Here is a 288,358-nt window from a genome sequence, read left to right on the forward strand (position 1 = left end):
AACTAGTAGACACTTTATAGACATATATGGAACAAAGGAATAATCACCTAAAGGCATTTTTTTGAAACACTGAAATAATGCTGTCTAGTTAATGTAATTTCTTTTTTAAGATTTCTTTTTATTTTTATTGTAAAGTCAGATATACAGAGAGGAGGACAGAGAGAGAGCAAGATCTTCTGTCCATTGATTCACTCCCCAAGTGACTGCAACGGCCGGTGCTGTGCCAGTCTGAAGCCAGGAGCCAGGAACCTCTTCCAGGTCTCCCATGAGGATGCAGGGTTCCAAGGCTTTGGGCCATCCTCTACTGCTTTCCCAGGCCACTAGCAGGGAGCTGCATGGGAAGTGGAGCTGCTGGGATTAGAAATGGCACCCATATGGGATCCCGGTGTTTTCAAGGTGAGGACTTTAGCTGCTAGGCCACCATTCTGGGCCCTAATTAATATATTTTCTACATAGCTATGTGTATGCATCTATATTCATATATATATATATATATGATCTCCCTCTGTATCTCTCCCTCTCTCTTTTTGTCTCTGCCTCATCTCCCGCTTCTAACTCAGCATTTCAAATAAAAATTAAAAAGTCTTAAAAAGATCTAAGTGTTTACAGTACAGATTAATGAGAGTAAAACGGAACGTAGGATTTATATTTGGAGGCTACTGCTAGCATTTTGTTGAGGTAGCCAAATAAGTGCCAGTAAAAGTGGACAAAGAAACAGCACAAACTGTTAGCTTTCATTAATCAGAATTAGGAAGGCAAACGTTGCCAAAGTGTGTTTGTAGGAGTAAGAAGTCCTTCAGATTGGGCTGGGGAATCATCCGCCAAATGGGCTCAGGCTGTCACCCTGCCCACAACTATGTGCTTAGGCCAGCAGAGTCTGGAAGCTTCACTCGTGATGACAGGGTTAGCTTTTTGTAAGTATCATCCCAAATCTATCTCTTTTCTGGGTCAGAGTGTCTTATCCAGTTAATGCCACGGTGATTCAATTGCTCTGTCTCCTCCAAAGAAAACAGGCAATCTAAGGAAACAACAGAGCCACACTCAGAGTCCTGAGCTGTGCACAGAGCGGCTGGCCTCTGCAGCAGAGGCTGCTGCTGGCAGGCTGGCTGGGTCTGAACATTAAGTAATTTGTGTGTGGGGTGGAGGGAGGAGGGGTGGGAAAGTTGGCAGGGTAGAACAGAAAGTGAAGGCACTTGACTCAAAAGGGAACTGAATCTGAAGTAGTAAATATTGCTGTCCTGGCAATTCCATAGAGGGAAGGATCAGGGCCCCTCAGGGCCTGCACAACACCCCAAGTTTCACCAAGAGCAGTGCAGTGGTTTTCCCAGGGCCTCCTCCATCTTTTCCTGGGAGTTTTCCTGGGACCTGGCCACCCCCTTCCTCTCCCCTTCCTTACCCACTTGGTTAAGGGGAATACTTTTGACAACTGTGATTGGTGAGCACAATTTCTTGCAGACACAGTTTCTGTGAGACAGGGAAACAGCTGACAGGCAGGGTACCTGGGTTTGGGCTAGGTCAGCCCTGAGACAGACAAGGGTCCCAGTCACTTTTGCTTCTTGCTTCTCAGCTCCTCAGCAGGCCTGGTGCCTGACTGCCACGGTTTAGCTGCAGGTTTCCCTTGTCCTACCCCCAGCACGTAGAGCCTGGCTTTTCTCTCTCTTTTCCTTTACCGCTTAAGCTTCAGCAGTTTGTTGTTTTCCTCATCCAGTGGTATGAATGATTTTTCTGCAGGTTTTGTTCAGGGTTTCATCTAATCAAATGACTCTCAGTCAACGCTAAAGCTCTCTTGGAAGAAAGGGACTTTCTCCTGCCAGCTGCTAATATCACTCTGAAGAGACTTTGCTGCATCCCCACTGCGTTGCTTCCCTGTACATCTTGAACCATGCGATAAATTCTCAAAGACACGCAGACGCTCTGTGCTGTGGCAACCGATTATTTTTCCAAGTTTTAAAGGGATTTTTCCACATTTTTGAAATCATTTCATCTGTTCATTTGGTTTTTAATCTTTACTGGGGTCAGTTTTTCTTTCTCTCTCTCTTTCTTTGTTTCTTTCATGTGTGTGTGTGTGTGTGTGTGCGTGCCCATAAGGATGGAGCTGAGCCTGGGCAATCAGAAATGATTAGACCTGCACCAGTAACCTGCAGACCCCAGGATTCGAGTTAAATGGCTACCCCCAGTGACTGCTGAAGAGAGAAGAGATGGGGAGCTGATGTGAAAATTGAAGCAATTACCTAGATCGCTCAGGCAGAAGAATTTCTGAGGCTTTTTTCCTTGAACAATCCAGATAATTGCTTCAATTTACACTTCTTACTGGTGGTAGAGACTGAAACCACTCTCTAGGAGTGGGCTGGATAAAGGGACACAGAGTGCTGGGAAAATGATTCTGATGAAAAAAAATTCCTGGGCTTTGGTCTTGATTTGTACCAGGCACAAGTAGGTCCAAATGAGACTTGATTGTTACCGGAGTGGGCCTCACTCTCCTTTTTCATTTCCACAGTGGAAGTCAGAGTCACCTGAGAGTAGCTGGTAGGAGGACCCTGTGACCAGCAACTCCAATCTGTCACAGGCCACCACCCAGAGCTAGTTGCTGAGGTCCTTGGCATCAAAACCTTCACCAGGGTCGGTGATTAACCACTCAATGACCTGCAAGTCCTTCAGGCACAGAGGCCTTGTTGGGTCAGGAAGGAGAGGTGTAGGAAGGTACTTGGAGGTGGAGCAAACATCAGGATAGAGGGACCTTTTCAATGACGTGAAAATCCATGTTCATTGGAAGAAAAGGATGATGAATGCATGCATGAAAGACATTTATTGATGTGCAATGTTGTGCTTGGCATTATAGTAACCATGAAATAATAATGCAACTTACATGAACAAAAGGTCTTTTCTTTCTTTTCTGCATGAAATTTTTTGGAGGAGGAGGGAAGGGCGATTCCCTTAATCACTGCTCTGCCTCGTCTTGACTTTATTTCCAAAGAAGTTTCTCAAATGTTTCTCTTACAGTTCTCATAGATCCAGACCAGATACTGTTTTTAGCCTCATTTCAACAGATGAGGCAAAATAATATTCAGAGAAGTTGAATACACTTCCCAAAGTTGCAGAGTTTGTTAGCAGCAGCTCTGGAATGAAAAACAAAGGATCCTAAACCAGGTTCTTTCCACCCATGAAGAATGGCAACTTCTTCCTTTCAGTTTAAAGCATTCTTTCATTTGTCCTTGATAGTGATAGGCATGGATGAGATAGGTCAGAAAATATTTATTAGACACACAAGTGATAGATGTTTCTATGACATAGAAAAAGGGACATGACATCCTCAGAAGATATCTAGCTTAAAGAAAAATACTGTCAAGTGAGAACTAGAAACCAGTAGAGACAACAATATGAATGCTATTTTAAGCTGCACAAGATTTTGTGCCAAATTGGAGGACCTACAACTGGAGAAGGAAGAGAATGCCATGGGGTAGGCTGTTTAGGAAGACTTTTATAAAAAGCTCTGTCTCTATTTTGTTTTGAGAGGCAGAAAGACACATATAGAGATAAACAGCCTGGGAAAGCAGAGATAAACAGAGAGTTTCCATTCACTGATTCATTTCCAAAATGTCTACATGCAATGACCAGGACTGGGCCAGGATGAGCCTACGAGCTGGAAACTCAGTTCATGGCTTCCATATGTATAGCAGAGGCCCAAGTACTTGAAGATCACCTGCTGTCTCCTAGGCTTTGCATTAGCAGGGAACAGAGTTGGGAACTAGGGCCAGGCTCGAACTTAGGTACTCCAATATGGGACCTGGACAGTTGCTTAATCGTTAAACCAAATGCCTGCCTCTCTACTATTTTTATAGTGGTAAAATGCACATTAACATAAAGTTTCCTGTTCTAGCCATTTCTATTAATTTTATTTGAAATGCAGAGAGAAGGAGAGAAAGAGAATCCATCATCCACTGATGAATTCCTCGAATGCCTGCAATAGCTGGGACCAGCCCGTGTCAAAGTCAGAGGCTTGGCACTCCATCCAGGTCTCCCACTTGTGACATCACTTGCCATCTCTTATATCACACAATAGCACAGGGTTGGAACAGAAAGTGAAACTCAGACTTGAACCCAGGCATTCCCATTAGAGGATGTGAGCATCCCAAGCAGTGTCTTCACCACCGTGCCAGGCACCTGCCCTTCCTAGTGGCCTTTTGATGCAATCTCTAACTTCGCTATGTTCACTTAGATTTCCTTACTGTCCTTGGACATATAAAATTTGTCTGTGAGTCCATTCTATGGCTCTTGCTGTCCTGCTTTGTAAATATCCTCTTGCCACAATTAGGGTTTCCCAGGTAGAGGGGACAGAAAGTCAGAATAGCTCATTGTTGGCTCCTGGACAAGAAGCCCAGAAGAAGGCGGGTTTTGGGTTTGCTGGATACCAGGGCTCCATCACATAAGGCCCCAGGTTTTCAGACTCTGGCCTTTGTGGCCCCCAGCTTCAAGTTCAGCCTAAAATTTGTATCTCCACCAAAAGTTGACTGTCATCCCTAAGTCAGGGAGGGAAAAGATGGGTGATAGCATTTCATTTTAAAATTTTTATTTACCTTTTTAAAAATCTATTTATTTACTTTAAAAAATTTATTTGTTTTTATTGGAAAGGGTGATATACAGAGAGGAGGAAAGACAGGGAGGAAGATCTTCCATCCAATGATTCAATCCTCAAGCAGCTGCAATGGCTGAAACTGTGCCAATCCAAAGCCAGGAACCTGGAGCCTCTTCTCGGTCTTTCACACGTGTGCAGGGTCCCAAGGCTTTGGGCTGTCCTCAACTGCTTTCCCAGGCCACAGTCAGGGAGCTGGATGGAAAGTGGGACTGCCAGGATTAGAACCTATGCCCATGTGGGATCCTGGTGCATTCAAGGCAAGGGCTTTAGCCACTAGGTCACCGTGCTAGGCCCAAAGAGCTATTTATTTTTATTGGAAAGGCATATTTACAGAGAGGAGGAGCAACAGAGAGGACAATCTTCTACTCACAGGCTAACTGTCCTAATGACCTCAACAGCCAGAGCTGAGCTGATCTAAAGCCAGGATCCAGAAGGCCCTCCAGGTCTCCCAAGCAGGTGCAGGGTCCCAAGGACTCTGGCCATCTTCTACTACTTTCCCAGATCACAAGCAGGAAGCTGGATGGGAAGTGGAGCAACTGGATGCGAACCGGTGCCCATATAGGATGTTAGTGCCTACAAGTGGAAGATTAGCCAATTGAGCCATTGCACTATCCCCTCAGGCCCTAAAATTTCAAATATGATGAAGTTTCCTTGTATTTCTTGATTTCTTCCTGCTGATTACTGAAACAACATTTTACTGGCAAAGAGGATGGATGGTCACATTTGACTCAGATTCCTTTGAAGCCCATTGCTGCACATCAGAGAGGGGAGGATTAGGTGTCAGGGAATCAATCCCAGTGACCAAATACCTCCTTCTGCCTGTTTAATTTATCCTGTGTTGTTGTTATAAAATAAGTGCAACATTAAATTTATGCTTTTGACTATTTTTAAGTGTCTAATTCAGTAGTACTGGGGCATTCACTCTGTTTTGCAAGCATCACCAGCACTCATCCATCTCCAGTACTTTTCTTCTCATCTTCTTGAATTGAAATTTCAGGCCTATTAGATAATAACTCCCATTTACCCTTCCCCCCAGTCCCTGGCAACCACTGTTCTACTCCGGTGTCTGTGAACTTGACTACTCTAGGTACCTTGTTGTATTAGACTATTTTGCATATGATAGAGAAAATGCTCAAGGCTGGATAATGTATATAGAAAAGAATTAAGCTCACAGCTTTGGTGGGTAAAAGGCCAAATAGCATATCCTTGGCTCTGGTGAGGGTCCCTGGGCCACACCATATTGCAATGGATTCATCAGAGAGGGAGTGAGTATGGCAGGGAGCAGTCACATGGCACAACAGAAATCAGAGGGAGCAGAGGAGTCAGTCTCGTCACTTTTTCCGCTATATCCCTCTCACTTGCGCTAACTCAGAGTCCCATGAGAGCTACCTTAAGTCCTTCTGAGGGCAACGGCCCATGGCCTCCCACCAGCTCCACCTCTCAAAGGTCCCATCATCTCTCTCTCTCTCTCTTTTAATATTTACTTTATTATCTTTATTGGAAAAGCAGATTTACAGAGACAAAAATCTTACATCCCCTGGTTCACTTGCCAAATGGCCGCAATGGCCGAAGTTGAACCCATCTGAAACTAGGAGTCAGGAGGTTCTTCCATGTCTCCCATGTAGGTTTCAAGGCTTTGGACCATCCTTTGCATCCTTTGCTGTGTTCCCACGCCACAGAGAGCTTGATGGGAAGTGGAGCAGCCGGGACATGATTGGTGCCCTTATGTGATACTGATGCTTACAGGTGGAGGATTGGCCAATTGAGTAAATTTGCTGCCCTGCCCCCACAATCATCTCTTAACATCATCACACTGAGAACCAAGCTTTCAATGCATGAATTGCTGGGGGACATAATCCATATCCCAACAATGGTACCCATATCAGTGGGAACTCTGATGGTGTTTGTCATTTGTTGACGTATTTCACAGGGCATGATGTCCTCAAGCTTGATCCATGTGTTAATATGTCAAAATCACTTTTCTTTTTAAAGCGAAGTAAAACTTCATTGTCTGTACATTGTACTTTTTTTTAATAGAAAGATTTACTTATTTTCATTGGAAAGACAGATTTACAGAGAGAAGGAGAGAGAGAGAAAGATTTTCTGTCCACTGCTTTCCCAGGCCACAATCAGGGAGCTGGATGGGAAGTGGAGCAACTGGGGCACAAACTGGCACTCAAATGGAATCCTGGCACTTGGAGGTGGCAGATTATCCAGTTAGGTCAATGTACTGGGTCCCTACTGTGCATGTGTGTATCAGCTGATAGGCATTTGAGTTACTGCTGTCAACACTGGGTGCAAGTATGTATGAGTACCTGACTTTAGTTCTTGGGGGTATATAACTAGATGTGGAACTGCTAGGTTGTATGGCATTTTTTTTAAAAAAGAATTTTTTTGGAAGAATTCATACTTTTTTTCCCATGTAGCTACATCACTTTTATGTTCCCATAAATGGTTCACAATTGTTTCAATTTTTCACATTCTTTTCCACACTTGTTATCTCCTGTATGCTGTTTGTTTATTTTTGCTTTTTTCTCCTTCATAGTGGCCATCCTGTGGTATTTCTCTCTAATTTTGATTTACATTTCCTTAAAGGTTAGGGATTTTGGCCATCTTTTTATTCAAATTCTTCACCCATTTTTTAAAAATAAGGTTGCGGGCCTGGCGCCATGGCCTAGCGGCTAAGGTCCTCGCCTTCAACGCCCCAGGATCCCATATGGGCGCCGGTTCTAGTCCTGGTAGCTCCACTTCCCATCCAGCTCCCTGCTTGTGGCCTGGGAAAGCAGTTGAGGACGGCCCAAAGCCTTGGGACCCTGCACCCGTGTGGGAGACCTGGAGGAGGTTCCTGGTTCCCGGCATCAGATCGGCGCGCATTGGCCCGTTGCGGCTCACTTGGGGAGTGAATCATCGGACGGAACATCTTCCTCTCTTCCTCTCCTCCTCTGTGTATATCTGACTTTGTAATAAACTGAGTAAATCTTTAAAAAAAAAATAAAAATAAGGTTGCTTTTTTGGTGGTGTTATGAATTGCAGGAGTTCTTTGTATATTTTCTGTATACCAATGCCTTGTGAGAAATATAATTGACAAATATTTTCTCCCATTCTTTCTACTTTCTTGACAGCATTCTCTAATAAAGAGAAGTTGTAAATCTTAATGTAGTTAGGTTGATCTGCTTTTTCTTTTGTTGCCTGTCTTAGGTGTCCTTTTAAAGCTTTTTTTGAACCCTACCTACTTTCTTTCCTGAGCACTTACTCTACTCTGGCTTGTTTCTAAGTCATTTGAAAGTAGCAAATAATTCTGCACATTTGCCTGAATGTAGGGAGGAGGGTATGGTCAGCCTCCACAAAAAGGTTCACCCAATCTAAATTTGTAGAGTGAGAGCAAATGTCATCTGCTTAGTCAGTAGTTGTTGGGCAGACGGAACAATGAGAATCAGTGATCCATAGGGAGTTCTCTGCACACGGTTATTATCCATGGCTTTGAACTCTTCAGACACACTGGTGATGTGTGTGAGGTTCTGGGCCTGTCCTATAGAATGGACTCCAGGCGCTGGGAGGCAGAGGCTACCCCTGTCCTTTTCAGTATTATGAGAGTGATCATGGCAGCCAGAGGGAAATAGGTGTATTTAATGTAAAAACAGATATGAAAATGGTACTTGGGCCTCCCTTCCCATGCTCTCCTTGTATCTCAGGAAAGGACATCAAATTGACACTGCTGTCATTGGTTCACAAAAGCGAATTTTGGAAGGTCTGTATTCTCATCTGGGCAGGGAAATTGTATCTCCAGGTATGCCTAGATTTAGACAACACATATGTTCCTCATATTAACAAAGGTTGTGTGTGATCATTTGTTTAGCATTTAGTAATACTACCTACCACTCAAAAACTTAGGCCATGTATATGCAGAGTACCATGTGTAGTGCTTTCAAAGCATTATTTATTTTAATTGCCTCAAAACCTCTGAAATGAGAGTGTTATTCCAATGACAGAAATAGGAAAATGGAATCTTGAGGAAATTATAAACCTTGCTACAGATCATGTATTTAGTAAGTGGCAAAACTTGGATTCACCTATATGTGCAGCTTCTGTCTGGGGTGGAACTCATAGCCAGTCACTATGCTAGCTGGCAACATAAAAGATAGGCAAATATCACTGCCCACATGCAGTGACAGAGACAGGCACAGGGCATTCTGGGGACTTCAAGGAGGGCCAGTGGGAGAGCCCGGCATGGTGGCCTAGCAACTAAAGGTCCTTGCCTTGAACATGCCAGGATCCCATATGAGTGCCGGTTCTAATCCCATCCAACTCTGCTTGTGGCCTGAGAAAGCAGTAGAGGGTGGTCCAAAGCCTTGGGACCCTGCACTGCATGGGAGACCTGGAGGAGGTTTCTGGCTCCTGGCTCCGGATCGTCACAGCACCGGCCGTTGCAGTCACTTGGGGAGTGAATCATCGGACGGAACATCTTGCTCTCTGTCTGTCCTCCTCTCTGTATATCTTCCTTTACAATAAAAATAAATAAATCTTAAAAAAAAAGAGAGATGGACATGGAGGCTACATGCCCCTGCAAGTTGGTATTTCTCAGATTGCAAACATCAAGACTCAAAGAGGGAAGAGTAGGTGGACATCTGACCCTGGGGTCCAGGCAAAGTTCCAGTAAAGTTCGAATTTGGTCCTGTGTGTGTTCTGTTCTTTCTGAAGGACTCCAAAGAGGTATTAGGAAAAGGTGCTGTGATGGAGAAGTTCACAGGTGGTATTCAGCTGGTCGAGAAATGACTAAATTACTAAATAGCATGCTATATCTGCAGGTGTTTTTTGTTGTTGATGTGGAAACGGCCCCCGACTTCCATCTGATGTTAAAGAGGTCCTTGATCCAAAAGACGCCACAAACTGTTACCTATGCATAGGCATTTTAATCCTGCGGATTTTACCCACCCTAACCTTGACTTTCCTCACAACTCTTAAACACTGGGAAAAACACCCAAAATCTATAATAAGACGCAATTCTCCTTCGGGATCAGGAAAACATATAAGGAGATGGTTCAAATCTAGAGATTTGGACCCAAAATACTGGATATGATTTCCACTCTTTTTCGACTTAGGAAACCCAAGCAGGCTTGTAGGCTGTTGGAAGTTCTTCCCAGTGACCCGACGAAAGCCAAGTCCAAGCATATTGGGTATTTCCACCTGCAGCTGAAGTGACTACAAGTCCCGGCACGCACTGCCTCCCACCCTGACGTCACGGCCCCGGGGCGGGCCGCGGGGCGGAGGGGAGGGGCGGCCCGGGCGGGCGGCGGAGCGCGCTGGTGCTGATGCAGGATGGCTGGGCGCGCCGGAGCCGGGCAGCTCTGAGCCGGGCGAGGCTCGCTCCTCGCGCATCGCCTCTGTGGCCCGCCGCGTGGTCGTCGGCAGGTGGGCCGGGGGTGCAGGGCCTGGCAGAGCGGGGTCTGCAGCCGGCGGGGCCGGAGGCCGGGTGGGGGGCTGCCCGCCTTCCCGGGCTCGGAGCGGCTGGAGCTGGCCGGCCGGCCGAGTTCGCGATGACCTGCTGAGAGGCGCCGGTGGGAAGCTGCAGGAGGCGGCCGAGCTGCGGGCGGTGCGGTCGCGGCCTCCTTCCACCCAGCAGCGCCCAGCCGGCCCCCCACCCATCCCCGCGTCCCCTCCCTACAGTCGGCCGCGATGGCGGATCCAGCCGAATGCAGCATCAAAGTGATGTGCCGGTTCCGGCCCCTCAACGAGGCCGAGATCCTCCGAGGGGACAAATTCATCCCCAAATTCAAAGGCGACGAGACCGTGGTGATAGGGGTAAGTGGCCAAGCGTCCGGACGCCCACTCCTGCTTCTCGCTGCCTTGCCTTGCACCCTGACAGTTTGGACAAGGCCGAGGGGTTCAGCCGCCCCTGGGTCCCTCCTCCCGGTGGGCAGGATGGGGACCCCTCACCCCGCGCTCTGGCGTTACCCCTCGGGTGGTGGGGCAGGCCTCGGGCGGCGGGGGTGGAGGTGGGAGCGAGGCAGAGCTCGGCGTCGCCATTGTTCGTGGGGTGGGGGCCCAGGTGGGCTTATTGTTTCCCACACTCTCCATGCCGGGTGAATAGGTGTTCAGGGTTCCCCTTCCTTCCCCAAAGCTATGAGCCCTGAAAAGGCGTTTAGGCTGCGGTACAATTCATGGGGCACTTGGCCTCTGCTCCCGCCCTCAGGCAAGGGGGAAGAAAATGCTTCCGAAGATACGTCCCTGGTACGGCCTCTCCCTCCATGGGTTTCACCTTGCTCCTTACTCATCCGCGGGAGTTGGGGACCTGGGCGGGGGTGGGAGTGTGGCACTGGTGGCTGAGGTGTCCCCTGGAGGAGGCCTGGTATGTCTCCACCTTGCTGTCACTCAGGCTGTCCCGCTTGTGGAGCTGGGATTGCCCCCCACCCCCACCCCCTGGGACACGTCCCCCACCTGGTGCCCTCAGATCCTGGGATGTGCTTCACGGGGCTTGGGGAGGAAACTGCAGCCGCATCCGTGGGGCACGCGGGGAGGGGGCTCAGATCACGGCCAAGAAGTCCCTCTGTGCACAGAGCAGAAGTTACTTTTTGTAGCTTGGGGTTCCCTCCTTCTGGATCCCCCATCCCCACTTTCTGCTCTCCCTCTCCGCTCTCTGCTCCCTCTCAGCTGCAGTGTGTGGGGGAGGGAACACCAGTGGGTTTCAGTTCTTAAAGGGCTCTGTCCCGTGAAATCGGCCAGCCCTGCCCCCAGCCCGCTGGCGAGTGGGGCTGATGGTGCCCTTTGTATGCAAGCGGCGTAGGGAGGGACCCATTAATGGAAGCCTCCGTCCCGCTGACACGTTCTTGGCAGCCAGCTCTAGGCTGCTCCTGCAGCCTTCCCTCCTCAGCATTGATTAAGTGATGTCATCCCAATCACTGAGCATGCTCCGACCAGCCCCCTTCCCCCCCATTCTCCCAGTGGCTGGTGTATTTAGGTCAAGTGATTGACAGGTGACTTTTCCGAGGGTATCTCCAGGGTCCTCCCAGTGTTTCTCCAATCCAGCTTCAGAAGCCAACGCCCAGCATCTGTGCCAAGGTTGTCCCTGCTGCAATCCCTGAGCAGGGTCTTTGGGGAATGGCAGGTGCAAGGGGTAGCCAGGATCTGTGCAAGCTAGTGGGGAGGGAAGGGGCAGGGCTTCACATTGTATCTCAGTATAAAGGCAGCTCCCGTTAGGACACCTCTGGATTTTCACATTCATGAGGAGACAGTGACCTCCAAAGGCTGGGTTCCTTCTGACAGCCGACCTGTGAAGGTTTTGTTCTGCTTCCTGTTGACTTGCGCAGGCGATATGTGGTACAGTTGTTGATGAGAAGGGAGACAGAGTCAATGGCAGCGTGGACTGATGGCATGTCTGTGTGCAGTCCCAGTGTGCCTTGCTTGGGGTCCAGCTCTCTGCCAGAACCTTCCTGCAGCCTTATCTGTTGTTCTTGAGCTAGCCTGTGGGCTAGGTAGTGGGAGTTCCTGGGGACAGCTAGTCCCTGCCCCCCCCCCCCGCCCCGCCCCGCTTGTAACAATTTTCTAACAAATATCTGTGTAGCACCAGAACAAGTTCTGGTGACCCTTTTTTCCTCCCTAAATGTTTCAAAGCAGAACTTGAAGTTCTTTTTCTACTTCCTCCCCCAAACCCCTTTCCTCTTCTGTTTATTCCTTTTTCCCTTTAACAACTCTCTCCCCGCACCATCCCCAGGACCAACGAAGTGAAATAATATGTCATCTTTAATCTGTGTACAAAACAGAGATCCTAATTTCTAGTTCTCTTTCTCGAGTGCTGTAGTACTACAAATATGATTTCTCCATCTAAATGTATATGCTATTGACAAAACCAAGACAACATATAAAATAAGAATACATGCATTACTCTCCAACTGTAAAGTGGTCTTACTCATCCCTGCTATACTCTTTGAATACAACAGGCAGTTCTCAGTTTTTTTTTTTAAGGTCAACTTTTCATTGAAATTAAGTATTTGTATGGAAGAGAGTTACAAAATATATGGTGTTAGGACTTCCCAAAGTGGCTGCTCCTTATAACTATCTCTCAAACCGAGATACATTTTTAGCACTTCAGAAGTCCCCCTAGTGTTCCGTCCGCTCTCTAACCACCTCCCATCAAGGGTAACTATTATTTTGACTTTGCTTGTTTAACTTTCTATGTATGAACCTACACAACATGTTCTCTTTTGTGTGTTTCTTGTGATGCACAAGCTGTGTGTGTGGTTCAGCTCCATTGTTGCTCCATGTTGCATTATTAGAATGTATTACAATTCATGTGTCTGTTACCTGTTGCTGGATATTTGGAGAGTTTCCAGCTTGGGACTAATAGGAATAGTGCGGCTATGGACATGCTGTTGCGCATCTTTTGGTGAGTGTGTGCACAGAGCAGAAGACTGGGAGATGTGAAAAAGTAATGGAATTCGGATTGCTAAGTGCTAGGACTGATGCAGACCTGTTGCCTGGTAACCCAGGTCAGGCTTTATTCATGGTTCACAGACTGGAGAAGCTCAGAACTATCCAGAAATGCCAGTCACCTTCACTCACAGCCAAGACCAGTCAAGAATGAATTTTATGGATGTAGTGCTACAGTGCAAGGGTTATGTGGGCACTGCATACTGAGTTGCTGATTGGAGTTCAGCTTCTGTGCTTCTGATCCAGCTTCCTGCTGATGCACCTGGGAAAGCAGCAGCAGATGGCCCACGGGCATATGGGGGATCTGGATGGAGTTCCTGGCTACTGGCTTTTGCCTGGTCCCAGACCTGGCTATTGTGGACGTTTGGGGAGTGAGCCAGATGGAAGGAAGATCTCTCTTTTCCTCTTTTTTTTTCCCGTCATTCTGCCTTTCAAATAAATAAATAAATAAGCAAGCAAATAGTAATAAGAGTGTATTGCAGTAGAGTTGCTAGTACAAATTCAGAAATTCTTCGTGTGTTTGGAGTGAAGGTCCTATTTTCATTAAAGTATAGTTTAATTCTTATGGAAGTCTAGGTTTAGAGAGATTTTGTAGGTAAGCTTCTCTTTTAAAGGAATGTCTGTGAGTCATCATCTTCACCATTCCCGTACTTTTGAAAAGCATGTATTTCTTTGAAAAGCAGGAACAACTGAGAGAGAGGGAAAGACTGAGAGAAAGAGATCTTTCATCAACTGTTTCATTCCCCAATGACCACAACTGCCAGGTCTGAGCCAGGCCAAAGCCAGGAGACCGTGATGGTCTCCCATGTGAATTGCAGGGGCCCAAGAACTCCATCTTCCACTGTCTTAGCAGGATGTTTGATCTTTTGTAGAGTAGCTGGGGCTTGAATGGTGCTTTAGTACGGATGCCATATTGCAAATGGCAAATTAACCTGACATACTACTACAAGGACCCATTCTGGTTTTTTTGTTGGTTTGTTTGTTTTTTCCTCAGCTCCCATGCCTTCTTTCCCTGTCTGCCCTAGCCACTACTTAACATTTGTGCTGTATGTGATCTTGTAATTTTTTTGGCCTTACACTGTCATTAGTTTGGGTTGTGCACTTAATGCCATTGCCATCCAGGCATAGAGACAAGGAGCACCCATTGTTTACTCCCTTGTACATTCTAGGGCCTTGTCTGTGGAAGGCACTTAGTAAGGATTGCTTTGATCTCTTTGTTAATTCTTGACCTTTTTACTTGGCGTATTTAACCTATTACTTGGCTTATGTGGTGGTGGGGTAATGAATTTTTTTTTAAAGAGAGGAGCACTATTCTTTTGAGAACAGACCTGGAAATCTAGCATGCACTGTGCTAAGCATGGCATAGGAGAATTGGGAAAGATCTGCATTCAACTCTGCTGAAAATCAGGAGAGCTAATGTTACTGGTGCTGAGCTAGAAGTGAGGGTGGGGTGAGCTCATGAGTCCAAGATGGGCTGCCTCCTGCAGCACATTAGTTCTTCAGAGATAACAATTGGATTTATGACATTTCTTGGAGATTGCTCCATTAGCTGCTGGAATCCTGGCGAGTCATCCATTACCGGTGGGCCCTGCTGTTGGTGTTGAAGCATCTGTATGGATGGAAACTGCCTGACTTGGCTGGTTCCCAGCAAAGTTCTTTGAGGGAAACTTTCACACTTCACTTTCCCTTTGTTGAGCTTTTCTCTGGTTTGCAGTGCTAGGAAGGCAGGTCTTGTAAAGACTGGTGCTTCCTGCCAAGACAGTGATGGTTCAGACCTGTCAGAGCCAGGGATGAAACTTCAGCCACAGATCCTGAGCGTCTCAGGTGCTCAGTGTCCTCGGCTTGGATTGTGCTAGGGGTCTACAGAAGATGGCAAGGAAGGCAGGGGCTGGGATGGAGACCAAATGCAAGTTTGCCTTGATGTGTTTGAGGTTAAGGTCTGAAGAAGTGAGAATGTAGAGCTACATCCTGGAATTTCCTTTTTGTCCCCAGTAGTCACAGCCTTTCAAAGGAAGAACACTTAAAAACTTATTTAAAATTGATAGTAATTGCATCTCTTTGCTGTGTAGGCCATGGTTTTGGCAAATGTGGAGTTTTCTGACTATGATTGATTAGTTTTCTGTTGCTGTCATAACAAATTTCCATGATGGCTAAGACTTACAAAAGCTCAAATTTGTGATCTCACAGATTCTATAGGCCGGAAAAAAGCCCTGTAGGATGGCTGGTTTTTCTGTTCAAAGGGCCACAAGGCCAAAAATGAGAGTGTTGGCCAGCCTATTCTGGAGAGAACTTCATTCTGGAAGCATGGGGAAGTCCATTTTTCATTTTTCATTCAGATTGGAGACAGAACTCAGTTCCTGGGGGTTGGCACGAAAGTCCTTGATCTGTGCTGTCATTGGCAATTGTCCTCTAATTTTAAAGGCTGCTCTTGGGTCCCCAACAGCTGGAGCCCACTCCCTTCATCTTCAAAACAGCAAGGGTGGGTGGGTCAAGGCCCATTCATGCTTCCAACCTTTGCTGCCTGTAACACTTAGAAAGTATCTGTGGTTCTGCTGAGTCTCCCTGGATAATCTGGAATAGTCTCCCTATATTAAGATGAGCTGATTAGCAACTATTCCATCTACCAAATCACTCTTGCATAGTCACAGATTCTGGGTGTTAGGCTGTGGCCATCTTTTGGGGCCATGCCCTGCCTAACACATAGTTGCTAATCAAGGTACTCCAAGAAATTACAAAAGTCCTCTTGTCATCCCTCTGGCAACCACTTCTCTGTTCTTTCTATTATTTAGCTTTTTCCCCAACATTGTCATGAAATGAAATCATATGTTAAGCACCTTCTTTGAATCCAGGTTCTTTGACTTAATAATTCTTTCAGATTAAATATGTTGTATATATTCCATAGTGTATTTGTGTTTTGTTTTTTTTGCTTAATAGTATTCCATTGTCTGCATGCCTTAGGTTTTTTTTTTTTTTTTTTTTTTTGTCTTTCCCCTTGGTGAAGGACATTTGGGTTGTTTCCTGCTTGAGGTTATTATGAATAAGGCTGTCTAAACCTTTGCATGTAGAATTTTGAAAAGTTTTTCTTTCTCTTGAGTAAACCCCCTGAAATAGGTTGGCTGGATTATATAATAACAATAGGTTTAATTCCAGAAGAAAGTGCAAAATTGTTTTCCAAAGTGTAGTTCCAATCCTACCTAAAAGCAGTAGCATTTTAAATATTAATATACTTTTATTTGAAAGGCATATTTACAGAGAGAAGGAGAGACAGAGAGAGAAAAGATCTTCCATTCTGTGGTTTACTCCCCAAATGGCCACAATAGCCAGAACCAAGTCAATTTGAAACCAGGAGCCAGGAACTTCTTCCAGGTCTTCCAAAGGTTTGAGCTATTTTATTCTGCTTTCCCAGGCCATTAGCAGGGAGCTGGATGGGAAGTAGAGCAGCTTGAGACACGAATCGATGCCCATATGGGATCCTTGTGCATGCAAGGCAAGGATTTAGCCACTGAGACATTGTGCTGGGCCCAAATATATCAATCTTTAAAAAAAAGGTTCAGTTGGTTACTTTGACTAAGTGCACTCTAATCCAGATGTGCTGAGATGCAACAATCTTTCACTCCTCTGTGCTTGGAATTCAGAGATGTTATCACTAAAATTGGATTAATGGTTTCTCTAAGTCCACTTTTTCTTTTTCTTTTTTTTTTTTTTTTTAGATAATGTATTTATTTGAAGGGACGGGGAGAGCATGATCTTTTTGCTTGTTTACTTCTCAAATGGTCACAGCAGCCATATGTGTGCCAGACTAAAATCAGCAGCGAGGAACTTCAGCCTGGTCTCCTACATGACTGGCAAGGGCCCTAGTGCTTGGGCCTTTGATGCCTTCCCAGGTAGCAGTAGTAGGAAGCTTGATGGGAAGCAGAGCAGCTGGGACTTGAGCAACTGCACTCTGATATGGAATGTTGGCATTGCAAGCAGTGGCTTAGCATGCTCCGTCACAATGCTGGCACCATACCCATACTGCTTGAAATCCTGGAATGATTGGGAGTAGTAGTGTCACTAATATTTGGCCCACACCTGTGGGGGCCACTGTCTATTCACAGTGAACACACAGTTAGTGCTCGGGGTAGGTGGATGCTGCTGGAAGAGGCAGACCGAACTGATTGTGGTTTTGCTAGCCAGCAGTGAGTGAGCCTCTTTGGGGTGTCTGGACCTCAGTTTGCTCACATTTCGAACTGGCAGTAAGGGTGGACTCATTAGGCTGAAGTGGAATGAAGTGGTTGGGTAGTGTCTAGAAGAGAGAAGATGCTCAATGGATGTGAATTATCTCCCGAGGTCGCCTAACCGCCTTACAATGTCCTTGATTTTCAAAACCCTCTTTACCTTTTCCTGACTAACCCCCTTGAAACCTTTCCCATTTCTGAGCCATTTGTTTATCCCTTCTCCTGATGGGAGAAGCAACTCTTTTTACCTGGTGTGTGCCACTGAAGGCAGAGCTGACCTTCTGATTAGCTGTAGAGTGTGTTAGCTGTTCCTGCTCTGTGGAAGATTGTGTGCGTGGTTGTGTGCTCCTCGTATAAATCATGAACTTCTTGGTCGGCTGCCTTTTCTGCTTGTCTCCTGACTGTTGTTGTATGGTTGCTTGCAGTGGTTGACTGTTCCTGTTTCCCCTGCTTGGCATTGAGTCTGTCCCTGAATGCGATATCTCTTTTCCTTCACAGACTTGAGTCTCACTGTGGATTTCCTCTGCCTCCTTGTGCTGATCTGGTCCACCTCCCCAGCTTCATGGTGGTGCTTTCCATCTTCAGCTCTTCTCTGTTCAGAGCTGATAATATGCCCCCACCTCTGGTCACTCTTTGATCCCTTTAGATTTCTCACCTGCATCAACCTATTAAAAAAGCAAAAAACAAAACCACCTATTCCCTAGTGGTTTCTCTTGAGTTAAAATATAGTCCCTGGACAGATCCAATTTCACCCTATTTCTCCCAGATTTTGTTTTTCATTAAACCTTGTTTTTGTAGCTGAGAAATCTCCCCTCTCCCTGAAAAGCCACACATCACCCAAGTTCCTTGTAGTAGGGTTTGAGTCGTTTGAGTTTGTAATGATTTGAAAATAGCATAGAGTGCTTAGGAGAAAAGGGTGTTTCAGGACCATCATGGCTTGGCCCCAGCACCAGGTCTAGGTGTGAGTTTCACAGCCCAAGGAGCATTGCTGGTTCTGCTGCTTGCTAGCTGTGTGAACCCAGGGTGGGTTGCTGCATGGTGCTCCGTCCCAGTCTCCTCACTGGTGAAACTGGACCAGCACTGCTCTTCACTGCCTAACCTTGTGAAGTTTACCTGGCTAATGCGGGTAGCTCAGGTAGAGTGCTGAGCATAGGGGTTGCTTCCCTCCAACTGCCCTCCACCCCCCATCCCCGCCCCACACTTTCACAAAGTGCACTTGAACATCCACTAGCAGGTGTAGCCCTGCACTGTTGTCTGGAGGACCCCATCACAGGGAAAGCCCAGACCCTTCAGAAGTCCCAATGGCCTCAGGGAGGACCCTAGGTGCTTCAGTGGGGCACTCGGGCCCTCCATCCTCTGCCCCCATCCACTTGTCTCACCACATCCATCACTCCATGTTACATCTGTATTTTCTTTCCCCGAAAGTGTAGGTTACTCAGTCTACCTCTGCCCTCAACTACTTGCATCTGTTCATGTGCTGGGTTGACCATTCTCAAAGCTCCGCTGCATGATGCATATAGGATCACCCTAAGATTTTTCTGACTACCCCTTCTCTTCCCCCTTCTGCCAGCCAGGCAGAGTCAGCCTTTTCCCTTTGCTCAGGCTACACTCTGCCCTTCCACTACCTTCCCCAGAGTGCTTTCCATTGACTTGGGCAAATATGTTCTCCCCTTCCATTAGGTAAAAAACCCCTTGAGGGCAGGCATTTGTGTCCCATTCATTTCATCTGGAAGGACTGGAACTGAGTGGGGAACAGAGAGCTGTTCAGTACAAGATGTCCCTTGAAAGTAATGAAAGAGCTGACCCTCCGTGGCTGTCTGGGATTACGTGCTCAGAGTGTCATCTTGACCTCTTTCCAGCTCTGAAACTTGTCTTCGTGACTGTGGGCATACTCAGAGTATTGTTGATGTCTTCTCTCTCCTTCTCATAATCCCCTTGCCCCCCACCCTGGGGAGAGTAGCAGTATATTGTTTGCTACTGAAAGTGGTTCCAGCCATGCAGAAAATTATGCAAAAAAGGGCCAAAACCACTTTTAATTTTACTAAGCAGAAAACACCACAGTTTATATTTTATTAATGCAGTCCAGCTCATTTTCAGTCTTTTTTTTTAAAGAGTTATTTCATTTTTATTGGAAAGTCAGATATACAGAGAGGTGGAGAGACAGAGAGAAAGATCTCTGTAGGATGATTCACTCCCCAAACCACAGTGGCTCAAACTACACTGATCCAAAGCCAGGAACCTGGAGCCTCCTTTGGGTATCCCACAGAGGTGCAGGGTCCCAAGGCTTTGGGCTGTCCTTGACTGCTTTCCCAGGCCACAAGCAGGGAGCTGGATGGGAAGTGGGGCTGCCGGGTTTAGGACTTGTGCCCATATGGGATACTTGTGCACATGTAAGGTGAGGACATTAGCCACTAGGCTACCGTGCCAGGCTATCATTTTCATTTTTGCATCACATGCTTTGCTTTAAAACAAAAATATGATTTTGGGTGCAGTGCAGTGGCTCAGTGGCTGACTCCTCACTGTACAAGGACTGGAGTCACATATGAGTACCAGTTTGAGTCCTGGCTGTTCCACTTCTCATCTAGCTCCCTGCTTGTGGCCTGGGAAAGTACTATTGGATGGCCCAAGACTTTGGGATCCTGTGCCTGCATTGGAGACCCAGAATAAGCTCTTGGCTCCTGACTTTGGATTGTCTCAGCTCTGATCATTGCAGCTACGGGGAGTGAACCAGCAGATGGAAGATCTTTCTGTCTGTTTCTCCTTCTCTCTGCAAATCTGCATTTTCAGTAAAAATAAATCCTAAAAGTCAAAAAATAAAAAAAAACCTACTGTTTTATTTAAAGTGTATTTCAGGCATCAGCATTTTGAGATTGTATATACTTTCATTATATGTCCAATCAGTAGTTTAAATGTTTTCTAGTGATGGACATTTGGTGTTTTGTCTTTTTTTTTGTTTCAAAAGTTACTTGAGAGAGAGAAGGAAAGAATATGCTCCTGTTTAATGAGTTGCTCCCCAAATCCCTGCTGTGTTTGGTGCTGGGATAGGTTCTATAGGAAGCTGGATGGCAGAGACCCAACCACTTATGGCATCACCTGCTGCCTCCCAGTGTGAACATGAGTGGGAAGCTGGACTGGGAGCAAACCTGGGACTTGACCCCACGTCCTCCAGTATGGGATGTGGCACCTTAACTGCTGTGTCAAAGCGCCAACCCCCTCCCGCCTCAGTCCTTTTAGTATGAATGATAAAGGGGTGGCCAGCGTCATTGTACATACCTCTTTGGGCACTTGGCCAATTATTTTGTTAGAACACTGAGGCCATCCAAACCTGCGAAAGTCTTGGCCACAGCTTCAAGTGAGTGGCACAGACATTGTCCAGCCATTTTCTAACTGTTAAGAAACCACCAATGGGGAAGTCTTCCCCACAGGATCCTGCCCAGACAAGGAAGAGTCGGGAAGCTTTAAAATCCCAAGACTCTTCCTCAACCTTTGGTGTCTCTCCCTCTCTCCTTTCAGAAGACACCCCATCTCCCAGCTCTCCTGGGAGGTGCTTTCCCATTCCTTCTTTCCGCATTCACCCGATCACTTCCCAAATACAGCTTCTCTGTGTGCAACGGATCCCCGGCTTTGTATTTCTATCCTAAGCTGAGGAAAGAACCCACTGAGCTTTGCTGGTAGCAAACACATTCCTAGAATTGGTGCTGAGTAAAAGGATACACAGTGGATATTTTTCATATACCTGCAGTTTTGTCTTGTTTTATGCTCTCAATTCTCTGCTTACCCCATGGCATAATTGCCGATTTGTCTTAAAAGGCATCCTTTCATACCCGAGCTAAATTAAATTCTTCCTGAGTTTGCCCTTCGTCACGCACCATTAACTCCCGGATCCAGAACATGGCAGTGCCTTCAGACTTCTAATGTAAACCGTGGGATTTTGTAGGTTGCCTGTTGTCACTTTCAATATGCTAAAGGATATTGTTTCTTGGAGGTGATCAGAAACTGAATCTCATAGCTGCCAAGATTGCAGTATTAAGGCAAAATAGGACAGTGGCAGCCTCTCTCCTTGGTGTTCAGTGGCCTGTGATGTCTGCCAGGCAGTGGTGAGCTGGGGAGAGATACAACCAATTTCTCAGTGAAATCTTTTTTCTTCCCTATATATATAGAGCTCCACCCTATATATCTATCTATATATTTACATGTGAATGGCTGTATATAATTTCAACATATATGTGCAATTTCAAATATTACAAACTATAAAGAATATACCATTGTATGTCCATCAGTCATTTTCTTTTGAAGATCTATTTATGTGAAAGGCAGAGTTATATATATATATATATATATATATATATATATAGAGAGAGAGAGAGAGAGAGAGAGAGAGAGAGAGAGAAATATCTTCCAGGGACTAGTTTATATCCCAAATGGCCAAAACAGCCAAGACTGAAGCAGGCCAAAGCCAGGAGCCAGAAGCTTCTTCCAGGGTGTGTTAGCAGGGAGCCAGATTGGCAGTGGGGCAGCAAGGCCTTGAACCTGAGCTCATATTGGATGCTGGTGTTGCAGGCACCTAACCCACTAAGTCACAGTGTCAATCCCCATCAACCATGTTTTTTTTTTTTAAGATTTATGTTTATTTATTTGAAAGACACAGTTACAGTGAGAGAGACTGAGACTTAAGAGACAGGACTTCTATCTTCTGGTTCACTTGCCAGATGGCTGCTATAGCTAGCATGGGCCAGGCCGAAGCTAGGAGCCAGCAACTTGGAGCTTCAGGATCTCCTATGTGGATACAGGGGCCCCAAGCACTTGGGCATCATCTTCCTGCTTTCCCAGGAGCATTAAGAGAGAGTTGGATCAGGAGTGGGGTAACTGGGACTCCAACAGACAGCAGCTTAATCTGATATACCACAGTGCCAGCGCCAACCAGTTTTAACCATCATCATCAAATGACTATTCTTGATTTCTCTAGGCTCTCTTCTTAAATTCTTTCACAAACATTACCAGGTTATTAAACAGCAAAGTTTCACATCTTTATTTGATCCCAGAGCTTCAGTATGTGTTTCTAAAGTGTCAAAACTCTCAAGAAAACCATAACATTATTGCGACTAAAATATAAGCAGTAATTCTTTCCTGTCAGATGTCTAGATATATTCCACCCATTGCTTGCCAATTCTAATTAGGTTGGATTGTTCACATCGAGATGCCAGGAACTGTTGATTTCTAGTGAGGAGGAACCACTGCAGTGCAGTGCCGACCTTGATGCGGGAGAGAAGTCCTTGCTGTGAGAGGTTTGTTGTCTCACAGAGAGCGGGGTGGCCCTGGAGACACGCACCGAGGAATCAGAGCAAATCCAGGTTCCCAGACCAGCTGCCTTACCACTGGTCACATCCTAGTTACCCTTGCTAATCAGCAATGCCAGGCCTGCAAGGACTGGGAAATGGTTGAAAGGCTCCTCACTCTTGTCTGTCCTGGACACCTCTTTTCCTTGCTTTAATCAGCTCTGTGAATGTCAGAGTAATGGGCACATGGGGAAAATGAGTTTGAAGAGTTGTTTATTTTGAAATGCATGCACCTAAGCGTTTTTCAAAATGCTCATGGAAGATGCATGTTATGAAAAAGCTGTGCATGGTTTATGAGGTATTTTTGCATCAAATTGACCTTACCCTTTAAGTCCACTTTTCCACACACGTTTTGGTGTATCTTCGTGTCTCGTTTGTCTTCCTGCTTTTGTTCCCCACTTCTTAGATGAGTGCCAAATATATTTGGAGTAAATCTGTCAGCCCTATCTAAGTGTGTTTCACATTTTCTTTCCAGTCTTTCAATTCTATGACTCAATTCCGAGAAGGCACAACCACAGAGCCAAAGCAAAAGCCTGTATGTGAGAGGAGAGTTCATCGCCACGTAACACTTTAGGGAAAAAATTTGGTGGTTTTCTCTCTTTCTCGCATATTCCTTTTCTTATTTTAAGAAGAACTTAATTTTTAAAAATTCATTTATGTATTCATTCATTCATATGAGAGAATCCCATTCACCAGTTCACTCCCCGCTTGCCTGAAGCAGCCAGCTGGGACTGGGCCAGGCCCACACTGAGAACTGGGAACTCAGTTCAGGTCTCCCAGATGAGGAACAGGAACCTGATTAGTTGAGCCCCTATCATTGCTGCCTCCCAGGGAGCTAGAGTCCGGAGTCAGACCTGGGAATCAAACCCTGGCACTCAGAGGTGGGGTGCAAGTGCTTTAAACACCCATAAGTAACATTTCAAGGACACATAGCTGGGAAAAAAAAATCTCAAAAAGGAAGCAAATCCTAATAATTTTGGCTTCCTTGGTGGCAGGGTATATTCTTATGAGCGGTCGACCAGTGCTATTACTTGAGAGGTGTTTTAATTCAAGGTCTTGGCCACACACTTGTGTCAAATCTCAGGACCTGTTCCCTCCTCTGCTGTCTCCCACTGATCGCTCCCATTTCCAGCTCTCATTTGCCTCCTGAGGGAACACAAAGCAGTTGGTTTCTGTCTCTGGGGAGGCACTGTCATTGCCCTCCCCAGGATGACCTGTCTGCCATCTGGCTCCTCTGAGCTTATTGATTTGCACCTGGGAGGCTGGGGCAATAACAGCGCTGTCTGGCATCAGAAACTTGGAGCAACCTTGGGTGAGGGGACTTCTGCTCACAAAGGGACAAATGCCAGTGGGGTTGGTCAGAAAGGTGGTTTGCTGTGGGCAGGGAACTGGGTGAAGCTACCAGGGCCTTCCTCCTGCAAAATGTGACCCTGGGCTTGGACTGGCTCCCAAGAGCTGTGTTTTCTGCCTGTTGTGGAGTGGAGAAGCCCAGGTCCACCTGAGCTGGCTTCACGGCTCTCGGCAGGTTGGGCTGCAGGATGGTGGGGGTGAGGAGCCTTCTCACCTGACTTTGGCTAGACTGGGCATTGGTGTGATGGGTGTCACTGGTATGTCACTGTTCCCGTGCAGAACTGACCTGTCCATCCAGTTGTAAGAGAAGCGCCTGACTGCCAGAGGAGGCTTATGACACTCCTGGGTCCCTACTATTAATATCAATCGTGGCAGCAACACCTACTTCTTTCTTTTTTAAAAAGATTTATTTATTTTTATTGCAAAGTCAGATATACAGAGAAGAGGACACACAGATAGAAAGATCTTCCGTCTTTTGATTCATTTACCAGGTGACCACAACGGCTGGTGCTATGCTGATCCGAAGCCAGGAGCAAGGAACTTCCTCTGGGTCTCCCACACTGGTGCAGGGTCCCAAGGCTTTGGGCCGTCCTTGACTGCTTTCCCAGGCCACAAGCAGGGAGCTGGATGGAAAGTGGAGTGGCTGGGATTAGAACCGGTGCCCATATGGGATCCTGGCACATTCAAAGCAAGGACTTTAGCTGCTAGGCCGCAGTGCCAGGCCTGCAACACTTACTTCTAACTACTAATAGTTTGTTTATATAATGTTTGTGAAAAGTAGACTTTAGAAAGGAAGTGTTTAGCTCTTGAGTAATAATTACTCCATGAAACAGCCTACTAATTATCTGTTCAACCAAGTGGAGAAAAAATACCCCAAGTACACATCCCAGTTACAAACTTTGCTTGTTCAATTTGTTGTTAAGTTTTCCGTAATAAATATGGCTCTTGGTAAAAGACTTATTTGAGGATCTATTTTTTTTTAATGAATTAAAAAAATGTATCTGAAAGGCACAGGGAGAGAGGATGGAGAGGGAGAGAAATAGGGAGGGAAAAGAGAAGAGACAAAGAGGGGTAGAGAATAAGATGACAGAGAGCCAGGCTAAAAGCAGGAGCCCAGAATTCTTGCGGGCTCCCACATAGGTGGCAGGGGCCTATCACCTGCTGCCTCCTAGGAGGTGCATTAGCAGGAAGCTGGAATCAGAAGCATATTTGGAACTGCAACCCAGACACTTGGATATAGAATGTCTATATCTGAGTGCCTACATCTTTTCTTCTCTTCTTTTTTTCTTTTGTGTAAAGATTTATTTATTGACTTGAAAGAGCTACAGAAGGAAAGGGAGGGATAGATCTTCCGTTCACTGGTTCACTCTCCAGATGGCTTTATAGTAAGGCTGAAGTCAGGAGCTACATGCTGCTCTCCTGCATGGGTGAGTGGCCCAAACACTTGTGCCGCCTTCTGCTGTTTCACTGATTTCCCAGGCACAGTAGCAAGGAGCTGTATTAAAAGTGGAACAGCTGGGACTTCAACTGGGACGCATATGGGATGCCAGCATAACACAGCGCAGGTCCGCATCTCACTCTTGGACAGTGCTGCTTTAACTTTAGATGTAACATTCTGATTTTTTGTACTGTTTAATTCCCTTCCTCTTTGGTGTATTGAAGGCCTACTGTGTGCTAAGAACTATGTATTGTGGATTTGCTGTGGTAAGACATAATCCCTCCCATGGACCACCATGGGATCCTAGCTGAGTTGGCAAATTAAAAAAAGAAAAAGAAATCAAATTACCACCCAGTCTCCAAAGAGTACAAACAAGCCTTGTTGGGATTAGATGTATGAAAGCACTGTGACCAGGTGCGTTTTGAGAGACCTCAGGCATACCGCGGCATCCCTGCCCTGAAGCCTCGGTAGGAATATGCTTTGTAAATGTGAAATTTGCTCTTTGCCTTCATCCTCTTTGTGGTTCTGTGTAGCTGCTTTCCATGTTTCAGTTTGGAATACTGCTAACGAAAGAGTTGATAAAGGACAGCAGCAGTGCCTGGCCTCCTTCCAGCAAGCTGTACCACCCTGAGTGACAGTCCCCTTCCACGTCCCGTAGTCAAGGATACGGACCATGCGAAATATCACGATGCCACCCGCTTCCTGGCTGTCCCCGTGGGCTCCCAGCAGCTGGCTTGGGGTGGAGCCTCCAGGTCCAGGGCTCCACCTCCTCCTGGTGTGTGCAGCTGCTCTTCCATGTTACATCCCTTGTCACCTCCCGGGTGAGCTGTTTGCAGTTTCCAGGCAAGGAGCACCACAGAGACTGCAAATCTGCCACTTGCCTTCTGTCACCATTCTGTCGCCAATGTTGGGCATGACGAAACCACAAGTACTGGAAATCTCCTTCCCGTTAGCTTAGGCGTGTTCTCATGGGCCACACCAGGGAGCAAGGGCTGATGTGAGAGGCAGCATTTGTCATTCCCAGTTGTCTTCTCTTTGGCTGGGTATCTGTGTACAGAAGAGGTGGCTTTGAGGAGACTATGTGATTCTTGGGAGAAAGAATTTGAATCTGTGCTGAAAATGTTTTTCTCCCCACCCTCCACTCATGTCTCCTGCTGTCTGCACTGGCACGGAATTGATTTTTCCTGCTTTGTAAATGGCAAAAAATGCTATGATGGTGACATGAAAGCACAGAAACAATTCCTTATAATCACACCACTCAACGCCATTCCTTTTTATTGCTTTCTAGCTGCTTTTCCTCCCTTGGTACTCAGTATTTTCAAAATATGTATGCAATGAATGTATAGGCTTTTTGTTGTTGTTGTTGTTATTTATTTATTTACTTTTATTTTGCTTAAATGTACTCCATGAGTGGTTTTCCATGTTGTGTAATTTCTCCCTGGTTATAATTTTCAGTGACAGCTTGAATGTCTCCTGGACTGATAGGTGACCGTTTGCCTCCCCATGGTGCTGTTGTTGACCGTTGGACTCCTCAGCTGCCCCTCCCATGGCTGAGGGCGCAGTGAACAGTCACCAGTATGGAGCTGCACTCCTCTTTTGAGTGGTTTATCAAGGATGAATTCTCCAGATGCAAATTTACTGGGTCCAGCAATGTGAACATTCTAGCGGTGGGTGCTGCAACCTGGCTCTGCTCACTCTGCTCTTATCTCTGGTTCATATAAACCAATAGAGGTGCCTATCCTAGCATGACCTGCACTCCATCCTGGTTTCTGCATTAGCCAGTGGTCTAAGGTTTGCTCAGCCCTGCCTGGTCTGCCTCCTTCCAAAACCAACCCACACACTTGCCAGCGGATGGGGCTCCCTTGCCAAGCCTGCCCAACACCCAGGCCTGGACCATGTGCTCACCAGCGGGAGCTTCATCCCACCAAGTAAGTTTCCCATGTTCCCCTGTAAGTCCCACTCCCAGACCCAGATCTCAAGCACGCCAGCAGGTGCTTAGCTGTTACCTTGCATAACCTGCCCCTTCTGTTGTGGCCTTTGTATGGGCTGGTGGATGTTGTGGCTTGGCCTGCCCCATACCCTGTTTGAGGGTATCCTTGCAGACGCAGCCTGGACCTTATCCAGCCTGTTCCAAGCCCCAGTACCCATGAGTGTCAGCTGGTTTCACAGTCATGCCTAGCTCAGTACATCATCACCCCAACTCTTAAGCTAGCCAGTGGGAATTGTAATTCCACATATTGCCCCCAAGAATCTACCCCTGGACCTGGTCAACCTAAGCTTTTTGTTACCAAGAGCCCTAAGTCAAACCTAAAAGAGGGAGGCATATTTCCAGCTTAGGGTTTTAGAAGTTCGTAGTCTAAGGCAACATGGACTCTTTGGCTTAGCATCTGTTGGTAACCTTCTCACTGCAGAATCCCGAAGCAGTGCAAAGCACCCTGTGGCAGGAAGACATGTACTGTATATGTCTCTCCTGATAAAGACATTGTGATTGGATCAGGAGGATCCCACCCTAGTAATTCCACTTGACCTAGTCACTCGGACAGATCCCAAACACTGTAAGTGGATGAACTTTTCCCCTTCTTAGCACCATTCATATGAAACTTTGGGGATCATGCTTTTACCTTGTGAGCTTTGAATGAACATCCAAAATAGTATTCTAACTGTGGGAGAGAGATAGTGTGTTGCAAGCACACACACACACACACACACACTGTTTATTGTGTATCCAACTCCTTTAAGCATGGGGCAGGCTTTGCCGCATACTTTGATTTTTCCAGATGATAAAAAATGTTTTGTATGGAATATCCAAACTCTGCTTTGTTCTATTTAGTGATTCGGCTTGCAGGGCCAAAAAGAAAAATTACAGATTTATTATATTCAGAAAATGATTGCTTTGAAATGATGTTTTCTTCTACCAAAATGTAGAGACCACACACAAAACACCCTTCTCTTGATTTGCTGCTAACTAGTCTTAAAAAATTATTTTAATTTGAATGAAAAGCTGGCATCATAAAGAAAGGTCTGGAAAGTTCTGGATTGAAGACATTAATATAAATGAACTGCACTTAAAATTCTATTGATAGTTCTCAGTCCTGAAAAGGTAATATCTATGATTTCCCTAAATTGACTTGAGATGAAAAGAAATAAGCAACTTCCTTCTTTGTATGTCTGTTCCCTAGTGTTTTCTTAATAACCGGGCTATAGAGCAATTGAATTAACTCCAGGCTATTATTTTCATTTCAAAAGAGTATGGGCTGATTTCAGCCAAAGCTTACATTTCAAACAAGGTCGTGTGTAACCTATATAATAAACCAATACTGAGTGATAGAATTGCTGGTTGAAATAATTTTAGTTCAACCAATGCACTTTTAGAAAAGGGTAGACGGTTGTTCATCCTAGCTTATTATTCAGAAGATGGAAGTGAGGTTGGAAGAGGGACGATTAAAGAAAGTATGCAAGTAATCGCAGTGTTCAGTAACTTCTCTTAACTTTCTTTATTTTTGTTCACTTTTCATTCTAAGCATAAATCTTACCTATATGTTTTGAGATGGTTAAAAACATTAAGAATATAGAATTTTGAAAGTAAAAATGTTACAAAACCTCTCCTCATTAGACTAGCGTATATGTGTTATTCCTATACCATTAGTTTTTATGAAATCAATGTTAAAAAATATTTAACATATGAGGGCCCAGTGTGATAGCCTAGCAGTTAAAGTCCTTGCCTTGCATGCACCAGGATGCTATATGGTGCCAGTTCTAATCCCGGCAGCCCCTCTTTCCATCCAGCTTCTTGCTTGTGGCCTGGGAAGGCAGTTGAGGATGGCCCAAAGCCTTGGGACCCTGCACCTGGGTGGGAGACCTGGAAGAAGCTCCAGGCTCCTGGCTCCTTCTTTCTGTATATTTGATTTTCCAATAAAAATAAATAAATAAAATATTTTTAAAAAGGAAAAATATTTAACATATCAGATGGCATATAATAAAACAGTGTAAGAAGACATTCCAATGAAATTAGCACCTGAGAGGCCACCATCCACTTCGCAGCACTTTAACAGTGTCCAACCTCCTGCCCTGTCCCAGCAGTTTTATTATGCCACAAGGGAGCATTCTTCAGGAGTGTGCTTTCCTTGGATGTCCTATACAATTTTCCCACAACATCTTTTTAAGCTTTAAGTTATGTATTGCTTAATTTTTCTTAGTCTTGAATCTATAAAACATTTATAAAAGACCATGATATTATTTTTCTGTGCTCTTTTTAAATTTAGACTTTATTTTTATTGGAAAGACAAATTTACAGGGAGAAAGAGAGACAGAGAGAAAGATCTCTTCATCTGCTGCTTGCCTCTCCAAATGGTCAAAATAGCCAGAAGAGCTTCTTCTGGGTCTCCCATGTGGGTGCAGGGTCATCCTCAACTGCTTTCCCAGGCCACAAGCAGGAAGCTGGATGGGAAGTGGAGCAGCCAGGATATGAATCAGCATCTCTATGGGATCCTAGTGTGTGCAAGGCAAGGATTTAGACACTAGGCTGTTGTTGCACCAGGTGTACTCTTCTTTCTTAACATTCAGATTTTAATATAGCTGTTGAAAGTTACTATGAATTCTGATGTCAAAATCAGAGCCAACTCCAATCTAGTTCAGTAGGTTTGTGTTTTAGTGTGTTTGGGCTGCCAAACTGAAATACCACACGTTAGGGAGTCCAAATACCAAAATTACATTTCATTCTAGTTCTAGAAGCTGGAAGCCCAAGGTAAGGGAGCCACACTTGGTTTTTGATGAAACTGGCAGCCAAGCATCCATTCAACTTCTATTTTGTGTAACACAGAAGGAAATCTCTGGTGTCTCTTCCCCATCTTTTAAAGAACAAGGATAAAAAAGTGAGAGTGAGCAAGCCAGCCGAGAGAGACAGGTGGATGCATCATGCATCACTGGTTCAGTCCCTATATTCAATGTCTGAACCTGTGGTAGGGCCACAGCCAGGAACCAGGAACACAATTGTGATCCCCTACATGGGTGGTCGGAACTCATTTTCTTGAGTCATTGTAATGGCTTCCGTGGGTCTGAATTGGTGGGAAGCTAGAGCCAGGAATCTGAGCTGGGGATCCAGCCTTGGCACCCTGGCATGGAATGTAGGCATGTTATAAGTGAGGTGATTCCAGGTCCCCGCTTCTCCAAAGGGCACATACATCCTGTGCAGTTAGGGCCTCACCCTCATTCACGTCACCCTCATTGACCAATTACTGTGAAGGCTGTGTCTCCAAACATAGTCACTCTGGGGGCTTCAGCATAGGAAATTTTGGGGCAGACACAGCTCAGTTTCTAGCAGGTAGTATGCCCTAAGGTCCTTACAAGCTGCTGTGAGATTTCAACACTCAGACCCTACAGTTTCCAGCTCATGTTGGCTTCCTGACTTGTTCCTAACAACAAGACCAAGATTCCCCAGAGAGCAGCTGTCTGTGAGCACAACCCCCTTCCCCTTCCCTGGGGTGCCTTGTGTGAGCTGTGAAAGCCAGCCCTAGAGCTGAACCTGCCAACCAGGGGGTGAATGGGTCACGTAAGCCGCCCTCCAGCCTTCTCCATGGGGTGGTTGTTACTGGACTTGGAATCTTGGGGATGGGAAGATGGGGTAGATGGCTGCCTAAAAAGGAATTGTGGCAGCCAGAGCATTTTTTACAGAATCCCTCCTTTTTTGGAACATGGTGATGCTGACATCTCTCATTTTATTCAGTGACAAAAGAGAATTGTAGATAAATGCTTGGTAAGGGATTCAGAGTGCCCTGGAGGAAGAACAATAGAGTGGCAGTTCTCTCTTTGAATCATTCTGTAGCTTGCCTTGTGGGAGCTGTCTGGGACAGATGATAATAGCTAAAAATTAGCAGCCACTGGGAGTGAGCTGTTGTTAACCATCATCCTAGGAAAGTCTAACCTATACCAGCATTCTGCCATGAAAACATTTTTTTTTGGCTGAAGCAGCATGTTTTCGTTTTTTTTGAACATGATGCCATGACCCATTTTACCCAAGAAATCTGTTTTACACCCCGATTTAGCACACAGGCACAACAGGCACCCATCTGAAATAGTGATTTTATTAAACAACACTTGCTGCTACCCTGTGTGATACGTGCTGATATTACCTACTCAGTCCTGTTTCACTTTGTAAAATGCTGGCTGATTGGTGAAGCAGCACATAGGAGATGGAGATGCGTGCGTCTCAGTTTCGAAATCTGAGCTGCCCACGGCACATGTGTTGTTCTGAAGGACATCTCCACTTCACTTCCAGTATCTTCTCATTCTGCCCATCCCTGCACTCCACGTGACAGATATTATAAATATGTGATATTTGTGCAACTTTATGAAAAGGTTTACTTATTTTTATTAGAAAGGCAGATTTACAGTGAGAAGGAGAGACAGTGAGAAACATCTTTCATCTGCTGGTTCACTCCCCAAGTAGCTACAGTGGCTGAAGTTGAGCCAACCCAAAGCCAGGAGCCAGGAGCCAGGAGCCAGAGCCTCCTCTTGATCTCCCACATGAGTACAGGGTCCCAAGGCTTTGGGCCATGCTCCACTGCTTTCCCAGGCTACAAGCAGGGAGCTGGATGGGAAATGGAGCAGCCAGGACACAAACCAACACCCATATGGAATCCCGGTGCTTAAAGGGGGAGGATTAGCCATGGAGCCATTGCACTGGGCCCTATTTATGCATAAATTTTAAAGCCCTTAGCTCTGGGCTACACACAAGCAACATACATTATCCACTTATGTGGCTTGTTTGTTAGGAGTGCATAGACTACAGCTGAAAGTTGGCAGTTAATTTTTAAAAATTATTTACTTTGAGCATTTATTGATTTATGACAGAAAGAGAGAGAGAGAATTCTCATCTGTTGCCCCCTGCTCCCTTGCAAATACCTACATTATTTGGGTTGGTCCAAGGGCTGAATCTGGAAAGCAGGTCTCCCGAGTCCAGGTCTCCTATGGGGGTGAGGAAGCCCAATTTACTTAATCCATTGCTGCTGCCTCCTAGGGTCTGCATTAGCAGGAAGCTGGAGTCAGGAGTTGGATCAGACTCAGAGCTAGATGCTTGAACTTGGGAGGGGACACCCTAAACACTAGGCCAAGTGCTTACTCTGCCATGCTGATTTTCAAAAAATTATTTATTTGTGAGTTAGAATCAGAGAGAGCGAGCTCCTGTCTGATGATTTTTCTCCCCAGTCACTCACAATAGCTGGATCTGGGCACTGGGAAGCCAAACCAGGCCTTCCAGGTGGGAGGCTGGGCTGTTACTTGAGCTTTTACTGCCTCTAGTGTCTGCATTCGTAGGAAGCCAGAATTAGGAAAAGAGCCAGGAATTAAATCGGGATATTCTGATGTGGGATGTACAGGCATCTTAACTGCCAATGAAAACACACACTCCAAAAATCATCATTTTTTAACTGAAATCTGACTTACTTCAAAAGAACATAGGATCCTCCCTATCCCTCCCCACCTGTGCCCCAGTACTAGGCATGTAGACTGAGGTGAAGTCCTGTTGTCCTAGCTCTGTCTTCCTGCCAAATGTCCTATCCAGTTCACACAGGAGCCAAAACCTCCAAGGCATTTAGGACAAGGAAGGTGCTCAACCGAGCAGCTCTTTTCTGGGCTGAAAACCATAATTTATGCCAATTCCCCTGTGGTTGAACAGGCAGGTTTACCTTGAACGTGTGGCACCAAAGCGTTGATCAGATGTGTGAGGTCCCAGGTCCCTGAATGGAGTGTCTGCTGAGATGGTTCTCTTTCCCACCTGGTACAGGAAGAATAGCATCCCCCACAAGTGTCTGCTTCCTAACCCCAGGACCTGTACATGTTGTGTTCCAGGACTAGCAGGAGTTAGGTTGCAGATTGGACTAAGATTGCTAATTAGTGGACTTCAAGCAAGATGAGAGCATCCTGGCTTACCATTGAGCCTCATGCAATCTTGGGAATTCCTAAATAGGAAACGGGAAGGGCACTGTGGGAAAGAAGATTTCACTCAGTAACCAGATGAGGACAAAAGGGGCTCTGTGAGCCCAGCTTGTGGGTGGCCTCCAGGAGGTGGTGAACATCACCTTGATGTTGGCCCGGTGAGACCCAGGGAGGGCTTCTGACCTGCAGAGCTGTAAGATCATGTCTTCGTGGAATTTAAGCCACTTCATTTGTGCTTTGTTACAGCAGCAGTAGGAAACCAATACACCACTCTGCAACTTTGTATGATTATTGGAAAGGCAGAGTTGCAACAGAGGAAGGTGATATAGAGAGATCTTCCATCCGCTGGTTTACTCCCCAAATGACCGCAATAGCCTGAGCTGGCTGCTTCAAAGCTGAGAGCCAGACGCTTCTTCCAGGTCTCTCAAATGGGTCCAGGGGCCCTTGCAAGCACTTGGGCCCTCTTCTGATGCTTTCAGCCATTATCATGGAACTGGGTTGGAAGTGATTGGAAGTGAAGCAGCAGGGATTAAAATTAGTGCCTATGTGGGATGCCAGCTCTGTAGGCGAAGGGTTATCCTGTTATGCCAGGGCATTGGCCCAGTGTTTAAATTTTTACAAAGTACAGATGTATGTGCCTACCAGAAATGGATGTGAGAAAAACCATCCTGTTTTGAGTGGCCTATTTTTCACATTTATAAACATGTATCCAACATTCAGAAGGAGCCTTTGTTATGATAGGGAGTCATTATACATGTATGTAGTCTCTGTTTTTGAAATAAAAGAAGTGTATCAGGTGCTAGTTATGTTTCTGGACTCAGAATTCAGAATTCAGATCTCAGAACTCAGAATTAAGAACTCAGAACTCAGAATTCAAGACTCAGAAATCAGAATTGAGAACTCAGAATATAATATGTGAAATATTAATTGGATGGTGTTTTTTTAAATTCAGAATCATTGACCTTTATAATTCTTTTGCTAGACAAGATTATCTAATCTATTTTTTTAAAAGATTCAAAACACAAAGCCATATCCCACTGCTGCTTTTAATTTCATTTGTGTTTCAAGACTAGTTGCTGTTTTATTGTTAAATTCTCTTGGTAATTTCAACTCTAGTATAAAATGGAAACCGTGCGCACTGAAGCAAATTAAAGGGATGTATCTTGTTGTCCTCTGTGAGATCGTCCTCAACTGGCATGTGCTTGGCATCAGGAAAGAAGTTGGAGAGTTAATCCTCCCACTTACCTATAGGCTCATTAAAATCTGGTCTACCAGATTTCTTACTAAGTCATGGCATTTCTTCCCCCTGATTTCTGTGAGGCTGGGCCTCTGTTCTCCAGTCCCCTTAGTACTTGGAGCCCTTGCTTTTATGACTGTCTGTGGGTTGTTCCTGGCTCAGCAAGGTAGCATGATGATCCTGTATCCTATGGAAAACCGTAGAAGTCACAGCCACTCAGTCCTATCCTACTTTAGGTGTAGTCCCAACCAGTATAGAGACAATGATGGCTGGGAGCTGCTCTGGCCTTACTGCTCCGTCTGCTTTATTGAACCATTTTTCTCCTTTTCAGGTACAATGTTGCCTCCTTGGAAATCTGTTTTGCTAATTCTGGACCTTCCTCTTCCCACCCCATTTGCCTCCTTTACGGTTCAGATTTCAGTGTTCCCCAAAGATGTTTTGATTTCACCAGTGCCTTCTGCTTCTCAGACTTCAAAGCAGATGGTTTTTCTGATCATTTATCTCCCTTCGTGCTTCATTTTTTAAATCATTATTGTTTGAAAGGAGCAGGGAGTTAGGGAGAGGGAGATCTCCCATCTGATGTTCGACTTCCCAAATACTCACAACAGCCAAAGCTGGACCAGGCTGAAGCCAGGAACTAGGGACTCGATACAGAGCTTGTGGGTGGGTGGCAGGGACCCAAATACTTGGGCCATCATCAGTCGTCTTCCTGGGCAAGCTAGCAATGAGCTGGGACTTGAACTGTGCTGATACAGTGGGGCTGAATGCTCAATCTGTTGTTCCACGGTGCCTCCCCACTCTGTGTCTTATTAACCTCCAAGCCGAATGCCTGTTGGTTTAAACTTCATTTATTTGAAGGGGGAGAGGGAGAGCAAGAGAGTGAGAGTCCCCTCATTCTTAAACCCAAATCATGGTAGACATCTTTGTCACTTACCCACCTAGCCTTGCCATCTTCTGTTGAAAGCTTATATAGCCCAGTGGTATGGTCATACAGGGATTGCCTTATCTGTGACAGCTTCTATCAGACCCAAGGATGTCCTCTGTTCCTTGTCTTTCCCTTCTGCCAGCAAAGGCAGACAGCAGACACTAACCCCTTACAAGCTTCTTGTCTCCTCGCTGACAGGTTCATTGTGAAAGGGAAGTTTGCTTTTAGTCACTTCCATAACAGTGTGAGCCAGGGAGTTTACCCCTTTTCTTTTCATTATAAATTGCCTTTTAAAAGGGGCTTAGCGAATGTGTAGGTGGTATTTTCTCTGGTACTAGAAATACATGGGTAACAAATGGAGTTTGAGTTTCTAGGCAGGGGGAGATAACACAAGAGGGGCAGGCAGCTTTATTGAGTGTTGGAGGACTGGACAGAAGTAGAGCCACAGGGAGGGTCAGGAAGGGCCAGATGTGGATGGAGGGCAGGAGATAGCTTTGGAGAGGTGACACAGCTCGTGAATATTTCTTGCTGGAATCTAGTGGGAACAGAATGGCTTGACATCATTATGAAATGCGAAGGACCCATGCTGCAATGCCATGACAGAAAATAGAAACGGCTTTGCTGAGATGGGGCTTTCTGCAAGGAGCACCATACAAATGTGGCTATTTAAGGCCCAGTGCGGTAGCCTAGTGGCTGGATCTTCTCCTTGGAAGTGCTGGGATCCTATATTAGTGCTGGTTTGTTTGCCAGCCGCTCCATTTCCCTTCCAGCTCCCTGCTGGTGGCCTGGGAAAGCAGTTGAGGATGCCCCAAAGCCTTGGAACCCTGCACCCATGTGGGAGACCCAGAAGAAGCTCCTGGCTCCTGGCTTCAGATGGGCTCAGCTCTGGCTGTTGCAGCCACTTAGGGAGTGAACCAGTGGAAGGAAGATCTGTCCTTTTTTCTGTAAATTTGCCTTTTCAATAAAAATAAATCTTTTTTAAAAATGTGGTATTTAGTCACTCAGGTGCTTGTGATGGTCACACCGCTTGTGATGGTCACACCATCATTTTAAGAAAGTGGAAAACTTCAGGTCTTTGCATTTATTTGATGCAAATGAAAGCGATATAGGAAAGCTTTTGTGGGCACTAACACAGCTGTTTCTGGGTGTGTGTGAGATATATGCCCCCAGGACAACCCCAAGGACACACAAATCTGAGGACATTTAAGTCCCTTATAAAAAGTGGGGCAGCACTTGCATGTACATTATGCACACCCCGTTGAGTGCCTTAAATAATTTCTCAATGACTTATATTACTTAGTGCAATGTAATGCTCTGTACATAATTGTTGCACTACATTAAGGAACAATGACAAAAAAGGTGTGCTTATATACATGGTTCTTCTCAAATATATATATTTTTTCAGTTTTAATATATTTTTATTTTGAATTTTGTATTGTGTGGTACAATTTCGTATAGGCTAGGATTCTCCCCCAAACTCCCACCCCCAATCAGATTATTTCCATTTTATTACAATAGTGTAGTTCTTCATAAGGAATCACAATTCTATCAGTCGCTTATTTAAGTGTACCCCTCAAATATATTTTTTTAAATCTGTTTTTTATTACAAAGGAAGATTTACAGAGAGGAGAAACAGAGGAAAATCTTCCATCCATTTGTTCACTCCTCAAATGGCTGCAAAGGCCAGAGCTGAGCCCATCTGAAGCCAGGAGCCAGGAGCTTCTTCTGGGTCTCCCACATGGGTGCAGGGTCCCAAGGCTTGGGGTGTCCTCTACCACTTTCCCAGGCCACCAGCAGGGAGCTGGAAGGGAAGTGGAGCAGCCAGGAGACAAATCAGCACTTGCAAGGTGAGAATTTAGCCATTGAGCCACATGTCAGGCTGTTTTCAAATCTTTTTGAGCCTTGGTTAGTTGAATCCACAGCAGTACCTCAAAGAATCTTCCAGATACAATATGTCCAAGTGAAGACAGGTGTGTGTAACAGGCCCCCTTGATGACAAGTAGGGGTTGATTGTGAGCCTGTGCGTGACTGCTTTCTGTGCATGTGGAACCCCCCATCCCGCTGCCATACACACACAGGAGAGACCAGTGGGGAGTGTGAGCAGTGGATGGCGTGGCAGGTGGCAAGCAGCTGAGGGAGGGGGCATAAGGGAGACTTCTCACTTTCATGCTTTGTATCTTTTTATATTTTTTCATGTTTGAATGCTGAAAACCCATTTTTTCTTTCAAATTAAAAAAAAACCTGCTGAAACAGAACTGTGGCTGTATGCTGATATAGATAGTGGTGTCGGTGGTTGTTTGTGAGTGACTTTACAGATGGCATGTTTTGAAGCTGCTTCTCTCAGCAGTGCTCTGGCAACCCTGCGGGGTGCCCTCATGGCAGCTGGCTTCACTCTGGTGGCCTCCAGGTGCCCAGACTGCTCTTCGCCTCGCTCCTGGAAACCTCCCAGTCAATCTCTGTGGCGCTGCAGAGAAACCACTGTTTGCTGGAGGAATCTGCACGCAGGCCTCTGTACCCACTCAGCTGCAGACCTTTCTGAATTACTTTAATACTAAAATAGTTTACTTGTTTTTAATTATCTCATTTATTGTTTTTATTTACCTGAAAGGTCAAGAGAGCCAGAGAGACAGGGTTCCCATGTGTTGATTAACTCCCCAAATGCACACAGAAGCTGGGGTTGGGGCTGGGTCTGCCAGAGCCAGAACCCTGAAACTTCATCCACATCTCCAACTTGAGTGGCAGAGCCCCAAAAACTTAAGCCAGCACCTGCTGCCTCTCAGGTGTACATTAGCAGTAACCTGGATTGGAAGTGGAGCAGCCAAGACTTGCACTGGGCCTTGGAAATGGAATGCAGGTGTCCCAAGTAATGGGCTTAACATGCTGCACCACAGTGCCAATCACCCCTACCCCCTAGGAGTTTCTAGAAGCAATGAAACAAAGAAGCAGACAGAACTCCCTAAATATCTGCCAGAATCAAGATTTCCCATGCTCCTGGTCATAGCCTTTTTTTTTTTTTTAAGATTTATTTTTATTACAAAGTCAGATATACAGAGAGGAGGAGAGACAGAGAGGAAGATCTTCCATCCGATGATTCACTCCCCAAATGAGCCGCAACGGGCCGGTGCGCGCCGATCCGAAGCCGGGAACCAGGAACCTCTTCCAGGTCTCCCACGCGGGTGCAGTGTCCCAATGCATTGGGCCATCCTCGACTGCTTTCCCAGGCCACAAGCAGGGAGCTGGATGGGAAGTGGAGCTGCCGGGATTAGAACCGGCGCCCATATGGGATCCTGGTGTGTTCAAGGCGAGGACTTTAGCCGCTAGACCACGCCGCCAGGCCCGGTCATAGCCTTTTGTCCTCTCCTCTCCTCTCCTCTCCTCTCCTCTCCTCTCCTCTCCTCTCCTCTCCTCTCCTCTCCTCTCCTCACCTCTCCTCCCCCTCCTTCCCTCCCCTCCCCTCTCCTCTCCTCTCCTCTCCTCTCCTTTTCCTCTTTTCTTTTCAAGAGTGATAGAGGGAGGAAAGGTGGGGGTGCAAGAGAGATCTATCTTCCATCTGCAGGTCCCCTCCCCAGATAGCTGTAACACTCTGGGTAAGGCTAAAACCAGGAACCTGGAACTCTATTTTTATCTCCCCCATGGATGTTAGGGACCATTACTGCTACTTTCCCAGGTGCACTGGCAGGGAAGCAGACCAGAAGTGGCACCAGTGTTGGAATGCCAGCATTGCAGGTGACAGCCTGACTCGCTGTACCATGAGACTGTTTTATAGCCTTTTCTTAACAGGCCAATTAGATAGCCAGAAGCCAAGGTACCTGAAACATATGAGAGACATCTAAACTTTTAAAACAAGCGTTTAAATTGGTTTAGAATAGAATCTGTTACTTCTGCCACTCCTGAAGAGAGGTGGGGCATGGACCTCTCTGGTCTGAGCTCATCAGCGTTTTCTTGCCAGGCCAATAACAGAACTGAAATCCTGCCCTGCTTTAACCTCATTTTAATGCAGTGACTGAGCGACGCCGTTGGTGTCCTCATCTGCCAGCAATGCCACCACATACCCCGGGCTGTCCTGCTGTTGTGTTTCATTTCTCCAAGTCTGGGATCCTCCTGAGGGGTCCTGTAGGGGTCTAGGTCAAGAGAGTGTCTGTGCGCCAGAAACACCTGTAATTACCGCTTGCCTTTCCTGTTTCTTCACATTTCTTCTTTTATAGGAGGGTGTTGCTGGTTCCTGGGGATCCCGAGGATATTCTGTTGTGCTGGTGTAGTCTAGAAAGAGCCTTGCACATCTGTTATGTGTATTATCCCTGTACCTTTGGACCCTCCCCCTGCAGCACAGGCAAGATATCTTACATATTGTATTCTTAGCTGTTTGAGCCAAAGACCCAGAGGTTAGTTTCATGCTCGCCTCTGCCTTCAGTCCCTAAGTTGTGATACCTGGGGGCTGGCAGTGGCTTCATGAAGCTTTGAAGACTGTCCTTGACCTGTCCTTGGGCTCTGTGGGCAGGGGAGCTGTGCCTGATGACTGATGTCTGCCATGAGGTTCAAGGGCTCTATTTGCTGACACAGTCCTACCCTACTCTTTTTTTTTTTTTTTTAAATCAGGGCTTTTTGCTAAGTGCGTGCTCATTAACTCTGTTGTGCCCATGTGGCTTCTCTTGAGCTTGCTCTTCTGCGAGCAGGTTTATCCATATAAAGAAGTGTGACTATTGACACCAAAGGTGTCTCCGGCAAAGTGTGAGGAGCTGTGTGAGACACCACTGATTTCCATGCCTTTGTCCCTCCACGAGGGAGCCTCGTGCCATAGTTTTGAGCTCCACGCAGTGGATGGGTATTGGTGCTGTTCTCCAGCTGCTCCTGGACAGATCGTGCCACACCCCACTTGTGGTCTTTCGCAGTCTCCATGAGAACCAAAGGCTAGCATCCAGGTGTGGCTCACCATTTCATCATCCAGTGGGATTGCCGGCTTGTAGTGATGTCAGATGCCATACACCCAGCTACTAGAACTAGACCAGCTGCTTTATGGGCGTCAAGATTTGATCCTCACAGAAGCCTGTGTGATAGGGTAGTTGTTCTTGTTGTCCTGACATGGCCTCAGAGAGGTTAGGGAGCTTGCCCCAAGATCCCACGGCTGCTGAATTGGGGAGGCCAGGTTTTCAGTTGCTGGTAAGTGGAACAGTTTGTGTCTAGTCCACAGGCTGCCCTGAGCACTTGACCAAAAGGTAGAACCGTACATGATTTTGGGAAGTTAGCATTCCACCCACCCTCCATTTCCCTAGCTGTAAGATGAAGGATTGGGCAGAATGTTTTAATTCTCCCCAAGTCTTAACTTACTTTTTTTTATTACTATCAAAATGAAGTAGTCAGATAAGTTTATCCAGCATTTACTTTGGTGTTTTAAAATTATATTTATTTTAAATGAAAAATTAGAGAAAAACAAAGAGACATGTCACATTGCTGATTCTCCCCAAAAGGCAGCAAAGGGTAGGGCTGGGCCAGGCTGCTGCCAGGAGCCTGGAACTCCATCTGAGTTGTGCATATGGGTGCAGGGACCCAAGCATTTGCGCCCTCTTCTGCTGCTTCCCCAGGCTCGTTAGCAGGGAACTGGATAGGAAATGGAGTAGCTGAGACTTGAGCTGAAACTCCTATGGGATGCCAGCATCTCTGGCAATGACTTAACCCTTTTCACCACAGCTTAACTCAGAGTTACATACTGAAGATATCTTTGGATTCCCCAGCGCTCTCCATGAAATCTGATTCCTAATGTGTGTCTGTATTGGAGATGCATAAGTCGAGGTAAAGGCTTGAGCCTTCTCGGCACACACCAGAATTACAACTTGTCAACAGCAAGAGACTTATTTCCCCCAAACAATTAGAGGACACCAGCAATTATGCTTAATTACATATTGAATGGTTTTCCTGTTGTGTCAACCCATTGTCTTAATTGTACTTCAGAGCAGCAGGCTATTATTTTGAGGTTTGTGAGATTTAAAATTGCGTTGTGGGCCCGGTGCAGTAGCCTAGTGGCTACAGTTTTTGCCTTGCATGCACCAGGATCCCATATGGCTGCCAGGTCGTGTCCTAGCTGCTCCACTTCCCATCCAGCTCCCTGCCTGTGGCCTGGGAAAGCAGTGGAAGATGACCCAAAGCCTTGGGACGCTGCACCCATTTGGGGGATCCGGAAGAAGCTCCTAGCTCTTGGGTTTGGATAGGCTCAGCTCTGGCTGTTGTGGCCACTTGGGGAGTGAATCAGAGGATGGAAGATCTTTCTCTCTGTATCTCCTTCTCTCTGTAAATCTGACTTCCCAATAAAAAGAAACAATCTTTTTAAAAAAATTGATTTGTGTCCTAGCATCGGGGAAGGCAGAAGTGTTAGGAGCATAGGTTCTGGAATCAAGCCGACTTGGCAACTTGGGTATAAATCCTGACTCTGCCTTGTGAGGACTCTTTGGCCAGCTCCTCGGCTGCTCTCAGGGTTGGTCCCTCACCGTGGGGGTGGTAATGGCCTCAGCCCCAGGGGACCCCTGGGAGGCTCAGGTGGAGGTAACTTTTGGCATGTGGACCTTGCAGGTCTTTGTGGTGTTTCTCGTTGTCGACGTGCGTGATGACAGCCACTGGACCCTTGGAAGGCTACAGTCCTGCTGTAGAGGCCCGTGGACTGGGTGCATTGCTGCTCCTTGGTCCTAACTCAGACGCCCAGGGCCTTTGTATTCTGTCCTGTTTCTGTTTTCTGTCTATAATCTCATTTTCTGTCAGCATGTGCAGCAGAGTTAAGACTATGACCAACGGTTGAAGAAGTTACTTGTTTTCTGAAGCTAGCCACAGGGGAATGGGAGCTAGTCCTTCCCATTATTTGGTGGGAAATAATCTAGGTAGTGGATCACTTGAGGCAGTACACAGATGTACTTAGGCAACACTGAATCATATAGTGAAAGAATTGCCTTCACTTCGTTCCTGCGAAAGTCCTTATTCTATGCAAGAGAAAGCTCCATTTTGATGCTAGTCATCCATCTCCAATACTTTGGAATTTTCCTCTTAACAAAAGGAAAGAACAGGTCTTAGGCTTGGAGTCCTGGGTGGATAGTGGTATCTAGCTAGCATTCATTGCATCCATTTTTTTTATTGCTGTTTATTTAAAGCACAACGTGGTAATTTTCCATTTGTCATTTTAATATAAACATTGAAAGTATATTTAATAAAAAATACAATGACGTGGAGAAAAATACTCAGTTGAGCAAGCGTGGGGTAAATACATATCAAACCAAAAACTCCTTTTGGTGCCACACACATTCCTGAGTAGCCAAACGCTGGCTTAGTGATGAATTTAATGCAAGGGAAGGCCAGTGTATAAAGAGAAGAGACATCACAAAAGTTGAAGGAGGGCTTAGAGAATGCATGGCTACAGGGGAAATCATTGCAGAAGGGGGAGGTGGGCTGCAGGGACAGATACTCTGGGGAGGATGATAAAATGATGACAGAGGAGAGGTCATTGGGTGTGCTGATGGGACAGCTCCAGAGACCTTTACTGGTGCCAGTGTCCCCAAAGCAGCAGCCTCATGAGGGCTAGGTCAGTGGAAAGGTGCAGAAGTATGTCAGCTTTTCACCACGAAACTTGGTATTGAAGAAGACACAGTGTGTTAAGGTAGACTGATGGGAGGTATTCAGCTTGTCTAGGATAGTAATGAGGTGGGATATTTGCTTTTCACTCCTGGAGGAGACAGCCACAGTGCATGTGGGAGGGGCCAGCTGGAGCAAGGTCAAGGGTGCAGGAGGATGCGTTTACCTTGGGTCGAAGGGAGAGGGTGCAAGACTTCCCTGGGGACAGAGGAGATGGAAGGCAGAAGAAAGGAGGACGTTGGATCTTCTGCCAGCACATTCTGACATTCTGAGAATCATTGAGTCAATTCTTTTCTTTTTTTTTTAAGATTTATTTATTTTTATTGGAAGGCAGATATACAAAGAGGAGGAGAGACAGAGAAAAAGATCTTCTGTCTGATGGTTCACTCCCCAAGTGACCACAACGGCCGGAGCTGAGCTTATCTGAAGCCAGGAGCCAGGAGCGGGTGCAGGGTCCCAAGGCTTTGGGCCATCCTCGACTGCTTTCCCAGGCCATAAGCAGGGAGCTGGATGGGAAGCGGGGCTGCCGGGATTAGAACCGGTGCCCATATGGAATCTTGGTGCATTCAAGGTGAGGACCTTAAGCGCTATGCCATCGCACAGGGCCCCATTCTTTTTTTTTTTTTAAGATTTATTTATTTTAATACAAAGTCAGATATACAGAGAGGTGGAGAGACAGAGAGGAAGATCTTCCATCCGATGTTTCACTCCCCAAGTGAGCCGCAACGGCCGGTGCACGCCAATCCAAAGCTGGGAACCAGGAACCTCTTCCAGGCCTCCCACATGGGTGCAGAGTCCCAAAGCCTTGGGATGTCCTCGACTGCTTTCCCAGGCCACAAGCAGGGAGCTGGATGGGAAGTGGAGCTGCCGGGATTAGAATCGGCGCCCATATGGGATCCCGGGGCGTTCAAGGCGAGGACTTTAGCCGCTAGGTCACGCTGCTAGGCCCAGGGCCCCATTCTTGACACTTAAATAATTCAATGGAAAAGAAGTGTATGGAGCAGATATGAATTCCTAGAGGGAAATAAATGGCTGTCAAGTTGGAAACCGAGGAATCTAGGCAGAGATGGACTTTCTCAAGGAGGAGGTGCTTGTGGTTGACATACTCAGGTATGACACTACTGGAAAACTGAGATGAACCCTGGTAGTGGTGGTTGCTTTCAGACATTCAGTGGTGACTAGGCCAAAGCCACATGCTGTGGGATTTCAGCTGCTGTCCTGTGTGACTTCTTTTAGGAAATGCAGTGGAGAAAGCTGATGAGCCCTCCAGAGGGGAGTAGGGTCACCTCCACCTGTGTCACAGAGACCACCCTTTCTTGAAAGACATGGCTGGTGAAAAGCTGCCTGCCATTGCTTCACCCGGGGCATCCTCCCTCTCTGGTGATGGGGCTTTAGGCATACAACTATGCAGCCAGGTGTGGAGTTAGCCCAGGGAAAATGACCCAATCGCTGCGTGAGGAACCCTAGGCTTTGTCCATTAATCCAGGAGGTTGAGGTCTTTGCCTGTCTAGCTTGTTGTACCCACATATTCCTTGTCTCTCTTCCTGGGTGGGCTGGGTCATGCAGCACATGGCAGCACAGTTGCTGGGAACTAATCTAATCTGGCAAGCAAAGCACAGTCATTTTCTATGGATAGCTCTGAGCCCAGTGTTTATCAAATTCAAATCCACCAGCAGAAGGGTGAGGAGAAAGCAGTGAGGAGAGAGCTTGTCTGGAGGAGTTGGCTCTTAGGGGTCCTAAAGGAGGAAGGTACTTGGGTGCTCCCCTTCCTTATGTCCTCTGGGGCTCAGGGACAGTCAAAGTGATTAACAGCCCTGCAGTGCACCTGCTGCAGACTGCTCAGCAGTCTGTTCTGAGGCTAAGAGCCACTCCTCATCACTTGTTTATCTGGAGATCTGTCCTACAGTCTCCCAGCTGGGTATCCCTGTGAAGTTGCCTGGCTGTTGTCATGGCGAGTCTTCTCAGGTGTGGTTGTCACCATTTACATGGAAAGTCTCTGCTAATTGTCTTTTCCTTTATTTCAGTAGCACCCCCAATTGCAGATGTGGAACTAATGAAGACAAAGCCATTGGAGAAAAATAGGCTTTGCCAAGCCGCTCACATGGTTACTCCCCACTGCCTTCCAGGATTTATTTATTTGAAAAGCGGGGAGTGAGAGGGAGAGGGGAACTTCTGTGCATTGGTTCACTCCCCAGTTGGCTGTAACAACTGGGACTGAGCCAGGCTTAAGCCAAGACTCAGGAATTCCATCCTGGGTGGCTGCGGTCAAGTGTGTGGGCTGTTTTTTGCTTCCTTCTCGGTGTGTTGAGGGGCTAGAAGGGAATTAGCTGAAACTGGTACTCTGATATGGGGTGCTGGTGCCACAAGCAATGTTTACCTGCTGCATCACAATGCTAGCCCATTACCTGATTGCATTTGGGAGCACTGTGCATATGCACGCTCCGAAGAACTGCATCAGAGGCACACCTGGTAGGTCCTGGCTGCTTCCCTCCAGCGAGCTGCCGTTCAGCTGGGGATCAGATATGTGCTCTCGGACAAATGAAAAGAACCATGAAAAGGACTCTGCAGTGGGTGGGCTTTGAAGTTGTCCTTGAAGAAAGCACAGGTTTTTGAGGTTTGACACGCAATCAGAGATGTTGCAGCTCCCATTATGCCCGCAGGGACCCTGCTGTCTGGACATTTCTTCATTTGCCTTCATGCGCAGGCCGAAAGTGAAGGCCTTTTCTCCCACTGTCTGGGGCAAGGAAGTGCAGCTGTCTATTTTTTAAAATTAATTGTGAAATGCTGTAATTAAGTACCCCAAATATTCCTCTCTTCCAGATGAACAAAGCCAGGGCCATCGATCCTGAGTTGTATTTCTAGTCCCTTAGCCATCTTCATGGCCCATCTTGGCCTCAGCAGGAGTAGAAAAGAGGTTAAACGCAGGGGCTCTTGTGTCATCCCACATGTGAACTGGATGAGCTTGTACAAGTCCATTAACTATGCCTAGTCTCAGTTTTCCAGCTGTAAAATGGGCTGCTTAATATTACCTACTCCCTGGGGTCACCTGCAGCACAGCCCCTCCCTGCCTGGGTCCAGCTGCCAGTGTCCTACGAGGCTCGCCTTGCCGCTTTGTGCTGGACTCCTGACCACTTTGTGAGGCACTGATGAACACTGCTATCCTTTGGAGTTTTGGTTTAAAATAGAAGAGTCAGTTTGCATGAGACTTGGCATTTTTGAAGCTGACAGTACTTTCTATTAGACCATATTCTTACAGAACAATACAGCAGAGTGAACCTGTGAAGGTATCTACATAATGAGGCCACTGTACATAAAAGCAGTGAAGTTACCGAACATGCCAGCCAGACGGTCACCTGAGTGTGTATAAGGCTTTAAAGTACTTTGGAAAGAAAAGCCACTTTCTTTTCTCTGTTTTGGCCTCTCCTGTTAGACCCTGGACCCTTGATACGTGGGGACTGTTTCCTCACTGTTGGCTGCCTAGAATCAAACAGGGTGCCTGACCCAGGGAGCAGCAGTACCTATACATTACATAAACAAAGACATTTTTAGTGGTAGAGACTGCACTGCAGTGATGGAAGCCAGGGCGGTTTAGTGAATGTTGTGATCAAGTCAGGGTCGTTTCAGCTCTGTGAGCTTCACTCTCCTGACAGTGAAGTCTCTTTACGCTTTGCACATCCTGTGGTTGAAGGAGCATGACCGGGGCAGTCTGCACAGTGCAGCTCCGTTGTGGATCTGCTACCTACCAGTTGAGTGATATTGGGGAATCCAAGTGTTTTCCTTCTTGTTTGAGGTGATGGCAGTGATTGTGTGGTTGTGTTGTGGGAATGAAAAGTTTTGATGTGAGACACTTATGGGTTTTCTGTGATGATTCCACAGAGCTTGAGGAGGACAGGCCATCTCTAAAAAGTGTTAGGAGAATAAGGATGAACTGGCTTTTCCTGGCCTGGTTGACTTTGTTGTTGGGCTGTCTTCGGTCAATGACGCATTGCTGGGTCTCACATTCTCAAGACATTCTTGGACCTTCCCTGGGATGATTGTGGGGCTCTGTTCTTCTGTTTGTGCCAGGAGCCTGCTTTTAATCCCGAATCCCCAGACTTGTTTCAAGTCTCCATTGCTCCCCTCCTTAATCTGGGCTGCTTCATTTCTGTCTTGGCTTCTACAGTGGCCTCCTCATTGGTCTCCATGTTTTATCTGCATTACAATCCCCTCAGCAAACACCTGTCTGCACAGCAGCCAGAATCAGGCCTTTCCTTGCAAATGGACTGACCAAAAGTCTTTCCAGCCCAGGCTTCTGCCAGTTCTACCATCTTCTTGCACAGTGCTATCTCTTGTTCTCTAAGTGTAATGGTCACTGCTTTCCAATGGACTGAATGCTCAGAGCTACACTTTTCTGGTTGTTCCTCTGGAGGGTTCTGCCCCTCACCTCCTGTGGTCAACAAGTGTCTGGACCGCCACTATGAGGTCCTAGCGTCAAATCATCATGGAAATGGTTGTGATATGATTGTATGTTGCCTGTCTCCTCCCACTCTATTAGAACCAAAGGGACCATGAAACCCCTCCTGTGTCACCTCTGATGCTTTTCCAGCTCCTAGGACAGTCCGTGGCACAGGGAAGGCTTACAGTCAATACTGGTTGTGTGAAACAGCATAAAGAGGAACTCCAGGTCTGTAAGGTTCCCTGCATGTGCAGGAGGCTGCCCGGCTGGTGGTTTGGGAGGCTGCAGTGACATTGAGTGGGATCTGAGGGGAGCTCTCAGTGCTCTTGGTCAAAGAAGGAAAACATATCTCCCTGTTCACCAGTGATTAGTGGAGTTACCTGTGATGTGAAAATGTTGTGTTGAGATGGGGGCTGGTACATTACATCATTACAGTTGGAGAGGTCTGGAAGGTTGGAGATATGAGCCTCCTGCTTTACTACTTACTTCTGCATGACTATTAGGCATTCTCTGTGAACTCTGGCTTCTCCATTTGTGAAATGGGGATTATAGTACCAGCTGGGAAACATCACGGTGGAGCCTCCAGATAGTCTATGCCTGGAAAATGGACCTGTTGAACAAGTGCGTTCATGGAGTGATTTTTTTTTTGAGGTTTTATTGTAAAGACAGATTTACAGAGAGAAGGAGAGACAGACAGAAAGATCTTCTTTCTGCTGGTTCACCCCCCCAAGTGGCTCTAATGTTTGGAGTCAGGTGCCAGGAGCCTCTTCTGAGTCTTCCACACAGGTGCAGGGTCCCAAGGCTTTGGGCCATCCTCTACTGCTTTCCCAGGAATACAAGCAGGGAGCTGGAAGGGAAATGGAACAGCTGAGATATGAACCAGTGCCCATCTGGGATCCCAGTGCATGCAAGGCTAGGACTTTAGCTACTAGGCTAATGCTCCAGGTTCTGGAGTGATTTTTTTTTTTAAGACTTACTTATTTATTTGAAAGGCAGAATTACAGAGAGGGAGAGAGAAACAGACATATAAGCGGACAGGTCTTCTGTTGCTGGTTCACTCCCCAGATGGCTGCAGTAGATGGGATTGGGGCAGGTGGAAACCAGGAGCCAGGAGCTGCCTCCAGGTCTCCTATGAGGATACAGGGGCGCAAGCACTTGGACCATCTTCTGCTGTTTCTCCTGACAGATTTGCAGGGAGATGGATTGGAAGTGGAGCCGTTGAGACTTGAGCCTGTGCCCATGTAGGATGCCGGGAGTGTAGGCAGTGGCTTAACTTGCTACACCACCGAGCCAACCCCATGGAATGAAAATATCAACATCCTATTGATTCAAAAACCGACGCCAGAAGCCCAGTTTAAATAACAACTATTTAAGCACTGTTAATAATTATCACACGTACTACCAGAAGTTCGAAGATTGACAAGCTGGGAAAGATATCCTTAAGTAATTAAAAATCTGTAAAAGGGTGCTGTAAGTTATTATGCTAATAATACAGGGTCTTGAAAAAGTTTGTGGAGAATGGTATTAAGGTAATAATTTTGTGAAAACGTTTTGAAAGTCCTACATAAGAGAAATCTTCAAAGAGTCCGTGGCGAAAAAAATGACCATGGATTTCAAAGATCTTTGTAATGAAATAAGCTTATCTTTCAGATCTGTTTATGAACTTTTGAAGTTTGTGTGTGTGAGAGAGAGAGAGAAAGAGGGAGCGAAAGAGAGAGAGAGATGCTGACAGTGAAGTAAGGTGGCCTTGGGACTTAGAGTTGGGGATGGACTTTTGTGAGTCTTCGCACCTGGCTTGAGGTGGGAACTGAAGGAATGTTGGAGCTTCTCCTCAGAGGGATCGCATCAGTGCAGAGAAACTCAGCAGGAACATGTGGAGCTGGCAAGCAGGAGAATGAGTGTTAGAGGAAGAATCAAAGAAGAAAGAAGCCAAAACATTGTGTGTGGCATCCAGGGACATGGCAAAGCAGCGGTTTAGGAAGCCTGGCCTGGGGCACAATCTTAAATGGCCTCCATTTTAAGGCTATACCATAAGCTATCAATGGGGCTTGGAATAGTGGATCAGGAGGCCTTGGAGTCTTTTAAGAAAGCTGCTAAGTGAGAGCAAAAATTAGAAGGCAGAATGTGAAGCAGAGGCGAGAGAAGACTGCCCTTCCGGGTTGACAATGGAGAAACAGAGTTGGGGGTATGTTCGTTGGAGGGAGCACAGTGAAGTAATTAATAGAAAAGAATAAAAAGCACGTTTTAGGCTAAAAGAGAAGCACACGGGAAGAGGAAGATACTGAAGGAAATGTGAAGGGAAGTACAAGGTTCCTTCCCAAGGGAGAAGAAGCCAGGAAGCTGGCCTGGGGCAACTCATCAGGGTAAATGTTAAACAGTTATTACCCTAGGTAGTTGAGCCAAAGCTGCTTGAAAAATATGCGGAAGAGTTACCTGCTGGCTCATTCTTGGGCGCTTATGAAGTGGGTGGCATTGCCCTTCAGTGCCATCAGCTGAATTGTACCCATTTTCCATGCTTGACTTTGGAAACTCTCCCATCCCTACCTCACTGCTCAGAAATGGACAACTGACCTATCTTGGTTCTGTTAGGTAATGAATCTGATAAACTAGTTGCTGTTCTTAGGTGAAGACTAAATAGCTGTTTTTGAGAAGAGCCTTTTGGAACTGTGGCCTTTTGTTGTCTAATCCATTAGTGGTTCGTTTGGTGGAACTTTGAGTTAGGCAGGATGGGGAGCAGCAGGCAGGCAGAGGAAAGTGTTGGAGAGTCTGGTCTTCCAGCTCTACCCAGCCCTTCCAGTACCTTAAAAAGATGGTGTCCGATTCTCCAAGTGAAATTAAAAACATGTTTTATGAGATACAAAGCTTATGTGTCAGCTACTCTTGTTCTGAGTTTTCTGAGTATAAAACTGTGAGTCAACTCAGATAGTGACTTGTGCATTTTGTCCAGTTTGGTGATTGCCTCTATAGGTCACATTTCCCTCCTCCTAGTGAGGACTGAGTCTTGCTGGTTTGGACTGCATCATGAGCCACTTGCAGTGCAAGTTCTAGCTCATCCCATTCTAGGAGCAATGAGTAGTTGAAGAGATCTACCTTTTCAGAGTGGCAGTCAATGCACTATAGTTGAATAGGATTATATGTTAGATACCAACTGAATAGCCACCTGATCTTAATGACTATTGCTAGTTTTGGTTAATGTGATTATTCTGTTCAATGGGATTCTTTTTCTGTCATTTATAGGTATCATTTTTAAAAAAAGATTTATTTTGGGCCCGGCAGCGTGGCCTAGCGGCTAAAGTCCTCACCTTGAAAGCCCCGGGATCCCATATGGGCGCCGGTTCTAATCCCGGCAGCTCCACTTCCCAGCCAGCTCCCTGCTTGTGGCCTGGGAAAGCAGTTGAGGACGGCCCAATGCATTGGGACACTGCACCTCTGTGGGAGACCCGGAAGAGGTTCCAGGTTCCCGGCTTTGGATCGGCACGTACCGACCCGTTGCGGCTCACTTGGGGAGTGAATCATCAGACGGAAGATCTTCCTCTCTGTCTCTCCTCCTCTGTGTATATCTGGCTGTAATAAAATGAATAAATCTTTAAAAAAAAGATTTATTTTTTATTGGAAAGGTAAATTTACAGAGAGAAGGAGAGATAAAGTTCCTCCATCCACTAGTTCACTCCCAGGTGGCTGCAACGGCAAGAGCTCAGCTGTTACAAAACCAGGAGGCAGGAGTTTCTTCTGGGTCTCCCACGTGGGTGTAGGAACCCAGGGCTTTGGGCCATCCTCTACTGCTTTCTCATGCCATAAGCTGGGAGCTGGATGGGAAATGGAACAACTGGGACATGAACTGGCACCCATATGGGATCCTGGCTCATACAGGCAAGAATTTTAGCCACTGAGCCATCACATTGGGCCCTATAGGTACCATTTTATCGGTAGCAATAGATGTAAGCTTTATGCTTATGGTTATAGTATATTATGCTTATGGTTATAGTATATCATGTCCTAAACATGGCATGTGGTATTACAATAGGGCTTCATGAAGTTCATGGAAAATTCACATTATCTTTTTGTGCTATTTTCCATGAAATTTTTGAAGCCCCTTCATATTACAGCGTGTTAGAGTCAGAAAGACTATCTTTTAATTTATAGAGGAAAGGATCTAGAAAAGATAGGTGTGTTGTTTAGTCAGAGGCATTCAAATGTGGAATTCTTAGAAAATCTGTATGCTAATATTTTCTTGGAGGAGCAAATATGAGATGTGACATGCCATTATAGCAAGAAGGTATGGCTAGGAGCCAAAAATCCTGAACCTTAGTCTGGGCTCAGATTATTGGCTTCCTCACGGCCATGGAAAAATACTCTCCATTGCCAGACAGGGAAGCTAACATTCCTGTTGGTCCCCCTGCCAAGCTGTAAGGCACCAAGGGAGATAAGGAAGCTGAACACAACATAAAAGCCAAACCTCCATCCAGTACATAGGGTAGTTACAGTTACATAAGCTGTTACTGAAAAGTGAATGGAAGTTAATAAACTCTAAGTCTGCCTGCCCTAAGTTCATGACGGTATATTTATCAGATGCCTCAGTGTGCACCAGGCCTAGCCAGGTCAAGGTTTGGGCGAAAGCTCTCACCGTGTATTTGTCTACTGAAAGAAGGAGATCGTTGCTTGGGTCGCCATGTGGCTTTCATGCCGGCAGTGTCATCATGAACTGGCAGCATTTCTTGAATGACAGCTTGACCAGATGACACAGAGCTGCAGTGGGAAGCTGCCACCAGGGCAGCCTGGCCCCTGGAGGAGGCTCTGTGCTGTCCTTGTTATCTTGTCTTTGATAACACAAATCCTCATTCTACCTGCAGCGAAGTTGAGCTTTTCACCTCTTTTCCAGTGAAAGAACACTGATTTTTTTTCCCCCTAGCCTAACCTGGCAGAAAACCAGGTCTGCTGAAATAATCATTTGTATTTCTTTCTCTGAGGTGTAGTATCTGGGACTTCAAGTTTATGGGCTGTCAGCTATCGGTAGTCAAAACAGCAGCTATCTTGTAGGAAAATCCCAGAATCCCTCTGCTGCTCTTAGCCATTGTGGCATATGAGAGCTGAAGAGAATCTGTCAGCCACTTTACAGAGGGAGCAAGACACCCAGAACATTGTTGAAGTTTCCAGATCCCTGAGGGGTGAGGTCCTGGGAAGGAAAGCCATCGGCCTGGCTTTTCCCACTAATCCCTGCGGGGACTGGGTGATTCAGATACGGACTGCAGCAGGGGCAGGACTCTGTTGTACTGGATGTAAAATGGCAGTCACATACAAATTAAAACCTGCTTTTTGAGATACAGGTTCCATTGTTCTGTTTCACAGAAGTGATGCTTCTGTCTTTATTATGTCCATTAGCCAGGCAGCGGTTCTGAATTTCTTCATTTTCGCCTGGGCATCCTGCCTTACCAGAAGGTTTCTCCAATAGCTGTCTGCGATCTTGACAGTGCCTGTGTATCCACACAGTGGGGATTCTGGCAGAAAGGAAAGAATTCTAGCCTGGTTTCCTGCAGGAAGAAGGCTTGCAAGGCTCAGTTCTTGTGTTTGCTGCTTTTGTTCGTTGGCAGTGCACAAAGCAGTTGGCATTGCCTTGGCAACTCCATCAGAAGCTGGCTGCTGCTTTGGGGATGTCTGCCTCAATGCAGACTCTCCAGGGAGCAGCCTTGGCTTTGACCGGAGCTGGCACCAGCCACCTTTCTTGGGGCACAGAGCCAGTGGGGAGGGGGAGGGAAGACCTGGAACTCATGCTGGCTTTGTGTTTAGATCTTTAGTCAGGGCATCATCCCAGTGTGAAAGGACATAGGTGGTGAGGTGCTGGAGTGAGCTGAGCATGGCTTTGGGCCTCCTTGTTGAGCTGCTTTTGCAGATTGCTGGACTTGGCAGAGGGTGTGACAGTGATGAAAAAGAGCTGATGGCCACAGGCAGGTGTGGGGTGTTTTGCATCAGCATGCACAGTGCAGATTTTTTTCTGCCATGGGACTGGGAAAGTCAGATCTGGATAATGGACGGAGAGGTGATGGGGTGAAGGCCTGCAGAGACAGAGCAATCCAGGGCTGTTGATCCTAGTCTTGGGATGAGAATGAGAAGCAGCAAGCCAAGTTTCTCACAGGTGGGGGAGAGACAGTGCATATCTCCCAGCCCTGCATTGCCTGGCCGTGCTCTGTTCCCCTGCCTCGCTCCTCCCCGTAGCAGGCTTGAGTCATTGTCGCCAGCAGCAGCTGGCTGAGCACCTGCCCTGTGCCATTACACACAGGATGCCTGGTGAGCAGTCCTCCATGAGCCAGCAGTGCTTCTTTGTGTAGATTGGGAATTGCTAACCATCTCTGTAGAGAAGACACAGTGGGTCAGGCTTTGCCAGTAACCAGCACCCAGTTAGGAAGATAGAGGTATCTCCCTTTCCAGGATAATGTCCCAAGGCTACAGCATGTGAAATTTAAAAAATATATATATTTTGTTTTAATTGAAAAAGTCAAGTTTACAGAGAGGAGAAACAAAGATCTTCCGTTTGCTGGCTCACTCCCCAAGTGGCCACAATGGGCCAATCCGAAGCCAGGAGCCCAGAGCCTCTTCTGGGTCTCCTAGGCGGGTGCAGGGTTCCAAGACCTTGGGTCATCCTCTACTGCTTTCCCAGGCCACAAGCAAGGTGCTGGAAGGGAAGTGGAGTGGCAGGGACATGAACTGGCACTCATATGGGATCCCTTTGCATGCAAGGCAAGGACTTTAGCCACTAGGCTACCACGCTGGACCCAGCCTGTGAGGTTGGCAAGTGACTGCTAAGGGGTATAGGGTCTCTTTTTGGGATGATGACTGTTCTGTAACTACAGAGTGGTATTGGTAATGGTATACTCTTATTAAAGGATGTATTTTATGATATGTCAGTCATGTTTTTAAAATTATTTCTTATTTGAAAGAGTTACAGAGAAGGAGGGAAATGAGACAGTTGGGAATTGACTTGGGGTCCATATGAGATTCAGGCACTGCACGTGGCAGCTTACACTGAAATGCCACAATGCCACTCCTATCAGTTATATTTTAATAAATAAAACTTCTGGTAGGATGTTTGTGTTAATAAAAAATGAGTTTTAGCAGTCACCTAAGACTTCTGATTTTTAGTGAATGCTTTAGAAGTGTTCTTTCAGGCCATCCTGAAAGCCCTGTACTGATGGTGAGTGTGTCACTAAGGTAATGCTTGCCTAACTTTGAGCATCTTTAGAGTCCTTCAAGTCTGAATGGATCCCTGCAACTGTTAGGAAGAGAGTCCTTCTGAAAGCATTTGGGTGGCGAACACAGCGCTTCCAATATGATGCAAAGCTGCGACCTGGGCAGGACTTCTGCCTTGTCTGCCATGTGCTGTCTTCCTCATATTAAATCCGTATAAGGTCATGACTGACCAACCATTAGAGCTGGTTGAGTTACCAGCAGGTTCGCGGTACCTGCTGCAGGCTCATAAAGCTGGGTGTTGTGCATTAAGAGGTGATTGAGCGGGACGACTCTCAGGTGCATATTGCCTCTAAGAGGCTGTGGTTTCCACTTTGCTGGTGTGCAGTACAACTCTCAAAGCAGCAGCTTCTTGTTAACTAATTTATTATGCATGTGGAAATAACTTAGCATTGATTGGGAAGAAAGCAGGGAAAGAAGAAAGGAGGAGAGGCTCATGCTAACTATTTCCTTGTTTGGAGTCGTTGGGTGGGTTGAGAACAGCATTCCTGCACCAAAAGGTAGGGCGCCAAGGTCCGAAGGCCGTCACACCCTGCTGTCTCCCTCACTGACTGCCAGTCAGCTGCCCTGTTTTGACTTCACTCTATAAAACGTGGGTTGGGTAGGAGTGGCCTGAAAGGACCTTTGAGCTCTGAGACTTTCTAGAGTTTTTCTTAATAACTTGAACTTTTCATGGCAAGCTTTACATCTGTCTTTTCTTGGTCTCTGAGCAGGCTTTGCATGTTTTTGGTCCTTCTGTTGAAAAGAATGCTTGCCATCTGCACCCCTCCATTTGTGTCACCAATACTGCCTTTCTTCCCAGATCCTAAGCCCTTTTTCATTGTCTCCTTGCCAGTCCCACCTTCAGGGTTAACACTTTCTTGACTGATACACACTGTAGTGGGGGTGGGGTGTCCCTATCTTTTGTTGACTGGCTCATTGCTTTGTTTTAATCTTCCTTATCTCAGCATTTCACAAGTTGTTTTGTATAACTTCCACTTTTCCAGTAAGTTGCTAGCTTTGGGAAAAAGGCACTGTGTAAAGGAAGAACACTTGAAATCAGGGCCTTCAAGTAGTGTTTCCCAAAGTCAGAGAGCTGCCTATGTGACTCAGCCTTGTTCTCATTTGTGAACTGGGAGGATGATAATGCCCAATGTGAAGAGTGAATGAGAGTGTTTAATGAGAGGAATTGAAAAGGCATGGGTCATAATGGTTGATGATGGTGTTGGGGAACAGTGTAAGCGGTTGGGTAGTTTAGGTAAAAAAGAGCTTGTGTTCTCTGCACTTTCAAGAATGATGTCACAGAAATGCCTGGCAGGGTTAATGACTGTTGTTAGTCATCAGTTGCTGTCCACGAACTTTCTGTGAGTACTACCACCCTCCTCCTCCCCCCTCTGCTGCCCCAGTCCCCGCCCCTGATAATTCCCCAGAGGGAGTTTACATTTCTCTCTGGAAATCTAACCCCTCCCTCATTCTATTTCATTTTTAGTAAAGATGGAATAAATATTCAAATCATTGACAAACTGTGATCACAACTCTTGACCTGCCTTGGAGATTATTTCTTGACTGTCTCTCTTTGGGATAATTAATATTCTTTTGCTTAACGTACTCCTGGTGCTCATCGTCTGTTTAGGTGAGTCTCTTGCCCTCCTTCATCTCCAGGGTGCTATTCCTTTCAGGTGGGGAACAGCTGTTGGGTATCAGGTCAAATGTATTAATAGGTAGGCCATATGGTTCATAGGCATTTTGCTCTCAACAACTTGATAGGAATTCTGGTGTTATTATTTCTGTTTTTTAAAAACAATTGTTTAAACTATTGAAGTGTAAGAACCATCTGCTATATTTTTTTGTATGTGGTCCTGTTGTTAGTTTTAGTGTCAGTGCTCCTGTGTAGCGAGCAGTGTTGTGTGTGTGGAGGCTTCATGACAAAGCTAGTGTACCTGTACCTCGTCTTCAGGAAGAATACCTATGCAGTATGTGTGTTTCATCTGGGTTCTCTTTATAAATTGTAGCAGGTTTGCCTGCATGTAGTTATGTCTTAGGAGTTATGCTTGGCTTCTGTTACAGCTCATTAGATGGGTTCATTGTAGTGGTTATTAGTATGCTGAAAATAGGTCACATGCTAATTGTCATGGAGCAGAGCAAAGAGGGCAGTGTGACAGAGAGTGATGCCAGGGTGGGGATGGAGCCCTCAGAGGAGGAGAAATTTGAGTTGAGATCTAAAGGGTGGTAAGGAGAGAGCTGAAAGATCTGAAGTGAGAGACTCCTCGGGTGAAGGAAGGGTTAGGGGCCAAGATTCCAAGTAGGACAAAAAGCCCTGGTCCAGGAGTAAGTCCAGGGAGCTGAGGGAAAAGAGGGTTGAGTCTAAGTGTAACTGGAACCATTGCAGGGGAGTAAGTGGGGAGATGTTTCTATGTGATGGCCCTTTTAGGAAGCTCAGGCCGGTCAGCAAATGCAAGCTGTGTTATTCGAAGCAAAAATAGACCCAGGTAGAACAGTCAGGAGGCTGTAGCTGTTGTACAGAAAAGATGGCTAGAGAAATGGTGAATTGAGGCAGTATGGTGTAGCTGGTAGAAACGCTGGATTTGGGGGCATGTTCTAGATATAAAATATAGGGCATTTTGTGAATTCCTCTTGGATGGTTCATCTGAGCAACTGTGTAATTGGAGGCACAGTTATCAGATTTTGGGGGGGTGGTTTGGTGCTTCCCTTCTGGTCAGCTGATTTTGAGATGGCCTGTGGTCACCCGAGAGGAGATATCTAGTAAGCTTGTGAATCTGGAATCCTGGTGAGGATGAAGGCTTGAAATAATCATATAAATTACCTGGAGCTCAAGAGTGTTAACAGAGAAAAGCTTTGTCTTGAAGTCTGCACACACACACACACACACACACACACACAGCACTGCTAAATGCACACAAATTCTGAACCCTGAATCAGTGTCCTTGAGGCGTCTCAGAGGACACTGGTGGAGTCAGCCAGAGATGTTGGGGAGAACCGTGTGCTGGACACAGGAAGGGAAAGTGTCTCCAGGAGGAGGAAACAATGATTTTGTTGTCCAGTTCCAGCTGTTGGTAACTAGCACCCATAGTAAAATGTGATTTGAAAAGTCTACTCCTTAAGCTCTAAACTTAGGGTCACCCAATGGATGCCTGCAGAACCCCTGGGCCACCATGAAACAGGACCTAGGGAAGTGCTTCTCTTCTTGGAAACTGCAGGGGAGCTGGGAGAGGAGGTGGTCTTTGTTCAAGTCTCAGCAAGGGCTTGTGAAATTTTCATCCTATTACTAAAGTAGCAAAGAGTGATTTGTATTGATGTTTTGAAAAATGGCAGTTGCACATTCAGCTGTACCAGCTACATTATGTCAATTTGAAAATGTTCCGTAACTAAATTCTAATCAGACTTTTTCCAAGATGTTAAGCTTCATCTAAAATAAAAGCCTGTAACTAATTCAGTGCATGAAAAGACACGTAAAATGTTTACTTTAAACAAACAAAAAACAATTTACAGGGTTTGGCGCAGTAGCCTAGTGGCTAAAGTCCGCACCTTGCATGCACTGGGATCCCATATGGGTGCCGGTTCTAATCTTGGCAGCCTTACTTCCTATCCAGCTTTCTGCCTGTGGCCTGGGAAAGCAGTCGAAGATGGCCCAAGGCCTTGGAACCCTGCACCCGCATGGGAGACCTGGAAGAGGCTCTTGGCTCCTGGCTTTGGATTGGCTCAGCTCTGGCCATTGTGGCTGCTTGGGGGGGGTGAATCATTGAATGGAAGATCTTCTCTGTCTCTCCTCCTTTCTGTATATATGACTTTCTAATAAAAATAAAGTAAATTTTTAAAAAAGGATTTACATACTTATTTTGAAATGTAGAGTGACGTAGATTCAGAGGTAGGGGTGTGTGTGTGTGTAGGGAGAGAGAGGAGGGCATGGGGTGGAGAGAGGTCTTTTATCATCTAGTGCACTCCCCAAATTCCTCTAACAGTAAAGCCTGGACCAGACCAAAGCCAGGAGCCAGGAATTCCATCTACATGGGCGGCAGGAAGTCCGTTGCTTGGACCATCATCTGCTGCTTCCCGGGTGCAAGAGCAGGCGGCTGGATTGGAAGCAGTGTCCAGGACCCAGGCTGGCACTCTGATGTAGGCTGAGGGAGTCCAAGTAGCGGGTTAACACCTCTTTCCTCAGTGTCTGCCCAGTTTGCATTTTTAACTACTTAATGTGTTTATCCTGCCAAGGCAGTTCTCATAACAAACTGTTTTTCCAGTGGGTTTGGGAGTTAACTTGTAGTTAGGAAAGATATTATTATTTGTCACTTGATACAAACAGTATGGATTTCTTGCTCTACGATTTTCTTAAATTGAAAGTATAATCTATGCCAATGGACATTGAAGAGCAGGAGTGAGCGTTTGTTCTGCTAGGTAAGAAGCCACTTGGTACACCTGCCCCTAGGGTCGTGAGTTTGTCTTGGTTCCCCTGTGATTCCGCTGCTTGCAGGTGTGTACTCTGAGGCAGCTGGGAGGCTCCAGTGATTGGATTCTGGACAGCCATGTGGGACATCTGGATTGAGTTCCTGGCTCCTGACTTTGGCTCTGCCTGATCCTAGGGAGTGAACCAGCAGATGAGAGTACTGTGTCTCTCTGCCTCTCTAAACAAAGCAAAACTTATTTTTAAAAATTTAAAAATAAATTGAAATGCAAAGTTGGAGAATCCAATTATTTGTATTATACATTATAATAGGTCATTTTTTGTTAAGTGTATTTTGCTGATTCTAATTAAGTTTTGAGAGATAGAAATAAAATTAAGTAAAGCTGCATTATCTTTCCAAAAGATTCAAAGGATGCTACACAAACTCTAAAACATTTGTTCTTATCATTGACAAACTGACCTGGAGTTGAATTTTACCAATGGGCAAAGCTAGTAAGAATGTAGAGCCAATAGATTGGGATGAAGAATATTCCTTGGTTTGCTAGTGGAGATTTGCTGAGAACAAAACATCAGAAAAATTATCTCATAATTTTCTGTAATTTTAGCAGAATGACTCTGGTTTCACTGTTTTGCATAAAAACAAAATGTCACAGCACAGGAAAACTGTCATTTTTCTGAGATTAACTGGAAGTAGCTCATTTACCTAGCTGGCTCAACTGTATTTTCAAAGAGGAGAGCTCAAGTGTGAGGCCTAAAGCACAGGTTGCCACCTGCAGTCCGGCTCTGCTCAGGTCACAAACCAACAGAGTGGTTATCTTGCGGAGGAGTCAGGCTGTCCTTGCATGCTTCTTGCGTCCCCAGCCAGCTGCAGGGCGTGCAGGGTGGGAGGGAACTTGTCTCTCTCTTTCCTGTTTGCCTTCTGTCTCACTGTTCACACTGGGCCGGCCACGGAAGAACTCAGCAGCCCCTGAGCTCATGAAATGGGCTGCTAGAACATTTCCCCTTTTATTATGCTGTTTGTTTCCTGGAGTCATACATAGCACAGTATCAAACCAAATTCCAAGACATGGAATAATGTCCTGATTTCTCCCGCAGGTGGCCCGTTTTGTCTTGACAACCTCAACCTAGTTAAGACACCACTTAGGCTAAGAGCAGCCTCTGAGCTCTGGTTCTGACCCCTTTCCACCAAATAGAATCCAAGCACAGTACTTTGGCAAGCAGAGCTTTCCAAGAACTGTCCCTGATTTTCTTGTATTCCTCGCTTTGCACTCCACACCAGTTGCTTGAACACTCCAGGCCTTCAGTGAGCTTCTGGACTCTCAGCCTGCAGTGTTCTTCCACGACGATCATTGGAATCCTTTAAAGATTCACCTCTTCAGCAAAGCCATTCTTGCTCTCTGTATCATCCCTTCAGTCCCATCTTTTTATACCTAGCAATTTTTCATTAACCAGAAAATGTTTTATTTTTATTTGAAAAGCAGAGCTACAGAGAGGAGAGACAGAGATTTTCTATCCACTTGTTCACTCCCCAGATGGGCACAGTGGCTAGAGCTGAGCTGATCCAAAGCCAAGAGGCAGGAGCTTCTACCAGGTCTCCCACATGGGTGAAGGATCCCAAAGCTTTGGGCCATGCTCTACTGCCTTCATAGGCCACAGCAGGGAGCTGGATGGGAAGCAGGGCTACCAGGATTAGAACCAGCACCCATATGGGATGCCTGTGCTACAGAAGGAGGTGTATCCTACTATACCATGACATCGGCCCCAGTCATTTTGCATTTTCATATATGTTTCGTTTCTTGCCTATCTAACATCTGTTTCACTCATTTAGATTGTTAAGAACTGTTTTATGATTTGCTCAGTACACAGTCCATGCCTGACTCTGTGTAAGCTCCCAATAAATATTTATTTATTCAGTCTACTTTTCATCTGAAGAGTGTTTCACATTGGCTCACAGACTCTACATACAATGACATTTGCATAATGCATGTATGAGTCACGCTTATAAACCTGCCTAATCTTGGTAAGGAACAACATTAAAGAATAGAGCTAAAGATTCAGTAGCTGTGGTCTAACCACTAATACTGGTGCTTTTGAAGCCTAAACGTCTAATGCATTTTCCTCACTTTTTTTCTTTCTTTTGTCTGTCTTTTTCAGCAAGGAAAGCCGTATGTCTTTGACAGGGTGCTGCCGCCCAATACGACCCAAGAGCAGGTTTACAATGCTTGTGCGAAGCAAATTGTCAAAGGTAAGTGCTTTTTTCTTTCTTTCCTCCTGAGCCTTTCAGAGTAATTGAAAACATTAAGCGATATTTGCAGCCTAGGAACCAGTTGCCCTGACTGTAAGCAGAGGCTTGCTAATTGGAAACACTGAATTACATACAGCTTTGGCTCTGGCCTTGATTTGCTATGTTGTCAGGAGAGGCACTTAGGCCCCTTTTAGCTCCTTTCCAAGGAGAATTCTTTATTTCTTTTACCACCTTTTGTGACAGAGCTATTTTGTCATCTAAAAGCTTAACAGGGAGGAGGTAAGCTTTGGTCATACTGTTTCTGTAATAGTTTTACAAACACAGACTCGCTTTCCTTAGAAGAAGAAAATATGTATCCTTATGCTCCCATTGTACATGTTTGGTTGATTAAATGCATGCACCTGTCTACTTTTTTGCTTCTGTCTCTCAGAAAGAAGCCTTAAATGTGGATCGTTCTTGCCATCCAATCATGTCACATTACCCTTGGGTTAGAGTGCTGTTCCTCCTCTGTGCTCCTAAATTACATTTTTATGTAACCCACTTTGAACCATCCCATCCTGACTGTGACATGCCTACCTCAAGCCTGTATTTGTGTCATAGAGATGAGTCCTTTTCTCTGCCACTAGCCTGGGCCCTAGAGGATTTGTGTCAGGATAACAGCAGGGAGATGAAGCAATTTACACGTTACTCTGCCTTGTCCTTTCAAAGCAGGGGCAGGTTGGAGCTTGGCTCAACGAGGCTGCCATCTGGGCAGGCTGGGGGCATCTCCTGCTACTTTGACTTTCATCTTGAAATCCTTTCTTTCACATCCGGGTGCTGTGGCAATTGTGCTCTCTCATGGCTGGATGCTGCCACCTGCCTAGGTAGTTCTGGATTTGAAAAAGCATAAAGTTAAAAACAAAACCAAAAAGATACCTTGTCATTGTAGAGCTGCTTGTTTTCAGAAGCTGAGCTGACTAACCTCACTATTTGAAATTCATGAAAATCAGCCTTGGGTACATTAGATGAATTCTGACCCCAGACACCTGCGTGGGAGGCTCACCTCAGTATGTAATGTTTCTGCAGAGTATGGTTATTCACATTCTCGCACAGACATCAGTTAATTTTGAAGATCTTCAGAGTGAGGTCATTATAGAAAATTGAAGAGGAAAAAAATATGCCTGAATTTGAGCTTGTTTTGAGTTAAAGTGTGGGCCTCTCTCAGGTAGTGATTTTTGTCTTCTCTGCATTTACTTTTTTTTGTGCTTCTCTTCTATCTAAATGTGTGTCTCGCTCTTTCTCTATTTTGGTTTGTTCCTACTCATCCCTGATTCCCTGTATCATTAGCCTGTTTGTGTTTTTATTAAAGTGGGATTAATCACATTTGCATTAGCATTTCCTTCCTTTTCTCTCCCTTTTCACCATCAGAAGCAAATAGTATTAACACCTGCTGTGCTAAGCACAAGCTACCCACTCTCAAAGCTGGTGCGATTAGAAGTGGGTGTAGTCCCTTTAAAGATCCTGCAGCTAACAAATAGCACTAAAGTCCTTGAGCTGTCATTTTTCCAGAGAAGATGGGACATATTTCAATGTTTGAAATTTTTTTGCCATGTGAAGTGCCAATAGGCACTCGCCAAGGAGGTCTTGGCTATAGGTGGCCTGACCTAGGACAACTTGAGACCCAGTGTATGGTGAGCCATATAGGACACTGCATGGACCAAGTCAGGTTCTGAAATGATGAACAGACATCGCCAGGACACTGTAATGTACTATGAGCATACTCACTCGGCAGCAGCAATGAGAGCCTGATCCTCCCTTGATGAGAGATTGTGAGAGGAGTGAGGATAGCCTGATTGACCCTTTAAAAATACCCACTGAGGCTGCTTGAGGGAGGGTGGCTCCTTATTTCTGCAGTGACAAAGTAGAGTCTAGGTGTAGAAGGGGGAACTCCTGGGAATGGATTGCCAAGTCTACACAAGGGGTCTCTTGCTATGAGGAGACCAATTGAAATTAGGACCAGGAGGTGCTGTTGGGGGAGTCTTGCCTTCTGTAAAGCAAGGGGTTGAGTCAGAGGACTTCTGAAGGTCACCAGTCATGGGGATACTGCTGTGCTTTCCTTTAATGTCTATCTAAACCCTCACTGGTTCGGGGGAGTTGTGTGACGCTGACCGGATGTCTTTATTCTTTCTGTTTTGTCGTTTCTGACCACTTCATTGGGCTTAAAAAATAAAGAGTCTCGTAGTCCTCAGCCTCTCCCAAGATCTCATTTTTGTCTGGTGTGTTTGTTCAGAATGTCGAATTCTCCATGTCTTGGAGAAGAGATGTAGGGCCCGTGACTGCCAGTATAGTCAGCAGAAGAAAGGCTCCCATGGGTGTCTAGGAATTGAGAGCCACCATTACTGAGTGCTATTCTTGAAGTACCAGTAACTTTGTTCCAGCTGACAGCAGCCACTAGGGGCCATGGGCTCTTTATTTATACTAGCTGTGGATCATCCAGCTGCCAGAGTAGATGGCTCCTTGTCTTTGCATTGTGGTATCTTCAAATTTCATGCATTGATTTACATAAGGGCTCTTAAGTATTTATCAAGTGGGTGACAGCCGCGTGCTTAATTATCGCACACCTAGGCATCCATCATGTGCTTCAAGTGGGCATGTGTGAGCTGCTGCAGCAACATGGAAGGGTGTCACTTTACTCTGGTGGGTGGGAGAGTGGGGAAATGAAGGCTTCTTAAAAGAATTGGATGCTGAAGACTTTGGAAGACAGCAGAACTGTGCAAGCTGCAGGGATCACAAAAACATGGAGACATAGATTACAGGGTACCTTTGGACAGCTTGGGATTCAGAATGGTTTGATGGCCATGAAGCTGTAAGTTAGGCTAGGAGCTGGCATATAGCATAGCAGGTAAGCTGCTGCCTGTATTGCCAGCATCCCATATGGGTAATGGTTCAATTTCTAGTATAGTGTCCTCCTAATGCACTTGGGAAAGCTGTGGAAAATGGCCCAAGTTCTTGGATCCCTGCACCCATGTGGGAGATCCAGAGGAAGTTTCTGGTTGCTGGTTTTGGATCTGCCCAGCTCTAGCCATTGTGGCTACTTGGGAAGTAAACCAAGGAAGGAAGACATTCATTCTCTCTCTCTCTCTCTCTCTCTCTCTCTCTCTCTCTCTCTCTCTCTCTCTCTCTCCGTCGCTCCCTGCCCCTGTCTACCTTTTTCTCTTTGCCATTTCTCCCTCTTTCTCTCTCTGTAGCTCTACCATTCAAATATATAAATGAATCTTAAAAATAAAAAAAAAAGAATTAGGCTGGATCTGAGTTTTTTGTAAATGGGTGGACTTTGTTCTGTAGGCAGAATGAGCCCATTCAAGAGTTTTAAGCTCAGGATGATATTATCAGACTCTCATTCTACTAGTGAGCAGCTGGAGGCAGAGGGAGATGAAGTAGCTGGGGCTAGTCAGTTAGGGGCAGTGGTGCTGGGCCTTGAGCTGGCATGTCTCTGGCTGATCTTGTTTTGTACCACCCTGCTCCACTTTTCTGTAGTCCCATGATGAACGTTTAAGGCGTTACAGTTTTTGAGTCATTCATTTTCCCATGAGGCTGTATGGATTATTCACCAAGCATTACAATAAAAAAAAAAGATCGGGCAAGGAGCGGGTGTGGGAAAAGAGGAGGGGAGAGAGACTAGAGGTTCCAGAGCATGGTAGAAACCCTAAAGGTCTGCCGTGAGAGTCTAGGCACAGTGACTGCCTTGCAAGCTGGGCAGTTTGACTGTCTCACTGGCCAGCCACAGTCAGTGGCACTGCTTCTACCTTTTGTGGTCTTGTCATACTGGAATAGCCTGGCTGACTGGCAAGAGTCACAGTAGTCAGAGAAGAGGGTAGCCTTTCTGCATCATTGCCAGAAGCCCTGGTGTGCCCGATGACACCATTTTGTCTAATGGGTTGGTGGCATCACTAATGTGTAGATTTGTGTAGATTAGGTTCTTGCCTGATAATGGAACTAACACTTCTCCTGCAAGACTTGGGCTCAGAACTGAATAGAAGCAAGGAGGTGGCTTTGGCTTTGGAAGCTGCAACAGGGCAGCAATGTGAGCTTCCAAGTTGCCCCTCCTCTGCCCTCTTCTCTAGGAAGTTGAGAGGGCACTTAGCACCGTAGTGGAGGCTGTGCCTGAGGCTTGCCTGGCTGGGTATGGACCTGTGCTGTGTTTGTGGGGTGGTGCGAGTTGAGATCACATCACGCCAGACCCTATCACAAAGAAAGGTTCTGTCATGCTGAGTGTGGCTAGTGGGTGGAAGACAATCACCATTTCAGTGTAAAAGAGACACATTCCCTGGTCCCAGGAACTGTCACTCAGTGATAAAAGTGGCTGTTGTGATCCATTATGGTTTGTGAGGGCTGGAGGCGGGTGAAGTAGTTTCCTTATGCTCCTCCCATAGCCAGCTCTACAGCTCTACAGCTCCCATACCCGCATGCCTTTGTGCTAAACTTCCTCTCCCTGCCTCGCCTCCCTGCTGAAAAGAATACATGCACTGAGATAGCACACAAACAGAAAACCTCCCCAAGCTGCAATTCGGAAGAATAGAAAGAACAGTGGGTTCACAGAGCCTCATCTTTCCTTTGTAAACTACCTCCTCCTGGCTTAGCCTTGAGTCTGCAGAGAGCAACCTCAGCTCTGTCTAACCTTGAACCTGACAGAGGTTCTCCCAGGATTATTTCATGGTTATGTTATTGCAAATACTTTAAAGGCCACATGCAATTTGTGCATGGGGTTTTAGGTATTCTCTTTTTGTTTCAAAGAATAAGTAGAGAAGACATTATGCTTAGCGTTGAAAAGCACTGAAAAGCAGCATTCCCTGAGTTGATCCTATGTGCTTCTCAGTGTCTTTACCCCAAAGTGATGCCATGTGAACCAGTCCTCAACCTACAGGACACTGATTGCCGTAAGTTTTTACTTCTTGCTATAACCAGGAAAACATTTCTGGAACTTCTCTGTTTCATTCTCTCATAAAGCTTAATGTAAATTCTTTTAAATATTCTTTCTAGGGCTGGGCATTCAGTGCAGTGGTTACCTTGCTCCTTGGGGCAACCACATCCCATATCCGAGTACATGGGATTAAGTCCCACCTTATGTTGCTGCACACCCTGGGTGGCAGTAGGTGATGATTCAGTTACTTGGGTCCCTGCTACTCATGTGGTAAAGCTGGGTTGAGTTCAGGCTCCCAGTTTTGGCCTTACCCAGCCTCGGCTGTTGGGAACATCTGGAAAATGAAGCAGTGGATGAGGGATCTCTTTTTGTTTGTCTCTTTTGTTCTGCCCCTCTGTCTTTCAAATAATTATACTTAAGGTAAAAATGAAGAGCTTTTTTTTTTTTTTAAAAGTGCTTATTTACAAGAGGGAGAGGGAAAAAGAAAATAAAAGAGCCTGAAATGTCTGGGGTCGAGCTGGGGACTGGGTGCTGGGGCCTGGAGACTCAATCCAGGTCTCCCATATGGGTGGCAGAAACCAGTTAGTTGAGCCAGCACTCTTGTGTCTCTGGGCACACATCGGTGGGATCCAGGAGTCAGATTCAGCTGTCCTGGATGAGGAACACAGACATCCGAACTACCATTCCTGTAGGCTAAATGCCCACCTGTGATGCAAATTCTTCAGGATTAGTAAGATGTGAAAAAAATCTCATCATTTAATTTTTCTTTTTCTTTTTTTAAAGCTTCTTAAAGAAAAACACCACTTTCTTCTCTTATCCTAGTTCTGCACTCTAGGAACCTTCTATCTGTAAAGTGCATGCTTAAAATTTTTAAAATAAAATTCAATAAAGCAAAACAGAAACAAAGCAGCATCCTAGAATTCAAGGTCCTCCCCCTTCTACCCCCCACTGCAGGGTATTCAGGGCCTGCAAGACACAGAGAGTCCGGCCAGTCTGACTGTTTCTCCAGGCCCTGAAGGGCCCTCCCTGGCAGGAGGCCCTCCTCCTTGCCCTGCCGTCCATGGTCCTTGTGCACGGGCAGGCTCCCTGCTCTCACACACAACAGCAGAGCAGGTCGAAGATATTAATTATGCATTGTTCTCCTTCCAGCGGTGTTTATGTGGCTGAAGGAGGAAGGCAGGAGGGAATATATTTTAATCACCTCTGCTGCCTTGAAAGAATTCCCACAGATAATCTTCAGCCTCCTCCACGTCTCCCCCGGTGTGAAATGTAGGTCCATCTGCCTCGGTGGTGGAGGGCTCACATAGTGTGTTCATTGTGTCCTTAAGAGGCCCACGCCACTCGCTAGCACAGCCACCGAAAACACAGATGCATTAGAATTCTCAGTCAGGGCCGGGCGAATCTCTGGGCTGCTTAGATGGTTACCTTGGGGCTCAGTTTACAGAGCGGAGACCTTGCTCCTGCCCCAGCTGGGGACTAGTGTGTTCTGGCCTCTGGTGGGGGTCTTCATGAGATACCTCCCCAAGGAACTGACTCAGATCAAATCCTCAGGCAAGAATTTCTGTTGGCGACCTGACTGCTGACACTTCAGGTACAGATAATATGTCTGGCCCTCCCTGACCAATCTCAAGAGATCTGATTAAAGAATATAACTCAGTTGTCCTTCTGCCAAACCCAAGTTTGCTGCTCCATGTCTCCGTCTGAATTTTGAAGTTGTTGAAAGACAGTCTGCCTCCTCTTTCTACCACACATCCCATAGAAATGTGAGTCTGTTTTCTATTTGTGGAACAGTGGAGGCCTTCATTTCTGCTCTTATCTCACAGTTTTATTTAAAAATGCACATGCAGGGCCCGGCGGCATGGCCTAGCAACTAAAGTCCTCGCCTTGAACGCGCCGGGATCCCATATGGGCGCCGGTTCTAGTCCTGGTAGCTCCACTTCCCATCCAGCTCCCTGCTTGTGGCCTGGGAAAGCAGTCGAAGATGGCCCAAAGACTTGGGACCCTGCACCCGCGTGGGAGACCTGGAAGAAGTTCCTGGCTCCTGGCTTCGGATCGGCATAGTATTGGCCGTTGAGCTCACTTGGGGAGTGAACCATCGGACGGAAGATCTTCCTCTCTGTCTCTCCTCCTCTCTGTATATCTGACTTTCCAATAAAAATAAATAAATCTTTAAAAAAATGCACATGCAATAAAAATACATCATTAGTCTGAAATATGAGACAGGCCATTTGGAAAATGTAATTTTCAAACATCCCGCAACCAACTCCAATGTCTAGGTCATGAGTTCACTGAACACACACATATATATATGTGAATATATATATATATTTTTTTTCTTGTTCACAGATGTCCTTGAAGGATACAATGGGACGATTTTTGCATATGGGCAGACTTCATCAGGAAAAACCCACACAATGGAGGTAAGACTGCAGCATGCTGCGTCAGTCTCAGGTGACTCCACAGAGCTGGTGTGGCCAGTGAAACTGCAGGTGCATGTGGTAGTTTTCACAGGGCACCAGAGGTGGTCACGTTTGGTCAGTTAGTTACCTCCTTGAGGAGTTGTAATAATTGCAGTGAGCAATCAAGTCCCAGGAGGTCGATGTTTCTAAACCACTGTTGATAACCCCATCAAGATAGTGATAATAAATTCCATTCCCAATAGCCATCACTAAGCTGAAGAGTGATGGGAGTGTCCTTGTAGATTGCAGCCTCAACCTGCTGAGAGACCCTGCTGTGATGGACACCTACCCTGCCAAGGGCTGCTGGGGATGGAAGCCTTCCTAGGATTAAACAAAAGGAAACAAAGAACCTGTGTGAGAGATTTCAAGAACTTGGCTTGTGGACCTGATTCAGCTCACAGACACATTTTCTGTTCAACTTGCACAGCAGTTTTTTTAGAAGTTGCTGTCAAGTGTTTAAAATGGGATGATTTCACTCAGTTCTAATTTTCCATTTTGGATTGAGCATTCCAGAGATCTGGCAACACTGGGCGAAACTCACCATAATAGGAGGGTACTTTGAAAAGCTTGCAGAAAATGGAATTAAAAGGCAAGCTTATGTTGTAACAATTGCATAGGCTTTTTTTTAAAAAGATATGTATTATCCACGCACATTTTGAAGACTTTTTCAAAACTTTTTCACACCAAAATAAAACATTAACTTTAATTCTGTTTCCACAAACTTTCCCAATTCCCCTTGCGAACAAAATGAGATTTTCTAGAACAGGAACCTTTATTTTTTATTTCCTCACCTACCTTTTTATTAACATAGCTGTCTTACAGGGGCGAATCAACAAAGTGTTTACTTTCAATCTTGAAAAATATTTATTTCAAAGGCAGAGAGACAAGGAGAGCTTGCCCAACCTCTGGTTCACTTCCCTAGTGCCCAACAGCCAGGATTGGACCAGGCTGAAAACCGGGGCCTGAGCTTCAGTCACCTACTACCTTCCAGGTGTGCGTTAGCAGGAAGCTGGAATGGGAACAGAGAGAGGAGGCAGGAACTGAATCCAGGTGCTCTGATAGGGGACGTGGATGTCCCCAAGGGGCAACTGTATCGCTGCACCAAAGGCTGTGCCTCAAGCAGGGGTTCATGTTAAAATGTTACTGGTGTGGTGGCCCAGACCAGCTCGTGTTTCTGTGGCTAGCTCTCTATGGACCCAGTCCACTTTGTATAGCCCATGTGTGGATGTGAACTTGTACTCAGCATCCTTGTTGTCAGGTTAGTCCCTTGAGGCTCTGGCAGGTGTGAGCCCAGCTCCCACAGTGGGTAGCAGAGCTGTGTGGTTTCGGGCTGTCCTAATCAGGCTACTGTGCAGACAGGTTGGCCCCCTTGGCTTCTTCCCCGGGGATCTTGCTGAAGGTTGCTAGGGCTAGCTGCTGCTTCTCAAGGCTGGACCCACCTGATGGATGAGGGAGAAGGAGAGAGGATGTTGAGAAATGGCCCATGCATACAGGGTCAGAGGGCGCCTCTCTCCTGTGGCCCACAGCTCACAAGCACCAGGGTCAGAAGACACCTCCCTTCTCCGAGTGAGATTTGTTCATTCAGCCTCCCTCTGGGGAGCGTCACAGAGCCGCAGCTGTAGAGTCGGGCCAGCTGGTGCATCATTCCTGTGGGAGAGGAGAGATTTCAAAGGCCCAGGCGCTTGGTCCTCCGCACATTGACCACATTGGGGGAATTTGGGTGGGGATGCTCATTTTGACGTGTTTCCAGAGACAGAATTGCTTGGAGATAGCACAGATAAAGGAAGCATGGGGTTCCTCTGCCACCTCTTTTTGACACCTGAGACACCTCCGCCTCTCACACCCCAAGGCAGGACATGAGGAAAGACTTCTCAGAAACATGGGCACTTCTGCCTCCCTCCTCGCTCCTGTTCCCACCCCTCACCTGCGTCTCACCCTGGGCCCTAGGCCCTGGGTTCTTTAGGTGCTAGAAAAGCTGTAGGTGCACATGTCTTGAATCCCACCTGCTTCCGTCCCAGGGGCTAAAATCTCCTTATAAGTCAGAAAGGCACGGGAGGTTGAGGAGTGTGACGTCTCTTGAGAGAATGATTCAGTTTTTGGGTTTTTGAAAAGTCTCAGAATATATGCAGGACAAAAAAAAAAAAAAAAAAAAAAACCAACAACGAACTCCATGTTTAAAAATCCTCAGACACTTGGGGAATGCACACAGGGATGACCCTCTAAGCTTAAGGATTAATGTCTTCAGGAATTACAAGGTATTTGCTGGTGCCAGCAGTTTAACCTGTAAGACAGATGCAATTGCCAGAGTCCATTCCTGTTTTGGGGCAGAATAGATGATGAGAAAGAATAATGAAAGCATTTTAGTTTTTTAAAAAAAGATCTCTTTGTGGTTGTATAATTGAAAGATAGAATGGGGTGGGAGGTGGAAGATATCTTGCATCTGCTGGTTCCCTTCCTGAATGACTGCCACAGCTGGAACTGAGCTAGGCTGAAGACAGGAATCAGAAACTTCGGCAGGCTTCCCCTGTGGATGGCGGGGCCCAAGCTCTTGGGTCTTCTGCTGCTACCTTCCAAGGTGCATTAGCAGTCAGCTAGATGCAGAACAGAGTAGCTGGGACTCAAACCATTACTCTAATAAAGGATGCTGGCTTGCTAGGCAGCTTAACCTACTGCACCCTAATGCCCAACCCAATGCCAGCTCTTTAAAGCTATGTGGAAGGTGTTTGGCTAAGTTAGAGGCTCTGTGTCCCTTCGCTTGTCCCAGAATGCTCATGAAGACCTGCAGGGACCTGGATTCTGTACTGGTCTCACCTTCAGGCTCCTACATTTGCTCTTGTCTTCATGTCTGCCAGTTGATGTAAGGAGTTGCTATCCTCTATGGTACATCAGGAGATCACACGCTGCTGCCCGTGGTTAGGAGGGAAGGGGTTGGTGTGGATGGGATTCCTTCCCTACACCCACCACCCTCTGTGCTTCACTTGGTTCTTTCTGCTGGTGATTGTAGACTGGAGAGAAGATGGAAGATGTTGTAAGAAAATAGCAAGAAAAGGAGGAGTCCCCAGCTACTGCCAGGGAGATTGTAGGAGGCTAAGGAGTCCAGGGCACAGGAATGCAATGACATCAGAAAAGCCCCATGGGTGTGCATTGTTTGCAAGGAGGATTTGGGGCATGCAGAATGATGCATTTCAGTGGCTGTCAGAAGGGCACAGTAACTCCTCAGTGGACAAGGCTGTCACATTTTAAAGCTGGTTTTCCTTTTAATTCCTCATTTTGGGTCTGACATCCAGTGGCAATTGCATAATCTGCTCTTAAGAGAAACAAGAGCATTAGGGTGCAACAGGTTACAGATTGAACTCTGTAAAATCAGAAAGGATAGCTTCTCACAGTGGAGCACTGCGGGTGGCTTTGCAGTAAAACTAGGACTCACTGGCTGGCATTGGTGCTCAGCTTGACGGGGACCATGATGCACAGAGCTCTGGGCTTGCAGTCCTTGCCCAGGATTGGTACTGGGAAGAGCCTTGGGGTTCTGGCTGCAGCCAGCAAGTGGGAGGCCTGTCCCTGCGGTGGGTGTGGCATGCTGAGAAGGACTTCTGTTAGCCCTTGGCCTTGCTTTGTGCGCCCTCTGGACAGACATCGGTGTTTGGAAACCACCTGTGCTTTTGCTTATGCCTGGAGGGACAGTGAGGGGCCATGTGAACACAGCAGGCTTCCTGACATGAACCTCCCTGCTGAGGGATTCGGAATAGGCTTGTGTGAGTGACACTCACCTGCTGAGGGCTGCAGTGTTTCTGGAGGCTAGCTTGTTTGGGAGGGCCAGGACACAGCTGTGGCTGGAACAAAGGGTCTTGTTTCTTCTTTGTACCTGCTCCTAGGTCCTCGCAGTACAGATAAGTTTTGAAAGGATCACACAGGATGCAATTGTAAGATATATACTTTGCAGAATACAGGAAACTGAGTGACAATTGTAGGATATACACAAGACACTGAGTACATTCCTCAGTTCCATGGGTTCTGCCCATCCTCCATACATGAGCAGCTCCTCCCCATTTCCTGTGCTCCCTCTGTCCCAGCTCACCTTTTCTGCCCTCAGGATTGGGATTGGGTCACCCTCTGGGAAGCCAACTCTATTTACCCTAGTTGGAAGGGACTTTCCTGCTCTCCAAATTTCTGTAGCTTTTGGCTGCTTTTTCACTTTTCATTCCCTGAGCAGAAGGTGTATTGTCTGTGCATCTGATTTACAAAACAATTGACAGGAGAGTTGTGAAGACTCTTAGGACTCAGGGCTCTCTGTTTCTCTCAACACACAAATACACATCTCACACAACCCTCACACACCACACTGTACAGACATGTGCCATACATGCCACAAAGACCCACACATGCCACATGCAGACACCATGTGCACGGTAAACACACACCACATAGCACACACATGCAGCAGACACTCATGCTTCTAGTTGCAGATGGTTGTAGCAGGTTCAGGCTACTGGCCTTAAAGGCTGCACTGTTCTCAGGTATCTATGCCAGATCAAGCACCACAGCCCTGCAACCTGTGGTAGATTTGGGTGTCATTTCCATCGCCGAGGGGATGGCACTATTATTATGAGAGCACTCCTTACTCTTGTCCTGTGATTTGAGGATGAGGGCTTTAGGGGAACATAGTAGGGGTTACCCAGGTTGTTCCATGCTTCTGCCTAGTTTCTGAGCCTGACAAATGCAAACTAGAGGCTGTCAGTGCTTGCAAAAGCCATGGATTATTTGGATGAGAGGAGCAGATTTGAGTCAATGGAGGAGGAGTTAGGTGTTACCAACCATTACTCTGACCATGGGCCAGGAGAAGAAGCTAAAGAGTTATGGTTGTGGAGAATGGTTGAAGAGCCCTGCCCTGTTTGGGCATTGTCTGATTGGCTCCATGTTTATGACAGCCTGTGTGATTTAAGTTTACTAGGGTTTGGTACTATTATTCCCAGTCACTGAATGCTGTTTTCTGCACTACATACTCATGGTCTGGGGAAGAAATGTATTTCAGGCTCTTCAGGTCAAATAAGCTCCCAACTATTGCTTAATGGGGGCCGACCATGGACTGAAGGATGCAACATTAGCATTTGAGCCCTTCTAAGGTCATGAAACACCTGTGCATTCCGTTTGATTTAAGTTGACAATAATTCTGTGAATGAGTACTGTATTTAAGACTCCTAAGTGGGGGAAGAATTATGTAGGTACTGGCCACATTGTGTCTGTGGGGAGTAGGCAATCAAACAAAAAAGCAACAGGAACTCACCAAATAGTTCAGAATTCTCCATAGATGACAGGGAGGGCTCCCAGGTAAGAGCTTTGCCAGGGACCAGTTGTGTCTGAATTCACTTTGTCTTTTGCATTTAATAGAGTTGGAAGTCCAGATCAAGTATGCACTGGAAGATTTGTAATGCCAGGTGTTTTGAGGCTTGTATGTAGTGCTGAGGTTCAAGGAAGTTCTTGCTTTTGCTAACTTAAATGTTAGCTTGCAGGTTACTTACAGAGAGGTACTGTGTGCTGGAGCCACATTGAAAAGCTGGGTGAAGCAAAGCCCATCTTCCAGGTGCTGGGCAGACTTGGGACAAGGGTTTGGGACAGAATTGTGGAAGGTTATTGTGTGGTTTTGGAAGGCTGAACAGTTCAGTTCCAATTATTCCTGAAATTTTGTAACATCTTAGAGGTCTAGACAATTCTCTGGGTGTACAGTTGTCACTTGAGACCTGCAAGATGTGTGTTTGTGCACGGAGGGGTTGTTTAGCACCAGGAGAGAACCAAAGTGTTCATGTAACTGTGAGATTAGAAAGCCCTGGAAGCTCTGGCCTTAGTACCGTGGTAAAGGCAGCTGCTCTCAGTAGACCTAGGGCTTTGCCAGAGGGCCTCTTTTTTTTTTTGCAGGGGTCTCAGGGACATCTGGTTCTCTCCTTCAAGCTGGGTTTAGTAACAGTTGAATTTAGTCATGCTTCCACTCTTTAGGTAAAAGAAATAGATGTGTACCAAAAGCAGGGGGAAGTAATATGAGCCTAGCTTTTTCCATGTTAGAAGCAGTCACAAAGTTACCCAGAACATTTCAGATGACAGTGACAGATTTTCAGAAGAAGCAAATATAAAAGATTTCCTTGATTCATCTATGAGATGATGCTGAAGGTGTTTCAAAATAAAATTCTTAGAAATTCCTGGGGAGTGATGATATTCATGAAGTTATATCTGTTTTCAAGGTGATTTCATTAGGAGACAGAGTTTATGTGTACTTCCTGCCAATCCATAAATTGCCCCACAAGGTCTCATTTTTAATGCACAACCTCCCAAATACATTGATTTGCTGCTCTGAGAGGCAGTGAGAGGAAGAACTGTGGGACCTCAGAATAAGACAGGACTAGGATTCCCCTGGTGGATAAAATTAAAAAGGCAAGGAGCATGGTTAGTCTGGCCAAGTTGTAATCTCTTGGCGCCACAGACAGGTCCCCAGGGGAGTTGGCAGCCCATGCCTAAGCATGACCGTGACCTCTTCTCTCTCTCACCCATGGCCCCTGTCTGTGTTTGTATTGTCCACTTACTAGGGAAAGCTGCATGACCCTCAGCTCATGGGAATCATCCCCAGGATTGCGCATGACATCTTCGACCATATCTACTCCATGGATGAGAACCTGGAGTTTCACATCAAGGTAAGTGCCCCCTGGCTGAGCCACAGGGGAATGTACTAGACTACCAACCCTAGCCCCCCCAACCATGTTTCTCAGGCTTATCCTAGTTAAATGATATTCCTGGGCTGGCAGAGTGCTCTTTATAGTTTAATGACTTGGGCTAGTGTTTGGCTGTCTGAATAAATTATTGTATCTATCAAGATAATGAAAATCAAGACCCTCTTTAGGAACCGTCTCAATGGTTGCTGGGTCCTAGCCCTCACCCCGTGGCTCTCTGCAACACGATGGCGGTGTGTCTGAATTTGGGCTAGGACAGCATTCCTCAGTGTATGTTCCCCCATACACAATAACTTGTAGGTCAACCACCAGAGGGAGGGGTTCTGTGGTCGTATGAGCTAGGATAAAGCTTTGTTGAGCTGTGTTGGGTTTTTCACAGGTGTGTGTCTGCTGTGTGTAAGGGACATGTACTGCGGTGCATTTCCCTGTGGACAGCATCCCCAAGGGTCTACAGAACCGCAAGGAAGAATATTTTCCTCTTCATTTTTCTCGGCTTGCTTGTTTTATTTTATGTTTAAAACCTCAATGCTGGCTTAAATTTGAAATGAAACATTTTTACTCTTACTGTAGCTGTTATATCATAGAATTTGGTACTAGAAGAATATTTCCAAAAATTCCTTGGGAGTGACTGAAAGCCATGGTTGCAGCCGTAGAAGAAGTGTTGTGAGCTGGAGAATCAAGAGGGCAGGCAGAGAGGGGGAATCCAAGCCCTGCTTTTCTTTTTCTTTAAAACATTTTTTAAATGACAAGTTGAGATGTTATTCACATACCATAAAATTCATCTGTTTAAAATGTACAGTTTGGTGGTTTTTAGTATATTCCCCACATTTCACAGTTATAATCATGGGCTAATTCCAGAATAGTCTCATCACCCACAGAAGAAGCTCGGTGCTGCCTGCAGGCCCTGCTGCCCTGTCCTCTTGCTTTGCTTCGTCCTCTCTTTTCCCATCTCTCTCTCTTTCTTTTAGCTGGGGGATAGAGGGACAAAACAGGGGCTCCTGCTCCATGTTCCCTTGTTGCCCATCCCACATTCCTTGTCAAGGAACTCACTGGCACAATTGGTACCCCTGCCCCAGTTAGCTGTGTCTATATGTGTGGTCCAGGATCCAGGCACTGTGAAGTTGGAGGGGATTGACAGTATGGGAAAGAAAAGGGGGGCAGGTCTGTTTTTTTTTTTATTTAAAGATTTATTTTAGGGCCTGGTGGCGTGGCCTAGTGGCTGAAGTCCTCGCTTTGAACGCCCCAGGATCCCATAGGGGCGCCGGTTCTAATCCCTGCAGCTCCACTTCCGAGCCAGCTCCCTGCTAGTGGCCTGGGAAAGCAGTCGAGGCTGGCCCAAAGCCTTGGAACCCTGCACCCATGTGGGAAACCCAAAAGAAACTCCTGGCTTCTGGCTTCAGATCAGTTCAGCTCTGGCCATTGAGGTTACTTAGGGAGCGAATCAGCAGATGGATGATCTTTCTATCCTCTGCATATCTGCCTTTCAAATTAAAATAAATGTTTTTTTTTAAAGATTTATTTTTATTTGATTACAAAGTCAGATATACAGAGAGAGTAGGAGAGACAGAGAGGAAGATCTTCCATACAATGATTCACTCCACAAGTGGGCGCAACGGGCCGGTGTTGTGCCGATCCAAAGCCAGGAACCAGGAGCCTCTTCCAGGTCTCCCACGCGGGTGCAGGGGTCCCAAAGCTTTGGGCCATGCTGACTGCTTTCCCAGGCCACAAACAGGGAGCTGGATGGGAAATGGAACAGAGGAATACGAACTGGCACTTGCAATGTGAGGATTTAGCCACTAGGCTGTTGCACCAGGCCCTTGGGGGGGGGGCGGAGAGCAGTTCTAAGACTCAGGGTAGAGGTTTAATAAAGTGATTTCCCTGAAAGCTGTAACTTTAGTGCACCAGGCCCATCAATTTTAAAATGAGGAAGATGAAGTTCAAAGACACTGAGTTGGACGATTCAAATTCTGTGCCAGAAGGTTGGCAGACAAACCCTGGTTCTGGCCAGCCCTAGGTCCAGAATATTTTTCATTGCATTAAACTTCTTTCCTTATTTATTTCTGCTGTATACCTTTGCCAAATTATAGAAAAAAAGGGGGAAGGTAATGACTGTTTGCCTCATTATAAATTACACCCTACAAACCACTCTGCCTTTTAGTTCCCTTTGTTAGTGAAAGCCTGCTTCTCCTTCTTGCTGGGGCTTTTTATATCCAAGGATACAGAAGCTTGTTGCTTTGATGGGATCAAGATTTAGCAGCTTAGTACTTCTTTAAGACTGTTTGCATTGAAATACCTTCAACTACTGCAGGGTTCTTATGTGATAATCCTGGAATAAGATGTTAAACCAATTACTGCCCTCAAAATAAAGTCTTGTGCTAGAATCTTATTAAGTTAAAAACAGCCCTAGCAGGAAGCAGGGAAGGGGGAGGAGCAACACTCTGTAAGTCTCCCAGGCTGAATTTTGCCGTCCAGACTCTATTTTGCCTTGTAGTTATGCTTACTTGTTTCATAAATAATGTTGAGAGGATAAGTTAGCAGTTGAGTATTTCATATTTGAACTGAGTACTGACAGACTAACTCAAGAAAAAAAGGTCTGATTAAGGCAGTAGAGGACATCTTCTTAAAATGAGCCCCATGGAGGTTTGAAACATTGTTTCTTCTTTTTTGTTTTTTATTAATTACGTTGCATTATGTGACACAGTTTCATAGGCTCTGGGATTTCCCCCAACCCCTCCCCATCCCTCCCCCCTTGGTGGATTCCTCCACCTTGTTGCAATATTACAGTTCAAATTAAGTCAAGATTCTTTCTTTGCAAACGTATACCAAGCATAGTGTCCAGCATCTTACTTTCCAGATAAATTCAATGGTTTCTTGGGAAGACCATCTCTGGTCTGAAGGTAGAGCCGGCAGAATATCGTCCGGATGAAACATTATTTCTGAAAGTTCTCTTGCTTAATGTGAACAGGACTCTAATGGTCAGATTGACCAGTATGTAGACCCTGACTGCTTTTTAAACATAATTAATTTTCTATGTAATCTATACAAATAAGACTAGGTATTTAAGGGCTCAGATAACATAAAAATCTCTAGACAATTCTGAGAGAAATTGGGCGCAGTGTTGAGTTGGCCCCAGAAGGGCTGGATCTGAAGGTGGTCAGGATGGGACTGTGGCTGCAGGAAGGATGGAGAGGACTGCAGGCAGTGAGCCTTTTGGATGTCACCAGGATGTGTCCATGCGTAACAGGGCTCATGATGGGGGAGTTTGACAGATGTTCAAATAGGCACATGTTATTAGGGTGGCAGCCAACCAGATGAAGCTACAAGGATGCCCACTATAGATTCCAGGATTTAAAACCAGGACCCTAAATCTTAGGTGGGTCAAGAACAAAGCACATGAAAGGTAATGAACCAGGGCTGAGTCCAGGATAGGCAGCTGTCTTTTTTTCCCGCTAATTGGAGGCAGGACTGATCCAGAGCTGGGGTATGGGCTTAGGTTTCACCGGTATGGTTACAGTCCACCCTCACAACTTTAGAAGTCAGGTATTGCTGAAGTATAGGACATGATCTGAGCGATGCATTTGTAGGTGAATTTTTTTAAAAGATTTATTTTTATTACAAAGTCAGATATACAGAGAGGAGGAGAGACAGAGAGGAAGATCTTCCATCTGATGATTCACTCCCCAAGTGAATGCAACTGCTGGTGCTGTGCCGATCCAAAGCTGGAATCCAGGAGCCTCTTCTGGGTCTCCCACATGGGTGCAGGGTCCCAATGCATTGGGCTGTCCTCGACTGCTTTCCCAGGCCACAAACAGGGAGCTGGATGGGAAGTGGAGCTGCAGGGATTAGAACTGGTGCCCATATGGGATCCTGGAGCGTTCAAGGCAAGGACTTTAGCTGCTAGGCCATGGCGCCGGGCCCGTAGGTGAATTTTTGTCTTATGAACTTCAAGGAGTCCCCGTGCACCAACTAAGACAGCTGCAATATCCCTAGGTGATACAATCTTATGGGACTATTGTAGTATATGTGGTCTATCATTGAACTGTCATATATAATATGTGACTTTATTTTGCTTTTGATTCCTACCCCAGTTTAGATTTTAAAAGCACTTATGAACATTAGGGAAGAAAAGTTTATCTGGAAGCAGATGGCAGATATAAGAGAGTACACAGTCCTATTGCAATTTTTGACATCAAAAAGTCTAATGCTTCCTTTGACATATGGGAAAATTGAGACCTAGGGTTTTGGCTATGTGTAAATGAAATCCCAAAGACCACTGTGTAGTTAAAGCTGTTCTCAGACATCAGTCAGCATTGTCACCTGGGGAATTTCAAAGCCGACCCTGAGGCCCCATTCTCTGAGATTCAGAGGAGCTATCAGGCCACTACAATTTAAGCCAATTCTGTAGGTGATGCTGATGAAGCTGGTGCTAGGATGGAGACTTGAGAATAAATCATTGGAAGGCTTCCTTTTCACTCACAGATGAGTTATCTCTTATTCCCTGACATTTTGTTAAAATCCTTGCTGGACTCCTCCAGCCTAACCCCCACCACCAGCTGTGTCCTGGCTACCCTTCTGAGCTTGTGTGGGTCCAAGCACACTGCCCTTACTCTTCCCTGCTCCCGTTGGGTGAACATTTGGGCACATGTTTGGATTGTGCCTGACCTTGGATATGCAGTGGCCATTAGTATCATCCAAGGTCTACTGATTGCAGAGGATGTTTTCTGTTCTGACTGTTGTCATGTGTAGAAATTGTCTTGGTGTCCATTTAAAGCAAACCCTGGAATCTTCCTGTAAGTGGCTAGTCTAGCACATGGTGGGAATGGAGTTATGTATGGGGGCTTGGAAAGTGGTTAACACTTGGTGGGGACAGGAAGGGCAAGCAGAGGATTTGGGTAGCAGGAAGGAAGTGGAGAGGTATCTGGAGCCCTGTCCTCAAGGCACGATCTTCATCTTGTGTCCTTTATTTTCCTCTTCCTAGCCATGTATGACCAAAGCTTCTATAGATTCTAAAAATGATGTTTTTGAAATTCTGTTGGCATTTCTATTCTAAATTCAATTTGTTTTTAACCAGGTTTCCTATTTTGAGATCTACTTGGACAAAATAAGGGACTTACTTGATGGTGAGTAGCCGTAGTGCTTGCCCTTCCTTTACCCTGTAACTGAAGTCTGGGGAAGTTGAAATGATTCACAGGACTTTTGCTTAAGAAGCAATTCAAAGTCTAGAGAAGTGTTCTCTCACCCTCAGGCTCCCTGCTCATCCTATGCTAAGGCTCAGGTTTGCGTGTTACAAAGAGAGTAGGTTTACCTAGCTTCTTAATAATTTCTATTTTTCCTGTCCATGTAGATAGGATCTTTAACTTTTCTCTCTTCATCATCTCTCTAGTGTCCAAGACAAACTTGGCTGTTCATGAAGATAAAAACAGAGTCCCATATGTAAAGGTATGAGAAAGACTTGATTGGTTATGTATCTGGTTTCCCCTAGGTTCAAACTGTTGCAGTAATGATTACACAAGAGGACCAGAAAATTATCTATAAAGGGCATAGAGACTTTACTCATGCTCATTATATTTAATATTCATCTGCTTAAAAATGACAGATTTCTCCAATGGTATCATTGCTTTATGTAAACTGTTATGAAGCAAATATTATTTGTTATATTCACATTGAAAGAAGTGTTGATATTGAATAAATAGTTGATACTTTGCAGTTAAGGAATGTTTCAGAGCATTTTGTCTAGAACTTCAGAGTTTCACATCTTGGTGACAAAAATAGCAAAGAAAGATGGAATGCAAAATGAAAGTTCATGTCATTTTCCCGTTAATTTTTTTCTTTTATGGTCTGTCTCTTGAAAATGTTGCTATTAAGTATAAATCTGTACTCTGGAATCTAAGAAAATTCTGTGTTTATTTTATGGTTCACTTTCAGGAAACAGAACTCAAACCCTAGGCCAGGAGAGAAAGTTGTTGGCTCAACATTGTAGGCCTTTTCAATGATCTACATTTATAAAGGAGATGAGGAAAAATATTGAACTATTTCAAAAATATTGTTGCTTTACAACTTTCTAATGGTGCCCTTGATCTGACTCTTCCAGGGGTGCACTGAGAGGTTTGTGTCAAGTCCTGAGGAGGTCATGGACGTGATAGATGAAGGCAAAGCCAACCGGCACGTGGCTGTAACAAGTAAGCACACTAAGAGTGTCTCCTGTCATGTGACTTAGAATACCAGTGTCTGCCTCCCATCCAGCACTGGCGGGTGGTGAGGTATAAATGAAGCAATGCCTGAGGGTGGGTGGTCAGTGGGCACCTGCGCCTAGACATCAGGGTGGGTACAGTCCCAGTGTGTCCAAGAAGGTTCTATTAGCTGTCCACAGTGCTCTGAGGTTATGGAAATATGGGATGAGACAATGAGACTGTGGACCATAGTAACAGTATAAGGTTGAACATGTTATTTTAACCATGTTCTTGTTTAGGTTAAAAACATAATCCAAGCCAACAAATTCTAGATACCATTCATATAAGAGAAAAGATACCAGGTTGGATTTCTGCCCTATGTGTCACAGGAAAAGAAAGGCAAAGAGATCAGAAAGCAGAGCTGGGAACTTTGTGATAACGTTCCCACGCAGTGCTATCAGTAGCTGCATTCAGATCCGCTCATTTGCTGCACAGTTCTTTTTCAGGCATGGATATCTTCGGGAAGTGGCACATATGGTACTCGAGCTTGGGTATCAGAGGTTCCAGGGAAAGGCTGGGCAGGCTTAGAGAGATGTGGCCAATTGAAAGTGAGTTTACAGGAGGAAGGGGTTGGAGGAGAAAGGCAAAGCTGAGGAGGATGTGTGAACAGTCCATCTTAACACACACGTTGCAGGTGCTGACACTGAGAAAGAGTCTGCTTGCTCTGTTTGGTCTCAGTGGGCTTAGTACCAGGATTGCTGTGGCTCTTCGGAAGTATAGCTTCTAAAAAGCAACTAATTAGTTTTATTGATTTATTTGAGAGAGGTACAGTCAGAGACAGGGGCAGGCAAAAAACTCCCATCTTCTGGCTCATTGCATAAATGCTCCTAACAGCCCAGATTAGACCGTGCAGAAGCTGGACTCAGCTGGACATGCAGTCCAGCTGTGCTGTGTGGGTGACAGGATTCTAGGTACTTGAGCCATCACCTGATTCTTTTGGGGTGTACATTAGCAGGAAGCAGTGTCTTAGCCAGTAGGGAGGCAGATTTTCATTTGTCACAAGAACTCTAGTCCTTATAGCTGCACCGAGTGAAGCCTGCTCCTTAAACTGAATTCCCCGCCCTGTTATGAAAGAGACTGATCTCAGCTCTTTGATTCTCTTCCACCTGGGATTCTTTGATTCTGTAATCCAGCCTTTTCTCTACCCAACACCTGATGATGTTTATGTGTGGCAAACGTCATACGTGAGCCTGGGCTTGTGTAGCTGTGGGTCAGACTCTACCTCTTTCTCTTTCAATTAAAACACATACACAGGAGAGAGTGTAAGACTGATGCTCTTTGTTTTCAATCTTTATTTTATTTACCAGAAAGGCAGAGAAGTAGACAGGGCGCTCTCACATCTGCTAGTTCATTCACTGAATGCCTGTAATAGTCAGGGCTGAGTCAGGCCATGGTTGGGAGCTGAGAACCCAGTCCAAACTTCCCACAGGAATGGAAGAGAACAAATTACTGAACCATCACCTGTTGTCTTACTGGGTTTGTATCAGCTAGAAGTTGGAATTGGGAGCAGAGTCTGGGACTCCAATGTAGGCACTCAACTAAGGAGTATGGTTGTCCCAAGCCCTGTTAACCATTTGTGCCACATGGCCACCCAAGACTGATATGCCTAGGACGGTTTCTTTAGGACTTCTTAGGTGTAATGTGGTAAGGTGGTTTTGAACAGTGAAGGCTGATGAGTGTGGAGTCATGGGTCTCTGTGACTCCTTGGTTGGCAGACTAGAGTATGCATGAAACTTTATTTCCAGCACTCCATCTTAATGAGGTATATTTCATCTCTGAGACCTTCCATGCATTCAGCATGTGTTGTAGAAGAAGTATAGCTCTTAATCTTTCCTTAAGAAAGTCTTAATCCTTCCTTGAGGAAACTTGCTATTCCTGATAAGACCAGGTTTTCCTAGATGCCTGTGCTAGAATATATCAGGTATGGTAATCAAAATGAAAACGTTGGAGAGATTTAAGGTGGGGCAGGGAAAACAGCTGTAAGCTCATGGAGAGCCAGGCTGGGGTAGGATATGAGGTTTGGGCAGAGCCTAGAAAATCTCCAAGTGTTGACTAAGATTTTCATATTAATTTCTCTGCTACCTGAAGACCTGTGAAGTCTTTCCTTAAGTGTTGTTGTTTTTAAGAACCATTTTTGGTGGAAAAGCATGATTTGGCTGGAAAAGCATGATTTGTTTTGCTGTTTAGATGAATGGTTTGCAATCTAAATTTACGTGCTCTTGGTAGAGCAGTAAACTATCCTGCTTTTCAGACATGAATGAACACAGCTCCAGAAGTCACAGTATCTTCCTGATTAATATTAAACAAGAGAATGTAGAGACTGAAAAAAAACTCAGTGGGAAGCTTTATTTGGTTGATTTGGCTGGAAGTGAAAAGGTAATTGGTTCTTTATTTGTATTATCTATAATTTTCCCCTGTTATTTGCTTCAGTGTGCACTGGTATAATTTTTATGCCTTTCCATTCCCTGATTTTAAAAAAAGCTTTTTAAAAAGTTTCTGAAGTTATGCCAAGGTGTTATTACATTTAGCCTTTGTTTCTGGGCTCACTTGTTCCTGGTGGTGAAGTTCCCTGTTGGCATCACAGGCAGGATGCTTTGAGTGCTGATGGTGACAGCACTGGCCAAGTGTTTGTCTGAACATGTGGGAGCAAAGGGAAGATGCCCGTGTGTGCAAGGGATGGGCTTTGGCTTGGGAAGACAGCAGCCATGCTTTCACAGCTACTGTGTTCTGCTGATAACATCTCTGTAACATGGGTCTACTCCTGGTTTGCCTGGTCCTGGGTGCGGATTGATGCTATCTTCCATGGGTAACCTTGGTACCTTGGATTCTGAGTTCCGTGTTCATTCTTTTAGCTGAAAATCCTGACTGGCCTCTGATTTTGTTAGATGTCTGCCAAGGGCCATGCCTCCCAAGTTAGGCTTTCTAGAATTTCCCACCTACCCCTTGCCAGCCTCACTTCTGTCCCCCAGTGGAAGCTCCCAGCACCACACCCTGTCTGGGGAAGCCTAATCCTTGTTGCCAGGCAACAACCCAGAGCAAGTGCACCTGCTCAGTGCCTCTTCCGTCCTTTGTCACTGCTGTCACACCTGTGGTCCACATCAGGACAAGCCTTGAGTCTTGGTCAGACTCCCTTAACTGTGCCATTGCTGCCCACTTGCTGTGCCACAGCACTGCATCCCCATTTTTCCCAGTTAATAGTCTCTAGTGTTTGTGTAAGTCGTGGTTCCTTGAGTTGCCCTCTCCTGTGCATTTGTGGAGCTGGTAGCAGGAAATCTGGCTGTTCCTAGTCTGTTGTGCTGGTATGGGCTTATGACTTGGAAATAATGGAGCAGTGGCATTATGTCCCAGACTGACCGACTGGCCACTGACAACTGGATAGCTCTTCCCCACTATGCCATCTGGGGGTCTGCATAGAGAGCCTATATGGCATCTCCATTCTTGCCAAGCACAGAGATGAGTACATAGGGCTTAAGTACACCTGCAAACTGCCTCACACTGGCAGACCATACCGACCGGTCTGCACAGTGTTTGGTTAGTGCTAATAATATGAACTCAAAAGTTCATAGATGAGTGGATGAAAGAGGTAAGTTTTATTTTCATGTAAAATATATTTTTCCCATGGCATGCATTTTTCTAGGAACTTTTTTTTAAAAGATTTTATTCATTTTATTACAGCCAGATATACACAGAGGAGGAGAGACAGAGAGGAAGATCTTCCGTCCGATGATTCACTCCCCAAGTGAGCTGCAACGGGCCGATGCATGCCAATCCGAAACCGGGAACCAGGAACCTCTTCCGGGTCTCCCACGCGGGTGCAGTGTTCCAATGCATTGGGCCGTCCTCAACTGCTTTCCCAGGCCACAAGCAGGGAGCTGCTGGGAAGTGGAGCTGCCGGGATTAGAACCGGCGCCCATATGGGATCCCGGGGCTTTCAAGGCGAGGACTTTAGCTGCTAGGCCATGCCACCGGGCCCTTCTAGGAACTTTTTGTAGACCCTTCCTCATGTGTATGTGGCAGCCCTCATGTGATTTGTTTTGCTCATGTCTTGTCCTTTGCCCGGCTGTGTCCACACAGCTGTACAGTCTTGCCGTAGAGAACATGGGGTTATAGTCCCACCCCCACACCAGGGTGTCTTTCTCCTGGGCTGCCAACTTTATGTTGCTGCAGCTTTTTTTTTCCTTTTCTATAAATAGAAGATGCTAGATAGGACTTTACAGGGTTAAGATGCTCAACTACGAAAGCTTTTGAAAAAAAAAAAAAAGCTCCATTTGCATATGTTGTTATTATTTGTGACCCATCAGCCGCATGCTGTCTGTCAGTGTGTGGAGGTACACACACACACATTCCCCCTGAACGAGCGTTCATCTGAACCGTTTCTCCTTTATGTGTCGTTGGAATCCATCTTGGTACAGTTTCCAACTGTTTCTCTCCTCCTGGCTTGCTTTTGGAGAGCAGTTGCTCACCTGTGTCATTAGTTCTGTCAGCAGAGACATGAATCCCACTGAGTTCCTTCCCCAACCCTGCTCCCGGCATCTGTGAACTGCTCTCCAGCTACAGCTGGTACTGTAAACAGGGCATTAGCAGGCATAACATGCCAGAAGAGCCTTGCACACCCCTCTGGCTTCAGCGGGGAAAGAGACAAATCTGCAGCGTAACATGCACCCCGTGATTTTTTCCCGCCTCTCAAAGATATTTGCCTCTTTTGGTTGCTCGTGCCACTTTTTCCTTGCTGCAGGGGAGTCGTTAGGGAGGGAGAAGAGCTCAGGTGAGTGTTCCCCGCAGCTGCCATCCTTTGTCGGAGTCTGAAGCTTGCAATCGACAGGCTCCTTGCCATGCCCATTCTCTATGCCCCAGGACAGGGATTGCTCCAGCCCCCCTCCAGCATGCTTTGGTGGATCGGTGTGAGGACCTGAGCCTGCCTGTGGTGACAGCATGCCTGGAGCCTCGTTTCTCTGGATGGATGCCCCTCTGGGAAGCAGCTGCAGCTCCAGCACTCAAGGCATTTCCGCCATCACACTAAAACCTAATTGAGAGGAAAATGACAAGCAGGAGAAACCAAATCCCCAGCCTGGGGCGTGAGAGATAGTTTCATCAAAGTGGTTCTTATTTACTTTTGTTTTTTGCTCGCCTTCCGGGAAGCTGTCCTCCTGTAAATGAATGTGAGTTTTCTCCTTCACACTTTTTACCATGCTGAATGGCCTCATTGCTTTCTCTTCTGCCCCGTAGGTCAGCAAAACTGGTGCCGAGGGAGCTGTTCTGGATGAAGCTAAAAATATTAACAAATCTTTGTCTGCTCTTGGAAACGTGATCTCTGCCTTGGCAGAAGGGACAGTAAGTGATCCTGCCCCTGTTGATGTACTGGGAGATGGTACCTTTGGGTACCCCTGAGTCGTCATTTCCCCTGACTGGAAGGTGACCAGGGGATCCTGGCTGTAACCACTTGCCTGCTGGGGTAATACAGACCATCAGAAAATTATGAATGCTGGCACTTATTTCCTATGCCCCTGGCCTCAGAATCAGCATTCATTCATCTTTAAAGATGAGACGCGAGCCAAAGGTGCAACAGCAAATTCTGATTTCCCACGGGTTTCTGAGCTCCTGCATGACTTGCTTGCCTGTGGGTTTATTTCTTTGAATGGGTTGTCAAAACCATTATTTTTCTTTTCCAACAAAGAAGACACATGTGCCGTACCGAGACAGCAAGATGACGCGGATTCTCCAGGACTCACTGGGTGGCAACTGTAGGACCACAATCGTCATTTGTTGTTCTCCTTCTGTCTTCAATGAGGCCGAGACCAAGTCCACGCTGATGTTTGGACAGAGGTGTGTGGGGTCCCCAGAGACTCATGCTCTGTGCTGAGCCTCAGATCTGAGCAGTGAGTGAAAGGGTAAAAAAGCCAGGTGGCAAGGAACCAGTCACCACTGCTCCCAGCTAGGGGTCAAGCTCTTGAGACGTGATTTATTCAGACAAAAGGGATGGCTTTGTTTTTGTATAATAAACAAGAACATGCAGATCAGAGGTCTGATGTTTAGAAAAAAAGAGCTTATACACTGCAGCTTGTTATAGATGGGATTGTTGGTAAGGCAGTGGACCTGTGACTTTTGTGCTTTGTGGAAGTAAAGTCTTAGCTTGTAGGTTATTGTGATTTCAAGTGTGTGCCTCTTAAGATGGCTAACCACCTTGAACTCCAGTATTTGAGCTCCATTGCAGAACTGCTGATAAGACAACTGGGAACTTAGGTACATGCACAGTCATGAATCCACAGTAACCCCTGGCGTAGGAGGCACACTATACAGTGAGGAAAGAGGTAGGTGGCAGTTGTCTTTCCACTGATGTCCCAGTGAGACTCCCGACGTCTAAGGCAGTGGGAGTAGATGGCAAGACTGGCCACTTAGTAACCCTAACGCCACTTGGACGTGTGTGGGTTGGTTCATACCTTTCTTTCCTTTCTTGCCTATTTCCTTTTCTTCTTCTTCCCATTGCCCAAGGCCTAGCCACCTGCCATTGTGTTTCTTTGGGTCAAGTGTCTAGATCTGGTCCTCCCAGACACAAGGATGTTGATGTCAATTCCTGAGTGCTTGGGAGGCTGTGGATTTTCGTGATTCCAGCATCTCCTATGCTCAGTGGGCCAAGCCTTGAGATGTTGGAAGACATGGATTCTGTTGTGGAAAATCTTGTGATTTCCAGACAAGTTCCCTGTTCTCTGGGGTCTACTAGTAGGTGGAGTCCCACAGTGCTGGCCTGCCTTCTGTTGGATGGTGGTGCTGATGGCACAGTGGGGAGAGATGTCATGTGCGCTGTGGTCAGGCTTGAGAAATAGTTTCAGGCATCTGAGAGTAAGGGTAGGTGGGGGTGGGCACAGTGTATGGGAGATTATTATGGCTTGTTTAAACTGCATTAAACCCTAGTTATTTCCTGAGCCCTTAGCAGAACGTAAAATTAGGTACTTGTGGCACCTGTGGGATATCTAAATAAATAATAATTACATTGAATTGTAGAAGTAATGTATCTGTTCAACTGGATTTGAGTCCTTTCCTTCCTCACAAATGACTTCCTCGATTAGACAGACAGGTCAGTGGGATGGTGGTAGGAAAGCCCCGGCTCCAGGGATGCACTAAGCAGCCTCTGCTTCTGGGAGAGAGAGCCTATATCCTGCCTCCCTCAGCACTCCCCCATCACCTTACACTGAGCTTTAGTGGTTTCATCTGAAGGCATGTTTGAGTAAACCGGCTCCTAAGGCACCAATAATACAACCGTGTCTTTCAAAATGAGTTTCACCTGTAAAGTGAGTGTATTCTGCATCTTGGGAGAGGACTGGGCTCCCCATCTCTCCAGGTGGCATTTGTTCTAGGGTGTTTGTGGCTGTCTACAGGGATTGTTTTAGGCATCAGTTACTGTTAACTCTGCTGACCCAAGCCACCATCAGCATCAGCATCATTCAGTTTTTTTGTGTGTGTGCCTAAAGCGTCTACTTTCTCAAAATCCCCCTAGCAACTCTAACAGGTAGGCATTATCTCACTTTGAATGGAGGAGGAAATTGAAGCTTAGGCTCAAAGCCATTAGGTATCTACTGGAGACCACAGTGCCAGGAAATGACTAACCGCTCAGGATGTCTAGGGTTGCAGCCTACACTGTTTGCCTACAGCAGTTCTCAAGGGGCTACTCCATCAGGAACCTGGAGGAGGGTGGCACATGGATTAGCAGGACCCTCTTAGTTAACTCCTTTCCTCTGCTGACCCACTTTCTCATTTTCTCCTCTTTGAACCTTCGTCTTTCCACTGTAGAAGGAGCTATCATAAGGCCAACCAGTGGGCAAGCCTGGGAAGATTTCCATGATTTATCCCAGTTTTTAGTTAGTACAGGGATGGCATGGCGTAGACTCTCATTGTGAATGCAAACTCCTTTTTCAACCTCTTTGACAGTCTGATGGTATTGAGGCCCGTCCCTGATGGTATTGAGGCCCATGTAGGTCGCGGTTATGGATGGGAAGGATTGTGGGTGAGGGACTGTGTGGGGCAACACCATTATGAAAAGGTCACGATTGGATGAAATGTAATTGAAGTTACTTTTCTAGACTGAACCAATAAGGAAATACTGCTGATAACTTGGGATTCCAGGTAATAAAAAGTAATATCAGGATGTTTTCAAATAAAACAGGTTGAGCCACATTCTTGTATCAGAGTCCTCAAACTTCTGAGCTCCATGTCAGTGAGGACTGATTTCTCCCTAGGATCAATGTCCCATCAAGTACTCAGCAAAAGTAGTGCACAGAAGGTGGCCAGTAAATAAATGCGCCTAGGTGAGTGAACAGCTGGACGTAGAGCTTGTGTAGAAGTTCTGGAGACACTGGGGTGGCTGCTGAACCATGATGCCATTTACCACCAGAAGTTTGCTGGAGTTTGGTTCTGATTGGCTTTCCAAACTGTAATGAGAAGTGGAGGAGGTTTTAATCCTTCCCCCTCTATCCTAAGTTAGTTAACAGATTCTTCAAGGACAGAGAACTTCTCTATGGGGCCGGTACATGCTTGATTGTCAAATACACTCATTGAACCTAATTGTACAGCAGACGTAAGTCGGCTCATTGGATTAGACATGCTATCTGATAGCTAATGAGATTAAGCCCTTTGAACTCAGGAAAGACTGCAGGGCACATCCCAAATGCAGTGTAACGAATGTTCATTATGTTCTTGTTGCAGGGGTGACCAAACTGTAGGGCAGCACCAGGCTCTTTAATTACTCCCATGTGGTTCTTTCAAGGATGTGAAAAAATTAGGTTTGTTGCTAGCCTTGCATGTGCTTTCCTCCAAGAAGACAACAGAATGTGCTTTGAAGCAGTATAACCTTGAGAGTCTAGGTGCCTGAAGGCTCCGGCCCGGAGTCCTGCCAGGGCCCTTCAGGATTCTGGGTTTTAAGAGTCCTGGAATTTAAGAGTGAGGGGGAAGTTACCAAGTCTGTGCCATGATTTCACTGATAAATTTTGACTCTTCCATTCCTTCAGGCTCTGGCTTTCACATGCGCTGAGAGCTTTAGTTGAGGAGATGGCACTTGTATTCCCAAGCAGTAGAGACTCAAAAATCTGGAGTCAAATTAGGAGCATGTTTGTTGATTTTTTTTCTCTTTAACTCCCAGGATCTTTGGTTTTTAGCTTTAATTAAACTACTTCCATAGTTCTATTTGAAAAAAGATATTTCCAAATTTTAGAAATGTAAGCTCAAATAACCTAGTTATCCTGGAAACTTATTTAATGCACCTTGATGTGGAGAGATAATGAAGGAATAGGGAGCCTCAAGGGGCTGGACCAGCTTAGGAAGTCCTGAGTCAGCACATCTTTGGCATCAAGAGTCTGACTGATCCAGCATGAATAATTCAGAGATTTTATTTGTATGTTGAATGTGGAAGGAGGATTGTAACTTAGAGAAAGTACTATTCTTTCTTTTTTTCTTTATGTGCATTTTTCCTTAAATTATGCCGTCATCTAATTGTGCCAGTGGTATCTGGATCAGGTGCTGGAGAGTTCAAACAGTGTCCATATAAAATTCATGTCACCACGGAGTGAGTACCAATTACCTGCATGTTAGAGTGAGCACTTAGAACAAGATAGACAACTGGTTTAAACTTTTGACCTAGAAGCCAACAAGACTTGTCTCTACTGGAGGGTTGGGTGGTGAAAATAGGGTTATGGTTTGCTCCTGGAGGGAGAGCTGCCTAAGGGTGACATACATTTGGGGGCAAGTCCTCTTTCAAGTTACTTCTGAATGTTTCTCAAGAGATCTGAGCCCTTTAAAAAATGTCCACACCTCTTCTGTCTCCTAAGCAAGAGAAATGACCTGCCCAGAAACTGACCCGCTATTATCAGGCAGGGAAGTCTACTGGAGAGTGATACAGTGTTTGAGAGGGGAACTAGGATTGAGGGCTGGTTATAAGTATGATGATGTCTGGTATCATGTGCTAGCCTGACCAGGCTAGGCTGCACAGTCACATGATGAAGATGATGCTGTGAAGGAGGTACTATGTAGATGTTGGTATCACCTGCGGGCAGTTGACTGTAAGTAAAGCAGATGACTCTTGGCAATGAAAGTGGGCCTTACCTACAGTTGAAAACCTTAAGCACAAAGACCAGGGTTTCCCAGAGAGCAAGAGATTCAGGGCTGTGGCAGCAGCTGCTGTGTTGAGTTTCCAGTCCTGACACAATCCTCTGGGGCAAATTCTTCCCCTAACCCCCCCCCCAAACATAGATAAATAAATAAAGCCTATTTTATGTATATAATAGGGTCATATATCAATATAGGTATGGATAGCTGAGCATTAGGTTATCTGTCACTCTGTGTACCTGTCTCTATTGTTCTGTTGATCTGGAGCCTTTGGTTAAGATTGCCCTCAGAGCTGGATTTGACTGTTATGTGTGGAACAGGTGTTTCTATCTGAATATACAATACAGGGTCTTGTTAAAACCCTAGGAGTTTTAGAAGAGAAGTCGCAAGACTTTTTTTGCTCCTTGGGAAATGATTAGGTCGCTTCGGATTATCAAAGGATAGCACAGTCAGTTTGGCCTTTAAAAATGATTAATGAGCAGGTGGTGGTAAGAGAGGGCCCCTATGGATCACTGACTTGTTTTCCTATAGCAAGCAGCATTATGTTCCAAAACAGCAGGGCTGCATGGCATTGATGTTGATGTGTATCTTCAGCTTGACAAAATTAGAAAACCTGCCTTTTGAGCATTTATTTTCTGCTGTTGTTGATTTTGTATTCTCTCAGAAGCTGCCCGAAATTCTTCTGGAAAACGGGCCAAATGGTAAATGCACACATGTGGGTGTGAGCACAAGCACCCACATTACCTTTGTGTGCAGCCTTCTGTCCAGGATCCGTGTGGATTTGCCATGTTTGACAGTCAGAATATGACAGAGTTTAGTGTGATAACGTAGGTGGAAAGTACCCACACAAAAAGGCTAAGAGCACGGAAGCTTACATGCTCTAAAGTGGATAGGATGAACAGCAAAGCAAAACAGCATACCCTTTAACTCTGTAGCCTGCCCTGGAAACAACCACCTGGATACTCACAAAGGAGGAAAGTACATTTTTAAAAAAAGGTTTTAAAGGGCAGAGTTACAGAGAGAGGGAGATACAGGCAGGAGAGGGATCTTCCATTTTGATCAACTCTCAGAATGGTCACAGTGGCCGAGGAGGTCAGGAGCTTGGAACTGCGTCTAGGTATGCTAAATGGAGGCACTTAAGCCTCATTTCACTGCTTTCCCAGATGTGTGAGCAGAGAAATGGAGCAGCCAGGACTCGAACCAGTACTCATATGGAATGATGGAGTCTCATGCAGCTGCTTAACTTGTTCTGCCATGGTGTGGGCCCTTGTAGCTTTAATTTGGAAATTCTTGTGTCTGACTGAATTGGTTTCTTTCCACATAAATTTGCTTTTCTTATTTTTATTGATTATGCCATACGCATAGTGAAATGCATAAACTTAGGTCTCCAACCCATAAATTTTGTAAGTGTTTCCACATCTAGAGCCACTGCGCGCCATCTTGGAAGCCACTCTTAATCAGTACTCTCAAGGATAATTACCATCCTGACTTCTATTAGTGCGGATTAATGTTGCCTATCTGTGAACTTGATATATAAATGAATTCACATAGTACTGTTTGCCATCTGGCTTCTTCTAAAATGTTATCTGTGAAATTCATCTGCATTGTAGTAGTTGATTTTTCATAGTCTTGTGGTATTCTGTTCTGTGACTGTAGCACATACTCAGATCGTTCTAGTACTGACTAATTAGTATTTGGATAGTTTTCATTGTGGTGTAGTACTCATAAATTACTATGACAGGTTGTCATGCCTTTGGGTGAACACATGGTCCCATTTCTAGTGGGTGTGAGTAGAATTACTGGATCATGGGGTTTGAAATACTCAGCTGTGGTAGATACTGGCAAGCACTTTTCCGACATGATAGTAATAATTCATACCCTTTCCAGTCACAATTAAGTATCATAGTCACCCCTTAATCTCACCAACAGTTGCCATTATGAATATTAGAATTCTCTGTGATTCTATTGAATGTGTAAAGCTATCTCAATATGGTTTTAATTTGCATTTCCCTGATGGCTAACGATGTTAAGCACCTATTTTTCCCAAGTGTTTTATTGGCATTAATTCCTTGCCAAGTTTTTTCTTATTGATTTATAGGAGTTATTCTAGGTTAGCACTTTCTCATGGATATACATTTCCTGTATCTTCTTGTACTTGTATGATTACCTTTTCCGTCTCCTAGGGTGTCTTTTAATGAACAGACGTGTTTTTTAGTTTGTTTTTAAAGATTTATTTATTTTTATTGGAAAGTCAGATATACAGAGAGAGGAGGAGAGACAGAAATATCTTCCATCTGATGTTTCACTCCCCAAGTGACCGCAATCGCCAGTGCTGTGCTGATCCTGAGCCAGGAGCCAGGAACTTCCTCCAGGTCTCCCACGTGGGTGTAGGGTCCCAAGGTTTTGGGCTGTCCTGGACTGCTTTCTCAGGCCACAAGCAGGGAACTGGATGGGAAGTAGAGCTTCCGGGATTAGAACTGGTGCCCATATGGGATCCTGGCACATTCAAGGCGAGAACTTTAGCCTTTAGGCCACAGTGCCAGGCCTGAAGAGAGGTTTTTGATTTTAATGAAGCCAAACATTTCTTTCCTTTTATCTTGATGTAATGTTTGCCTACCCAAAGTCTTGAAAACAATGTCTTGTATTTTCTTCTAGAAAGCTTTGTGGTTTTACCTTTCACACTTAAGCCTATGATCCAGCAGGAGTAGAATTAGTGATATACTATGGAGGATCAAGTCCCACTTCTCCCCAGTGCCATAGGTTGATAAGACTCCCCTTCCTACCCCTATTGGGGGAACACCTTTGTCATTGTTATGGGGTTCAGCCAGTGATAGCCAGCACCCATTGACAGTGGGCAAATGAAATTTGGCTGTGTTCTCCACCCTCTGTCCTGAAGGTGGGTCCTAACAGCAATGGAATGTTAATTCCATCCTCAACCACTTCCCCCACATCCTAAATTAGCCAGGATATTGGGAGTCCAATTAGTCTAGGTGTTTTTAGCTACAAGCCCAGTTCCTGTTCCTGCCCATCCCAATGAGCACTAATCAACTCCTTAGCCCACAACACTTAGGTATTCGCTCCTGCCCACCTGTGACTCACCTATCAACTGAGAGGGGATGATATTGCATTGTTGTGTAACCACTCCCCTCACAACCCCCTTTAAAAGGCTGGTGAAGCAGGGGCTTTCACTCTTTTTGGTCAGGTGCTTCCATTATGCTAGCACTTCAACTCTTGGCTGACCCAGAATAGGTAATCCCCTGAGCATGGTCCCTGTGTACTGCTTTAATGGGACAATGGTTATAATAATGTTGTTTCTGCTTTATGTACTATCTGGAGTTCCAAGGGGGGTGAGGCCAAGCAGTAGTAGAATGTGGGCAGAGAAGCCAGGGAAAGGTGAATGTCTGCAGCTTTGTAAGTGTGTCCAGGTTTGTTGTAAGTGTGTCCCGGTTATTTGTTGCATGTCTCTTAGGATAACTTATATTGCTGGGGAGGCAGGGACATAGGTTTTCAGCTTAATGGATGGACTTAAGGATGATGACCATTTGTTTCTTTTGGGATTATGATAGGTTGGATTATGATTGGATGGGTTGACGTATGGAGTTGTGATTTGCTACTGTGCTCTATTATCACCAAGCTTGGTTAATAAAGATTCCTTAGACATCTCTGGTATGATCTTGCACCCTGCAACAGTCATGAATCGGGTGACTGTTTCTAGCCAGTACATTATGTTTCTATTCCAGCCTGGTTCATCAGTTTTAATTATGGCTACCTCAGGAGTATTGATAGTATATTCTCTAACTTGGATCAAACTTGCCATTGCTTTCACGGCCTTTTTAAATATCTGTAGTCAGTTGGTCAGTTTTTACGTACATGCACACATCCATCCTAGGACTTTGGAGCAGGAGTTCTTTTTAATCAATAGGATGGTTTTGGGAGAATGAATGCTTTTCCCTCATTTGATTTCTTCATCTTCTACCATTAGAGGATGTGCAGGCTTGTGCTTCTACCCTTTTTGGAGAAGAATGCAGTCTAGGGTCCCAGCATGACATGATATCCCATGGTTGTTTCAGTCCCAGCTGGAGAGTTGGGTGGCTTCTCTTCCACATACTTCTCTGCATCTTTCTGTATCATTTCCTGATGCCCTGGAGGATGACAGGCTTGTAGCACTGCAGTGGACCCCTTTGGCCTGGCTTCCCATTAAGTTCAACCAGTGGGGAAGGAACACAGGCTGATGATTAGGAGAGAAGAGAGCAAAATCAAGAAATTTTTTTCCCCCTTAGATTCTTCCCTTTCTGCCAGGACGTTTTGGGTTGTTGTGTCCTCCCCACCAAAGCCTGTCACTGTTCCCACCAGCTCTCTCCTTCTGGACTCCCTTCAGCCTAGGGCTAGTAATGATTCCCCCACTTACTAATGTGGGATCTCCTATTATCCCTTTCTTCCCTGCACACTTCCTCCTATGTTTGTTAAACTGTCCCGAATTATGCACTTTATACTGGTCATCTGTGCCTCGTCAGGACCCTGCCTACCACACAAGTGGGACAAAAAGGAATTTAATGGGCACTTTGGAAAGATCCTTAGGAATGAGGATCAGTGGCAGCAGTGCCGACCCTGCTGCTCTGCTCCCACGTGTGCCTATGGCTGAACCTGCCTCAGTAGAGCATAGAGGCTTGAACCTTCTCTTTCTCACATCATTTGAGGTCATCCAGGAAATCTTTGTGGTCTACAACGAAACATTAAAAGCCTCAAGGTGTCTCCTGAAATGTCCCATGAGCATATTTGCTAAGAGTTCTTTTTCACTTTTTTACTTGCTAAGTTGATACCGGATGTCGCACTGCTTGTGCTTCTGAGAAACATCTGTAGTGCCACCTGAGGCTGTTGGAAGGTGAGGTTGGGAGTGTCAGACTGGAACAGGCTTCAGGAAGTGATGAAATTGCTGCTGGTTGGAAAATTAGACTTGAAACACGTGTGGGAACAGCAGCCTTAAGCTACAGCAAATGAGAGAGCTTCATACTAAATCTTCAGTAGAGTCTCACAATGAAGTCATTTAATTTCTGTTTGGATAGTTGGGTTATTTCGTTGCATGCTCTAGCAATTAATTTTTGCAATGACATTTGTAGTGCTGGTGAGCTCTACTGCTGAGTTTCTCACAGTGAAATGGAAACCATGTCCAGATTGTCATTTGGTGACAGCAATAATTAACCTGGATCACATGTCGGGTTGTGCTGACAAGCATGGCAGTGTAAGAACTGTTGGTGGTTTAAAATGATAAAGTAAATAGCAAATGAAATAAAACAATATACATGGAAGAGCTTTCAAAAGCTTATGGAAAAGTGGAATGAGTAGGTACATTTATTTTGGTGCAAAAATGTTTTTAGAATTCTTGTGTACATTTTTAGTTTACATTTACATCATCTTTTTAAAAAAGATTATTTGAAAGGCAGAACAATATATATGTGTATATGTAATATATAGTGTGCACATATAACACATTATATAATATATACATTATATAACATGCATGTTATGCATATTATATAATATTTATTTTTATATACATATGTGCATATAATATATATGCATTATATATATATATATATATATATATATATATATATATATATATATATATATATATATATATATATAATTTCACACACACGTGTGGGGCAGGAAGAGACAGAGAGAGAGAGATCTTCTGTAATCTGGATCATTCCCTAAATGGAAATAATGGCTGGGGCTGGGCCGAACTGAAGCTAGAAGCCCCTAATTTCCTAAGGGTCTTCCACGTGGCACTTGGGCCATCTTCTGTTGTTCTCCCAGGCACTTTAGTAGGGAGCTAGATTGAAAGTGAGGCAGCCAAGACTTGAACTGGCACTCGTCTGGAATGTTGCAGAAGTGACTTCACCTGCTGCATCACCAGCCCCCCGCCCTATACATGTTTATTGAATTGAAATGATACTGTCCTTAGGACAAAGAATCTGGTAGTGGTATGTAGGCCATAACCTCAAGCCAAGGCTGAGAACAGAGACAAGATTGTGATGTAGGGACTAGAGAAAGAAGTGATCATATAACAGAATAAAAGTCCATTAGATTTGGAGATCAGTGGAATGTGAAGGAGAAAAGGAAAGGATAAGTTCTGATCCTCAAGGAATAGCGATACCATTAATCCAGCCTGGAGTGTGGACAGCAGGTAGACAGGGTCCCTCTTGCTTCCCCAGACCCTCTCTTGGATAGGACATGATCTGAGACTCCTTTATATCAATGCAGCAAATGCTGATAGCTGCACTCAGAATCTGTGTTTTTCATTGCAGAGCTAAGACCATCAAGAATACAGTCTCTGTGAACTTGGAACTGACAGCAGAAGAATGGAAGAAGAAGTATGAGAAAGAGAAAGAGAAGAACAAGACTTTGAAGAATGTCATCCAGCACTTGGAGATGGAGCTTCACAGGTGGCGGAATGGTAAGCAGACTGGAGAGACGGCTTGAGGGTCCAGTGGGTGCTTTCTCTCTCCTATGGCTGTTGGCCACCTGGGATCCTAGGGGTGTTGGTGGAGCTTGGTCTTGCCTTGCAACAGCCTAGGTGAACAGGCAATGCTTTCTTGTTCCATAGAGTAGTGTCCCACCACTGCACCATCTCTTGTCTGGCAATGCTGTTGGTGTGAGTGGGCAAGCAGCTACTTCCAATGAGCTATGCCCTGTCACTCACTGTTATACACTTTCTCAGTGCCCGATTTGGGATTTAGAGGGCACTGCCGGAGCCTTTGTGGATCAGATTGTTTCTGACTGAATTGAAAGATGTCATTCTCCTTTAGGTCAGTTTTATTACTGATTTAAGATTGTAGGTCACCTCTGCAAGTGTGTTTTGTTGTTGTTGTTTTGTTTGTTTCCTGCCTAATTAATCACCAGGCTCTGCTCCTTAAGAGCAGAACTAGAGGGTTCCTAAAAGAAACCCAGTGCTAAAATGGAGTCTTAAAGGCTCATTTCGTGACCAATTTTCCTCCTTCCCCAAAATATTCTTCTTTAGTTTGTTCTGCGAGGAAAAAATATCTCAGAGAGTTGACGTGCATAGGGTGGGTGGATGGTGGGTGAGGTGAAAAGAGGGGTTTCCAGGCCCAAGCACAGGCAGATTATTCTGGTGATTTTAGCGCTAGAATGGAGGTGGGGAGGGGAAAGTCATGGCTTTATGTCTGTGCAGCTGACGTAATGCCAGTTGTGTGTGTAGGGAGCTGGCGGATAGCTGACAGCTGGGCTGCCTGCTCCATGTGTATTTGGGGTGCAGGGCAGACCTCCACTTTGGGTGAGAGTAGGAGTCTGGGGCTGCTGGCACAGTTGGGAAGGCTCCTGCTTGTTTGTAACTGTAGTGTGAGCAGCAGGCTGTCCCGTGATGACATACTTGCCACCGCTGTTTGCTAGAAAGGGTGGGGTGTCAACACACTTGTGTTTAATTGAAAAACAATTATGTGGCAAATGGAGATTCCAGAGAGGTTCACAAAATGACCCAGTAGCCTAAATAACAGGATTCTTCCCATTTTGATCAGGATTTCTTGCGGCACATACATACTGAAAGCTGCTGGAATAATTGAATAATTCAGCACCTCGGGCTGTTGGACATGTCCTTGAGGCTTGCCAGGAATGGGAGAGTGGTGAGGGGTGGAAGACAAGGTGCGGAGTGGCCCTGTGAAGTTTTGCTCTTTTTCTGAGCCATTTAAGAAGGCCTTCTGGCAAAGGGACAGAGGACTGGCCACAGAGCAGGCAGGGAGCCTTGCTGTTTCTGTGTTCATTCCCATCTCTTAACCAAGCCTCCAATTATCCACCCTCATCCCCAGATGCTGCCCCCAAGGGATCCACCTCTGGCCTTGTTTGCCCAAACTCTGCCCTGTACCTGGCTTCTTGAGCTGTTTGTCCCATTTCACTCCCCCTTGGAAATCTACTCAGAGGCTGTTTCTGTACCCTCCCGTGTGAGCTGCTACATAAGCCATCCAGTTCCATCTTTCGGGAAAAGCAAATCTTGGTTTCTGACACCCCAATAAGTGTAGTTAGTCATGCAGGTGCTGAGGATGAATGAGCAAGCAGGGAGTGGGGAGGTGGGCTCATGTTACCATCAGAACAGGAGTGGTGGCAGTCCATGCTACACACCAAGAAGGGTAGCTGTCAGACCCCTTTGGTCACCACAGAAGGGACTCCGGCTGTGACCAAGAAGCCAGTGAGGACTTTATCAGTTAAGCAGCCTGGAGAGTCCGATCTGAGCGCAACAGCAGCTGTCTAGGGAAGTAGAAGGCAGGAGGCGAGGGTTGCAGGTGGAGGGAACAGCCTGTGGAATGACCCTGGAAGGCGGAGGAAGGGGAGAACTGCACTGGCCTACGTGAGCTGGAAGGGGAGGTGGGGTGGTCCCAGACAGGGCTGTCCTTGTGCAGGATTTTGGTTTGTCCCATGAAAGCAAGGAAATATATAATATGTACTTTTTATATTAGAATTCTTCAGCAAGACAGAAACAAGAGTATACGTGAGAAGTGAAATATGAGGGGAATTGGTTTAAGCAATTGTGGAGGCCAAGAAGTCCCACAATGGGCTATCTGAAACCTGAGATATCAGTGGGATGGTTCTGTCCAAGTCTGAAGGCCTCAGAATTGATGGTGTGTGCTCCAGGTCAAGAACCTGGAGGCCGCTGGAGTAAGTCCTCGAGTCCGGAGGCTGGGCCTCTGGAGTTTCGTTGTCCCAGGTCAGAAGTTGGAGGGCCATCTCAGCAACCAGTAGAGGCTGATTCACCCTCTGTGTTTGTTCTTCCCGAGCCCCTGCCCATGAGACAGTACTGCTCATGTGGAGAGGGAGGCATCCCATGGAGTCCGTTGAGCCCTCTGGTAGTTCTTTAATCCCGGCAACTTGACACTTAAAATCAACCATGGTGCCATGCAAGAGAATTAAGCTGCAGGTCACACAATGAGAACTCCATTTTTGTGGAGCTGTTGGTTGTGTTGGGAAATGTACTGAAAAGGTGGAGGAGGAGGACTAGGACGGGACAGTCTTCCAGGGGTGGGAAGATGGCAGTGGAATTAAGAGGAATGCTCGTGGAGGGAGAGAATTGAATAGGACTAGGGAGCATTTTGATGATATTAATGGTGTTGACTAAAGAGCTGGCTGTGGGCAGAGGAGAGTGCCAAAAAGGGCTCCAGATTTTCTGGAGTTGCTGAGCAGGCTGGAGAGAGGATATCCTCTGAGATCACAAATACTGATCCAGAGCCAGGTCCCATGGAGGGGAGGGGAGAGGAGGGGGAAAGAAGGGGATGGGAGGGGAGTTGAGGATGCCAGTGGAGCATCCAGGGAAAGGTTTCAAAGGAGTTAGTCCTGAATGTGGAGCTCAGAGAAGCAGTCTGAACTAGGGGCAGGGGAATTTGAGGGCCCTCGGTACTCAGGTGGGTATAGGCAAGGGTGAGGGTATAGACGGTGACGCCCTGTTTGGACTTTGGGGATGGAAGAAGACAAAAGGTTGAGTAGGACAGGAAGACAAGGTTCTACTCCTGTCTTTCCTACTCCCCTCGTCCCACAGTTGACATTTGTAGGTTAAAGCTGATTTTTGTTTTTCTTCTGGAGGCCGAGTTGTTAAATGTTGTTAATTCAAGTGATGGTAATTGCAGGTGGGAGGAGGGAAGGGAGGAGATGTGAGGAGTCCAGAGCTGTCTCATGGATTAGCCACACATGCCATCGTGTGTCGCGGCACAGAAAGCTAAGCCAGGCTTTCCGTTTCCTCCCCCAAGCTGTGTGTTTCATCCTCAAGTAGCGCTTGAGGTGTCTGCAGGCTAGAAGAGTCCCCGCAGGGGGACCACCACTGGGAGATTTGGGATCTGAGCCAAGGGTGCCTGGCTCCACCATATATTTTTTTCTTTTTCTATTGTTTGTATGGCTGGACAAGGAGCTGGCACTAGTGACTTGTGTACTGGCAGTTAGGAGGGCATGAGACATACTTCCCTCTGGGGCAAGGGTCTGGAAGCACTGAGAGGGAGTCCTAATTCCCTGAGGTCCAAGGCATGAGGGTATGGCTGGTGGGCATAAGCTATGGAGTTGAGGGGAGCAGGGATGAGGTGGAGTGGTGGGATATTGCTGGCTTTCTTCTGAAGCTAGACACACACAGGACGTGTGTGTGTGTGCGTGTGCGCGCACACTGGTTCTATTCTTGTAGGAAATGGATTCTTTTTTTTTTTTTTAAGATTTATTATTATTGGGAAGCCGGATATACAGAGAGGAGGAGAGACAGAGAGGAAGATCTTCCATCCGATGTTTCACTCCCCAAGTGAGCCGCAACGGGCCGGTGCGCACCGATCTGATGCCGGGAACCAGGAACCTCTTCCTGGTATCCCACGTGGGTGCAGGGTCCCAATACACTGGGCCGTCCTCGACTGCTTTCCCAGGCCACAAGCAGGGAGCTGGATGGGAAGTGGAGCAGCCGGGATTAGAACCGGCGGCCATATGGGATCCTGGTGTGTTCAAGGCGAGGACTTAAGCTGCCAGGCCACGCCGCCAGGCCCAGGAAATGGATTCTTAAGTGCCCTCAGTATTCCCTGATACTGATTCTTCCATGCTGTGGTCAGTGAATTAGCAAAGCCTTGTCATTTGTGTACACTGCCCCTGGAGAAAGGAGTTCTGCCTCGCAGTTTGTGCTTATAACATGATCATTTGTCCCTTAGACTCCAGCTGTGGCAGAGGAAGGAAGGGGTGCCACAGAGAAGTGTCAGTGTGTGTGTGTGTGCTTTTCTATAGAATAGTATGGTAATGCAAAGGACTGGGAAGTCACTTGCAAGTCACCTGCTGGCAGAGAAAGTAGGTAAGTGAAGAGGGGACAGGACTGATCCAGTTCACAGTGATGGGACTGTGTTGCAGGAGGGGGCATGACTGTCCTAAATCATTCAAAACTAATGAAGCACTGCTTATCACATGTGTGGAGGCTAGGCCCTCCCCTCCCCACAAAATACACACACACACACACACACACACACACACACACACACACACACACCCCTGGAGGCTCATCCCTCCCCTTCCCACAAGCAGCATGCACACATATACACACACCCTCCACATGCACCTACTTCAACCCCTTACAGAGTGGATGACTTAATCTCGCAGAGTTCATATGCCAAAGTCTTCACCCTTGTGTGAAGATGTTTAGGGGCCCTTGGAAGGTGATTAGGTCTCGAGCCTGGTGCCTTCAGGAACAGGGATGATCCTTACTGGGGTCTGTGTGAAGGCTTGTTTCTGTTTGCTGTGTGAAGATGCCCTCTGCAAGGATTCAAGAGAGCCCTCACCACACCCTGGCCATGCTGGCATCCTGCTCTGGGGCTTGGCTGTCTCCAGAGCTATTAGAAATATGGCCAAGTGGTCAGCAGTCCACAGTCTGCAGTGCCTAAACTGCAATGACTAAACAGAGGATCATTCCCCAGTACACGCCAGGCTGGTGCAATGCAGCCTGCATCCATTTCTGACACCACCTTTGGGGCAGAATAGCTCTGGGCATGTGCATGGTGTGTGAAGGAGAGGTCACACCTTGTTCTTACAAAGGAAAGGAGAGCCACACACTGTCCTGGTTCAATCTCCCACCCTGGATGAGACCTGGGAGTGGGGGGCAGTGGGAAGAGGGTGGGGGGATGCTGCAGGTTGCAGATGACAGGAGTTGGCCCCAGCCAGCTTCAACAACAACAATAACAGCAAAAAGATACATGGAAAAGATCCAAGAGATTTATGGATCTGAAGAAGAGCTGGTGACCCAGGCTCCCAAGGCCAGTAGCTGTGCCTACCCCAGGATGGATGTGGGCAATTGGAACAAATTGCCTCAGCTCCTAGGGTCATACCAGGTGGAACTCCTCCCCAGCTGGTCTTCCTATCCCTGCCTGGTTTTGTTGGAGATTCAAGGACCCAGGGTAGAACTGGGGGCACTGTGCTTGGTGATATGCCGTGGCTGGGGAGGAGGGAGGTACCTCTCTACCTGGCCCGAGGAAAATACAGTTGAGGAGTAAAATTCCTTGAAAGGAAGGCAAAATGTTGCCATGTGAATGGATGTCAAGTGACTGAACCAACTGCCAACCTTTCTTCTCTCTCATGGCAATGTACTCACCTGCTTGGTTAAGGAATAGAGAGGAGCACTTGTCCAAAAATGGCTTTCTGGTTGATCGTGTGTATGTGTGGAAGGGACTAGCGCCACCATGGAGATGGATGTAGACAGCTGGGTTGGGAGTGAGTTGTGACGCCCACCTCTCTCGGCCCACCCAGAAAACTCGTGATAGAACAACCGAGAGAGCTTGTTATGGGGTGCAGCCAGTGATAGCCAGCACCCATTGACAGTGGGCAAATGAAATTTGGCTGTGTTCTCCACCCTCTGTCCTGAAGGGGGGTCCTAACAGCAATGGAATGTTAATTCCATCCTCAGCCACTTCCCCCACATCCTAAATTAGCCAGGATATTGGGAGTCCAGTTAGTCTAGGTGTTTTTAGCTACAAGCCCAGTTCCTGTTCCTGCCCATCCCAATGAGCACTGATCAACTCCTTAGCCCACAATACTTAGGTGAGTCACAGGTAAGCAGGAGCGAATACCTATCAACTGAGAGGGGATGATATTGCATTGTTGTGTAACCACTCCCCTCACAACCCCCTTTAAAAGGCTGGTGAAGCAGGGGCTTGCTCTTTTACTGGTCAGGTGCTTCTGTTACTCTGGCACCTCGACTCTTGGCTGACCCAGGATAGGTAATCCCCTGAGCATGGTCCCTGTGTACTGCTTTAATGGGACAATGGATATAATAATGTTGTTTCTGCTTTTTGCGCTGTCAGGAGTTCCAGGAGAGGTGAGGCCTAGAGTAATGCAATGTGGGCAGAGAAGCCAGGGAAAGGTGAATGTCCGCAGCTTTGTAAATGTGTCCAGGTTATTCATTGCATGTCTCTTAGGATAGCTTATTTTGTTGGGGAAGCTGGGACATAAGTCTTCAGCTTAATGGATGGACTTAAGGATGATGACCATTTGTTTCTTTTGGGATTATGATTTGTTGGATTATGATTGGGTGGATTATTATTAGGTGGATTGCTGTATGGACTTGTGATTTGCTATTGTGCTCTATTGTCACCAAGCTTGATTAATAAAGACTCCTTAAGAAACCTTAGACATGTCTGGTGTGATCTCGTTGGCACCCCACAACAAGCTGAAGGCTGGGGTCAGGATGTCAGACTTGACAAGGAGCTCTGCCCAGGTTCTTGGGTTTAGCGTAAGAAAATGATTATTTGTATATGTGTAAATCAGAAAAGGAAGACCTGGCAATCTGGTGGTACCCATAGAATCTCTTCAGTGATTAAACACAAGATGAAATAACCAAGTGGATGTGTGTAGACTGCGTCTGCTAAAGCCATGCGAGGGAAGATCTGGTTCTGCAGATAAAGAGCTGCCAGTTCTCAAGCCTCTATGTCATCTGGGGCTTGGTGGTGCGGGGCTTGGAGTGCAGTTTGCTCTTTTGGCCTGAAATGGGTCGATGCCAGGCCCCTCCCAGGATCTTGATTACAGCGGACTCTCAGAAATTAGCGCTGGCTTTGGGAAATCTGATTTGTGTGGCCAGCTTCCATTTTCTCTGAGCACAGACAAACCGTAGCAGAAATACTGACGACCAGGAGAATGAGGAGGCATGCGGCGGAGGCAGGGTCCTGGTGATGAGCTTATTAGAATATTATTCTCCAAGGGATTAAAGAACTTTTCTTAAAGCTGCTTACAGTATTTTTAGGAACTAGGGCAAAAGCTGGTATTTGCATGCAAAATAATCTCATAAAAGATTATTTTTGTGACTTTCCATTTATATAATGACATCTTGTAGCCAGCTGCTCTTACCCATCTGGTAATTTAAAGATTTCCTTTTGGTTTCTTTGACAGAGAAATTGACTGCCTTTAGGTCTGCCACCAGGCCTGTTTAATTGGTATTAAGAGCAGGCCCCTCATTTGGCAGATCGGCTGTGGTTCCTGGTGGATGCTGTGAGTGACCAGCAAATCTGTGCCCCGCAGCGCCTGAGAGAATGCAATTACCTTTCTGTGTTCTCCCGAGCCTGCGGGGACTCAACTTAGGAACAGGATAACTAGCTTGTTGCTATTTCATGTGTGAAATTTTAATGAATTACTGGCAGTCTGATGGTTTTCTTTTCTTTTTTTTTTTTAAAAAAACTCCTTATTTTAGAATTTTTAACTAATAGACCTAATGAGAATTTTTTTGATCGTCTGTCATTGCTGTCTGCTGCAGTGGATGGATTTCTGGTTTTGATAGAAATGGCATTTCTGCTCTCTGGGGGGTTTGCCTTTTATAATTACAACGTTCTACAAGGGCCTACGTAGGAGCTGAGTGAATGTGCCCATGTAAACGCAAATCTTTTTAGTTCTTAAAGGTAATTACATCTGACAGTGGTAAATGCCAGGATGCTTTTTTAAAGAAGGGGGAAGTTGGCTGGCTGGGGGAGAGCCTCCCAGTCTGGAAAATCAATGCTTTGCATGTTACAGGCGCTCTCCCTGTTGGTGCGGGTGCGAGCCTCAAGGGCTGAAGGGCTAGGCTAGGAGCAGTCTGCCTTTAAAGCGAAAGGGAATGAAAACAGGTGCAAACGCTCAACCTGTAGTCCTCCTCCTCCCGTGCGCATGGCGCTCTCAGGGTGATCGGCAACCGGGGTTCATTTTTCCGGCTGTCCTCCCTGTCTCCATTTTCCCATCTTCACCTGGAGGAGGCTTCTCCAGGGATCCAGACCACCTCTGTGCCTGGAATATCCCAGGAGGGGAAAGTGGGAAAATTGCCATGGAGACAGATTGTCTGGTGTCAGGTCTTGCAGAGTGCTGGGCATTTAAAGTCCCCACCTGGCTCTGGGAGGGGGCCGGAGTAGGCTCCAAGAGCACTTCTGGAAGTCATTTTCTCTTCCCTTTGAGAGCAGCGGGCTCTCAGTTCCTCCCTGGGCAGGCGCTGCGGTGCTTTTGTTAGGGCAGGTTCCGCATTGTTGTTCTCCCTCTGAACGGCTGTTGCAGAGTAGTCTTGACTGCTTGACCTTTACAGTACAAACTGGGAGAATCTTGCTGTGTAGATGTTGCCTAGTGAGGGACATGTTGGTGCTCGGCTTCAGGGAATTGTTGCAGAGAAATCAGGAAGTCTGCTATAGGTGGCAAATATTGTTTTAATAATAATAATAAACTGAAAGGGACTTACATAGCTACATTGTTATACTTTGGGAATTGAGCTCCAGCCACAAAGGCTATTTTTTTAAAGATTTATTTAATTTTTATTGGAAAATTAGATATACGGAGAGGAGGACAGAGAGAGGAAGATCTTCTGTCCATTGATTCACTCCCCAAGTGACCACAACGGCTGGAGCTGAGCCAATCCGAAGCCAGGAGCCAGGAGCTCTTCTGGGTCTCCCACGCGGGTGCAGGGTCCCAAGGCTTTGGGCTGTCCTTGACTGCTTTCCCAGGCCACAAGCAGGGAGGTGGATGGGAAGTGGGGCTGCTGGAATTAGAACTGACACCCATATGGGATCCCGGCGCATTCAAGGCAAGGACTTTAGCTGCTAGGCTACTGTGCCGGGCCGCACAAAGTTTATTTTAAAACCCTGAAAAATATGACTATCAGAAGTTAAAATATCTGACCAGCCTAAAAAATGTGTGTTTTGTCAGGAAAAGTATGGAATAGCTGGTGGACTTTGAAGAATAACACCTCCTGTGCATTTTCCTGCAATCCAGGTGTGTTTCTGTCCTGTGTTTTTACACAAGACAAAGCAAGAAGGGAGCAAGAAAAGTGTTTGTCTGAAGGAGGTCTGTCACAGAAGGCGGATGTAGCATTAGTTCTTGCTCTAGCACCAGGGTGCCAGTGAGTCAGCTGAGGATGCTAGCTGGTTGGACCTCTGGAATCTGGGGCAGCCCCTCTTCTTGGCAACGCTGTCCTCCCTCAGGGGGAGAAGGGGACAGCCTAGAGGAGTCAGACCTGTGACTTTGATTGGCACAGTCACTTGCTTGCTAAGGTTATAGGCTCTTGCCTCTGACTTCTCCCACCCAGGTGGATTGAAAACACACACTGGGCAGCTCCTCCTCTTGCCCCAGCCTCATGGCATCCTGGTCTCTGGCCATTTGGAATCAAAGAATACAGAGTTTCTTCTACATTTTTTAGTGTCTTCCCTCTTTCATATGATCGGTGCATATGACAGACACATTCTGGCTGGTTTTTGGTCTGTTTGGTTTAGAATTTCACCTTCATTGCATGATGGCATTTCACAGCATTCTTGGAAAAATGGAAGTAAAATGTAAGTTTAGGAGAAGGTGTTTGGCCTGAAGATTGTGATACCATATGGGACTTCCGCAACTCACGTCAGAGTCCTGGCTTTAGGTACTGGCTCCACTTCCTAAACAGCAGGTGATGGCTCAGTACTGGGGTCTCTGCCACCTGTGTGGGAGACCTGGGCTGAATTCTGGACCTGGCCCACCTGGCTGTTGTGGAAATGTGGGGAGTGAGCCAGTGGATGGGTGATGGTCTTTCTCTCTCTCTGACTACCTTTCAAATGCACGTTTAATTTTTAACAGATTTAATTTTCATGTAAAAATACTGAAGTTCGCTTATAGGGCAATCTTCAAAGACTATAAAAAAGTGGGTATTATGAAAAAAACTATGTGTGGGTTTCCATTTGAGGGAGGCACCAACATGAGCTTATGTTTGAATCTCATTTTTCCATGAGTCATGTCACATCAGACTGCCCTGCTCCCAAACACAGGAGCTAGAGTGGGAAGTCAGAACAGCAGTCATGAGCCCAGGGGAGGGAGGACAGTTACCAAAGCCTCAGTGGACTTCTCTCAGGCAAGAATAGAGTTAGGAGGGAAGAGGGATGTGAAAGTGTCAGGGGATGCTGAGGGTTGGTTGAGTTGTTTATGTTGAGAGTATGTCCTGAATTATTGGTGTGGTCAGAACATCTCTGTAACTTTCACTCTAAACTTTTTATGAGGACAGCAAAAAAAGGAACATGGTACTACCTCCATAGTGCCTGGATTTAGCAGGCTGCAGAGAGCTGGATGCTCTGATTGGATGAAATCCAGCCCTCATGCTAACATTGTTGATGGATGCTTGAAGCCAGGAGTTGGAACTGAATGAAATATTGATTTGGCTCAGGTTCCATTCAAAAGCTACTCTGAAATTCTGGTTTTGTTTCAGGTCAGTCGTTTTAGAACAAGGCTGAGGTGTGATGTGATCTGGTTAGAGGAGGAGAAAGAGCTACCCAGTTTTGTATTCCACAAAGGAACAGTTCGTTCTAAAGTTTTGCCTCAGGTTGCTGCTTCACACAGAACTGTGATGTAAATGCAAAAACCTTTGGTTGTTACTTTTACATGACGTGGAGGCTGGCCATGCCATGTTTTGATTCTTTAAGCGAAGAAATGGAGTTAGAAGCAGCAAAGCTAAGCCATCCCAGAGTGCCAGGTTTATATTATGTGGAGTGTTTACAGGGGTCCTTGAGTTGTGATTTGCATATACCATTGGCTCAGGATAGTATTCCTGGGGAATGTTCACAAAGTGCATCTGACAGGCTGAGAACTGAATGTGGCAAGCACTAAGTGCCTAGAGGAAGGAATGTGAAGGTGACAGTAAACATTGTGATGGGGAAGAGTGGTTTTAGTTTGCTTTCCAAGAAACTATTTGAGAGACTCAAAAATTTTTTTTCAGATTTATTTTCTGTTTATTGGAAAGTCATATATATAAAGAGGAAGATCTTCTGGCCGTTGATTCACTCCCCAGGTGGCTGCAACCGCCAGAGCTGAGCCAATCTGCAGCCAAAAGCCAGGAACCTCTTCCGGGTCTCCCATGCAGGTGCAGGGTCCCAAGGCTTTGGGCTGTCCTTAACTGCTTTCCCAGGCCATAAGCAGGGAGGTGGATGGGAAGCGGGGCTGCTGGGATTAGCACCAGGAGCCCATGGGCTCCTGGTGCGTGCAAGGCGAGGACTTTAGCCACTAGGCTATCACACTGGGCCCGAGAGACTCAAATTTTGAGCCCTACGGTTTTTGTGGACTCCTTTCTATGTGCTCTGTTTTTGTAAGGTGGTTTTTGTGTTGGGATAGTGATTGGTCAGTGTAGCTTGGAGTTTGCCCCTGGGTCCTTTATTTACATGGTCATGTTTGGTAGTTCCTCCTTTGGAAGCCCTAGCAAATTTTTACTGTGTGAACTGAGAACTAGAGTGTCACACGTGGGGATGAAATTCTGGCTTAGCTGCTGTTTCTTTTCTCGGGAACTAGCTGACATCACAGGAAATTATTCTATTTGAACTTCCCAGCAGAGCCAATTAATTCTGACTACCTGGGGGAGAGAGTGGTAGTGCTGTGTGTGTGTGTGTGCTGTGCTAGTCAGCCTCTGGGTCCAGTCCTACCCTGACTTTCTCTCTCAGATGCAAACCCCCCTGGGCTTCGAGGGTTAGAACTCTAGTGTTTTTATTTTATTTTTAACATTGCTTACCTAGTTTAGAGGGATGCATACAGTGTTGTTTTAAGCAATGGTTCGCGTGCCCCTTGACTCAACAGCCTAGTGAGGAAACAGTAACATAATTAATTGGTAATTAGGAAGCTTCAGAGATCAAACGCTGGAGAGAAGAAGGTGATTTTAATAAAGCCCCAGCACATTCCTCCACAAAAGCTAAGTGTGTGTGCTAAATGGGGGGTCTTGATGCAAGCTGGATTAACGAGAAGCCGCTGCACTTGGTGGTGGATCGCAAGGGAGGAGGTGATGTAAATTCTGCTACCACTGATTTATCTGCCGTGAGTCAGTTTGCTGCGTCCTTCCTCCCCAATGAAAGAATGCCAGCTGCAACTGTCGACAGCAGAGCTTGCTGTGTCCTCTGTGTTTTGCAACGGGAGTGGTCATTGTTTGGAAGTCTTTGGGGGCTGGGTCCGTGTCGCTGGCTCAATTCCTGTTTAATCCCCAGACATCCCTGGTCTGTGTTTTGCAGGCGAAGCTGTGCCTGAGGACGAACAGATCAGTGCTAAGGACCAGAAGAACCTGGAGCCGTGTGACAACACCCCCATCCTGGACAACATCACTCCCGTGGTCGCAGGCATCTCTATGGAAGAGAAGGAGAAATATGACGAGGAGATCTCCAGTCTCTACCGGCAGCTGGACGATAAGGTCCGCAGCCGGAGATGGGGAGTTCTCACCTTGATCCACAGTCTGACGATGGTTGCTGCCTGGCAGCAGAGGCCGCAGCCCCAACTCTGTGCCTGTCTGCCTCCTGAACACCAGTCCTTGCTCTTGATTGTGGAAACTCAGTGAGCTTGAATGCTGCAGAATGGAAACCGTAAAGTGAAACTTGGGGGTGTGCCTAGAGAGACAGGCAGGTCTTGTTTGGAATCTTTTGGAATCAGACTGAGCTGATTTATGTATACACCTAGGCATGAGTGAGTGATGGGACCTTTGTGCAACTCTCCCTTCTCTGCTTCTCTGGTCTCAGCCTTCTTCACCTCTTAGACCAGCTCTGATAGTTGCCCCAGATGGGGGCAAGTGTGGCGACTCCCAACATTCGTGTGTATATAGAAACTCTTTGATTTACATTGGGGTTCAGTTCAGATATTCCCATCATGTGCTGAAAATATTGCAAGTTGGAAATGCATGTAATGTGTGTCACCTCCCAGAAACACTGCCCACTGTGGAATGTCCTCAGTTATGTCCCCTGGTAATAATATGGCTGACCTGGGGCCAAGCAAGCTGCTGTGGCCCAGCATCAGCCGCAAGCATTGCATTGTTTATCACTGGGTCAGGAAAAATCAGAATTCAAAGCATGGTTCCTATGAAACACGAATTGCTTTTGCATCATTGTAAAGTCACTCTTTGGTCCGACGATCCTAGGTCAGGGAACATCTGAACTTTAATCATGTAGCTCTAAGGGCCTGACACAAGGAACCATAGAAATGTGGCCTTAAGACTTCCCTTTATCAGTGAAGCTCCATTCAGGGGTGGACCCTCAAGTGCAGTGAAGTGCAACATGCCAATTCACCTGTCCAATTTTATGACTGACTTTGGGACTCCCGTTGCCATGCAAATGCATAAGTTGGACTAGAGGAGAAGAGACTCTGGAGAGCACGCTGCCGTTCATCCCCTCTAAGCTCAGGTTAGGGATCCCAGAGGCAGAGGAAATTTAAATTGCTGTTCTGCATGATCTTGGCATATTGCCCTTGGAATATTCTAAATCCATTCAGATCATGTCATCAGGGTTGCTGGTATTTTTAGGCTGGTCTGATCTCTTTTGCTGTGGCTCAGCTTAGGATCACCTCTAGGGTGAATGAAACAGCTTGTTGATGCTAACACCGTCTTGTAGGCTTAACCCTTGAGGTAAAGCTCCACCTGCTGTTGCCTTCACTAGCTGTTTCTGATTCTGGGATAGGATGTGGTATCACTAGCACCTTTGAAGATAGATTTAATAAGATCTTCCCTTCCATATCTACCTGCGTATTTTACAGAAATCTTAAATGACGAATAAAAGCTCACAGCATATGCAATTGTTTGCTCCAAAGAACCATAGTTGTTTAGATAGTAAAAAATGTTAGACTGTGTGCAATCTAGCAAAGCACAGAGCATCCCAAGTGTACGTGGAGATCCTGTTCTGTGCTCCATCCCTGTGCACAAAAGCCTGCCATGATCTCTGTCTCCAAACCGGTTTCTAAATGTAGTCATGAGGCTGGAGCTCCAAGAGGGCAAAACTCCATGCCTGAGGCCTGGCTCTGCAGCCTGTCTCCTGCTCGTCAACCTGGGATACTTTTTCTTCCTTGGTTTTCCTATGCCACAGACCTCAAAAATGCCAGGAGGTTGGCGGTTGGCATTTGTGGTCCTTCACAGATGCAGGCGATATGGGGAAGAGCTGGTGCCCCAAGCCCCAGGCTCAGGAGGCACCAGAGGTGGTGCCTCGTCTCAGTGTAACTCTACCTGTGGGCTGCCTGAGACGTCTCTGCTGGCATTCCTCTGTGTCTTCCTCTCGGGTTCTGGAAAGCGTTTGCACCCTTCTGAGGATGGAGTGTTCTGACACTTGAGAATGCACGCATTGGAGTGACAGGTCTGCATAGGTGATTGAGCGATAGGACTGCGGGTGTCTGGGTGTGGCTGAGACATTAGCCCCTGGGGAGGTTTTGTGAATTTATCCACCTGCGGTGACGGAGCTGGAATGAACTCATGTATCTTTGGAGAGCTGGTCCTGTGCTCATTCTCTTTTGTACTTAGCCCTTTAAATTAGGAACTGGTCATCTCCAGTGAATCTGTTAAGGTGTGATGGGAAGAATACTATACAGTTTCCTTCTGCCTGACCCTGTCCCTCTGTGCTGCCTCTGCTGCAATGTGCAGAGAGGTGGTCTCCCAAGGCAGAGCCAAGAGATAGAGAAGCATAAACCCCAGAATTGGAGCTGCAGCTTGATCCTGCCCTGCCCTGCAGAAGGTTCTTAGGAAAGGGCCAGTGTGGTCTGGGCAATGTCTCTCCAACTGTGGTTCATGTCCCACCCAGTCCCTGTTATTCATGTCCCATGTGGGGCCAGCCCTGGTTTTTGCTGCGTGCCTTGCAAGTCCCTGCATCCCACCATTGCATCTTTTGGTTCTGAAATGAGCATGGAGTAGAACAACAAACTCACTGCTCCGCTTCTTCTCTGTCACTTCCTTCACTCGGAGCAGTTGTTCATTTGTCCCAGGGCAGAGGCAGGGCAGGGTGGCTCCCTGGTGGTCAACACTTGGGTCTTTTATGTTAACTTGTTTAATATGTATGTGGCAAACAGCGTCAACACCGAATTGTTCCTGGAAGCCGGCATGCTAAGTAGTCTCCAAGCTGCAGAAGTACCACTTTTCGGAAGTTTCATGCTGATGTAGCTTCCCTGATTCTCATGCCAGAAATCTAGTTTGGGGAAGGTGTGTGTGTGTGTGTGTGTTTGTGTGTGTGTGTGTGTGCGCGCGCGCGTGCCATGAAAGAAACGCTGAAACACTGGTGACGGAAAGTTCAGTGGAAAAGAGCTCTTTGAGCAGAGCCTGGAGGCTACCAGGCTCATCCTCAAGAAGGAGAGCTGCACAATGACCCCAAAGATGTTAGGCTTTTGTTGCTCCGCGGGAAGCCCTGAGTTAACCTCAGTCAAGTGTCTGCATGCATCCCGGAATAGGTTCAGGGCAAACTGGGGTCCTGCCACCCCCACGCATGAGTTAACCCTTTAAACTCACCCCTGGGGAAGGTAAAAATCGGGGCTGATTTTGTTTTTGTTCATCTGACATTTGTTTATGTTTAATGGGCTGCTAATTACAGGAGAAAGACGCACACCACCTAGGTAGGACCAGATGCACGTACAGGGGACCCACTCAAAACTGAATCTCACTTTGCTTGGGGTTTAGACCCCAGCTGTGTCATCAAATAGGACTTTCTTCCCTTTCCAAGGGACAGGTCAACATGAGCGTCAGGCTGCCAGTTTGTTCGGGGTGTGTTTTTAAAAGTCTCCCTTGAAAGCAGGAGAAGGTAGCGGTGAAAGTTGACTTTCTCCTGCCCCTCAGGCCTTGCTGTCTGCCGCTTCCCCTGCCCTGGGGGTGGCTGCTGTCTCCACAGAGGCCGCCAGGCTCCCCTTGCTTTTGTGGCAGCGACACCTGCAGGCAGAAAAGTGCCAGTGAAGCGCTGTTCTGCCTTTCTCTGACAGCTGATAAATTAGGCTGGGTGTGTAAACCAGAACTGCTAATGCTCCTTTCCTGCCCAACTGCCTAGAGGCTTGAAAAAAATCTGATAAGAAAATTAACTTCCAGTTAAGAGGTCTTCCCATGCTAAAGATTAATTCTCTAGTAAATGTTTTCCTAGTCCAAGTAGAAGTGGTGATACTGGTCTTCCCCAACTACTGCTGGGTCACATTCCTAGTCACTGAGGTATTTGATATGATTTGAGATGTAAATCTATCACAAGGCACACAGTTACAAACTCAATTTTTTTTTTTAAATTGTTACCTTTGAATGGAGGCTGGGGTGGGGGGGGGGAGGGAGGGAGGTGGTAGGCAAAGTGGGAAGTGTGGCACCAAGTTTCTTTCAGGTCCTCAAGCCTAAGATGCCTGGTTACCAGATGAGCAGGAATTGGGCTGAGTGAGCAGGATACTGTGATTCTCAGAGGGTGATGTTGCATCTGCTGTGGAAAGTCAGTGAAGAGTTATGATAGAACACAAGGCCCCAGCCCATTGTGATTCTCTGTTTAACCAGCAGGTGGTGCCTGCATCCTTGAGTCTGACCACCAGTCAGGAGACCAGGGTATCAGAGAAGACACACCTGGCCCCAGATTAAACACGGTGTTTCTTTTCAGGATGATGAGATCAACCAGCAGAGCCAGCTGGCTGAAAAGCTGAAGCAGCAGATGCTGGACCAGGATGAGGTAAAGAATGCCGTCTCTCTTTTTTTAATACCAAGTTCCTTTCTTTGTTGTTGATGTTTGGTGCAGAAATTTAATTTAAAAAATTTTTTTTGCATAAATCACTGAATCGTGCGCCAATTCCTTGGTAGATTTCCTTAAAGCTATGAATGCTTGTTCAGAATGAAATGTTCACAGAATTTAGAAATGAAGGGTCTGCCTTTTGCATGAGAGCTTGATTGTAATGCTGAGTTCTGGGAGAGCAGCCACCTTGTCTGGGTCCCCTCCATTCCAGGCACGGCTGGGTCCTGCTGCGCCAGTCTGTTTCAGCTTTGCAAATGAGCTGCCTCCTGTCTGGGCTACAGACCATGTCCTCCTGCTGTCCTGCAGGGGAGAAAAACAACAGAAGTGCTAGGGAGAGGAAAGCAAGGAGGAAAGGGGCCCCCTGAGGCATCAGCAGAGGTTGGAGACACTAGAAAGGAGGCAAAGTGGCCTTGTCTTCTTGGTGGTGTTCAACTCTCCAGTAAATGGCTTTATTGCCTGTTTTGCCAGATGTTTTACCAACAAGAGTCTAAGCAAAGGATGGGCAGGACTCCATCAGACACACATGATGAATAATCTCCTTGCTGAGTAACATGCACGTATTTTTCTCTGTTGTACTTAAAGGTGTTTTCTGCTTCCTTGTTAAAATGCTAAGGGTTGGATCCCATGGTGCAGTGACACAGCAGGTAGCTTGGGCTCGTGTCCCCAGCCCCCATAGACACAACTGCCTCAGGAACCACTTCCTTCCTTTTCCTCGTTGCAGGACAGTGACTTTATCCTCTGCCGCAGTCCTCTCCCCAAATGGAGGCCATCCATGGCTCTCTAATCCAATGAACTGTGGTCGTGTAATTATCTTCTGCCATAACTCTAATTGAGGCCTTCCATTTGCTTAGCGTTGCTGGCCCTCCACCTCCCACTCTCTCCTTGTAGCCCCAATATTGGTCTAGCTGTCTGGAAGCTACTTTTCCTTTTTGTTAGAGTTAAAACTCTCATACTATTTTTCTATTGCTATGCTACACAGGTGATGCCTAATCATTATAGGAAAGCTAGAAAATAAATGGGAAGCAAGAGAATGAAATTTACCCACAAACCTAGGTATCATTTTGAATACTGTTCGCAGTACATCCTTCAATGCATTCCCAGTAGATGTGCTGAAGAAAACGTGACTGACTGTGCTTGCGTATGACATTTTGGTTGACTCTGCAATCAGCCATTCACAATACATAATCATGATAGTATTTTTAAAAAGCGAAGTATTACTACAGTTCTTAGAGTTCCTTGTTCTTTGTTTAAGCATGTGGCATAGCCAGCCAACTACAAATTGTGGTCATTTTTGATGTATAATTTATCCTTTGAATTGAGTCTAACATAAAAAGAAATAAGCAGATTTCTGAAATAATTGCATGTTGTATTTTTCTTTAGTGTCTGGACCATGCAGGGTTATTTCCTGTCATCCCATACGTTTCCAGCTTTTAATCTTGTGTCTGGTTTTCAAATGACTTTATTTTGGATAGCACACCTGGTATTGCACAGTAGATCTGCCAGTTCTGTGCCTTCTTGTCTCCCCAGCTTTTAGCTTCCACAAGACGAGACTATGAGAAGATCCAGGAGGAGCTGACGCGTCTGCAGATTGAAAATGAGGCAGCCAAAGACGAGGTGAAGGAAGTTCTGCAGGCCCTGGAGGAGCTGGCCGTCAACTATGACCAGAAGTCCCAGGAAGTGGAGGACAAGACCAGGGCGAATGAGCAGCTGACAGATGAGCTGGCCCAGAAAACGGTGGGAGTTTTTATATTTAGGGGGGTGGGACTTCCTTGCCTGCCCTGTCATTTGTTGATCCTCACTGCTTACGAAAGCACATGGCTGAACGGTTATTCAATATTTCCACTCAGGTGTGCTCCCTAAATTCTTCCAATAATTGAAATATTTTTGTGGAAGTGACTTTTGTCCATGCATCTCCGAGCTACGAGACACACTTTTCTGTCCAGGGAGCTGGTAATTTGTAGAACTAGTGAAGACAGGGAAGATTGGAAACCAGAAACACCATCGTGAAAAGCTTCACTTCACAACTCTTAGGTTTTAGAAAAGACATTTTAAGCGAAGCATTCGTTCCCTTAACTGGAAAATGGCCATAATGATGCATTCCTGGCATGCAGTGGGGACTGGTGTGCATAAAGCACTCAGTGCATACATGACAAGTTGCAACAATGTCAGTCCGTGGATCTCAGAGTCCTTATTAACCAGCAAACATGGCAGAGCCCTGGAGATGTAAACTCTCTTCTTGTTTACACCCTGCCTACAGCATCTACGCCTTCCCCTCAGCTTCCCGTCCAGGCAGTTGCCTTCAGGAGCTCAGGATGATGCTGTCCTTTTTGGTGCCAGTGCTTCATTCTGCCTGTGTCCTTTATTTTTAGATTGTTCCAGGTACAGGGAGTGAGCGGCAGCAGAGCCAGCAAACATTTGGCCAGGGAGCTGGCAATGCTGGGCTGTGTCCTTCTCTACTTGTGGGGTGGGGGAGGGGGAGAATGGGTTGGTGGAGAAGCTGAGTGGCTGTAATCTGCTGCCCTTGGCACCTCTGCTCAGTGGCCTGGTACCATGGGCTTGTGCCCAGTCTGCTTTGTGGAAAACATCCAGTTCTCCCAGGCAAGGAGAGGCAGCAGATGGTGTAGGGAAGCGCTGATCCGCCAACTGTGGAGCTGCTAGAAAATGCTCCTCACTTCATGCATTCAGCTGTATGGAGGACGCTTTCTGTATAATGGCTTCCCAAGACAGGGACTGCTGCTTCTGGGGACGCTAAACACATGATGACATAAGCAGGTGGCAGCGCCAGACGAAACATCATGGCAAAACAAACCCATCCGGAAGTGCTTAGGACAGGAGACTTAGTTCTTCTCTGCTTAGTGTTTTCTCCAGGGTTTTTTGAACCAGTCCTTGTTGTTATTGATCTGTTTTTCAAAAATGAGATGTTTTCCATAACATGGTAAGTGGTTTAGAGGATTTTTCTTAAAAGATTGATTTATTTTATGTGGAAAGTCGGAGGGAGAGAGAGAAAGAGAACAGAATCTTCCACGCACTGGCTCACCTCCAAACGGCCACAGTGGGCAGAGATGGGCTGGTCCAAAGCCTGGAGCCAAGAGCTTTTTCTGGGTCTCTGATGTGGTGCAAGGTCCCAAGACTTTGGACCATCCTCTGTTGCTTTCCCACTCCTAAGCAGCAAGCTGGATTGAGAAGTAGAGCAGCTAGGACATGAATTGGTACCTAGGTACCTATATGGGGTGTCAGCAGCAGCAGATGGAAGATGAGTCTATTACACCACCACACTGGCTCCTAGAGAACTGTTTTTTAAAACGGCTGGGACTGGGCTACACTGAAGCCAGGAGCCTGGCCCTCAGTCTGAGTCTTCTACATGGGATAAAGAGGTCCAAGCACTTGAGCCATCAGCTGCTCCCCTCCATGACGTGCCTAAGTGGGAAGCTGGATTGGAAGGCAAACCAGGACTTGAACCAAAGGACCTTGGAAAGGGATGTGGGTGTGCCCAGCATCATCTTAACCACTGCACCAAATGTCCACTCCTGGATACAGCTAGTAGATCACTAAAGTGTATGTCAGTGAGTCAGCTGCAAAAAGGATCCTGTAAGGTCAAAAGCTTTAGCAGCAGAGGAGCTGTTTCCTTTTTGGGCTGAGTTAGTACCGAGACACTAAAAGGTAATTAATCTATTGATGTTGAGTTAAGAATGTTTACTTTTGGGTAACATGTATGAAGGACAGGAAAGAGATGAGTTTGCTGCGTTTGGCTGTGCCACAACACCAGCCCTGGATTAGAAGGCATTTCAGTTTCTTTTCTAAACTCATTAATATTCTATTGAGATATGTAATCCATTTCCATTTCCTGTTAGGAAGTTAGGTGGGAGTTTGGAAGTGGCTCAGGGAATAGGTTTGTTAACAGTGGAGGTCCAGGGAGATGTGTCTGGACCCTGAGCTGAAGCTGAGTGCACTGAAGCAGAACATGTGTTAGGTAGGAAGATGTGATTAAGTGTGATGAACCTGCCGGCTCCATCTCTGGCTTGTCTTTTTTTTTTTTTTTTTTGCCTTTGCCATGTCTGGCTTGTCTCTGATGGACTCATTTCATGGTCCCGGGCTTGCTGTATGATAGCGGGGCATATACTAAAGCATAACAGCATGTAACTGGAGAGTAGGAAGTTTCACTTTGCATCAGGATTGTTGTGCTACAACATTTGTCAGAAAAGGACTTTCATGTTGAGATCATGAGAAATGATCAAAGAACCGCATCCTACATGAAACTGTTATTTTATTTCTTTGAGAGGCAGAAAGAGAGAGGGATGGTTTGAGACATAAAGAGGCAGAGAGCTCCTGTCCACTGATTCACCCCTTATCTGTCCACAACAGCCAAGGCTGGGCCAAGCACTTAATTCAGGTGTCCCAGAGGTATGGCAAGAACCCAAGCACTTGAGCCCTCATCTGTTGCCTCTCAGGGTGCACATTAGCAGGAAGCTAGACTCTGGGGTGGAGCTGGGACGCCAACCAAGGGACTCTAGGATGGGGTATGGGTAGACCAAATGGCATCTTAGCCTCTGCGCCCTGTGCCTGTCTCCGGCACTATGGTTCTTGGTCATGCTATGTGTGAGAAATGGATGGGCAACCCTTCTAATGTGTTGGTGAAATTTATTTTTCAGACTACGTTAACAACGACACAGCGAGAGCTGAGTCAGCTACAGGAGCTTAGCAACCACCAGAAAAAGAGGGCGACGGAAATCCTGAATTTGCTGTTGAAGGATCTGGGGGAAATTGGTGGAATTATCGGCACCAACGATGTGAAGACTGTAAGCCAGCCCTTCCTCTACCCTCTCTCCTTGCCGTCACCATCATAAGATTGTGAAGTGGTAGGGTCTGCACTTTAGCCCTCCTGGTGCCCAGTGCTTAGTGTCTTCCGCATGCTGGGGAGTGCAGGAATCAATAGAGAAGAACTGACCTAGTAGCTAAGTGAATTATCATTAGATGGAGGAGGAGGAAAAATAATTACCTTTCAAATCAAGGGAATGTCTTCCGATCTTAGCTTGTTTTATGGAAATTGATTTATTCCTCAAACTCAGTGTCACTGATGTTTGAGGTTGGATAACACATTTCAACATTGTGTTTCTTTTCTGTTAGAACTCAAAGGAGTAAAAAGTTTTGTCTGTGGATTTCATCTTCTCACCAATTGTTTAGAACTCACCAGTGAGTTTAGAAAAGCTTTCAGCAGAAAGTGATAGCTTTCTAACAAGGGCCTACAAAGTGAAAGCATGTTTACTTGTTCACAGAATGAGAAATCTTTAAGTCTTGCTCTCCGGGCATGCTCTCTATGGTCTAGTAGCGTTCTGACGCAACAGAATGTCAGGATCTATCTCAGACCTACTGAGGAGACTGCATTTTAACAGGATTCTCCAGGGGGTTATTAATGTTTTATAACTCTGAAAAGCAAATTTGGTTTAGTGCAGTGGCTCAAAAATGTCAGGGACCCAAGCTTTTTCAGTACTTCCTTTCTGCCATCCTTTTAATGTACTTAGAATTTTGCCAAACAGTAGCAACATAGCTGCTGCAGCCCCAACTGTCATATTGTCATCCAGCCTCAACCAAGTAAGATGGGTAGCAAAGCCGTGCTCTTTTCATTTGGGAGTAAAATGTATTCCCGAAGTCCCCAGAAGACATGCTCTTACACTGATTGGCCAGAATTGGGTCACATGAGCACGTTGAACTGCAAGAGAAGCTGGGAAATAAATGGGTTTGAACCAATCATGACAAGTCCCCTGGTTTTGTGTACACTGGTACTCTTGACTGCAAGGAAGTGAGAGAGCTGGAGAGAATCGGGGTGCTATAAAATTGCCTTGAATGCCAGGAAGAGAGGAGGAAAGAGTGAATCAAAAAAAGTGTGAGAAAATGGAGGCTATTGTTATGAACCAGCAAAAAATTGTCTTGGTGAGGTCTAGTTTATGTAACATGAGCTACATAGATTTTAAAGTAAACTGTTAGAGAAATGTTGACATTGTCCATTTGTGGAGCCAGAACCACTGTTGGGGTCACACACAGATATGTCACACACACCCCGAAAAGTGCAGGGGTCTGCTCTCGGTCCCTTGTGCTGTTTCATTACCGTATTGTGTTGTTATCATCACATCTGTCTGTTTTTGATTACCTGGCTTTACACTAGGACAGTACCTCGTGCAGAGCACTCCTTGATAAACGCACATTGGTTCATCCAGCCAGTCACCTTGCTGAATTTCCATATCCCAAGTCCCTAAATGACTTTTTTTTTAACCCTTTTGCCTCTGGAAGCTGCATCCAGCAGCTCAGCATTAGACTCGGTGGCAAGTCCAGGTTGCTGACTCCCTGGAAAGGCTGCAGGGGTTGGGTTTCCATTTTTGGCCTTTTTAAGAAAACTTAAAGGAGCCCTTTTGGGTGGTGTGACAGGTGCTGGCTTAGAGATGAGGGCCTCTTGGTGTTCTGGATTCTTCTGGATTCTCTGACGGAGACAGTATTTCACAGATCCTTGTGAATGAGTCCAATTACAGTATGGAGTGCTCAGGTTCGATGGGGTTAATTCTAGTAAGCTGCTGCTTGGTGATTTTATATTTGAGGATTTAATTTTCTTAGCCACACGTTGGCGCTGAGCAATGCAATTCTGAGGCTGGGTTGATGAAATGGCCCTAGCGATAGGAAGGCGAGGTTGATTTATGGGAGGTTGGCGCCTGCTGCTGCTAACTCTAAAGGGAGGTATTTTTATGCTAAGTTCTAAAATAGAGCTGATGAAAATGCAAATGAAATCAAAGAGTGTCTGGGTGTTTCAAATGAAAAAAAAGTCCTCACCTTTGGGACTCTGAAGTATGATCGAGATTATTTTTAAATACTCAGTTGGTTGTTTTCGAGATTATTTTTGGATTCCTGGCATTGGAAGCCTTATTTCATTTCATTGAGAGCATTCATTTATAGATCATCAGGTTCTTAATCATTCTGTTTCCCACCCCCCTTGCTCATGACTGAGGTTTAATTGGTAGGGCAATGAGAGCTAAGGGAGGGGGTTTTGCCTCCAGCCTTCATCTTCCTAATTTGTGAAACGAGAAGCAGCCCGGGTCACCTCAAAGGTTGTTGGATCAGACATAGCACGAGTTCTGCATGTGCTGCTTGGATCTGGCATCATGGGCACAGGTGCCGTTCCTATCAGCTGTGGCTAAGTAGTTGATAGATTCTTTTGCCATGAGAAGGTGAGTGCAGCAGGGATCTCTAATTCAGTGATCTTATGTTTGTGTCCTGAAAGCCATTTCCGTTCCCACACAATGTGGCCTGAAAGGACTCTTCTAGGGTAGGAGGAAAGAAAATGTGGCTTTTGGAGTTTCACTGCCTCAGTCCTCAGCTCCTGAATAGTCAGAAGTCACCAGCCAGAAGGCAGAGAAATCTTTCCCAAGCCAGTTAAACATTTCCAGAGTGCTGGTCCTATTTGGTTCTGCCAAAGTGAGGCCAGCCTGTGACAAGAGTCTGGGCTAGCTGTCTGCAGAGCTGTTGGTGAGTGAGTGTCCCTATCCTCTCCCCTGTCCCCGTGTCACTGGACTTCCCTTAAAGCAGAGATTTCCAGGAATCCAGCCCCAAGCTGAGTCAGCGTTGAAGTAGAGTAAATAAGTAGAGGGAATTGAATCAGCTGCCTCGTTTTCTTTTGGGTCACACCAGCTTCTTTGACTCCCATTCTGACTTGCAGGCTTTAGCACGGGAGCATTCACCTTGTTTTGCTTTTCCTTGTCCTAGAAATGACAGTAGTTTGCACAGGCACTCCATGTGCAATAGCCATGGGTGATACGGAGGGAGGACTTCTACAGAGGCAGGTGAAAAGGACAGGTGCATCTGCCAGTATGATTTTATCGTCGGTGGGGGGTGTTGGGGGGCAGGCTTTTCTCCCAGACAACTCACTGGCGCTGAGTCACCTAGTCTGGTTGGTACTGCTGAAGACATTGGCACGCAGCCTGGGGGAGCTGTGAATAATACTTTATGGCAGGAGATTCTGATCGTTCTTTTTTTAGAGTTGTAGGGATTATTGGGAAACTTCTAAACTGAGACCACCAGAGATAAATTCTGCGGTGGTATGAAACCTCACAGTTATAAAGCGTTTATTTTGGGTATTATTTTTTGTCCCATTTGGTATAGACTCAAACCCTTCCAGGAGGGGAGGAGAGTTTACAAGTCAGTATCTGGCCTGGGGGAAGAAATGTACAGGCATCCCTGGGGAGGAAGCCCAGGAAGCCATGATTACATCTGTGTTTTCACTTTCCCCAACCTCCAGAGCCATGGCCGTGGAGGCAAGGCGGCCAGCTTGTCCTTCCTGCAGGAGAAGTAGCATTTCTGTACCAGGCATAGGTTCCACATGGAAAAGATGGACCTTGCTGTCTTTTTCTGTGTCGGCTTTTCCTCTGTATTCCACACTGGGCCACAGCAGTCAGAACAAAACGAAACTTGACTCTTGCATGGTACTTACCCCTCCTCCAAATCACCGTGCGATTGGATTCTGACAGCCATGTGATGCCTGAGGAGTGGTATTGGCAGGCACATCCTTGACAGGTGGAAATTCTGGCTTAGCCAGAATTGTAATTAAGGTTAGAGGCAGGAATTGATCCTCGTAGCCTTTCTTGCTGATCACACAGGGCCTGCATTGGGTTGAGTGCCGTTGGAGTCAAGTAGCAGGTACGGTTGTTGAGTTCTTAGGGGCGCTCAGCACTGTCTGCTGGCCTGAGTATTTGCTGCATGTCATCAGGGCTGATCTGGTCTGATGTCCTCAATTCGTGAATGCTATGGAGAAGCATAGTTTATGCAAGGAGTTAATGACTCCAGTAAGGACACAAGCAAGCAACTAGAGTGTACTGAGGGTTGTCAAAAACCATCCTTGGAATCGCCGTTTTAGAACCGATTGAAGCTTGTCTGGACTATAGTCCGTTTTCTCTGAAAGTGCCAGGCTGCCCTCTGGTGGTTAAATAACTCACTTACAGTTACTGGCTCCTTTGGTCCATTGCCCTTCCAAACTGTATTTACATCTCAGGAGATGTATTTGTGTTGCAAATAATTTGCTTCAAATGTTATTTATGGTGGAGTTCTGAACTTTGAGAACCAAGTATAGATCATTCAGGGATGTTAGCTGTCAGAATCCTGTCTTCTAAAGGTGAGTTTAGGCTGTTGTTTCCATGTGATATTAAACTGTGAGCTGGGTCACTGCTTGGAAGGACAGCTTTGAAAAGGCAAGGAGAGATTGATGATAATGAAAAGTTGTGCAGGGAGAGTCAAGAGGGGCTTTGTATCCTGGACAATATGTTCTTGGGCTTTGCATTTTTCTTTTATTTGAGGAATTTGTAGAAAGTCTTTTGCTCTATTATTGCTTGTATAGCATTCGACTACTTCTCAATATGATTAAGCAGGACATTAAGAACATAATTGAAGTTTTAATTGAGTTTTTAAAATAGGATTTATGGGTCATATTTAGGCATGTTGGACCTCAGTGCTGTTAAGACATCAAACAATGAATGGAGTGTATTTTGGGGTTAGCTGCTTGTAAAATTGTTTGTATTTTTTCTTCTAATGTCATCTATCATATCCTAAAAATTAATCACAATGAAAAATCTGATTATTTGAGGGTTATATGGAATGCATTTAAAGTTCTCTGTGAGGTGTCAGAGGACTTGAGGTTGTGTGTACAACACTTTTCAGAGACTGTGTCCAGCTTGCTGTAAGGTTAGGAAACCCAGGACACACTGAGGGTCCCTGGTCACTCCCCCACCCCCGCGCCTCTGTTAGTCACAGGCAGCATTCAAGTGCCTTTCCTTGTGTGCTCAGTTGGCAGATGTGAATGGAGTCATTGAGGAGGAGTTCACCATGGCTCGTCTGTACATCAGCAAAATGAAGTCCGAGGTCAAGTCCCTGGTGAACCGCAGCAAACAGCTCGAGAGCGCCCAGATGGACTCCAACAGGAAGATGAACGCCAGTGAGCGGGAGCTGGCCGCCTGCCAGCTGCTCATCTCACAGGTGAGTGGGCACTCTCCTCAGTCCCCCCCCCCGAGAGCTGCCCCCTCCACGCCTTTACTGGCACTGATGGCGCCCGGTGGGGTAGTTGGGGTCTTTTGCTTTATGTAAGCTCCTCTTCCCTTGGCAAGGATAGCTCAGGTTCATTCTTCAGGTGAGATTTTTGTTGTGTAAACTGCGCAGATTCTCTCAAGTCCCCTTTCTCTTTGAAGGATTTATCTGTGCATCTTTATGGATGGAAGGATGAATGGATAGACAGAGGGAGGAATGAGGGATGGGGTGCCCATGTGGAAAGGTAGAAACTAGATAATAAATGAACAAGATTCGACGGAATCTCAAATTCCTATTAACTAAGGCATCATTCTTTCATTTCTAAATCTCTCACAGATCCAATGTGATAGTAAAACAGAAGGTACTCCTTCTCCTCTTCATAGCAGGTAGCAGTTTAGTGAGTGTTTACCGTGTGTCATGCCCTGGGATAAGTACTTGACATGCATTTTCTCACTTGAGCTTGAAAATCCTGGTAAGCAGCACTCAGGTGTGGAAACTGAACAAGATGACGTGTGTGTGTTGCCCGCACACCTGCAGCCAGTGCGTGGTACAGCTGAATTCCAGCCCAAGTGGGTATGAGCCCACCACCAGAGTGCTTGAGCCCACAGCATGTTTTACTTGCTCCCTGAGGAATGCTACGCTTCTTCCCACGGTAGTAAGTGTTTTGATTGGAGCCAGGTCATTCCAGCAAGCAGCGCCAGGTTCCAGCCTCCCTCAGGTAGCCGAGCAGTGTTTGGGTTTGGGCTTTCTGTGTGTGGTCCAGCTGCGTGTCGTCACTGCTTTATGCCAGGTGTTCAAACAGCCAGGGTTGCTTGGGGGAAAGAGACACCAACACGGGTCATTGCATCAAGTAAGACAGGAAGACGAAAGCATGCTTCGTGCTGGTGAACGTGATGGTGGAAATGATGACAATCTCCATGTCTACAGGGATCTACAAGGTTGTGTTTAGTAACTACCAGAACAAGCAAAAATGTCTTGAAAAGCTTTTGTAGGGCTAGTATGTGAAAGTGATTCTGACACACACGGTTGGTCGGTCCCCAGTCCTTTTGCAAATTAATTTGGAAATCCAAAAAGCTATCAAAATATAAGTATAGTTTGGTCCAGTAATTTCACTTACTCTCTTTTTCACTAGTAATAAAGTGAAAAGTTTTTATTTCATTTGGTATTATCTTTCCCTACTTAAAAATGTTAACACAAACTTGGAGTACAGTGCTACTTTACATTTTGATAAATTGTCCAGATATGTAATGATTAACTAGTAACAAAGTTACAAGAAAGAATATCATGCTGCTCTTATAAAAGAATCTCTGGGACCTAGTCTTTGGGAAAACACAATCATATGAATTTAAGTGAAAATGAAAATGCTATCCTACAACTAGACTGTGCTTTATAATTTGTCAAAGATTCACCGTGTAGATGAGACCTGGGGGATACGAGGGAAATAGTTGTAAGGTTAGTGTGATTTACAGGTGAAGTTTGCACTTGTCCCATATTTGCTTTATTACTTCAAATCTTTATAATGATATGCATTACTGTTTATATAAAGACTTGTACGTAACATATAAACATCAAGAAAAAATGGCAAGTATAAGGGAACAGTGTATCTTAACTCTGGTTTCTAGATCATCTGTGATGCCAACAGCATAAACTTGGGCACCTGTGCACCTCCTGTTTGGGACCATGGTATTGGGGCCCTGGAGCCTTTCACCCTGTGTTTGACCTTTCTAACTGGACAGATTGGCTCTATGTTCCAGTCCCTTCTGCTACCTTTAGGTACTGATGGAGCCAAGTCAGCTGCCTTATGTAGATGGGTGAGGACAAGGCAGGGCTGGCTTGGGGACTAACCCAGAGTTGCTGCAGTGGGGAGTTTCTGGGCCCCAACTGCTTGGGGAATGGTCTAGAAGGAGACATGGATTCAAGTGGGCACACTGCCTTCATTGATGAACTCTGCTCGTTCGTGCAGATTGGGGTGCAGCCAAAGGAGGGTCTTCGTAGGGTGTTGTGAAGTGTGGGAACAGAATGCAAGTTACTCCAGCTCTCAGCATGACAGTAGTTTTGATGTATGAAGTTAAAATGAAGACTATTAGGATGTCTTGGGTAAAGAGCTCCTGTGTTAGATGTTCTTTCTACTTTAGCAACAAACATGGTTTTCTGTTAGGGTTGTTTTGTGCTATGCAAGAATTCCCAGAAAGCCAAAGATTTAATCATTCTGTTATGGATCTCAAAATAACAAATCTTGGCTATTTCTTGAGGTGATCTACGCAACATGACAAAAAAATATTTCAAGCCAAAAGCTAGCCTTGTTTATAATCAACTTCTTCACCGAAGGCAGTGCTTACAAAATGGTGACTCCAGTGATGGGTGTTTTGGGAAGATGTGATTCCATTAGACTGAAGCTCAGTATCTAGGATCTTCCTGCCTAAACACGGACTCACCCAGATCTGGGTGTGGGGATTCCTACATATTGCCATCTTCCTAGAAGTCATAGCTGTCCTTGTTCTGTCAGTGAGCAGGCATTCATTCATTCCAGTAGCATTTAGTAAGCACCTGCCTTACACCCTCAACATGAAATAGAGTAGATAAGTTACATTACAAGATGGTGCTGCAAGAAAATACTGGGGCTTGTGCAACAAGGAGCCAGCCAGGACAGTGTGGTACAGGTGATTGGGGGACAGTGGGGACGATTCTGAGGGACAGAAAAACACAGACTGTTAAGTCCCCAAAACATGAGAGCCTGTGCTTGATGGACAGAAGATGGGAAGAACTAATATTTGAGTTACTATGATGGAGTTGTGGGGCCATGGTTCAAGAGTGAAGCCTTCAGCCTTGCCATTTCCCTAGCACCCTTCCCTATGCTTGGGCTTGTCTCCTGTGAAGTAGATGGCAAGGAGGGACAGGGCCACGAGCAGCACCTGAATGAAGAGAAGCACCTGGAAGAAATGGAGGCCTGCTCCGGTCAGTGATGCTGAGTCCCAGGCACAGGGCAGACTATGCAGCATCAGGGCTGACACTCAAGAAAGGGACCAGGAACCTGCCCTCTGGTTTGTTTCTCCCATGGGGGTAGCCCCAGGCAAGCTTGATGATCCCTTGCTAGTCATTCACTCACTGCTGTTCTTAACGGGGCTCTCATTTGAAGCACGAAGCCAAGATCAAATCTCTGACAGACTACATGCAGAACATGGAACAGAAGAGGCGGCAGCTGGAAGAGTCCCAAGACTCGCTCAGTGAAGAGCTGGCCAAGCTCCGAGCCCAAGGTAAATATTTGCCCATTCTGCAGGTGTCGGACTCCTGGCTTAAATCAACCAGTCTGTAGTTGGCTGCAGTCATGATGTTTAATTTTGCTCCACTAATGCATTTCTAGGTCTGCTGAAAGCCGTAGCATCACTGAGGGGAGAAAAGACAGGGGACTGCGCTAGAAGATGGCTCCCACCTTGAGTCTGCATGTCTTCCCATCTGCCTCTCGGCCCCACCCAAGTTGCCCAATCAGAGGATAGGTGAGGGTTAGGGCTACAGCTATCCAGGGAGGTATTCCATCTGCAGTCTCTATAGGACCAGACATGATGCTGTGGGCCACAGGATGACTTTTCAATTCCCATTCTAGTTTGCACCTGACCTTTACACCTGCCTCCTCCATGGCAACCTATTGCACTTCACGTAAGGTCTGTGCTGCTACCTGGCTTACCTTGGATGCTTCCGCCTGAAGTGAGCACTTGGCTTTGCCAGGCAGCTTCTCCATTCCCCTTGCTGAGGATGGAGTGACAGATGCACAAGAAACTTTTAATAGATAGGGATAAACAAAAGGAGAAATCCCAGAAAGGGAGCCGGAAGCCCAGAGACTACAGCAGCTGTGTGATTATGTTATGTGGGACCAAACAACACACATGTTGCTGATAGCAAGGGAAGTTGAATCTGTTGGGAAAGCAATCTGAAGATACATATCAATAATTGTAACTTTTTTTTCTTCTGTTTGGTCTTTAGATTGCAGATATTCATTGTCAAAATTTAAATCAGCAAAAAGAGTAAGAAGGAAGTCACCTATCACACAGTTAAATTAATTAGGATGTGTTGCTTAATATGATTTTTTTTGCAATGGAGAATATTTTTTCATGTTACGTTTAATGTTATTATTAAAAACATGGAAATTATTTTCCCCCAAATTAATATTTAATATGTAGTTTTGATAGCTAGATAGGTTTGGTATTGATGTTATCCCTTTTTAAAAGTTATTCGCTCAGTAACTACATTTTGATTCAAATGCCAACGCAAATTTAACAAGAAAAAATGACCTACTACACTTTTACTTTGTAGGAGTGAATAGTTAGGAACAGGTGTACCTGCCAAAGTTGGAGATGGGAAAGACTTTCCCATCATTATCATGGTTTCTACATGGTGCCTGAGTGGAAGCCGGACAGAGGAGAGAAGATGTGAAATAAAGTGGAACAGACTAGGGAGAAACCATGAGCTGAAGGCCACTGCTTTCCCCCATTCCTCTCCTGGGCTCTGCCCCTGCCCCTTTCTGGCTGCCCAGGGAGCGCAGTGACCACGAGTCCACTGAGACAGAGTGCGGCACAGCCCTGCGCCCAGCAGGGTCCCTGCCTTTTGAATCTTGCGTGTTGTGTCTGTTTCCCTGGTTCTCCTTTGATTGTGTTTTCCCCACTCCAGATTCTTGGAGAATAAACAGCTTCCCCAGGGAGGTAAATTAGATCTCTCTGGAACACTCCCAGTGGCAGGAATCCAGCTGCTACCACAGTCACAGAGCACTTTATCATGTAAAGTGCATGTGTGTGTGTGTGTGTGACTTCAGGGGTGGTTTGCAGCGGCTGGCTAGGAAGCCAGGGTGCAGCTGGAGGCAGCCTGTGCCCAGAAAACACCTTTCCCCGTGTAGTGGCCCCGTCCCCTGAGGGTTGTGGTCCAGATGACTTTAGCAGCCAGAGCAGTCAGCCTTGGCGCCAGCCGGCAACAGGCCAGTGGTTGAGATGGGAGCTCCAGGCGGGTGTTTGGCTCCGTTGCCCTTTTGCTCCATTTCCCGTTTTTATTTTTGTCTTTGCACATGGGTCCCACTGATTGAATCTTCTCGTTATTTAAATTCAAAACAGAAAAGATGCATGAAGTCAGCTTCCAGGACAAGGAGAAGGAACACCTGACACGGCTGCAGGATGCTGAGGAGATGAAGGTGTGTCCAGCCACCCCTCTGCCAGGCCCACATGTGTTTGCTGCACTTGGCACTGGATGTTCCTGCTCTGGCACCGGGGTGGAAGAGGGATACCCGCTGGGCATTCGGAGTCATTTTCTCAGAGTGTGGCTCTAATTAGAAAGGAGCTGACGGACATCCCAGAACCCCAGGATGTGTGTAGACGGAGAGGGTAGTGTTCCAGCCAACACTCTCCCTCCTTTGAATGGGAGAAAATCTTTCCCTTCAACCTCTGCATAGAAACACCCCAAGCTTCTACTCCTGCCTGGTGCATAGAGATCTTGTGGTTACATTGTAGACCTTAAGGTGATTAAAATGAGATACAAGAAGTTGAATCTTTGTGAGATTTAGGTAAACTCTGAGCCTCATGGAGTGGATGTAGTTAAAGCAATGCCTGTGATGTGGTTGTGCTGCAAGCAACAGAACAGAATCAGGCCTCACCCCCATGAGTCCTCATCCCATTTACAGAGGCTGTTGGGGGAAAGCTGTGCTGTGGCTGGAGCATGTTGTCCACTTATGCAGGTGAAGGAGGGCCAGGCCCCACAGATGGCCTGGCTTAGCTGAGGTCACCTGTGTAGTCCAAGTCTGTGTGGTCTAATTGCCTTGGCAAGAGAGAAGGGGAAAGTTTTCTGTTTCATTAGAGACCCACTGTACTCCTAAGGCCCTCTCTGCTTTATAATGGCTCTGTGGGCTTTGTTGTCCCAATAAAGCACAACCAGGTGCTGAGAATATGAGAACCAGGAATGGCCCTAATTTTGGGCTCTGACATGCAAGGGACTCAGGGTGCAAGGCAGAGGCAGATCTAGGACTTGTCACAGCATGGGCTGTGTGCAAGGGGTGCATAACCCGTTGCTCTGGACTGTGTTGCAGAAGGCCCTGGAGCAGCAGATGGAGAGCCATCGGGAAGCTCACCAGAAGCAGCTGTCCAGACTGCGAGATGAAATCGAAGAGAAGCAGAAAATCATTGATGAGATTCGGGAGTGAGTTGGCCCGGGGACTGTGGCGTACAAGCAGTTCGGGTCTGGGTTGGGCAGGGCTCTATTCTCTCGGGCCAGTTGGGGAGGACGTGGATTTTCATTGAGGGCCAGCTGTCCTCACACTGTGGGCTCTGGGCTCTGCCCTGGTAATGTCCCAGACTGTGCTGCTGCTACTGCCAAGGTCTGTTTTCCCATCTGGAACTGAGCCGCCCAGGGCTCTAGCATGGCAGGTGGTAGGCGAGCCCAACTGCGCTTTCTCATCCTGGGAGGTAGGTCACTTTGGCAATTTAGCTGGGCACACGCAAGCCCCAGGAGTTGGGATGATGTCTGTATGAAAGTCTTGAAAACTGGTCCTGACCTTGGAGTTCTGCCAGGGCCATAAATACCCCAGGAAGGACAGCCACTGCCCCTGTTTAGCACACCACCAAAGTGAGCACATGGTGAGCTTGGTGCACACAGCCCTCTCAAAGAGGTCACCTAGCATCTCTCTTCCCTTCTCCTTCTGTGCGCTCTGGTGCTATCACTCATGATGGGTTTTTGTTATGAAAGGGGCAGGGATGGGAGCAAGGAAATTGAGGAAAAGAGGGAGGATTGGTGAGCAAGCTTGCAGGTGGGGAAGCTTCCTTAGGCGTTGATTTTAGAGTCCATTTTCAAATGGACTCTAAAGTTCCTTCACGTAGTAGACACTGGCATGTATGTATAAATGTCAAAGACAGATCTTCCATCTACTGCTTCACTCCTCAAATGCTATAGCAGCCAGGGCTGGGCCAGGCCAAGGCCAGAAGCCAGGAACCTCATCCAGGACTCCTGTATGGAAGGCAGCTGGGACTCCAATTAGCCACTCTACCAGGGAACGAGGGCATCCCAAGTGGTGGCCTTACCCACAGTGCTATCACGCCCACCTCTCCCATCTTGTCCCTTTACGGTCACCCACGAGCAGCCATATGAAAGGTTTCACAACGCTAGGCTGGTGTGAGTTTGACCAGATGCCCCCACTGGAGGCTAAGGTACCATTTGCAGTACAGGCTGAACTCTGCCCTTGGTCACAGCTCCCTGAATGCTTCCTTGAGGGGCACGCCAAACAGGAGCGGTCCCTGGGTCAGTGGAGGAGACACTTTTGGGATATCTGACCATGCAGGGATGGGGAGAGTTGGAAACAATCTGGAGAAGCAGCCTGAGTGAGCGACTGCCAGTGGTGTGGGTGTTCACTGCTCTCTGAGCATAGCAGCCCTGTGCCTAGCTCATTACTCTCCCCTGAAGCGCTTGCACACAGGCAGACTATAAATACCTCCCCAAAGCCCTTGTTTCATGCCTCTGCAAAGCTTCCCAGAAATTAGTTTTCTCGTGGGCAGGGAAGAAACTGTGAGGTTGCTCTCTGATCCCTCTAAATCCTCCAGCATCGTGTTTATTACACAGAGCTAATGGGCTTGAATCTGAACCATGGTTCTAGCCGGATGACTCAGAGGTTCAGCCTGGTGCAGAAATCCATTACGTTTTCCTCTCCATTTCAGTTTGAATCAGAAACTGCAACTGGAACAGGAACAGCTCAGCTCTGATTATAACAAGCTGAAAATAGAAGACCAAGAGAGAGAGATGAAACTGGAAAAGCTCCTGTGAGTGCACTTCAGACATTTCCCAGGTTTTTTAAAACCTCAGCTTTGACAATTCCGATCCCCACGTAGTTGGAGTAGATTTGGCTGATTTACTGCTTGTGTTTTTGCATTTTTATTTGAGAGACGGGAAGACTAAGCTCCCATCTGCTGGTTCCCTTTCCAAAAGCCTGCTGCAGCCAGGACTGGGTGGAGGCTGGAGCCTGAAGCGGGAACTCAACCCAGGTCTCAGCTGGGGCAGGGGAGGAGGGGCAGGATCACAGTCCATGGAGTCCTCAGCAATGCCCCCAGACGCTGCATTCTCCAGGAAGTATGAGTGAGGAGCCAGAGATGAGAATGGAACCCAAACTTTCCAGTGTGGAATGTAGGTGTCTTGATGATGCAGCTAACTGCTGGGTCCACAGTAAGCTACTTTTACAGTAGACCATGACTGGTTGTGTGCTCACTGGCTGTTTTTGCTGGTTTAGGTGTAGTGGGAGCTAGCATCTGCTTAGTTCTCTGATCCCCTCTCCAGTGGTTTATGAGTCCTTTTTTTTTTTTTTTCAGGTTGCTTAATGATAAAAGGGAACAAGCCCGGGAAGACCTGAAAGGGCTGGAGGAGACGGTGGTAGGTCCAAATGTCCCCTGATCCTTCTCTCTCAGAGACCAGATCCATCCATGAATTGTTTATCTGCAAATCTTATCCATGCACCCTGTTCCTTTCTGTCATTTTAGATATAAAATATCCTGGTGATAAGTGGGGCTTGTAGAATGATTCTACAACTCCTGGAAGAATCAGTCAGCCAGTCCTTTAGGGCTATGGTCCCAGGGCCCCAGCATAAGTCTCAGGCTAAGTTGCAAATCCTTAGTTCTACAGTCTCTACACTTGGTGATTTCACCTGCACCGAAGCGCCAGCAGACATCTACTGAACACCTGCTACGTGCTGGCGTTCCCCTGGGGCCTGGATCTGTCAGTGAACACCAGATCTCAGGTCCCTGCCCTCATGCAGCTTGCCTTTGGCTGGGGCCGACCCAGGGAAGCACAAGGAGGCAAGTGCTTGTTGTGCAAGCTGAGCTCTCTTGCTGTAGCATCACCTTCCACAGTCTCAGGTACCCATATATGATCACCATCCAAGGCCATTGCCAGGTGATGAAGGATTCAGATATTTTGAAATGGTATGTGACAGAGAATACACATGTACATAACTTACTGTACAATATTGTTCTATTTTATTATTCATTTTTTTAGTTCCTCTATTACTATGCCTAATTTGTGAATTTAATTTTATCCAAGGTAGGAGTCTGTAGAAAACCTAAACCAAGAATACATAGGATTCAGTCCTGTCCCAGGTTTCGGGCACTCTTTGAGGGCTTGGAATATACCCACTGTGGGTGTGGAGTTGGAGTAGGCACTGTGTTCCATTAGATGCTTCTGTATGTTGGGCGCATCAGGGAGGTGAGTGTAGCTGTGTGTGAGAGAGGGGAGAGAAGAAGGGTGCCCAGACAGGTAATGGCCTTGAGACCTGTGGAGTTCGAGGCAGAGGCATGAGCAACCAACTTGTTTTCACAAGGGTTTGGTCTTTGATTTTCTCTGAGCTGCATCTGGATCTGCTAGCTCAGCCCACTCTTAGCTTGCATTTTGGCTGCTGTGCAGGATGGCTGCCCGGTTCTGAGCCCCTCAAGGGCAAGCACTGGCCAGGCCACACAGTCTTTGGTCAAAGACAGACTTTTCTAATGGCCCCAGCCCTCTGCGTGAAGAAGCACGTTCAGACGTTGACAATGGCAAGAACAGCACCAGGCACACTCATGTGCACCCCTATGGGGCTGCCTTGCCTCCTAGAACTTGGGGAGCTTGTGTAGTCAGAGGAATCCTTGTATCTGCACTTGAGGCTACCTTTGTACCCTGGCCGGGGGCTGTTGCTCCTCAAAGCCAGATGGAGGGGATGCTCATGCAACCATTCAGGGCAGCAAAATCAGCTAGCCTTGCATGTGTGGAGAAGGCAGCTACCAAGTGGTATCCACAGTAATGGGTGATTACAGATATTCAGGCCAGTGTTGACATTAGGCCTTCACTCTTTCCCCTGCAGCCAGGGACGTATAATTTCAGGGCAGTTTCTTCCTCTCTCCATATAAGCTCCGGATACCCCCTCACCTGCCTGCCCTGCCCTTTCACGCCATCTCTCTGTGTCATTTGCATCACAACTCCTTCATGTGGTTGAGCACATGCTCAGCATGCTGATCCCTCACCATTCCCATCTGTCACCCGTGCTCATGTACTCACACTGCTGTAGTCCCGTCTGCACCTGGGTATTCACTGTGCAAACCCCAAGTCCACACCTGGGTACTTACTGTGCACACACTCCCACATGTGCCTGGGTATTTACTGTGCACACTCTCCCACATGCACCTGGGTGCTTACTGTGCACACACTTCCACATGAGCCTGGGTACTTAGTGTGCACACACTCCCATCCATGTATGGGTGCTTACTGTGTACATACTTCCATCCATGCCTGGGTACTTACTGTGTACATACTTCCACATGCACCTTGGAACTTACTATGCACACTCTCCCACCTGCTCCTGGGTACTTACAACACGTGCAGTACATGTGCCTGCATATGTCATTAGCAGGTATCTGTCCATATTCACATGTGTGTACAGCCACATGCTTACTAGTGAGCACCCGCACTTTCTGCATGTACACTCATACTCCTGCTGCATCACACACACACACACACACACAGTCACAATGCACCTACTCACCCTCACACCTGCCGCTGCTCTATGGTCACTCATAGACTCTTCTGCAAATGCCCTCACTGAGCATATGTGTCCAATGCAGTCACACAGGCATGCTCACATACTTTAAAAAAAGATTTAGATGCATATTTATTTGAAAGGCCGTGACACAGAAAGAGGGAGAGACACGGAGAAAAAAGGTTCTTCTATCTGTTGGTTCGCTTCCCAGATGGCTGAAGTCCAGCTCTGGGCTAAGCCAAGCCAGGAGTCAGGAACTCTATGTTGGTTTCCCATGTTATTGCAGGGGCCCAAGGACTTGGACCATCATCCAGTACCTTTCCAGGAACATTAACAAGAAGATGGATCAGAAACAGAGCAGTCAGGACTTGAACTGGCACTCTGATATGGGACGCTGCTTCAGCAAGCAGAGACTTAGGCCACTGCACCACAACTCTAGCCCTGGCATTCACACACACTGTTAGTCACTTATCCATCCACAGATCATGCCCACCCACACCTGCTGGTTCCCGCTCTGCCAGACTCATGTGCTCACTCTCTCCTACTCCTCAGTGTGTTATTAAAGGGTGTCTGATCAGTTTTCCTGCCAGCTTTGATGTCAGAATGGCTTTTCAGTGACGCAGCCTTCCCACCAGCCACCTCATGAGTATCTGCCCACTCGCCCTTATTCCAGTTCTGTGCTCCCTGGCCAGGCACACACAGCCTGTTCTGTACACATACATGCATGTACATGCACACATGTGCATGTGGGCGTGCACACACACACACACACACACTTTAAATCCAGGCCTTGAGCCCTACAGAATGAGCTATTTCAGATTCTCAGTTTGCCTCCACCATAACAGCCACTCCATGGCATCCCTCTTGAGCTCCCTCTAGTGTAAGGCACTTGAGTGTCTGGCCTGGGTGGACCAGGAGTGAAATCTGCCTGTATTGATGTCTGGGAAGCCTACTGCAGGGGAGGGCTGACCAGCTGGTGGGCATCTTGGGCTCTGGGGATGGACCCTTCCTCCAGCTATGTTGATGGGCCTAGAATTTTTGCCCCTCTGGTCCCACTCTCACTGTTCATGAGGTTGGTAAGCTGAGTCCTGGGCTTTTGCTTGGAGGGCAGGAACCTGTGATAGGGAGAGATTTGAGGGCAGCTGGGAGGTTAGGGAAAGACTGCATGTGATGCCCCGGAAGCCACACAATAGTTTCCTGAGCATAAATGTGCTCAGTAAATGTAACTTACTCCTGTTGTCCGAATCGCTCCTCCAAACCATTCGTTCTTCCTAATTGTTGGTGAGTCCACTGAAAAACAGCCAAAAATGAAAGCAAGTTGCCAGACCCCGGAGTCTGACATTAGAGCTGACATCCCAAGGAGTTGCTTGGACCAGATAAAATGCCAGGTCTTTTCTTCCCATGCTGCCTGGATGTGGTGATAATTTTCATGGAAAATATGACCAGGTGATACAGTCAGTAAAGCCGGAGAGAACTCCTGCAGGGCGCTTGTTGGCACTGTGGGAGCAGAGCGCGGATCTCAGCTCCATCTGCCAGGGCCAGAGGACAGTGTGTCTGTATTTCAGTGCCATGCTGTTCCCTGGTCCAGGTGGCTCTGCCTTGAACAGGTACTGTGCACACGTTATCCACACTAATTGATCTATTTGACTTCCTGCAGAAAGTAATTTATCTTCGTCAAGGACACAGTCGACTTTAGGTTCTCCCTGAGTCACCACAGCATCGGCCCCAGTAATAAGACCTTAAATCAGCAGAGAGCCTTTCTTCCCGGACACTCAGTGGCTGTGTCGTCTGTTTCTTCCCCGTTTTGGGAGCATATGTGAGCTGCATCTATTGGCAGTCTATGTCAGAGTGGCTCACTTCAGATGCATGGAAACGTTTACACTGAAAAGCTGCTCTTTTATGGAAGACTTATAAGAAACAAATCACATCTTCCGTAGTAAATGCAAGGAGGCTTTGATCAGAAGGAACTACACCTTCTGATCTTATTGAAAATATCTTCTGTTCTTTTTAACCATAGTCACCAGATCTGGCTCAGGCCTTTGTCTAAGCAGCCTAAGAGTTCATTTGCAGGAAATAACCCAGAGTGTAAGTTGGAAGTGTCCCCAAGAGTTAACTACAGTAAAAGTTATACCAACAACACAATAAAAGTCTAATGAAGAAATGATTGTTACGATGTGAAAGATGACACACTGATAAATCAATATTGGTCCTGTTTATTGGCTACTTGCTACGAGTATCATCTTGATTAATCCTGACAGCAACTGTGAGGCATCATTATCTTTAGCCTCATGTCACAAATCAGACAACTGAAGCCTGGAAAGGCTGATGAGTTGCCCAGGGCCGCCCATCCAGAAAGCCTGTGAGATGCCCACCCACAGGCATGTGTCGTGAAGCCAGCCACCCCAGGGATTTGGCCAAAGGGGATGAAGCAATGTGGGAAATCTCCATCATTGAGGGGAGGGGAATGGTAGCCAACTTTAATCCAAACTTGTTGATATCATACAAGGGGACTTCAAAAAGTCTACCAAAAATGGAATTACAAAATATAGGTGTGTTTTGGTGCAAAAATTTTGAAATCAAGGCATTTTCTTCCATAATACACATTTCTCCATGAGCATTTTGAAGACCCCCCCGATGTGCAAAGTGCTTTCATGATAAAAAGAATAGAACAAATGCAGTCAGATAAGAACATGTAGCCCTCTAGGAAGCTTTGCAAGAATTTTTGTGATTAGGAAGAAAATGTTTCTATTGAGAACACAACAAACAGGTGGGCTTTGTTCCTTCGTAAAGATTCTGGTGTGGGTTCCCAATCCGTTCCCTTTGAGACACTGGTCATAATGAGGCACCTGATCCAGGGGTGACCATGGCGTGATGGAAGGAGTGTGATGGCAGTAGTGGCGTTGATGGTGGGCTTGCTGAAGGGTTGATGATCCGGCGTCACGTGTGTCAACAGCCACTCAAGTGGCCTCTCTTGTCTTCTAGTCTCGAGAACTGCAGACTCTTCACAATCTCCGGAAGCTCTTTGTCCAGGATCTGACCACTCGCGTGAAAAAAGTAAGTTCCCTCTTGTCTGAATGTGAGGCTGAGAAGAAACCAAAAGATGGCTAAAGAGAATCATTTTCAGTTGAAGTCTCACCAGCTTAACTCGGGCTGGTTCTGCTTAAATTTAATTACTTCATGCCAAGAATGTTATTGAAAGAAATGTGCTGCAGGCAAACCAAACAAAGCAAAAAAACCTTTAGGAACATTTTCCCATCTGAGTTTCCCTTCTTAACAACAGGGCATTCTGACGTTTTTTCTTTGGCCTTCATTTCCCATGCACATCTATTTTCTGACCCCTCATGGGTGAAAGTTCGAGCTGTGGATGCAGGGACAGCCAGGGTAGTCTGGTCAGACAGCATCATTCTCACAGGTACAGAAGTCAGGCTGTGGCAAGCCAGGAGGGACTCGGCGAGGGCACTCGGTGAGAGATCAGGAAGCCTGTGTGTTCTGTGCTCTGTCCAGCACACATGGAAGTGTGCAGCTCAGAAGTTCTGTTACTCAGAGCTGTGCAAAATATGCTCAGAGGTTCCATGAGCCACTCAGCATGACAGCACTTAGAAGAGCCAGAAGTAGGATTGAAAGAGAGCAGCGTGGCAGGCAAACATGAGTCAGTGTGGCGGTTCCTTCTAATGCCTTGGAGTGTCTCAGTTACTGTGGAGGCTCTAACGACCATGGAACCTAGGGAGCGAGGCCAAAGCAGCTGTAATGGACCAGAAGACTGGGGATGGGAGTATATGACAAGAGTGTGATAAGGACTGAGGGGGAGGTGGCTATGGCCCAGTTAAGAGCTTATGATCAGACTTTCTTGATTTCACTAGTGAAAACTCTCTAGGAAGGACCAAACCTGTGACCAGGGGCTCTGGACACATGCTTTGGGTCAGTAGCAGTGGCAGCGGCAGCTGGGAGCTGGTTCAGATATGTGGTCCTCAGCCTGTACCTGACATCTGCTCCATCAGAGAGTGAGGTGGGGCCTGACTGTCTTTGAGGTTGAACAGAGGCAGGCTCAAGTGTGAGGATGCTGCTTTAGGATGGAAGGGGTGCAGTGTGAGATGTTTGCATGGCCATTGCTTCGCAGGAAGCCGAGTGGCCTCTTCTCTGATCAGGCAAAGGAAGCCTGCACAGTCATTTCCAAACTGGCAATGTGCCTGCGCCCCTTGTAACTTCTTAACCTGTGCACCTTGGCTGGGAAGGAATGTGTGTTTCTGCCAATTTCAAGATCTGATCCACTTTGGGAGTTTTTTTTCCCCCTATACCTGAATGCTGGGACTGGCTGGAAACTGACAGATGAAGCAATTCTGTAGAATTGGCAGCTGGTGGGAGAAAGCTGAGGTCCCTGTGACTTCCCAGTGGGGACCTAGATCCTTGTTTACAAGTTTGGTGACTTGTTATCAGGATGGTTGAAATCAGATCTGGGGCTTGCGTGGATGTTTGCATTCTGGTTCTTCTTGAAGAATTTGGGATGCTGTCTTCTGAAAAGCCTCATCCTGCAAACACAGAGAGATACTTGGCTAAAGACAAGTAACCTGCAATTTTCAAAGGTTGAATGCCCAGCCCTCCAAGACATGAGAAATAGCACTTCTGACACCAATCAGAGAAGTTCACTGGGAGTTGGTTGAGTCTAAACTTCTAGCCTTTCTTTTATTTTTGCATTGAAAATAGTGGTGTTGGGGGATTTTTTCCCCCTCAAAGCAGGTTTAAATGCATCGTCTGCATTGTCCTGGGGCTGAGGGTGGGCGGTGTGATGGGCTGACTGCTGACTGCTGGGGTTTGGACACAGAGTGTGGAGCTGGACAGCGACGACGGAGGGGGCAGTGCTGCCCAGAAGCAGAAAATTTCCTTTCTGGAGAACAACCTGGAGCAGCTCACCAAGGTGCACAAGCAGGTAGGCGAGTCCGGCCAGCTCCCCTCTGCTTTGCTTCCTCTCAGGAAAGGAAACGCTGCTCGGTCTGGCTGTAGTGCAGACAGGAGGCTGTGATACTATGGGCCAGAAGACTGCCTGGGCTCGGTATTGGGGAGAGTAGGTGCTGGAGGGCTGTGTCAAAGTCAGGTGTAGAGTGGAGTTTGAGTTCTCTGTTGGAGAGTGGGATGTTCAGAATTCCATCTTTTCATCCTGCCCCCACCTTCTGAGCTTGGACCCCACTTGGTCTTTACAATCTCCCATGACACCACAGGCTCCACAGACTGCAGGCCCCCCTGAGCTGATTCAGGTCTCTGATTTTCAGACGAGGATACAGACTGGGATAAGATGTGGCTTGCTTTGTTCCACGGTGGCTGAAAAGGGACTGGAGCAGGCACTGCCTGATCTGTCACCCTATTCCCGGTGATCTTGGGCATCCTCTTGGATTCCTGTGTGTCCAGAGTGGACAGATGATAACTGTGTCCAGTCCCACCAGTGCTTTAGGCCAACCATTTTTGTTGTACCCCTCTGTAGGCTGCCATGACCTTGATGCCTGGCCCACGTTAGAATTTAAGATGGGAGGGAAACGGGCCACCTGTTTGGCTCAGTGGCTGAGGGGATGCCATTTCTCTCTGGCTGGTTAGATCTTCTTCAGCAACACTGACTGTGGCATCTTCCCCAGAGGAAGGATGACAGCTTCAGCCTGCCTGGCTGAAGTCATTCAGGGAAATAATGGATGAGAAATAAGCAAGTGGGAACTGACAGGCAACTTGATATGGGGCTGTGACACCTAGCATTCTATTCATGAATTCAGTGACTGCTTATCAAGAGCCTACTGTCTGCCACGCAGTGAAGTTGGCACTGGGATAACAGAGCAGGTGCAGCCAGCCAGCAGTCACTTACTGCTGGCCCTCCCGTACCATCTGATTTTGAAAACTAGTTGAGCCACTTGGCTGCCCACAAAGGCCCTATTATGCAGGAGCCATGTGTAATAGATGAGAAACAGAGCCTCACGGTGGTCAAATGGTCAGGGAATGAGCAGAGCTGCCCCCGTAAGCCCACTCTTCATTCCAGGCTAGTCTGCTCTTCCTTACCAGTGTTGCTCAGCATCTGTAGCCAGCTTGTGTCCAGATCAGGTGTCAGGATGGACAATGAAGCCTGTAAGCAAGGAGGCCCCCAGAGCTCCAGAAGCACCCGGAGGCAGTGAAAATCTCTCAGCTTGCTCATTCTCACCGCCTAGTAGTAAATTGTCCCACCCTAGCTTAGCCCCTCCTCCCCAACACATATGCGAACAAAAGAGGGAGTAAATCCTGCCCCAAGTTGGAACTTTTCTGTTCCTGGAATTGGCTTCCTCGCACCTGGAACTGATGTGTTTGGCACACTGGGGGTCTGGAGGCAGGAGTGGTTTTTTATGAACACTGCTTATGGAGCCATGGCCCCGTAGCCTGCCAGAGTGCCTGTTGGGGGTGGGAGTTGAGCTGCCCTCTGCCTCCTTGCTAACTCCCCATCTCCGCACCTGCAGTTGGTTCGTGACAATGCAGATCTGCGCTGTGAGCTGCCCAAGCTGGAGAAGCGGCTGCGTGCCACCGCTGAGCGCGTCAAGGCCCTGGAGAGCGCACTGAAGGAGGCCAAGGAGAATGCCATGCGTGACCGCAAGCGCTACCAGCAGGAGGTGGACCGCATCAAGGAGGCTGTGCGCGCCAAGAACATGGCCCGGCGAGCCCATTCGGCCCAGATTGGTGCGTGAGCATGCACGTGCCCCTTAGGATTCCCTGGGGTCCATGCCACATATGCCAGCTCTATCAAGAACGTTGAAAGCCTGTGTCCTGTGCATCACCAGAAACCTGTGCCAGCAACCTAATATGACATTTCTGCTCAGCTTGGAACTTTGAGGACTCCAGGATGTTGTGGGGTATCTCACGGTAGGGCCATGTTCTCCCGGGAGCAGTCAGGGTTTTGGCAGTAAACAGAGGTAGGCACTGTACAATTCTGGAATAGACAGATGTGGTATACAGTGAGGCCTCTTGTGTAGGTACCAGGTGGGCCCACAAAGGAGCCTGCATGTAGCCAGGAGCCTCAGAGAGGGCCATGTGCAAGCGCAGGTTTGGAAATACCTGGAAAGGGCCCGACTGGCACCAGGGATCAGGGTGTGGTGGTTACAGTCTGGCCCCCGGGGCTTGGAGGGGCCCAGTGCTGCAGAGCCTCCCAGCCCTGTCAGGATCTGGGCGTTTTGCCCAGGCTGGAGAGGAGGGTGTAGCTGCTGAGTTGCAGTTCCCAGGGGATGAAGCCTTAGGCCTTAAAGGAGTTTTGGAGATGTTCTATAAAGAGTCTTGTTGCCTTTCATGGAAACAGCTTCGGTAATATTACCTCCCATCAGATGTTGCTATGCAGATCAGTTGCAACTGGAGACCTCAGGTTTCTAGCCTTAAAAGCAAATCTTAGATGAATGGTTCATTGCATTGCTTGGATTTCATCCCCTCGAGTATCTCCTAGAAGTTGGGGACCCAGGAAGAATGTTGTGTCCAGAGGGACCTGCCTCGGAAAAAGCACACAGAGCTGGGTATGTCATCATTCTCAGCTGCATTAGAAATGAGCAGTTGATTTGCAGGTGCTTTGCCTCCTAAACGCTTGGGTGCCTGGAGTCTCTCACCATGCCGAGGGACAGAAGGACTCACGACCCATTTCCAAAAATGTCTGGTGGTTGATGAGAACTGTGGCAGTGGTGACAGTTATGACCTGCAGGCCTCCAAAGGCTGTGGAAGCCCTTCCTGAATGTTCTGTCTCCTTCTCTTGCCTGGTACAGCCAAACCCATCCGCCCTGGACACTACCCGGCTTCGTCTCCAACGGCTGTCCATGCCATCCGAGGGGGAGGCGGCAGCTCTTCAGGCTCTGCTCATTATCAGAAATAAACAGAGTGAGTCCCTGGTGTCTGGGCTGTTTGCTCAGTGTGGGAGGCCTGGGGTGTGTGGTGTTTCTGCAGGCTGAACCTTGCACCTTTCCAAATCCCCTTCCTGCTTCCCCCAGAAGTGGGGACCTCCTATAGCAAGGGGTTCAGCTCTACTCCAGCAATGGTCTTGGGAGTTCCAGATGATCAGGCCTGGACCCGCGCCCTCCTCAATGTCAGAGCCCTAGGGTCTTCTCACCGAGCCCACCTGGTGAGGGTGAGAAGGAGGCTGCCAGGGCTCTGCAGGAGCTATGATGTATGAGTCACCTAGGCTTTCTTTTGTTAGTAGGGACCCCTGTGGGAGATGGCAGCCCCGAGGTAACGTCTGTTTGCCAAACGCATCTACCCAAAACAGACAGACAGACGTGGGGGGGAGCGTGGCTGATTTAAATCTCAGGAACTAGAATGTAACCAGCGAGAATGCCAGATAAGACAAAGCCATGGTTTTGTTAGCTGTTTGAACTCAGTCCCTGGGCTTGAAAGCGCTGTGATGGCCAGCTTCTCTTTTCTTCCGAGATGAGGGCTCCGTGCAGCTCTGCCTATAGCCCACATGCCTCAGCCAGCAAAAAGAGAAAGAAAAGGGTTTAATTTGGAAAGAGAGAGGAAGACAGAGCAAAAGCCTGTCCTTTGTGACTAAAAAAAGGGGTCACAGCTGGGCAGGCAGACCAATGATCGGTGGCCAGAGACAGGACTTTGTTCAGAAAAGCTCTGACTTTGAACATGTGGCTGGGAGAAGGAGTGCTTGGGCTCCTAGCTCTTCTGGGACAATCTGACAGGTGGGCTTGCCTGCTGAGAAGCATGCCCATGGGTAGGTGGGCAGTGTGTCCACCTGTGTCTGCTGCAGCTTAGGGGGCTGAGTGTGTAGAGGGGCTGTAACTGTTTCTCAAATCAGTGTTAGCAGGTAGCTGGAGTTAGGGTACAGAGCTGGGTATTGAGCCCAAGTGCTCCAGTGTGGGACATGGGCTTTTTAACCCAGCTAGGCCAAATTCTGACCCCTTTCTTTTCTTTCCCTTCCCATCCTCCTTTTTCATGTTTATTTCTTTATTTGAAAGACACACAGACAGATATATCTTCTGGTTCATTCCCCACATGCCTGCATGAGCTGGGGCTAGTTCTAGAATCCAAGCCAGGAGCCTGAAACTCAGACTGGGTCTCCCATGTGGGTGATGGGGGCACTCAAGTACTTAAGCCATCATCTGTTGCTTTCAGGATGCACATTAACAAGAAACTGGATGGAAAGCAGCGTGGTTGGGACTGTAGTGTGGGCTGTGCATTTCCCAGGAAGTGGCTTAGCCTGCAGTTCTGCTACATATATTAAGAGTGATGTTGATTGTTTTCACCTGAAATTTAAGGGCCTCAACATGCTTCATTATTGTATGTAGCTCCTACAGGAGCTAGGCGCTTCTCTCTCTCTCTCTCTCTCTCTCTCTATCTCTCTCTCTCTCTCTCTTTTTAAAGATATGTTTGTTTTTATTGGAAAAGCAGATTTACAGAGAGAATGAGATACAAAGAGAGTTTTCCATCCACTGGTTCATTCCTCAAGTGGCTGCAACGGCCAGAGCTGAGCTGATCTGAAGCCAGGAACCAGGAGCCAGGAGCTTCTTCTGGGTCTCCCATGTGATTTCAGGGTCCCAAGGCTTTGGACTGTCCTTGATTGCTTTCCCAGGGCACAAGCAGGGAGCTGGATGTGAAGCAGAACAGCTGGGATACGAACTGGCACCCATATGGCATCCTCATGCATGTAACGTGAGGACTTTTAGCTACTAGGTCCACTAGGTGCTTTTCTTAGACTATTACACGACACGGGGTTCTGGTGCAATATTTTCCTCTTTCTTCAAGTTTATTTTCCTCAAGAGACCTTTTAGAGTCTCTTTCCTTATCCATGAAATGGGAGAATCTTTCGCTGAGCCACAGGCATCCATTTGAGGCTTCTAAGCTGCCTGGCATGTAACCAGGGCTCGATGAATGTGTCAGCAGCTAATAGGGATGTATACAGCAGAACTTGGCACCTCATGGTTAGTATTCTCATAATATTGGTTTACATTCTCGTTAATTAGAAATAGGAAAGACGAAAGTGTTCTTCCTACTTTCATATAGCACTCAGCATTTTTTTTCAAAGATGTATGTATTTGGCAGAGGGAAAGAGATCAATCTTCTGTCCACTTCTATTCCCAAATGACTGCAATGGCTGAGGCTGGACCAGGCCAAAGGCAGGATCCTCTCCCATGGGTGGCAGGGGCCCAAGCACTCAGGCAGTCCTTCACTGCTTTCAGAGGTGCCTTAGCCGGGATCTGGGTCAGAGGCAGACTCTTCGGGACTTGAACTGGTGCTCTGAGATGGGATGCTGGTGTCTGCACTTGTAACAATAGACTTTTCAGATTCACTAACTGTGTGTCCTGTGATTTGCGGAGGGAAGACCTCCGCCCTCCAACGTGGTCCCAGTAAGCCTGTTGCTCAGATCCGGTGGCTGTACATTGCTGTTTCCATGATTCGCTCTTCAAACTCCATTCATCTGCTGCACTGGCTCGTGAAACTCGGGGAAACACTTTGTTTACATTTATGTAATTGTTTTAAAGACTATTGGAAAGGATAGAGATGAACAGCTGGATGGCAGATGCATAGAGGTGGCAGGTGTAAGTCGCAGGGCACTGGGAGTTTCCAGTCTTTCCACGGGTTGCTGCTGTGTATTCAGTTGGCCAGCAACTCCCTTTTCATTCTAGTGAGGCGTCTTCACATGGGGTGGCTGACCACCTCACTGGTCCTTAGTGACCTCAGCCTTCAGCCCCCACAAGTGGGAAGAGCAGAATTGAGAATTCAAATCACGTGGTACATCCAACCAGTCTTTATGCTGAGGCTACGAGTGGGAGAGATAGCCATCAGCTATCTCATTAGTAAACAGATTCTGTCTCAAATCCAGGAGGGTGGCCCAAGGGAGATGGGGTGATCTTTTTCAAGCTGGATAGGACTGGGTATGGGGCATTCAGTATAGCGAGCTGAGAACATGGGATTTGGAACTGGTCAGACCTGGGTTCCAGCCCTGGCCTTGGTTCTTGACTTCTGCTCAGTGTTGAACAAGCAGTTTGTTTTCTTTCAGCCTCAGTTCCTCCATCTCCACAGTGAGCAGTAGCATCAGCAGCTTGTTCTGAACTTGATATTAAAACAAGCCAACAAGGCTAGAACATGTTCCTTGTGCTGTATGTGACATGCTTTTTGAGGACAGACACCCAAATAAACAAGGTATTTCAAGTAGTGGTGAATGCTCTGAAGAACAGTCAGTGGGATGGAGACAGGAGTGCTATGTTAGAAGAGGGGATGACATTTGAGTTGAGAACTGAATGATGAAAAATACCAGTCACGTGACAACCACCTGGGGGTAAAGTGGGCCGTGATGCTGGTGGGGAGAGAAGAAGTGTTGCTGGAAGGGTGGGAAGGCTGAAGAGGCTGACAGGCAGCGAGCAGGGAGGGAGACCTATTGGTTTCACCTATTGGTGAGAGGGTTGGGCCCAAATCAGGAAGCCCCTGAGACTGAGGGGAACAGGTGGGATGGTAATTTAAGTATGATAGGTGGCTTGAAACTGGAAATAATTTAATTGTGGGGAGTACAGAGGAGAGGGTGGAACTAGTCCATGATTGGACAAGGCTACTCCAGGCTGGAGTCTGGGGAGAGGAGGGGCTGGGAGCCAGGTGTCTGCCTGGGAGGGTGTGATGCTGAGCAAGATGGAGCAGCAAAGGAGTGAGAGGCAGTCAGAATCCGCCCTTGACTTAGAGCTGGATTCAGCTCTCAGGGCTGACCTGTGAGGGAAGAGAGGAAGAGGACGGGAAGGAAGGGAATCCATAGTAGTTCCCAGGTTCAGACTGCAACAACAGGATAAATACTGGTCCCCTTTTCAACCTTGATGGAAGGTGGGCCATGAGCAGGTCTGGTGGGAAAATGTTAGACTCGCATGGGGTTGTGAGATGCCTGTAGGCACCGAATGGAGCTCCCCTGCCAAGTGAGTGGTTGAACAGGTAGCTGGATCCTTGTGCCTGGAGCCAGGAGAGGGACCAAGGCAAGAGGATTTTGAAAGTAAGTATCTGAAGTGTGTGTTCAGGCCCATGGTCTGGACTGGGGAACCTGGAGACAGGTGGACAGGAGGGAGGGAGAGACAGGCCGAGTGGTAACTGGGAAGGTCGGAGAATGGAGGTGGAACCCTGGGTCTTGGGAGCGAGGACAAACCCTTGGTTCTGGGACATAGGAGAATAGGTGGTGGGAGTGCAGACAATGGCTCCGAGGATAGGGACAGCAAGAGTGTGGGTCTCACACAGCAAGTCTAAGAGGGTGGCGGGGTGTGAGAGGAGGGCTTAGCGTTGTGCTACAGTGGGTTAAGCTGCTGCTTGTGGTACTGCCATCCCTTATCAGAGCATCCTTTGAAGTCCTGACTGCTCTGCTTTCAGTCTAGCTTCCTGCTAATGCATCTGGGAAAGCTGCTGAAGATGGTCCAAATGCTTGCCTCTTTGCCATCCATGTGGGAGAGCTGCATGGCATTCTTGGCTCCTAGCTTTGGCTTGGTGCAGGGCTGGCTGTTGGAGTCATCTGGGGAGAGAACCAATGGATGACTCTAACAGTTCTCTTTAAGTGTATTGAGAGGTGAGCATGTAGTGTGTAACTGTACCCACTTTGGAGAGCCCAGAAATGGAGGCCATGTGGTTAACACGGGGTTGCTTTCCACTCGTGAAAGAGGGGTTGTGATGCTTGCAGGCTGGTGTCATACAGAGAGTGTTAGGGAGGGCAGGCTGGCCTCTGCCAGCCGTCCGCTGACAGGAAAAGAGGAAGGTGTGGTCACAAGCTCACAGCAGGAGATGCAAAGAAGCCCTTACAGGCAGTGCGCAGAGCTTTTTCACCTGAAACCTCACAGTCGGTGTGGACACCACTTAAATATTGGTGCCCTTCTCTTGCAGGGCTTTGGCAAGTCCCTGGGGACGTGTTCAATTGCTTCCACCAGATGGCGCCAGCGAGGCATTGTGAAAACCTCTGCTTCAAGAAACTGAGGGTTGTAAGGGAATGTTCCTATATTTAGACCCTTCTGTCTTGAATTGAAGTAGTAAATAGAGTACTTTTAAAGGAATATAATTTTTACAAATCCCCAGAGTTTATTTAAATTATTCCATTACAATACTCAAGTTTGCAAATGTTAAATCTTCTACAATCATAAAGCCAGAAACATATTTAGGAATGAGATTAAAATAAAACCACAAATCCACAAAAACCCAAAGCACTGACTTTAACGTAACTTAACGAAAGATGCTGTTTAGTGCAGTGGGTCTCCTGTGGATGGCATTTTTCCAGGGGAAGTTTGACCCTGAATTTCCTGAGTCAAGACAGGACTTCATGCCATCATTTACTTTCTGTGTCACTGCCGAATCCCAACATGCTTTCCTGCCATTTTGTCTCTGCCTGGCCAGAGCGTATCATTTTGTGATAAAGCCCAAAGCTGTTCCTCTTGCTTGTGATGATCATTAGAGTCATGACAAGTTGTGTGCATGGTCATAGCCCCGGTGAGTGTGGAGCTGATGGTGCGGGGAGCATCTGGTACCAGGGCACTTGCTGGGAGGGCAGAGAGGAGGGCTCTCGGACAGGGGCAGCAAGGAGTGGTTTACCGCTTGCCCTGTCTATAGCAGTGAAGACTTTGATATCTTAGCTACTGTAGTTTATCCAAATGTAAATATCCTGGTTCTTTCAAAGGTTTGTGAAGAATTAGAATGAGACGTTTGTTTGGATGTAAATTTTTTTTAATTATTTATTATTTAACTTCAGTAATTACATTGTATTATGTGACACAGTTACATAGATACTTGGGTTCTCCCCACCCCTCCCCAAACCCTCCCACCATGGTGGATTCCTCCACCTTGTTGCATAACCACAGCTCAAGTTCAGTTGAGATTCCCCCATTGCAAGCGTATACCAAACATAGAGTCCAGTATCTTATTGTCCCGTCAAGTTCAATGGCTTCTTAGGTATACCCTCTCTGGTCTGAAGACAGAGCCAGCAGAGTATCATCCCAGTCAATTGAAAGCTCCAACATACCATCAGCAAAAATTTACATCATTATGGAATTAATTGACATAGTAATGAGTAACCAATATGTTAAAAGTGAATGCGAGTTCCCAGCCACCTTCTGTGACCACCTCACCTATACTTCAATTTTAGTTTATACACAACATATAACATTCAAAACATAACATGTTATACATAACATCATATCATCTTAAATCAAGGCAAACATGTGGTATTTAACCTTTTGTGATTGGCTCATTTCCCTTAGCATTATGGTTTCCAGTTTGGCCCATTTGGCCACAAAGAACTGCATTTTGTTTTTTTTAATAGCTGAGTAGTATTCCATGGAGTAGATGAACTATAGCTTTCTTATCCAATCCTCTGTTGATGGGCATTTTGGTTGTTTCCATGTTTTTGCAATTACTGACTGTGCTGCTATGAACATAGGAGTGCATGTTGGTTTCTCATAGAACAAGTGTTCTGGATATATTCCTAGGAGTGCTATTGCTGGATCAAGCTCCAACTCTTCCCGATAAGCAGCCACCAGAATTCCTTCCCCTATAACTTTATGTCCTGTCCACCTCAGTTTTGTCACCCTTCTAGCCGGGATCAGATTAGTAGGAAAGGGATTCCCTGCTCGACAGCCTTCAGAGGCAACGGCTAAGACATTGGCTGTGTGGGTCACGTTCCAGAAACGTATTGTGCAGAAACCGTGCGGGTTGGGGTCATGCCCTTGCAGGTGCTGAAGCTGGAAAGGTCACCTGCTGCTTGTTCCTGAGTTCCTTTTGTGGCACACTCAGTGGGGACAGCAGGGTGCCTGGGGCCAGGCTGCAGCCTCCCTGTGTGTCCCTTGGAGCCAGCTCTGCAGGGTATCACAGAACACTGTCCCCACCTCCCTTGGCATCTGCCACTCATGGTGGTGTCACTGGTTACCTTGACAACATGTACATTGCGAGCTTTTTTTTTTTTTGCTTTGCTTTTATTGTACAGTCAGTACTATCAAATTCTTCAGTTTTGAGTTTTATAACTTTGTAGCATTTTAGATAGTGTTTGTACTTTGTTGTGTAGATTGGATGTAAATTTTTTTATATCTTTGGTCATAGTGTGAGTTTTCTATGAACTTTTTTATATTATTTATTTTTATTATGAAGGTAGAAATACAGAGAGAAGAGACAGAGAGGAAGATCTTCCGTCCGATGATTCACTCCCCAAGTGACCACAACGGCCAGTGCTGTGCCGATCCGAAGCCAGGAGCCAGGAACTTCCTCCAGGTCTCCCACGTGGGTGCAGGGTCCCAAGGCTTTGGGCCGTCCTCGACTGCTTTCCCAGGCCACAAGCAGGGAGCTGCTGGGATTAGAACCGGCGCCCATATGGGATCCCGGTGTGTGTCAGGCGAGGACTTTAGCCGCTAGGCCACGGCACTGGGCCAATTGTCTATGAACTTTTTAAAGACCTCTAATATATGAATGCTGGAAATCATGTATTTCATAGAGATTGGGTTAAAAAGAAAAAAAACCCAAATCACAGTGGGAGCGCTGGAAGAAACTGGTTTACAGCTCTTAAAATACAGTAAAAAACAAAACAAAACAAAAAAACGCTTTATTGCGTTTCCAGTTTGGCTTCATGTTTTTATTTATTTATTTGAAGGAAGGAAAGAAAAAAACAGAACCAGACACCCACATAGACACACGCTGTGTTCACTCTTCAAATACCTACCACAGCCATCGGCTGGGCCAGGCTGAAGCCGGGAAGCTGGAACTCCATGTGGGAGACGGGGCCTAAGCACTTGAGCTGTGACCTGCTGCCCTGCAGTATAGCATTAGCAGGAAGCTGGAATTGGAAATGAAGCTGGGATCCAACCCAGACAGCCCATGGGTGATGCTGGTGTCTGAGGCAGCATCTTAAATGCTACACCAAATGCCTGCCTCTTCCACATTTCCAGGCAGTTCATGGTGGGCTCTCCTGGGTGAACATGGCTCCCCGGGGCCTTGCAAGGCGCCCAGGTGTTGAGTGGTGACTGTCCATCTCTGGTCTGTGTGACACTCCCTAGGCCAGGGACTACTCCCCTATGAACCAACTCTTGTCTTCTTCAGAGCATTTCTTGTGAAAATGTTTGTTGTTATTAAAAGTCTTATGGCTAACTTCCTGAGTGGTAGGATGAGAATGGACACAGAATGAAGGCCTACCCGCTCTGGCCAGGGTTTCTCTGTGCTGCCTCCACAGCACCTGCGACCTGGGGCTTGGAACCCTGGGCCCAGTGGCTGTCACAGGGTCAGAGCTTCCCCACGGTCAGAGCTGTTGGCCTGGCCCACGAGGCTGATCTGGAAAGGCACATATGTCTTTTTTGCCCCAAGGAGTCTTGTCACGAGAAGTACCATCCACACGGGCAGTGTGCCTGGGAGATGGAAATCAGCATTTTCTCACCTGATTGTTCCACTGTGAGTGTCCACGGCCATTTCACCACATACACTACGCTCTGCAGAATCCCTAAACGTTTGGTCCGCTTAGACCGTTGCCTCCTCTTTTCTTTTTCTTTCTTTTCTTAGGCTGTTGCCTCTTCATTTGTTTCCTTTCTTCCTTCCTTCCTCTTCCTCCTTTTCCTCCTTCTACTTTCTTCTCCTCCTCCTCCTCCTTTTTCTTCTTCATTTACTTATTTGAAAGGCAGAGTTGCAGAGAAACAATATTTGCTGGCTCATTCCCTAGATGGCTACGATAGCCATAGCTGGGCAAGGTAGCTAGGAGGTTCCTCCAAGTCTCCCACATGGGTACAGGGGCCGAAGCACTGGAGCTGTCTTCTGCTCTTTCCCAGGTACACTAGTAGGTAGCTGGACAGAAGTACAGGAAAAAGACTTGAACCAGCACCCATAGGAGTTGCCAGCACTGCACTCAGTTGCACTTCCCACTATACCACAGCATCAGCTCCATCTCCTCTTTCTGGCCTCCTGGAACTTCTGCCCCACCTTTTCCCTCCATTACCTCCCTCACAGAACCCCAGCAGAGCGTTGGATCTTGCTGTGTCCTGTTAGCCTCCTGAGCCAGCATTCACCTATTCCCACTCCTGTCCTTGCCGCCTCTTCCTTCCTGTTACTGTTGGCTCTGAACTCATTACCTGACTCTTGTCCTGCTCTATTGCTGTGGTACGCCCAGTCCTCTTTCCTGGCCTTGACACCCAGTCCCAAACGAATGTTCTTACACACACTCAGAGGGCCGTGTCAGCTTCTCTCCACAGGGAGGATGACTTTCGGGTGAAAGCGGGAAGCCCAGGGTACAGCAGCACCTATCGGCCGTGCCCTCTATCTGCATCTGAATCATGGGATCATTGAACTTGCTACTCCTGTTGGATAGCCTGAGTGGATCCTGACTGAGTCACAAGGGTGTGAGTTCAGCCTGCTGCTGGCGGGGTAGAGGGGTGATGGCGGGCCCAGGACCTGGAACCTGACTGCTGTGGTTTGTATCCTGGATGCCACTGGGCTGGTTTGCCTCAGGGAGCCTCCTCAGGGACACAGGTGCAGGGAGAGTCCCTTCGTGGGCAATATTCACCTACAGGTTAACTGTGAGGATGGCGCACAGTGATGTGTGCATAAGGCTCAGGCTTTTGCCTGACACTGAGTGCCCCATCACTCCACGTCTCCTCATTTAATCTCACGTGCTGGGAGGAGCCCTTGGGGCCTGCCGCTGCTAAGTGGTGGGTCTCACGCGAGGAACACCAATATCCCATGAGGTGATTCTCAGAGTTATTGGCCTTGGGGCCAAGGATCCATGTCACAGGAAAGCACCCACAGCAGCTTTCCTGTTTGTGGATTATACTCATTGACAGGCATGATATTGTAAATTAAAAGACTGCCAGATTCATTAAAAAATAAAAATCCTATTCATGTTACCATCCATGCCACTTCTAAGTGGAAAACAGCTTCCAAAGTGTGTGTGTGTGTGTATAAATAAAACCCTGGCACAATGGCAGTGTTTTGAGTTTTGCACATCTCTTTGATGTCAGGCTTAACACACTCCAGCTTGTCCCTCCCCACGATTCTTGGCCTGGAGAAGTGAGGCCCATGGGCCCTGAGTCACAGACCTGTCTGGAAATGTCATGAGATGAGGAGAGAAGGCTGCTGGCAAGACCAAGCAGCCATCGCCAAGACCAGCTGATTGGCTCTGGTCATGAGGATAGGCTGCTAAAGGATACTTCCGGTATCTTTAAAAAATTTTTTATGGAAAATTCATGTTAGGAACAATGCACATTTCAAACATTTTTTCTTTTTTTTTCAGCTAAACAATCTTTTAGTTCATTTTTCCATGAGCTTTGTGACATCCTGATACACAAAGCAGGACCGCAGGGAGTGAGGGAAGAAATAGCTGAAAGGCACCTGCAGGGCTTGGGGCTCTGCATCCTGCCTTTGCAGTTCAGGGTGCAGGCTGACAGCGCCTGGGCAAGCAGGAGTTGGTGGTTAGGGGCATCTGTGCAGCAGGCTGCTGTGTTCCCAGGCTGCTGAGCTTCCCCTGGCCCTGTCCAGTGGTTCAGAGCTGCCACGGTGCTCCTCCACGCAGATCGCACTGACACACCAGCGAGGTAAGTCCTCCAGGCAGCAGCAGCGATAAGGAAGGCACGATTGGTAATTCTTAGAATGTATGGATTCAATCGTAAAAAGGAAAAAAAAAGAATTATGTACTGTTTGGATTAAGTGTAAATCCACTGCAAGCAACTGCAAAAGCCAAAGTTGGGAAGGACAAAAAAAAAAAAAATAGAATCTCTAAATACTTTTTGCAAAACCATCCTATAATTAACTTCTTTTCTTGAGCCTTCTCCGCCCCTTCTTAAGAAAGATGATTTTATTTCCTTCTCAGTCTGGTCACACATTGCCACTTTGAATTACCATCTCCAGCTTGGCAGAGCCCCACGGGCAGTCCATTGCAGGTCCCTTGGCCCAGTCCCCAGCCTTGAGGCGAGCCAGTGACTGGAGCATCAAATAGAGAGTGGTACAGTGGCATAGCAACCTAAGCCCCCACATGTAACACCAGCATTCCCATATGGAGAACAGTTCTAGTCCTGACTATTCCACTTTCAGTCCAGCTCTGGGTCTATGACTTGGGAGAGCATTGGGTGGTGGCACAAATCCTTGGGCCCCCGCATCTAAACGGGAGATCCGGAAGAAGCTCTTGGCTCCTGGCTTCAAATCAGCTCAGCTCCAGCTGTTGTGGCCATTTGGGGAGTGAAACAGTGGATGGAAGATCTCTCTCTTCTCTCTCTGTCTCTCTTTATCTCTATAAATCTGCCTTTCCAGTAAAAATACATTTTAAAAAAAGGGTCAACAAAACTGGCTTTTAAATATTCTTTACCTCCAACCTCTTGGGATCAGAAAGTTAGAAATAATTTTCTTGTAGTTAAACCATTCACCTGCATTGTTTATATCCATTTTTTTCTTCTGTATTTACATCAGGAAATGTTAAATAAGAGTAAGGGAGTATCCTATTTAAGCTTACTTTTTTTTCTAGGGTTTACTGGGAGGATTTCTGTGGCCTAGAGGCCCATAAAGAGAAGTAGAGCTTGTTTGGGGTGAAGCACCTTGCAGCCTTCCTCGGCTTTTCCTCACAACAGCCTGGCACAAACTCCCGTCTTCTGACCCTCTGTGAGATGAGTCAAGTGCACAGGCTGGGCTTGCTTTGTGGCCCCCTGTTTTCTTGCAAAACCATCAGTGTAGGCGTGCTGGAACTTGCACCTGGGCCTGATGGGGGGATGTGAATGAAAAACTTTCTGGTGGAAATCATGTCACTTCATGGTCTGCTGGCGTGACGCAGGCCACCTGTTGAGTTTGTGTGTCTAGCGTTTGCTGTGTCAACACAGGTCAGCTGCAGCGAGTGCAGTCTGACAACGTGAGGGATGTGCCCAGCAGCTCCCTCCCCCAGGCACGCAGGAAGATCATCCCCTAAGACCCATGAGGGATCCTGTGTGGGCAAGAGGGACCCTGTAAGACAGTGAAATGGGTATTGCAGTGGCGTTGCTGTTGGTTTGTCAGCTCAAACCATGCTTTTTCTGGGTTCTTACTTTTGGTCCTAGCAGTAAACACGAAGTCTCATCGGAGAGACTGGGTATGATCCTGCTCTTCCAGATCTTTCTCTGGGTGACTTCTGAATGGGTAACACTATTGCCATGTCAGGTGATTGAAACACTGTTGGTTTTAGTGACTTTTTTAAAGTGCAGGAGATGATTTATTCTTTCTATCAGAAAGGAAGTGGCATTCTGAAAAAAGAATGTCATATTCTTTGTTTCTGTTTTCTATTTCTCCTCTCTTTGTCTTTGGCACCCAGTTTGCTCTGATGTGCCTTTGTAACTCCTTCCCGTACCCTGCGTTCTTATACTGACATGGTAGTTTCCATCCTGTGTACTCGTACGAAATATACAAAGACAGTGCTATAATGTTGTGATCAGGACAGCAGAGAATAAAGCAGAGATGGCCTGCAGGAATCTGTGGAATTCACCCTGGTTCCGTCTCGGGATGCAGACCTGTAGAGGTACCGCAGCTGGAAGCACCATGTGCCAAGCTGTGGGTTGCTTCTTCACACAAAAGAGCACCTGGGCACTTCTCAATGTCCTCTTTCCTGTCCAAGCTTCCCCGAGGTGAAGGTCTCTCTGCCTCTGTGGTCTTCGTAGCACCTTATTCTCTGCACAGAGTCCAAAGGCAAGAATATAGACAGAATCAGAGCCCCCTGCTTGGAGAAGTGAAACATCGCAGCATCTGCTTGTCAGAGGGGGCTGAGGCTGGCAGTGGTCAGGCCCCAGGACTAACCAGACCTCATGTCCTGGAGACCTGCCAGTGAATTCAAAGGGGAAGCCACTCTGTTGGGAATCTGCACCACCTCCCTACAGGTGAAACACACCTGTTAGACCAGGGAACACTGTTCAGGAAGAGCCTGGGTTGTGGGCCGTGCCTGCCCTACCCTGGCCATGCCAAGTGCTTCTAAGTGAGCAGTGCTGAGTGGCCCTCAACGCCAAAGGCATGCATGGTCAGGTGGATTGTCCCCAGCCCCACCAGGTGCTTTCTTTTTTGGAAGAGACCACTGAGATCGTTTCACCTATGGAAAGCAAAGCCAGGAAGTAAAAGCCCAGTGCTGTGTAGTGTGGGAAGCATTGGTTACCTGGGCCCACCAAGCCCTTAGAATGCTGCCGAGTCCCACTTGCCATGTGCAGGAAGTGTCAGATGCTGGAGAATAAATGGTCTCTGCAGTAACCTTGTGAAATAGCTCAACATGTGTACTATTGGTGACATGTTGAAATGATAATATTATGAATGCCTTGGGCTACATAAAATATTATTTAATTTTATGTTTTTCACTGTTTAGTCATGGCCACGGAAAATGGTAAAGCAAAGGATGTGGCTCGTGTTACATTGTGTTGGGTAACTGATGGTGCAGCTGTCTAGGACTTGAATGATAGTGCCGAGGGGCGAATGTCACCTGTGTTCTCTAACGCCTGTGTTCTCTTTGGTTCTCTTTCCACAGATCTGACGCCACGTAGCATGTCAAGGACTACATTAATCATCGATTCCTTTATGTTCCCCCTTGTCCTCCGAATTTTCCATTTGCCCCCACTTGCGTCCCCCAGCCATCTGCAGTGCACCTGATCCAGGTATCTCAAGCCATGTAGAATTTCTCTGTGTGCAGATGTGTGCTTGGCTTTGTTCTCTTTCCCCGAGACATCAGGAGGAGATGATTACAGGAAATCCACTTCCTGCTCAGAGCCATTGTCACTGACTCAGCCCCCAAGCCCCAGGTGGTCCCTGGGCCGCCTGGAGCGCAGCGTCTGCCGGGGGATACTCCAACCTGCCATTCCCTGGAGGGGACCAACCAAGTGCCGTGGAGACGGAAGTCATGCTCTGCCTCAACTGTTTGTCTGGTTTCCTGTAAAATAAACACATGACTTTATATTTTTAGGGAACAACAACAAAAATGTGCTGCTAAAGGGTTCAAAGTTTTCCTTTCAAACACGTATCCGAACAAAGCAAATTAACCCCAAAGAAGCATCTTGAATGTCCCAGCTGCGTCTTGGGTTTCTGTAAAAGGGCGCCTTTAAGTATGCCACCAGTTTAAACACAGAGCAAACTTCTTCAAGTCAGAAAAACAATCTGACAGTAGCAATGGAGAATTTGTTCACTCAAACACATCCATGTAGATGCAGAAAGTCAGCTAATTCACCTGAAAACTGCTTGCCACTGAACCTGCTGAGGCGAGTCTCAGCCGGCCCGAGTTGATCAGCATGCTTTAAGTGTTGAAAGCGCAGCCAAGTTCGATGGGTGGAAATGGGGCTGCTGCCTCCCTTGCCTTTTCTACCCTAATCCAACTGAAGCTTGCAGCTAGAGAGGGCTTCTTCCTCCAAACCCACCCACCCCACCCTGTCCTGGAGGAAGGTACTGCTGAGGAAACCCAGCATTGGTCCAACAACCAACAAAGGAAGCCAGGGAGGAAAGTAATTGACAAAATGTTCTCCCTGACTGTGAATCAGTTGTTTAAGCCCACCATCACAGACTGTTTATTTGGATTCTCCCTTTGGTACCAAGTAGGTTTTATCTTCCTATGGAATTTTTTTTGCCATTCAGCTACCTGCTTTATTCGAATACCGGATCTGGATGTGCATAGTAAAAGGGTTGGTTTCCAAGTAGCAAAGTTTTCTGTGGAACCAAGGATTCAGAGAAGTTGGTCTTTTGTGCTGCTCCTTGTTTGGACAAATTTGAGGTTAATGACAACCCAACCCAATTCAGTGAGAGCCACCCATCCTGGCATTATGCATGCCAGGGTCACGTGAATTGGCACTGTCCCCTATAGCTGTCCCCACCGGAATGAAGTATATGCCAGGGAGATGATGGGGCTTTCTTGTGGCTGTGTGGGTTAAAGAAGTTCGTGTGTGTGTGTGTGTGTGTGTGTGTGTTAAGAGCTGTGTACCATGTTCCAAACTCTTATATAAAATCTCCCTAACAAAACACAGCTACATTGACCTAATTTATTTGCAGTGTGTTATACTTTGCCTCTGTGTGTTTTGTGTTCTTCTTTTGAGGGGGAGAGTGGAGCATAAGAAAGGAGTGCATTCTGCAGATTTTATTTCACAAACTTGCCAATTTTATACTCATGTCTTTTTTGTTGTTTTTTAATTCCAATTTTGTTGCCAGCGCCTGCGCAGTAGGACTGCTTGCTCACTGGTCACGGTCTGATGGAAGGGTCCTCAGAGACTGGCTTTCACAAACCTGCTGAGGCAGTCACACATGCCACAATTATAACCTTGCTGTTCATTAGTTTGCCTCTGATGGCTGAAACTAAAACCTTAGTCTTTGGGAGGGGTACTGGTGAATAATTGCTACCCCACTGCTTGCCCACCGTGCCGCTGCATCACTTCTGTGTTTGGAAGTTGAAGATAGGTCAGCTTTTTTTTCTCTTCATTCTGGGCTTTGCTAATATCTATAGATTATTTGAGATTCCGAAGTGGCTTTTCCCTGGGCACCCCTTTTTATACTTCTAACGACTTTCCCTGGCTGTTTCATGTTTCAAGAAGAAACATTCACTTTTGGTTCCTCATTACTTGGTCTGTACAAGGGACTGACAAAATGCCCTTCACTTTTGTTCACAGAGAAAGTTGGCTTTGATGTCTTGTAAAGATAATCCTGCTAGCTGCTGATCGGCCAGTCAGTTCACCTAGCTCCCGTCTTTATAGGACTTCTCATCCAACTTCCTCCACTGTGACTAAAGGTGGCCACATGCTTGCCTTGGATGATGTCACGTGCTCACATGGCTCCATGAATGTTGCTTACCGTAGTAAGCCCATTTCTCTTGCCAGAGCCTATCTACTGCACCCCCTTTTTAAAAAATACATTTTGCCTTTTTGTTGTTGTTGTTTTACACTTTGCCATTTTCACTTTGAGTGCCATTGCCCTTTCCTTCTGTTCTAAAAAGGCCTGAACAGTGCAGGCTGTTGTGGTGTTTTCAGTTGTTGGCTGCTTCTTGCCAGCGTGTCTGTGTGGGTGTGTCTTAGTGCCATGTGGATTCTGTGGTATTTGATGTTGCTTCTTGAGAGTTGATCCTTGGCTGCTGTCAGGGAGGAGCCAGGGGATTTCCACAAATGATCTCTGCCTGCAAGACGGTGGTGCTAACTTAGAGGAATGCCGCTTGAGGGGGCAAGATTTTATGGTTGGGACATGATTGATTGATACCGAGTGTGTTTAGATCCATTACTAGTGAAGTCTGTAGACACGTGGCATCTCTTGAAAGGTGGTACACTGTTTTGTTGAGCAGCAGGCAGTAGGCAGAACATTAGAGGTAGAGTAAAGATTGTGAAGGAAATAGAATGGCATAATGAAGAAAGTCAGAATTTATAGGACAGCATGAAGAATAAAAGTATTTGTTTAGAATGTAGCACTTAAAGACCCTGAAGCCCCAAAGTTCCCATGAGGAAGTGATCTTCGTATTCAAGGCATCACCAGGAAGGGCATAGTCCTGCTGTCCTAATAGAACAGTGGGAAGCAAACTCAAGCTCCGAACAATCTCCTTTGGAATTGTGTTTTTTGAGGGCAGGAGACAGCTGACCTCCAGCCAAAGGGTACATCGGGAAGGTTTTTATTGGCAGGGGCAAGTGGAAGATTCACTTCATAGTCTCATCCAGAATATCACAGCAAGCTAAAGGATCCAGCGTAGTCTAAATTGCTTCATTCAACACTAGTAACTTAGACTTTAAAAAAAAAAGTATTGAATGAGGGCCAGGTAACTGTCTAAGAAGCACTGCTCCATGAAGTCTGCTTACTAGTTTAAAAATTGTTGATCCACATTGAACACTTCTCATTGTATGCAGACACAAGGGCATGAGGGCGTTCTGTAGAATTATCCGTATCTACTTTGTCCACTCTGTTGTGTGTACTGCGGGTGTGTGTTCTGTAGGATTTATGTATCTGTACAGTAACTTTCATGAAGATGTGTGGACAAACGTGGTGGTTTTGGGGGGAACAGCAGTTTGTATTGTGTAATGGTGCTGTGCTGTTGGACGTGTCACAGAAGAGCTGGAAGCAACCCTCCCCTGGCCCCTGGAAAACTCTGGTTATCTTCTAGGTTCTCAAATGAAGATGTATGGACACTCTGGCAGACTGCATGTTGTATAATTTTAAAAATACTAAAAGTGGAAAATAAAACTGAATTAAACTTTGACTAGTACGTTTTTCCTTATTTGAGCCATCCTTAGGCACTCTCCTTTAAGCTGCCAATGCCTGTTTAAGGGTGAGCCATTTCCTGGCCCCCAAAGAGTGCAGTTATTTCTTTTCTTTTTTAAAGTATGTATTTGCATCAGCACAAATTTTTTTTTAAGCTTGTCATTTTTTGATTATTTATAAAGCAGCGTGAGGATGAGAGTGCAAAATCTTCCATCTCCTAGTTCACTGCCTAAGTACCCACAATGGCTGGGGTTGGACCTGATTCAAACTAGGAACCAGGAGCTCCATCCTGGTCCCCCTATGTGTTGGCAGGGACCCACCTGCCTGAGCCAGCTCCCGCTACCTCCCCAGATGTGCATCAGCAGGAATGTAGCTCAGAAGCAGACCTGGTGCTCAGGCACTAGGGTATGCAGCATAGGGATTCCAAGAAGTGACTTCTCTGCTGTGCCACTTGACCCAACCAGGGGTGTACTTCAGGTGAAGCTTTGCTTCAGAATGCAACATAAGCAAAGAAAACCTTCACGTTTTGTCCCATTACATTGCTTGAATATCTGCAATCTTGACATTGGTCCCACCAGCTCTGAAAGGAGAGCAACTAATCTTTTTTAAAAAATGATTTATTTTTATTGGAAAGACAGATTTACGGAGAGGAGACAGAAAGATATTCATCCACTGGTTCACTGCCCAAGTAGCCACAATGGCTGGAGCTGAACCAATCTGAAGCCAGGAGCTTCTTCCGGATCTCCCACACAGGGGCAGGGTCCAAGGCTTTGGGCTGTCCTCTACTGCTTTCCTATGCCACAAGCAGGGAGCTGGGAGGGAAGTGGAGCAGCCAAGACATGAACTGGCTTCCATATGGGATCCCGGCACATGCAAAGCAAGGATTTAGCCACTGAGTCATTCTGCTGGGCCTGAGAATCATTAATTTTAAAATGCATCTTATTTTATTAAAACACAAGAGATCAGTATGCTCACTCAACTTACGAATTTCTTCTTGCCCAAGAAAGGCACTTACTCTAATCCTGTGCTTTAGAGACTTGGCGTCCTGTCTATGAATGGGAGCTCTGCGTGTGTTGGAAGATTTATTGGCACCTTTTTAGAGGGAGTGGAGTGGTGGTTCTCTTGTTTCATTTCCTGATTCCTGTTGCCAGTGAGTGTATCGGAAACCTTGTGGGAGGACACCAGAGTGCAAAGCCTTTGGGGAATAGCTAGCAGCAAGACACAGTGCTTCCACCTGCCCTCTGAACAAGGGAATTGGAATGAGGTGACATGCATGGTGTTGTGTGTGAGACATGGTTCTCCTTGGTTTGATTCATGTTGCATGAGCACCCAGTAGACCTCAGCTACCATCACTGGCACATGCCTAAGAATGGATGCTAAATGAATAGTTAAGAAGTGTAGTGTACGGGCACTGTGAGCTACATGCCTTCATGATGTCTTCTCCACCTCCCGCCACACTGTTATTCCCCCAAAGGACTTGGAAGAGGCAGTTTCCAAGGGGGAAGCTGTTAAAGGTGTCTTACGTAGGACACTTGGAACACGGTAGGTGATTATTCAGACTGAAGCTTGGTTGTTTGTGATGGGAAAGCCGTCCTCTGAACTGGATTACCAAGCGCATTTGGATACCCATGAAACTCCCATGGGGCCCCAGCACTGGATCCTAGCCAGTCGCAGCCAGGGAATGACAGAAGCAGTTACTGCTGGTGTGTGTTGGCAGATCTAATGCTAGCGCTTGTGACAGGTTGCATCTTGTGTGCATAATACATCAAACAGAGGGGGAGGCATCACTGGAGTGACACATCAAATGAAAATGACAAAAGGACAATCTGAACCTGGGATTTTTACTTCCCCTTTGGCACTTGGTGGTTCTCCATTCAATCTGCAAGGAAAACACCAACTCCTGGGTGGCTACTTGTGCTGAATGTAAGAAAACCACTCGCAGGTCACCTGGATGGGAGGCCTGTTCACTTGGCAGTGCCCTCAATGGCAAAAGCAGAAATTCCCCCACCAGGAATTTTTGTCTGAGAGTCCCTGGGGACTGCCACGTTTCTTTTAGCACTTTCCAAACCCTCAGCCTTTCCTATGAACAGGCTGCAGATGTTTCCCACAGCACAGCATTTCAGAAAGATTGACCTACAACAAGATTTTATTCCTTCAGAATGTGTAAATGAACTTGAGATTAACACACTGGATAACATATAACAGTAAGTGGTCTGTTAGTGTAGGAGATGATTCTGGCCGTGTGTCAAACACTGTTTTAAGTGCTTTACATCAATCAATCCAACTAATCCTTGTAGCCCCATGAGATGGACAGCCACTATCTTACCTTTGAGAGTGAGGAAGCAGGCACAGGAAAGTTCTATGGTTTGCCCAAAGTCTCACAGCCACCAAAAGGAGGAGCCAGGATGGAAACCCAAGTGGTTTGGTTTGAAGGTTTGTGTTCTCAACAGCTAGAAATACCACTCTGTGATTGAGATCTTCCTTTGTTTTTGATTTGCTTATTTGGAAAATCAGAATTACGAGAGAGAGAGAGAGAGAGAGAGAGAGAAATCTTCCCTGGTGCCCACAATAGCCAGGGCTGAACCAGGCTGAAGCCAGAAGCCAGTAGCTTCATCCAGCTCTCCCATCTGAGTGGCAGGGGCCCAAGCATTTGAGCCACCTTCTGCTGCTTTCCCAAGTCATAATCAGGGAGCTTGATGGGAAGTGGAGCTGCTAGGACACAAACCAGTGCCCATATGAGATGTCAACATGGCAAGTGGCAGCTTTACTTGCTATACCACAGTGCCAGCCCCGATCCTTTATATATCTATGCATATAATCTATTATCTCTTTATAAGCCAGCCTCAAGAACCCTTTTATAAAGAATTTATGGCAACCTATTTACTAGTATTGCTGTTTCCTCCTTTTATAGGAATATATGAGACCTCATTATTTGAATTACTCTAAGCCGTTAAATGCATCTAAGAAAAGAAAAACAGTGATGCAGTACAATTCCTCACAGCAAGGATGCCTGGTAATGTGGAGCTCAGGGGCTTCTGTGCTGCCCTTGAACCAAACCCTTGCCCTTTTCTGAATCTTGGTGTGCACAATGGCCACTAATAAGAGCAGTTCTCTCAATGTGTGGCCTAAGCAGTTAACTGATGGTTCCTATTGATTTGTTTCCTCTTCCAGACACACTCTGCAACATTTTACCTTGCTCAGCCTGTCTTCCTGTGCCGCTTAAGACAGAGTCCTCCTGTCACCCATCACGAGTCTTGTGCCCCTATGGGACAGATGTGATGATGTCTTGGGCAGGGGGCCCTCTGTGGAACAGCTGCCCCTGATCTCACCTCCCACCTTGTCATAATGATTAATAGGATCTCAATTTAGGGCTTTAGATTTTTAGGAAAAGTAAACATGTCAATCATACCACGCATGCATATGCAAGCCTAAACTACAGCAGCGGGTAGAACAGAAGTAGGGCTTCCTTATAAGCTCCCACTCTCCATGAACTTCCATTGCCCATCTGAAGGTGTTTGTTTTTGAAGATTTACCTATTTGAAAAGCAGAGTGACAGTGAAAGAGAAAGTGAGAGATAGCGTCTACCTGCTGAAGAGCTGAGGCTGCTGAGCCAAAGCAGTAGCCAAGAACTGCATCAGGGTGGCAGGGAATCACGCACTGCCTTCTGGGAACATTAGCAAGAAGCTGAATTGGAAGATTGGAATAGTGGGGACTCAGACTCTCTGATAACGGACGTGGCTGTCACACGTGGCAGCCTAACCCACCAGGCCTGCTCCTGAGTGTGTTTCTGATGGGATCTGGAGAGCAGGGAAGCCCTGGCTGACATCAAATGCTGCCTTGCCCACTTATTCAGCCTACCCCATCCTTGCAACCCAGCAGCGACCCCTTCTGGACACACACGCGACAGCAATGCATCCCTGGAGCACAGGCCATCAGCAACAGCATCACCCAGCGGTGCACAAAGACTGCTGGACTTGGGAATTTCTCCTTTCATTAGCCCGACTGGGGTTCATAGACAAATGTTCTAAACATGTAGAGTCTCAATCAACTATTTTGATCCTGGAATTACAGAGATGTACCCCACCGCCCTCTATTTATCACAATGTGTCATGGGAACCAGACGAGAAATTGTAGGAAAGCATTCTGTAATAGCACTACTAAAAGAGGAGTAATTGGTATTAAAAATGTCAGGCCCGGCGCGGTGGTCTAGTGGCTAAAATTCTCACTCTACATGCATCAGGATCCCATATGGGCACCAGTTCTAATCCCGGCAGCCCTGCTTCCCTGCTAGCTCCCTACTTGTGGACTGGGAAGGCAATGGAGGACGACCCAAAGCTTTGGGACACTGTACCCATGTGGGAGAACTGAAGGAAGTTCCTGGCTCCTGGCTTTGGATTGGTGCAGCACTGGCCATTGTGGTCTTCTTCTGTCCTCCTCTCTGTATATCTGACTTTGCAATATAAAAACAAAAAGTCCTAGGAAGAGAGAGATTCCTGGAGTTCTGTCAGTCTCTCATTCTCTTTCTCTCCCTCTGTTTCTCTCCCCAGACACACAGTTGCAGCTCACTGGTTCACCACTCCTCCTCAGTTGACCGCTACAGCTGGGGCTTGGCAAGGGGGAGGCCAGGAGCTGAGAACTCAACCAGACCTCCTACCTGGGTGACAGGGACCCAGTTACCTGAGCCATTACCTCCTCGCTCACATGGTGTACATTAGCAAGAAGCTAGAGTCAGGAACTGGGTATTGAACTCGGGTGGTCTAATGTGGGATGCAGATGTCCTAGCGGGCATTTTAACCATCAAACCAAATGACCACTCCTCCAATCCCATCCTTGGGGTTCCACCCTCATGACCTAATTACCATCCCAAATGCAAGATGTGCTGTCATCACGAGGAGGCTGGAATTTCAGCTTACGCAGTAAAGTGGGACAAAAGCATGCTGTCCACTGTACCCCTTCTCCACCGTCTTTCCTCTGGGAGTGGTGAGGGAAAGGAGGTAGATTCATATGTCACAGGTAGAGAATATGCCATATCCTCTAAGTAGGAGCTCCAGGCTGGCTTACACTCTCTCTGGCTTGTGGCTGTTCACACTAAAGGGCATGTCAGGACTCAAAGTCCTGACTCTGGATCTTGAATCAATTCCATTCGGTTTCCCATCCATCAGGCAGAAGCCCAGTAATCACAGTTAATGCTGAGACTAAATCCCAACAGGATCTTGGTAGGAGCTTAACAAATTCCCCAAAAGGAGATTAAAGATGTGCAAAGAGCCATTTATCCAAGCCAGACCACAGTAGGAAACCCAGCTTCTGCCAGGATTTGGAAACAAGGTCGTGTTCCAACAACAACTGCAGGTATTCAAAAGTTACTCCCTGTCCAGTGCAAGCTGGCTCTGACCTCTGCCCATGAGGCTCACACTTGTAAGCAAGAGATGACTGTGACCATGGCCTCTGGTTTTTAGGCATACTTCTTTCAGACCATAAATCATGAGAAAATAGAAATTCCAAGAGGCTAAGTGACTTATCCATTGTCACATTAGAGTTTTGAATCTAGAACTCAAATTCCTTCAATTACAGCTCTCTGCCTTCCTACCCCAAGTGTACAGGTTGGGAGCTACTGTCAAATACTGCTCGCTGCGGAACACCCTGGAAGTCTCTGCTTGCAGGCCTGGTACCTGGGAAAGTGTGTCCAGAACATCTTGGGAAGGTTGTGTCAACTTTTTACTTTATTTATGATTATGAATATAAAAGCCAAGGACACACATCCTTGTTTGTCCTTGGCAAGCAAGAGAATGGCCCTGATCAGTAAGAGGTGACTCTATGTTTGTTAACGTATTCTTTTTTTTTAAAGATTTATTTTATTTTTATTGGAAAGTCAGATATACAGAGAGGAGAAGAGACAGAGAGAAAGATATTCTGTTGATTCATTCCCAAGTGACCGCAATGGCCAGAGCTGAACTGGTCCAAAACCAGGAGCCAGGAGCCTCTTCCGGGTCTCCCACACAGGTGCAGGGTCCCAGAGCTTTGGGCCATTCTTTCCTAGTCCCAAGGCTTTGGGCCATTCTTTCCCAGTCCACAATTAGGGAGCTGGATGGGAAATAGGGCTGCTGGAATTAGAACTGGTGCCCATATGGGATCGTGGCATGTGCAAGGTGAGGATTTTAGCCGCCAGGCTACCATGCTGAGCCCTGTCACCCAATTCTTAAGCTGATATTTGTGACTATCCCTGAAGCTTTACTTTGATGACCACCAGCCACAGTGGCTGTCTGCCCTACTTTTGGTTTCAGACCCAGCTCCTGAAGTGATCTGTGTAGAAAGAAGTGGTTCCTAATGTGGGCAGACACAACTAGCTGGCAGCCAGCTCTGGTGCCTTGGTGTTAGCTCGTAATTATCCCGTGGCTTTAAGAAGTGGGAAGAATGTCTACCTGACCCTGGCGTGTCACTTGAATGTGTTAGCTGAGTGGACACAGTTGTGGAAGCAGCAGCACTAGGTGCCATGAGTGTTAACGTGTGTGCAGGAGTGCCTTCACCCCACACTAGAGTGAAACATCAGCCATCCCACCAAAGTTGAGCCCTCTTAAAATTTTATGGGTTGGGTGGGCAGTTGTCCCAGCAGTTAGGACACCACTTGGGACACCAGCATCCCATATCAGTGTGCCAGGGTTCATGTCTGGCTCTGTTCTGCTTTTACTTCCAGCCTCCTACTAACACACGTGCCAGGAGGCAGCAGGCGATAACTCAAGGGCTTGGTCCCTGCCCTTCACCTGGGGACGTGGGTTGGGTTCCAGGTTCCTGCTTGGGTCTGACCCAGCCTTGGCAGGCTGTTGTGGGCATTTAGGGGAGGGGCTAGTAAATTTGTTTCTCTTTCTCTTCCTCTTACAAATAAAATAAAACTAAACAAATAAAGATTGATTTAAGAAATTTAAGAGTGAACATAGAGTTGGCTGTGCCTTTAATTTTCTTCAGTGAGGCCTGCTTTTGTTGGAAGCCCATGCCTGTGTGCAGTGGGGTTACAGGATGAGGGAGTGTCATTCCTTTCCTCTTGTTCCCGTGGAGTAAAGACTTAGCTGAGAGGGAAGGAAGCTGCCTTGGTAGAGGTAGGGTGGGGCTGTTCCAAGCTGCCCTGAGCTACAAGTCTGTTTCCTCACCTGTAAACTGGGAAAGTTGGACGCACCCAGTTTCCCACCCTTGCCTATGCATGAGCAGCATGGGGGAGGGAGGTTGCCACTCATTTTCCTGGTCAGAATTCTCAGAAGTGATCTGTACCTGGAATGGGCATCCTGGGGAAGCCTTCTCTTCAAGGATGCTGGGGACAGTGTCCGGATTGTTCTCAAACAAATCCCCCTGCTTCAAAACTGACTAGGCTTGGAAGTCAGGCATTTCCAGCTATTCTTGAGACTTCAACCTCTTTGCAAATCTGAGGATGGTTAGGATGCTATCTTTAGGGAAAATGTCTGTCGACACAGAATATTGAATCCAGCTGCAGGATCTGGGGCTCTTGATGGAGAATTCCTACTCCGGAGCAGGTTAAGATGCTGCAGTGGACAGCTGCATTCCATATTGGAATGCCCTGCTTGGAGTCCCAGGTCTGTTCTCCATGCTAAATGCTGGGGAAGACCTGGGGAGGCAGTGGTAATGGCTGAGGGCTTTAGGTTCCAGCCACCCACGTGTTCCACCTGGGCTGTGTTCCTGACACTGGCTTGGTCTGGTATAGTCCTAATTGTTGTGGGTATTTGGGAAGTGAACCAGTGAAGTGAATGTGAGATTGTGTGTGTGTGTGTGCGCCTCTCAAGCAAATACAGAAGTTTGGGGAAAAAGAAAGAGATCCCTTCCTAACTTTAACTCTGAAAAGACAATTTAAGCATGTGAACCATCTTTGGAACAAAGATGTCACTTAACAAAGGTTAGTTACAATTCTATTCATGTCTCTGCAGTTTATTAGCATTTAAAAATATTTATTTTTTATTGGAAAGGCAGATTTACACACAGAAAGAACTTCTGTTCATTGATTCACTCCCCAAGTAGCCATGATGGCCGGTGCTGAGCTGATGCGAAGCCAGGAGACAGGAGCTTCCTCCAGGTCTCCCATGTGGGTGCAGGGTCCCAAGGCTTTGGGCCTTCCGCAACTGCTTTCCCAGGACACAAGCAGGGAGCTGGATGGGGAATGCAGCTGCTAAGACATGAACTGGTGCCGCTATGGGATCCCAACACATGCAAGGCGAGGATTTTTAGCCACTAGACTACTGTGCCGGGCCCAATTTATCAGTATTAGCTCAGTTTGTGGATAAGGAAACAAGCATAGAGAGATTAATGTATCTTCTTTTAGGAAAAGACTTACTTATTTTGAAACACAGAGTTACAAAGAGAGAAAAGGGGAAAGAGAAAGATTTTTCAACTACTGGTCCACTCCCCTGAATTGTTATCCAGAGTGAAACCAGGAGCAAAGAACTCCATCCCAGTCTTCCATGTGGGTGGAAGTGGCCCTGGGCCTGGCCCATCTTTTGCTGCTTTCCTAGGTGCATTAGCAGGGAGCTGAATTGGAAGCATAGCAGCTGGAATTTGAACTGACATGCTGATAAGGGATGCCATAGCAGGCACCAAACTAAGGCAATGCTTATGTTGTCCTGGGGATTCTCTGTTTTTTTCTGGGTGGCATCACTCAGCAGGTTGGCCCAGCCAAGTTTGTACACACAGCAAGAGGATCCTAAATCATGGGGCTCACATAATCCATAGGCTGTGACCAATGCAAAAACAGGGCTGGGCCCATTTTACATGGGTGAGATCCAGGGGGTACAGGGCTCCCTTGCTCAGCTCCAAGTGGCCGTCCTAAAGGGCAGGGGCCAGCACAGCTCCACTTGGAGGCGCCAGTCTCCCCGCCTGTCACAGAGGAAGTAGCAGCTAGTTGTGGCTGGGCACATCTAGGTACAACATTCCCTGCATCTTTTTCCCGGGTTGCCCTTGCCCAGCGTGACATGGGCAACTGGGAAGCACCAGCGCTTTTTTTTTTAAGGACACCTTTTAAATATTTATTTATTTAAAAAGCATAGAGGCAGAGAGAGAGGGAGACACACACACACACACACACACACACACACACATCTTCCATTTGCTGGTTCATTCCCCAAATGCCTGCAATGACCAAGGCTGGCTCAGGCCAAAGTCAGGAACCAGGAACACTTCCAGGGTATGTCATGTGGATGGTAGAAGCAGTAGTTTAACCCACTGGATTCTGAAACACCAGATTCAATATATATAAGTACTATTTTCCATGATAGTTCTTTTAAAAAAGATTTATTTATTTATTTATTTTTTATTGGAAAACTAGATGTACAGAGAGAAGGAGACACAGGAAGATCTTTCTTCCACCTTGTGGATTGCTCCCCAAGTTATCACAATGGCTGGAGCTGAGCCAATCCAAAGTGAGGAGCCAGGAGCTTCCTCCATGTCTCCCACAGGGGTGCAGGGTCCCAAGGCTTTGGACCATCCTTGAGTGCTTTCCCAAGCCACAAACAGGGAATTGGACAAGAAGTGGAGCAGCTGGTACATGAACCAGCACCCACCTGGGATCCTGGAGATGCAGGGCAAGGACCCCAGCCACTAGGCTACTGAGCCAGGCCCCATGATACAATTTTGTAGGTATAGGGGATTTTCCCTCCCCATCCTCTTCCTCCCTTCCCATTCTCCCTTCCCCTGGTTATTATTTCCTGAATGATTACACTAGTATTGTCCCTCAGTAACAGTTACAAGATTAGCTCTCTGCTGTTTAACTGTATCATGACAGGCTAGGTTTGAGTAGAAGTAGATTATCTAGTATCATGCTGTACTGGTATGTTTACATGTTTCACAATGGAAGTCCTAGTGTATTCAGGAGGATAGATGTATATGGTGATACAACTTTACTTTTCAGTATGCTAATCTCCATTACACCATTCATCTGTGAGAATATATGTATATACCTGGCTACCTACACCTATTTATTTTGCAATTTGCCTAAAGGCTGAGAACATTTGATATTTGACGTTTTTGGACTGAATCATTTCACTAAGCAAGACATTCTCCAGTTGCGACCATTATGTTACATTCTTTTTAATGGCTGTGTAGTATTCCATGGAGTAGATGTACCACAGTTTCTTTGACATCTAGGCTGTTTCCACGTCTTTGCTATTGTGAATATAGGGATGCTATAAATATAGGGATGCAGATCGTTCTCTTATATACAGATTTCATTTCCTTTGGATACATTCCTAGGAGTGGAATGGTGAGAGACATGGTAGAGCAGTTCTTAGTTGTCTGAGTGGTCTCCACACTGAGTTCCATAGTAGTTGTACTAGTCTACACTCTCATTAGCAGTGGATTAAGGTAACCTTCTCCCCACATCCACACCAGCACGTGTTGTTAATAGATTTCTGAATTTGGGCCTTCTCACTGGCATTAGGTAGAATCTCAGTGTGGTTTTGATTTGTATTTCCCTGAAAGCTAGGGAATCTGAGCATTTTTTCATATGTCTATCAGCCATTTGAATTTGTTCTTTTGAAAATTGCCTGCTCATTTCTTTCACCCATTTCTTCACAGTGGTGTTTGTTTGGCTGTCCCTGTGTTTCTGAGTTCTTTGTAAATCCTGGATATTAGTCTCCTCTCTATTGTATAATGTGCAAAGATTTTCTCCCATTTTGTTGGTTATGTCTTCATTTTGTTGATTATTTCCTTTGCTGTATAGAAGCTTCTTGGTTTGATATATTCCCATTTGTTTATTTTGCTTTTTTTTGTGTCTTTTCCAAGAAGACACAGAGTGTGCAACACTAGATCTTAAACACGCATCTGGGCAGGACCCTCTGAGGCGTGGGAAGGAGAGCAGAAGGTCTGCTGGCGTGGAGCAGACCACCTGGCCCTGACCTCACCTTAACAGAAAGCCTTCATTTTGCCCTTGGAATTTTAATATAAAGGCAGAGAAGTGTACTGACAGCAAGAAAAAGAAATGTTCATGCATCATTAACATTGGTCTGTTTTTTTTTTTGTTGTGCATTTGGGGTGCAGTTTTTGAACGACTCTTGAAATCAACATGTGAGTGGCAGCATCAGAGTGCTGTGTGTGTGTGTGTGAGAGAGAGGCTGGCTATCTGCTTGCTCAATGAATTGGAGAAAACTACTATGCCATACTCCTCGTATCTTATTTCAACACATCCTTACTTCTACAACTGTCAGGTGTCTCCGTAAACCCATGTGGCTCAGATCACACTGGGCTTGAGGGGCCTGGCAGGGACTGTGGGCTGGTTTTGGCCAAGAGATGGATGCAAGCCCCCAATCTGCACTAGTTCTCTACCTGGCCAAGGTTTTCCAGTTGCAGACTCCAATAGCACCTCAGGGGCTCCAGGCCTGTCCATTCCCTCAAACTGCAGAATCCCATCACAGGCTCAACTTGGAGATCAGTGTTGGGACTTGATGTCAGCTGCCAAACTCTGAACTGTACATGACACAGGAAGCAGGCCTGACATCTTCTACTTGTGCCATGCTGGCAGTGTGGGTGGGCAGGTGAACAGGACACAGCAGGAGGGTGTTCAGAAGCCAGGCAGCTTGGCTCTGGGCTCTCAGCTGTTCAGAGAGGAGCGATTCTGAAGCAACTCTGGGCTGGACCCAAAAAAGTGTGCACCTGCTGTGTCCTTGGTGTGTTCAAGGCTCTGGTGATTCAACAGTGGAGAGACAAGGTTCCTGTTCGTGGGCTGACAATCCAAAAGCAGGAAGGAAACTCAGTGGTAGTTTCTGCCATTATTTGATTTGCAGACTGGGTGAGGCGTGAATGGGAGTAGTACTGAACAGTCCAAAAAGACCTGGAGTCTTCTAAACTAAGTCACCTTCCACTCCTGGCTCAAATTATTTCCACCCGTTTCTCCATTTCTACAATTCCATAAAGATACTTGGCTGGACTGCCTGTCCTTGCATTGGGTCAGATGCCACTCACAGGTTCTCTCTCTTGTGTACCCCTCTTTTGGAGCGGGCCTGGCTGGCTGGAAGCAGTTTCTTCACCGCCTTCCAAACACTCACCGTCCCGGGTTATCATCCAACTCGGACTGCTCAGACGATCCCTGTGTTTCCCGGGGCTATAGCCCCGCGGACGGGACTCACCTGCCGGGGCCCGGCCCCCTCCGCGGCGCCGCAGGTGGCTCGGGGTGGGGAGGAGCCACGCCCGCCCCGCCCCGGCCCGCCCCGCGCGGCCGCTCTCGGAGCTGAGGCAGGCAGCCGGGCGAGGGCGCCGAGAGGCCGAGGCGGGCGCGGGCGGCGCAGGTGAGCCGGGCGGGCGCGCGGGCTGAGGGGTGACTCCGTGAGGGGAGCGCGAAGCTGGCGGCGCCTCGGGGACCCCTGCGGGGCAGCCCTGTGGCTGGCACTGCGCTGCGCCCCCTGCATGGAGCGCGGCGACGGCGAAGAGCGTGAGGGGCAGCAGCGCAGTGCAGCGCAGTGCAGGGGAAGGGGACCGGGGCCGCCTCAGGACGCGCGGCTGCCAACCGCGGAACCGGGAAGGAGGTGGCGGCCGGAGGTCGGGCTGCGGGGAGCGGTGAGCAGGCAGTGACGGAGAGTGCGCTCTCAGTGCCCGGAACGCTGCGGGACCAGCGACTTCTGCGACACTGGAGAGGACAGAGGAGGCTGGGGTCCGGCTGCTGGGGCGAGCGCCGCACTGAGGCGGGCGGTCAAGGCCGGGGGTGCGGCCAGGAGCCGGAGAGCTCCCGCCTTTCGCTCTGCGGCGCTTCCCACCGCGCCCGCCCGGGTGCGGCTGTTCTGCTCTGCCTGGCCTCTACTTCTGAAATTGAGTAGCCGACTTCCCCATCCGGTTAGTTACCCGGGACCTGCGAAAAGCTTGGGGCTCCGAGTCTGCCCTGACTCCAGGGCGCTTTGGCTGTGAGGCTGCCCGGACTCCAGCGTACTTAGGCTGTGAGGCTGCAGGTCCGTGCGCCTGGACCCTTGTTGGGAAGGTGGGGATTGGAGAGGGGGGCTGCACACCTTCCAGAGCGTGGCTCGCAGAGAGGGGGTAAAGTGGGAAAGTCACAATTCAGTTACTAGCTATGTGACCTAGAGTAAGTGACCTCACGTCTCTGGGTTTCAGGTTCTTCAAAGGTAAAAAAGCATTGTGATCATTACAACGGAGTTATGTTCTTGAAGTGCACAAACACCATGCTTGCTGAGGGGTCCCTCCAGGTGTTGTGATAGGATGGTTCCGCACACTTCTCTGCAGGGCAGACTGACAGGTGTAGGGCCTCAGGTTACCAGCAGGCAAGTTGTGGGGAGAAGTGAGCATTCTTTGCCGTTGCAACTAGCTCATGCAGAGGCCTCTTCCAGGTGCCAAGATTGAGAGGTGCCAGGGCACAGGGCATGCACATAGAAGCCACATTATCAGCCTGTGCTCAGCCATACTGACTCTATTTATGGCCAGAAGTCTTTCTTTTGGGTTGGAGTTTGGTCATTTGAAAATTGCCTTACACAGTGTAGGGTTGAATGGGTCTCCTCAAGGTGTTAGCTTCAGGTGTAGCTAGATCCAGGGTGTCCGTAGCAGGTTCCTGGACTGGTTCTCTCATACATGTATCAGCTTTTATACCCTGTGTGTTGACTGGTTCTTAGTCTGGAGTGGTCAGTAGCATGGACATAATAGAGAGAGAAGAATATTTGTTCTTGTTACTCTCATAGCAGATGTTATGGACCAAAGCAGGGCCGAACCATCACAGCACACAGGGAGTGGGTTTGTGTGACACGAGTGGGCACATTATGCAGGGGCTACAGAGTGAGGATTAACTCACCCTGGGGGCTAGTGACCATCCCACCTGTGCTGCTGGGAAGTGGGTGTAGGAATACGCTTCCAGTAAGTTCTGGGCAGGCAGAAACAGGACAGTCTCTTGTCCTCTCTGCTTCTGCTCAGCAGCACTGTAAAGGAGGACCCCCTAGAGTGTGGCTGCCTGGGAAGTGCCTGTTCTGTCAGGCAAGTCATTAGCCACGGTGTGGGACACATCCTGCATGTATCTGTCCTCTGGTTGATGGTTTATTCATTCACCTTAAGGGTTGCCTAGTCTTGTACCAAGGCCTCTTCTGTGCATGACAGTGCTTGCTTTGGAGGCGCACACAATCTATTGGAGAGGCCCATGTGCAGGTAGCAGAGTCTAGGTCTGTGTGTCTTGTCTGGGGGTGCAGCAGACACCATAGGGCAGTGGGAATCGAACTCGTGGCAGGACGTGACTGTGGAGAAAAAGGGAAGGACTTTACAGAGCTTACGGTAGGGCAGCAGTCAGGGCGCCCAGGACGACAGGGCAGTATTGTACTTACTCTAACGTTTCGCTTACTCTAACGTTTTCATGAATACATCTGTACAAGTTGGTGGTTCAAAGCGGTCCCAACTCTTAACTGACTTCTAGAAAGTTTTCCTGATTCTCCCTGTCTTCCACAGGGTGACTTAAACTCTATTGTGCCTTCATAGGACAACAGACGAGAAAGAGAGGGAAGGACTAGACTTGCTTCTCATTTTTTTTTTTTCTCCAGACCACAAAGGCTACATGCCATTGGCCAGATGGCCAGAATGCTCACCCCAACCAGGCCCTTGCGGCAAAGCCAAGGAGAAGAGTGTGTCTGTGGCGGTTGGGGCACGCTGTCTGCTGGAGCTGAGGGTGGCATTCAGTGTCCCTGGGAGGATCCATAGTCTATATCAGAATACAGTTCTGTTAGCAAGGAGAGATTGAGCCTGTCTGAGGCGGGGATCTGTTAGGTGGGCAGCCTGCCATGTCTTCCACAGTGATGACAGTCATGTCATATCTGAGAAACCAGGAAAAGCTCAGTAAAAGTAGGCAAAGTACAGGGTGTGGGTATGGGGGGAGTGGAGTTGAGGTTGAAAAAGTCACTGGGGTTAGACTCCGTGTGGGGATGGCTAACAAGCATAAATCTTAGTCTGTTACTCAAAGAACTTTACTTGGCAACTGGAAAGGCTGATCTGAGTTTTCATATCCTCTTGTTGACAGAAATGGTGGCCTCCTCCTTGGGGTTGGTTACCTTCTTGAGGGATAGGGTGGGTGGAGGGATTTCAGGTAGAGTCATGGACCCGTTGGAGAAGTCTCATGGTTTGTTGGTCTGTCCTGCTGTTCTCCATTGCCCAGCCTTCTCCCACCCCTCCGCGGAGCCCTCCCTTGAGGGCGCTCACTTGTTCTCACTCATGTGTTTGCTTCGATATTGTTACCCTGGTCTTCAGACTAACAGGCTGGGACTTGATGAGCATGCAGTTAGTGTTAGATCCCGGACCGGAGCTCAGAGCTGTTGACAGGAAGTCCAAACAGTGACTGCTCTAGTAGTTATGAGCCTCTACAACCATCCTTCAGTAATCTCCTGGTATTGAGTCCAGGACTCACAATGGATACCAAATCCAGGGGTATTCTAGCTCCTTGTTTAAAATGGTGGTGTGGTGGGCATTTAGTGAAACAGTGACGACAGCATTTGAATGCCTACATGCTCCATTAGAATGCCTGGGTTCACTTCCTAGCTCTGCTCCCAGTTCTAGCTTCCTAGTGATTGATGCTTTGGGAAGTAGCAGATGTGGTTCAAGTACATGGGTCCATGGCACCATGTGGCATACATGTACTGAGTTTCTGGCTCCCAGATGTTTATGAAGTGAACCTGCAGATGCAAATTCTTTGTCTCTCTCTTTTTCCTGCCCCCCTCACATTCCTCTGAAACAAAATAAAACAGAATGGAATAAAACAATGCAGTATTTACATATAACCTATACACCTCCCCATGTATTTTAGATAATCTCTAAATGATTTATGATACCCTGTATAATGCTGGTACTATATAGATATTTGTTAGGCTGGGTTATGTAGAGAATAATGGCAAGAAAAGAAAGCTGTGGGTATTCAGTTCATTTTTCTGGTGTAGTGCAGGTCAGTTGCAGTACAGCTGTCTGCAGTTGCTGGCAGCATGCATGTGGAAGTCGTGGGTGTGGAGGGCTGACTCTGCTACTTTTTCCATCATACAGCCTGTTTTCATGTAAAGTGTGAAGTGAGTGCTGCTCTGTTTCCATTGGATGCAGTGGGCACTTGGATTGGGTGCCCACTGCACTGTTGCTTCTCGTGGGCCCCTCTCCTCAAAATCTAGCCAGCACTGAAGTTGGCAAGAAGGCCTGGTCACTCGTATTGGAAGAAAGGAGCGGGTGGAGGATGGCATAATTGTTGTGTTCATGGGTGGTGCCCCTCTGGGCTAGCAGGGATCACTGGATGAATGAAGGGAATGGGGCAGGGAGAGATGCCTTGGCAGACATTTAGGCCCCTCAGTACTGAGCACCTACTGTGTGTCAGCCCCTATTCTAGGTGCTGGGGATATAGGGATCCTGAACATCTTCTATTCCCATGGAGCTTGAAATCTGGAAAGAAACACTTACGGTTTGCCTAAAATGTCAGGTGGCAGCAAGTAGTGTAATGAAAAACAAGAATAGGTCCTGAGAAGAGTAAGATGGTTGGAAACAAACCAGGCTTTGTTTTGAAATATTCAAGGTTTATTTCTGTTTTTTGTTTCCAGCAGAAGATAGTGGCCTGGACAGGTACAATTTGGTTAAAAAACAAAACAGCAGGTGTTCACTTGGAAGAAGAATGCTTGATATTGACTCACTTGATCTTACTAAATTTCTTTCATGCAGCAACTTTGTTTGCTATCCGTCACGTTGTTCCTAAACATGATTTGCAATGACCTACAAGTACATGTACCCGGTGATGAGAAATAAGCAAAGAAATATGAGCAAAGGGAGAAAAAGGGTCACTGCTTTCATCACCGTGTTCCAAAATTGTTTAGTTTGAGCAGCATGGGAAGGAGGAAATAGAGTGATCCAACTGCGATGACTCATTCTTAGGGTTCTTAGTTAAAAGGTGACTACATGAATTGTGTTGCCTCAGAAAAATTATACTATTTTGTGTATTTAGGCAGGCCTTTTTGTTGGAAAGTGGTCTCAGTATTGATGGACTTTCTGTACTTGTCTGTACCTACAGTGTCATGATATACTTACATGGCAGAATGATGAACTTGTGACTGCTCCTGAAGGACTATCCTATTGTAATAATATAGGGGAAAACAGTAGAGGAGAGGAATGTTGGGGAGGGGGAGATGGGAAATCCTTGAGCCTATGGACTTATACCATGAAAAAATAAAGATTAAAAAAAAAGAAGAAGAAAAAACCCAAAAAATGGAAATGAAATTTATCTCCTGAGTTTAACAAAAAAAACCAAAAGATGTATTTTTTCATTGAAAGGCAGATTTACAGAGGAAAGGAGAGATGGGCTTGAGGTTCTTCAGTGTTTCCCCTGTGGGTACAGGGGCCCAAGACCTTAGCCCATCCTCTGCTGGTTTCCCCAGCTGTAAGCAGGAAGCTGGATTGGAAGTGGAGCAGCTGGAACTCAAACTAGTGCCTTATAGGATGCCGGTGCTACACTATTAGACAGCTGTGCTACCACATGGACCCCAAAAGCTAATTAAAAAAAAATTAATGTAGGGTGAACAAGTGTTAACAGACCAAAAGTCTTATTCCAGGGTCAAACATATGGTACAAATAAAAATTGGTGAAAGATTATATTTGGATCCATACCTGACTGTACATAATGTATGAATTCAAATAAGGATGACAGCACAGAAGTGCTATGCAGAGCTGATTTCCAAATCTTTTAAAATATGTATGTGTGTATATATATGTAGAAAACAAAGCAATAGAGAAGAGTTTGGAGGAGAGAGTGAGAGAGAGGAAGAGAGATCTTCCATGTGTTGATAGTTTATTCCTCAAATGGCTGAAACAGCCAGGGTTGGACCTAACCAGAGCCTGGAACTCCATCTGATTGTTCCAGTTGGGTAGTAGGACCTCAAATACTTGAACCATCTTCTGCTGCATTCCCAGATGCGTTATCAGGAAGCTGGGTTGGAAGAAGAGCAGCTGAAACTTGAACCAGCACTCTGAAATAGGATGTGGGTGCTGCAACTGGCAGCTTAATCTGTACCACAACACCAGCTCCCAGAGTTGATTTTAACTATATATATAATATGTGTGTGAACCAACGGGTGTTGTAGTCCAGTTCGATCCTGCCCACTTCATACTCGGTCCTCACGCAAACCAGTGGGAGCTGCAGCCTAGTTGGGGTGACTCCCCATAACCCCCACCAGTTCTGCCCCCTACCCTGGTTCCCATCTTGCCAGTATGCACCGCAGGCTTGTCAAGTCTGTCCCACATCCCATTTAGCTCTCGTACATGTCATTGAAGCCCAGCTCAAACCAACCAACCTACTATCCAGCCCACAACACAGGGCTGGAAACAGAACGAACCCAGCAATCCAGTGTGACGGACGGTGTCGGACTCTGTACTAGCAAACTCGCGCAAGAATCAGGCCTGGAATCAACTCAGATGAAGTTTCTTTGGAGATCCCTCCAACTGAACTGCTGATCTTAGACTGTCAGCCAGTGGATTCTGAACAGGGTTCATTGTGATTGTAACTGAGAGACTGGCAGCAGTCCAGAACTGATGAACTATCAAAACTGTATGAGCAGGACCCTCAGAGCACGCCTCCCGTTGGGGATCTGGGATGGGTGGGAGGTTGGGTGGGGCTTTTCCCTTTGTTTTTTTCCCTGACCCCAGATACAGGGAAAAATGATATTGGTGTGGAAACAATGGTATTACCCACTTTTACCCTGTAGCCCCTGACCCTTTCTTCCCTAATCAACTAAGTAAGATTATTAAAAATTAATTAAAGAAAAAAATAATACATGTGTGTGTGGATATATATACACAAACATATATATACAAATATATACACTTGTATATACATAAATGTATATATACAAATATATACACACACATACCTATAAGATTTATTTCTTTTTATTGGAAGGACAGATTCACAGAGCTAAGGAGAGACAGAGAGAAAGATCTTCCATTCTATGTTTCACTCCCCAAGTGGTCTCAATGGCTGAAGCTGAGTTGATCCAAAGCTGCGAGCCAGGAGCTTCTTCTGGGTCTTGCATGTAGATGTAGCGTCCCAAGGCTTTGTGCCTTCTGCAACTGCTTTCCCAGGCCACAAGCAAAGAGATGGATGGGAAGTAGAGCAGCTGGAACATGAACCGGTCCACTCATATGGGATCCTGTTGGTTGCAAGCCAAGGATTTAGCCACTAGGCTATTATACCAGGCCCAGACTATATATTTTTATAGGATTGTTTTCCTGCTGCTGAATTTTTAGAGTTCTTTACATAATCTGTATAAAACTCCGACAGGATTTTTAAAATATGATTTGTGGATGATATCACCTGTTCTGCATCTTTCTGTTTCTTCAGGATTGTTTTTCATTTTTGGTTTTGGTAGATCAGACCTTTGTTGTTGCGTGTAAGAATTCTTTCCTTAGCTAAAATTCTTAAACAGTTCTATGTTTTTTTTTTTCCCAAGAAGGTTTGTAGTTTTGTGTTTTACAGTTTATGTTCATGATCCATTTTGGGTTAATTTTTGTTTAAGATCTAAAGCACAGGCCAAAATATTATTTTCTCCTCCTCCTCCTTCTTCTTCAGTTGTACCAACATCTCATGTAAAAACTATCCTTTTTTCATTGAATTAATTTCCTGGCATTTTTGTCAAAAACCAATAGCTATAAATGTCGAGGTATATTTTGGACTCTTAACTCTATTCCATTCACTGGTATGACTACTGTCATCTGCATTACAGCGTTTTTATTGCTTTGCCCTTTAGTAAGTTTTGAAAACAGGTAGTTTATAGTATTTGGTTCTTTCAGTTGCTTGTCAGTATCTACTAACACTTCAGTGATTTTGAGTGGAAGCACATTTAAAATGTGGATTGATTTAGGCAGAATTGGCATATTTGTCATGCTGAGTCTTCCCATCAATGAACGTGGTATATCTATCCATTGATTTAAATCATCTTCAGTTTCATTAATCAGCAGTTTGTGGTTTTCAAGATTAATATTATAGTACATATTTTGCTAGTTTATACTTAAGTATTTCATTTTTAAGATTGATTTTATTGTTTGTATACAGAAATGCAATTAATTTTTATATTGATGTATTCTGTACACTTACTAAAATCACTTGCTTGTACTAGGAAGTTTGCACATTATTTGGAAATTTTCTACACAGAGCAGTACATTGTGTATGAATAGAAAAAATTTTGTTTCTTCCTTTCTAAGTGAAATACCTGCATTAGTCAGCAGTTTCCTACCATAATAAAGTACCCAGGCAAGCAACCTTGGCAGAGGCTTATTTCTTAGTTCTGAAGGTTTGAGGACGTGCTGCCTGTATTGATCCAGTTCTGCTCAGGCACCTCTTGGCTGGATCCCAGTGGAGGGAGCACGGGCAGGGCTGAGCAATCCCATCACCAAACAGGAAGTCAGAGACTGAGGGTTCAGGGGCAGGTTTCTATAACAGTCCCTCCTGAGAACCAACCAGGCGTGCATGAGAGATGCCTTAATCACTTCTGAGGACCCACACCCCATTGGCCTAAGGACCTCCAGTTAGGCCCCGCCTCTTAAAGGTTTCATAGCATCTCTCGATATCACCAGGCTGCGGACCAAGTCTCCAACATAGGAACTTTTTTTTTTTTTTTTATATATATTTATTATTTAACTTCAGTAATTACATTGTATTATGTGACACAATTACATAGATACTTGGGTTCTCCCCACCCCTCCCCAAACCCTCCCACCATGGTGGATTCCTCCACCTTGTTGCATAACCACAGCTCAAGTTCAGTTGAGATTCCCCCATTGCAAGCGTATACCAAACATAGAGTCCAGCATCTTATTGTCCAGTCAAGTCCAACGGCTTCTTAGGTATACCCTCTCTGGTCTGAAGACAGAGCCAGCAGAGCATCATCCCAGTCAATTGAAAGCTCCAACATACCATCAGCACAAATTTACATCATTATGGAATTAATTGACATAGTAATGAGTAACCAATATGGTAAAAGTAAATGCGAGTTCTTAACCACCTTCTGTGACCACCTCATTGACATTTCAATTTTAGTTTATACACAACATATTACATAACATAACATGTTATACATAACATCATATCATCTTAAATTAAGGCAAACATGTGGTATTTAACCTTTTGGGATTGGCTCATTTCCCTTAGCATTATGGTTTCCAGTTTGGCCCATTTAGCCACAAAGAACTGCATTTTGTTTTTTTTAATAGCTGAGTAGTATTCCATGGAGTAGATGAACCATAGCTTTCTTATCCAATCCTCTGCTGATGGGCATTTTGGTTGCTTCCATGTTTTTGCAATTACTGATTGTGCTGCTATGAGCATAGGAGTGCATGTTGGTTTCTCATAAAACAAGTGTTCTGGATATATTCCTAGGAGTGCTATTGCTGGATCATACGGTATGTTGAATTTGAGTTGTTTGAATATTCTCCATACTGATTTCCATAGAGGCTGTACCAGCCTGCAGCCCCACCAGCAGTGGAGTAGGGTTCCCTTTTCCCCGCAACCTCGCCAACAAGTGTTGTTGGTGCTTTTATTCATGTGGGCCAGTCTTACTGGTGTTAGGTGGTACCTCATTGATGTTTTAATTTGGATTTCCCTTATTGCCAGGGAACTTGAGCATTTTTTCATATGTTTATTTGCCATTTGGGTTTGTTCCTTTGTGAAGTGTTTGCCCATTTCCCGTGCCCATTTCTTGAGTGGCTTGTTTGTTTTGACATTTTGGTTGTTTTGTAGCTCTTTGTATATTCTGGAGATCAGCCCTCTATCACCCAACATAGGAACTTTTGAGGAAACATTTAAGCCATATCCAAACTACAACAATGTCTTTTATTTATTGTTTATTTAGTTTTAGCATTGGCTAAGAATTCTAGAATATTGTTGAATAGGAATGGGTGATGAGAGAGAACATTCTTGCCTTGTTTCTCATCATGTGGGGAACCAATCTGTTGTTTACTATTAAGCATGTTGCTGGCTGGGGTTTTTTTTGTAGATGCCAAGATCTTTTCTGTAGTTCTGATCTTGGGTCCTCTGCATCTATGTTTTATTTTTCTTTCCCTGTGTTCACTTTTTCTTGTCTTTGTGTTTGAGCTGGTTGAATGTGACATGGTTAAGTGTGTGTGTGTGTTTACACATGCTTAGTATTTGGTGATCTAGTTCTTCTTGGCTCTGTCATTTGTATCTGTTCTTTTTAAAAAAAAATTTTATCAGTAAGTCAGGTATACAGAAAGGAGGAGAGACAGAGAGAAAGATCTTCAATCCAATGATTCACTCCCCAAGCAGCTGCATCAACTGGAACTGTACTGATCTGAAGCCAGGAGTCTGGAGCCTCTTCTGGGTCCTCCATGCAGGGGCAGGGTCCCAAGGTTTTGGGCCGTCCTTGACTGATTTCCAAGGCACGAACAGGGAGCTGGATGGGAAGTGAGGTCGCCAGGATTAATACCGGCACCTGTATTGATCTCAGCACGTGCAAGGCGAGGAGTTTAGTTGCTGGGCTATCACACTAGGCTCTATATTTGTTATTAATCATGGGAAAATCTCACCAAATATTTAAAAAATTTTTTTGTCCTATTTTCTTTCTTTTTAACTTAACATCTAGGTTAGGAATTTTGGTGTGGTCCTAAAACTTTTGGGCACTATTATGTGTGTTTGCTTCAATATTTTTTCTCTTCTTGTTTTACTTTGGGTGATTTTTACAGATCTATTTTCAGGATCATTGATTCTTTTTATATATTTTAAATGTACTGAAGGATAATTTTTGGAATCAGCCTTCCTCTGTTTTACTGCTTCCAGCTTGTCCTATAGTTTCTGACTCTTTGCCGACATTACCAGTTTGACCTGTCATGTTGTCTCCTCTTCCAGTAGAGTCTTCTACAATGGGTTGTTATTGTTGTTAGCTTTGATATAATGACCAAGTCTGGTTTTGTTAATTGCTTTGTTTCCTGGCAGTGTTGTTTTTCTTGCTTTTTATGTGCTTTGTGATTTTTTTTTTTTACAAGAACTATGTAGCTTGTGTTGGCCATTAGAGACTGAGATAGTTTTTATGCCTGGAAATGGGTTAGTTTTCTATTTTTGCTGGGCCAGTAAGTGTAAAGATTGACCAGTGAAGTCAGAAGTTGGTGGATTTGAAGTTTGTTGTTGCCATAGTTACCTCCAGTTCCTCCCCAGCTTTAGTACTTAAGTGAAGTCTTGTGTTTAGGGTTGGGCTGGTTGGCATAGGGCTCTTCTCAATGCCTGTGCTGCTGTCAGCCTTAGATAGGCCTCTTGGCCCTGCGCCTTGGAGTAGTCCTTGTGCTTTTCATCTCTCCCAGTAGTCATTGGTTGTCTGTTGTTTGATGCTTATTAAACAGGTGTCCAAATGCATCTGACTTAGGTAAATAAGTGTCTTACCTCTCCTAGCGAGTGTTGACTCTCTTTATATTTTGGGCTAGTTTGTTCCCCTTTGGCTTCAATAGTTTGTAATAAAAGTTATGAAGCTTTGAAAAATTGTCCAGGGGAAGATTGACAGGAAAGGTATTTTTTAAATTTTATTAATTACATTGTATTATGTGATACAGTTTCATAGGTACTGGGATTCTCCCCTCCCCTCCCCAAACCCTCCCACCATGGTGGATTCCTCCACCTTGTTGCATAACCATAGTTCAAGTTCAGTTGAGATTCCCTCATTGCAAGCATATACCAAACATAGAGTCCAGCATCTTATTGTCCAGTCAAGTTCAACGGCTTCTTAGGTATACCCTCTCTGGTCTGAAGACAGAGCCAGCAGAGTATCATCCCGATCAAATAAAAGCTCCAACATACCATCAGCAAAAATTTACATCATTATGGAATTAATTAACATAGTAATGAGTAACCAATATGCTAAAAATAAATGAGAGTTCTTAACCACCTTCTGTGACCACCTCATTGACATTTCAATTTTAGTTTATATATAACATATAACATACATAACATAACATGTTATACATAACATCATATCATCTTAAATTAAGGCAAACATGTGGTATTTAACCTTTTGGGATTGGCTCATTTCCCTTAGCATTATGGTTTCCAGTTTGGCCCATTTGGCCACAAAGAACTGCATTTTGTTTTTTTTAATAGCTGAGTAGTATTCCATGGAGTAGATGAACCATAGCTTTCTTATCCAATCCTCTGCTGATGGGCATTTTGGCTGCTTGCATGTTTTTGCAATTACTAGGAAAGGTATTTTTTAAAAATGCTACAGGATTCATTGATGGATCATGAAATCAACTTACTGACAGGGTATGAAGCTTACAATAAGATTAGTATTGTCTCCAAAAATACATGTCATAGGTGGGAATGTGGGTGTGCATGTGGGTGCATGCAACCAAGTGCACACAGAGGCACAAGCACACCACATCACATCACATCACATCACATCACATCTTGATTTCAAAATAGTTTGCTAGGTAAGACAAATTAGTTGGCAGATTACAGAAAAGCACATCTTGATGAAATGGAAGGAAAGCACGTGGAGCAGGTAAAACTATCCCACAGTGGGATGTGCTTTGTTGAATGGCAGAATTTACCACCCCTGAAAAGTTTCAAGTAGCACCTGAGCCATGAATTGTCATGGAGAGTGTTCATGCAAGTACCAAAGTATTGAATGAAAAGAACATGAAGTTTCATTTTCATTTCATGAAACAGTCTGGTTTCTAGACAGTTCTCTACCACTGAAGAACAGTTAAGAGAGAAGATTCTGCAGGGTCCATGTATGCAACCTGGAATTTCACTTGGCCATTTATATTGGAGCAGAACCTCTGAATGGAAACAGCGTAAGTGATGCTTTCATCATTCAGGTGAACAGACGACTCACCAAGAGACCTTATACAACATACCCATGCCTGCATCTCGATCAATGTCAGCTGAAATACAAGGGCACTAGATTCATATTTTGTTTTAAAACTGCTCAAATAAGGGCTGAGAACCACTGACTTATGTGTATGAAATATGTAAATGGACATTTTATAAAGCACGGAGGAATGCAACAGAGGATTTTATGTAAAGATCATGAAGTAAAGGGGCTTTCCAATGTTAAAACGGGGTTTGATTTCTGCTCAGAAGGCAGAGAGTTAATAAAACTTAGACCAACCACAAGGTCCTAATTTTCTTGCATCTGTTAGATAAATGAGCCACAGGCTGGCTTACTACCTTCTCCTCTCCCCATTTACCCCCTCCCTCTCTCCTCCCCTCCATTCCTTCCTTCCCTTCTTCCTTCCAACCATCTTGCTTCTCTCTCTCATTCTCCCTCCACTCCCCCGTTCCTTTCCTTTTTTTCTTGCTGTTTCCCTCCACTGTATAGCACTTTTCTCTTTCCTTTCTCTTTTTCCAAAGAGCTCCCATATGCTGGACCACTCCTCAAATGCTCACAATAGCAAGGGTTGAGCCAGAGCCTTGTCCAAGGCCAGGTTCCCGGGACTCAATCTGCATCTCCATGCTGATGGTGGGGACCCAGCTACCTGAATCATCACTGCTGCCTCCAGGGGTCATGTGAGTAGGAAGCTGGAATCAAGCAGAGACAGGACTTGAACCTTGGGAAGTGGGCATCCAGACCACTAAGTCAATTGCTTCCCCCCTTTGAATGTTCTTGTGTGTGACATGATGTGAGGAAGCAGTATCTTCTGCTTCCTCACTCTTCTGGCCAGTTGTGTGCACTAGGCACTGTGGCAGACACTGAATGAGAAACCCAGGATTTCATTGCCTTTGCCTGTTTGTGGATAATGCCAGGCTTAATGAGTGTCAGTGAGTCATGTGCTGGATTCTTTGAAGTGACAGGTCACCTGAGTGGTCAGGAAAGACTTGATTTGGGCTTTGAAGGTATGCATCAGATATAAGGAGCGGAAGGTGTGTAGGTGAGAGGATTTGGAAGAAGAAAAAGGTTTCATTAGTTGTTCTCCAAGTTCAGTGATGCCTGTGCTCTTCCAGGAGTGACTTGGATCCACAGGATCGCAGAGAGCTGTGGGTTAGTTTCAGAGGGGAATCTAATTTAAACTTTTTTCTGTAGTAAAGGGCAGACAAAGTCCACAGAAGGCAACAAATTCCGCTCCCCGATGCCCCAAGCCCCAGATCAGAGCTTCAGGAGCTGTGATTGTTGAATGTGGTTTGTGTGCTGTTCTGGAAAACCCTTCTAACCATAGTGAACTTCAACCTGCCAGAAGGGCCACTTCAGGTCTAGTGTTTTCTGTCCTGCTTCTCTGTGACTTCCCTAGAGTTGTGGCACAATTGCCTATGCTCACTGTTCTAATTCTGTCTCCTTCCTCAGCTCAGGGAGCCCTTAAACAGATGTCTAAGAAATGTTTTTTCTCGAGGTGTGTTACATCTATAATTCTTCATAATCTACTTCCTCTATGAGACGATCTTCCTGTTCAGGGTCAAATAGCATCGCTATCAAAATATTGCATAAAAGCCAGATATTACATCACCAGGGCTGTGTCAAAAACAGGTCATTCATTTAGGGACCATTTTACAGTGGTAGAGGAGAGGAAGGAAAGTATATTATGGAGGAAAACAGGCACCGTGGATGTGTTATTTGATCCTTAGCAAGGACCATAGTTCTTAAGCAGCTATAAGAATTTAGAACAAAGCTGAGGACTGGGAGTAACCCACTGGTGTGCCTACACAACAGGGTAGATATTACTAAGAAATATACATTATGAATTTCTTTTAGAATTTAGTAGTTTATCTCCTGGAAAGAACCTATAAATCAAACGTGGAATCTTACATAATTTCTTTATATTTCTGTATGTGCACTGATAGCCAAAAGCCTAGAGCTAAGTATAAAAAATTTCAGAAATAAATTTTATTTTATGTTCTGAGTATGAACATTATCTGTCTTAATATGATTTCACTCCCTTTAGAAACAACTTTTATTTTTCCCTACCATCATGGTGGTATGTATTCATTGTAGGAAGTATGGAAAGTAATAGCTTTCTTACCACAAAAATTTTTCTCTATCCTGCAGAAATAGCCTCTGCATACCTATTAATTTAGTCACCATCATTCTCTTAAGCATATATGTGTGTATACATGCATATATACACTTCACAGAGATGAAATGATACGTTTCACACTGAATTAAAACACTTCTAAAGCTTAACATTTATAAAACTTTCTATGCCAATAAATACAGCTGTGCGGCCTTATTTTTTAATGGAAACTACATTTCATCGTGAAGATACATTTTATTGCAGAACTTTTGGTTTGAATTCACCCCTTTGTTCTTTTTTTTTAAAGATATATTTATTTTTATTGGAAAGTTAAACCAGTTTTATGGAGAGAAGGAGAGACAGAGAGAAAGATCTTCCATCTGATGGTTCACTACCCAAGTGGCCGCCATGACCAGAGCTGAGCTGATCTGAAGCCTTGAGCCTGGAGCCTCTCCTGGGTTCTCTATGTAGGTGTAGGGTCCCAAGGCTTTCCCCCATGCTCTACTACTTTCCCAGGACACAAACAGGGAGCTGGATGGGTAGTGGAGCAGCCAGGATATGAACCTATGTCCATATAGGATCCTGGTACATGCAAAGTGAGGGTTTAGCCATTGCGCCTTCGTGTTGGGCTCACCGTTTTGTTCTTGTAAAAAACTCTGTCATGGACATTCTGGTAGTGAAATCTCTGAGCACATGCATGATATTACTTTCTTAGAATAAGTTGCTAGAAGTGACTTAGTTGGGGAAAGGAGTGTAACAGTTTTAAGACTTTAGGGATATATTTCCTCATCACCTTCCAGAAAGCATGAAGTGCTGGACATTATCACCTGCCGTTTGAGAGGATCCCCTCCCTGATGCCTTCTGCAGGAGCACAAGTATCATTATGCTTTTAAAACGAAGTACCTGATATTTATTTCCTTTATAAAAATTTTTAAAACATAATAAAAAAAGTCTCTATTAGAACGCAGAACTTCTGGCTGTGATCATGTGAAGAGGTCGGCAAACTCTGTCTCCTAGAAGGCTGCTGTTAATCTGGACAAGGTGAACAGAAGCAGCCTGGCAATCCATCAAAGGCATGTAACAATCTGAGATGTGTTGATGCTTGAAAAGCTGTTGAACTTCCTGTGAGGATGGTGGAAGCTTGCGGTCTCCTTGCCTGGGGCTACTCCCATCTCCCCACTGTCCCCAGTCTGGTGGGTGCAGAGCTGTGGTCTGGTGGAGGAGGTCCTGAGCACCAGCCCCTTGGCTTCCCAGACCAAACAGGTTCACTGGGTGTGCAGTGGGAATGGGGGTGAGGGAGAGGTGATGCTAACACAGTTCCCTTCTCTCCTGTTTTAGTTTACCTTGAATCTTTGGAAAATAAAATCAAACTGTTCCTGAATTATAAATGTTTGTTTACCTTATAGAGAAAGTGGGAAATAAACATAAAGAGTAGAAATTACAAGGCCTGCAAGCTTGCTTAGTGTTTATTCTTCTATGATGGCTCATTTCATTAGCACTTCCTACGGCTGAGTTCTGTCCAGCACGGGAGTCACAGTAACGTTGTATGACATTGAGTGCTTGACATCTGGCCAGTGTAATTAGAAGCTGAATAATAAATTTTGAATAATCCAAATTAATTTAAATTTAAATATCCACTGTGACTAGTGACTGCCTAGTCACTGGTTCTATTATTTCTACAATTTGGAAACACGGATGTGTGTATACATACAGTAAAAAAAATGGATCACACTGCATATTACATGATGCATATTTCCTTTTCTGGTTGGCAGTGTTTTATAAACATGCCCTTCATGGCCAGATTGTATCAATTAGGTTGATGTGTCATAAATAGTTTAACAGAGTCGCTGCTGTACCTTCAGAATGTATTTCCCAAATTTTGATGTTACAAATAATCTTGCATAGACAACCTGTACAGGTAAAGCTGGGATGTTCTTCATTATTTACAGAATAAATTCAGAGAATTGAAACTAGTTGGGAAAAGGCACTGGCACACAATTAAGACATTTCTTGAGATTCCCATGGCAGTATCATATGCCAGGGCTTGAGTCCCAGGTCTGTTTCTGATTCCAGCTTCTATTTCATGCACACCCTGGGAGATAACACGTGGTGCTTCAAGTGTTTGGGCCCTGCTTTACAGTGTAAGACATCTATATTGGGGCCCGGCGGCATGGCCTAGCGGCTAAAATCCTCGCCTTGAACGCCCCAGGATCCCATATGGGCGCCAGTTCTACTCCCGGCAGCTCCACTTCCCATCCAGCTCCCTGCTTGTGGCCTGGGAAAGCAGTTGAGGATGGCCCAATGCACTGGGACCCTGCACCCGTGTGGGAGACCCGGAAGAGGTTCCTGGTTCCTGGCTTCGGATCGGCGCGCACTGGCCGTTGTGGCTCACTTGGGGAGTGAATCATTGGATGGAAGATCTTCCTCTCTGTCTCTCCTCCTCTCTGTTTATCTGACTCTGTAATAAAATAAAATAAATCTTAAAAAAAAAAAAAGACATCTATATTGAAGCCTCTTCTCTTGGCTTCAGCCTGATCAGCCCTGACTGTTGCAGGCATTTAGGAAGTGAATCAATACATCATTTCTCTGTCATTATCTCTTTGCCATTGTTTCTGTGTCTTTTAAATAAATAAAAAAATAAGTTTCAAAAATAATTTTTAAAAGTTTAAGCCATTTGGTTAAGTTTGATGATCATTTCTGCATCTGTCATCCAAGTAGTTCTACCAGAGGTCATTTTCACCAGGGTTATATGAACATATCTCATATTTATTATTACTATTAAAGATTTATTTTACTTTAAAGGCAGTTATAAGCCTAGTGTGATAACCTAATGGTTAAATCCTCGCCTTGCAACTGCTGGGATCCCTTATGGGTTCTGGTTTGTTTCCAGGCTGCTCCACTTTCCATCCAGCTCCCTGCTTGGCCTGGGAAAGTAGTAGAGGGTGGCTCACAAAGCCTTAGGACCCTGCACCAGCATGAGAGAACTGAAGAAACTCCTCACTTCTGGCTTCGGAGCAGCTCATCTCTGGCCGTTGTGGCTACTTGGGAAATGAACCAGTAGACAGAAGAAGATCTTTCTGTTTTTCCTTCTCTCTGTATATCTGCCTTTCCAATATAAAAAAAAAATAAAATCTTTAAGAAAAAAAGAGACAGAGTTATAGAGAAAAACAAGGAGAGACAGAAAACTTCCATCTGATGGGTTACTCTCCAAGTGGTTGCAATGGCCAGAGCTGGGCTGGTCCACAGTTGGGAGCCAGGAGCTTCTTCTGGTTCTCCTATATGGGTGTAGGGGCCCACAGACTTGAGTCATTCTCTCCTTCCTTCCTAGGCTATAAGGAAGGAACTGGATCAGAAATGGGGCAGTCAATACTTGAACTGGCACTGTAAGGAGTTATTCCAATATCCTTCCTTGGACCCGGCACCATTCCTTCTTCCTCACAGCTCATGAAGTTCGCGCGGGTCCAGCCGTCCACCAATCAGATGTAACCTGGCATTCCACCTGAATCCCACTCCAATCTTCTAGCCCCCTCCCCAACCCCGCCCACTCGCCAATCATCCCTAGGCATTCACCTGCAGGCACCAATCCCCTGGGGGCCTGGCCTCAATCCCTCCCAATCCCCACCCCCTACACCTGTCAGACAAAAGGCCCCCCCCCCCCCCAGGTGCAGCTCGCTCTCTGGTCTCTCTTATCCCTCCCTCTCTGGTCTCTCTTCTCTCTTTCCCTTCTCTTCTCTCCCCTTCTTTCCTGATTTTCACCACCTCTACCCTGTTCCTGCCTCGTTGGAATAAACCTCCTAAGATACCTCGTTGCGTCTGGTGTGTTTCAGCTCACGGTAAAGAACCAGGATGTGGGAATTAGCTGCGCGTAATAATATCATAATATCCTATGAACTAGAACTCTGTCATCTTTTTAAATAACTAACAGGCACCCATATGGTATGGCAGTGCAATGGGCTGAAGTTTATTCTGTTACACCACAGTGCCGGCCCCCTCACCATTAATGTTTAACTGAGATGCAGTATACATACAATGAAGTTTACCAGAGTTGTACAATCATTGTCACTATTCTATTCTAGGATATTTTTGTCATTCACCAGAGAAATCTCTTACCCATTAATAACCACTCCCCTCCTACTTTTCCCCTGAGTTCCTTAAACATTAATCTACTTTTTGTGTTGATGATTTGCCTGTTTTGGACATACATGGAACCTACAATATGTGAGTTTCTGCCTGATTTCTTTCAGTTGAGAACATAATGTTCTCAAGACTTATAGGTCGTAGTGGTTTCTAAGCTGTAGCATAAGTGAATACTTCATTCATTTTTGTGGCTGAGTAATATTCTAGTAAGGGAGATGTCATATTTATCTGTTCATCAATTAATGAAATTTGGGTTGTTTCCACCCTTTGACTATTTTGAATTATTCCTCTATCAATGTACTAGCTTCTTTGTGGACATATGTTTTCATTTGTCTCCGATATGTAACTAGGAGTGGAATTGCTGGATCATGTGATAGATCTGTTTAACCTTTTGAAGAACTGTCATACAGTTTCTCAGCATTCCTACCAGCAGGGTGTGAGAGTTTAAATATCTGTTTATCTTGTTTTAACTCTTTTTGTTTAGCTTTTTGTTGGAAGTTCTCTGTTTAACTGTTTTTGTTTGTGTTTTTGCTTATGGTCATTCTAGTTGGAGTGCTATCTCTAGTTTCAATGAGCGTTTTCCTCATAGCAAGTGAGGTTGAGCATCTTCTCATATGCTAATCAGCTGTTAAAATTGAGTTGTTTGTCAGTTTGTTGAAGAATTGCAAGTTTTTTAATATTCTGTATAATAGGTCCATCAGAGGTAAGACTGACAAATGTATTCTTGTATTCTGTAGGTGTTTAGTCTTTTTACTCCCTGATAATATTCTTTGAAGCAGAAGTTTTAAAATTTGATGGAGTCCAGTCTACTTTTTCCTTCTTTACTTTTATTTTTCGTGTCAGATCTAAAAAGGAAAAATTATTTAAACCAAAATGCATTAGCAGGGAGCTAGGTTGGAAGTAGAGCAGCTGGCATTCAAAGAGATGCCCATGTTGGATGCTGGCATCACAGGTTTGTCTCACTGTACCACAGCACTGGCCCCAAGAATTTTATTATATTAGCTCTTCCTTTTAGATATTCAATCTGGTTTGAGTTAATTCTTGTAGATGGTGTGAGTTAGAGGTCCATGTTCATTTTTGTGTTTGCCGTTATCTTGGTGCTCCAGTACAATTTTTTGAAAAAAAAATTATTTCTGCTATTGACTTGTATTGGCATTGCTGTCAAAAGTTAGCTGGTCACAAACATACGGGTTTCTTTCTAAATGTTCAGTCCTACTCCACTGTTCTGTCTCTGTCTATTCTTACACCAATTCCAAATACTCCTGATTATTGCTTTATAGTACTTTTGAAACTGGGAAGTGTTAGTCTTCTGATTGTGTTCCTATGATTGCTTTAGCTCTCTGGGTTCTTCATATTTTCATTGGATTTAGTTTTATGATTTAAAAATAACTGTTATTTGTTTATTGGTGGGGAGGTGAAAAAGGGGAAGAGTGAGTGAGCTAGTGAGAGAGAAGCATGTGGCACCCAGTGTCTGTTTCCTGACTCACTCCCCAGGTGCCCACCATGGCTTGTTGGAGTTGGACCACACAGAAGGGACCTAGAAACTTTTGAAGCAGGGGTCCAGTTACCTGAGCCATCACCACTGCCTCCTAGGTCTGCTTGGTAGAAGCTGGAGACAGGAACGAGAGCTAGAAAATGAACGGCTCTCTGCGATGTGGACATCTTAGCCATGTGACTAAAGACCCCTTCCTATCACCATTTTTACACTTGAAGAATCTAGGTGACGGAGCAGGTGTTGCTGTCTGATGCTTTTTAGGAATGAAAATTCCCTTAATCTTGAGCATTGGACATCTTGGTGTAGTGGCTGCTAGAAAGAAGGGCTTTAACTGAAGGATTGATTAAAGTTAATATATAGGAATCTAGCGTTATTTAATATTTGAGCTTTCAATATTTAGAATTAAAACTGGAATATTCATGCTTTTTTTTTCTCTACTTCTTTGCATGTCCCCTATGAGTCCAAGTACTGTGCTGGTATCATAGAGGTGAGCTAAACACAGTTTACATCCTCAAGGCACACAGGGAAGTCTTTTGAAGGAGACACCAAGGAATTAGGAGGTGAGAAGCCAGTAGTTCCCATTACAGGGTAATCTCTCTGAAGGAAATAGATACTTTTTAAGAATTGAAACAAATGGAAGTTCATTCAGAGATTTCTTCTAACACATGATTACCGTGGACATTTCAAAAATCCTCATTTGAGCAAATTTCAAAAATTTTTGCACTAGGGACTAGTGTGACGTGGTGGGTTAAATTTCTGCTTGTGGGCCCAGCACAGTGGCCTAGCGGCTAAAGTCCTCGCCTTAAAAGTGCCAGGATCCCATATGGGCGCCAGTTCTAATCCTAGCAGCCCCACTTCCCATCCAGCTCCCTGTTTGTGGCCTGGGAAAGCAGTCGAAGACGGCCCAAAGCCTTGGGACCCTGCATCCGCATGGGAGACCTGGAAGAAGTTCCTGGCTCCTGGCTTCGGATTGGTGCATCACCTGCTGTTGCGGTCACTTGGGGAGTAAATCATTGGATGGAAGATCTTCCTCTCTGTCCTCCACTCTGTATATTTGACTTTGCAATAAAAATAAAATAAATCTTAAAAAAAAAAAATAAACTGCTGCTTGTGATGCCAGAATCTCAGATGAGCCTGAGGTTGTTTCAACTGCTCTGCTTCTAATCCAGTACCCTGCTAATGTGCTTGGGAAATTAGTGGAAGATGGCTCAAGTGCTTGAGCTCTGGCTTTCCATGTGGGAGAGCCAGAAGAAACTCCTGGCTTTTATGGCCATTTGGGAAGTGAGCTAGTAGATAGAAGCTCTCTCTCCCCACACCCTCCCCGCACTCTCTCACTCTCTCTGTGTTCCTCCCTCTTACTCTGACTTTCAAGTAAATAAAATATATCTTTAAAAATAAGTATTGTAAAACTAAAATTGAAATGTCAATGAGCTAATCATAGGTTGTGGTTAAGAACTTGCTTCTTTTTTTTTTTTTTTTAACATACTGGTTACTCAAAACCATGTCAATTCCATAATGTTGCAAATTGCTGTTGATGTTATATTGGGACTCTTAATTGACTGGGATGATATTCTACCAGCTCTAACTTCGGACCAGAAATGGTCTCCCCAAGAAACTGTTCAACCCATCTGGACAATAAGTAGCTGGACTCTATGCTTGGTATACGTTTGCAAGGAAAGAATCTTGATTGAATTTGAACTGTAATACTGCATCAAGGTGGAGGAATCCACCAGAGGGGAGGGGCGTGGAGAGGGGTGGGGTATTCCCAGAGCCTATGAAACTGTCACATAATGCAAAAATAATTAATAAAAAAAAGTATTGTAGCAACATAAACTAATCTCTTACTTCTGTTTCCCATAAGCCTTTTTCATTTTCCCAGGGCCTTAGCTTTCTGCGGGAACATGCGCTGTATATCCCGTTAATATGAAGGAAGTTTAGAATGGGAGCCTTGGGAATTATTTCAAATTTATATCTGTTTAGTTTTGCTATTTGAAAAGCAGAGAGAGACACAGATCTCTTATCTACTGGTTTCCTCCCCCAATGCAACAGCAGCTGGGACTGGACCAGGCTTAATCCAGGAGCCCAGACCTCAACGCGGATCTCCCACGTGGGGGTAAGGCTCCATCCAGAGTCCTCATCTGCTGCCTTCTGGGGTGCACGTTAGCAGACAGCCTCATTGGAAGCTGAATATCCAGGACTTGAACCAGGTGCAGTCATCATTGGAAGTTGTTTCATCTAAACTCCATATTTTTAATAGGCAGAACCTCTCACTTTATTCAAGAATTCTCTGAGATGTCTGAATACACACAATCACCACCCCCATCTCCAACTCGTGCACACATATCAGTCTCCGTAGGCAGGCAGTCCAGCCACAGCCCACTCCTGGCTCCATTTGTTGTGTCTGGTTTGCGTAATCTAACACCAGCTACCACGTTCATGTTCCATGTGACCTATCAAGATTCGTGCTTTTCCTTGCCTGTGAAGGCTACTCAGCATTGTCCTTTGCATAGATGCTGATGATGTGGGCCTGACAGGAACGGGGATGATATCTGACTTCAATCTGAGTTACCCAGAAAGCTGCTGGGGAGGCTTCCTTGCTGTTTAATTGTACACTCAAGTTTCCTTGGAAAGAGAATCCTCCATCTGTTTTAAACCCATCGATGTAGAGGACTTGCTAAGATGCATGCAAAATCATACCCATGTACTTATTGTGAAGTTGTCTTTCCATAAGGAGTAGAAGTATTTTTAACAGAAGCAATTACATAGACCAATCACACATTAAAAAGCTTACATAGATTTTTTTATAAGTCAAAAACTGATTGGTGCACGTGTTTCCATTTACTTTTTCATTTAAAAAAATGCTCTTTGTTTCAGCTTTTAATATATTATTTATGATTAAGGTGAAATACTAACAGGTTACTTTTATCATTCCACTGGTAAAATGGAATTCAAACCCTATGGTCTTAGGCTACAAAAGAAAATGAATTGTCTCCACAAACCTTTCAAGTTTAATTAACTTTTCAACAAATATGTAGTTCTGGTTCTACGTTTTTTTTTTCCTCCTTACTGTAGTGCCCTTTTCCTTTTGATTATGTAAGAGGGTGAGATAAAGAGGTAGAATCCTTTCTGGTTCACATTGTTTACTGCATATGATACAGCAGCCAATTCAATCAAAAAGAAAATAGGAACAGAACTCTTATTTGTGCCTTGAAAGCGATTTGTAAAGCCCCTCCTACCGCTGTGATTAAACGTTGGCTTTACTCCTTGCAGCCTTCTAAAATGAAATTAAAAAGTAGAGCAAACTGTACTTTAAAACCAAACAGCAATCCAATGCAGGGGCGAACTCAGCCGACTGAAGAATTATGGTGTTGCAGGCAGTCAATCATTTCATTTGAGGCTGCCCCAGAAGAGGGAATGGCGGGTCGCGAGAAAATTCCGGGTCATCACAAGCCCCTGATGACTTGAGCATGTTGGGAGGCATGGGGCAGTAGAGGAGGGGAATGGCATGGTGGTTATAGCTGAGCTTCTCCTGTTATGTGCGATAAATGCATTACTAAAACATACTGTCACTTGGTTGCTATTGAAGTCAGCCCAAGCCTTAGTGTGCTCCGACACTCACTGAAGGGGAAGGAGGCAAGGCACGTTTGACTGGCTCTTCCTGGAAAATGGGCTGGCACTGGGCAGAGGAAAGAGCTGGTAGGCTGGCAGCTGGGAACCAGTGTTCTGTTCTTGGTCCACCTTGGCCTTTAGAACCACAGTTTCAAGAACTGTAAAATATAGGTTTGGATTAAGTATGTGATTTCCAAGCCAAGTCCCAAATTCTGTGAGCTATCTCATGGGTTGTTTCTGAGCCAATGACTGGGGTCCTTTGTCTTGGCCCCCCAAAGGAAGCAGTCTCAGTTCTTCCATATGTATGCTTCTGTAAGCTTTTGTTGGAAGTGTTTGTAGCCTCCTAGGCAGTCAGATCTCCAGGTCCTCCAGGTTCTGCCATTGCAGTTGTCATGCTGACATCTGCTCCAAGTGGAATGTGAAAGGGATCAGAAGTACCCATTACTCTGGGGCTCCCCCTCTGCCTCAGTGAGCACTAACTACAGCGTTAGTATGTAGAGTCTGTCTTCAGGCTCCCCTTCTCTGACTCCAGGACAGCCCCTTACTCTCTGACTGGATAGTTTCTGTGCTGCTGCAAGGCTGGAGCCTGGCTGTTGGAAGCAAGCCTGGGAGACATGCTATTTTGAAGGCGGCCTCAGCGGCTTGCACCACGCACCTCTCTGGGAGCTGTCGGCTGCCAAGCTCTGACCCAGTAATGGGGATCTGCGAGGTAAAAACAGTAATAACCACCTGTCAGCCGTGTGTTGGGATGGAGAGGTCCAGGCCTCCCCGAGTCGCTTTGCAGCTCCTGTTAAGTAAGCCTTGGCTGCCCTGTGTCAGGTCGTTATCTGCTCCCTGTCATGGAACGGCTCTTCCTTTCAAATGCTCTTTCTTTCAAACAGCTCTTCCTTAGAAATGCACCTTCCCATGCTGCCAGTGGTCCTCCGTTCCCTTTGGAAGTGCAGTGCGTGTACTTTACTGTTGCCAGAAGTGAACACTGAAGGAGAGGGCCCCTGAGTTTTCTACTATTTCAAGCAAACACAGTGACTTTTGTGATTTGTCCCAAGACACCCTGGTGAGCACGCAAGCCTAGAGGAGAGGCACTGTACAGGAAACGGTCATGACAAAACTGTTCTAATTGAAGAATCTATAGCTGGAGTCCCGAGGGTGTTGAGCACTTTAATTAAGGTTGGTTAGAAGTGAAGACATGCCTATTTAAAAATGGAATTTTAAGTCTCCTGCTCTGTATCTTTTTCCTCATCCTGTCGGCCTTCCTCTCCCTTGCTTTTTAATTTGGACAATTTTTATTGAGTTCCTGTGATGAGATGAGGCTCCCTGCAAACCAGAGAGCTAACAAAAAAGGATATGGCCTTGCCTTCAAGGCCCCCTCTGGCTGAGGGAAGAAAGAAGTAGACAGTGACAGCTGAGAGTGGGCAGTGCTGTCTCCAGGAGGGCCAGGACACTGTGTGGATACTTAGGTAGGGCAGCCATGTACACCTGGCTGTGGACAGGAAGCACTTGCTGCAGAAGGCATGCCTGGGCCTGTGTCCCACACAGTGACCCAGGGTGGACCCCAGTCCTCTCTAGAATCTGGTGTGCATCCTAGAAATCAGCAGTGATGCCTGTAATCATTGAATGTCTGTCACCTACATGGGAGACAAACTTTAATTCCTAACTCCTGACTTTGGTCCTTGGCTCTTGCAGGGAATTGGGGGGTGCACCAGTGGGTGCAAGGTATGTTCTCTCTCTTCCTCTGACTCTCATTCTTCATGTATATCTGCCTCTCAAATAAATAAAAATAATAAACTAAGGATAAATTTTATCAGCCTTATAAGGTGGCTGTGAGGAATAATAAGTAAATTAGTTCACCCAAAATTATAATGAGCACTTGTTAAAATTTAGTTTTTTTGGGGGAATGGGAAAATTTGCATATTTTCTATGAGTAGTTACACTAGACTGTGTATCATTTAACTGTTGGCATCCTATGCCACATAAAAGATTCTGAAATGTAGGGGCTTCCATTGAAGATGATTTATTGTTGCTTCTGCTGCAGCAGGGTGCCTGGGGCTGGCTGAGACGTGGCTGGGCATGCAGTTTGAGCTCACATCTGCTCCCCAGAGGACCCACCCTGAGGGCAGCAGGTATGGGACAGATCTTCCCAAGGGAATGGCGGAATTGTCAGGGGTGAGAGGAACCCTCAAGGCTGCCTAAGGCCTTGGGTCCACCAAAGCCCAGAATCAAAGGACAGGAGAGAGTTTTCCCTGCTTCCCTGTAGTGGGAGGAGCTGCAAACTCACTTGGCAAAAGGCATGAGTGCAGGGAGGAGCAGAAGCCCGGGGCCAAAAATGTGGTCACAGGCTGCATCTGTCTCTATCTGCTGCTTTGTAGCTTCCAAGAGGGAGCTTCCAGCAGGGGCCAAGTCAGCACTCACCTAGGCAAAGCCTGGAACTCTGGGGCTTGGCTTGGAATTGTCACCTTTCTACACTTGCCTTAACACTAAGCTGTGGGCCAAGCACATGCATGTTTGCTGGTGCTTTTCAGTGTCTTTGGGAGAGAGCACATTTTAGAGGGTAAATACGGCAGGCGTAGGTTTGAATCTAGACTCTGTGGAATAAGAGAGGGATGATAATACCTGGCAGTAATATCTAACGGAAGCTTGAAGAGGAGCAGAGGGGTTTGGGCAGGAATGCTGTGCAGCCTTGCTCTCAGACTTGCCAGGAGGCAAAGCGTCGTGGAAGGTTTGTAGTGAATGTGAAGTACTGCGGTTAGACTTTCTGTTGAACTTGGGTAATAAAGTGCATTTCTGCTTGTATGTTGCTATGGTTTGGATATAGTTCGTCCCTTCAAGGTAGCAGTATTGACAGGTGGTGGGCTCTGTAAGAAGCGAGTCCTGAGGAAGGTGATTCAAGGTCATGGAGCACCACCCTCCTTGGAGGGTGTTAATGTAGTTTTCTTAGAGCTAGGTTAGCTCTTGGAAATGAGGGTGGTTGTACACGGAGTACCCCATGTGCTTGGTTCCTCTGTGTGCAACCATTTTGCTTTCTGCTTCTTTGCCATGTTGTGATGCAACTAGGGGCCATTACCAGGTGCCAGCTGTTGGACTTCCCAGCCAGCAGGATCACCTTGGCTTTATAGGTTCCTCCCCTCAAGTGTTTGTGATAACAACACAACATGGACGGAGACCTGGACATTTGGAGATGCCTCTGTCCCACTGTGGCAGAAGGAACTGCACTGACTTTCTGGACTTCTTGCCATTTGCTTTCTCTACCTTATGTTGTGAGCCTGCTCTCCAGCTGAAACCCCTAGGCAAATGGCTGGGTGAGAGCAACAGGGAGAGGCAGCCTGCTCAGTATTTATGAATGTGTAACTCTACCTCTCCATTCTCTTAGACTCCTTGGGGCTTGGGAGTGGGATGGGGACAGTGATGGGAGGAGTCAGATGTAATTCCTTTGCCAGCAGGTAAGATAATCTCCTCCTCTTATCCCAGCCTTCTCATGCTACCTGACAAATGGAGGCATTCTTCTCCAACAGAAAAGAGAGATTCAGGGATAGGCAGGACATTTTTATAGGGTAGGGTTTTCTGTTTTATGTATGAGAATAGAAGTATGTTATGTTGTTGACATCAGATTTTGTACAATGTTAGACACTTAGATGAAAAAATTAAACAATATCTAAGATTATACTTAATAAATACAACATTAAATTGAACAGCTCTCTTTCAGGAATAGGAAGGAAGTATCTTCCAGAATCTTCTTAATAACAAAAACAGTGATGGAAATAGCATGTGAAATGTTTAGCAGTTTGTGTGTTTGGTGTTACGTGACAGTACCTCAAAAAGTTCGTGGAAAATGGAACTGAAAGATAAGTTTGTTTGGCACAAAGACATCTTAAATTCATGCATAGGTTTTCCATAATAGGCATTTTTCCATGAGCTTTTTGAAAGCCTTGTGGCATTAGTGATGATGAGGATGATGATGATGATAATGGTTTTTCTAGTCAACTTCTTGGGGGAGGTTATTAAAAGCAGGGACTCTGAGGCTGAGGATTCACGTACTGCATTGCTGCTGAGTGATCTTTGTCATTCCATCCCTACAGGAAAAAGCAGGAGGAAAATGAACTCAGAAAAACTTAGATTCTGAAACTAAGAAAAGTGTGTATCTTAGAAGTGATTTTTTTTCCCTCTTAAAGTGGTTGCTTCTAAAAGGCACCATTCCAAAGAGTTGTTGCAAGAACAGACATGCTGAAATCTTAATGGTGCAATGCTATTTTGTTGAGCAAAAAATAGGGTTGGATAATGACGAATAGTAGCTATGCAAATGAAAAGAAAGATGATCGCGTCTTGTGCTTCAGGGTGTGTGAATTGATGGCAAAAATCTGTCCATATTACTCAGTAGGGGAGATGAATTCAGAGGAAAGCTTTCTGTGATATATGTCCATTCCCCCTGTCTTTAGAATCGTTTATGGATGAAATGCTAGCATAATTTTTCCATGAGCAGCCTTTCTTAAATATCCATTCTAGGCAAGCCCCAACAAAGAGGTGGACGCAAGTTCATGGTGAATCCGTCTGTCCCTCCATCCTTGATCCCTGCTTCTCTTCCTTCATTCTTGAAAGAACAGCCTTTGCTTTCCAGGAACTTATGTTTTAATGGGAATGGCAAGATCTTGATATTTAAACCTAAAAACAAGTGCAAATTTATATAGCACATATTGTATATGGCAGGTTTCTAATATATCTGCAGGAAAAAATCAATACAGGAAAAATGCTGGTTCTAAATCTTGACCAAATTAAGCAATGAATTCTTCAGCTTCTTTGCGTTTATTTTGTTCAGACCAAGGGGTGTAATTTCCAGTTGTTCCAGACTTAGAATAACATTGCCACCCACAAAGCAGCCCCTCCCATGAAATAAGCAGAAAACTCAAACACTGCTGGTGACTCAGGTGCTGAATGCTTACATACCCCACAATTACATTCCCAGAGTCTTCCCTGGAATGGGAAGAACCGATTTTGAACAGGGATTATTGCTTTGCTCACTGAAACCTCACTGAAGCTGAAATGACTTGATGGTGATTTCCATTTGTTCATAATCTCTTTTTTAAAAGCCAAATTTTTTTTGTTTATTAGAGAGGCAGAGTTACAAAGCGAAAAACAGAGAGAGAGAGAGAGAGAGAGACGGGGAGAGAGAGCATGCATTTGCTTGTTCACTCCCTCAAAATGACAGCAGTGGCCAGTGGCCAGGACTGGGCCAGGCTGGAGCCAGGGACCTGGCACGCCATCAGATCTTTCATGTGAGTGGCAGGGGTCCAAGCACTTGAGTCATTTTTCGTTGCCTTCCCAGGCATGTTAGCAGGAAATTGGATAGGAAGCAGAGCATCAGGGACTTGAATAGACACTTGTATGGGATGCTGGTGTTACAAGCAATGACTTAATTTGCTGTACTGTAATACTGGTCGTTTGTCCCAGATTTCTTAAAAAATGTCTATGTATGTTGGGGCTTTACTTTGAAGTTTTTATATATATTTATATTAAAATGTGAATTAGGTTCATTTCTCAAATATGCTAAAGTTTTAAAAAGAAGGTGATAAGTTCCATAACAGATTATTTAATAAATGGTTTGGACATGGTAAAACTTCAATGTAGAATCCATCATGCCATGTATACTGTGTCTCAAATTTCAGAGAGATGAATATTACAAATCAAATTATTAAAAGACCAGAAAACAGGTCTGTAGAAAAGACAGTTGTCATGGTTTAAAGTAAGAGAAATAACTTGTGAGAAGATGAACAAAAAATATTTAAAATTTAAAACATATACAAATGATGAGACAAGGGCTGGGGAAATGTGCATTAAATTTGTGATACATAAATGATTAATGTGTGTTGTAATTTGGATATATTACTTACTCAAATGTCTTAGACGGGCTAGGGTCCTTTCAAATAGATGTGTAATATAGCTGCCATTTCTTGCATATTTTTCTGTGCCTGTGTAGATTTATAAAATCATATTATACTGATTGATTTGTATACATTACATTTAGTAACTCACTTTCCTCACAGAACAGCACAGCTTCACTCACTATTCCTTTAAAACAGTTTTCTGTGATTTTGAAGTATTTGCTTGGAAGGTAGGAAGAAAGAAAGACAGTGGTCTTTCATCAACTGATTCACTCCCCAAGTAACCCCAGCGGCCAGGACTAGGACCTAAGCTAGGAGCTGGGCATTAAATTCAAGTCTCCCACATAGGTGGCAGGGACCCAAGTCCTTGATCCATCACCTGCCTCCTGCTGTGTGCATTAGCAGAAAGCTGACATTGGGAGAGGTGCCAGGGATTGAACCCAAGCACTCCCAAGCTGAGTTTTAGCCTTAAGCCAAATGCCTTTCCCCTTAACTAGGTTTTCAACGCTGGATGTTGAAATCTAACTTAGTTGTCCCTGGAAATCTGATTTAGTGTGATTTTTGTCTAAGGTCTGTTCTACTTAGGAAGTCACCGTGGGTTGTTGGAGGTGTGGTTATGGATATCCTGTTGAGTGAAATGGAGTGATTTAGAAAGAAACATTCTTGATACTGCTTTTATCAACGATTTCATAGGCAGTATTTGCCACTGAAACCTGTTTTTGTAAAAGAGAAAGTGTCATTTGGGGATCCCACGCTTTTCATAACATGTCATCAGTTATCTTTAAAGGCTTTAGTGAAAGAGACACATTAATTACCATCCCGTGAGCATCTCTAGGATACCAATGACTGTAATGTTCTATGAGGACATTTTGTCAAGCGTGTCATTCCCTTCTCTTGCTTTTATAGCAGAGGCAATGGAGGCACTGGAGATGTATCTTTGAGGTCACACAACAAGTTAACGGCAGATAAACATTAGAACTGGCAGTTCCAGAATTCCCACTGTGTGTAATTAGTTCACTACAGGCAGGAAATGACAGTACAGGGAATAAATGGCAGATGTGGTGTTTAGGGAGCTGGGGCTGGTGGGAATTTGTGTTCTTCCAGATGGTTAATTAGGTGGTTTACCCTCTGACGTTCTCACTGCCTAGAACTGGGCGGCCTCTCTGCCAGATATAGGTAAAAGGAAACAACATGGTTATTCTCAGGTGCTTTGATGGGCTTGCCTGGTGGAGCACGTTGGGTGTGAACTTGAGTCATTTCTTAGGCCTTTATGAGGTTTCTGAGTGTGATTTTTGTTGTTAGCTCCTAGAGAACTGTGCTGTATCTTGGAGTGGTGAGGTTGGGAATGAAAGGGCAAGGATGGCCTCAACTATTTGGTAAATTCACCTTCATTGTCTCCATTCTGGTGTTCTTAGTGGTCTCTGGGAAGTATTGACTCAGCCCATGGAGTGCACGTTTGTCTTCTTCCATCTCTTTAGATGCTAGATGCAGAATTCGTGGGCTGCCTCCTGTTCTTAGGCGTCTAACAAAATTGTTGTAGGAAATGATGCATTTGAAAACGACTGTCAAGAGATTTGGTATGTTTGTAGAGAATTCTAGGGAGGATGGAGGCAGCCTGCCAAGTTGGAGCCAAAGGCTGCTTCCATTGGATGCTCTAACAAGCTCATTAGTCTTGGACTCATGGTTATCTTAATTTCATTGACCCCCCTTGTAAGGACATGACTAAGTATTTAATCACGAAGAACTGATTGGAGAGAAATAAACCTGGATTTCTGCTTTGGAGCTTTGAAAGAAGATGGAATTGACTCCACTTTGTTTTCTGCATAGTCTAGAAGAGGCCTGGCATGCTTTCTGGGAGAAGCCAAGGTCACCTTGAATCACTTCCTGTTGTTAAACCTGGCTACTTGAAGTGAGGTCTGTTGATTGGAAGCATGTGTTATCATCTGAGAGCTTGCTCAAAATGAAGGTGTTTCCAGTCAAGAGAATTTTTATTTTGTATATCCTTATATCCACAGACCACATGCTTTCTCAGGTTCAGGCATTTTAAGAGTATTGGATGTAATTTTCCCTGCAGGGGAACACAGGCGGAAAAACCAAAGTAACTACCCGGTATTTTGTATCTTTCTGTGGGCATTAAAAAGGAGTCAGTGTATTTTTGCAGGATGTCCAGGTGGGGAAGTGGAATACTAACAAAGTAGGTATCTTTTAAGATTTTACTTATTTATTTAGTCTTTTCAGTCTTCAAATTAATTTTAAACATATTTACTATGGTTTGTAGGTACAATTCCAGGAACACAATGATATTCCTTTCTTCCCTCCCACCCTCCTTTCTTCCTCTCATCCTCTTTTCTATCATTTGTTAATCTTTGAGATAACACATTTTAAACTTATATTACAGTAAAACAACCTAATAATTAGCCAATTAAAAGTTTAACAAGCAAAAACCAAAAATATTCCATTTTAGTGGAGTATAGGCAATAAGCATGAACAATAATTGCATGAAAAAATGACAATTTGATTTATGTACAGTACATTTTAAAGTGATTGAAGATTATTAAAATTATATAAATGTAACATTCTTAGCCATTGGTTTGACAAAAGCATGAGACAGAGTTTGACAATACTATATTTGCAGTTATACTGATTCAGCATTTCTTTTTCAAACATTTTAGGTTACACATAGAAGGGAGATTGTGCTTTATTTGTATTTCAGTGCCTAATTTATTTCATTCAACATACTATCCTCCAGTTGTGTCCATTTTGCTGCAAATTTCATCATTTTTAATTGCTGAATAATATTCCACTGTCTGTATCTATGCTACATTTTCTTTTTCCATTCATCTGATGATGGATACATTGGCTGATTCCACATCTTGGCACATTTTACAGTATTGCTGTAAAGCATGTTGGTGCAGGCATTTCTTTGATGGAATGTATTCATGTCTTTTGGGTATATAGCTATTTGTGGGATTGCTGGGCCATATGGCAAGTTTATTTCTACTTTTTAAAGGAATCTCCACAGTGCTTTCCACAGTGGCTGCACTAATTTATATTCCTGCTAGCAGTGTAGAAGTGTTCCCTTTTCTCCACTTCCTTGTCAACATTTGCTTCTCTCTGTTTTCGGTTTTAGCCATTCTGACAGGGTGAGGTGACACCTTATTATGATTTTTGTTTTGCGTCTCCTTGATGACAAGTTATGTTAAGCAATTTGTTGGCCATTTTAATTTATTCTTTTGAGAACAGTCTGTTCGAGTTCTTTGTCCGATGCTTCACTGAATTAGTTGTTTTGCTTTTTTTTTTAATGGCAATTCTTTAAAGGACAGGTTTCCTGCAAATATTTTTTCCCCTTTCTGTTGGATGTCTTTTCCCTCTGTTGACTTTTGCTCTACAGAAGCTTCTGAGTTTGATACAGGCTCATTTGTTTATTTTCACTTTTGTTGTCTGTGCTTTGGGGTCTTGGTCAAGAAGTTGCCACCTACACCAATGTTTTGGAATGTTTTCCTTGTATTTTCTTCCAGCACCTTCATAGTTACATGTCTTAAATTTAGATCATTGATCTATCTTGAGGTGATTTTGTATATGGTGAGAGGTATGGATCTAATTTCATCCTTCTACATTTATTTATATGTATAAATGTATGTTTATTATATACATATATGTATATTCAGTTTTGCCAGCACCATTTGTTGATGAGATTATCTTTTGCCCACTGCATGATCTGAACACTAATCAGTTGGGTATATGTTATGTGTATTAATTTCTGGGATCTCTATTCTCGATTGACCTGTCAGTTTTTATGTCAATACCAAGCTGTTTTAATTACTGGTCCCATTTATTTTTACGAAAATTTAAGTAACATCTCTAAAAACTCTCTTCCTTCTTTCTTGGAATCTATTATTCTCTGAATTTCTTCTCTTCAAGTTTATTCTTACTCCTCAGTCCACACCTTGCTTAAATTCTTCATTATATCTGTCATATCTGTCGTAACACTCTCTCAGACTTCCTTTAATTGTTGTTGTTTTCCTTATTACTTCCAACCACAATAGCCTAGCACAACTGAGGGAAGGACCCAGTAAGAGAAATGTGTCCATTTAGTGGGTGGGGTGGTGAGAGTGGCCTTAGGAGAACTTGGTGGAGAAGGCTTGTGGCAACTTAGTCATTATTAATATTATTCTTTGTTACACAAGCTATAGGACATGTGCAGCCTGACTTGTTACCTTCATGACACAGACTGTGTATTTAGCAACAGTGGAGTTGCTAGAAAAGCGCTGTTTATGGATGCTTGTTTAGTTGAAAATTGTTTATCTGGTGTTATCTAACTGAGTTGATCAGGAGTGAATAAAAATGAGCCGAAAGATAGCAGATCTTAAGGTGCCTGCTTCAACGCTTCTCTGTCACTGATCTGGGCTGATAGCATCTTGTTTAAGTAGAGCAGCTGGTTGGGCAGGAAGAATGTGTGGTGTGGATAATGCATGAGCCACCTTGGCACTGACATTTGTCAGACTTTGAGACATTGTCACATTGAAAATACAATGCCTGTGTGGTTAATTCCATTGCTATAAAATCCTGTAATTCTTGTGTGATTCTTTTTAGTTAGAATGACATCTTCTTAAAATTATTTGTGTATTTATGCTTATTTTTTGAGAAAGGGAGAGAGCAAAAGATAAAGAGAGAAGAGAAACAGTAGTCCCATCCACTAATTCATTCCCTAAATGCCCATGATAACCAGGGCTGATCTATACTGAAGTCAGGATCTGGGAACTCCATGTAGGTCACATGGCTGGTAAGGACCCAATTGTTTGAGTCATCTGCTTTGCCTCCCAGGTCTTTACCAGCAGAAGCTTAAATGGAGAGCCGAGCCAGGATTCAAACCCAGGCCCTCCAGTGCGGCATGTAGGTGTCGCAACCATCAGAGCCATTGTCATCTGCCTCCCAGGGTATGCGTTAGGCAGAAATTAGGAGTGGGGCTGGAACTCAAACCCAAGCAGCCCGTTGTGGAATGTGAGCATCCTATGTGCCGTGTTAACCTCTGCGCCCACCCCAGCATGACGTTATCATGTTGCATTGTTGGGTGTCCGTTGCTTTTTGTGACTCTTGGTCCTCTCCTGTAGACTTTTTTACTCAAAGTCATGATACTTTTCATGCTTAGTAGCAGAGGCTTAGGATTTCCTCCCAAATATCTTGACTTGATGTATATAACATTTGGTTTTGTTTTGGGCATTTTTTTTTCAGCTTGCTTCCTTGAAATATGATTGTAAACATGTGGAAAGATAACTGGCAGTTTTGAGTAGGTGAAAATGTGGTCAGTAGGTGACTTTTCTAGGACTGATAATAATGAGTCTGTTTCAGGAGTAAGGCTCTGTGCACTATCACTTCCCATTCCTCTGGGGTCTTATTTCCTACAGTTCTCCCTGTAAACTTGGCTTCACTCAGGTTGACCTGTCTAATGTTCCATCACACCACAGGACCTTTGTATTTGCGGCTTTTCTGGCTGGGATCCTCTGCCCCTCTTACTTGCAGGTCTGGCTTCTCACTTCAGACTCAGATTGGCTTCTCATTGAGAATATCATTGGCTACCATCTATAATCCTTTCCCTCCTTGTGACTGCTGGATATTTGTATATTCTGCTTTCCTCTTTTTCCCTTCTTCTGCATAACATTTGCCACTATCAAACACCATGGGAATTGTGCATTTATCTTGTTGATCTTTTTCTTCCCCTCTTTTCACCAGAATATAACCCTCTTGAGGAAGGAGGCAAGGCAGAGAGGCTGGGGCAACTCCTGTTGGCTTCTCTGATGACTGACTTCCTCTGTGAGACAGTCATGTGTCTGCCACCAGGAAGCCCTCTCATGGCATGAAAGTCTGTGCTTTTGAGGTGCATTTGGAAGCTTCTGTATTCTGGCTGGTTCTGTGATTAGTAACCCTAGGAAGTAAATTCTTGTTAAGATGTGCTGTAGAGAGGCATGTTCCAGTGACTGCTTCTCTGCATCCTTCTGCTCCTTCATGCATCTGCAGGAAGTCAGCAGGCAGTAACAGATGCAGCCTGACGGACATCGGGCAGGGTAATGACAGAGTATTTGCTCTGGGATGGGTGAAATGGATTCGTAGGCACTGAGATTCCATTATCTTTTGTCCAAGAATAAAAGGTGTATGACTTACTTATCATTTAATCCCACACCTGGCATTAGCACTCCCAATAGGTGAGGGGTTGGGAGGAGAAGGGCTTGTGCATGGCTTTGTAAATAGTGATAAGGTGGTGGGACTGGAAAGCTCTGCTTCGCAGGGTCTGCCCGGGGTTGTGCTGAGTCCATGGCAATACTTCATTAGCTGTGCAAACATTCTCTTCAAGATAAGACTATAACAGTTGCTGTGGGGAAAATTCTTTGAGTCAATATTTGTCTGATCTTTCATAAAGTGTTTTGGTTCTGCTATTCGTGCTCTAGTGAAGTTGCCATTATAAATGTCATTTTTGGGGATTTGCTGTATTTGCACACTAGGTCAGTCCTGGAAGAGCCAAAGGATTGGAGTCACTATTTAAATAGAGTCTCCATAGGTTTTCTAAATGAATCTTTAAAATTGAAATCTGTTGTTTCAATTGACTGATAATTATGAAAAATCTATATTAACTACTCTGAGAGATTCTAAAATATATGCTAAGATCTTAGCTCTTACTTTGCTTATCATCTACCTGTTTCATAAATAAGATGGGGATCAGGATATGTGATATAAGGGACATACTAAATAAAATGAACAAGTATTACCTAATGGTTACTTAACAAGGGCTGAGCATGCCCCGTGCTTTTCTAAACATGAATTCACTCTTTTAATTCTGCCAGTGAGGCAGGTGTTACTGTTTAACTGGTGAAGTTTTATGTGAAGTACAAAATTGTGGGAGTTTGGGAAAAGGAGAATCATGAAATAAAACTTTCAGAAGGGGGTCTGATGGTCTGGGGATTCAAGACTTTGGGAAGCCAATGGCTGTGCAGTGGGAGGAGGGAAAAGGGTACTTGCCATATCATTTTTCACTCCTGAAAGCGGTTTACCTTTTCTGACTTGTTAGCCCATGTGCTTCTTGTGAAAGGGAACAGTAAACAGGTGAATAAAGCATGCAGGAGTGTGTGATGAATGAGAAGAACACAGGACAAGAACAAGGAGATGGTTGGTGTGGTGGGGGAGGGCTTGCCATTTTAAATAGGGTTGTCAGGAAAGGCAAGTTGAAACAACTGAGGGCAGCTTGAAGGAGCAGAGGGTGTGCTGTGAGGCGGCCTGTAGACAGAACCTTCGGGGCAGAGGGAACAGCAGGTGTGGACTTCGGGGTGACAGCTTACCTCATTTGTTCAGAGAACATCAGAAAGGCCAGAGTGACTGGGGAAAAGTGAGCAGGGAGAATGATCAGAGAAGGGGATCTCTTCAGGGGTCTGTATCCTACCCCATCACTAATTGCTTTAATGATGATGATAATGGGGGAGATAGGAGGAAGACCTGAGGCTTTTTAAGAAGGTAGAATGGCAGGCTAGCAGCTGTTGCTCCTTGCTGTGGCTCTGTCAGTAGATTGCTCTTCAGGCTCTTTACTGGGCAGAATTAGCTCAGGACCTCTCAAGCTTCATGGCTGATATGGGCAGAGGCACCTTGGCAGCCTCACGCCCATTATCTGGCAGCTCGGGAACCAGTTCAAGCCCTGGGTGAGAACAGACACGTGCTGGGAGTGATACTCCCCATCTCTCCCCCACTCCTCTACCTCTACACTTGCAGTGTGGTCTTGGCCTGGCTTTCCAGTTTTCTTTTCTGATTTTCTGCTTGGTACTGACAGTCCTGTGTTTGAACTGCAGCCCTCTTGGCTGGGCTCATGCCTTCTTGCCATCCCTTTGTCCAAGTCCACTCCTGTGTTGCTGGAAGTCAGTGTGGGTTCTGTGCTGTGTCGTGTAGCTGTTTGGGCTGTGTACTGAATGCAGAGGTAAGAGGATTCCCTGTGTTGTCAAGGCCTCCTCTCCGCTCTCTGAGGTTTTGGTTATTACCCCATCACTCCTCTGTCTCCTTGTGTAACAGCCTCAAAGTATGAAGTAGGCAGTGTTGACTGAGCTTCTGTGGGCACATGTGCTGGACAATTGTCAAAAGTCCTCTGGCAGGGCAAGGACACTTGGCTTTCCTTCAGTCTGGATTTGACTGTCTCTCATCCTGTCCCTTCAGTCTGTGTTGCCTGTGCTCCCGGTCGTGAGCACAGGCTGTGTGAGAGAGGGAGAGATCTTGGATGCAGGTTATGACTTGAAGAACTGAACCAGGGCAGTGTCAGTGTGAAGGGAGAATGGGGAAAGAGGGAAGAGGTCTGGGGAAGGAAACCTCAGCAGGCATGGTTCACTTGACCTTGTGTTGACTCAATACAGGCTCAGAACCCAGACAAGCATTTAGGAGTTTGAGGATCACTGTTAATTCAGCAGTTGCAAATGCGATGAATACTTTCAGGGAGTTGTCTAACCAAGTCATGGCCAAGTTATGTAAAGAAGAATGTGTCTGCTGTGGAGGTCTGTGAATGTGCAGGTGGGGTTGGGTCAATATGGGTTCAGGTCACACGGTTGAGCTAATGTTTACTTGCAAGGGTCAGCCGTGGGGTCAGCTCTGTGATTCTTATTCCCTCCTTTGGCTTCTGATTTTAATTGCAATGACTTCTGTCGAGATCTAAAGCACCAATGCCATTCATAGGAACAAATAGTGCGCAGACCTGCTCCGTTCTCAACCTCTTAGAGCACAGGTGGAGGCAAGGGAGACGTCTCTGTTCTCCCTGCTCCCAGCAAAGGGAGCCTGATTTGTTAGCTGGCACACATGGAGGTTTTTTCCAGCATCCTGTGAATCAAGGGATGTTGTTGGGCCCTTCCAGACACAGGGGCGAGTCATTCAGCTGAAAATGTTATTATAATAATAACAGATGAATGGCATGACGCTGGAAGGTGGCTACATGAAGGGATAGTCCCTTTTGGAAGAAAAATGTTAATTTGTTTAAGGTAAGTGGTCTCCCTGGGCCTACTAATTACTTCCCAGGGACACAGATTAATTTGCATTAACATTTATGAAACTTCCTGACTGTTGTGCAAAATGCTTTAAAATTTTAAAACACAGTTTATTTTCTGAACAGGACATTCATTCATGTGACCAAACCTTTAGAACCTGTGGAAGAATGTGTAGCAAGCCTTCTCTCTGCCATCCCTCCTCATGGGAACATGTCATACCGGTGTTATGTATTTGGTTAAGCTTCAGTTTTCTCTGCTGGATCAGTGGTAAAATTGTTAAGGAAAAACAGGCTATCTTTTCTCCTTTTAAGGGCCATAAACAGTTAGCCTTCTATATTTGCAGTTTCCACATCTACAGATTCAGTCAGCCCTGACTGGATAAAATTTGAAAAAAAAAAAAAAGTGCCTCTGTACTGAACATGCACAGACACTTTTATCTTGCCATGATTCTGAAGTAATATGCAAAGCAACTATTTGCATAGCATTTCATTATATTAGGTATAAGTAATCAGGAGGCGACTTTGAAGTTTGCGGGAGGATTGCCTAGCTTGTATGTAAGTGCGTCACCATTTTACATAAAGGATTTAAGCATCCATGGGTTTTGTTATCTAATAATTGGGGGGACAGGGTGGGGCCCTGATGTATGGTCTCTTAGAAATCAAGGGGTGACTGAATTTTATAAAACAAAGTAAGGAAATCAATCATTTAAAGCTACAAGTGAGCCACTTAAAAAAATAAATCCAATGAGTACAGATTTCTAAATGTTGGAGTGTATGTGTTGGCTACTCGGAGTCCCGGCCTCAGGCTCGCAGGCCCGCATTGCTAGCAGCACTTGTCAGAACATAGAATGTCAGACCTGCCCAGGCCTTGCGCATCAGCATCAGCTTCTGTGTGCTGGCAGGTGATTTAGAGGCATAGGAAGCATATGAAGAAGCTGCCTTCTTGTCTGTGTGGCATTGGCCTCAGGTGTGGGAGGTCTGTGAGGCCTGGAAAGAAGAAAAGGGAGAGACAGGCTGGGAAGTTGAGTCCCCCTTCTCCATGTTGGTTATTCTGACGGATTTGCTGCCTAAAATGGCACCCCTATGGGATGCTGGCACTGCAGGTAGTAGCTTTACTTGCTATGCCACAGCACTGACCCCTTGGAAAGCTTTAATATAATCTGTGCTTCTGAGAAATTTCTTTTTTTTTTTTTTAAAGATTTTATTATTATTGGAAAGCCAGATATACAGAGAGGAGGAGAGACAGAAAGGAAGATCTTCCATCCAATGTTTCACTCCCCAAGTGACCGCAACGGGCCAGGACGCGCTGATCCGAAGCCGTGAACCAGGAACCTCTTCCGGGTCTCCCACGTGGATACAGGGTCCCAAAGCCTTGGGCCGTCCTCGACTGCTTTCCCAGGCCACAAGCAGGGAGGTGGATGGGAAGTGGAGCTGCCGGGATTAGAACTGGCGCTCATATGGGATCCCGGTGCGTTCAAGGTGAGGACTTTAGCCGCTAGGCCATGCCGCTGGGCCCTGAGAAATTTCTTACATCTAGAGTGATTTTAATTCTAGAAATATATTGTCAAGGGGGTTCTTCACTTACAGAAAAAGATTTGATATAAGGATTTATTTAAGTATAATTTATAATGAAAGTTGAAAGCAAGTTCATTGTCTGACAAAAAATGAACTGGTGAGTAGGTTGTACATCAACCAAATGGACTGTTTTGCAACTAAAATGATGTAATATTTAGGTTATATTTTAAATTACTAAGTTGAACAAAAATTGTATGAAAAAAAGGAAATGTCAGGGGTTGCTTTGTCTGTGATGAGATTTTAGGAAAAGCCTTCTAGGTCCAATAAATGAACTACAATGAAGATATGTTACTGTAGAACATGGAGGAGGGAATTCTCAAAGAGCACAGAAAAGACCCACAACTGAAAATGGATAGAACACGTGATTGCCCTTATTCAGTGGAGGATATTATTATGAATGTTTTAAATGTGATCTGTTCAAGGCATTTTGGTAAATTCTTTTACTATGTAGTGTTGGGGTTCAGCTGTGTGGCGTTTGGCACTGATAATTAGGGGGTGGGGAGAGGAGAAGGAAATTTTCAGTGGAAACATTCCTAGCTTAGGATGTGCGGAACAGGCAGTCCACACTCACCCTCCGGCATGTGCTCCTGGACTTGGTAGTTAGTGCTGATGAGAAATCATGCCTCCAGCTAAAGCTGTGCTGCTACCCTGCTGGAATGCCATGGGCGAGTTAGCAACTGGTGTCCTGTAAAGGCCATGGAACATGCTCACTTTGAATTTCCAGGAAGCCTTTTGCAACTCTGAAAAGATAAGGCAAAAGGCCAGACGTGGGTGTGCCCAGAGCCCAGATGGCACCACTCCCACATTTGTGTCTTTGGAGAGAGCTCACAAGGGCAATGACACTTGTTTCTGGCGAAGGGGTGCTTTGGTGTCTGCCAAGGCTCGCATAGCTACTTAGGCCTGATATAGTAAAGTCATAGTTTAATACAGTTTTATTTTTTTATAACAACATGGTGGGTAGTCAAGAGTGGCAGCTATAGCTTTAACAATTTCCCTAGGAGAGGGCCTGGTGTGCTAGCATAGTGGTTAAAAGTCCTTGCCTTGCATGCACCTGGATCCCATATGGGCGCAGGTTGCAATCCCAGCGGCCCTACTTCCCATCCAGCTCCCTGCTTGTGACCTGGGAGAGCAGTCGAGGATGGCCCAAAACCTTGGGACCCTGAATCCTCGATGGAGACCTGGAAGAAGTTCCTGGCTCTTGGCTTTGGATCAGATGGAAGATCTTCCTCCTCTCTGTATATCTGACTTTGCGATAAAAATAAATCTTTAAAAAAAAATCCCTAGGGGGAGGGTGCAGTGATACAGCAGGTTAATCCTCCACTTGTAGTGCAAGCATCCTTTTGGATGCTGGTTCGTGTCCTGACTGTTCCACTTTCGATCCAGCTGCCTCCTTATGACCTGGGAAGGCAGCAGCGGATGGCTTGAGTCCTATATGGGATACCCAGAGAGAGGCTCCTGGCTTCAGATTAGCTCAGCTCTGGCCATTGTGGCCATGGAAGACCTCTTTATAAAAATATGCATTTCAAATTAAACTAAATCTTTAAAAAAGTTCCCTAGGATTGTGCTAGGACAGCAATTTGATGTGTATATTTTCAGCCTTCAGACCTGAAGGGAGTGGCTTTGAAGGCTTCCATCTTTTTCATGGTTCTTATTAACATGAACATGTGCGAGGGTGTTCGCCTTAGCCACAGTGACAAATCAATTCCAAGAGCATTGTAACAGTTCTTATCCTGTAAGATGGTAGCATCTTTTTAAGGAAAAATTGTAAAGTTAATGTCAAACCTAATGCTCATCATTCTGGCAGGTATTCTTCTAATTTGTCGCTTGACAGGTGGTGTGATGTTGAGACGGAAGGTGAGTTGAATGCCATTAAGTCCTAATGTGCAGCTTTGGGGTAAACTTGAGTTCCTGCTGCTAGAAGCAACTGCTGCCACTTCCCAAAGAGCAGGCTTAGTTAAGGAAGCTGTTTGTGAACTGCTTGGTCCTCAGTTGCAAAGTGAAGCCCTGGGGTTTCTGCGAGGACTGTGACAGTCAACAGCATAGACTGACAATGTCAGGTCACAAGGCTGCAGTGTCGCTACAAGGAGAGGCTTGGAAGGCTGAGACATCCTGTAGTACTGAGATTCATCCTGCAGGCACCTGGTACCCCTGCCTCTTTCTGGGATTGGCTAGTGTCACCTGTTGTAGAGGGTGTTCTCGTTCTTATCGGCTTTTGCTCCCCTCCCTGTGTGAAATGCTTTGCACTTGCCACCTCTTCATATTTTGGAAGGCTCATTTCTTAGAGACAGTGACTTGGACTAGATAGTAAGCACAGTCAGGATAATGAGTACCCAGTTATTTCAGATTAGATCAGTGGCTTTGGCCTTGTCAGCTGAAACTTGTTTTGCTTTTGCAGTTGCCACCCAGTACCAAGTGGACACTCTTCCCATATGACATATTTAAGAGATGCTCAAAGCCCCATCTTTGGTACTTATTTCAAAGGCAGTTATGGAAGTCTGGCTAACTCTTACGCTTGGAGGGAATTTCTAAGATTGTTGTCACTAAGTTTTCACTTTTGGAAACCGTAAAATATGACCATGATGAGAATTGCCTCTGGGTTCCAGTCTGTGAACTCAACTTGGCTTACCAAGGCCAGGGTTTCTTTTGATTACTGGGTCTGAGTTTCAATTCTTGGACTGGTATCCAGCATGTGACAGGTGCTCAACTAGTATTTCTTACGTGAGTGGATTTCTATTTCATAGGTTTTAACTCTGGCCATAGGGTTTTAGCTAATATCAAATTTAATCTTGGTGTTATTGATGTTTAATGTAATTTAGATTTTAGTTCTGGCTCCTGTTGATTGCTTTCATAGATTCATTTTTATTTGCTGTGGCTGCATTTGCATTGGACACCATTGCGCACAATTTTGCTGGCTTGACGTTTTTCGAAGACAATGTAAATTAGTTCTATATTAAAGTTCACAAGTGATTCTGAATGCCAGCCACCCTTGCAGTCTGATTACTTATTAAAATGCCATTTCCATTCATATTTCTCTTTCATCATTTTTTCTTTGCTTCTTCAGTTCCTACATTCTAATTTTCAGCAGATTCAGGCTTTTGAGAAGCAGTTGCTTCCTGCACTGGAAAGTCAGTCCAAGCCTATAGGGAAAAGTGACTTAGTGTTAGCCTGGAACTATATGGGTTAGGAGACACATTCAGGGATTAGCTGTGCTCTCAGACTGCCCTTTCCACGGAAACATCATCAGTCACCTAGACAGAGGAGTTAGCTGGCATGCAGAGGACAGGAATTTGCTGTTTTTTTCATGCTTTACTTCTCACAATTTTTTATCGCAGACTTTGTCTGGACCCTTGAATTCTTTGTGATTTTAGTTAATCTGTATGACCTCTTGTACTTGTTTCTTCATCTCCAAGATAAGGATCACACTGCTGTGTTTTCCAACATGGCAAAGCAGATTGCAAGCTGGTGTGTTATACTTCAGGAGTTTGTGGTCTCATGGTTCTGGAGGTGAGACTGTAATCGTGGTGTTGGCAGAGCCATTCTGTCTTAGAAGCCCCTAAGGAAGGAATTGTTTCAGGCCTGTGGCAGAGGAGTTTTGGTCTTTCCTTGGGTTGTGGCAGCAGAATTCCAGACTTTACATAGTGTCGTGTGTGTGTGTATGTGTGTCCAAGGTTAACATTCTTAGAAGTATACAAGTCATTTTGGATTAGTACCCACTCTATTCCAGGATAACCTCATTTTTATCTAACTGTATCTGCAATGTACCTATTCCCAAATAAGGTCGCATCTTGAAGAATTAGGAATTAGTGCTGCAGTCTGAATTTTGGTGTGTGTGTGTGGTGGGGGTAAGTTACACAATTCAAAATAGTAGGCAGGAAGGTTGCATAGAATTTTCTTCAGCAGTAACCTGTGCCGCTTTCTCTTTTCTTTCTTGATTTGAAGAATCCAAAATATTAGGAGATGCCAACATGGGGCACATAGATTTACTCTCTCATTGGGATGCTTAATACGTAGAGCAGGCAGCACATGTGTGAGGTTGTGGTTTCGGTTATGTTTTTGTATCAGGCTGCCAGGACTCTCTTGGTCCTTCTACACACTGAGCAGAGGTGGCTGGATGTGAGCCTGGTGCTGTAAACAGAAGAGGAGGCAGGTGGCTCTGTCAGAGGACTGCTGTGCTGGGTTTGTTTACTGGTTCCTTTGCAATCCCAGAGAGCAGGTACAACAGAGGATCAAAGGACTTTGTAATTACTCTCCCCCCTAGCAATTCTTGCTAATGCCTGCAGAGTTATTTGTACTGCTGTTGCAGGGACTGTGTCTCATTTCACGTTATAGATGTGTGACTTAGATGTTGGTTCCTAAACAGCCTTGAGCACTTCACTGTCTTTAAAGTGATGATTTTATGTAGTAACATTGTTGATAAGGTTGTTTGTTTCTTAGAAATTTTTATTTATTTTCATTTCACTGAAGTGGAGGGAGGAGGAATGGTGAGAAAGAAGCGGGAGCATAGGGGTGGGGGAGAGAGAGAAAGAGAGAAAGAAACAGAAACAACTTGAATGCAAATGACCTGACAGAAAGAGTATTCTACCCAGTATGATAAAAAGGAGAGGGAGAGGAGGGAAAAGAGGGAGAGGAGGGAGAGGAGGGAGACTGGGATTTGCTGTTTCACTCTCCAAATGCTTACAATGGCTGGGGCTGGGTTGGGCTGAAGCCTGGAGCCCCTAACTCAATCTGGGTCTCCCATATGGATGGGGGATAGGAACACAGGAGCTTAAGCTATCATCGGCTACCTCCCAGTGGGCACATTAGCTGCCTCACAGGTGGAATAGCTGGGACTTGAGAACCAGAGACTGGTAGGAGATGCAGGTGACCCAACTGGTGCTTAATTGTTGCACCAAATACCTGCTGCATAACGTTGCTTCAGAAGTAGAATTTATAGGTTTTTGATGTTGAAATATTATATTCTATTAATTTGACAAAGAAGAGTGACAGGAGAAACACAGAGAAAAATCTTTCCTCTGTAGGTTAACTCCTTAAATGGAAGGCAGAGTTGGGTGAAGTGATGTGTCTTTGATTCTCTTGCTTTGATTACTGTGTAGACAGGAGGAAACCTGTGATTTTGATTGCTTTACATTGTTTTCCTGATAGATGGTTATGGTTGCCTACACATGAGGAGAGTCTGAGTGGATATTTGCATGAATGGTGTGTAGGAGAGAACTTACGTACTTCTTCCCAGCCCAGAACGGATTCTGGTTTTTCAAGCAAGGATGTAGCTTTCTGAGTATTTTTTTTTTTTTTGTCTTTCAGTTCAAATAAGAGTCTCATCCAATACCTAAGAGTAATGCTTAATGAAAATATGAAATTCAGAAAATCCACAAGCTTAGGATCCATGTAAGGCAGTGAGAATGCTGTGTGGCTCACAGTGTGTACTCGTGAGCTGGGTTGTCATTGTTATTACTTGAAATTATGTGCACCTTTTCTAGTCGCTGAGGAATGTCCAAGCTGGGTGGATTCCCATTGTGTGGTTTAGTAATCACCATCTTGTATGGCAGCCGGAAAAACTTGTTATCTGAGCCTGGCTGGGTAAGGCTATAATTCAGGCCTCCCTTTCTACCCCATTGCCTGTAGGAAATAAGGAATTCAGTGTGGAACAGTGTTCTCACTGGCTGCTCTACTGGGTTGGCCTCTGTAAAGGAAACCCAATGGGATTGCTGGAAGCAGACATACCTGCTGTTAGCTAAGGAAGCAGGTGCAGAGACCTATGTGGTTGAGCTATAGTCTGGAGATACTAGACAGAGGACCCGTGAGTGGAAATAAAGCAATGCAGTAAGGCATAACTGCTGAGCAGTTACTTAAAGGAGCACAGAGCTTCCGGCGTACAATGACTGCAGCACCTTAGTAACTACATCTTGATGTATTTGCTTCTCTATCTTTCCCTTGCTCTTTCAGGTTTCAGATGTGACAGCTTTCCACCCCCAAATATGTCAGCATTGCATCTCCTAAGGAATAAGGACTCCCCTTCACCCATTAGCATAATATAGCATTAACCCAAGAAGATTAGTAGTGATTCTGTCTTACTCTGTAATACTTAGTGCATTTTTCAACTTCCCCACTTATTTAAAAAACATGTGACAACTCTTAACCCTAGGATGCAATCAGGGCTTATGGATTACATAAGAGAATTGTCATGTGCCTTTGATTTCTGTTAACCTGTAACAGCCTCCCTAACTTTTTAAAGCTGTTTTTGGATAAAGGCTGGTTGTCTCAGTGATGCCACATATTATGGGTTTCTTCATGGGTTCCTCATGTTCTTTACTGCTTCTACCCTGTGTGTCTTCTGTAACTGCAGTTAATTTTAGAGGTGTGAGTGTCTTCAGACTCTGCCCTGGCTGCCTCATAGGTGATACTGTCATCTTGGTATTATATAATGTCCTCCTGTCATGTTAAGGCTGATGTTGAAGTGATGATTGCTGGGTCTTTTTCCTGTAGTAATACAAGGGCACTTCCAAAAGTATATGGAAAATGGAATTAAGTTTATTCTGCTGCAAAAATGTTTACATTCATGAATATGAGGGGTATGCAAAAAGTTTGTGGAAAGTGTGTATTTTTCTAAAGATTTTAATTTTTATTGGAAAGAATTAAAAAAATTTTTATTTTTGATGCTTTTTACATAGTTGGTCAGGGTGATAAGGGTTAAGGGCTACAGGAAGATGGGTGAGATCACCATTTCCACATTCTTTCTTTTTTGTTCCTACATCTGAGGAAAAGGGGAAGATAAGGAGAAGCCACACCCAGCCTCCCAAATGGCTCTGCATCCTGGATCTAGCCACCTAATACCAGCCCAGGGTCCCTGATCTGAGGCATGCTCTGAGGACACTGCTCAAGAGGTTTCAATAGTTCAACAGTTCTGAATTACTGCCAGTCTTGCCACTCCAAGCACGATGAAATCTCTCCAGAATCCACTGGTTAATATAGTCCACCTTAGAGTCTCCATTTGCCCGAATATTCACTGCCAATACTTGGCTGGGGTAGTTGATCACTTTACTCTGTCTTCCATCTTCTGTTGTGGTATCAGGTGTACTCTACAGACTTCAGTGTATTGCCATATCCTCCATGTGCACCTGTATATGGTGTCCACCGCTCCACCTAAGCTGCTGAGGAGGCCTGGCTCTGACAGATGTATTCCACAGTTAGACCATGAAACCTGCAATTCCCCTCCATGGTTGGGGTTCTGAATCCAGTGATTTATTTGAGGGGATCCTCAATGAAACTTCATCTGAGGTGATCCCAGACCTGATTCTTGTGTGTGCTTGCCAGTCCAGAGTCCAGCACAGTCCATCACCTGGATCAGCTTATGCATATGCTGGTGGTTGCTATTGCTGGGTCAGTTCTGTTTCCAGCCCTGTCTTCCCCACGAACTAATGGGTGTTGCAGTTCAGCCTGATTCTGCCCACCACTCATTCGGCCCTCATGCAAACCAGTGGGAGTTGCAGCCTAGTCAGAGCAACCCACAATAACCCCCACCAGGCCCGCCCCTTGCCCTGGTTCCCGTGCTTGCCAGTATGTACATCAGACTGGTCTAATCTGTTCCACATCCCATTCGGCTCTCATACATGTCAATGGGTATTGAAGTCTAGTTCAACCCAATCAGCCCCACTATCCAGCCCACACATATACTGGTGGGTGCAGTTCTGTCTAGCCATGCCTGCCCTAGTCCTGGTTTTCATGCTCTCCAGTGGGAGTGGTAACCTGAGAGGGAGATGCCCACTATTTCCCTATTGGGCCCACTTCCACTTCCGGATCATGCACTCTTCAGGTGGATCTGCCATGTAACTTGACATAATTAACCCCCAGTGCCAGCATCTGCAGTTGATGCTGCAGCAAAGCCCAACCAACCCTCTCCCACTCTGACTTTTGCTTGCACCAGTAGGAACAGTCAGTCCAGCCTGGCTTTTTCCTGATCTGGCTCACACAAGGCCCACAGATGTTGTAGCCCTGCCTGTTCTGGTGTGCCCCCATCCCAACTCACACTCTAGTGGGAATGGTGGTTCAGCAGAGGAGCCCTCCACATTTCCCTATCTGCTTTGTTCCCCCTCCTACCACCCTTGGTTCTCACGTGTGCTGGTTGGGTGCTGTGTCCCAGTCTGGCATGGCACCCCCCTTGCCTTGGCATTTGCCAGTGGATACTGTAGCCTGTTTAGGCCTGGCCCACCCCCAATTCCAGCTCATGCTGGTGGGCATTATAGTCTAGTCCAGCCTAACTGGCACCCAGTCCTGGCCATAATGTGTACTGGTATGTTTTGCGACCGAACCCGGCCAGACCCACACTCTATTCTGGTGCTTAGACCTGTGCCAAATGTATGCCATTGGGTACTGTTCCCTGGCCTGGTCTGGGCTGCTCACTATTGTGGTTCTTGGGCTCACCTGCAGGGACTGTATCCCAACTGAGGTGTTTCCCAAGCTCCTCTACCAGAACCTCCCCCAGTGTCAGATCTCACACACATGGGTGGGTCCATAGGCCAGCCCTACTTAGTCTATCTCCTGTCCTGGCAGGAACATTGGCCTTTTCTGACAGGCCTTCAGTCCATTTTGGTTCTTACTGTTGGACGTTTCAGCCCAGCCAGTGCTGGTCCACACCCAGACACAATTTACACCTGTCTCATTAGGGGCAGAGACCTAGCCTAGCCCGTCCTCCATCTACCCTGGTCCGCCAGAGCACCAGTTGGTGTGCCCAGCCCCAGTCCACATTTGTGCCGAGGGACTCTGCAGCCATATCCAGACCAGAATGGAGCTCCTACTCTGACCCCCGCTCTCACCAGTAGGAACCCCGACCCAACCAGGGTGTCCCCTTAGCTCCCGAACCAGGTCTGTTCCCAGCCATAGGTTGTGCACATGCCAGTGATTGCTCTGATCTGGCTTGGTATAGCCCTCACCTGTCTCAGCCATTACCTTAGATATTGTAGCCCGGCATCCCTGCCTAATACAAACCAGTAGGTGTAAGAGCCTAGCTTGGCATGACCTGTGCTCCAGCCTGATTTCTATTCTTGCTGGTGTGTTAAAATTTGCTCGGCCCTGCCCAGTCCGTCCCCTCCCATAACCAGCCCATACATTAGCCAATAGTTGGAGATACTTTGCCCAGCTTGCCCGACTCCCAGGCCTGGACCATGTGATCATCAGTGAGAGTTATGACCCTCTAGGAGAGTTTTCCAAGTTCCCCCACTTGACCAACTCCTAGACCCAGATTTCATAGATGCTGGCAGGTGTTAGGTCAGTGTCCGGCATAGGCTCTCCTTCCATCTTGGTCTTGTATGAGCTGGTGAATGTTGCAGCCTGGCCTGCTCCACACCCTGTTTTAGAATGCACGTATGGGTGGACCTGCCCAGGTGTTTCTCGGTCCCTGTAATAGTGAGTGATGGCAGGTTCCATGGTCACACCTAGTTCAGCCAGTCACCACCCCAACTCTTGAGCTAAACCAGCGGGACTTGTATTTCTACAGGGTTGCACACACATCCCCCACAGAATATACCCCCAGACCTGGCTCTCTGTGTGTTGGTTAGTGTCATGGCCCTACCTAGTGTGACCTGTCCCTTGTTCGGACATTCTGTCAGGTACTAGGATCTAGCCCTGCTAGACAGGGCCCCAGCCTTAGCTTTCACATGGACTGGCATGTGGTGGTCAGCATCGTTCGGTGGTAACAAGTCCTATACAGGATTCACATGTAGGCTGGTGTATCAATTTGACCCATACAGATTGTCTGGCCTCTCCCCTCTAAACTACCAGGTCTCAGTACCCTTCAAGTAAAGTACACCTGTTGCTGGGAGTCCCTCATTGATTGCTCACTAACACACACAGTGGCTTCATTCATGAATGTGCCTAGGCAGCAATTCCACACCCTCAGGACCCCAGAGTTCACCACCAGGCAGACAGTGGTGGAGCCCAGCTATAATAGGTGTGTTGGCCACCCAAAGCCCAGGACTCCCTCACCGTGTGGCAGAGGTGGTTGTGGCCAGGGCCCCAAGCATTGAGTCCAACCTGGCTTGGAGTTCTCTCCACCCAGGCACCGAAGTCAAACTCCTCCCCATACACTTTAAAAAAGCATATATATTGAGTTGCAGGGGACCAGAGAATGGGAGGAAGGCAGGAGAAAGGCAGAGAGAAAGATGGAGGGAGGGAAGGAGGAAGATACCTGGTTTCAGCAGCTGGGACTGGACCAGGTTGAATTCAGGATCCTGGAACTCAATCTGCATCACACATATGGATCTAAGAACTTGAACTATTACTTGCTGACTCCCAAGGAGGGCATTAGTGTGAAGCTGGAGCAGAAATGGAACTGAGACTTGAAGCCAGGCACTTGAACAGATGTTCCAGGTGGCCACCTAACTGTTGAGCCAAACGCGTGCCCTACCTCTCCTCCACCTTTTCTTGTGCAATTAGGAATTTATAGGTTATATTTGACAAAGTGTAAATATGCTGTTTCCCAACCACTTTTCAGCCTAGTTTTTCTTTTAAAAAATTATTTCTTTGAAAGGCAGAGTGGCAAAAAAGTGTGAGAGAGCTGCTTAAGTCCCACAAATGACCACAGCAGCTGGGTCTGCTCCAGGCTAATCAGAAGCAATGCACCTAGTTCTAGAACTAGGTAATGCAATATGGAATTTGGGTGTCTCAAGCAGCAACTTCACTTCCTGCCCACAATGCCCATTTCAAGTTTCTTGTTATTGGAAGCATTGTCCTTTCTTAATGTTTCTGTCATTAGCATGGAGGAGAATGCTGAAAGGCTAGTGAGAGAGGATAGGAAAGTTATCCTCTGCACAGAAGGCTAATCAGTAAGACTGGGATTCTCTGTAGGAGAAAGTTAGGCCATCAGTGCCTCTTGGCTAGTGCAAACAGCACGAGAAAGGCCCATTAAAAGCAACTCTCATCAAAGTCTAGGATACTGCCAGAATCTGTTCTTGGGTGCAGAGCTTCTGTCTTCTTTATGCCTGGCTACCCCTGAGGTAATATAGTTTGGCCATGGTAAAATGTGGCCCATATTCTTCTTCAAAAATTGAATGTTTCCAGAATGTACTTATTATTCACATAAATTCCTCTCTAATGTGAAGCTGGCCCTGCCAAAAGCAGCTGACCACTGACCCATATTCACACACATGTTGTAATGAGGAAGCAGTTATCACTGGGAAATAGAAAACAGTCCTCTATCCTTGCCCTGAAGAGAAAGGCAAGAACAATGAGTTGGCCTTCTGCTTTGTGAATGTTGGACATCTTCCACGGCAGCCCTACAAGAAGGGGATCATAGACTGTCCTAAGAGAGGTCTGGGTGTTATGGGATTGCTTCTCTTTATATAGGGAGATGTGTGAATATTAGTTTGCTAGGGCTGCCATAAATAATACCACAGCAAAAGGACTCAACAACAGAATTTGATGTTCTCACAGTTATGAAGGCCAGAAGTCAAGGTGTAGGTAGGGTTGGCTGCTTTTGAAGGCTATGAGGGAAGGGTCTGTTCCAGTCTTCTCTGCCTGGCTGTCTTCTCTCTGCATCTTTACATTGTCTTGTCTCTAAACATCTGTGTTCTAATTCCCTTTTCTTATAAAGATTACCTCATTTTAACTGAAATTCAGTTAAACATTCTAGTTCCATATACAGTCCTATACTGAGTGTTTGAGTGCTAGGAATTCAACAGAATTTGGCGGGAGGGATAGCTAGGGGACATACAACTAAGAATATAGCAGGAGATCAATAAATATTGTAACTTAGATTATTAGTGGAAAGCTTCCTAAAATCTCTGCTGTGCTTTATATTACATGTAAAACCTATAGTATAGTGGTGGGTATATTGTAAGTGTATTAGTGCTCATGTTTTAAATTGTGTGAATATTATTTTTAAATACTGAGCCACTTGGCATGGAGTGTAACAGACATGGGTAGAGAACATTTCAGGCAATTACCTGTTGTATAGGCATCTGTGATGAGTTCAATTCAGAGTGGTGTAATATACTTTATTTCCAGTTGGAATAGGCTGGTTGGCATACTGGATATGTTGGTGAGATTGTATCTAGATGTGGCAGAAACAACTGAGATTAAATGTGCCTGCTAGGCTGTGAAGGCTTGTAAGATGGATGCCACCTGTTTGCCAGTCTTTTTCATTCATGACTGAATTCTTTGATCTAGTATTGTTTTCTTTCATTCCTTTCTATACTTCAGATGGCCAATTGTCTTGTGAAATACATGCATCATTCTTATCTTTGTATTTTCCTGGACAATCACACTTAATGTATTCACAGTTTGGAAACACGCCTCGATAGATATGGTGAAAAAGTGAAGGAAAGTATTCATTTTGAGTCAATAGAGGAAGTAGGTTCCTGACAGCTTCTTTTGTCTCTTAACTACTCCTAGTTTTCTGTTTGTTGGTTAGTTTTGATTGTTGTTGTGCAGTCTTGTCCATCCTGTAACTATCAGCTTTTTAAAAATGTATTTCAAAGTATTAAACAATTCAATTTAAAAAGCATTAAGAAAGTTAATTTATTGAAGTCCAAGTCACTTATTGTGCAAAAGCTGAGTGGGTGAGGTTTGGGACATTGTTGTTGCAGTCAAAATGTCTATTTTTCTTAGCTGGGGTAGAAATCTTGATCCTTATTCCTATCTGATCTAATTTTCTTCCTGTATGAAATTGTGGCGATGGAAACAACTTGGTTTGGGATCCTTGAGTCTGTGGCTTTGCGCTGATTTGTAGGTTGGAGAGGTCAGGAAATGTTATAGTTCCCTCTGTGTATATTCTGTTGCTTTGTTGTGATGAAGGTTTTGTGGCTTTGTAAGATGTTGAGTTAATAATAATAGCGATGGCCTTTAAAACAGGCTTCATTTTTTGGAAGATTTATTTTATTTTTCTTGGACTGCTAGATGTACAGAGAGGAGGAGAGACAGAGGAAGATCTCTCATCTGATGATTCACTCCTCAAGTGGCTGCAATGGCTAGAGTTGCGTTGAGTTGAAGCCAGGAGTCCGGAGCCTTTTCCGGGTCTCTCGTGTGGATGCAGGGTCCCAAGGCTTTGGACCGTCCTCTACTGCTTTCCCAGGCCACAAGCAGGGAGCTGGATGGGAAGTGGGGCTGCCGGGATTAGAACAGGCACCCATATGGGATCCTGGCACATGCAAAGTGAGGACTTTAGCTGCTAGGCCATGGCGCCGGGCCCAAACAGGCTTAGTTTTTAAGAAACACAAATTCATCCTTTGAAGAGCATAAATGCATCCATTAATAAATAGATTTATATGCATTCTTCTTGGTTTTTGGGCACATAGATGAATTTTTCAAAAAATAGTTCAGATTTAATTTTCAGCTGAACAGGCAGTCATAATGATGTAGTGAACAGAATGAAATCAATGTGCACTTAAACAATATGATTTAATAAGCTTTTCTGGATCACTCCCTCCCAATTTAGACTCTATTCTTTTGTCTTAAGGGAGAGAGATTAGAGGTGCTCATACAGTGTTAAGAGGGCAAGCCATCTTTTTAACACTGTCAATACTCTTAGCTTCTTTGTGCAATTTTGTTCCTATTAAACCAGACTTAGCAAAATTCTGCTTGTAGAAATACATAAATGGAGTACTTCTATATTTCCTATGTATTTGGAAGGAAAATCTCATTTCTTCAAAAAGCAATCTATGACTATTAGGGGAGATAGCTCAAACCGGGAACTCAAAGATACTGGTTACAAATGCAAGTTCTTAAATCTTTAAAAATTTGAAGCAAAAACAATGAATTTTGTCTTTGCTCATCTAGGTTTTTTTTTTTTTTTTTAACATTTCTACTACGTGTCTGCTGTGGATGCATGTGTTTATATATATGATATAGATATATATACATTTATGTCATGTTTTCTTTAGTCATCAGTTGATAGGAGCTTAGGTCAGTTTTATTGACTGTTTGAGTAATGCTACAGTAACATGGGAGTGCAGGTGTTTCTTAGATTGGTTTCATTTCGTTAGGATACATAGACCCAGTAGCTGGGTCACAGAGTAGTTTTAGTTTTGGTTTTTTGGATGAATCCTCACAATGTTTTCCATAGGGCTATATTAATTTGTATTTCTGCCAAAAGTCTATATTTGGGTTTCATTTTCTCCACATTCTTGTCAAAACTTATGTTGTTTTTTTTATATTTTTAATAATATTTTGCATTATGTGACAGTTTCATAGGCTCTGGGAATCCCCCCACCCCTCCCCCTCCCCTCCCCCCTGGTGGATTCCTCCACCTTGATGCAGTATTACAGTTCAAATTCAATCAAGATTCTTTCCTTGCAAACATATACCAAGCATGGAGTCCAGCTACTTATTGTCCAGATGGGTTGAACAGTTTCTTGGGGAGACCATTTCTGGTCCGAAGTTAGCGCTGGTATAATATCATCACAAAAACTTATGTTGTTTTGTTGATACCAGCTATTCTAACTGTAGGTGAACGAATTAAATTTATGTAACTAATTTTTGTTTCTAATATTGATGTATTTTATTGCTAGTAACAGGTTGAATAGAAGTGGTGAAAGTGGGCCTTCTTGTTTGGGTTCTTCAAGGGGATGTTTTTAACTTTTTTGTGTTCAGCGTGAGGTTAGTTGTGGGTTTGTCATGTATGGCCTTTACTGTGTTGTTACATTTTTATAGCTTATTTTGGGGGGTATTTTTAAAAAGGGAATGTTGGGTTTTTCTCAATTGCCTTTCTATTTCTACTGGAGTGATTATATGGTTTTATTGTTTTTGTTTATGTGGTATATCACGTTTATTGATTTAGGTATATTGAGTCATCCTTGCATCTTTGAAATGAACCTTATTTGATCATTATGAAGTATCTTTTAAATGTGTTATTGAATTAGGTTTTAGTTATTTAACAGAAGATGTTTATATCAGTGTTCATTAGAAATATTAGCTTATGGGGTTGTGTATCCCTGAGTAGTTTTGGTATCACAATAATGGCCGTAGGGGATAAGTTTGGAAGAACTTCCTTTTCTGATTTTTGAAATCTTCAAGTTTTTGGTCTTTCTGTGATGGGAGACTTTCTATTTTGTCTCCAGTGCTTTTGTTCTCTTCAGATTACCTATTCCTTCATAGTTCAGGCTTGATAAGTTGTATGAGTTGAAGAGTTCATATGAGATTTTTTACATGTTACTTTGGCTTGGATTCACTTAAATCATTTTCTGAATGTGTGGGTTGCTTGCTTAGAGTGCTAGTCCATCTGATTATAAGTGGGGTAGAGCAGGTGTCACTTCTTGATGCCTTATATATATATATTACTACAGTATAAGGTGGTTTGGGGGAACTTGATTTTTACTAAGATTGGCAATAAAATAAAACCTTTAGCTTTTTTTCTTGTGTGTGATTTCATTTATTCTATTTTGTTCTTGCATTTGTGAAGTTTGGTTTTTGTAGCTACTTAATGCACATAAATGAAATGAAGGACTTCCCCCCTTATTTAAATATGTATAGTTACCATCTGTACAACAAATATATAAGTATTATATAAAATATTGAAAAGATTACAGACGAAGATTGAACAATTATGCCAAGGAGAGAAAGGAAGGAAAAGAGCATTCAGAAACATGTAGTCAGCAATTTATGTTTTTTGCAGAGATCAAAGTGCAAGATGTGAGGCGTTTGGAGGAAGTTGCTAACAGAGATCCAAGACATTTGAGTCTGTATCAAGATTCAACTTGCATTGGTTTACACATGGAAATAAGGTGTGTTAGTGGTGAAGCTGGTGGTACTAATAGTTCCTTGTCTAAAGGGATGTTAAGATATCTGTCAGATATCTGATCAGCATTTATATGAATAAGCCAGAGCAATATTTGTAAAGGAAATGTTATCCATTGCTTTGGAACAACACATGGGGGTTGGTGATGATTTTGTGAGCCCGTTCTTGTACATCACCTTCAGGACTTTCCCCTTGGGTTTGGTGTGTTCAGCTGTCCGTGGCTCACTGCTGGTTATCTGCACAGGTCTGGCTTTCCTTCTTCTGTCTTTGTACTGGCACATACTTTCATTACCTTTTCCTCATCAACCTGAGCTATTACTCATCTCTGTTTCTTCTGGGAATTTTCTGTTTTCTGCACATGTTAAGAATCTACATTTTGGTTCATTCCTTCCATGTCTATCTGTCATTTTATTTTTAAGGTTTATTTTTTTGAAAGATAGATTTACAGAGGGAAGGTGAGGCAGAGAAAGATATTCATCTGCTGGTTCATTGCCCAAGTGAACACAACGGCTGAGCTGAGGTGATGTGAAGCGAGGAGACAGGAGTTTTTCTGGAGTCTTCCACATGGGTGCAGGGTCCCAAGACTTTGGCCCGTTTTCAGCTGTTTTCTCAAGCCATAAGCATGGACCTGAATTGGAAGTGGAGCAGCTGGGATAGGATCTGCACTCATATGAGATGCTGGTGCTGGCAGATGAAGAATTTGCCTGTTTAGCCACTGCACTGGCCACTGTAATTTGATTTTTTGAGTTCATCATTATTACTTTGTATTATTTACTTTAAGCCACTTCACTAATTTAGTGATATATTTTCCTTTTTTAGAATCTTTTTTTAAAAAATATTTGTTTTTATTGGAATGTCAGATCTACAGAGAGAAGGAGAGACAGAGAAAGATCTTTCATCCACTTGTTCACTTCCCAAGTGGCCACAGTGGCTGGAGCTGAGGTACTCCGAAGCCAAGATCCAGGAGCTTCCTCTGGGTCTTCCAGCCCCATGCAGGATCCCATGGCTTTGGACCATTCTCTACTGCTTTCCTATGCCACAGGCAGGGAGGCAGAAGGGAAGTAGAGCAGCTGGGACATGAACTGGCACCAGTATGGGACCCTGGTGCATGTAAGGCAAGGATTTAGCCATTCGGCTGTTGCTCTGGGCCGTTTAAGTGAGTCTATCAACCAACTTTGTTTTTCTGATTATAAAGCCAAAGAGTGTCCTTTATTGCTTTGTTTATGAGATATTTAAATAGAATATTACTTTAATATTATGGAGCTGATATAAAGTTGAAAAATAAATTAATTAAAATATACATAAAATGAGAAGGTTTCAACCACCAAGTAAAATGATCAACTACTTAATTTTTCATACTTATTTGTTTTGGGGTACTGTGTGTAAATAAGTAGGCAGAATGAATAACACATTAAATAGAAAGTTCCTTTTTTTTTTTCTTTTCAAGTTTTCAAGAAAGGGTTTGAATACCAGCATGCAATGTTACTGATTACATGTGAAGTTTGACACAGGAAATATTGGACTCTGGCCCCCTTAAGGAAAAATTCAGTCAAACCTTATAACTTAGCTACTGGAATGTCAAGGATATGAAATAATCTTGGCAAACATTTTGCACGTAAAGATCATAATTAGATTTCTTAAACCAAATATCTAAGGATTGTCTGGGAAATACTGAACTTTAGGCTGGTGGAAATGAATAGTCAGTGAGGAGACTGCTGCCGTGTGGTTAACCACGTGGGGATTAGATTCTGGATATGGAGCCTGTTACAGCAGTAAACTAATTACATTTCTCATCAGACTGGCATTCTTTTTAATTTATAATTTTTTAATGTTTTTATTTTTCAACTGCTTGAAAGGCAGAGTGAGTGACAGCAAGAGCAAGTAAGAGACTTTGTATCCTCTGGTTTACTTCTCTGATGCTTACCATGCTTACCGCAGCTGGGGCTGCAACAGCTCAAGGGAGGAGCCACCCCATCCTTGTCTCCCACTCAGGTGACAGGAAAGCAGCATTTGAGTCATCCTAGGGAGCAGAGCAGTCAGAACTTGAACTGGGCCTGCTGCGAGATGCAGGTGATGTAAGAGGTGGTTTAACGCACCTACCCCGAAAATGGTATTCCGAGAGCATTGTTAGCTGTCAGAAGAATAAATAAAAATAGATTGTCTTTAAAAATGGTTAAAAGGAAACTGTTGTAGAAACTGAACATGCACATCTTTTACATTCATTGATTTCATTTCTGATCCTAATCAATAAAACGACCTAACTTGTTAGTTGTTGGCAGTGAGTGAGCTTCAGTCCACCTTGAAGAGGTTGTGTGGCTTGTGTGTCATTGTTTTGCATTTTGTTAAATAACTGCTAATGAAAACAAGGCTCCAGGACACTCTAAAAAGTGGCTGTCAAAACAAGAGGAAATGATGGCTTGTCATGTGATTTTTTTAAAAGAATTTTTGTTTTAGTAGAGTATGGCAAGAAAATTGTAGCAGATATAAAAAGGTAAAGTTCAAAGGACATTTTCCTTTTTTAAAAAGGGTAACCTGCAAGTCCAGTGTGGTAGCATGTGCTCAGATAAATGTAGTTGAAGGCATTTAATTCCTGCAGTGAAAATTAGTGTGTGTGTGTATGGATAGGATGTTTTTATTCCACAGGGGAATTTAGTTGAGCACAGAAGTCCTTATGATTTGCGTGTACTTGGGTTGAACAGTAAAAATTACTTACTCCTAGCTACTCTGGTTAATTACTGCCTATGTGTGATGTTAAAGTCATTGGATTCTTTGGGGTGGGAGAGAGGAAGTGAGAGCAATGAATGAGGCAAATGGGAGGATGCAGGGCTGAGTCAGAGTTCTCAAGTAGGTGAAAAGGAGAGCGGGCCAGGTGACAGCTCGAGGCTGAGGGGGTGATCAGTGGAGGGGATAATGAGAGGAGACAGACAACTCAGAGCTAGAGCTAGAGCTAGACAGGATGTTAGAGAGACAAGGGACCTAGAGGTACAGAGGGGCACACAGGCAGAAGAGAGGTGGAGACAGCAAGACAGATAGCTAGAAGACAGACACAGATGCCAGAGGAGACAAGTTATAGACACAGCTCTCCGCAGTAGGCACATACAGGGCATAGTTGAAGCCATAGGAAAGCCTAGCAAGAGAGGCAGCAATGGGAGGCAAGGAGTCAACAGCATGAAGGCTTGTGTTTGTTCTGGCCATTTGGTCACTGCCCCGGACTGCCTCTTTTTGAGTTTTTAAGAAGCATCAGTAACTGGTTAATGCATGGAAAACCATTTGAAAGCAGGTAGCCAGTGTCCGCCTGTGGGTGAAGTTTCTTTAATTTCCATTTAGTCCGTGTTTTCAGATCCTAAACTCGAGTCCTGATCTCCATTAATCATTACTTAATATTAATATGGAAATGAGCTTACCCTGTTGCAGGTCCCAATTTCAATCAGTAAGTAATTATGAAAATCAGCCTTAGACATGCTGTGAAAGGGTGCTGCTTTCTAGGCAATAATTAAACCTTTCAGGATCCCTGGGTGGTTGGTTTTTTTTTTTTAAAGATTTTATTCATTTTATTACAGCCAGATATACACAGAGGAGGAGAGACAGAGAGGAAGATCTTCCGTCCGATGATTCACTCCCCAAGTGAGCCGCAACGGGCCGGTGCGCGCCGATCCGATGCCGGGAACCAGGAACCTCTTCCAGGTCTCCCACGCGGGTGCAGTGTCCCAATGCATTGGGCCGTCCTCAACTGCTTTCCCAGGCCACAAGCAGGGAGCTAGATGGGAAGTGGAGCTGCCGGGATTAGAACTGGCGCCCATATGGGATCCCGGGGCTTTCAAGGTGAGGACTTTAGCCGCTAGGCCACGCCGCCAGGTCCGGTTGATTTTTTTAAAGATTCTTTTCCTAAGCTTATTTTCTGCAGGTGGAAGAAGATGGCATGAATGATAGATTTGTTAGTTGAGGTAGGTCCATCCAGAGAAAGGGATGAACGGAGTATTGTAGAGCTACAGAGGAGCAAAAAGAGAAATCAACAGCTTTGTCTTGGTCCCGAGGGAGAAAGGGTTTTGTTGTTGTTTTTTCTTTTAAAAAGACAGTGATCAGAGCCTTAAGAACTTTAGTTGTTTTCAGGGAAATATTTTGAAGTAAGATCCCAAAATAATTATAGAGTTGTGGGGTTTTGTTTTTTTGTATTTGTGAACCAGGTCCAAAAATGGCAGGTAAATCTGTCTTCAAAGGGAGGCAACCCATGCACTTCCAAACTTGGTTGCTGGCAATTAGTAAACAGTGGCTCCAAAGGGAGAACACATGATGATGATGAAGGTGATGAAGAAGGGCCCGGTGCATTACAGGAGACGTGGATCTGACTCACAGGCTCCATGCAGGTCTTTTACCAGTTCCCCACAGTGACCTCTGCAGGCAGTGCAAAGCAGAGCCACACTGAAAGCCCTTCAAGGGGAAAGTACCACTGGAGTGAGACATAGGTGTAGGCACCCACATTCATCAACTCCACAGCAGGCTGGAAAGGGGTATCCTGTATATGATTTATGTGTGACAACACATGGAGGGGAGCTGGGTTGTCAGAAGAGTATCTCCTGGTTCAACTTGACTTGTATCTAAGTGGACAGTCACTATCACTATGACTTGCTTACCTGAAATTCAGATGTGACAGGGATCTTGGTTTTTACTTGTTTATTCCACTTGGAGTGTCCAGGCCCGAATCATTTCACTAATTGAGCCTGTCATTCCTGGGGCTGCTCTGGAATCCTTGGACCTTCTTCTTGAAGGCAGAGTAATTGTAATTGGGAATAACTATAAAAGAAGGCAGAGTTATTAGTTTGGATGTAGACAGAGACTAATGTGAATTTAATGAATAAGGAATTTAGAAAGTATCTTAAAATACATTACTTTATCAACTTTAGGAAAAGTCAGTGGTGTTGATTTATTGGTGAGAAATACAAGTATGCTTCAATCTAAACATTTATAATTTTTAAGGCTAATTGGTCATCCCATTATGTATCTGAGTGATTTAATACACAGACTTATCCAATGAGGAAACAAGATAGTGTCAGTTACGAAGAGTCATGGAGATAGTGCAGTGTCATGGATTAAGCCACAGCCTGCAACACCAGCATCCAATATGGGTGTTGATTCATGTCCTGGCAGCTCCACTTCTTATCCTGCTTTTGTGCCTGAGAAAAGCAGCAGAAGATGGGCCAAATACTTGGGGTCCTGCAATCCATATAGGAAACCCAGAAGAAGCTCCTGTCTCATGGCTTCCTCCTGGTCTAGGAATGTTGTTTTTGCCATTTAAAGAGTGGAACAGCAGAGCCTGGCGGCATGGCCTAGTGGCTAAAGTCCTTGTCTTGAACACGCCAGGATCCCATATGGGCACTGGTTCTAATCCCGGCAGCTCCACTTCTCATTCAGCTCCCAGCTTGTGGCCTGGGAAAGCAGTTGAGGATGACCCAATGCTTTGGGATCCTGCACCTGCGTGGGAGACCTGGAAGAAGTTCCTTGCTCCTGGCTCTGGATCGGCGCGCACTGGCCGTTGTGGCTCACTTGGGGAGTGAATCATCAGACGGACGATCTTCCTCTCTGTCTCTCCTTCTCTCTTTGTAATAAAAATAAATAAATCTTTAAAAAAGATAAAAAAAAGTAAAGAGTGGAACAGCAGATGGAAGATCAGTTCTTTCTGTTGCTCTCTAAATTGTTCAAATAAATAATAAAAATAGTTGAGTTGGATAAGTTTTTGATTACTTCAAAGTAGTATCTTTTAATGATCTTGCAAATAAAAGTTGTGAATAACCATTTACTTGTTATAGCTTTGCCTTGCTTTGCTTTTTCAGATGCAAAACTCCAAGAACTGAAGGGAACTGGCCCCATGCTTTCTCTGCTTTATGCCAGCACAGCTTTCTGAGTAAGTGCCAATGTTCATACCTTCTGAGTTCAGTTTTGACTTTCTGAGACTTGAATTTTCTGCAGATGCCATAACTGTTACATTCTCAGACTGATTTTGATCTGTAATCTACATTACTCGCATGAGTTGCAAAGGACGTGGCCAAGGGGAGTTTAAAAAATGGGGTTTCTGTTTCTCGCATTGCTTCTGAGTTGATTATGTACTGTAGTAGTCCATTGGAACTTTGTTTTGTAGATTGTGGATGGATGGGTATTTTTTCTTTGCTTTTTATCATACACTGCCTTACAGTGGCAAGTTCAAGACAAATGCGAGATGACATGACTTTGATGCATGGCACATCCTGCACTTTTACAAGGCTCCCAAATGCCTCTCTCACATATTGAACTGTCACAGCAATGATCAGTAGCTTAGAATGCCTCCTGAATTCCTGACTGGCTGCCAAAACAATTGCTTAAGTAAATGTTTCCTGATGTTCAATGGCCATTAACATTCTCCACATAAGCTGGTTATGAGCTGAGAGTTTGAAGGTCTACTACCTATACTTCATAAACTCTGAACAAAGGCTTTGTTGTCAGGCCTTATTGAACTGGGAGGGCAGGGGATTTTCTTCAGGGGGGGACAGACACGCTTCTATCTGTTTCTTCAGAGAACTACCTAATGTTTCTTCTGTGAACTACCTAATGGCTCTTTCCTAGGAGAACGATATAAGGGCCAGCAGGAAACAAACCATGTTGTAAGAGATCCCCAACATGGAGCCTGGTCAAACCCTAAGACTCTTACTGCTATATTCCCTGTGCAATGAAGTGAGTCCTAACAAGCAGGACATTGCTAGGCCAATCCCAGACCTCATAGAGGTACTGAAATCTGTGTGAACCACAGGCCTACTCTAGGATTTGGCTTTCTTTCACAGTGTGGTGAATCTTCATGAAGGCAGTTCTTAAACATTGAAACAAAGTATTTTAAACCATGGTATCTCAAAGACTCAGAGTGGAGCTAGCCCTTAATGAAACTGACACAACACCTAATGGTCCAACATTATCCCCTTGAAGATTTTTTTTCCCCCATACACCATGACAATAAATAAATAGGCCACCAGGGGTTTTTGTTGGAATTCCTAGAGTCACATGGACTCCTTGAGCTGTCCCAGTAGCAGAAGGGGTCCTGCCCTTGTTTCTGTGCAGTTGTGAATCAACAATTTGTCCTCTTTATGTTCAGTTTCACATTTGTGTTCTAAAGAGATTCATTTATACCCATTTGTTTCCAGTTAGGAAGGGACTGACTAGGGATGCTGGCTCTTGGTAAGGGATGGGTCAGAGAGCAGCATAGCAATATAAACTGGATCCTATTGTATTTTAAAGTTGCTCTCTAATATAACCCCTTTTCCTTTGGGCCAGGGATGACATCAGCTCAGCACTCTAGGCGTCACTGCCCATCAGGTGATGTTGACTTGTAAGGACCTTTTAGAAGATTTTTCTTTAAAAGCTAACTGGTGGGCACATCTTGTTCTCAACAGATGTAATTCTTCCTAGTCAGCTCCTTAACCAATTGTCTTATTGAAATAACTTTTTAAAGATAGTAACTTCATGGAATGCAGTAGGCTAAATTATTTCTTCTTTGAGCTTATTAACATTTTAGAATCCTCTCTAGAAACTTACCATGCAGGCTGGGCATTCAGCCTGTGAAAAGCAAACTAATGAAAGTGTGCTTTCATTTAATCAGCTCTGTGCTGTTTTTCATCTACTCTCTTGTTGCTTGAACCAACTCTCATTGATGTTCTAAAGTTACAGGGCAGTGTTGTCTTTAGACAGCCAAAATCTGTCTTCTCAAACAATAGATCTTCTTGTTGTCAGTTGGCTAATTTCAATAGCTTACCTTAACTTGATGTTCATTAGTGTGTGCTGCAAACAGGAGGCATACCTGCATATTCAGTTAATCACTCAACTATTGCTTGTCAGCAGGGCTGGAAGGAGTCTAGCTGTCTCTGTGAAGGGCTGCTTCACCAGTTGGCCTTCAATGTCATGTGCGCTAGGGACAGGGTTATTGATAGAGAATTCAAATTGGAAGGCATTTGCAGCTCTTGAAGGAATTGTTAATACCTTCTTTCTTCCCCAGTGAAATTATAGGAAGATGCTTCAACAAAGTTCATGGAAAGTAGAAAATTCTATGTTTATTTTGGTGCAAACAAATCTATGGAATCCATGTGTAGTTTTCTTCATAACATACATCAATTTTCTGAAGACTTCATATGCATAGATTTCAACCCTTTTTTGTTACCAAAATAAATTTATCTTTTAGCTCCGTTTTCCATAAACTGTTTGAAGTAACCACACGAATCGTCTTTCTCCAATTCACTTTTCCCCCTTGGGTATCCCATGGAAGTGCTCTTGTGTAAATGCCAAGTTCTAGAGCTGGAATTGAAAAGGAGTTGGGGTGGAATGGCAGGGGTGCACGGTAGGTAGCCCTGAAAGGTCAGCCACTGAGTTACAAATTAGTAGCAACTAGTGGAAGTGCTGAGGCTTAGGTAATGCTTGGCAAACCATCACCCATAGTTGGGCCCATTGTTCATTGCACAGGGGCACCAAGCCAAAGGGTAAGTGGGGCCACAATCCAATTCGTGTACTGCCAGGCAGAAGGCAATGTTGGCCTGGAGAAAAGGAGGCCCCTTTCAAATGTTTGCATAGCTAGTGCCCTCTTTCCAAGTCATGCACACTGCAGGGCTCATCTGTTCGGAGTAGGTGCCAGAACTCCAGCTCCAGCTTAACCCCAAAGCTTGGGGGAAAAGCTCCCAGTGGAGTCTGCTGGCAGAAACGTTGAGACACAGATGTCACATGAGAATCAATGCAGCCAGTTAATGCCTCTTTACCTAACTTTCAGTCCTACTCAGTATTCAAGAAGGAAGTGCCAGCTATAAAAAGAAAATGATCAAATGCTAGCGATGCTGTCGATGGACACAGCAGCATCAAAAAGAGAGCTGAATTTGGACCCAGAGGCTTCTGTTGATTCTGCAGGCCTTTTCTTGCAGAATTGGTGCTTGTTGCATTTCTTTTCAGAATTACCTTCTGACATTTGTCAAGGGATATAGTTTTCCTTCTTAAAGAAGTGAAGGGATAGATAAAACATGGAGATATAAAGGAACTGAGTTACTCTAGGGGCTAGCTTCATGGTGCAGTGAGTTAAGCTTCTGTCTGCCATTTAGGTGTCTTTCATGTTCTGGTTGCTCCGCTTCTGATCTAGTTCCTTGCTAATGCACTTGGGAAAACAGCAAAAGAGGGCCCGACTTCTTGAGCCTCTGCCACCCATGTGGGAGACCCATACTAAGTTCTTGGCTCCTGCCTTCAGCCTTACCCAGCCCTAGCCATTGTGGAGTGAACCTGTGGATGGGGGATCTTTCACTCTGCCTTCTCCATCTCTGTAACCATTCAAATAAGACTTAAAAAAATTAAGAAGTAGATAATTAATAATGATGGGCTTGCTCTGCTGTTTTAGTGATACACACACTATCACCAGCCTAGACTGAATTTCAGAAATCCGTATTTCATGTCCAGAGAACCCATGGAAGATGGCATTGTTGAGGGTCAGGGAGAGAGGCTTTCAATAGTTAAAGAGGTTTCTGACGATTTGTTAGGAAGTGAATAGAAGAAGACATTTGTGCTGTTGTCGGAGGGATTCGTTAGTATACTTAAGTATACATGTGTGTTGCCATGTTTGTTTGCACTTGTTCCCTAAGTGAAAGCTGAGAAATTGACTTGTGGACTCTGGATTCCTGAGGGTGGGAGGGGAAGATATCAGATGAAGCTATTTTGAAGTGAAGCAATTGATTCTACATTTTTTTCTGTAGGGAAGAAATGCTGGTTTAAAGCCAGAAAATTTAAGAAGGGGAATGCTTCTACCAACTGAAATGTGACTCAAAGTTCCTCTCTGTGTCACGCAGTGTGCCTCTCCTCCACTCTGTCGTTTTGTTTCCCACATGGTGCATTCCTGTAGGCACCATCCAATCCATGATTCACATCTGCCATCTCCATTGCACCGTTTCCTGCAGAAATAATGCTGCATAAGAACGGGCATATCAAAGGAAACTCAGAGCATTGTTCTCAGTCCTGTTCAGGTGAAATAACACATCCAGCTCTCGGTACTATTGTGTGGTATCCAGGGGCAACACCAGCTTCTGTTTACATAAAGGAAGAAAAAAAGTGTTGTCTGATGTAATCTCAGAAAACTGCTGCAGCAGGCCTTTGGAACAATTAGTTTAGACTATTTCACAGAACATTAAGCTTCACAATGTCAGTCTGTTCCTAAATGCAGTTCAAGAATGTTTTTCTAATGAGGCCAGAATCTAGGTTGCCAAAAGGGCAACCTCAAATAGACCATCTCATCTCATTAATTTTTTTTGACAGCGTTTTTTTTGAAAGATATAATTGACCTTTAATACACTGCACATATTTGAAGTACAATTTGCCAGTTTGGACATATGTATATATCTGTAAACCCGTCACTGCAATCAAGCTAATGAACACGTGCACCACCCCTAAATGTTTACTTGTGCCCCTTGTAAATCTACATCCCACTCCTTTCTGTCCCCTTGTGTGGTAAATTGCTTTCTGCCACTGCATATTAGTTGGAATTTTTCTAGAATTTTACTTTTTTTGGATTTGAATTATAAATTTATTTTAAATTATTCATTACTTGAATTTTTTATTTTAATGGAATTTATTAATACATTAGATTCTCAGGGTTATAGCAAATGTATGATAATTATTATAACATAATTAGTATCAACTCTCATGTTAATGTGAGATTAGTACAAGAACAGATTCCACGTAGTAGATCCAATTATAAGATTATAATGAAACCACCACTCTCCCACCAACCTCCCTATATTTTCTTTCCTTCCTTTTTTTTGAGATAATATTTTTATATTGGGAATACAAGGTTGTGAGAGTTTGAAGAAGCAAGTGTTTAAAATATAGTTATAAGTCCATGCTGCTAAACTAGGTGGAGATTTAATTCAATTATGGTGCTTGGGAGGTGAACCTGATGGAAGGTCCTGGAGTCCTTGAGGGTATGCCCAGACTTCTGACTGGGTCTGGATGCTTTTCTGCCTTGTGGCTTCTTGTGGTAGTTCTTCTGCACATGCTCTGCTCTTGCTACTCTCCAGTATCACCAGTTGTTTGCATCAGTGGGGCCAGTCTGATCTTGGACTGTGACTCTCAAACTATGAGCAGCAATACCTCCTCCCTCCATAATTATCTTGCTTTAGTTGTTATAAAAAGCTGATAAGAGCGTATGCTTATTGTTACCTTGCTTCTTTCAGCAAAATTATTACGAGTTTTGTGCATTATTATTTCAGTCCACTTTATTGCTGAGTAACAGTTCATTGTATGTCATCCCCTGGTCTGTTTATCCATTTGCTTGTTGATGGGCGTTCTGACCATTTTTTAGCTCTGGGCTATTAGAAATAAAGCTACTATGAACATTTGTGTACAAGTTTTGTATAGATGTCTGTTTTCTGTCAATTATTGAGGCATGAATACTTACATTTTCACATACATGTATGGCCCTATATATAACTTCTTGCAGTTCAGTGGAATTTTGATATATTTGGAAGCTGTATATTGGGTTTATAAACATTTAGGATTAATATCTTGATGAACAACCCCATCACCTTTATGAAATGGTCATTTTTATTCATGGAAATACATTTTGCTCTGAATTATATACCATTTAATGTTAATATGACAACATTTCAAAGAGCTCAATAGAAGCTGAAATTATAAGAGTAATTGTGTGCAAAATTTTTTTCAAATACTTGCATATTTGTGTTAACAGTCCAGGATTTTGTTATGAATGAAAGCATGGTATAGCTTTGTTTTAGTCAAATTCATGTTCACATTTAACTGCACTTTCTATAGGCAGAATTTAGTTAGGTCTTTAAAAAATTTTTTTTTGTTGTTGTTCAAAAGGCATATTTTACAGAGAGAAAAGCTCTTCCATGCTCTGGTTCACTCCCCAACTGGCACAATGGCTAGAGCTGAGTTGATTTGAGGCTGGGAGTCAGGAGTTGCTTCTGGGTCTCCAACTTGGGTGTAGGGGCCTAGGGACTTCGGACTTTCCTCAGCTACCTTCCCAGATCATAATCAGAGAGCTGGATTGAAAGTGGAGCAGCTGGGACACGGACCCGTGCCCATATAGGTTGCTGGCACCACAGAGTAGAGGAGTAGTCTGCTGTACCACTGTGTCAGCCCAGTTAAGTACTTTTTTTTTTTTTTTAAAGATTTATTCATTTTATTACAGCCAGATATACACAGAGAGGAGAGACAGAGAGGAAGATCTTCCGTCCGATGATTCACTCCCCGACTTAAGTACTTTTTTAAAATTTAGCTTTGAGTTGTTAAATCATTTGTATTGAATGTGACTGCTGAAGTATTTACGTTTTAAATCCTGCTATTTATTTTCTAAGTATACTTTTTTCTTTGTTTTCTTTGACTTCTTTTGAATTGATGCTTTAAGATGATTTCATTCTTGCTATTTTATTGGGTGATTAGCTGGAAGCATTTTCTTATTTATTTATTTATTTATTATTTTAATTCATTAATTACATTGTATTATGTGACAGTTTCATAGGTACTTGGATTCTCTCCACCCCTCCCCAAACCCTCCCACCAGAAACATTTTCTTTTAATAATTGTTTTGGTCTTTATGAAATGCATTCTTATTAGTCTACCTGAAAGTGATATATTTTACTTCTCCTAACCATATGCCAACTTATAGTACAATATTTTTATTTCTAGTCATCTCTTCTAGCTTTTGTTATTTTTTTGTACATTTTATTCACATAAGAAACCCTCCAATGTATTGGTCAATTTTGTTTAACAAGTCAGTTGTCTATTAAATAGTTAGAAAATAACAAAATTAATTTTCCCACTTGATCACCATTTCTGGTGCTTTTCATTCCTTTCTGCAGATTTCATTTTTCCTTGGCTCAGTACAATTTTACAGAGCCTGTGCAATTTTAGGTCTATTTTTTTTTCTTTCAGTGCTCAAATACAAAAGTTATTTGAGATGCACACACACATACACACATATTGAGAGAGAAAGAATGTGTTTGCTTCTACTGGTGAACTCCCCAAATTTCCCAAATGCCTATAATGGGTCAAGATCAGAAGCAGTAGCTAGGTGTCAATCCATGTCCCCTAGAAGAGTGGCAGGGACTCATCTATCTGAGCTATCATCTTTGTCTCCCAGGACCTGCTTTGGCAGGAAGCTAGAATCAGGAATCAAAGCCAGGCATCAGACCCAGCATTCTGACTGGGCATGTGAGTGTCTTAACCTGTTTTCTGTTCCCTATCCTCAATTTTTCTTTCTCTCTTTAAAAAGATTTGTTTGTTTTTATTGGAATGTCAGATTTACAAAGAAAAGGAAAGACAGAAAGATGTTCCATCTATTTGTTCACTCCCAAAGTGACCACAACAGCCAAAGCTGAGCTGATCTGAAGCCAGGAACCAGGAGCCTCTTCTGGTTCTCCCATGTCGGGGTCTCCCATGGGAGTGCAGGGTCCCAAGGTTTTGGGCCATCTGCTGCTGCTTTCCTAGGCCCCAGTCAAGGAGCTGGAAGGAAGTGGAGCAGTGGGGACACACACCGGCAGCCATATGGGATCCTGGCACATGCAAGGCAAGGATTCAGCTACGTAACCATTGTGCTAGGCCTGCTATCCTTAATTCTTAGGGGATTCCAATTTGTGTATATTTTAGGTTGTGTGAAGTTAGCTGTTAATTCACCTCTGCTCTTCTCATTTAAAAGTCCATTTCTTTGTTTCATTTTGAATAGTTATTATTACTATACTGTGAAGTTGCATCATGCTTTGTTGCGTAATGTTTACTCAGAAATTGCAGTTTTATTTTGTAGGTTTGCTTGCTTCAAAATTTTTCATGTCTCTATTTAAATTTGAGTATTTAAAGCATGACTACAGTCTTAAAGTTATTGTCTGCTAACTAACTTATTCTGGATGTTTTAAATTGACTTTTCTCTTCATTATGGGTGTTTTTCTGGTTTTTGTTACCTATTAATCTTTGATTTTATGCCAGATATTGTGGAATTTACTTTGTTGGACACTAGGGTTTTTTTTATTCCTATATTCTTGGACTTTGTACAATGCAATTAAATCTTTGAAAACAATATGTCACTTTTCAGGGCTCATTGTTCCCCACAATTCAAGGGAAGGTTCTTCTAAGTTCTGTGCTATTTGTTGCCCATACTTTCCAGTCTAACATGTGGAAATCGCAATGTTTAGAACATTTTATTCTCTTTTAATCTAAAAACTACATATACAGATATGTTTTCCTCACTTCCTCCCATTCTTGCTTTTGTAATGTGAACAATGAGATAGATACCAGACATGGAATACCTGAATAATAGAAAAGAAAACCTTTTCCCTTGAGAAAGTTATATTCTATAACAATAAATCAGTAGTTACATAATAGGTAGTAATACATCCTTTGTAGAAAAATAAGGCAGAATGGCAGGAATGGAATATGGTAGAATAGTTTGAGTGTCCAGGAAAAATGGTTAGAAAAGGTAACATTTGAACAGGGACTTAAATTAGGTGATGCAGCATGCCAGGTGTCTGTTAGGAGAAGAGACAGTCCAAGTAAATGTAATACTAAGTGAAGTGGAAAAACAAAAGGAGAGAGTGGTTTTGGCATGTGTGAGGGAGAGCAAGGAGGAGAGTCATGATGGGGTACAGTAAGACATTGAGGGAAGGAACAGTAGGAAAAGCTCTAGGAAGATTGAGGACATATAAAACTTTGTGATAAGAAATTAGTTTTATTGAAAGGATAGAAACCACTTGGAGGTTTTGAGGAAGGTATTAGGTGAAGTTGTCATCACCTGAAACAGTGGGGTTGGATGTTGTGAGGGCAATGGGAAAGCATTCAGATTCAGGACATGTTTAGAAGTAGCAGTCAGCAGGATTTGCCGATGCGTCAGGACTTCAAGGCTTTAATAAGGTTGCCACTTACTGATATGATTAAGCTTTGGAAAAGATATGCAATAGCTTAGTTTTGATGCTGAGGTTATGACAGTGGGAGGTAACTGAACCTATCTGTCTAGAATGTAGAGGAGAAGTCTGTCCTAGAGACTTAAATCTGAGTCATCATTAAGAGTTTTAGACAGTCATAGTTTAAGACCAGGCAGACCCACTGTTACAGTATCTGGCCAAGGCTTTCCTGCATGGAAATGCATGGTGGAAGAAGGAATGCATGGTGTCAAGCTTCATGTAGTAAGAAGGAACACACGGTGTCTGTCTCATAAAGTGACCATGATTCAATCATAGGGACTCACCCTAACAATCTGCTGTTGAATGCTCTGCCACTGAGCTATACCCCTTCTTACCCTGGCAATCTAATTACTTCTCAAAACCATCTCCTCTAAACATTGTAATTGAATTAAGATTCCGCCCTTTTGGCACCATTAGTGGGGGACTTTGGGAACCAAACCTTTAACACATGACACATTCAGCATCCAGACTGATACACAGTGGACCAATGAGATTAGGAAAGTCACTGTCAGCTTCTGGGTGTAAAATTCTGTGATGAAGCAGAAAAAGATAAATAGCACTTAGGAGGAGAAGAGACCATGCTGGGCTAAGTGGTCAGTGTAGAGGTAGGTTCTTCATGTGGACAAGGGAAACAATATTCAGTAAAATCGGTTGTAGACTGCTCCACTCAACAGTGCATTTATTTGAATAATTCCCACTGAGTTTCACTGTTTCTGTAGTGTTTTTTAAAATATAGATATGAAATTGCTAATAATTGATTACCCTAAGAACCAAAGTCCAAAATTATGCTCATGCCATTTTTGTTTTGGCACTCTTCTGGAGCCTTTGCCACCCTCCTTAGATGGGGCCCCTCCTGACTTGGACAAGAAGTGAATTTAGGTAGCTTTCTGAAGGACACTGTCCTGTTACTTTTTCAGGATACTAGGTTATTGTCACTATATGAAGCATTTCCACATAAGGTAGTAAGATGTGCCATTTTGGGCTAAAACATTTGTCCATTTCTGAAGTACAGAAGTAGTTGGTTGAATGGTAGGTTTGGTATATGTTGTATAATTATCTTGACACTGGAAATTCTTCTTTTCCCTTTCCAGAGTGAATATGGGGAAGGGCAGCTGTGTGCAAAACCTTATGGGGCTGTTGCTCAGTGCTTGATTCACATGCCAAGTCTTAAATGGAGAATTATAGATGGGATTTAAGGACTGATGGAGAAAAATAGGAGCTTATAATCACTTTCAACTCTTTTTTTAAGTATTGCAATCTTTGAAGAAAAGTCTTATCATTATAAGTAATGCTTTTATCTCAGTGCCAAGTGATATTTCATTTTGATGTAGGAATTCAGGGTTTGGATATGTATATATTTATTGACAAATGGTTGTGCTGTTGAATTCACTAATGCAGGATAAAGAAAATCCCCTGGTGCAGGTCTTTCCTGATGTCCTAAAACTGTTTCAAGACCCCACATATCTCAGAGTAGGAAATTGTACCTACAGGCTTAACACAGAAGTCGTAAAGGCTGGTCTCCTTTAAAGCTAAGCTGTCAGCAACCTGCAAATTAGAACTGTAGGGAATGTTCAAACTTAAAGTTCATCTTTAACGTGAAGGGGGTTTACACACTACTATTCTGAGGGTTAATCTTCACTGACAGATGCAGAGACAGGAGAATCAAGTGTTATTAGGAAAACCCAAGCTTTCTTCTATTCTAAGCCCCTTTGACTTTCTTTATAAGCATCAGCCAGTCATTGCCAAGAATATGTCTGCAGGGACTGATTCCAGCATTTCCAAAGCTTCTTTTGCATCATGTAACTAGAGAAATTGTGCAGCCTTCTATCTTTTGGCATGTTAGACATATGCCATTATGACAACAAATAATAGTGATATTAATGACTTTTCCCCCAGTCAATATTGACATGCATTTAGGAGAAAGTAGCTCATGAAACTGGTAGGCAGTTCTCACTACAACATTTAAATTGGATATTAACACTGGTTAGGTAAATTGTGTAAACTTTAGATATCTCAGTTTCTACATTTGTAAATGGAGTTTCTAATAACTTTTCTGCCATTGGCATGGTTTACAGTGAAGTGGTGATTAGATGTCATGACTTTCAGAAAATTAGAATTCTGGTTATATAGAGTCTTAAAATGCTTATTTCTCATCACACAGGAAGATTTTTCTTTCTGACTCTCTTTAAAATTGGGTGGGTCATGTGACTTTCTGACCAGTGAGTTGTAGTTTAATATGAGTCGTTTCTGGGCCAGACCGCTTAGATGCTGACGTGTGAGCCTTTAGCAATGGTGATGGTAGAAATATGTTTTTATATTTTAGAACTATCTAAAGATTCTAAGATAACACACAGACAATAGTTACCAGGAGTTGGGGCCTAGACCCACAAAAGGCTTACTGAGTAAATAAGAAATAGACCAGGCTTTCAGATCACTTAGATCACTTAGATCCCTGGTTGGTTGTTACGGCAACACAGGATCTATGTAGACTGCTCTGATACAAAGAAGTAAAAAAAAAATTATGACTGTGATTATTTATAAGGTATCTCCTAGCTCCCTTCTAATATTTACCACTAATTTCCTTGCATGCTTAATGAATTTGAGTCTATCACTGCTTTGACTTTTTACATCTTCTCTTTCCCCCAAGAATCTTAAATGTAATATTGGGTGTTAACAAGAAAGGGTAAACTTTGCTAGCAGTATAATCTAATGGTAGTTAAAACATAACTTTTAGAAATTCTCCTTTCCCAGTGACCACTCTTTGGTCCCCTTTGCTTAAACCTCCTGCTCTTGGTATTTAAATGCTAGAGCATCCTAGAGTGCAGCCTTGGCACCTTTTCTCTTTGAGTCTCTCAGTTTTGTTGGCTTTCTATTTTGCTGTTGAGTGAATTTTTTAATTGATGTATATGTGTTTATGTGGAATGGTAAACCTCTGTAGTCTACATGATTGACCACTTTCCTCATCTACTATTTGACTTTTTTTTTTTTTTACTGTATTTATAGTTTTTCACACTTCTGTGTGATCATATGCTGTTCACTTTTTCTAAGCATTCTGGTAGAAGAGTGAGACGGGGAATTTGTCAGTATGGTTATGCCTGTTTGTGAGTTTTCTCTGTATGAAAACTGCTTTGCCTTGCATAGCAGGGCCATGCTATTCCTGCTTGTTTCACCATATTGTTTCAGTTATGTAGTTTTAATGGTGAAGAGGTGGGTTGTTCTGATTAATTTTCTTGCCAAATTACCCAATTTTTCTGTAACAGATATCTACTGTTATACAGCAAAGCATTCCAAATCTTAGTGGCATGAAACACCAATAATCATTTATTATCTCTCATGGTTTCTGTGGGTCTGGAATTCAGAAATGGCTTGGTGGGCAATTCTGGATCAAGCTCTTCTCTGAGTTTGTAGTTGGATGTTGCCCAGATGTAATCTTCTCAAGGCTTTTCTGGACCTTGGCGTCTTTTTTTTCCTGTTGATTTTTAAAATTTCAAGACTTATTTTATCATGAATTTTTTGATTAATATGAAATACTTGTGTGTTTTTAATGAGATGTACTGCAGTATTTGCTATACACAGCAAGTATTGGTGAAACTAGAGAATCAGATTTCTCATTTGCTCATCTTCTCTCTATGTTGGCACTCCACCAGCTGTATTTCAGTTCTTTATATGGTATACAGTACATTCCTGTGAACTCTAGTTGTCCATGGTGCTGCGGAGCACTACAACTTGTTACTTCAATCTATTTGTTAATTCCTATAACCAGACTTCCTCCCTCCCTCCTCTTACCCTTCTGAGCCCCTAGTAATCACTGTTTAAGTTCACATTAACTGTTACTACTTTTTTTTAAAGATTTACTCATTTTATTACAGTCAGATATACACAGAGGAGGAGAGACAGAGAGGAAGATCCTCCGTCCGATGATTCACTCCCCAAGTGAGCCGCAATGGGCCGGCGCTGTGCCGATCCGATGCCGGGAGCCAGGAACCCCTTCCGGGTCTCCCACGCGGGCACAGGGTCCCAATGCATTGGGCTGTCCTCAACTGCTTTCCCAGGCCACAAGCAGGGAGCTGGATGGGAAGTGGAGCTGCCTGGACCAGAACCAGCGCCCATATGGGACCCTGGGGCACCCAAGGCGAGGACCCCAGCCGCTAGGCCACGCCGCCGGGCCCCAATTGTTACTATTTTTTAAGCTACTCCATATAAGAAAGAAAAGATGGAGCTTGTTTCTGTTACCATGCTGGTCTTCAGCTCTATTCATTTTTCCACAAATGTGTTATGGCTTAATATCACACTGTGTGTTTGCTTGGGGGGGGCATCACATTTTTTCTCTCTTCTTAAGAAAAATTTATTTACTTGAAGGGTAGAGTGACAAGGAGGGAAGGAGAGAAACCTTTGTACATCTATATCTCTATCTTCTGTTTGCTGGCTCTCCTCCGGGATGCTCACAGCCAGGGTGAGCCAGAAATTCTATCTGGGTCGGCTACATGGATATTAGAAGCCCAAGTGCTTGGGCCATCAGTACTGGTGCCCTGGCACATTACCAGAAAGTTGAATTAAAAGCAAAGATTGTATTCAATTGAGGCACTCTAATATGGGACTTAGGCACCCCAAGCCATGGCTTAATTGGCTGTGCCAAACACCTGCCCACATATGACATTTTCTTACTCTGTTCATACAGCAATGGACACATAAGTTGTTTCCATATCTTGACTTTTGTGAATAGTACTACAATATGGAGGATTTACTTCTAATGTGATTCAGTAGGATACTGGAAGAATTGTCTCTCTTTTGGAATCTTCATAGGGCTGCTTGAGTATCCTCAGACTATAGCACTTGACTTTTCCTCCATCACCAAATCCAAGAAAGCAAGGGAGAAACTCCAGTGTATCTTTGCTTTAGGTGCTATACATCATTTTCCCACCTATTATTAGACCAACTCTGCTTCAGTGTGTGTTGAGTTCAAGTTGACTCCCCAAGGGGTAACTACCAAAATTAGGCTGCCACCAAATTTTGAACATTGTTTAAGAAGTATTCTTGGATTGGACATACATTTTTATTCTTAGGATGTAGGAATGCCAAGTGATGAAAATCGGGACTTGCTCCAAGTACCCTTGATCTTAGACTCAATGGAAAGAAATGGTGAGTTTTTGCAGCTGTCTTACTGGGTGCACAGAGGTAGTGCCTCCAGGGATACTTTCTGGTATTAACTTTGTTGTTTTTGTCTTCTACTTTGACTATGTATCACTGAATCCAAATTTTTTGAATAAAGCCTATCAGGTGATGGACAACAAAATGTTGAAGACAAGTTATAAACAGTTGCTAATTGAGTGGCAGCAACTGTTTTTTTTTTTTTTAAATTACATTGCGTTATGTGACACAGTTTTATAGGCTCTGGGATTCCCCCAACCCCCCTCCCCATACCCTCCCCCCCATGGTGGATTCCTCCACCTTGTTGCAGTATTACAGTTCAAATTCAGTCAAGATTCTTTGACTGCAAGCATATACCAAGCATGGAGTCCTAGCATCTTATTGTCCAGATAAAATCAACGGTTTCTTGGGGAGACCATCTCAGGTCTGGAAAGTCACAATATAACATCAACAATGTACAACATTATGGAATTAATTGACATGGTATTGAGTAACAAATATGTTAAAAATGCAAGTTCTTAACCACATCCTGTGACTACTTCATTGACATTTCAATTTTGGTTTATATACAACTGGATTCTATACACCTTAAAATGGCTATAGGCTACTATTCAGCTGTCTCGTGTCTATTTTCACTTTAGTATTTAGCAGTTTATAGTGTTGAAGCCTAATTTTGCTGAACTTGGCAGCTTTTAGGATAATCTAAACTGGCTTATAACTCTAACAAGGCATATGTCAACAGTTGAAGTGCAGAACAGTTTTAGGAGGGGTGTGCAGAGAAATCTTTAATATCTTAGTGAAGAGTAATTAGTCTTTGTGTCCCACCTAGTAAGGTATGTGTGAGTCTACGCCGACCGTTTCCTGTCTGGTTCTAAGCTTTCCTTGTTGTTCTCTATCTATTTTAATTTGTGTGTGTGTGTGTGTGTGTTTTGGGGAAGTGGCAGTAACTGTTGTGTGCTTTTGCTATGTGCTGGGTATGTAATGGTCTCTATCAATCAAATCTCATTTAGTTGTAAAGAATATTATCAAAATTTTAAATATGAAAAAATTGATTTTTCGAGTAATTCCTACAATGTATGTAGTAAATGGTGGGCTGGAATATCAACCTGGTTTTGTCTCCAAAAGCCGTGATTAATCCACTGCAATTCTCTGTGTTCCACTGATACAAGCGCACACACACACACACATGTGCTGTTTGAATATCAGAAAGTTGAAAATCTGTAGAGTTGTATATTGAAAGGATTTGTTGAAGGTAAAAAGGTGCAGGAAAAAGTAATCTCATATTAAAATAGCTTTAAATGGAAAAGTACCTTATAAATGCACAAGTCTCATTGTTATTAATCTTATTCAGCTTAGAGAGGAAAGTGGATCATATATAGTCCTCTGTTCCTTCAGTCAGTTTATGGCAGAACACCTGTCCATTAATCCTTGACCTGTTAAAACAGTTAACTGCCTGTCCAGATAATACATTGAAGTAATGTGTAATTAAAGAAAATTATCATCTGCTTGTCTGGTCGATAGGAATAGCCATATTTCAAGTTAATATATATTCTAGATCAATGCATGTTTTAGATTATGAAACTTTGATAAAAGGTATAATTCAAGAAGGTATCAGATCATATTTAAAATTAAAGCATAAAGAGCTTTGTGTTCTGTTTTGTTATAATGTTAATATGGCATCTCAAAGCAAATAGACCTTGGGAATGGGCAACACTGCTGCTTTTGGATTTTTCCCTTTTCCTGATGTTTTCTTTGGTTGTGTTACCACATTAGTGATGAACTTGGATGATGATCTTGAGGGTGAGTGATGATGTGTAGCCCTCATTACATCTCCTTGGCACTCAGCCCATAGACACCAGCAGTAAGAGCCTTGATTTCATTTTAAAAGGAGTTAGAAGAATGTGAAGAAGGTCATGGCCATCAATCTGTTATCACTCTGCTAGATAGCATCTCTTTAAGGAGGCACATGAAACATAATTTAAAACCTCCAGTGAAGGCCCCCGAAATGACGATGTTCATCTTACCACTTCCTAATGAAAGTGTGCGATCTCTGAAACAGAGCTCACAAGCATGGCCCGACTCAAATTGTCTGAAAATGCTAGGATTCTAAATTGCTGCAGCTGGGTCAGCATAAATAGTATACACAGTGAGGCACATCTATGAAAGCAAGAAACTATTTTACAGTCCTGTTAGATTTTATTAACTTCACATTTTTTTGAGAGTGAACCAGTACTCATCTTCCGTAGAAAAGAGACTGAATTCAATATCCGGCTTATGGCTCGTTATTGATTGGGAGGCAGAAAACAGTCTTGAGGAGCTGTAATCTTTGAGAAGGTGCCTCTGCTGTCTCTAGCTATAGCCAGGAAATCTCTGGGTATTATGGCTTTTATTATGTCTCTCCTTATGTTTTCAAGGATATTCTAGAAGGAAAATACATAGCTCTTAGAGTTTGAGTTCCCCAACATGGGATTTAGTTCTGTGAGACTTTTCCTAACTTTTTAGGTGTGTGCATATTTTTACATAAATAAAATTTGGACACATATTTGAGTGTTTTATTTATTGTCATTAATATAAATTGTTTCAGCTATTTATAAGTGTCAATATTTCATGGTAGCATCACAGTGCATCCAATTGATAGGTCATAATTTATTCCTTCTGTGTTAGACACTTAGATTGTTTCTCAAATTTCCTGTGTGGGGTGGGTGTTGTGGTGCAGTGGATTGAGCCCAGGCTTGGGATGCCACATTCTATATTGAAGTGTCAGTTTGAACCTCAGCTTCTCTGCTTCCAAACCAGCTTCCTGTGTCTATACCTGGGAAGGCCACAGATCAGGTCCCAAGTTCTTGGGTCTCTGAGAACCATGTGGGTGATCCTGATGGATTTCTGGGTTCCTGACTATGGCCTGGCTCAGACCCAACTGTTGTGAGCATTTGGGGAGTGAATGGACCTGTTTCTGTCTCTCATCATTATTCTTTTAAACAAATAAATAAATCTTAAGACATTTTTCCTCTGCTATGGATAATAAAAAACTTGTTCAGGAATATAACTTTAAGGTATTTTTTTTTTTAGCGGATTTAGAGGGTCAAGCTGTTTTTATTACTTGAGCATTTTATTTTGTTTCTCCAATGCTAATTCTTCTTGTTCACATCACTGATGTTTTAAAGTGTCGTATCTGCATTTTGGAGTTGAGTTAGAACTGACTGGGCGAATCAGCATTAATGATTCGATCTGAAATGGTCCCAGTGGGACATGATTCACTTCATTGGTTCAAATAAAGAGGATATAAGGAAGGGTGACCTATAGAAATGTGTGTAGGGCTAAATAGCAAAGACTGCAGCAGTGAGATGGCATGACCAGCCCTGGGCTGCAAGGATAATGGAAGGAAATGGAGTTTTGTGAGTACTTCCAGCTGCAGCCCTGGAGGAAGCAGAACCTACTGCGGCTGGGGTGAGAGGGAATGCAGTCTCCACCAGGGACTGAATTTAGGAATGTGGGGAGTAGGAGAGAACATTCAACCTCACTTTCCCTTTCTTTCCAGTCTTTTGTCAGGGAACTCAACCACAAATACCCTGGCTCAAGAACTTGGATAATGCTGTCTTCAGGGTTCACCCTCCTGGAACACAAAGTGGGGGAAGTCAGTGGATCGAGGGCTGGTGGAGTTGGAAGAAGCAATTGGCAAAAACCCAAACTCAAATCCCTACAAAAGCAGGATGGGGCCTACTTTGTAGAATGTCAAAAATTGGGATCACATGTCTCTCTCAGAAAGGTCTCAGATATTGTATTTCCTGGTTAAGGAGAATGAATCCCTGATGAGAGAGCAGGGGATTTGTACTAAAGCAGTGCCAGGAGGAAGTCCTGTCCAAGATTTCTGAGATTGCTCACTAGCAGGGTTGTTGTCATCTCAGGCCACTCTAATTGCATTTTTAAAAAATTGTCATTGACATTTTTTACTGGAAAGACTGGTCTTACAGAGAGAGAAGGAGAGATAGATGATTCTCTGTCGGCTGGTTCATTCTCGCAATGGCCATAATGGCCATAGCTGATCTGCTCTGAAGCTGGGAATCCAGAGCTTTTTCTGGGCCATCTTCTGCTGCTTTTCCAGGTCACAAACAGGGAGCTGGAGGGGAAGTGGAACAGCCAAAAGCACACACATGGGTGTCCACATGGAATGCCTTTAGGGCAGAGGGCCATTCCCTGATTGCATTTCTTGTAATAGCTATTGCATTGTTTTTCCAGTTCTTAGCTTCACAGATGGGACAAGGACACAAGTCTGCTCTTGCAGCCATTAGTATTCCCAAATGCAGTCTCCTCTGGGACCTTCATATCACATTTCTATGAGGCAAGCTGAGTCTTTTGCATTTGGCTTGGAAGCCATTGTCCTTCCCCAAAGCAGGGAACAAATGCATCCTTCTCCGGATCTTTGAACACTGCATTTCAGTAAGATCCATCTAACCTTCCTGCATTTCTTTCCAGCTGCCTAGGGGGCATAATCTATCAAGTTTGAAAATGCCCATGAGAAGCTATTCTAGTCAGGTTCTCCTCCCCGCAATTCTCCAAAATCCCCTATCCCTCAGAACATCTCAAGACCCCAAAATTGTGAAAGGCCTACCCTGCTGAATAACTGGGTGTCTGGCCATATGCTCTGTCTGTCTGCATATTGGTAGTTGGTCACCTCTTTGAATTTATCTAGAATAAATTCATTCCCTGCCAATGTGAGTCTACTCCCTGTCTCTTCTTTGTTCTTAATACTCATTCCTGAATGTTTTGATTCAAGCATGGTTCTAGTTTCAAATGCACAGGTGAGGTAGGTTGTTCGTGTAAGAATGTAGGCACCAGTCAGTCCACCACTGGTTCACTTCTCACCACTGAGGACTGAGAGCCTTGGAACATTTGTGGGCTTTGATGCTTTCTGAGTCCTCTATACACATGCTAAAATGTTGCTTTCATTTAGAGAGCAATACAGTTTTAACCTAGACATATTCTGGGTCACTATATCCTCAGTGAGCACCATGATGTGGCTTCCATGCCAATATCAACATATCTGCATTTAGATTCATGTGTGTAGTAGTGTCAATAACATTTTTCAATGTGGAGGGTTTTTCAGCAAAAACTGGGGAGACCTAACTTTGATCCCCATGCATGCCGTACACTCAGGAGTCTTTGCCTGCTGAGCAGACTGAAAAAGAGTTTTATAGAAGCTACAGAAGGGCTGGTAGTAAGAGAATCCAATGGTTATTGTTACCTCTTACGTGCAATCAAGTCCTCTTTTTGGGATAAGTTTGCCGCCGTAAGCCAAAATACTAGAAGCACAGAGTACCTAGGAGGTTCTTTTATTCCAGCAGGGTAGGAATGGGAGCAGAGGGAGAGAGAAGGGGAACGGCTCCTGCCATGATAGCAGGAGGGGGCTGCCAGGGCAGGGGATAGGGTCAGGATGAAGGAGAACGGGGAGAGCCAGGTAGGAAGCCCCAGCACATGCAGGGGGAGAGAGGAAGAAGAGGAAGTGGATGGGAGGGCTGCTGTGAGGGTTTGTTGGATAGGACTGTCTGAGCCTCAGGGGATTGGTAGGTGGGAGATTAGGGGGAGGGGCTGTGAGGGATCGGTGGGTGGGGTTGTCAGGTATGGTGCCATGAGGTCACAGAGGATATGTGGGAACAGGGTTACAAAGATACAGTGGACTGGCAGACCACAAAACTGAACCTGCAAGGCACGCGAATCTTAAGGACGCTGACCTAGGGGAAGCAGATAATCTAAAATAGTACTGAGTTCAAAATGGTGGGGACCTTCAGGGCCAATGTTTGAGTCACTCCTCACATTCCTCTCTTTTGTTATATGTAAAGGAAAAGGGATATCATTCTCCTCCATGGCTTCTTCCGGCTGAGTTTGGGCTCAGTGTTCTCTAGGTAAGAAATCTCAAGCTGGTGAGGGAGAAATGGGAGACAGAGGCTCCTAGCCCTACAAGAGAAGCTTGTTAACAGCAGCTTGGTTAATTTTTTTTTTTTTACATTTGAGTGGATGACACAGGAATGGAGCTAGGGGTTACTTATCAGAAGTCCTTTTGAAAAGGTGGATTGAAATTTTCCTGAGGGTCACAGGAATATGCAGTCTCTGAGTTTTTCTTGATCAGGTGTTTCTCGAGGATGCCTCTGTGGTGGTGGGTAGCTCATCATGGCAGGTGTTGACTGTCTGTGCAGACTCTGTGTTCCAGCCATTCTTGGATGGATTGTCTACTTGGCAGGGTACTCAGTCCCAATAATCATGTTATACCTGGAAGTAAACTTCCAAGAGGACTTATGCCACCCTGATCACAATCACACATGCCCATCCTTGGACAGCAAAATGTCATTAGCATGTTAAGCAAATGTGGTTAATTTCGGGATTGCTGCTATTACAGGGTCTTGAAAAAAAATCATGGAAAATGTATTATAAAAAAACATGCATGGATTGCAAAATCTTTTTGTAGCATTTCATTCCATTTTCCCATGAGTTTGTTAAAATATATGGAGTGATCTGTCAAGAGATTTAATACCTGGCTTTGCATGAGTTGTTTTCTCACTTTTAATTAGCATTAACATTGGAGGATTCAAGAGAATATTTTGCTTCTAAAAATGATCTGTATATAACTTGGGGAATTTCTGTGTGGAAGAAAGATGCTAAACTGCTATCCTGGCGTCTGTGTGCTGATTTAAGAAGGAAAGCAACGAAGGAAGAGGCAAACAAGGAGGGAGTAAATCCTCTACAAACAAATTATTTCATGTAAAAGCAAATTTTGATTGGCATGTAACAGTTGTACATTTTATGGGGCACAGTGCAATATCTCAACACATATACACAGCATAAACTAATCAAGTCAGACAGCTACGTTTTCCAGTTTTCTTGTCTTTCCTTTGTGTTTGGGACCCAGCAGCTGCTTTTACAGTTTTTTATTCACTGCATCATTGTGAACTGTGGTTGTCTCACAATGACACTAGAACTTGTTGCTTCTGTCTGTGATTTGATGCTTATTATTCAGCCTCCCTTCATCTGCCTCCCCACAATATTCAATACTGCTAGGTCTCTCATGTTCACTAAGTTCAGCACAATTGCTTTTTTAAACTTCCATATGTGACAGAGAATATATAGTATTGGTCTTGCTATATCAGGTTTATTTCACTTAAAATTATGACCTCCAGTTTGATCCATGAATAAATAATCTTCTGTGGGTAAATATTCCATTCCATTATGTATATACTGCCACAGGTTTTTTTTTTTTATCCATTTGTCCATCAATGGGATCCTAGATTCTTTCCTTACTTTAGTTATTGTTGATAGTGCTGCAGCGAACATGGGAGTGCAAGGTGTCTGTTTTTATATGCTGATTCATTTGCTTTATTTGTATATCCAAAAATGGGATAGTTGGATCATATGGTATTTAGGTCTGTTTTCAGTTTATTTGAGGAAACTTCGTACTGTTGCCTGTGGTGGCTATGCTAATTTTCATTTCCTTTAATGATGTATCAGGGTTCCCATTTCTCTAGATCCCCATCAATATTGATTATTTTTGATAAAGTATAAATGTAAAATGTTAAACTATGAAACTAATAGACATAAACAGAGGAAAGACTCCAGGGCCTCGGCATAGGCAGCAAGTTTTTGGATAATATCCTGAAGGCACAAGCATCATAAGTAAAAATTCACAAATGGAATCATATCAAAGGAAAAAGCTTCTGTATAACAAAGAAAATAATCAGCAAGATCTGTATATTTGAGAGATGATCTTGCTGTTCATTTGCAGTTTGTACTTATCAAATGCCCGCAACAGATAGGGTGGGCCAGGCTAGACTCAGAAGCCAGGAGCCAGTAACCAGTAACTTCATCTGGTCTCCGACCTCAGTGGCAGGAATGCAAATGCTTGAACCACCATTAGCTGCCACCAATGTCATTGGTAGGTAGCTGGACTGGAACCTGAAGCAGGACTTGATCCTAGGCATTCTGACATTGAATGCAGACGTCCTAAGTGGTGGCTTAACGTGCTGTGCCACAATACCTTTCTCCTTGATTTTCTGATGTATTTATTGTTGAAAATAGTTTTTAAAAAGTCTCTTCCTTATAAATCCTCACTTTGCTGCCACTCATGGAGTGCAACTTATGAAGTTGACACTTTGGGGACACTAATGTGTAATATAGTTTGGAGCTGGAGACAAACTGCCTTGTAATTACCAAAGGTGATTTTTTCCATTGAGCAGAGAACGTTATGTCTGTGTATATAAAATAGATAACACATATCAAGATTCAAGGTAATTATATGCGTGTATAATAGAATATTTGGTCCTCAGTGTGTATGGGTCTGTCCTTTACACAAGAGTTATAAAACCCATTATGTAATTGAGTGGTCATATACAGGTGTGCATATAGCCCGGCATTCTAGGCAACACCTTTTGTCCTTAGCAATGAGAGTAAATTGCTTCTGATGTTTTTGAAATTGAAGTAACAGGGCAGTTATTTATTAAGGTCGCTGCTCACTAATTTTTATGATGGAGTTAGTCAGAGGTGGAAATTATAAATAATTTGGAACTGGCATTTCAGTGTGTTATAAAATTTCTCTCCTGCCACCTTACCCTTTTGTTTGTTTGCTTTAGCATATATAACAAGAAGCCCAAATCCCATGAATTAGAAGTCCAGTTAGTTACCTCTCCCCAGCTCTTCTCACTTCCTTTTCGTTGTGCCAAGAAGCTTATTTGAGTAATTGTCTTGGGGTGCAACCTCAACAATCAGTCCAGGTTATAAGAAAATGTCTGAAGGACCGTTTTGTTTTGGCCTTAATTTTTGGTAAGAAGAGAATAGGTGTGGGGATTGGTGTGATGAGACTGAATCTGATAGAAGAGTTCCAAAAGGCAGCTGGGCTTTCCCTGCTAAATATAAACTTTCATATCACCTCATCCTCTCCATCTGAAACTTCTTACTTTAACAAATCAGGAGCTCAAACATGTCCTTCTTCAGTGCAGTTAAATTTGTATATCACTGATATTGAAACCTGTTTGCAAAAGCCAAACAATGCTCAGCCCCAGCAAAGCCCTCCACAAATGAAACCACACTCAGCCCGCAGGTTAGGAAACACAGCCTACTCCTGGTTTCTGCTCCACCTGGAATGTGTCTTTGTTCAAGGACTTTCTGTTTCCTCTTTGTCTCCTTGCTTCCCAGAGTTCTGAGACTCCTCTGAGGAATTTTTTGTCAGGACCTCCCTGTCTGCCGAGGAAAAGGATATGGGATGGGTTTGAATGGGAACCAAGTAGCCAGAGAATCAGGGTGCAAGGCCACGCTAATGATGACCCTGTTCCCATCTCCTTCACAGTGAATTAAGTTGAGCAGAATCAATACTCTTTCCAAACAGCACAAGCACAGTGGGATACTTCACAAATGGTCATTGGCACCCTCTCCTGAATTTTACAAGGATATATCACAAAAGGTGAAGGAAAAAGAGAATAAAAAGGTCAGCATATTTGGATGTAAAAAATATTTGAAAAGTCTGTAGTTTTCTCATAAAATTCATTTTAGACCCCAGTGTGTTGAAAATACTGGCATTAATATATAGTTAGTCTCTGTGTTAGATAATTTTGCTTGTGTTGCATAGGTGTACTTTTATAAAGTTGAAAATTACAAAGTTGAACCACTGCAGATGAGGACCAGCTGACTTCTTATACCATCCCATTATAGATATTAGTTTCATATTACAGAAATAATTGAGAAGATCTTTAAAGTTTGGTACATATTAACCAATGTTCTACTCCTTGCAGGCTACATATTGCTTGAGTTCATTTTCCTGTTTCCTAAAGGAAAGTACTTAGAAATTCTTTCAGTGAAATTCTGATTAGTAGACTGTTTTCGTCTAAGAAATGATTCCATTCTGCTTCTTCAAAAATAGCTTAATAGACTGCTTAGTTAATAGCTATCTTTTCCTAGAAAAAGCTGTTTTCTGCCTTATCACTGTTAAGAAATCTGTTGTCAGTCTAGTTACTTGCATCTTTCTATCTGCTTTTATAATACACCCACTCCTATTATGATGGCTTATGTTCCAGTCGTAGGTTGAAAATGTAAAAAAAAAAATCAAATGTGTGCTTAATTCCCTGAATCTGCTGGTAATCCTAGCATAACCCAGTTTAACTTAAACGTGCTGAAAATACTTGCGTTAGCCTGTAATTAGGCTCTGTTTTAAATAATTTGCCTGTGTTGCACAGGTGTACTTTTATAAGTTGAAAATTCCAAAGTTGAACCAGTGCAAATCAGGACCAGCTGTTTTGTAGTTGCTTTTGAGGTTATGCAGTATTGCGTTAGCATGTCCGGAAGGAGAACACTTCAGCTCTTCTCTTTGGGGTATTTATGTTTCCTGCTTCTTTGGATTAGTGTCTTTCATTAATTCTGGAAATAATCTTTGCAATTACGGCTTAAAATTCTTTTTCCTTTAAAGATTTACTTATTTTTAAATTTTTATTGGAAAGTCAAATATACAGAGAGGAGGAGAGACAGAAGATCTTCTATCCATTGATTCACTCCTTAAGTGGCCGCAATGGCTGGAGCTTTGCTGATCCAAAGCCGGGAGCCAGGAGACGCCTCCCGGCCTCCCACACGTGTGCAGGGTCCCAAGGCCTTGGACCACCCTCAACTGTTTTCCCAGGCCCCAAGCAGAGAGCTGGATGGGAAGTGGGGCTGCTGGGATTAGAACTGTTGCCCATATGGGATCCCGCAGGGTGCATGCGTGGCGAGGACTTTAGCTGCTAGGCTACCATGATGGGCCCTCAAAATTCTTTTTTTATTCATTCTCAATTCTCTCCTTCTAGGCCTTCTATTACACTTGTATTCAGTCTTTATTTTATGCTTGTTCCTCCAAATAGCTTTTTAACATTCTCTTCCTTGTATTCTGCTTGCTTCTTTTTATAACTATTATTAGTGATTCTTCAGTAATGCACAGTTGTGGCTGAACTCATTCAATGTTTTAATTTTAATCCATTTATATCTATATTATATTCCTAAATGTCCTCTTTGTGGTTTGCAGGTTGTCCTGGCCTTTCGTGTTTGCTAAGTTTTTAATTCCAGAACTTTTTTTTTTCTGAACCCCCTTGCTCAGTGGCTGGGCAGACCCCCTCTGAATCCTGCAGTGAAAGGGACACCAGAACAGAGTGTGGGTCGAGCCGGGACTGGTCGCGACAAAACCAGTGCACACTATGGAACGCTAGGGTGAGGTTGCCTGTACTGGATTTAACTGCAGCACCCAACCAGCACGCGCGAGATCCAGGAAGGGAGGGGCAGAGCCGGCGGGGGGGATTAAGGGGTTGGTCCCCTCGCCAGACAGCTACTCCCACTGGAAAGCTTGGGCTGGGATGGGGACAGACCAGACTAAGCAAGGCTGCAACACCTGTGCACTGCACGTGGACTAGATCAGGGAAAAACCAGGCTAGGCGGATTATTCCTGCTGGTGCAAGCATAAATTTGTTTTGCTTTTTAAAAAAGTTTACCTATTTTTATTTGAAAAGCAGATTTTAGAGAGAAGACTGTGAGAGAGGTCTTTCACCCCCTGGTTCACACTTCACTCCATGAATAGCTGCAGTGGACAGTGCTGAACCCATCTGAAGCTAGAATTTCTTCCAGGTCTCCCATGTGGGTGCAAGGTCAAAGAGTTTAGCTGCCCTCTACTGCTCTCCCAGTCCATAAGCAGGGAGCTGGGTGGCAAGTGGGGCAGCTGGGACATGAACCAGCACCAATATGGGATATCAGCACTACAAGTAAAGGATTAGCCTGCCATGCTAATTTTTATGAGCTGTTTGGTTTAAGCCACCATCCTACACCATGTGGTATAAGCCGATGCTTTGTCCTGGTTCTTGTCATTGGTGTCACATATCCATATGAATCACTGTTGCGCAGCTGCTGCAATTACTTGAGAAAGTCTCACGATGGAAAGTGGAGCCAGAACTGGGTTTATTTGGCATTAATCAAGGCAGTCTTTGTGTTTTGCCTCATCTGAATAGCGATTATTGAATGTGTGAGACACTCAGCGTTTCCCAGAGAAGGTCTTGGAATGTATAACATTTCCTAAATGTTGTCTTTTCAGAAATAACCTTTCAAAACAAGTCAGCTTTTTAAGGGCAATTACAGAGCCTTGTGTGTCAACAAAACAGCAACAGGATGCCTCGTGGAAGGTGACGTAAGTGCATGTAATTGCTCAGGTGCGTGGGGACCTGCCAGTGAGGCACACGTCACTTGCCTCTTATTTTGAGAGGCTGCTCTGTTTTCAGTCTTGCCTGGTGCTCCAATCTCCTTGATTATGCACCAAAACAAAGTCCAGTGAGAATTCTGTGGGCCACCTGCCTTAACCTCACCAGTGAGAGAAAGGATGTGATCACCTACAGAATCGTAGCTCTTCATGAAAGATCTTGAATGTTTCCTGATTGGTTATTGTCTTGCCCTGTGGATGAATAATAAGAACATGTGGCATGTTTAAAAGGAAATAATTGCTGGCTTATTGAAACTCAGAATATAGGAGATGTCTCTCAAACACAAAAAGAGCTTTGCTGATTCTCTTCAGGAGCATGTATGACATGAGTGACCAAAATCCTTATGTTTAAGAAGTTCTTAGGCAGTCATCTCCTCTGGACTTCTAAACCCCAACTAAGAAAAAAAAAACACACAAAAAACTAAGCGCTATGTAGCAGGTGAAATTACTTGGTATATAAACAGTGTTTAAAAGCTTGAGATGAATAGTGTACAAAATTTAGCAAGCAGTGTGTTACTTTGGAGTGTAGCCTGAAGGGATCAAGACAGATGCCAGACCTGCACTGCTGTCTGCTGTTGCTTCCTACCCTGCACTACTGTTGGGGAGCCCACCCTCGAATTGTCTATCCGGAAATCTCATCTTTGGAAAAGATGTAGTTAACTCCCTCATGCAGAGGTAGAAATGACGAATGAGCTGTGTGGGTGTCCTCCTCCTGTGTTTTTATCTAGAGATAATCTTGAAGTTCATGGAATGCAGCCCTGATAGCCTCATAGGAAATGTATCTATCAGGTGGGAAGAAGTTACTTTTGAGGTAATGGTGGGGAATGCTAAGTGGTTTTTAGTGTCAGCATATGTACAGCTGGGGCTGCTTCTGATGAAACAGCTGAGGCTTCTGGAGGTTTGATCTGGTCTTCTTGATGGGACCTTGTCCACAGTGCAGAGAGCCTGTAATGATCTGAGTCATCCTTGCCTCTCTCCTCTCTGTCTCCTCACCTGGTGCAATGTAGGAGCTATATAAGTACTGGCAGTTTGAATAGATGTCAGCTCATAGCATCTCTGTGCAGCCAGAGTATCTGCAAAGGACAGAGAAGCATCTAGAAAAGTCCTTGGGCTGGAGAGTTCAGGGTGATGAACACCATCCTTGTCTCAGTCCTGGACTCTGCTTTTTCCTTTTGTTAAAAAAGGGAAGCATTCTTACTCTTGTTTTACTCCATGTAGACTTCTGTGTTTGCTATAGTTTGGGTCCCACCTTTTGTCTAGGAGCCTAAGTGCTGCTGGCATGGTTCTCTGGATCCTTCTCTTCCCTGCTGCCCCTGATACTCAGAACAGGGCTAAGACTCTAACTAGCAGCTTGTCTTCCCCTGCACATTTCAAGACAAACCTGTGTCTTTGTTGGCCTCAGAATTCCTCAAAACACAGTGTGAAGTTCCATTCTACCACAAGACTCTTGCTGAGAACAGTCCAGGCTGCCCTGTTGCTCTGTCTTCCCACTTTTACTCTCCAGGAGCTAGTTCCCAGGTGTGTTATATTTGTATTGTTCTGGGAGAGAGCATTTTAAATGCCTTGTGAAGGGGAGGATGAAGAGGGGAAAAGTTAATGTTTTAATTTGGACATCAGAGCAGTTTGGCTCCTGTACTGTAACCAGATTATAGTCTTTACTTAGGCAAGCACCTGCTGAATAATTAATCAAGAAAGGCTGAAAGTTTGCCATCCATCACAGAAAAATGTCAATTTATGATGTATGTCAGAAAGTAAAGCTCAAGGTGCCTGCTCAAAGTGGAAGTTTTCTGCATCTGAAAGAAGGCTGGACTGATCTGTTCTCCTTCCTCAGTCCTGCTAACACAGTCTGTACCTGCTCTGTCTCCTACAAGAGGATGATGTGCAAAATCGGGGACTTTCTTGTCCCTGGTTTGTGGCTGGGAATGGTTATTGAGCCTAAGAGCCTCTTTATGAATTGTTTCCAGCCTAAAGCCTCCTACTTATGTAAAACCCCTTTATCCCAAATGTCTACAACATCAGGCATAATGATACCTTTCCATGTTCATTTGTTTAGATATGCCACACTTCTGCCTGCCGTTGGCAGCCCTCCTGGACTAGGCAGCTTTTGTTAATCACATGGATGTTGTGAGTATTATGTTCACAAGTGGATATAGAGGAGATATTTTGATTGAGCTACAAATCCTCACCACCCGAATTGCTCGTGTCTAGCAGAAATATGTGAAATGATTGTGACCTGCAGTTCCATCAATCTTCAGATTATGCTGCTTGTTCATTGATTAAATACCATGGCTTCAGTATCTTCCCCTCATCATGTCAACTTTGTACCAAAGAACTTTGGACACAAAGCCATGTCTTAGAATGTTTCTGCATGAAAGTAGTTGTTGATCTTAATTTGTAATCCAGGACTCCCTTCATCTCATAGGCTTTTATGTTACAGCCTTGCTCACTTTGCCAACTTGAAAGTGCTGCAGAGGACTTTGAATCCTAATCTTGTCATTCTGTTCCCTGAAGATAAGCGGCTATTTCTTATTTTATTTCTGTGAATCTCGAATGTGTCTAAGTAACCCCTTTGATTGTGTTGGCAGGTCCAGGTGAGAAGAGGTGAGGAAAAGGGAGGAAAAGAAGAGAGAAAGAGAGAGAGGCGGAGGGAGGCAGCTGATGAGAGGGAGGGAAGGTAGGAAAAAGGAATAAAGAAAGGGAACAAGCACACGTATGAGAATAATAAAGAAAAAAGAAAAGAAAAACATCAGGGCATTTCTTCTCATGTGCCTGTGGACCAGTTTATGTCTTCCTCAGGGAAATGTCCATTTAGATCTACTGGCAGTTTTTTTTTTCATTTGATAATGACAACTATGCTTTTTATTACTGAGTTGTTTAAGTTCTTTATTACTTCTGGATATTAACCTCTTGTCAGATGTATAGCTTGCAAATATTTTCTGCCATCACGTAGGTCATATCTTTGTTGGTTTCCTTTGCTGTGCAAAAGCTCTTTATTTGGTGATCCCATTTGTTTTTGTTTCTATTGTCTACTTTTTGAGTGTAATCTAAATAATTCATGCCCATTCTGATGAGTTCTTCCAGAATTTTCAAACCCTAAAGCCTCCCATTTAGATTTTAATACTTTTGAGTTGATTTTTTTGTGTCTGGTGAGGAATAAGGGTCTGCTTTTATTCTTTTGCATGTGGATATATAATTTTTCTGACACCATTTATGAAAGACTGTGCTTTGTTTCCAGTAACAGGTTCTTAGCATCTTTGCAAAACATCAGTTAGTTGTGTTTTTGCACTGATTTCTTATAGTTCTAATTACTGTATGTTAATGATTCCTGCTGGATTCTTTTTGCTCATGATCGCTTTGTCTATTCAGAGTCTTTTATGCTTCCATACACTTATTGGTAGTTTTTTAGTTCTGTTTAAAGCATTAGGATTTTGAAGGAATTGTGTTGAATCTGTATATCACTTTGGGTGCTATGTACATTTTAATGATGTTGATGCTTGTAACCTATTAACATGGAATATCTTTCTGTTTTGATGTGCCCTCTTACATGTCTTTCATCAATGATTTATACTTTTCATGGTAAAGATTCGGCCTTTATGTTTTACTGATTTCCACAAATTTTTTTTTTGGTAGCTATTTGAAAAGGAGTTGCTTTCTTGATTTTTTTTTCAGATCATGCATAATAGATATATCACAGCGTTACTTATTTTTTGCATTGACTTTATGTTTTTCAACTTTGTTGACTTTATTATTGTAAGAGTTTATTGGTGGACTCTGGGAGTTTTCTGTATGTAATATCGTGTCTTCTGCAAACAGTGGAAATTTGACTTCCTGTTGTCAAATTTGTCTTCATTTCTTTCTCTTGCTTAATTGCTCTAGCTAGGCCTGCTAGTACCAAGTAAAATAAAGTGAAATAAAAAGTGCAAGTAGAATAAAAGGCGAGAGTAAGTGGCCTTGTCTTGTTCCAGAACTTAGGAAGAGAACCTTCAAATTTCCCTCGTTCATTATGATAATTAGCTGTAGTCTTGTTACATATGGCTTTTATTATGTTGAAGTATGACATTTATATAGCCAGGTGAAAGAAAAATTTTTAAAAGATTTATTAGAGGGAGAGACACACAGGGAGATCTTCCACTCACTAGTTCATTCCCCAATCTCTGCATGCCAGAACTGGGCCAGTCCGAAGCTGGGAACCAGGAGTATTTTCCAGGTCTCCCATGTGGGTGCAGGGGTCCAAGAACTTGTGTCATCCTTTATTACTTTCCCAGTCCATCAGGACAATCAGACATGAATTGGCATCCATATGGTATGCTGGTGCTAGCAGGCAGAGGATTAGCCTGTTATTCTGGCCCCTGGGCAGAATTTTTAATCATGAAGAAATATTGAATTTTGTAAAATGCCTTCTCTGCATATATTGAAATGATCATATGATTTTTGTTCATTCTGATGATGAGGAGTATCACATTTTTGTGTGTTGAAATATCCTTGCATTCTTGGGATGAATCCTACCTGATCATGATGAATTATTTTCTGAATGAGTCATTGGATTCAGTTTGCTAGCATTTTGTTGTTTAAGTTATTGGTCTTCAGCTATATTTTCGTGTTGTGTCCTTGTCTAGCATTGGTATCAAGATAATTCTTTCCTCATAGAATGAATTTTGAAGAATTTACTTCCATTCTATTGTTAAAATAACTTAAGAAGGATTAATAATAACTACTCTTTAAAAGTTAAGGTATTCTTGGACCCAGCGTGGTAGCCTACTGGCTAAAGTCCTCTCCTTGCACACGCCCCTGGGGATCCCATATGGATGCCGGTTCTAATCCTGGTGGCTCCAATTCTGATCCATTTCCCTGCTTGTGGCCTGGGAAAGCAGTTGAGGACAGCCCAAAGCCTTGGGATCCTGTGCCCATGTGGGAGATCCAGAAGAGGCTCCTGGCTTCTGATTGGCTCAGCTCCAGCTGTTGTGAACATTTTGAAGTGAACACGTAGATGCAAGATCTTCCTCTCTGTCTCTTCTCTCTGATTTTCCAATAAAAATAAAAGATAAAATAAATCTTTAAAAAAAATTCTGAGGTATTCTTTAAAAGTTTAAAAGGTAAGGTAAATATGTCCAGAAGTTTGTTTCTTCGAGATTACTGAATTAATGTCATATGTCAATAGCACTCTCTAATAACCCTTTGCATTGCTACGATGTCTGTCATAATATCTCTATCTTAATCTCTGATTCTATGTATTTGAATGTTATTTTTTGTTTAGTCTAACGCATTATCAATTTTTAACACCTTTACAAAGAACAAGCTCTTCAGTTCATTGATTTTCTTTTTTTTTTTTTTTTTTTTTATAATCCATTTTATTGTATTGTTGTTGACAATCTTTACATAGTTAACTATAGTTGAAGGAAAATCAAGAAAGAGAAGAAAAAAAAAAAAAGGTTCAGGGGGATAGGGAGGTGGGCAATGCTATTATGTCCATATTGTTTCCATCATGTATCTGAGGTAAAAGGGGATATTGAGGGAGAAGCCCCACCCGGTTTCCCGCCCCCCCCAAGTCCCGGATGTGGGGCATGCTCTGAGATATGTGCTCAAGTGGAGTTAATAGTTCTCCAGTTATGAGTCACTGCCAGTTTCGCTCGATGAGGTGGTCCACTGATTGATATGGTCCATCATGAAGTCTCCATTTGTCCCATATTTCGCTGCCAACATGTAGCTGAGATGAATGATTGTCCTATTCTGTCTTCTGTCTTTTCTTGGTTAGAATTCTGAGTCCAGCAGTTCAAGTGGGGAGATCTCCAAAGATACTTTGAGGTATTCCCAGACCAGATTCTTGTATGTTCTAGCAAGCACAGGGCCCGGCACAGTCCATCACCCTGGTCAGCTGGTGGTTGCAATTGCTGTGTTGGTTCTGTTTTCAGTCCCGAGTTGCACTGGAACCAATGGGTGTTGCAGTCCAGTCTGGTTCGGCCCTTACATCAACCAGTGGGAGCTGCAGCCTAGTCGGGGCGACCCACAATAACCCCCACCAAGCCTGCCCCCTACCCTGGTTTGCCAATTTGTGTAGCAGAAGACCAGTCTGTCCCCCATCCCATTTGGCTCTGGTACTTGTCAATGGGTATTAAAGCTTAGTTCTATCTAATCGACTCAACCATCCAGCCCTCACAGATGTTGTTGAGTGCCTCTGTCTAGCCATCCCAGCCCCCGTCCTAGTTTTCATGCCCTCCCACGGGAATAGTGACCCAAGAAGGGGGAACCCACTTTTTCCCTCCCAGGTCTCTCTGTCCCGGTTTATGCACTCTTTAGGTGGTCCTGTGATTTGACTCGACAGAATTAGTCCCCAGTGCCAGCTTCTGCCAGCTGATGCTGTGGCCCTGATCTTGTCCACATGCAGCGCACAGGTGTTGTAGCCTTGCTTAGTCGTGTCTGTCTCTATCCCAGCCAACACTCCCCAGTGGGAGTGGTTGTCCAGCGAGGGGACCAGCCCCTTAACCCCCCCGCCAGCTCTGCCCCTCCCTTCCTGGATCTCACGTGAGCTGGATGGGTGCTGCATTCATATCCAGTACAGGCAAAAACGCCCTGGCATTCCAGAATGTGTACTAGTTTTGTCGCAACCAAACCCGGCCCATTCCACACTCTGTTCTGGTGATCGGATTTGCCAGAGGATGACATGAACTGATTCAGCCTGGCCTGCTCCTGACCCATGCCGAATGCATGCCAGTGGGAAACTTTCCATGGCCTATTCTGGGCTGTTTCCAATCATGCTTCTCGCGCTTACCTGCAGGGACTGTGTCCTGCCAGAGGAGTTGCCCAGGCTCCTCCATCAGAACCCCTCCCAATGCCAGATTTTGCGCTTGCCAGGGGGTTCTTGAGCCAACCCTACTCAGTTCACCTCCTGTCCTAGCAGGAACAGTGGCTTTTCCTGGCTGGCTTTCACCCCATTCTGACTCTTGTTGTTGGATGTTTCAGCCCAGCCATGGCTCGTCCATACCCACATACAGCTCACACATGGCTCAGAAGGGGATTGAGACCCAGCCTAGTCAGTCCCACATCTACCCTGTTTCTCCAAAACACCAGATGGTGCTGGGATCTGAACCGGCCTGGTGCATCCAATCCCAGCCCACACTAGTGCCTCGGGTGACTGCAACTGTTTCCTAGATAGAACGCAGCCCCCATTCCAGCACATACACCCCTTGGTGGGAACCTCATCTCAGCTGTGGCATCCCAGATTGGGACCGTTCCTAGCTGTAAATCACGCACCTGCACGTGGTTGCTCCGAGGACCATTAGGTGCCAGCCTGCTACACAAGCCGGAGCTTATCTTTTACTTGATAGGTGTTCAGAGCTCAGCATTATTAAGGGATTGGAAGTTCTTCAAAGGAAGAGTTACTGGCATTGGGAATCTTTAGGATTGACTCAGATCCCAGAAACAGTGGGGTCACTCTAGAGCTATCTCAGCAGCGATTCAGATGTCCAATACCCCAGAGCTCCCCGGCCGGGCGGCCAGCAGACTCAGCCTGGCGCCAAATGGCGCACTGGCCGCCCGGGCCCAGCCCGCCATGAGCCATGGGCACATGGCGGACTGGGTTCGGGATCCAAGCTAGACGTCCTCTCCCACAGCCCTCGGCTCGCCTCTGGCAGCCGGAGGTTAAATCCTGCAGGCCCGAGGTTGCGCCCCTCCCCAATCCCGTTCACCCACCACCCAATGAGGGTGTTGGGTGGGTCCCGGACATGCCCAGTCACGGAGGCCTCCCCCCTCGGCGTACTCACCCCAGAAGGAAGCAGGCCGCACCCAGGCATGTCCGGGCCCAGCCCGCCATGAGCCATGGGCACATGGCGGACTGGGTTCGGGATCCAAGCTAGACGTCCTCTCCCACAGCCCTCGGCTCGCCTCTGGCAGCCGGAGGTTAAATCCTGCAGGCCCGAGGTTGCGCCCCTCCCCAATCCCGTTCACCCACCACCCAATGAGGGTGTTGGGTGGGTCCCGGACATGCCCAGTCACGGAGGCCTCCCCCCTCGGCGTACTCACCCCAGAAGGAAGCAGGCCGCACCCAGGCATGTCCGGGCCCAGCCCGCCATGAGCCATGGGCACATGGCGGACTGGGTTCGGGATCCAAGCTAGACGTCCTCTCCCACAGCCCTCGGCTCGCCTCTGGCAGCCGGAGGTTAAATCCTGCAGGCCCGAGGTTGCGCCCCTCCCCAATCCCGTTCACCCACCACCCAATGAGGGTGTTGGGTGGGTCCCGGACATGCCCAGTCACGGAGGCCTCCCCCCTCGGCGTACTCACCCCAGAAGGAAGCAGGCCGCACCCAGGCATGTCCGGGCCCAGCCCGCCATGAGCCATGGGCACATGGCGGACTGGGTTCGGGATCCAAGCTAGACGTCCTCTCCCACAGCCCTCGGCTCGCCTCTGGCAGCCGGAGGTTAAATCCTGCAGGCCCGAGGTTGCGCCCCTCCCCAATCCCGTTCACCCACCACCCAATGAGGGTGTTGGGTGGGTCCCGGACATGCCCAGTCACGGAGGCCTCCCCCCTCGGCGTACTCACCCCAGAAGGAAGCAGGCCGCACCCAGGCATGTCCGGGCCCAGCCCGCCATGAGCCATGGGCACATGGCGGACTGGGTTCGGGATCCAAGCTAGACGTCCTCTCCCACAGCCCTCGGCTCGCCTCTGGCAGCCGGAGGTTAAATCCTGCAGGCCCGAGGTTGCGCCCCTCCCCAATCCCGTTCACCCACCACCCAATGAGGGTGTTGGGTGGGTCCCGGACATGCCCAGTCACGGAGGCCTCCCCCCTCGGCGTACTCACCCCAGAAGGAAGCAGGCCGCACCCAGGCATGTCCGGGCCCAGCCCGCCATGAGCCATGGGCACATGGCGGACTGGGTTCGGGATCCAAGCTAGACGTCCTCTCCCACAGCCCTCGGCTCGCCTCTGGCAGCCGGAGGTTAAATCCTGCAGGCCCGAGGTTGCGCCCCTCCCCAATCCCGTTCACCCACCACCCAATGAGGGTGTTGGGTGGGTCCCGGACATGCCCAGTCACGGAGGCCTCCCCCCTCGGCGTACTCACCCCAGAAGGAAGCAGGCCGCACCCAGGCATGTCCGGGCCCAGCCCGCCATGAGCCATGGGCACATGGCGGACTGGGTTCGGGATCCAAGCTAGACGTCCTCTCCCACAGCCCTCGGCTCGCCTCTGGCAGCCGGAGGTTAAATCCTGCAGGCCCGAGGTTGCGCCCCTCCCCAATCCCGTTCACCCACCACCCAATGAGGGTGTTGGGTGGGTCCCGGACATGCCCAGTCACGGAGGCCTCCCCCCTCGGCGTACTCACCCCAGAAGGAAGCAGGCCGCACCCAGGCATGTCCGGGCCCAGCCCGCCATGAGCCATGGGCACATGGCGGACTGGGTTCGGGATCCAAGCTAGACGTCCTCTCCCACAGCCCTCGGCTCGCCTCTGGCAGCCGGAGGTTAAATCCTGCAGGCCCGAGGTTGCGCCCCTCCCCAATCCCGTTCACCCACCACCCAATGAGGGTGTTGGGTGGGTCCCGGACATGCCCAGTCACGGAGGCCTCCCCCCTCGGCGTACTCACCCCAGAAGGAAGCAGGCCGCACCCAGGCATGTCCGGGCCCAGCCCGCCATGAGCCATGGGCACATGGCGGACTGGGTTCGGGATCCAAGCTAGACGTCCTCTCCCACAGCCCTCGGCTCGCCTCTGGCAGCCGGAGGTTAAATCCTGCAGGCCCGAGGTTGCGCCCCTCCCCAATCCCGTTCACCCACCACCCAATGAGGGTGTTGGGTGGGTCCCGGACATGCCCAGTCACGGAGGCCTCCCCCCTCGGCGTACTCACCCCAGAAGGAAGCAGGCCGCACCCAGGCATGTCCGGGCCCAGCCCGCCATGAGCCATGGGCACATGGCGGACTGGGTTCGGGATCCAAGCTAGACGTCCTCTCCCACAGCCCTCGGCTCGCCTCTGGCAGCCGGAGGTTAAATCCTGCAGGCCCGAGGTTGCGCCCCTCCCCAATCCCGTTCACCCACCACCCAATGAGGGTGTTGGGTGGGTCCCGGACATGCCCAGTCACGGAGGCCTCCCCCCTCGGCGTACTCACCCCAGAAGGAAGCAGGCCGCACCCAGGCATGTCCGGGCCCAGCCCGCCATGAGCCATGGGCACATGGCGGACTGGGTTCGGGATCCAAGCTAGACGTCCTCTCCCACAGCCCTCGGCTCGCCTCTGGCAGCCGGAGGTTAAATCCTGCAGGCCCGAGGTTGCGCCCCTCCCCAATCCCGTTCACCCACCACCCAATGAGGGTGTTGGGTGGGTCCCGGACATGCCCAGTCACGGAGGCCTCCCCCCTCGGCGTACTCACCCCAGAAGGAAGCAGGCCGCACCCAGGCATGTCCGGGCCCAGCCCGCCATGAGCCATGGGCACATGGCGGACTGGGTTCGGGATCCAAGCTAGACGTCCTCTCCCACAGCCCTCGGCTCGCCTCTGGCAGCCGGAGGTTAAATCCTGCAGGCCCGAGGTTGCGCCCCTCCCCAATCCCGTTCACCCACCACCCAATGAGGGTGTTGGGTGGGTCCCGGACATGCCCAGTCACGGAGGCCTCCCCCCTCGGCGTACTCACCCCAGAAGGAAGCAGGCCGCACCCAGGCATGTCCGGGCCCAGCCCGCCATGAGCCATGGGCACATGGCGGACTGGGTTCGGGATCCAAGCTAGACGTCCTCTCCCACAGCCCTCGGCTCGCCTCTAGTTCATTGATTTTCTTTTGTATTTTTATCATTTGTGCTGTAACTTTTGTTCTTCTCTCTCAATTTTTGTTGCTTTTCTAGTTCCTTAAAGTGCAGTGATAAGTTGCTTATTTATGATTATTGGGTAGGGCTTTTTCTTTTTTTCTTTTTTGGATACAGGCATTGCTTGCTCTAAATTTCCCTCTTATAATTGCTTTTGCATTTGTTTCCACTTATATTCATTTCAGCAAATTTTAAAATTTCCTCCTTAATTTCTTCCGTTGTCCACTGATTTAAGGAGAAAGTTACTTTGTTCCATGTATTTATGTAGCTTTAAAAGTTTTTCCTCATAGTGCTTTCTTGTTTTATAGTAGTATATTAAAAAATATTTACTCAGCATGCCTTGTATTTTTTTAACTTTATTAAGACCTATTTTGTGACCTACCGTGAGCAGCATAGTAAATGGTCCATGTGCTATTGATAATAATATGTGCTCTGCAGTTGTTGGATTGAAAGTTCTGAGATGTCTGTTGGGTCCACTTGATCTATAGTGTGGTTTAGCTCTACTATTAATTTTCTTTACAGATGATGTGTCCATTTCTGAAAGTGAAGTGTTAGTCTCTTAGCATTTTTTCATTGGAATCCATCTCTTCCTTAGATCTATTAATATTTACTTTATATATTTGGATACCCTAATATTGGATTCATACATATTTAGAAATACTATTTTTACCCACTGAGTTGAGCTTTTTTCATTATATAATGATCCTACGGTTCTCTTTACTACTTTTGATTTAAAACCTATTATCTTACAAAAGTATGGCAACTCTTGCTTTCTGTTAAAGTTCATTTGCATGGAATATCTTATCCTTTCCCTTTCAGTCTATACAAGTCCTTAGAGGTGAAGTATTTTATAAGCACATGTAGTTTGGTCCTGCTTTTTAATCCAGTGTCACCTTCTGTCTTTTAAATGGAGAATTTAGTCAATTGACATTTTAGATAATTATTGATAAGTAAGGTTCTTAATAATGTCATTTTTATGCTTGTTTTGTGCTTTCAGTGTAGTTCCTTTCTCTCTTACAGTCTTTACTTGTGATTAGGTGATTTCTATATATTTGGATTTTTTGCTTCTTATTCTTGGTAAATCCATGGTAGGTTCTTGCTTTGTGGTTACCATTATGTTTACAACAGACTTATTTTGGTTGTAAGAAGTTGCCTTGAAATTATAACAAGCTAAGTTGATAATGAAGCTAGGGAAAGAGATTATATATATATGTAATACAGTATATATGTTACATATACATGTATTATATATATATGACATCCTAATAAAAAGCTCTGCATGCATTTGTTCTCCATTTCTTTCCACATTTTGAATTCTTAGTATTACATTTTGCCTCTTTGAATATTGCTATCCCTTAATGCATAAATGTATTGGTTGTAATATTTGTAGTCTTGACAGTAAACATAGAAATGGTTATATATCATGTGTGCAATATTAGAGCATTATGAATTCGAGTTTTACACCCTCTGATGTTTTCTTCTTACTTATTAGTGTCTCTTTCAGTTTGAAAACTTCTTTTTGCATCTCTTGTAACACAGGTGTGGTGGTAGTAAATTTTCTTGGTTTTTGTGTGAGGATATTCTCCTTTGTATCTGGTCACCAGAACCCCTAACTCAGCTGTCATCATAGCTCCATTCTCTGAGTATGGATGCTGGAAAGAAAGTTAGTACAGCCAGACTCAGTGTGTTTCATTTCAAAAATAGGAGTTGGATGTTGTGGTTGATTTCTCCTTCCTTGCAGAAACTCCTGCAAAGCATTTTTGAGAATGATGCAGACTGAGTATCTTTCAAGAGTGTCAGAAATACTAAGTCAAAATCCATCCAAATATTTGTACTTAAAGTATAGTTCTAGATATATCACTACTGGATCAACAGAACTTCTGAAGCAGCAGTAGCTATTAAATGAGAATTATACATAAAATGTATTTTATTAAAGAAGTTGTTGTTAAACATCAGATTAGTCACATTCCTCTTACATGAATTCTGATTTTTTAGAAAGCCACAGGAAAGACTTCAGTCTTCCAAATACTTTATGGTTTCTAAGCATTCCTTGGGGGAGGGGGAGTGCATAAATAAATGTAGTCTTGTTTTACTGCCTCTGCAGTTTAAACCATTAGAGAATATTTGGCTGAAATAAAAGAAGGTTTGCTTAGGAATAGGTCTGAGTCAATGCTAAAACTTGAAATGATGCCAGCAGTACCATTCTCTCACAGCATGTGATAGGACCAAGAGAGAAGTTAATGTGGGAGGAGGCAAAGGAATGCAATGATGGTTCTGTATTAGCCAAGTATGAAGGTAAGCCATGAGGCGTCTTGAAACTGTTTAGTCAGACTGAGTTGTCAGTCACACTCTACTAGGCCAAAGCTTGCCCATCAAGGTCTTTGCAGCTGGTGTGTTGGAAGAAATACTGGTACAACAGACAAGGGCAATAGTAAGTAAAATGAATAAACAGTCTTTTAAAACTATAGCTATTTGGGAATCATGGAAAATGTTCGTGGCAATAATCAACTCTTCATAAATTACTCCTAATTACATCTGATTTTTTCCCTTGGGTCTGTGATAATTACTACTGAAAGCCAACTTTAAAAATAAGTTTTGAGGGTCTGGCATGCTGGCTCAACTGGCTGATCCTTTACCTTCAAGTGCCGGGATCCCATATGGATGCCGATTTGTGTCCTGGCTATTCACTTCCCATCTAGCTCACTGCTAATGGCTTGGGAAAGCAATAGAGGATGACCCAAAACCTTGGGACCCTCACCTGTGTTGGAGGCCCAGAGGAATCTGGCTCCTGGCTTCAGATTGGCTCAGCTCTGGCTGTTATGGCCATTTTGGGAGTAAGCCAGTGGATAGAAGATCTTTCTGTCTCTCCTCTCTATAAATCTGCCTTTCTGCTAAAAAAAAAAAAAATCTTTAAAAGAAAAATAAGTTTTGAAAGTTCCTCATTTTGGTTAGAAGGATATTGTTCGATGAATTTTATACACATGTTCAAACAAACATGTATATGAATAAATGTTTTTCCAAACTATTTCTATCAAAGTTTTAAAAGGTAAGAAGCCATCAAATCAAATGAGATATAATTTGCCAAGGTGTAAAGCTGATATCACATGTCAATATAAGAGGATACTTTGATTCTCCCCAACACCCCTTTAAGCTTGCTGAGTTGCCCTTACTCACAGCTCTGAGTTTCCTGTTTATCCTCAGTCATAAAAATGCTGCCTGTTAAATCACTATCCTACCTTGGCTCTTTGGAAGGCTAACACCATGTCCTGGAGTCAGAGAACACCAGCAGTTTGTGTGTTGCCTGTCACAAAACAGGATCTGTGTATGTCTGTTGAATAAAGGAATGCTGAGTTATTGAGGTTGGTGTCTGCTATTTAATTTCCAAAAAAAAAAAAAAAAAAAAAACCCAAAACAAAAGGAAAATGAAATTGATTTCACAGTTCTCCTATGCAGGTGAATCTAAATAGAACATCACTACAAAGGTATTACCTCTCCTTTTTTTGTTTGATGCTACTTTCCTGAAAGTATTTATCTTGATACAATAGAGTATGAAGGTGGAGAGTTGTGTAAGAAATGCTATTTTGGTACTTCAAAAGCTGCCACTGTCCTGGATGAACATGCCTGGTGGCTGGAGGCCAATGGCAGTGTTTGGAGATTCCGGCTCTTCATGAACTCATGAGGAGATTCACTTCCCAGATGGCAGTCATGGCAGCTGTCTTATTTTATGCCACTGAATTTCATCTTCCTGATTACAACTCTCTGATAGACATCTACTGAGAGATTTTATTGTGCTCACTAGGAGAGTATTAAGGGAAGTGTATGCTTTAAGGAAAAGTAACCTAAGAGGTGCTGCAGTCAGCTCAGGACTTGCAAGCCAGTGTTGACAGGGTCTCCTCCACATCTGTAGAACTGACTGCTTTTGCTGACTTCCAGTCTGTATGAGAAAACAGTTACCTTGCAGAGAGAATTGTGAGTATAGCAAGGAAGCTAATGAATAATTGTGTAATTAAAAACAAATTTTATCTGACTTCTATGGAAAGGTATAATGCTAATAAGGGGAATCTGGATTGATTGTTGTTGTATATGGATTATGCAGGTGAAGGAGGAGAGAGAGGGAGAGAAGACAGATCAAAATTAAAAAGCCTTTTATCTGAGAGAGAGAGAGAGAAATATTCCATGTGCTGATTCATTCCCCAAAAGGATGAAGTATCCAGGGTTGGGCCTGGAGTTTCTTCAAGGTCTCCCAAGTGGGTATAGGGAGACCCAGGCATATTAGCAAGGAGCTGGATCAGAAAGAGCATCTGGAAAAACGCTCTTTCTACACACACACACACACACACACACACCCCAAGTCACCTTCATAAGAGTGGTGCAAGCCAGGGGAGAGATCACAGTTCCTTGCCTGGCTGGAAACATAGGAGAAGTCCCTTGGGTCATGCTCTGCTTTCCCAGGTATATTAGCAAGCAGCTGGATCAGAGGAGCATCTGAAATTCAAATTTGTGTCCTTATGAGATGTTGGTACTGCAGGAGGTAGCTCTACCCACTATGCTACAATGTTGTCCTCCAAAATAATTCTTTTTATTTAGATGTTTCTATTGGATGTATTTTAAAGATTTATTTTCATTGAAAATGCAGAGCAGATTTTCAGAGAGAGGGAGAGACAAAGATCTTCATCTAGTGGCTCACTCCCCATATGACTGCAGCAGCTAGAGCTGAGCCCATCCAAAGCCAGGAGCCAGAAGCTTCTTTTGGTCTCCCATGCGGGTGCAGAGTCCCAAAGCTTTGGTCCATCCTCCACTGCTTTCCTGGGCCATAAGCAGGGAGGAAATGGAGTAGTCAGGACATGAACCAGTGCCCACATGGGATCTTGGTGCATGCAAGGTGAGGATTTAGCTGTTAAGTCATCATGCTGGGCCCTGGATGTGGTTTCTTTTAAACTGGACAGTAAAATAGTAGCAAAAAGCAGTGGTTAAGTGGCCTGAATCCTGAGAGCCAAAAGAGGAAAAGGAAGAAACTGATTTTGTGAACATCTACTATTTTAAAAGCCATAGTGTGAGAACATTTCGATGTTTTCCTTTTCCCTGAACTCTTCTGCTAGTTTTGTGAGTCGAAGAAGAGCAAACCTGATGAGTGAGTTAAGTGATCATTCTGTTACAGGGTGGATCTTGTGATGCAGCCTGTTAAGCTACTGCTTAAATCTCCCGCATCCTGTGTATGAGTGCCAGGGATTGTGTACCATCTCTGTTTCTGATCTAGCTGCCTGTTAATGTGCATGTTGGGACGGAACAGCTGATGATGGCTCAAGAGTGTGACTGCTTGCCACTTATGTGGAAGACTCGACTGAGTTCCTAGTTCCTGGTCTCAGCTTGGTTTAGCCCATTTTTGTCAGCATTAGATCTCTTCCTCCCTATCTCGGCTTTTCAAATAATAACAAATGTAAAACAGAAAAGAGTATGTTGTAGGTGTGTATATACCAAAGCCAGGAGATTCACTTGCTTGTTCCAGAGCTAAGACTGGTATTGTTTTACTATTTTTTTCAAAAGATTTGTTTATTTGAAAGGCTGAGTTGGAGCTCTTCCATTCACTGCTTCATTCTCCAGATGGCTGTAGCAACAGCTGGAGCTGGGTCAGACTGAAGCCTGGAGGCTATTCCACTTCTTCACATGGTGCAGAAATTTAAATTCTTGAACCATATACTGTTGCTTTCCCACTTGCATTATAGGGAACTGGATCAGATGTGGAACAGCTGGTACACTAACTGGCATCCATATCACTTGCTGATGTCACTGGCAGCAGCTTCATCTGTTATGCCATGATGCTGGCCCCTATATTGTTTTATTTTTAAAGCATTATATTGTCTTTTCATTTGCATAGAAGGAACTTACAGGGGCTTCTGAGCTTTTGCGAGAGATTTGGCTAAGGACATTTCTGATACCTAAATCTAGTAAAATTTATGTCTGTCAAATATATGTGTGTCTATTTTAAAAATATGTAGCCATTTTTTGATTTACCAGCACCACACCTCCCAAATTAAAAAAAAAAATATGCCTAGAATGGAAGCCAATGAAAGTAGGAATTTTTTGCACATTTTGTGTAATGTACCTCATATACTTAGAACCAGCTCATCTTAGCAGATGTTCAACAAATCTTTGTGCATTCAAGAATATCATTATAATCTTTAAATAGTGCTATGGTTTATTTAATTGCATGATATTGAGACATGTAGATTTTCATTTTTTCTTTATTGAACAATATACATATTGTATAAATAAGTTTCTATATATGCAGCTTTACTTCTGATAAATATTTCAGAATTTCATTGTAATATATTCCTGGAAGCAGACTTGCTGTGTCAAAGAAATATGTATTACTCTTTTGATACATTCTTTCCTGGACTCTGTGGCACAATATATTGCTGACACTGCCTCCAGCAGTGTATAAGATTATCTATTTTACCTCAGCCTGGCTGACATCAAACTCCAAAATTCAGGAGCCTCTTCGAACCCTCTAAGTTTCGATGTATCCTGCTTAGAGTCTGGGACAATATAGAGTAGTTTCTTTTATCCTGAGTTGAGATGGTATATGTGATATTATTCAATGAACTGAATTGTTTTCAACTTAAACGATGTCCCCTTTGTACACTCTGTATTCCTTTGTGAATATGCAGACATCTCTTGTCATTTGGTAAGTATGTGCCTAGTTAGAAAAAATAAGCATAGAAACAGCTGAGGACATTAACTAGTGCAATCGTACAAGTGGCTGGAAATTATAGAAACATAGCTAAACCACATATGACCTTTGTAGGTGTTGGGAACACGTGAGATCTATTCCAGGCTCAGCTGGCTAGTGTGTATGAATGAGTCCCCAGTAATAGATTTATGTTGGCTGTTAACAGATGTGGAGAAAAGTTGCTGACCTTGGTCTTTGCTACTAAAGCATTTGTGAAAAAAAAAATCCATATGTGAGCAAGAGATGTTTTCACCCAGCAAATAAAGCCAAGAGTGCTGGACTTCCATTCAGTGGAGGAGTTTTAAGACTTCACAGAAGTGTGTTCAAGATCGTCCCATACAATTATGGTAGCACTGTTTCTTCTGAAGTACTGTTGTCCTCTTTCTCCTGCACTACTGTAAACTGCAGACCAATGCATTTCTGTTTTGGTTCTGGGTACCAGAAGGTCAGAACCAACAGAAATCTTTAAAACTCACTCATGCCTTTATTCTGTATGCAGACATGAAGACCCATTTCATGTCATACTTGAAAAGTGCCGATGAGACTTTACTCAAGGACATAGTATCAGCCTTCCCGTAAAGTGGCTCAAGTTCCAGTGTGAGAAGGAATGTTGCACTGCCTCTGGAGGCCCAGGCTTTGGAGGTTTTCCCTGCGAGCGCCCAGTGTTTCCCAGGAATTGTAGCCCCTTCTCCACCAAACTTCTTAGCACTGGAAAGCAGGGAGCTCATTTTCCTCTCAGGTGTAGACAAAGGCTGCTGTTGTCAGAGGGTGAAGGGCCTTTTGTGGCTTGATTAGCACAGCCTGGCCTGTTGCTGATTTTCAGATGGAGATCATGCGATGTAATCTGCTGCCTCATTAGCTTGACACTCTTCCTGCCTCTCTTGTAATAATGTCACTGGAGCACTTAATAATTTTAGATAAATGCTGTAAGCGTACACTTCAGAAGTAACCCAGGGTCAGCTGCGACAGATGCTCTGAAAGGCAATGGATTTCTCTCTCGCTGCTCTGCATAAGATTTAACAAGCAAAGAGGTATAGTAATTGGGCAAGTTGAGGTATTAGAGGAGCAGAGCTTGCAGTGATAGAGGTTTTTAAATCTCATTCAAATGTGTGGATTTTCAAGATCAAGAGGCTAGGCAATGAAAGAAGTTGTAGGAGTGCTGTGAACTTCAGAAAAGTAGATGAAGGTGTGTAATATGCACAATAGTCATGAATTCTTCTCTATTTCTGGTGCAAATGGGAATAGGAGACCCGTAAGTCTTATGTTGATACAAGGAGGAATTAGGTTCAACTGTAAGAACTTTCTGATTAAAGACTGAAAAACATATGGGGAGGGAGGGGAGAAAGTGTAATGTTTTTAAATTCTTTATGAACCTATTTTAGTACGTAGTTTTTATTTTAACTGGAGTTGTTTCAGAACCAATTTATTGGTCTGGCATCAGATTAAGTGCTAATTCACAACAGCTTATGTGGGTGTGTCGAGAATTGGACAGGTAGTTCTGAAGGTGTTGTGCTGCCCATACCTAACTCTACTGTCTCCTGGGCTTCAAGCTGGGGGAACTAACCCACTAGGTAACCTTGCCATCCAGTACTTAGAAGAATGTTGGGCTCCTTTAAAGAACCAGAGTTCAGGGGATGCCTTCAGAACAGAGCTGTTTACATGTAGCAGGGTGATGAGATTTTTCCTTTTTCCTGTAATTCTTTGAGCTGGGTTAGTGCCACATTATGGGTTGAATAGGATGTGGCTCCCCATCTCATGCATGCAGTTCAAACTAATGATACTAAGAGGGCAGGAGCATAATCTAATCATGTTGTTTGGGAGGTGGTCATACTAGGAGGTCCTTGAGTCACTAGGGGAGTGTCCTCAAAAGGCAGATCAAACAAGGATATTGGCTACAAATCAAAATTGGGCCCAGACACCCAGTCTGCTTTTGGCTTGCCATGTTACCCTTTATCTTACCCTCTACCATTGCCAACCATGTACCCAGCCAAGGTTGCTGCCTGATCTTGGACTTGAACCTCTAAAACTATGAGTTAAGTGAACCTGTCCTCTTGGTAAAATTAGCTCCCCTCCTGTGCTTTGTTGTAGTCATGAACAGGTGACACTGGTGACAGGCCATGTCTCTGGTAACTCCCTAGTGAGGGTAAGTGGCCCAAGGGCAGGGCTGGATCTGATAGGGCTGAGGGCTATCCATTCAGGGGTCAGGGGACTGAGCCCTTTACCCTCATCGATTTGTCTAGATCTGATTTACACCTTCTGAACCATGAGGGCTAAAGTATCCCCACTACACTGACATTCAGCGGACTCGTTAAGCTCATCTTGCATTTAGAAGACTTCTACAGGCATTGGTGTTTCCCCACTCTGTGTTGGCTGAAAGATTTGCCCTCATTTTTAGGATTGAAAATAAATGGCATGTCAGAATCTTTAACATTTTTCTTTTTTTAAGGAAATTTCAACAAGTCCAGCATGTATTCTTTCTCCATTTTGAGTCTGTGCTTGCTCCAAAAATAAATTTTCTCCATTTGTTCTTTGATGATTAGCTAGGCATGAAAGGTGAAAACAAGCTTCAGTAGGCAAAAATAAACGCTGTAGAAGTGGTTTGACTAACACATAACGACTGCTGTATTTTGACTTTCCTATCTACAAATTTTGTTCTGGGTATTTGAAGAAGCATTTACTGTGTGCCTTCAGTGTATTACTAAGTACTGGTGGATAACAGTGAATGGAGTCTTTGCCATGGTTAGGCTTACCTTTTAATGAGAGAGGCCAACAAATAAGCAACACAAATCATGTCAGCTTGTGGTAAGTAATGAAAAGGGAATAGTGCAGGGTACAGAGATAGAGACCAGAAGCACAGTATTGTTTTCTTTGTTTATTGTTAAAGTGTTTATCTTTTTTTGCTGATAGAGATTGATTTTTGCGTTCACTGACTTACTTCCCAAAAGGCCTGCAACAGCCAGAGTCAGTCAAGCCAATGCCAGGCACTTTATCTATGTCTCTTACATGGGTAGCAGGAACCTAAGTTCTTGTGTCAGCACTGCTAATGCTGGTGTGAGCATTAGCACTGAGCTATAATCAATAATGAAGCTGAGGGCCTGGCGGCGTGGTTTAGCGGCTAAAGTCCTCACCTTGAACGCCCCGGGATCCCATTTGGGCGCCGGTTCTAATCCTGGCAGCTCCACTTCCCAGCCAGCTCCCTGCTTGTGGCCTGGGAAAGCAGGAGAGGACGGCCCAATGCATTGGGACCCTGCACCCGTGTGGGAGACCTGGAAGAGGTTCCTGGTTCCTGGCATTGGATCGGCGCGCACTGGCCCGTTGTGGCTCACTTGGGGAGTGAATCATCGGACGGAAGATCTTCCTCTCTGTCTCTCCTCCTCTCTGTATATCTGACTTTGTAATAAAAATAAATCTTTAAAAAAAAAAATAATGAAGCTGAGACTGGTGCCCAGTTGATCCAGTATGGGATGCTGGCATCCCACACGGTGTCTTGATTGCTGGGCCAAATAACTGCCTTAGTAGTAGTATTTTAGATGAATTGATTAGGGGAGCGTTTTCTGACTCGATAACGTTTGGGTAGAGAGCTGAGTGAATTCAGGGAATACACTGTGTAACTGCAAAGAGGTAGAAGCATTTCAGGAAGCTACAACACGAAGTGTAGAACTGAGCTTGGACCAGAATGTGCTTGCCATGGCTGAGAGAGAGATCAGAGAAATAGACCCGGTTCACCAAGTTTGTTTGCTTAGAAAGGAAGCAGCCCCCGACTTCGTTTGCCTTGTTCATGCCCTGCAGTTTCTGAGTGCCTTTTCATGGGCAAGTCAGGTAATAAAGCTCTTGAAAGCTTTGTTGAGCATATTTGTTGGTTTAGTTGCACAGACATGTTAGTCCTGACAGTTCATCAATAAAGGAATTTACAGGGAATGTGCAAAGGAATTTGGAATTTCTGCAATAAGATATTAGGCAGATTACCTGAGACTTGACTTGAGTTCAGTGTTCTAGGAAGAGAACTTCAAGAAGTTTATAGGAAAAGGTGTCTTTTAATTACTTTCTTTTAGCGAATTTTTAAAGTAACCCTGTATTTTAACTGAATAAATGATATAGGAGGCTTTTACTTATTTAGTATTTGCACGGTGACATGGGAACATGGTGAAAATATAAATATCCTGGGCATATATTAAGTGAAAGCAGATCTTTTTTGTTTCTCAGTTTATTTTTTTTCCTAGAAGCAAACACTGTTAGTAGATTTTTGGCTATGTTTCCAGAGTAAAATGTCCCTCTTACGAACAATCGAGGTGTAATTGTGACTCCACCAATGGGTCTGTAGGTCTTGGAGAGCCTCCACATTTGAAAGATGCAGTTTAGTCATCCCCACATTGTTGCACATTAAAGTGTGTCTTGCTATGAAAAAGAAATGAAATACTATGAAATACTATGAAAAGAAATACTCAGAAAATTGCTGTACCATTCTATTTTTCTTGTTTTCTTCTTTTTCCATGTTTGTAAGTTTATCTACAGAAAAAAAAGAATCTCAAGAATGGATTGGAGGAAAAGGTGAAATGTGTATTTTAAATTTGGTAGATATTGATAAGTTATAAATTTATATTGTGATAATCTCAAAGACCTTTTACCTCAGGTTGTTGTAGCCAACAAAGGTTGTTACTTTTCTATTTACAGTGTAACTGAAAAATGACATTTCACTGCAATTTAATTTGCATTGCATTTTGGTTAAGGGATATTGTCTGTGTGAACCTAGTTCTTTGACATTTGGTGAGACTTGTTGGAAACTTTGTAAATGGTTAATTTTACAGATACTCTTGTGTATCTATAATCAGTCATCAGTTCTGGGGTTAGGTAAGTATTTGGTCCAGCAGCTGGGATGCCTGCATCCTGAATCACAGTTGCTAGGGTTCAGGTTTGCCTATGGTCCTGATTCCGGTTCTGCTATTGTGCCTGAGAGCAGGAGGTGATGGCTGTGTTGGTCATGTGAGAGATCCAAGTTGGATTTTTGGCTGGCTCCTAGCATCAACCTATCAACCTAACCTATCACGTGCTGTTGTGGAGATTTGGGGAGTAAACTAGTATATGAGAGGTCTCTGTGTGTCTCTCTACATAAATAAATTTTAAAAGGGGCTAATGTGATGATGTAGTGGGCATAGCTGCCGGCTCAAGGCTGGTATCCCATATGAGTGATGGTTTGAGTCCCAGCTTCTTCACTGCTGAATCAGCTCTCTGTTAACATGCCTGGCAAAGTGACAGAGGTGGCCCAAGTGCTTGGATCCCTGCACCCGTGTGGGAGACCCAGATGAAGCTTCCAACTCCTGGAGTTGATCTGGCCTGGCCATGGCTATTAATAGCCATTTGGGGACTTAAGCAGCTAGTGGAAAATATTTTTCCTCTTCCTCTCATCCTCTCTCCCTCCCTCTCTTTTCACCTCTCTCCTCCTCTCCCCTTTCCCTCTCTGTTTTCAGCTTTACCTTTTTCTCCCCTCTCTTTTCTCCTCTCCCTCTTTTTCTTCCTCCTTCCCTCTCCCTCTTTCTTCCTCTTTCCTTTGCTCTTTCTGCCTCTCCTCTCTCTCCCTCCATTCCTCTTTTCCTCTCATGCTCCCTCTCTCCCTGTCTTACATTCCCTTTCCCTCCCTTCATGTCTCCTACTTCCTCTCTCTCCCTCCTTACCTCTTTTTTCCCCTTCTCATCCTCCTTCTCCTTTTTTCCTTCCTTCCTTCCCTGTCTTCCCTCCCCCATCTTTCCTTTCCCCCTCTCCCTCCTTTTTCTCCTCCCCTCTCTCTTTCTTCCTCCCTCTCTTTTACTCCTGCCCCGCCCGCTCCTTCCCTGTCTCTCTCACACTCCCTTTCCCTCCCTTGTTAGTCAAGTTGCTCTATCATTTGTGGCCCTCATGACTCTTTGTTTGCATCATTTCTCAGTGCGTGTCTTTCTTAAGAGTATCTTCTACACATAGTGGTTGTAGGATTTTCTATTGTATTTTAGAGCTGAAAACTTGGTGATTTATAAACTATACTTTTATGGGATATAGTTATTTATTTGTTACGTTGTTAGCAAGAATTCTTTTAAGATTTTTGTCTGTTCATATCATTTGAAGGTTGGAGGGAGACAGGGAGAAAAAGAGGGAGGAGAGAAGGATAGAGATAGATACAGACACAGACACACTTGGGCTTGGCTAGGTCAAAGCAAGAGGCAGGAACATAATTCAGGTTCCCCCACGAAGTGTCAGGGACCCAAGGACTTGAACCATGATGGCTGCTTCCAAGGGGCATGTTCGTGGGAACATGAAATCAGAAGCAGGCCTGGGATGTGAACCAAGACAAAAGGGATGTTGTAATCACAGACAGCATATTAACCACTGCATCAAGTACTCATCCTTGAATTGTTCATTTTTGTCTCTAATATTAATATTGCTACATCAGCTTTTTATTTTTTTAAGTAGTGTTTAGTGTATATTTTCCCTTTATGTTTGTATCAGTTCTGTCATTCTGAGATGTCATTTGAAAATCATGTATCAATAAATCATATCTGTAAATCCACTCATTTTGCATTTTAATAGGTGAATTGAATATGCCCATAAGTTTTGAAATACATATTTGAATTTACTTCCTCCGTGTTATTTGTATTTTTCACAAAATAATTTTATTTTGTGCTATTAAAACGTTTAGTGCTTTCTGTTGGATTGTCAAGTTTTATCCTCCTCTGCTGTTTGTGCCTTGTTGGAACTGTGTTCATTTTCTGGCACAACTAAAACAAGCTAAGACAAGCAGGATGGCTTGGAACAACAGATATTTATCCGCGAAGATTTCTGGAGTCTATATTTCTGAAATCAAAATATTGGCAGGCCAGGCTCTCTAAAACCTACACGGAAATTCTTCATTGATGTTCCCAGTTGCTGAGATTTTGCCAGCAGTTTCTAGTTTTTCTTCCTTTGCAGTTGCCTACCTCTAATCTTGTCTGCACATTCAATTGGGAGAGAATTGTGTTGATTTGGAGTCACACATAGACTGGTGTAATAGCAAATTGATTTCTTACTATTCAGAGTCTATCTGCTGTGGTTCCCCTCATAGTTTTCCATAAACCAACCCATGTTTCAGATGGAAACTCCTAGGCAGCTCTGTAAATATATTGGTGTGCTGCCCCCACTCAATCCTGTTAAATTGGAATCTCTCTAGTGTGGTTCTTTACATTGGCATTTATTAAAATCTCCCCAGCTGATGATTTCATTGCATTGCCAGGGTCCATAGCCACTGCTGGAGATAACCTGACAAATGTGTATTAAACACATATGGGCTGCAGTTGCTGTGTGTTAGGCCTGAGGACACAGACCCAGAGGCAACCCTTGTGTGTAGCCACCATGCTTTTCTGGGCATGTGGCTCCATAGCACTTACTAAGAGTCCCACACCAGTGGTTCGTATAAAATGTGGTAATTGGTTGACTGATTCATAGATTATTAATGAGCTATCTGAGATATGAGTAAAAAAGGAAGAAAGAGGAGAGGGGGTGGTGGTAGTTAAATATTGAAGAAACAAGAAGTACTGCATTCCTGAAATTCAACGTATGCTTTTTTGTACTTTTGAGTTGCTGTGTATAATGTGTTGTCAACTCTCCCCTTTTCTTATTTACTGCCATATTTTAAGTTCATTGAACACACACACACACACGTCTTTTCTGCTTACCTTTTTCATCTTCCCCTGATTATAAGCTACGTATCTTAATTATATTATTGAGGGGGTTACCCTTATTTAAAAAAATAAACTTTGTCTTTAGAATAGTTAGATTTATGGAAAGGGTGAAAAGATAGCACAAAGAGTTCCCACATATTGCATACTCAGTTTCCACATTTATTAATATATTCATATGCTACATTCACACCATTACTGCTGGGACAATAATGATAGCTTATTAACAGAAGTTCATATTTGCTCAGATTCTTAGTTTCCCAACTGTTCTCTGTTCTGTGAATCCATCTAGCATTACCACCTTACATTGTTGAAATATACATTACTTTTTGCACTCATAAATCCAGTTATTCTCTAGTTATTTGTTAGCTTTCTATTGTACAAGATCAGAACATAAATACACTTTCATTTACCTTTGTTTTCTCATCCTGAGTTCTTGACCTCTGGTATATGAAATTTGGTTCCAACTGATTTTTAGGACTATAGGTAGTGATAGCATATAATTTGGACAAGGACAGTTCATGAAAAATGGAAATTATTCTTGGCTTTCCTTTAATGAGGATGTGGGTAAAATCCAGAAAAACATACCATCAAGTTTTGACTGTTTACTTAAACATTCTAGAAATTTCTTTTGAAATTGTGAAGTGATGCATAAATAAATAAATAAATAAATAAATAAATAAATAAAGCCACTTCATCCTCTGTCCAAAAAATGTGAGTATGAATTGTAGACCCAGATCTGTCATTTTGATCATTTCTTCTGAGGATCGTAAAGACAAATTCTTCAGGATATATAGTAAATACAACCCACAACGTTGAACTGTTTTTGAAATGACAGTTATGACTAGTTAACTGCTAAGATGTGAACAGCTGCACAGGAATATTGAACAGATTTCTTGGTGTCAACTCTACTTTTGATATTATTTTTAAAAGGCCAGTTTATGGAAATACATAGTGATAATGTCTCGCATCAGAAAGTGAAGAAGCCACTGAAACATTGGCAGGGAAAGAATTTTCTGGTCTTTCTCTCTAAGCTGCTCTCAGTTGCTCACTTCAGGTAATGGGTACCACAATACCCAATATTGGTTGCTCAAGAGTGGTCAGCAGGCACTGTAAATTGGGTAAAAGCCATTTGAATGATGAAGGAAGTATTGGTGGAGATGTTAGCTAAACCCAGTCTTGCAAAATGAAGATTCTTTCACTCAGCTGTCATTCTCCGTTGTTCTTCATGAAAACCATTTCCAATTATTTTGCTTGCTACTGTGCATTGAATATGTTCCTGTTGACCTCTATCTCTAACACAGGAGTTTTTAACCTGAACTCGTTGGATGAGGCTTCAGGGATTCTAAGAATATGGTAAACTGAAATTAAACATATGTATCTGTTGCATTTGCCTGAGGGGGAGGATATTACTTTCACCAGGTTTTTCTGAAAGACCTGTCATTTGAACAATTTGAGAATGTTTTTATGATGAGTTTTTCTGAGCGAAATTTGAGGGTGTGCTTTGTGGAACATCAGGTTTAGCCATGTGGGACTCCTGTATTCCGTATCAGAGTACCTAGTTCAGTTCCTTTAGATTGAGCTCCTACTAATGTGCC

At 44.9% G+C, this 288,358-nt stretch overlaps 1 protein-coding gene across 1 annotated transcript; it reads left to right on the plus strand.

The window, feature by feature from the left end:
* Positions 1–9,926: 9,926 nt before the first annotated feature.
* On the plus strand, positions 9,927–143,667 carry KIF5C (kinesin family member 5C). Its single transcript, XM_058664200.1, has 25 exons — positions 9,927–10,432; positions 61,328–61,418; positions 68,665–68,738; positions 75,350–75,454; positions 80,562–80,610; positions 80,874–80,929; positions 81,582–81,669; positions 83,972–84,096; positions 86,947–87,051; positions 87,395–87,543; positions 98,124–98,272; positions 110,775–110,950; positions 115,116–115,184; positions 116,772–116,978; positions 119,894–120,040; positions 125,061–125,249; positions 128,434–128,551; positions 130,394–130,470; positions 131,359–131,468; positions 132,977–133,078; positions 133,622–133,682; positions 138,796–138,867; positions 140,633–140,737; positions 142,275–142,491; positions 143,556–143,667. The coding sequence occupies exons 1-25, from the start codon at positions 10,307–10,309 to the stop codon at positions 143,660–143,662; spliced, it is 2,874 nt and encodes a 957-aa protein (XP_058520183.1). The 5' UTR covers positions 9,927–10,306; the 3' UTR covers positions 143,663–143,667.
* The last annotated feature ends 144,691 nt before the right edge of the window (positions 143,668–288,358 follow it).

Source organism: Ochotona princeps, chromosome 5 (genome assembly GCF_030435755.1).
Source record: "Ochotona princeps isolate mOchPri1 chromosome 5, mOchPri1.hap1, whole genome shotgun sequence".
Lineage (NCBI taxonomy): Eukaryota > Metazoa > Chordata > Mammalia > Lagomorpha > Ochotonidae > Ochotona > Ochotona princeps.

Coding starts and splice junctions, on each gene's coding strand:
- KIF5C (XM_058664200.1), top strand. CDS start 10,307: ATGGCGGATCCAGCCGAATGCAGCATCAAAGTGATGTGCCGGTTCCGG. Junction 61,419..68,664: donor TGCGAAGCAAATTGTCAAAG/GTAAGTGCTTTT, acceptor TCTTGTTCACAG/ATGTCCTTGAAGGATACAAT. Junction 120,041..125,060: donor GCACCAACGATGTGAAGACT/GTAAGCCAGCCC, acceptor TTGTGTGCTCAG/TTGGCAGATGTGAATGGAGT.